Raw genomic sequence first — 288,358 nt, 5'->3', positions numbered from 1 at the left:
GGCCCCAGACACTAGAGATCCTACCCCAGAGCCAGAGCCTGCCACAGCCCCAGACACTAGAGATCCCGCCCCACAGACTGATACTGCCCAACAGTCCACCTCAGAAATGGACTACCCAAACTGGGTGGGGGTACTGGCAAAAGGGATGCAGGAGATGTGCCAAGAGATGGGTCAGGTGCGCCAGGGGATATGCCAGGAGATGGGTCAGGTGCGCCAGGAGATATGCCAGGAGATGGGCCAGGTGCGCAAGGAGATGTGCCAGGAGATGGGCCAGGTGCGCCAGGAGATATGCCAATTGCTAAGGGAATACACCTCCTCAGCTAGTGAAAAACCCTCTCCCTGCCCCAAAGAGGGTGAGTCCGATGGTGCAGCAGTGGAACCCACGGATGTTACAACCGTCCAGGCTTCAGCTGAACCACAAGGACAACCACAGCCAGCAGCAGTCGCCCCTGTGCAAAGGAGGAAGTATAAGACCAAATCAGTACGACCAGTTAATGATGATGGGCAACCAGGGCCCTCACAACCAGCAGGAGAGCCAGAGCCAGAAATCATTACTGAGTCCCTGTCGCACGACAGTCTCCGTGCTATGCGCAACGACATTGTGCGAAGGGGGCGTGAGCCTTATACCACCTGGCTGCTTCGGGTTTGGGACCTTATGGGCACAAGTGTGCAACTGGATAGTGGTGAGGCAAGGTATCTGGGATCGTTGACCCAGGACCCAGGTGTGGACCAGATATTTGTGAGAGAGCCAGGGCCTCTCTCTCTCTGGGAGCGGCTCTTAATGAGTGTGAGAGAAAGGTTCATTCACAAAGAAAGAATGCAGGAGTATCATCATAGAATGCAGTGGAAGACACTCGAGCAAGGGATCCAACAGCTAAGAGAGGTGGCAATATTAGAGGTACTCTTTGGGAAGGATGGACAGCATGATAATGACCCCGATAAGGTCAGGTGCACAGGACAGATGATGTGGAACCTGGCAAGGCTAGGGCCATCGCAATACACCACCTTCATTGCAACGATTGATGCTGACAATACCCGAGAAACAGTGGGCTCTGTTGCCAACAGGCTCAGGCATTATGACAGCATGATCAATGGCCCGCTGAAAGCTCATGTCTCTGCTGTGGTCCAGGACCTCAAAGAGGAGATGAAGGAGAAGATGGAGGAGATGAGGGAGGAGATGAGGAGGGTCAGTGTGGCACCAGTGCGAGTCACAGGCCCCCAAGTCAGAGCCCGTCGTCCCCCTGCTAGAGAGAGAGGGTACACCCCACGAGCTGAGCTGTGGTTTTTCCTGTGTGAGCATGGGGAAGACATGAGAAGGTGGGATGGGAAACCCACCTCTGCCCTGGCAGCGCGGGTGCGTGAACTCAAGGAGGGAGGCACTAACCAAGGGGGTTCCGCTAAGGTGAAGGTAGCCTCAGCCTCCCGTGATCGAGCTGCCAGGCATTACAGAAGGGAGGATGATATGTCGGATCCCCTTGAAGGTACCTCGAGCATGTACGCCCAGGGAAAGAATGATAACCAGGGCTAGAGGGGCCCTGCCTCTAGCCAGGAAGAGGCACGGGAGAACCGAGTTTTCTGGACGGTGTGGATCCGATGGCCTGGCACATCAGAGCCACAAAAATATGATGCATTGGTTGATACTGGGGCACAGTGTACTTTAATGCCATCGGGACATGTGGGGGCAGAACCTGTATCCATCGCTGGGGTGACCGGGGGATCACAGCAGTTGACCCTTTTGGAAGCTGAGGTGAGCCTGACTGGGAAGGAGTGGCAAAAGCATCCGATTGTGACCGGCCCAGAGGCCCCGTGTATTCTGGGCATAGACTTCCTCCGGAATGGCTACTACAAAGACCCAAAAGGACTCAGGTGGGCATTTGGGATTGCTGCTGTGGAGGCAGAGGGCATTAGGCAATTGAACACCCTGCCTGGACTATCAGAGAATCCTTCTGCAGTTGGGCTCCTGAAAGTGGAAGAGCAACGAGTGCCAATTGCCACCTCGACAGTGCACCGCCGGCAGTATCGGACAAATCGAGATGCTGTGATCCCCATCCACAAGATGATCCGCGAGCTGGAGAGTCAAGGGGTGGTCAGCAAGACCCACTCACCCTTCAACAGCCCCATCTGGCCTGTGCGCAAGTCTGACGGGGAATGGAGATTGACTGTGGACTATCGTGCCCTGAATGAAGTGACTCCACCGCTGAGCGCTGCCGTGCCAGACATGTTGGAGCTCCAGTACGAGCTGGAGTCCAAAGCAGCAAAGTGGTACGCCACTATTGACATTGCCAATGCATTCTTCTCCATTCCTCTGGCAGCAGAGTGCAGGCCTCAGTTTGCCTTCACCTGGAGGGGCGTGCAGTACACCTGGAACCGACTGCCCCAGGGGTGGAAGCACAGTCCCACCATCTGTCATGGACTGATCCAGACTGCACTAGAAAAGAGTGAGGCTCCAGAACATCTGCAGTACATTGATGACATCATTGTGTGGGGGAACACTGCAACCGAAGTGTTTGAGAAAGGAGAGAGAATAATTCAAATTCTCCTGCAAGCTGGTTTTGCCATCAAGAAGAGCAAGGTCAAGGGACCTGCCCGAGAGATCCAGTTCCTGGGAGTAAAGTGGCAAGATGGACGACGTCAGATTCCCACTGAGGTCATCAATAAGATCACAGCAATGTCTCCGCCGACCAACAAGAAGGAAACACAAGCTTTCCTAGGTGCTATAGGTTTCTGGAGGATGCACATTCCCGAGTACAGCCAGATCGTGAGTCCTCTCTACCTGGTTACCCGCAAGAAGAATGATTTCCACTGGGGCCCTGAACAGCAGCAAGCCTTCGCCCAGATCAAACAGGAAATTGCTCACGCCGTAGCCCTTGGCCCAGTCAGGACAGGACCAGAGGTGAAGAACGTGCTCTACTCTGCAGCCGGGAACAATGGTCTGTCCTGGAGCCTCTGGCAGAAGGTGCCTGGTGAGACTCGGGGCCGACCACTGGGATTCTGGAGCCGAAGCTACAGAGGATCTGAAGCCAACTACACTCCCACCGAGAAGGAAATCCTGGCAGCTTATGAAGGAGTCCAGGCTGCCTCAGAAGTAATCGGCACTGAGGCACAACTCCTCCTGGCACCCCGACTACCGGTGCTGGGGTGGATGTTCAAAGGAAAGGTTCCCTCCACGCATCACGCCACCGACGCTACTTGGAGCAAATGGATTGCCCTCATCACGCAGCGCGCCCGAATTGGAAACCCAAGTCGCCCTGGGATCTTGGAAATAATTACAAACTGGCCAGAAGGTGAGACTTTTGGGTTATCTTCTGAAGAAGAAGAGGAGCAGGTGACACGTGCCGAAGAAGCCCCACCATATAACGAGCTACCAGAGAGTGAAAGACAATACGCCCTCTTCACTGATGGTTCCTGCCGAATTGTAGGCGCTAGCCGGAAATGGAAAGCCGCTGTATGGAGCCCCACACGACAAGTTGCACAGGCCACTGAAGGAGAAGGTGGATCGAGCCAATTTGCTGAGCTCAAAGCTGTCCAATTAGCTCTGGACATAGCTGAAAGAGAGAAGTGGCCAAAGCTCTACCTCTACACCGATTCATGGATGGTAGCCAATGCTCTGTGGGGTTGGCTGGAAAGGTGGAAGGCGGCAAACTGGCAGCGCAGAGGAAAACCAATCTGGGCTGCTGAAGAGTGGAAAGACATTGCCACTCGGGTAGAGAAGCTATCCGTGAAGGTCCGTCATGTAGATGCTCACATCCCCAAAAGCCGGGCTAATGAAGAACATCGTAACAACAAACAGGTAGATCAGGCTGCGAAAATAGAGGTGTCCCAGATAGACTTGGATTGGCAACATAAAGGAGAACTGTTCCTAGCTCGATGGGCCCATGATGCCTCAGGTCATCAGGGCAGAGATGCCACCTATAAGTGGGCACGAGACCGAGGGGTGGATCTAACCATGGACAGTATCTCCCAGGTTATCCATGACTGTGAGACATGCGCTGCGATCAAGCAGGCCAAGCGGGTGAAGCCTCTGTGGTATGGCGGGCGATGGTCCAAATACAAGTATGGGGAGGCCTGGCAGATTGATTACATCACACTGCCTCAAACCTGCCAAGGCAAGCGCTATGTGCTCACAATGGTAGAAGCCACCACTGGGTGGCTGGAGACCTACCCTGTGCCTCATGCTACTGCCCGGAACACCATCCTGGGCCTGGAAAAGCAAGTCCTTTGGAGGCATGGCACCCCTGAGAGAATCGAGTCTGACAATGGGACTCATTTCAAGAACAGCCTTATAAACACCTGGGCTAGAGAACATGGCATAGAGTGGGTGTACCACATCCCTTACCATGCACCAGCAGCTGGGAAGGTTAAGCGGTGTAATGGACTGCTTAAAACCACCTTGAAGGCACTGGGTGGGGGGACTTTCAAAAACTGGGAGATGCATTTAGCAAGAGCCACCTGGTTAGTTAACACTCGAGGTTCCACCAGCCGAGCAGGCCCTGCCCAATCCGAACCCCTACAAACAACAGATGGAGATAAGGTTCCAGTGGTGCACATGAGAGGTATGCTTGGAAAAACTGTTTGGGTAAAGTCTGCCTTGAGCAAAGACAAACCCATCCGTGGGGTTGTTTTTGCTCAGGGACCAGGTTGCACCTGGTGGGTGATGCAAAAGGATGGAGAGACCCGATGCTTACCTCAAGAGGACCTTGTTTTAGGGTGAACTACCCATGGCTCTGCACTTGTATCAATATCAGCATGTATATTTGTATATAATTTGGGTAATGCATAGATTTATATGGTTAAAAAAAAAGTTAAGTTTCATGTAACATGTTAGTATGGGAAAAAATTCGGGGTGGATAATGTTGGGGTTTTAGTTTAGTCTTAGGTTTTCCTGTTAAAGGAATTTTCTCCCATATGCATGTTGCTAGGGGACAAATAGCTGTACTTAAGAAAGACAAAAAGGGGAGTGGGGCGGGCCTGGCTACTCCTTTGTCTACACCTGGGTGTGGGGACAGTTCGCTCTGAGCGTCCGGAGAGAGAAGCTGCAGAGAAAGGAGCTGCTGCTGCTTTCTTTTTGGCCGTTCTTTCTTCCTGCTGGAAGCAACGCCGGGACCCCAAAAGCCGCTTTTCCCTGCCCTGCTGGAGACCGAGCTGTGGCTGTCCTGCCTGCTGCTGCTTCGAGCTTTCGCTACGCTGTAGCCCTGCTCACCCTGCCTGCCTGGGCCTCCGTGGTTTTTTCCCATCTGGATACATCTCGTCTGCCACCCGGGATTTGCGTTCGTCCCTGCCATTCCAGCCTGCTGTTCCTGAGAGTCCGGGATCGGCTGCCCAGCGGTTTGTGAAGCCTTTGTCCCATCCCTTCCCGGGATCCCAGGGCACCAGAGCCGCGGGTTTCCCGAGCTCGCTCCGGAGCGCCCCCTGCAGCCGCGGGGGAACCATCGCACCTGCCCTGCTCACCGGGAGCCGCCAGCGCCCCTGCCGGCTGCGAGCGGAACTGCACCCGAGGGGAAAGGGCCTGACAGCCGAGAAGGCTGGGACTGGGTTTGTGATTGCTGTTACTGCCATAGTTGTTGTTGTTTTGTTTGACTGGTTATATACATATATATATAGAGTAAAGAACTGTTATTCCTATTTCCCACATCTTCGCCTAAAGGCTCTTGATTTCAAAATATAATAACTTGGAGGGAAAAGGGGTTATATCTGCCACTTCAAGGGGGGCCTCTGCCTTCCTTAGCAGACACCTGTCTTTCAAAACCGAGACACCCTGGGAGAGGGGCCCTGAGGGCACAGACACGGGGTTTCCTGCCCCTGCTCAGCCTCGTTCCCATTGGTTGGTTTGTGTTCCCTGCGCGGGCAGAAGGACCCTTGGTCCCGTGACTGGAACAGTTCCTCGGCAGAGCTCCGGCCATGCGGCTGGAGAAATAAACATCTCTGAAACATCTAGCAAGAATCTGTCTGTCCATATATTTTTCCTTTCCACGGGACTCCTGGTTTGATATATGCGTGTTGCAGTATCCCCACTGCAACAAATGAATAATATGAACCAAAGCCCAGAAGGTGGAAGAATTGGGAACTTACCTTTAAAAGCTCTACTCTCTTCTGATCCAGGCTAAAATAGTAATATAGATGCAGCCTCAAAGCACTGATGTCCGATTACAGTTCTGAATTTCTTGCTGTAGCAGTCTCCCCCTTTCTTCACTCCCCATAGAGCAAGTCTGTGCAGACTCAGCAGCTACTTCATTGCAGAAAAGTTGAGTGCTGAGAGTTATGCTGTGACTTCCGTGTGACACTACTGCAGTGTGGACCTTCCCACCTGGCAGGAATGACCTTTTCAAGAGTCTTCTAAAGCAGCCAATTTGTCAGTCATTCATCAGATGGCCAAACAGAATAAGCTCATGTAAATTAAAATGTTTCTAGTGCTGAAGATGAATCACTTCTTGGGTGTCTTTAGATACCATCAGTGTTTCTGTCTGTATGCAGGTAAGTCAGTTGTGTTCCCTTTATAAAGTAGACAAAGAAAGAGGTACTCCATCAGACCTAGTTTAAATGGCTGTTTAAGGATTAAATGGTTTGTTACCTAAAAGTTTCACTTTCTCGCCCCTGACTGTAAGGGTACTCTTAGCAACCAGTTAGACATACCCAAAGCTGCATGAGAAACCCACTTCTCCTTTCCATATTTGAGCCAGACTTCAAAGATATACTTGAGGGTTGGTTTGTGTTTGGTTCCTTTTTGTTGTTGTTGTTGTTGTTGGTTTTTGTTTTGTTGTTTTGGGTTTTTTGGTCAGATTGAATAACTTCTCATTTTCTGTGATTTTCATACCTCCTAACCTAGTGATGACTACTTTCACATTTTGTTCAGTTTCTGGTGATTTTTGCCTCACCCAAAATGTCTCCCAAACATAGCAACCATCACTAGTTCTCACCCCATGGTCAGATCTTCAATCCCATTTAATCTCAGGACTGCATACAGAAATACTGATCCTGGAACAAAGTTTAATTTATCTCTTGGTGGATGGTTGACAGCATTGACAGCCTGCAGTGTATTAACATACTGAATTATCAAGCCCCTTAAAGGAGTAATGAATGCTGCTTACACTGACTTTCTGCCAAAAACATCCCTTTGTAATGTAAATGAAAGAACACAGCAAAGCTGTCTGCTCAAACATACGGAGCTGAAAAGGGCTGTTCCTATTCTATCTTTTTAGCCCTAACATGATGTTTACATTACCACAGGTGCTTTATTTTTCACTCTGGCACACCTTCAGACCTGTCAAGTATTTCCCTGCTTAAGGATAGCTATGAGTGGTGTTAGAGGGTGACAAATTTCATAGAAATGTAATACAGAAATGAATCATTGTTTTCATCTGAAGCAGAACAGGGAGATGATCATTGCATTCTAGAAACAGCAAGCACCTGCGTGAAAGTGAATTGCTTATGTCAGAGTTTGAACCAGCTCCCAAAAAACCCATCCAGAACACTCAATATTGTTACTCATGCAAGGCTGGCAATCTTTATTTTTTATCTTGATTCCTTTGAAGAATTCATTTAAGGAACACAAATGTTCATCATGAATTTTTTTCTCCTTTGTTCCATACAATGTTAACGGTACCTCCTGTTCTTAACTTGTAGCCTCCTGCCACAAGGAAATACCACCACAAACATCACAAGCCAGGAAATGCCATTGCTTTAATGGTATTAAGAAAAAACAGTGGGGCTTTGTCCTTTTCAACATCGACATCAAGAAGAAAAGTTGCCTCTTTTCTTGTTAGCCATACATTTCTGTTGTAGCATGGCGATTTTTTTTTGGTTATGACAATAGTGACACAAGTATACATTGTTTAGCTGTTCTTAGCCTCTTGGTAAGGATCCTCCTGTCCCCTGAGCGAGTGGCATTTACGCCACAAGGAAACTGTTCCCTGCTTCCAGTCCCTAGCCTGGATCACTCCTTTTCTTTTTTTGTCTGTCCTCAGCTCTGCATGCTGAGACTGAATTTGGCTGTGTTCTTTTGCCCATGTCCTGGTTTGTGTTTTGCTTTGTAATGACCTCTAATATAACAAATGTAACGTTTGACAAAATAACAGCTTTATCCACTGTTCTGATTTCAGCTGTAATTATGGTGACAATGTGGGCTCTTTTAGTTTTGCTTTTAGTATTTTTTAACAATGCTATTGATCAACATGTAATTTGTACTCTCTTGTTCTTCCCCAAATCTTGGAATTCCCAGCTCACCTAGGTGGGTTTTTCTCTTTTGAATAATTGACTCCTCCCAAACACAGGGGCCTAATTATGATGTAAGAAAGCATAGAGTTCATACAGAGCAGTAAAAAAACTGCACAAAGCATTCACTGTATTTTAGCACATCACCACCAATATCTTGCTGACCCACTTTGCCACATGCAAAAGGATGTCGATGTGCCTATTTACTCATCTCTTCATTCAGGAGAGAAGTGAGCCCATTTGGATGATTCATTCAGGCTGGTCAAACAACAGTGTGAAAGTGTGGCAATGTCTTTCCTGAGCATGTCAAAGGCTGCTTGTATTCCAGCTGCCAGGCAGCTTCACACTGTAATAGGGCATGTTACAAAATGAAACGGGCTAATTCCTTATAGTGCATGTGCTCACTGTATTCAGATCATTTTTTTCACTGCATCAGATTCCTAAAGTGAACATTTATTATGTTATTTGTTAACACATAACTCAGATTTGTCATATCAGGAAAAGATCATCCCTATCCCTTCTTAGGTCTCTGTCACTCGAAGCAGAGTTTCATCTCTTTAAACTTACCATCTTGCATGCTCTGTTAGGATGGCACCACAGAGATAAATAGGGAGAGGCTTTTGCAAGCTCTACTAACATGCTTTCTTCAGAATAGAAGAGCACAATAGCATTAGGATGAGGCTGTCCTGTGGTGATCTAAGGAAGTCTGTGATAGGGAATATTACAGGGGCAAACAAGATAGGTAGGAAAAAAAAGTCACTCATTCCAGAATATGTGTGCACTAACTGCTGACAGAGTTTCATATGAGGATCACGTTGTGTGAAGTGTAACATGCTTCAGTCCCATCTCAGATCACAGACTGTGGGCCATGTCTTGCTCCTCATCACTCCAAAGCAGTTGAATTCCTCAACTCTGCTGTCATCTCCCTCCAGCCTGGCCACCTTGAAGTCACACAGCGATTGGGAAGCATAGGGAAGGGTTGCTTTGAGGTGCCATCAAAGACTAACAGGCAGGGCTGATGTGGACCTGTGTTTTAAGGCTGTGCAGAGTAATTTAACTAAGTGAACTAACCCAAATGATTTTAAAACCATTGTTGGTGGTTTCTGTTTCTGGTTGTGTGTGTTTCCTTGCTTTTGTATCTCAGTCTATGTGTCTTTGCCTTAATCACAAGCTAAAAGCCCTGTGGAGCATCAGTAACCTAATTAAAAATGGCTTCCCTGATGAACTTCTTCCCTAGTTTATGTATTTATATAGGTTTTCTACAGATGATGTAGAAAGCATGATATGAAAAAGGATGAAAAGCAGGTGGTGGCAGAGTCTGTGCCTGCAGTTGTCCCACTTGTGTAATTTGGTCTTGTGCCAGCCTGTGGCTAGAACTAATTGCTTAGGAGTTTGTCAAAGATCAGTGACTTTAGGCACTTTGAAATTATCCTTGATGAAGTGTATGAAATCCACAATCATCTGCCAAGAAGCAAACTATAGAACTGCACAAATGCATATCATTTAAACTGGACTTTTTTTCACTGGTAGGGATCCTATGACTCCTATGAATCACATCAATCTTGACGTCAATTAGATCTTTGAAATAGCTATGTTGCACCATCACGACTACATAAATTCACACAGTCATATCAAAACTCAGCTAAGAAAGAACAAGCAGAGTCTGTGGTCTTGAAATAATAGTTTATTAGCAGTATCTTTTCCAGGGACAGCATGAGCTCCTAATCTAGTCAAACTGAAGTGTTACTGCTTGTGCATGCTCCACTTTCAGCTGACAGAGGTAGGTCAAACTTGTGATGGCTCTAAGTTGGTACTGCTTGGCTGCACTCCCAGGGGATGCTCTGAGTTTATGTCACCTTAAAGTGAGACCCTTTAACCCAAGCAGAACAGAATGGGATTCATTATTTACTATTCATTACGGATGGAGAAGGGGCTCTGCACAACTTCTGCTGTGTTTAGGTGAGGAAGTAATGCACAGCAAATGACATACCAGGGTAGTATGATGCTGTGATCTCCTTATAGCCTTTCATACTTCTCTGTATAAAGGCTGGATATTCATTCAGAGACCGAGGAGGCAGTTTTCTTGTTCATCTCCTTATCATTTTGATCTTATGCATCAGAAATTCAACAGAATGTGACAGGAAGGTTAAAGCCCTGTCTCTTCCTAAAGAGATTTGTACTCTTGAGTTCTGCATACCTAGCAACAGACACTCTGAAACAAGAGTCCTCTCCATCTCTCACTGGAAGTGTATTACATGATATGACCTGATTACAGATATTCTTCATGCCAGGAAAAGGGATGCTCACCACCAGCTCAGTTGGATGCTCTCTCTGTTCCTATGGGAGCTGGGTACCCAAAAGTCAGTATTTTCAGAAAACCTCAAGAGTGTGGGACTGGGTCATGTCATGTAATTTTTACAGCTTGAAAGTTTGATGTCTAAACCGGAGTTTGACTAGATCTTGGCTTCCTTTGTAATCAGTAGATACAAACAATATTGTGATTTAGCTTACATATTTTAAACACCTGTTTTAGGATGATATGGATTATCCTCTGGAGGTTCCTATTTTTCTCTATTGGAGTACATAAGGAGTATTGTGTGATTAGTTCAGGCTTAGCATCTACAGGTTAGATGCCTCAGGACATAAATACCCCAAATGAGAAGCCTTGTCAGGCTTCAGAAGAATGTCAGTCTCTGTCTCTGTTTAATGCCCCAGAGAAGAAAATCCCACAGCTTTGGGGGGGTTGTACCTACTCTGAGTACACTAAATCATGTCCTACATTTGGCACAGATGCCTCGTTTAGCAGTTCTGGAAGTTCAAGACAGGAGATGTGTGCTCTCAGGTCAGAAATGTCCATTTACACATCTGTCATCAAAGGCAGTCTGTAGCACATTGTTACAGTGGGGATAGTGCAACACGTGTATCAGACAACAAGGCCCGTGGAAAGAAATATATAAGGACCGATTCTTGGCTGATGTTTCAGAGATGTTTATTTCCCCAGCTGCATGGCCGGGCTCTGCCGAGGAACTGCGGCAATCACGGGACCCGAGGGTCCTTGCCCATGCAGGGGAACACAAAACAATCAATGGGGAACGAGGCTGACCAGGGGCAGGGAAACCCCGTGCCTCCCCCCAGGGCCCCTCTCCCAGGAGCCCACGGCAGGGGAGGGAAGGCCCCAACAGCACACCTTCCCAACAGAAATATGGATGCTCAGGGACATTAGGGGCAGGATCAAGTTTGTAAAGAAATACCCAAATTTAGTTGCTTACACAGAGATATGTGCCAAAAGATAACAAGGGGTGTAACAGTCCATTAGATAAACGGAGCTCTGGTCAATACAGACCAGCAGCTTTCAAAGTGATCCAGCCAACCAACCAGTCACATACAGACGTAGCTGGCCTATGCTTGTATATGATAAGCATACCCATAGAAGGTGCATTATTTCCTTGGAGATGACCTAGAGTAGCCAAAATGTCTTCATGGGGCTGGCAGCTACACCATGGGACCTCCTGAACCTATGGAGCACCAGTGCCCTTCTGCAGCAGAAGGTGGACACACTAAGGGATCTCCAAAGGCACTTGGATGCCTCCATTTGGGTCTCTGCATCACACACTGTCTTTCAGGGAGAATTTCTTCCACTGCCAAAATTAATAGCTTGCATGGTGCAGTCCATGAGCCCTTCAGCAAAACTTAATGGCATCACCTCATCCTGTGTGTACTTCTGGCAAGTGAATGTCGTTTCTTATCTGTGATGCCAGGCAGCTGACCTGCTGAGGCACCCTAGACAAGCCCACTACAGAAGAGCTGGTAGTGCCAACCCGGGTAGCTGGTTCCAGTCCATCACAAGGGTGATGCAGGCCTCCAGCTATAAATCAAGTGTTTCTGCACGGCAACTCATTTAGACCATGTTGCATCCTAGAACTGGATCAGTTTCCTCTCAAGAAACTGGCTGCAGTCTTACACTCTGTTTAAAAGAAAACAAGCAGAATCTTAGCAGCTTAAGGACTACACTGAGACTGCTTCTCTGACCACCTAGACAGATCATCTTAAAGTAAAACACTCTTCTATTAATTTGTTCTGAGGTTACCTCAGCTGTGACCTTTTACAGACTTGTAGTGCAAGACACTCCAATAAACAGGGCTTTAGTTAAGGTCTTTAGGGTTCTAGTCATAACCCAGCAAAAGGTGAGAACTTCCACTGGCTTTAGTGAGCTTAATACACCGATCTGTCACATCTACCATGATTTATGTGAAGTCTTTTCTTCTCTGTAAATTAATTTCAGATTTCAATAGAAACAAATTTAGGCAAATATGCAACCTGACTTCTGAGTTTAGAGTTATTTAATCATTTCCAATGACACTCACTAGAGGGAAATTATGGAGAACTTTATAAATTAGATTCACCTTCTGTAGCTACTACACCAAGCTTGGCATTTAGCGATCTGGGGCATTACTGGACTAAAGAAGAGAACTAAAATTCACCGTAGTCAAAAAATAAGTACATGAGGTAACAAACCCCATTAAAATAACAGTCAGCTACAGCTATTGCATACAAAACATTGTCATACCTGTATGATTTTGAACACTTGCCCAAATATATGTTGGTGTCCAAATATATTTGGACCCTTGTCTGAATGTATGTAAATAATACTGTAGCTCCCAGACACTTCTGTCATATTGATGCCTTTCTGCATTTCCTAAATCTACCTTTGTATGTTTAAATATCCGCTATGAATCATTTTACATTTGCTCAACTAAATTTCATTTTACCAATGTTATTTATTTTGCCCTCCTCTGTCATTTATCAAAGCAGTTTTGTAGTCTACTATATCCTCTAAGGATGCATAATCCCTCCCAGCTTTATATCACCTTAATATTAGGTTGGTAAGTCTCTTCACAGCTGTTAATTGACCTCTCTGGTATCCTAGTCAAAGCATCCTCCCAAGATAATGATAAAGTATTACAATTACCTCATTTTTAATAGTTTTTTAACAGTTATCACACGATATACATGCAGCATGAACTTTGAGAAAGCGATGTGGTTTCCATTCCGAAGTCCTTATAAAACTATATCCTCATGAAGGAAAAAAGAGATGGCTTTGATTAATCCATGCTGTTTAAGATGTATATAAATGTATATAATCCAAAGTGAAGTGCTTATTTTTTTATAAGCGTTATGAAAGTCTATATTTGATGTACAGTGGTTTGCAAACCCCTAGGTCTTCTGTTGGTCTTCACCTGTGTTACGTGACAGTCAAACTACTCGACTGAAACAGGTCCTCCTGGCTTTAGGACAGTCATCTTCCATTGTACAGGAATGCTTTAGTGAACTCAAGGGCCATAAATTCACTACCTTTGCAAAAATGACTACCAGTTATGACTGTGAAGTAATGGAATTTATTTTTTTCTAATTAAGATATGTCTTGTGGGAATCTGTTCAAGCTCTCAAATACCACCCTACAAAGCTATTCTAGGTGCTAGAGCCTCTTCATGAATCCTGACTGCCTCTAGTTCACAACCAGAACCAGCAATAATCTGCAACTGTGAAAGAAAACATTGTTCATAGGAAAAATGCATACACCTGGCAAAGGGCAGATTGCCCCACCCTCCCCCCCCCCCCCCGAGCGAAAACCCCAAAATGCCAGGAAAAGAAAAAACCACAGTGGCCAGCTGTGGCGGTGCAGGTGGCTCCAGCCACTCTGTCTCCTGAGGAGAACTCAGACAACCACCTGTGGTGGTCAAGCTTAGCATGTAACTTCAGTCATGGTGAGAACCCATGATTCCCTTCTTCTGCCTTTTGCATCTTTTCTCCCAACTGGTTAATGTTTGGCTTGTTTTATGTATAAAGCTATGAATATTCATTTTTCTTCTTTAATATGTATCAGTTCTAGAAAGTTCTTTGTTCCTCGACGTCCCATTGGATCCTTCCCTAAGTCCCTCCTATGTAATGTTCCAATTGGTTTCCTTCCTGTCAACCCCACCTGCTTGTCTCTATCCCATTGGCTGAGATCCCTTTCCCCACCTATTCTGTACCCAGTATAAGATCCCTGGACCCTCCCGCCAATTGGTCTTTTCGTCCCTGTCTTTTCACGGGAATAAGCCTGCGTGGAACACTTACGGAGAGTCCCCTCTCTCTTTCTTCTTTCCTTTCGCCTGCGTGCCTGCTTAACAGCGACAGGAAGATCCAGCCCCTTTTGGGTGAGGAGCTCTGCCCCTTTTTCATTGTGTGATGGGCACTGAGTGCCGCCTTCCAGAGGGGTTTCAGCGTTGACCTCCGGGCTTCTTTGTGTCGGCACGCGAGGGGTAAAGCCCCCTTCTGCCAGCTCCCAGTGGCTGCAAAACCCCTCCAGCCAGCAACCTGGTGGGGAGAAAAAAATGGTGCCAGCTCCTGTCTCAAGGAAAAAAAAAACCAAAACAAAAGGTTCACACAGCAGCTCGGGCAAAACAGATGGGAACATGGTGAATCTCTGGTGTTGGTCCCCTCTTCACAGAAGATGAAGCTGGTGGATTTGGTGTCTTTTCTCTCACTGGTTCGGTTTTTTCGAGGTCTGGGGCTGAGATGGAGCAGCCCCAGGCCAATTCTTCTTCCATCAGTTGTTCTCTCTGATCTCAGACCAAAACCAAACCATTCCGTTCACTTCAAAAAAAACCCAAAAACAAACAAACAAAAAACCAAAAAAACAAAACCAAAAAAAAAACACCCACCAAACCTGCCAAAGGATTGCTATGGCAGCCTCTCCAAGGCCAGGGAAAGGAAAAAAAACTTTCTTGCCTAAGCTAACAAAAACCAAGCTAGCTAAGTGAGAAAAAAGGACGCAGTCCACATGGCACCATGGATGCCTGGGGAGTGAGGCTTTGAAAAAGCCTGTGGAAGAGCCCCAAGGCTCCCCCCAGACCCACCTTAAAGCTACAGCAACCATTTCTGGGCGTACAGCAGACGATAAGGGAATAGACTAATCATCATAAAATCACCACAAGACACCCATCTTGTAGGTGTTGTTGATTAACCTCCAGTCATCTGGGACCTCCCCAGTTAACGAGGACTGATGGTAAATGATGGGGAATGGCTTGGTGAGCTCTCCCACCAGTTCATTTGACTCCCAGTTCTTAGCAGTGCTCTGAGATCCAGATCTTTTAAAACTCTACCTAAAAATTCTGTGATGAGATTTGGCCGACAGCTTTGAGACTTGGCTGACAGCCTTGCTCTTCAGGTAAAACTGAGCTGTCTATAATAAGGTGCAGTTATTTGCACAAGAAATTCAGCTTTCTTGCAGGAAGATCTTTAGTTTGTGGGATTAACTGCCATACATACTGAATATCATCAAAACCTTCCCCTGATTTTTGATGCACGTGCAAGGCATGCTTTTGAGGCTCCACTGTTCATAATATAAACACAATCACTGTGACGGAACATTGACAAAAGCTGTAGCAGGGGAGAGGAAGCAGAGCTGGTCTATACTGGGCTAGTAGATAGTGGTCAATGGAAGTAGCTGGTCAGCAGGTAGTCAAGAAAAATGTGCTCCAGACATCAGAATTTCTTAAGTCAGTTCCTTCAAACTATGCCAACAGCATGGGAGGAGATACTGTGGAATCAGGAAAGAAATCTGCTTTTCCCCCAAATGAGGTCAAAGAAGAGGGAACTCTCAATGTGCATAAAAATACATAAGCATGAGTGTTACAAAAGACTGTTTCCCCAGCTGCAGCTCTAGCATCTAGTCTTACTGCTTGCCCTCTTAAAACCTCTCTTGTGCCTGCTTGATGGGGATGTTTTATTCTTTATTAAAATGATGTCCACTGACAAAAATGAGAGTGAACTTTCCTGTTCTACATGCATTCCTTAATATCACATATCAAAAAAGTTCCAGTAGATCTCAAAAACCTACGGGGTTGAGGGTGAGGAGGGTGTCTTGGCTTGAGCCACCAGCTTTGATCTTGGGACTGAGTGGGAGTTGCTGGATCCTGAGGGGGGAAGCAGCTGGCATGATGGTGACTAAGGGGTATTGGAAAGGCTAAATGGGCTTTATTAATCTCCATGAAGAGTACAGGAGGAAGAGAACTGTCTCGGCCAAGGCAGGTGATGGTGGGAGGCAGCAGGGGCATGGGCAGCAGAGGTAGACTGGGCTGTATGGCAGGCTCACAGCTCAGCCATGCAGCTGTGACTACATCTAGGTGAGCTGCTACTGCAAATATACTTGCCTGAAACAAGGCCTCACAAACCAGGGCATTCCCAGTAATTTCTTGTCCTTGGTGCCAGTGTGTACAGCTAACATGCTTCAAATGAACCTGAAGGAGGGTTATGTATGAGACTGACATGAGTGCATCTAAGCATGACACTGTGGCAACTTGAGTTAAAATGATCTTTCAGTTTATAGAGAGTAGACAGGGAAACAAGAATATATAGATGAAATCACCTCTATACTGATGATCCTGACATCCAGTTAAAATCTTGGTACCTGCTCTTGAAACGGATGCTAAAACATTCAAGATACAGCAGACAAAAAAGGTGCAACTTTGAGTGAGGGAATGTGAAAGGCAATTTATGGCGAGAGGCTGAAGAAGCTTAACCTGCTTGGTTTACCAAGAAGAGGACTGAGATGAATTGATGATAATACACATCTTTAGGAGTGGTCACCAGACACCACAGAATTGTCTTTAAGGAGAAGGCAGAAATCCCCGAGTGTGACCTGAAGCCTACCATCCCTGGCTAGAAATGAGGAACACATTTTTATGCATGAGGGTGAGAGTAGGCACTGGAACAATGTGCTGAGCCGTCAACTCATCAGGTCTTCTCTTCTGGCAGTGTTTCTGTCCAAAAGGCATGTGCTAGCCAAATACAAAATACACTGTCACTGCCCCTCCAAATCGGTACTTGAACATCATGTTTTATCCCCAAACTCGCAGGAGTTTTAGGAGCAGCTGAAACTGGCTGGTTACCACAGCACTGCCCTCTCCATTCCTGTCTTCTCTAGTACCTGTATACTCCTCGGGGTCTACCTCACCGCAAACCTTCCCATGTCTAGTGGACAGCGGGAGCTTGCACACTGCAGGTGTCACGACCACTTCTGTCACTGAACAAAGCATCTCCACCCCAGACCACTGCTCTGGGGCAGCCGCCATCCCCACTCATCTCGATGAACACCCGCACCTACTTGCTTTCCTTATAACCCTTCAGGGGACACCGCGGCCGCCTCCGGGAAGCGAAATCCCCGCGGGGCGCACCTCCTCGGAGGGGAGACTCCCACTCTCCCTTCGAGCGATGCTTCCCCGGCGCCCGGGCGGCGGCGGGCGGGCCCTGAGTCGCCCCGCCCGACCCCGCGGTGCCGACGGCCCGGTGCCGCCCGGTGCCCGCCGCCAGGGCTGGGCGCGCGTGTTTCTGGTGGAGATCCCGGAGCCTCCAGCTCCGCCCCGCGCGTGTCCGTGGGCTGGGGCCGGGCGGAGGAGCAGCCCCGGCCGCCGCCGCCCCGCCCCGCCATGCCGCAGCCGTAGGCAGCCCGCGGCCGCTCCCAGCCCTCGGCCTCCGCGGCCTCCGGGCCGATGGGCAGCCTGCTGAGCGGGGTCAGCTTCAAGGAGCCCACCACGGTGGAGGACTGCGACTCCACCTGGGAGACCGACTCGGAGCCCGAGGCGGTGGAGCCGCGGCGGCAGAAGGGGGTGTGCGCCGCCGCGGGAGGCGGGGAAGAGCCGGCCGAGCCGCCCGCCGCCGACTGCCGGCCCCGGGAGCCGCCGCCGGCCCCGCCAGCGCCGGAGGACGCGGAGCGGGCAGAGGCGGACGCCGCCAGCCCCGAGCAGGTACCGGCAGCGCCGGGCGCGGCCCCGCCTCGTCCTGCCCTGCCCGCGGGCCCCGCGGCCGAGCGGGGACGGGCCGAGCCGAGCCGAGCGCGGTGTGGGCAGCCCCGCTCCCGCTGCTCTGCGGCACTCGCGGGCCCGCGCTGCTGCCCAGCGCTCGGAGCGGCTGGGGACAGCCAGCACTGCATGTCCACTAAGGACGAGCCCGTTTTTAGCTCTCCCCACCCTTCCCCTGTCATTATTGAGAGAAAATCGAGGCCTTGGTGTCGTTGACATTCCCGCTTCTGCTATTTCCAGGGAAGGCTGTGTTTTAACTTAAATGGAGCGTTGAACGTGGCCTCTTAATTAAACAGGATGAAAATCTGAATATTGGATCCTATGTGGCAATGGAATTGTGACTCCTCGGTGGGTGTGAGGAATTTTCAGAGCGAGTTTCTCTTCTGTAGGAAGCTTTGTAAATGCTGATCTTAAAGAAATAAAGTGTTCTTTTGACAATAATTTTATTTGACTTAGAATGCCATGTAGGGTGGAGCAGCTGGGTCCTTTTTTAGCTTGCTATATATATCGTGTTTTGGTTTAGAGACCATACAAAATTAAGTAAACCTAAGAGTCTTTCCCTTTTCTGCTTGATACATGGTGATACTAGTGCCGAATAACTAAGTGTCAAGGGGTGTTTCTTGTTCAAGCAAGTGTGTTTTGCCTGCAGGTATGGTGAAAGCTGGTCTTGTGAAAGGGGAAATGAACATAGTTGCTTGTTGGTCATTAATGTACAGTTAATAAGCCATGGGATGGGCAATAAGAATGGCATATTCCCAGTGCAATCACAGGAAACTTCCCCTTTTAGGCATGACCTTAACCTATTACATGTGTATTGCAAGCAGTAGAATAAAATTTTTTTAGTAACTATTCATTTTCTTCCACAGGGTGCAGTAAGTCTATGTACACGACTCTTTTTTTTTTTTTTTCAAATAGTATGATTTTCTCCTCAAAATTAGTCGTGTCTCTGCATTTTCAAGTTCAGTCACTTATTTCATCTTGTGCTAGCACTTGCCAAAATTACTTCGAAGTCTTGCATTTGGAAATGACAATCAGCCTGTTGATTTAAGTCAAATTCGGCCTCATTGGAAGGATAATTCATGGTCTTGCTTTTGTATTTTATATTAAATTTTTTAACTTAACTTTAAAGTGTGTTGTGTTAAGTATTGGGTGGGGAAATTTTCAGTGTTTGGCCAAAGAGTAGACAAATACATGCACTTACATTTGTTTGCATTGCTGAAATCCATAATGAAAAGTAATTTTTTTAATATTATACAAATTTGCTGTTTAGGGGGTTTGTGTATGATGATTATCTGCTTTCTAACTGTTTCAGAGTGGTGATGGAACTGAGCTGACAGCCAAGCCAAAGAGAAGCTTCTACGCAGCAAGAGATTTATACAAGTACCGACACCAGTACCCAGTAAGAATATTTTATGGTTTAAAATTGCCTTTCCAGTAAAAAACATTCTTAAACCTTTGTGTTGTCCAATAAGTACAAGAAATGAGAATCAAAAAGCTGATACAGAGGCCCAACATATGTGAGTGGGAGAGACGCAATGTCTTCTCATCCTGGGTAAACATGCAAACACATGAGATGTGTAAGCCTGGGAACTGTGGTAGGAGCCCAGGAAAAGGCTTGTGCCTTGGATATCAAAGATGGTAGATTATAGAGTTTGCCTGACTTATTATTTGTCTCTCAAGTTCCCTGAGACTGAAGGGAGGGTGCTGCTATGCTGCTGCTGCCTCAGTAGGAGAAGGTACCAGCTCGAAAGAACTTCCAGATCCTTAAACTGAGACTTTAAGTGCATGAGTAGAACTCAGTGGTTCCTAAAAGGCTGAAATTTTTTTGTCCTTAAATTATTCAAAGAGCCCAGTGTCACTTTCTGGATAACCTTGGTAGGTTTTCGTAGGCTGATAATGTCCCATTTCCTTTCTTTTAGCAGAACTTTAAAGATCTCCGGTATCAAAATGACTTGTGCAATCTCCGGTTTTACAAAAATAAAATCCCGTTTAAACCTGATGGTGAGTAATCTGCGACAGTAACGGTGATAACAAAAGAATGCTCACTAATGATAGCAGCAAATTGAAACAGTGGTGATAATTGCAGCAAACTGAAGGTGTATCGTAATATATTGTACAACATGAACCTCCCATGTTGGAGTAGCACATTGTGATAACACGAGAGCAGGTTGTGCTTAAAAACAGAGTTAGCTTTCACTCTAGGGAGGTGGTGCTTTTCTTAGACATTATCAGCATGAAGTAGTACAGGGCGTTGTTAGTACCACTGGTTTGTGGCCGTGGCAGTACCTTTTATTAAACAAAGATAAAGTTCTTCCACTATATTGCACAAACTTGCTGCTTGAATAGGAGTGGCAGCAATCTAAGAGTGTTATCCCTAGAACTGTGTAAGAGGAAAAAAATGTGCTTTAATCTTGTGTGAGATTATTGCAATAACAATAACAAAGGCATTTTTCGGTGTCCCTAGTAGTTCTGGTAGTGGAGCAGGAACCTCATATGCAGCATTCTGCACAAACACAGGAGAAGCTGAAAGATGACAAGCCCTACTCTAGAGAGTTTGCAGTCGACGTATGAGAGAGAAGAGGGTAGCAGACAGATCAGGAAGCAGGAGGAGACAATAAAGCAATCTTGGTTAGGATGATAGACAGGAGTCTCAGCACATGAGAGCTTAACCATTAGCAAAAAAGACAAATTGCAGGCCAAAAATAAGCTTTTCAGAGTTTTGAAAGAATGATGACAAGGTTATTTTGAAGGTGTTTGCAGAAGGATCCTCTCAGAATGAGAGCAGCTCAGTAGGAAATAGCAAAGTGCACGTTGGAGTGCAGAAGGAGTGAGACGTGTAAGCTGCCTCTGAGGCAGGATCCTGTTGGAAACAGAATCAGTCTCATAGCAACAAATGGGTTCTGATAAGGTAGTAAGGGACAGGTCACAAAGGCTTTAGAAATAAAGGTGTATAGTTTTTGTTTGATGTTATAGAACAGGGTTTCAGGATGGAAGAATGCAAAGCAAAAAAAAAGGGTCAGTATAAAAAAGATACAGTCTAGAAAGATGGTCTTACCAGCATTCAGAGTAGCTGCATTCAGCAACACTCAGGGTAGATGTAAGCATGGCAAGAAAGCACTTTTCAAGGTCAGGAAGAAGGATGTTGAGATGCAAAATGTGAGAGTTTGGATAGGAAGCTGAATGGAAAGGAACGTTATACAGAAGGTTGTAAAGATACACATACAGGAAAGTTGAAGATGAGAGCTGTTCATAGACAAGATAGTGGTAATACCCTTAGCAAGTGAGAAAATAACTCAGGTTGTGAAAGAAAGATAAGACTTTTGCGCTAACCAACTCGAGCTTTATCTAGATACCCATAGGCAGATTCTTTTAGTCAGTTTTAGCTTGACTGCAAGAAGAGATAGGTCTGTGAATGGCCAGTAAAGAGGTAGCAGATTTGGGAGACATTACACAGAGAACAGATACAAAAAGGAGGCGAAGGGCACTGAGGTCTGTGTGAACCTGGGAACCATATGGATCCGAAACTAAAAGAAAAGGTTGTGGGAAGAACTCCTTTAAGGACCAAAATGAAGGAGCAGTTCAAGAGGATTAGCTACAAGTAGAGAGAGTCGTGAAAGCTAGAGGAGCTTTCCCTCCAAAAATTTGTAAAGAGTAGCATTTCTCATAGTATTCCAGGAGAAAGCCACAGTTAGTAATGTCAAAGGTAGCTGATAAGCCACAGAGGCTGACGTGTTGTTGGCTGTGAGCTCTGGTTGTGCAGAAGTTTGTATTGAGAATGGAAAAGAGTAACCCCTCCTTGACCCAAGTCTGTGTATGTGTGAGAGTGTTTGGAGGGAATCTTAGCTACCATGTTAAGGACTGAAATACTGGAGAATGTTGTTAAAAAAACCCCAAAACATTTCTAGTGCAATACTAGATCTGAAGTTTAGTTCCATGACCTACAGATTTAGCTTGTGGTTCTAGATCAGAGCTGGCCTGTTTGTCTCTCTGCCCTGGGACTGAGCAACAGGTTTTCCAATACTTGAAATACAGGTTGGATACAATGCAGTGATGGCGAAGGTCCTCTTCCCATGGTCCTGTTCAGCCTTGCCTACACTGGAAACCCCATGTTCTTAGTAGCCTTTTAGACTGGCTGCTTTCTTCACTTCTTAAATAAAAGTATTAAGTGTGTCCTCCTTTGCCATTGAGACCCAAATGAAAATTTTCACTGGGGGAAAGAGGCATCTTAAATGTATAGTAGGAGACTATCTACCTGAGGCTTTGGGTTTTTTAGGCTGCTCCTATGCTATTTGACTTTGGGAGAGGCTGTCCAGCAGTACTAAAACTGTTGTTGGTTTCAGAATAGAAAGAGACAAACACAGTGCTCATTCATGGAAAGATATTGTACAGGTTTGGGAACAAGGATCATCCTTTTATGTACTTTGTATATCTGTGTAGTACCTGGAAAAGTGCCCTGGCCCATGACTGAATTTCGTGAGCACAGTCTCAGTGTGATGCTTGGCCACCATTAGTTGAGAAAGATTTCCCAATCATAATGTTATTTGCAGCTGGAGAGATTCCTGGTATGGGAGATTTCATAAAGAATTGAGGCTTTGTTCTATGAGGATTAGATGGATGGATAAGATAGATAGACAGATAGATGCAGAGTTTTGTCATGTAAAAGCAATGACAGGTGATTCACAGTGCAGTATTTTATGGAAGCAGTTTGTTAATTACCGGTCAGTGTTATAAAGGGATCTATGACATGAGAACTCTTGGATATATTTTACAGAAGTTGCTGCCACATACCTTCACCTGTTAGTAACCCAGTATAAGTCAGTTGGTTTTGTTTATATTGTTATTGTTTATATTATTGTTTATTGTTTATATTATTTTGTATTAATAATATTTTATATTATTTGTATTACTTTATATTATTAAACAATATAATATTGTTTATATTATTTTGTTTATATTTATTTATATTGACATTTTATAAATTCCTTATTTTTAATTATGTTTTAGTAAATAAATTAGTTTTAAATTTAAATTAATTAATGTATGGCTGCAATAGACCTTATTTCACATAGTATTTGAAAGAGAATTAAAGTATGTGTTGTATCATTGTGTTAACATGGCATGTACTTTATGTAGCTGAGTGCTGGTTTTGATGGCTGCCTAACAGCTTTTCAAATTATTTTTACACAGGGGTTTATATTGAAGAAGTCCTAAATAAATGGAAAGGAGACTATGAAAAACTGGAACATAACCACACTTACATACAGTGGTTGGTCACTTATTACCTATTTCTGTTTCAAAGCATTAATTTGATTAAGTATTCTTATACTGAGCCATAATGCACTTCTTCTTTTACCAGGCTTTTTCCACTGAGGGAACAAGGTCTGAACTTCTATGCTAAAGAATTAACTACATATGAAATTGAGGTAATACAAATTGAGCTCAATACAAACCATCACAGTAATTTCGATACATAACTGCTTTTTGTTATGTAGAGTTGTCTTACTCAATGCAGAAGTACTCCGTTTAGTACCACTTAGAATCTTGGACATATTCTTTGTCTATTAGGAATTCAAGAAAACAAAAGAAGCAATTAGAAGATTCCTTTTGGCTTACAAAATGATGTTGGAGTTTTTTGGAATAAAGCTAATTGATAAAACTGGAAATGTAGCACGAGCTGCTAACTGGCAAGAAAGATTTCAGCATTTGAATGAGTAAGTAATGACATTCACTTGACTTGCTAGAATTGCTATAGAATCTCTATATCCTTTTGTTTTCTAGAGAAAGCAAAGATATTTTTTCCAAAGACTGCCAGAAAAAAAAAGTGAAAAATAAATAGTTGATGCCTGGTTTGTGCATCTCTCTGTACATTCCTCCTTCCCCTTTTTTGATTGTTCTTCTCACCCATTACCAGTTGGACTGGTGTCATTGAATTCCTTGAAAATACACTTTAGATGGTGCTGAAGAAGATCCCAGCTCCAAACTAATTTGTCATGTGACTGTATGTGTTTTCACCCAATCCCAAAGTGCTGCTTCTCACTTGGAAAAAAATAAGTGGCTTATCTTTGTATTTACACTTCTTTTTAAGAAAGATCCAATTCTCCGCACCTGTATGAAAGTTAAGTAACAAGATTTCCCTCCCTCCTCAAAACACGAAATACTATGTATTTAAATATTTTAAATTGAAATGCTGATCTGGAAACGTTTAGACATGCATTAAGTCAAACTTTGGCCCAATGTTGAGCAAATTATATCAGTTGCTTTTCATTGGTATTGTGTGGATCCTGAGTTTGCACTGAATTTTGTCTCATAGAGATTAATTGTACCAAAACCTCCTTTCAAATCTTGAGCTCACTTTCTTGTATCTCTGACCTTAGAGCTGCAGATTGTTTTCTTGCAGCATTTTGTTCTTCTGTCATGATGAAAGCTTGTAGGTACAATTGCTGATGGATTCCAGGTGAATAGTGGGAATAATTTGTGAATAATTTTACTTAAACATTATATGAGCCAATGGGTGTGGCCTCAGACTCAGGCCACAGATGAAACAGGCTTTCAGGAAGTCGAAATGTTAGTGCATGTTTTTACTCCTCTTCTTTCCAGTGAGTAGCTACAGTTTTAAGTCAGGATTTGGGACTCTCTCTACCTAATTTTATCAATCTAAAATTCAAACTTAAAAGTTTTACTGCATACTAAGGTGTACTTTACGAGGGAAAGAGCTTTTCACAAGCACTTCCAGAAGACAGTCCATTCATTTTATCTTAGGTATTTCCTACAACAGTGGGACTTACTCTGCAGAGATGCCTGTTTTTCCCGCAGCACTGACTGTGTCTGTAGTGCAGGTACTAGTCTAGACTGGAGACCCAGCTTTTAAATAACTTGAGTGAAGTGCAATAAACCCTGGTCAGTAGCTACACTATAAATACACTATAAACCCTGTAGTTTACAAAGTGACTGGGTTTTCTCCCCTGAAAGAGAACAGCATAGAATCTTTAAGGTTGGAAAATATCTCTGAGATCATTGAGTCCAATCTTTGACCAAACACCACCATATCAACTAAACCATAGTACTGAGTGCCACATCTAATCATCTTTTGAACACTTCCAGGGGTGGTGATTCTACCATTTCCCTGGGCAGCCTGTTCCAATGCCTAACCACTCTTTCAGGGAAGAAATTTTTCCTAATATCCAACCTGAACCTCCACTTGGTGCAACCTGAGGCTATTTCCCCTTGTCCTGTCACTTGTTGCCTTGAACAAGAAACTGGCCCCCCTTGCCACAGTCTCCTTTCAGGCAGTTGTAGAGAGCAGTAAGGTCTCCCCTGAGCCTTTGTTTCTCCAGAATAAATAACCCCATTATCTTTAGCTGCTCCTCATAGGACTTGGGGGTTCCATACCCTTCACCAGCTTTGTTGCCCTTCTCATACAGCACAAGGAACAAAAATCAGTGCATGTTTGATTTTATGTTCTCTCAGCCCTCTCCCCCAGTGCTTTTTACAAACACTAATTTTCACTCACAACATCCTAGCAAAGGAGGTGCTAGTAAGCTTCAGCAGCTTTGAGAAATTAAAATACAGGAAGTCTGAAGTACATACCTGAAGTGATAAAAATGACTGAGGAATTGCAGTTCCAGTTCTATGTTTGTAAAGTGTTTTTTTTTCTGATTCAATAGAATTTTTTTACCCATTTCTTTTGAAGGTCTCAACATAACTACTTGAGAATCACTCGAATTCTGAAAAGTCTTGGTGAACTTGGATATGAGAGTTTCAAATCTCCTCTGGTAAAATTTATTTTGCATGAAGCTCTTGTGGAAGATACCATTCCCAACATTAAGCAAAGTGCTCTAGAATATTTTGTGTATACTATTAGAGACCGAAGAGAAAGGAGGAAACTGCTGAGATTTGCCCAGCAACATTATACACCCTCAGAGCATTTTATCTGGGGACCCCCAAGAAAACAGAAGTCAGAGGGAAGCAAAGCAAATAAAAAGCCAGCATCTCCAGTTTCTATTCCCAATAGTCATATTTCTAAGCATAAGAAACCAAAAGAGCCCAAGAATACATCAGCAAGTGGAAGTTCAGCTGGTAAAACAACTGAAGAAAGAAAGGTAGAATTCACAAAAAATGGGGAAGAAAATGATCAGGATGAACAAGAAGTGAACTGTGATGCTGTTAGGCAGAACGACAGTGAAAAGAACAGTGACACTGATACCAGCCAGCTTTCAAAATCAGAAGAAAATGATACTTCAGACAGAAAGGAGGACGCTTCTCATTCCAAAAAAGATGATGAAAATCTGAACAATGACTGTGGAAATCACCCAGGAATTACAGAGAAAGATTTATGTAACGCTGAGAATTCTTCAAATGACACATCAGCAGATCTACAAGATAACCTTGATAAGGATACACTTTCAGGGGGGACCACCACAAAAACTAAGGATGAACTCAAACCATGAGTCTGAGATTTAAAAAAATCTTTGTTTCACATTGAATGAAGCAAATTATTCGTTGCTCCTTCATTTTGGTTGAAATTTCCATCTAGTGTAAGTTCACGAGACTATGCTTGTTGCAAATGCATCAGATTAGGCTTCTATTGTAGGTTAATGAATTTTGTTTTTTTCAACGTCAGTTTATCAGCAGTCAGCCAGGTGTGTCTCTTTAAAACAATTGTGCATACTGAAAGCTAAGTAATTCATTATCTTTTCCAGACAGATTGCACAGAAAAGCTTATCTACTTTTTAAAATTCATGCAGTAGTAAAAAATTAAAGTGTAACAACTAAAAAGGCTTGGAACATCAGAATTTTTAAGTTTCTTTTAAGTTTGCTTTAAGTTTTGTTTTCCATTTATGAAATTACTAGAAATTATTTCAAGAACACAGTTTTTACCCTAGTGGGTTTTTTTTTGGAATCTATGGTCATGATTAATAGCAGTATTTGCACAGCATCTTTTACCTTAGATTAGCATCTTTGTTGGAGGCGCTTAACAGTGGATAGCATATATCATGTCCTGTCCAGCTGGAAATCACTGTACACTGAATAAAAGTTTTAACTTAAAAAGAAACTGTATCCACAGCTTTTGGATACAAGGGAAGTTGCACTTTAGACTTCTTGTAGTGCCTGTTAAATTCTCCCTTCTCTTGACTCATTTGTTACAACTAATCTGGGGGGAGGCATCTCTTTGATGACTCAAATTTGGTCCCAGTTTGAAAGCTCTCTATTGATCAGCTGTAATAAGACAACATCCCCAGCTGGGTTCAGTACCTGGAAAGCCTCTGGACAGCTGAAAACAGTGTCTTCACCACAAAGCACTGCCTAATCAGCAAAGCCATCAGAGAAAAGGTCACCAGGCATGTCAAGTTGGGTCTTACTTGAGCTTCGATGTTTCTTGTTCAGTTTTGGTAGGATCTGCACAATGCAGAGTCACCCGTTGCTGGTCTCAAAGACAAAGGCAGTCCTGATGCTTCTTTCCAGCTGTCTGTTTCCTCTCTTTGCTCTCTATCATAAGTCTCTCACAGTTTTTTATGTTATTTTGATAATCAGCAGAAACTTAAGGCAGGCCAGTCTGTTGTGTATACTATTAGAGACTGAAGAGAAAGGAGGAAACTGCTGAGATTTGCCCAGCAACATTATACACCCTCAGAGCATTTTATCTGGGGACCCAACAAGTAGGAATTTCACTATTGAGATCTTTCCCAGCTTCTGCTGAAGAACTGTCTGCTTTCCCTGAGTAGCTGCTTCTGATTTTCTGCCCTTCAAGTCAAACAAGGTAGTACCCAGCATGTTAGTTGTGCAGAATATGCATTAAAACATAAGGCAGGTACAACTCACAATTCCTACAGTCCTAAAATACTCTAAAACTTCTGTATGTATTTTCTGTTTAAAAGTGTATGTATTATCCCCTGCTTTTAATGTATTTCTGATTAAATGTTATGAGGCAAGAGGCTGACTACAGTTTGAGTGTCAGAATACTACAGGACTTTTTTCAAGTCTTATAACTCAAAATGATGAAGTTTTCAGGGGTATCAGAGCATAGACAAAATGTCTTGTATTCTGTTTTTCTAGTGCCCATCATGGCAATGCATCATCCATTGTTTTCCCCAGGTAGCGCTGGTTCTTGGGATCAAATAGAGTGGCAGTTAGGGATCTTGATCCCTATGGACAAAGATTAGGCTCTTCTCATCCTAAAGAAGCAGGGAAGCAGGAAAATGTATTTCTCCTTCTGTGCTGACTTGTGAGGAAAGGAACTTACATACATGGATTTTTTTTAGGGTAACCCAGATCATTCAAGTAGGCATTAAGTCTGTCTGAGCAGAAATGCCCCAAAGAGTTCCAGCCACCACTTTTTTAAGGCCAGAAAGATCCTGAGAAGCCTTTCACTTTTCCCTGGACTTGAACTGGGATCCCCTTGTTCATGTTTGCCTTTGACCTTCAGAACAGAAGGGGAAGGAAATGCTGTGATAAAACTGGTCTGTGTAGTTAAGGACTCTGCCCTTCCACGTGTGCAAAGGGAGGACATTTCATTTTCTGCCTATGACTTTTTCAGTCTTGAGTGCCTAACCATGCAAATTTCATAGAGTTGTTTTTACATAGCTATTTCTTGAGTACCATAGGGAAAATTGATACCCTGTGTATAAGGAACAAAACTATAGCATAAGTAGCTATACAGAGCCTTCAATTTATGGACTTTAGTATTAATGTTCAACACTTTACAGAAAATGCAGAGTATTGAAGTGAAATAAGGGATGCTGGAGGTGTTATATTTATATTGTAATTTGATTGAATATCGATGACCTCAGGAGATCTTTCATCTACTGAAAAAGAAAATCTTGCTCTGATTTTAAACAAAGTTCTTGGGATGTGCGTCCAGAAGGTTTCTCTGCAGTATTCTGTTATGGTGACACAGCTCTCACATGCTTACTAGTTCAATGTTCGTAATTAAGTACTTAAAATACTTTTAATCTGACAGAGCTGTCTGCCTTAAGGAGCCAGGGTATCTGAAAATACTGTCAAGAACTTTGGCACTTACACCTGTATTAGCTCTGCAATTTTTTATCTTTTTTTTTAAAATCCACAACTCAATATATTTCTCTCAGTTTTCATAGAAGAGTAGTGGCATATCAGTGCCTACAAAGAACTGTGGGGACTATATAAGTGAGGGGTTTTGTGTCAGATGGGCTCCTGCACTCTCTAATCCTTGTTTTACAGCTTTATCAACAGAATTACTCCCATGGGACACTTCAGCTTTAACTAACAAATTCTGCTGTATGTAAAATGTGACAGTTCATCATTCTTTTCATAGAGGAATTTTTTCTTCTGATTTTGTAAGTACTGAAAAGAAGGATTTATTGCAGGGCAATCATACAGTTTAGCATCCCATTGAGATTTGTGAGGACCAAGTGGGTGCACTGTATGCATTTTTGTTACAGAATCATGGCCTTAGCAACCAGAAGCACCCTGTGCTTGAAGTTTCTAAGTATTGGTTTTCAGGTTTATATACAGTATATATATGTGTGTTGAAATTATTGTATTCTCAAAAATGCCAGTACATAGTTGTTTAACCATTACTTCAGGAACTGAGTGTATGCAAAGAAAGTCAAATCATTTGCTCACTGTTAAATTTCTTTTTGTCTTGCTATATGCTTAAGTATTCAGGGATTTCTGTGTACTTACTACAGTAGTGTATTTTGGCCCAGTGTTTGACTAGATCTGAGCTGTTCATATGTTAATTGAACAGAACCTCCCATAGGAAGGTCTTTTCCTAGTAAGTACATCTGAGTAGCCGCTGGTACTGTTAAGTGGGAGTAGTGTGTACATGCACATGCCCGTGAATTTGACTTTAAGGATCTTTTGGTGAGGGGATATGAATGTGCGACTTGAAACAATGTTACTGAGTACACAGATGCAAGTGAAGGCGATCATTCAAATCATGCAAAAATGCAGCACTTTAAGATTAGTTACAGCTCTGTGCCCTACTATGCCAGACACAACTGTGCCTCAGTACCTGATACTGTGTTGGTGCACAGACTGAAGGCTTGGGTACACGAGGTGTGCAGCACAGACCATTCAAAGCAGAAGAGTAGTGACATGTGCACATATCTAGGAGCAGGTCTGAGGTCTTCGTGTTCATGTTACTCAAATAAAATCCTGAAGGATGCTAAAAATTAGTGCAATAAGCCTTTGAGAGCTGTTCCCTGGCTTGGGTCAGCTCCTCAGTTTTCTGCTCTAAGATTGCAGCACGCTCATGTATTAGGTATTTGTATAATCATTGTTAATATTTCATGTAACCTAGTGTAAGCCTCCCTGAACTATTCCAGGATAATTCTAATAATCTGCAGTTGCATATATCTGTACTATAAACAGAAGGTTTACAGACCTTAGAAGTTTGTATAATGTTGATGGATGATCCAGTGAGGTAAGACAAGTGACATTTACTGGATTTAAAGGGAAAGCATTTCTTGTTTGTTTTTAAATAAAATTTATGTATATCTGTTTAATTGGGAGGGTTTTTTTACACCTTTCTTCTTCTGACAGTTGTGATGGTACTGATCCCAATTTATAGTAAGTTATACATGTTTAAGTGAAAATGTAATTTTTTTATACCACACTTTTTCAGGAAACATATAATATTGAATTTCCTTGACAAAAGCTGTATTTATGAATAAGATGCAAGTATGTGAAGCAAGTTTTGCCATTAATAAAAGTGTGACGATACCATGCTGATGATGTATGTTGTCCTCAGAATTGCCAGTGTGGATCAGAACCAAAGATGTTTCTAGCCTTGTGTCCTGCCTCCAGCAGTGGCCACCAACAGATGGTGTGAAAGAAAGAAACTATACAGTGATGCCATTTTTCTCCAGGAATTTTTTGGTTTTTAACTCATGGTTTCTTTCAGCCTCTACACTCTCTTGTGGCTTTGAGTTCCATGTTTTAATAATGTTTTGTGTGGAGAAGGTGATCGCTTATTTGTCTCCGATCTGTTTATTCAAGAATTGCTACTGCATTTGAACACTACTAAAAGTACTGCAAGATGAAGAGTAATCCACTTCCAGTCAGTTTTTAAACACCATGGGAGATTCTAATGACAAAATACTTGTTTTTAAGCTGAAGATGTCTGCTGAGGCAGAAACTTGTCCTAAGCTGATTTCAATGCTACCTTACTTGTCCCTTCTGACTACATTTTTACACATAAATCCTTTTGTAGACTAGTATTAAAAGTGTAGATTAAGTGTTAAAAGTCAGATTCCAACTGCAGAACCAGGGTTGATTTATTTTTTTCTTACTGGTGTGAAAGCAAAATCAGTCAAATGGAAAACCTATTCCTAGCCCACATGTGAGTGAGGTACCTCTGGATTTGGAGCAACCAGCATCAATGAATCTAACATTGTGATCATGTAGAAGATAGAAGTACTCTCTGGGGTTTGCTGAGAACCATACTCATCATTCCACATTTTGGTAATTTGTTTTGATACGTGTTCACAGTTCCAGTTTTAACTGGAGTAACTGCTCAAAAGGTATTTTTGATGGCTATCAGAGTCTGAAAATGAGGGATGGGTCAAAAAAGGCCTAAGCATGTACCCACCCCCCCCCCCCCCCCCTAATTCACATTATGGTCAACACCATAGATTCACTACCAACAGATATTTAGATGCAGTTCTCCAAGGGGAGTGTAAACTGTGTCTCTGTAATATCTTTGTGCTCGATATTGCCTATGAACTGTTTCTTTTCCTGAAAGCTGTTTTTCCTTTACAGCCCTTGTTTTTAAGTACACTTACTTAGGACCTTTGGTGAAAGCAAGAATTTACTTTAAAGAATAGGTTTATTACATGCTGTATGTAATGGACTCCTAAAATGCAGTTCAAAAGCTATAGAGATCAATTCAGTAGAGACCTTGTCTGGCTTTACACTGTAATCACTTCTATATTTATTTTCAAAAGCATTATGCTGTTTGCTGTAAGATAAAAATGTGAGAATTGGCAAATTGTTCTGAAAGAAGTCTCTTCTTAGAAATGTGGCTCTTTAATCCTACCACGCTTACAAGCTCAGTGGCATATTCATCAACTAAAGTTTATTGTGAAATATACTGAATGTACTTACTACTGTGGCTAACCACGTGAAAATTATTGTTTTGCAGTAAAAAAGGTTATGGCACTTATATTTTTGGGATCTGCTGCAGCATGTTTGCTAGTCATTAGTTGCTCTTTTTTCTCTGTGTTTTAACGTATTCCACGGTCATTTGCCCTTTATGGAGTTAGATTTTGGCAACAGATGATTAAGTGTAGTTTTGCACTGATAAAATTTGAAAATATCATAGATTTCATTGTTCAAATGTATTCTAAGAAAAAAGTGCAGTAAAAAGAAAAAAATCCCAAAGCCCAACAATTTTTACTTGCAAAATGGAACAGCTCTATGTCAGTTTTTATGAATGGTCCTGCTCTCTTCTCTGTATTCCTTTGCAGTGTTTAATTACAGAATGCCATGCATGTTTGGTAGTACCAATACCATATGTATGTGGTAAGAGTGGTAACCAGTTTCTGGATTTGTAATGCACTATAAAGAGATATTTTATAATTCTGTAACTGTATGGCAGTGTTATGCCAAAAAAAAAATTGTATAAACATAAAAAGCAATAGTTTATGTTGCTTACTGCTATATTTTAAATCATTTGTAAAATGAAATACTTGGATTTCCTTTCAGGTAAATATATTTTTAATAATAGCTGCCAAAAACTCTGAACTAATAAAGCGTCTTCACTTAGCAGCATTGTTTTAGCAACATGTACAAATATTGTGTAGCTCTACTAATGTGTAATTGCTGTTTGGCACTTGTTTGTATAGTCTTCTGTAAATATATTAACACTTAAAAGTAGGGAATTAAAGGCTCTGGTCCTCCTTTTTTTCGTCAGTGGCAAAATGACCATGGATAGTAGAGGAATGAGGGAAGGGCCAGAGTCAGCTTTTCTAAAAGTCCATGGTTTGTTTTTTAATTTAAGAAAAATGTATACTATGAAAACACTGTTAACATTAAAGAGTAAAATATCCACTATGATCATGCAGGCATAAATCCTCTGGAGCAGTGCCAAAACCAGGCTACTGCTGCTTAAATGTAGCAGGGAAACATTTAACCTGCTGGTTTTATTTATCCTACAGCTGAAGCTGTAGGATTGGATAGCTTCAGCTCTGATTTTGTAGTAAGCTGTTACTCACATGGTGTGACTGTAGATGTATGAAACTCTATAAAGGGCCCAGCAGATTTGGAAAGGGTTTCCTAATCTCCCATGTTTCTTCTTAAAGAGGAGAAACAGGTTCTCCTTACATAGAAGGAGGACTTCCCATGTGGTGTGTGTCTCAAATCAAGCTTGCTGTTAAGATGGCTCTATTAACCTACTTCCATGTTGTCAGGTCACCCAGGGATGGCACTGAACTCCTAGCCAATAACGTGATGTGTCAGCCTGTTGGTCTCCCCAGAAAACTCAGTTACGGCTCCCTGAGGCAGCTGCTGTGGCTCACCTGCCCCTTGGCAAAGTCTGGCTGTCAGGCTGTCACCCTCCCCTGCCCTGGGTGCATAAACTGCACCAAAAAGGGCTGGGGCCTCTGTGGAAACACTTGCTGATATTGCTGGCTGATGCACCTGCAGCTCCAGGCTTTGAGCATGTCTGCAGTAAAAATACTGCTCCTGTGTGAGCAGAGACCCTCATGGGTGCCAGAGCCACTTGTGAAAAGTTATTGGTGCTCATTCCAAGAATAAGAGCCTAAACTGATATCCCAAATTTAGCTGGCCCTAGTTAAATTAAGACTGACCAGCTTCTGGAGGAGGTGTAACAAGGGGCTGATGAACACAGCACCCTGTGCCTTGCCTACTGCCTCCCCTGGCCCAAGGGCAGGCACCCACGTGGAGCACAGTGACCCAGTCTGTCAGGGCCTTCAGCTCAGGAGGGGAGTCACCTGCTCTGTCCCCTCCCACGTGTATCTCTCAGGGTATCCATTCACCTACTTTGCTTTATTTTGGGGGGTAAAATCTAGGAAATTTCCAGCTGTGGGGGTGATGGGGGCGCACAGAACTCACTTCTGCACTGGAGGGGAGAGCACACAGGGAAGGAAGTGTGCAGCGATTGTGTTTGTGCGAGGCGAGCTGGGAAGCACTTTCATTATGCAGAGTGGTGGTGCAGACAGCCAAAATAAATGGCAACTACTTCTGTTGTTTAGGGAGCTAAACCACAAGGTTTTGTTTTGAAATTGTTTCACTGAAATATTTTTCCAACAGAGATGTGCCGTAAAACTGGGATGAGAATGTTTTATTTTGATACATGCAGATGATCTTGAGCAAGGTCTAAAACATTTATAAAGGCCATATTAATTGCAAAAATGCGATTTAGCTAACCAAACCTGGGAATACTCTTCTTAAAATTACATTTTAATTGATTTATTTTGCTTTGTTTGCCAGGGCTGGATAATGAACTGGAAGAAAAAATATTAAATATCTTCGTTCCCTGGGGTTAATCTGGCCAAGTATTATCCCTGCAAAGTTAAATCAGTAAGTATGACTGGAGAGTATCTACAGTTTAAAAATAATACTCTGAAGAAGCAGTAAAAGTATCTACCAAAGTATTTTGCAACTAAATAAAGACCATTGCTTTTTGGATGTTAGATTCACTTATCTTCACAGCTGCATCACGTTGAAGGCAAACCTTTAGTATGACTTTATTGACTCATTAGTATATATAATGGAACTGGTGCTTCAGCTCCATGAAAGCTGTTCTTTAAAACGTGTCTCTCTTCAGTGGGGGCAGGTAGATGGGATGTTTAGAAACACTAGTGTGCCCTGCTTTGTTTGCACCTTGGCAGGCTGGCACTCCTGGCTGGCACAGGCAGCCAGTCCAGTAGAATCTGGGGCCAGAGTCATAACATGGCCCTGCTCCTGCCTCTCCAAAGATGCTGTAATCCAGCACACTTCACTGCCCCACAAGGAGATGAGCTGAAGATTTGGCCTTCTCAGAGATGGCCTGGGATCTGGTCAGGATCCAGGGCTGAGGTGGGATCATCCTGCCTCACCCCTGGGGTCCGATTTGTGAAGGCTGTTATGTGCCCTGTGAGTTTATTGACCTGTCCAAGAGCAATAACTTGCAGAAATTAATGGCAGCTCAGATCTTTCCTTCTGTTTAATCTTGGACTGCACTTTATGGAGCGAGGTTAAAAAGAAAACTATTTTTCACTATGAAAAGCCAATTTAAGAAGGTTTAATTAGGCCCAAGTATTTACCTTGTCTGATAAACTTGCAGAATGCTTTAAAAATATTTTTATATTGTATATGCAATGCATTAAACATTTTGGCAGGAAATATTCTATAGACATTGTAATTTCTAGTCTTACTGAATGTGGGGAGAATGTTTAAAATTCAACTGGCTCTTTCTATTTTTATTTAATGTATAAATCAGGCATAATTCATGCATAGTTCTTTCCAGGTTTAGACATTTATTGAGCACTTTTTATGGTTATAAACGTTTTGTGACAGCTGTTTCAAATTTCAGAATAGAAAAGGAAAAAAAAAAAAGAAACCTCACATTTTCACATCTCCAATTTCCTCTGAAAGCTTACACAGGGAAGCTTCGCATTCTCAGCTTCCAAACTGGCAGCTGAAATTAGAGCCTTGAGTTACTTCTGAGAATTAGGACTAGGGATTTTTAGTCCTACATGGGACCCTCAGTCCATTGTAGACAGATCTATAGTAATTAGTTAACTGAAAATGCAGAAATTTAGTAGAATTGTTCAAAACTACAAGGCACCTAATGTTGATACTTAATTAGCAGGTGCTCTCAGGAAGTCTGTGAAGGGTTTCTCTGCATCTAGAGGAAGCTCAGGAGCAGTCTGGTTCTTCAGTCAGATTTGAAAATATTATTATGAAATATGAAATTATTATTAGTTTAACTCTTTTCCTAAAATAAGTTACTTTCTATTTTTCTCCTTTTCTCTTTTTACTTGTCCTCAGTCACCACCATCCCACGCCCAAAGCTGGCACTGCTCAATGATCCTGCCCAGACAGGAGCTGTGAGTGCCCCACACCATGGAGGTGACCTGTGTAACTGGCACTGGTGGCCATGGTCCTGCATGGCCTCAGGCACTGCTGTAGAGGTGATCACACCCAGCTCTTCAATGAGGAAAGCTCATCTACAGTAAACATCTGCTTTTTCCTCCTCCTCCCCAAATTTGATCCTTTTATAATGCTGAATTTTGAAGCAGTTCCCAGTGCTTCAGCTCCTCCCTGCAAGGCTACACACTGCCTGGTCCTGGAGGAGACACTACTTTCCAGGCTGCAGCAGGTACCTGTTGCTTACTGCTCTTCTCTTGCTCAGCTGCTGCTCCCTCTTCCAAAGCAGAAGCAGTCTTCTCCCAGCTTTCCACACTACCCTGTGTAAACAATAGATAATAGCCCATCTGTGCATTGCTACGTGTTTTGGGACCTCTTTACTCAACCGTTGTCCATATTTTCAAGGCCTTTGCTGTTATCCCACCCTTTAGATCATGCAGACACCTGGTGCCAAGCTCCATTCATCCAGAGAGATGGAGACAAACCCGTGACCCCTGTGCCAAGGCAGCGCAGCCTTGCCGACACTGAAGAGCAGCAAGAGAAGGCTTCAATCCCTTGGGAAACGGAGAGCCCAGCCCACGTGGGGATTAGCACTGCTTTTAAGGACACACAGGAGGTTGCAATGAGCCTTCCTGTGGCTTGATATGAAATTTCCCAGAAGGCCACGCTCAGGTATCAGGGTTTGTTTATGGTAATGGAGGCCCAGTGCCATAAAGCTAGCAGAAATAGGTCCCAATAGTGCTTTTTAGGAGCTTTTCACCACTTTGGATAAAATGCTGCTGACAACATTTCAATCTTGACATCTCCTGCAACCATCAGATAATTAGGAAATGTTGCTGAGTCACACCTGCTTTGCGTAAGTGCCTCCCTGGGGCACGACTGGGAATGCTGCTGCCTGTTTCAGATGTGTCCCCAAACAAAGCAGATGTGAATGATTGAGTAACATACCCAGTGGCACATTCTCTGCTGACTCATTTCCTGCACTGCTACTGAGATAACAGGACTCCTACCAGGTAAATTCAAGGCAGAGTTTGGACAGAACTTTGCAAAGATCTTTTAATATAGACTCAGAAGAATGATAAATTTATATAATAAAAGTCACCCTGTAGTTCAAGCATCTTTGCTGGAGAGAATCTGGCTCCTCTAGGACCTGTTTGTTGAAATTAGATGTAGGATGAAATATGTGTCAGAGACAACTCTCCCATCAGCACCTGAGTAAATCCTAGTGAGCACCAGACACTTTTTTCAGAAATAATTTTGGAAATTATACAAATCCCACTGTTTTTGTATAAGAAGACTAAGAGCAAAGGTAAAAATGGGATTTTGCTGACTGAAACCTTTGGTATAAACTAAAAATATAAAATTTTTAAAGTATCATATCAATTGTGAAATTTGTGACCAGATAACTCCAGTTTGGTGGCTGCCTAACCCTAAATTGTCTTATCTGTTACGTGAAATGTTTATGACATCCCCAATATCCCACTTGTGGGCAGTCTCTGATGGTAAAATTCCAGCATCGGGAGGCAGATGGGAATTAATGAAACATTACAAGGGCCTGCATAGAGGGATGCTGAGGGAGCAGACCCAGAAAGGAGTGTATTGGATTGGAGAGTTTCTGACCCAAGGATATTTTTAAGTAATGGCTTAAGAATAAGAGGAGCTTTCAATGCCATTGTGAGATGGTCTGTGTATAGAGGTGGGCACTCCCCTCCTGTCCTACTCTCTTTCTCATCCAGAACTGACTGGATGTCACTGACTTGGAGATAAGTAGAAATGATGAGTGTTTCAAAAGAGGTTTATGTTGCACTCAGTATCTGATGCATTTATGGATCTACAAATCTAATTTTACCTTCCTGTAACATGAACTAAAAGCTTCATTCAAAAGTCCTGAGCCTGCCTTGAGCAGGATTTCTGCAAGGGTGGAAACTTGTAAACCCTAGTGGAACAAGTATCCTTATGATTCTTCATTTTTTGGTCCTGAATGCACCAACAGTCTCTGCAATATTCCATGAGGGGTTTGGTTGTCTTCAAGTGTTCAAGAGCAGCTCTGACTCGTTGGCAGCACTATAACCTGGGATCACACTGCTGCAAAGAGAACTGTGGGAGAAAACCATGAGACTCCTCACTGGGGGCCCTCCACTGGAGCTGGGATAAAGCTCAGGCCTGGATTCCTAGGCTTTGCCTGTGTCCAACCATGCTCCTTGCTGAACCTAACTGGGTGGCTTGGCTCATGGCTTGTCTGGACCTGCCTCTTCATTATTGTTATTTTTTTGTTTGTTTGGAAACTAGACAAGGGAAAGAGGAGATTAAACAAAGAAATTGGATAGTCTTTGCTGCAAATGTAATGAGACAGACTGCTGGTAAAACACTCTGATGCCTCAGACACCAGCCTGGAGAGCCCCTGAGAACATCTTTTCCTCCTCAAACACCCTTGTCCCACCACCACAGCCCCAAACCATGGCACCAGCCAGAGCAGCAGCTGTGAGCATCTGCATCACTACTGGTGCCTGCTCGCTTCTGGCACCACAGCCTGAAACCCTGCTGACTTACAGCATGGCCCCATAGCTAGTGGATTTACTTGCACTTCTGGCCTCAAGCTTTCACTTTCCCTATTTTTACTGGGAAACTTTGGGTTTTCCTTGGTCTTGCTGCTTGACTTTGGGCTTGTCCCACCTCCCTTGCCTCCCACTCACTCTTGTCTGCATTCCTTGTCAACAAAAAGTGTCAGAAGACAGCCCAATATGAGGATGAACTAGTGGCAGTTGCATATGTTCACATCTGTTTTAGTGACAGTCCCATTAACCATAGCTGTGTTACAGCCTTTCTCCCCACCCTGGTAATCATTCAGATGGTAACTCCACTTGACTGAAGACTCTGGCCTGCAGATACCACCCCAGGCTCAAAGAGTTAAAACTCATGGAAGAATTCAGAGCAGTAAAACAAGGTAATTGTCACAATGTTTAGGATTTACACAGTGCTGTTCACACAGGTCATGTCAGCATTTCAGTTTCTGTGTTCTTTTGGCACTGTTTCCCTCCTGATTTTGCAATGATAACTATTGGCAAGATTAGAGAACCTTTGCTTCTCTTTTAGCTGTAAGTCTTCTGTGAAAGAGAATTAGTGAAAATCAGCTGAACCCTTGAAGTGGTCTATTTTCATGGATGAAAACTGGGAAGCTGTTGAGAGGTTAAGGTCATTATTTGAAAAATAATCCTCAATTTCTGAGGTAAGGGGTTCTTTGATTTTCTGTCTCCAATTTGCTTTCCCTCTCTCTCCTTTATATATATCTACAGTGAAAGTTGAAAATATCTCAGGATGGGAATGGTTTGTAAAGAAATGCAAAGAGACCATAGGAACTGATGAGATGCTTTCTCTGGAAGCCAAGCTACAGGACAAGAGAGGCAATTCACAAGTGGTAGAACAGCTGGCAACTCCAACCCACACCATCTGGATTTGTGTGATTTCATAATATTTATTGTCACTAACTCTGAGAGGAATATGAATAGAGCTGGCTGCAAGTGGAAATGAGCTAGCTTTTCAGTAGAGCAAATTGTGTATGGAGTCTTGGCAGGGACACATGGCAGGGGGAGCATCTGGTACCAGCTGGCCAGCCACGCATCACCACTTCATTGGTCAGGCTGGCTACGTGAAACAACAACAGAAACATCTTCAGTCAGGCAAGGGAAGCCCTGCTGGAAAAATGGCATTTCAAATCTATCATTTGGAGAGGGGAGATATAGAGTTGCCAGCTCTCCATCTTTAGTCTGAAGCTTGTGAGAGGTGCATCTTTTTTTCCTGAAAACTTTAACATCAGTAGATGTCAGATTACTCAAGAATCTTACAGTTGAAAAAATTCTTTTTTAGTCTTATGGTTAAGAAAATCTGTGAACCACCTCTACCTAACAGCTGCAGAAAATGCAAGAACCCCTGATTGCATTTTCTTAGGTCTTCTGATTTGAGACAGTTAGTGGTTTTGGGATTCTTATGTGTGATTGTGAAAACAGTGAGTTGTCAGCGTTGAGCATATTCGTGTAAGTAGCGTGACTGCTGCCCTAGGAAACTGTTCTCTGAGGTGCCTGTTTTGCTCCATGAACGCCAAAGGGAACGCTGCTGCTCCTAGCACAGCTGTCCCATTTGGAAGCTCAAATTGGGACAGGAAGAGTTTAGGCTGTTCTTCATCTCTGAAATGGGATAACATGATTTTTTTCCTTTCTTCAGCCAAATGATAAATTATTCTTCTGATACCACAATCTGGTAATTATATGAAAGTTCAACCAGTCTTATGTTTACTTTCAAATGTTTTTACTTCTAGAGGGGCATTAGAAAAGCTTAAAACTTTAAGCCAGCCTGCCTTCCTTCCTCCCTTCCTCCTTTCCTCCCTGCCTCCCTTCCTTCCATCCATCCATTTTTTAAAAAAATACTGGTTCTCTTTTCTGGGATTCACTAGTATTTGTAGTACATCAATTTACAAAACCTGTTAGGCTGAGGAAAAGTGTACTGAGACATGAATGCCAGAGAAGATGAAGTGCCTAGCTAAGCAGCAGGCAAAAATACATCTTATGTCCTGCTTGCCCTGAGTGCAATGCCTCAAAAGCAAAAGGGCAGAGAGTGCCACTGACTTTGCTGTCCTTAGTTAGCAGAAATGGGTAATAAAAGCAACAGCAGAGAGGAATGAAAAGATCTGGCACTGGCCAGATTATATTAACAAGATACCCCTCTAGAAAAGCCTGCAATGGGGACAGAAATATCTTCACCGTTGAGACTGCTCTGTAAATAGTATGTTAAGAGGACACTGAGAAGAAGACCAAGTTTGTGTATCTAACTCAGGCACTGTGGTGAAGTTAAAGCAAGAAACATAGAAGGAAACTCATCTGCTTCTGTCAGCTCTCTCAGCATGGTGTGAGCTGGCTGTGCATCCATTAAAAGGGGAGAGTTCAGCTAGAGGAACAGCAAGAGGTTCAGAAGGAACAGCCTATGTGAAATATCCACTTTTCTCGAAATAGGCCCAGAGCAAAACCAACCTGTGCCTGGGATGGTCCCACTCTGGAGTGCCCTGTTCCACTCTCCGGGATCAGGGTTTATCTCTGAAAAGCACCTGTGCAGCTGTGAAGGCAAATGGACAAGAGTGGGTTGTCCCACTGAATCCTGAGCAGGGTTCAGACAGGTTCAGCCACTCAAAGCAGCTGCCTGCACAATAGAAGATTTGAAAACCACTGTGAGAGAGAAATGCTCTGTTGAAATGAATGCTTCATGTAGGTATGCATTCTGCATCCCTTTCTCAAGGTGATAGAAGAGCCCTGACACAGCAGGAGTGCTGGGAAGGAAACCTCATAGAGACAAAGCATTTTAATATCTCTCTTCCCTTATCAAGTGATATTGCTCTTCTACTTCCAGAGGAAGGACTGGGAATTTTTCAGCCTGACAATGACTTCATCCATTTTACCTGTTTTTATGTCCCTCTCTGGTGAAATCTCATTGTAGCTGAAAAAATAGCAAACCTTGAGGACACATTAAAGAAGGGAATCCCAACTGTTGTTTCTGGGCATGGGACACCTCCCGCTCTGAATGCCTTGTGTGTGTGCACCAAGATCTGTCCCTCCCAGAGGCTTTTACTGAATGAGGCTGCATAATACTAAAGAAGTTCCTTTATGATGAGTTTCCCAAGGGCATTTTGAACAATGCTCCATCACAAAACTGTTTATTCACTTTGTCCTGCATTTTGTGGCAGGAGGGAAAAAAATGGTCCTGTTTCAGAAATGCTGGCATGTGCAGACAGAGGAAAAGGTAAAGTGGACAGCAGCATCTTCTCTTTTTCCTGATCAGACAAGCTCACCCAGAGCCCCAGCTGCCAGAAGCAGCTCAGACATTCCCAGGCACAAGTCCTGACTGGTGACAGGTTTCAGAGGATGAAGAGGGCAGGCTGCTGCTGGCATCTGGCTGTGCTGGGTTTCCCAAAGGTCTGCCACTCTTTGGCCTCAGTAGTCTGGGCTTGATGCTACAGGAGACTCAGTGTCTGAGTGAGTGGGTCTTTATGTATCCTCAGCAATTAAAGAGGGTCAATGTGGTCTTGAAACAAAATTATTCAATTGAAAATCATTGTTAGCAATCATTCACTCAGATCCACAACACTGAAATTCTTATAAACGCGGATATTTCACAGCCAGACACTACATCCACTATTCCTGAAAGAATAGAAGAGTTGTATTTTTTTTTTAAGTTCTGCTGTTGAGCAGACAAATGGAAATGTGGCCATTATATAGAACAAGATGTGTAGTTAAGAGAACAAATCCTTCAGCTCCTTGGTAACAAGATTGTGTTTAAACATATTCAGCACATTGTCCAGGCATGTCCAGAAAAAAAAACAGTCTTATGATCAACATGCCACAGGAATCTCATTTTTTAATTTATCTCTCTAAGGGATTCTGTTTTGATCCTTCTGATCAGACAAGAACAATTACTGTGCCTCTAAGCTCTTCCCTGCCTCTAGTCTCCAATTAGTCACATCTGATAACATTTTTTCAACAAAAAAATAAGGTCATCTCTTCAACTCTTTATGTCTAAATCAGGCAATACTATCATAACTAACTCACAGACCAACAGCCAGCCCAGGGCTTTCTGCATCCAGATTTTCAAAATTGTCATCTTTTAAAACCTTTTGTCTGGGCTGTAGGAAAGCCACTGATTGAATTTTTGTTTGCTTGAGATACCTCCTGCTGTTTTGAGAAATACAGAGGCTAAGCCAGGCACTTGGCTGGCTGTGTTTCATTTCACTAAACCAGCCTTCTGAGATCAGTGGGGTACCAACACATCCCAAATAGAGCCTGTACTTAAATGCAGTAAGTCCAGAATTATCACTTCCACACTTTTCCAGTTTGTTTACCTCTTTTCAAAGTTTTGAACTATGCATTTGTTCTTCATCTGTTCTTTCAATTCTGTCATGGAAAGAGGTTACAGTCTTCATGGTTTGTTGGTTTTCCTTTCTGATTTCAATCAGGCCTCAAAGGCAGGAGCTTCTCACCTACATTTGTACAAGATGAAAAGCATGTTGGGCATGATGGCACGTGAGGTTATCGTTGAAGCACTTCCCCTCCCCATCAGGGTATCCTTTTCCTTTAGGCAAGTACCAACAAAGATTGCAAACCATTCAAAACAAAATGGTACTGGGAAGAAAAATCATAACTTTTCATTCAAAAAAGGTCATGAAAAATGAAAGAAAAGGCTCACAAAAAAACCCCAATTCTTCTCCTTTCATATAGGGCCTGGCTCTTCCTCTGGTCTGGGGCAGAGATGGGGCTAGCCCAGCTGGGGAGCCAAGCCTGAGTCACATTGTGAGGACACAGGGCCTCCCAGCACAGTCCTTCCCACCCAGTGTGCTCTTACTGCCCCAAAGACCTCAGAGGTGTGAATGTCCTGCCTTCATCCTTGTTCAGGGCACTGCCAGGGAGCCAGAGCAGGAGATGCTCAATGGCACAGCTAACACAGGCAGCCAACAGCAGGTGCTGCCTTCAGCTTTGAGATCTGGGAAATTCTGGGATCTTTGGGAGACTCCTGGGAGCCCCCTGCAGATAAAGCTGCAAGTTAATTAGAGGAGGTTTGCTGGGGACTTTTGATCTAGGGTGTTGTGGAGAGGCTGCCAAGTCTTGTCAGCTTTTGGACTCTTACCCGCTGCTGCTCTTCCATAGGGGCAGCAGTGAGGTCAGGGGAGACATGGAGCATATCAAGCATGACTACATGGATCCGAGGGTGGTAGCCAAGGGCACAGAAGCCAAAGCAGTGTATTCGCAGTACCATCAGTGAGGGGAATGTCTTGAGGCAGAGTGGAAGGATCCTATATGTCCACAAGGGATTGCATAGCTGGTGTCAACAACAAAGATTTGTCTTCAAGACCTTTCTGATGATCAAGGACTTCTGGGAAGAGATTGGATCCCTCTCACCCAACAGGGAAAAATGTCTTTGCTGATTTGCTGGCCAACCTGGGGAGGAAAAGTTTTACACTAGAAGCGATAGTGGAGAGAGGTGATGATGACCTACAATCAAGTGAGGAAGTGATTGGTGAGGAAGGGATGTGGGGTGATACAGACAAGAGACCTTATATCCAAAATAAGGCAGAAAGGAGCAGAAATGGGGCCATCCTAATGGTATGCACAGGAATAAGGTCAGTCTGCATGACAGCAATGGTGGAGCAAGACCTCATACATTTTCTGGGAAATCAGAACAACTGGGAGTTGCCTTTATATGAGAGAGCAAGGAGGGTATAGCTGTCTCTGCCTTGGGGAGGGCGATGAGCCAGCTGAGAGCTTATGGGTCAGGGTTAGAAGGTAGATCATCATGGATGACATTGTGATGGGTGTCTGCTACAGACCACCCGAGCAGGAAGAAGTAGAAAAAGCGTTCTTCAGACAACTGGAAAAACCAAAATGTAAGAATGGTATGTATATATAGCCAAAACCAAAAAGGTTTTATATACATAATCCCGAGACAGTGGTGAGGCACCACGGGACATGGTCTCCTACCTGGGAGGAAGCCTGGCCCACAGCATACTGGAGATCCCAATCCAGGCAGAGTTGTGTGGGAGGATGCCACAGAACCAAGGATGCCAAGTCTCAAGCACCAGGCAGTGCCTGGTTGCTGCCCTGGGGCTCAGGTAGGGGACAGTGATGGTGTCCTTGTGGCAGGACATGCAGCGGGAGCTTTGGCAGGCAAAGGAGTTGCAGAGGAGGTGAGCAGCTGCACACTGTCAGGAAGAGTAAGCAAGAGATCAACAGGCTCTTTGCAGAGGCTAAGCAGCCCCAAGGTCCCTTCTAAATGGAATTATTCCATGAATCTATGATATGAGGACAAACAAAAATAAGCAGATCTACCTTCATAGAAGCATGAAGGAAACTGTGAGCACAGGTAATTTAGTGATAGGTGATACGAACAGATTTGTAGAGCTACAGTAACTGAACCTTAATAACACTGAATAATGCTGAAAGGATAACCTAGAGGTCTCAAGCCAAGGTTTTGTACTCAGCTTTGAGGATGATGTGGAGCGACAAAAGTGCTGAGATGGCTAAAAGTATGACTTGTAAAGAAATATTAAACAGACTCACACTGTTAACCAAAACAAGACAAATTGAATGAAGAAACATTGTAGGTGTCTGCAAATGCTCCAAACTATACGTGGACAGTTCCAAAGAGGAAAGAAATCACCGAGTCTATGTTTGTGCTAGATATTGCAAAAATGCAGCATTCTAAATCTTCACAGACTCCTAAAGCACTGGCCTATTATCTATAGCTGTGTGGGCCGCCTATCACGTGGAAAGCCCCTAGCAGCAAGGAAGGAGTTTTTGTTAAGTGTTTTCACCCACTGCACAAAATGCCATAACGTGCTACATTTACCTGAGTTCCAGCCCTGCATAATTGCCTTTTGCTTGTGGAAAGGAATTGTCCCCTTGGTTTGCCTGTTTCCACAGATACCTGGGAAGCTTTGTTTTGCCTTCAGATTCCACACTGCTTTGCCACAGTACTCCCTAGCTGAGGCAGATGGTGGCATCCCGAAGCATTGCCAGGCTACCTGTCTTCATCAACAGAACCGTAAGCACAGAAAGGGAATGAATATTCATAGAACCACTGCCTCCATAAACATAAACAAATATGGAGGGAAAGGGAGGCAAAGGATTAGGAGAGTTAGTAAAAAGAGTTGGAGTTGTTTGGGAATGTTTTTATCACCCTGGGGTAAATATCTCGCTGAGTGAAGATCCTGTATTTTCTCCACACCCCTATCTGATGGGTTGGCCTTGGCCGCTGCTAGATACCCAACCAGCCACTCTCTCATTCCCCATCCTCAATAAGATTCCCCATCCTCTCATGGGTTGAGATAAGGACAGGGAGATTGCTCACCAATTACCATCATGGGCAAAACATACCAAACACGGGGAAGATTAATTTAAGTTATTTCCATCCAAAATAGACTTGGATGATGATAAACAAAGACAAAACCTAAACCATCCAAAATCCCCACCTTCTTTTCAGCTTCACTCCTCCATTCCCAACTTGTTCAAAATTGCCATTAAAGAATGTTCACATTCCTATGCAGGAACTAGAAGAAGCTGATGTAGGTAGATGCAGTTGACTCTAATAGGTACAATATATAGAACTGAAAACTTGTAATAATGGAATGTATACATTCCTGTTTCCTTTCTTTTCACTAGAAAAGAAGTGTGTTCCTGTAAAGGTTAGGAAATAGGATCATTTTTGTAGCTTGCTTTCTCATTTGTCTTCTGAAATTTCCCTTTAACATACTGGACAGTATCATTCATCATCGTATGAAAGCATCCAGTGACCAACAAACAAAGAGCCAGCTAAGTAAAAAATTGGACAGGCACTTCTCCAATCCCCCCCAGATTGCTCAGAGGTGTCCCTTAGACATACACAGCTCAGCTCTTTGGTGGACACACTTGAAAGGTGAGGGGCCAGACATACAGCTCATTTTTTGGACAGATGGTCAGTGCTTCCTCAGTAAGCCCAACACGTGGAGGAGACCTCAGACTTACACAAATGCTTGTCACTTGAGCAGTAAATGTGAGGCACACTGGGTACACCCTGGCCATTGCAGACTCTGTAGGCATATTCATAAACTTCTGTCCAGGAACTCCAGGACAGAAATATGTCTGGTCTGTAATACAGGTATACACTATAAGTTGCATTTAAAAAAGTAACTAAATAGCAGCATAAGGTCCATAGTCAAGAATCATACATTCAAGAGTTTATTTAATCAAAATAGGATTTAGTGTATGTTTTCCCAAAGTGCTTACATCATTTGTGTTTTAAACTTCATAGTGTATGGCTGTGGGCTCCCTGAGGTTTGCTACTGGTTCGATAGAGAAATATTGCTTAATACCTTCTCAAAATATGTACAAGGTCATATCAAGCTATCCTTTTTTTAAGCAGGAGCCCTACAGAAAACAGCTGAACAATAATCATACTAATGGTCCTGAATGTGCTTGTATCAATGTTATTTCACTGCATAAAGAAATCAATGTTATTAAAAAAAATCATAGCAATTATAAAGACAGCCAATTTGGGAGTGCTATTTACTGAATAGCTTGTGACCAATTTTCCAGTCCTCCTGTTTAAATTAATGAATAATTAAAGAGGAGACTAATTCAATTTCCTTAGAACCTGCCCAGTTTCATTAACACAGCAGGGAAAATAAAAAATATGTATTTGAACGCTTTATTCTTCAGGAGAAGCTGTTCTACCTCAGATGTGTGGAAGATTAAAAGAAACCAGCGATTAAAATAATATTAACACAGTTTGTAGCACTTCTGTTATTTTTCAGTCTTAAACTCTGGCAAATGAAAGATGGTTAAAGTCCTATTTTTTAATGAGACTTTTCATGGAATAATATACATGCTTTGTGAGAAGGCTGAAAAAATGACTTCTTTTTTTTTTAATCACTAAGCAGCAGCAACCATTTGAAGGGGAGGGTGACTCCAACATGGCAAAACCTGGTGCAGGCTAGGATGTCTCCCAAGTACAGTGATACTGCATTAAAGCCATTTGGAATGCCAGCATGCTTCGCTGAGCATGGAGACTGTAAATGATACCAAAGCAATATCTTATCTGGGTAGAACAAAGACTGTCAAAAAAATGTTCCTTTATTTTTCTTTTTTTTTTTTTTTTCTGGATGAATTTTTTCTGAATTTCATTTACCTTTTCAACAGATTTTAAATCTTTTGTAAAATACTCCAAAGGCGCATAGCACAGTGTGAGACTTGTAATCAAGCCTGAAAAGAGTGACAGAAAGCTGGCTCATTTGGTGTCTCCCAATGCTTTTCTTTATTCTAACCTGTCTGTTTACAGATTAAATCAAAGGAAATTTGAGTTTTTAACTCCTACAGCAGGTAACAGAAAAAAGCACAAAGGAACCTGAGCAAAATATTAGAAGTAAAATCTACATTCAGGAGAAAATCAAGGGCATGACTCACCTACAAAAACCAATTATTGTACATGCATAACCTTCTTTTGTTGTTGACCCACCTGACAAGTGAATGCCTAGATTTAACATGAAAAAAGTACCATGCTTAGCTTTTCATAATGAAAGTAACTAACTGAGTGAAAACACTTTGGGGGCAGGAAGGGCATGTATTAGTTGTTGAATAGCATGAAAAAAAAGATCTTGGTGCAGAGCTCTAGCAAGAAGAGCTGAAGTGTCTACAGCTGATACCTATCAGCCTGTTTGTAAAAGCATGTGATACAGGTCAGAGGTGTACCTCAGCCAGCTTTGGGTCCCTAAGGAAGTGTTTGAAAGGAAAAGTGAGCACTTGTGGTTTGCCTATTTGCATTCTGCCTAAATAAATAGATGCATATATTTTAGATCTCATCATCAACCTCTTGGGATGAACACTGTCTTTCTGTTCTGTGTTGGCACAAAGCTGCTCTGTTGCATGCCTGGGCTTTCTATGAGAAACAAATTGTGTAGGGGAACAAAGTGAAGTCTGGATATAGCTGCCAAGATGAGAATATATCACCGTATCAGGTCCCTTTGTGTGAGACTGGGACAGCTGCATTTTGCCTTTAATTCCATCTGGAATTTCATGCACATGCTTCCCTAGGGCTATTTTCTTTGTCACTGTGTTGTGGTTTAACTCCAGCTGGCAACAAAGCCCCACATCCGCTCACTCACTTTTCCCCAGTGGGATGGGGGAGAGAATAAGAAGGCTAAAAGTGAGAAAACTCGTGGGTTGAAATAGAGACAGTTTAACAGGTAAAGCAAAAGCCTCACATGCAAGCAAAGCAAACCAAAGAATTCATTCATCAATTCCCATGGGCAGGCAGGTGTTCAGCCATTCCCAGGAGAGCAGGGCCCCATCATGTGTAACGGTGACTTGGGAAGACAAACACCATCACTCCAAAGGTCCCTTCCCTTCCTTCTTCTTCCCCCAGATTTATATGGTGAGCATGACCCTATATGGTATGGGATGTCCCTTTGGTGTCAACTGTCCTGGCTGTGTCCCCTCCCAAGTCCTTGTGCACCCCCAGCCTCCTCGCTGGTGGGGTGGCATGAGGAGCAGAAAAGGCTTTGACTCTGTTTATGCATTGCTCAGCAATAACTAAAATATCCCTGTCATCAACACTGTTTCCAGCACAAATCCAAAACACAGCCGCATACCAGCTACTCTGAAGAAAATTAACTCTACCTTAGCCAAAATCAGGACACACTATTTCTTTGTTGCCCCTTTAAAATAAAAACATAATTTAATTTTTAAGAAACACATGCTGAAGCCACTAAAATCAGTCTTTTTAATACCATGTTATCAATATTAAATACAACTCCTTTGCTCCACAGCTAGAGCACAGAACAGGAGGGATAGGATATTATCTGATAACATTTTTCAGCATGCCCATAGGTCCACCTATATAATCTGAAAGTTTCTGTACTTAATGTAAAGATTCAAAATAAAAGTTAATGCTCACACTGTATGTCTCTGTTATTTGTGAAACGGCTAAAACAGTAGTTTCAAACAACTAAGAACTTCAATTACATTAATAAATGGCTTAATGAAAAACGTGTCCTCTGTAAGTCTGAGCAGATTCTAATGGAAGTAAAATTAGAACCCAAATTTTCTAAGGAAGCAGGTGTCAAGCCATTCTACAGGTTATGTACTTGTTCTTTCATCCAGCTTTGCTCAGCAGGGTGAAATTTTGCTTCTCAGATCCTCCAGGCTACACCTACAGTGCCAGACACAGCCGGACACAAGGGAATTGAACACCCTCTGGAGGACTGTCTCTGTTGTTAATTATTAAGCATGCTTCATGGAACAGCTTCTGCTCATGTCAAACAGCACATTCCCAGACAGGGCTCCCAGTGGGCACTCTGAGTATATCTGGTTTGCATGGTAAGGTTTTGGTAGCAGGACTACTGCAGGGGTGACTGCTGTGAGAAGATGCTAGAAACTTTCCCCCTGTCCAACAGAGCCAGTGACAGCCAGCTCCAAGATGGACCCACTGCTGGCCAAGGCCAAGCCTATCAGTGACAGTGGTAGCACCTCCGGAATAAGATATTTGATAAGGGGTGAAAAAACTTCTGCAGAATTGCAGCCAGAGGTAGGAGTGTGAATATGTGAAGACAATAACCCTGCAGACCTCAAGGTCAGTGAAAGAGGGGGAGGAAGTTCCAAGTGCCAGAGCTGAGATTCCCCTGCAGCCCATGGTGCAGCCCATGGTGAGGCAGCTGTGCCCCTGCAGCCCATGGAGGATCAGGGGATGCAGAGATCCACCTGTAGCCCATGGAGGGGACCCACACTGGAGCAGGTGGATGTGCAAAGGAGGCTGTGATTCTTGGGAAGCCCTTGCAGGAACAGGCTCCTGGCAGGTTCTGTGGCCCCATGGAGAGAAGAGCATGTGCTGAAGCATGTTTGCTGTTAGGACTCGTGACCCTGTGGGGGACCCCCACTGAAGCAATTCATGAAGAACTGCAGCCTGTAGGAAGCACCTACATTGGAAGAGTTCATGGAGGACTGTCTCCCATGCCGGACCAGGGGAAGAAGCGTGAGGAGCCTTCTCCCTGAGGAGTGATAAACTGACCAGAGCCCCTATTCCCTGTCCCTGTGCACCACTGAGAAGGAGGAGGTAGAGAAATCAGGAACAAAGTTGAGCCTGGGAAGAAGACGGGGAAGGCACGGAGTGGAAGGTGTTTTTCAAGATTTTGTTTTGTTTTTCATTATCGTACTCTGTTTTGACTTATGATAAATTAAATTAATTTCCTCAAGCCAAGTCTGTGTTGCCCATGACAGTAACTGGTGCATGATCTCTCTCTGCCCTTATCTTGACCCACAAATCTTTTGTTATATTTTCTCTCTCCTGTCCACCTGGGGAGGGAAGTGATAGAGTACCTGGTGTCCATCCAGGGTCAACCCACCACGCTGGGCAAAGTCACCCTGCTTTGGGACAAAAGAGCATGTTTTAGAGAAGAGCCCCTTGCCCGTATTATTTATTAGCACTGACAGGGTCATGAAGACAAACATCTAAGTAGAGCAACTACTGTCATGCAGACAGGGATGCAGAATCACACGGTAGATTAAATGGTAGCCAGTAGGGTTGTTTCCACTTACAGCACTCAAAGATTTGGCAGTTAGTGGTAATTTTACCTACATACCACAACAAAAGCTGTGATAAATTCCTTTGTCCATTGTACTTTTCCCAGGGCACACAGAGCCACTTAGAATCTGTAAGAAATTCTATAATTTCTATAAAGAGACTGCTCTTTCTCAGCCAAATTCACTTTAAAACAAAATCAGCTAGTTTATTCCAAACCAGATTGATCTGCTGTGTAATGAAAAATGTAGAATTTGCACAAGAATGGGTGGAGACTGCACACATCCTTTCAGCCACCTCTGCCATGGCTCAGCTCATCTCATGCCAGTGGCTGCAGGGAGCAGAGGCTCGTGGTACTAGGGCCTGAAATAATACTGCATATTTCCAGAGTCAATTGTGCCTGTTGCATTAGACATTTTCATGAAGTGCTGTGTCTGTTGTACTCCTGAGTCCTCCATATTATTTAAAAGGAGCCACGGTTCTGCAAGCCACCTTATTTTTACAGAGCATATTTTTAAAAGCAGCAGCTTCTGGTATTTTCTGTTTAAACAGCTGGGATTATATGAAAGAAGCTGGAGTTATCTCAGCAGCTGTTTTGTCTGGGCAAGACCGTAACAACTGTGATCTTGCTGTATGAAACTTGGGATTAAGAAAAGCCATGCTACTATGGTCATCATTCCAACTGATCTGAGACTATTGTGTCCTCTTCTCAATCAAATCCTCTCCTATAGATTTTGGATAATGGTCCCTTCCAAAGTACTGAATGTGTGAAACACAAGCTTCAAACTCACTGGTGAGGTTGTTTCTTTCCTTCCTTCTGAACTTCTCAGAACTGAAGGAGTATGGGATATTACACCATTTGCAATGAATGATGAACAGATGAACTGTTTTATTTTTCAATCTTTCCAAAGCAGGGACATCACTGTGAATGTTACTGGCAGCACCCTGCATCCTAGTGTATATTGCATTTCTAGGCCCAGGTCAGCATGAAGAGTTGCAAAACATGTATGGCAATAAGAAGGACACCGTGGTAAGGGAGTCTTGATGGAGCTGCCTGAGAAACTGATCTTCTTTACACAGCATGAATTTTTGTAACAACTGAATTTTTAAAAAGCCACCCACATCCAGAAGCTGGGAATACATAGACTTATTTACAGAATATGTGAACATATGCTGTAAACGTGACTCTAAAAATGGATTTTATGCTTGTAGCAAAGGAGAAATTGACTATAAATTCCAAGTGGAAAAATCTACTGTTGATGGGTGTATTAGCAGTAGAATGAGCGGGTGGTGATGTCTTCTCTGCTTGATATGAGAATTTGTACAGTTCTGTGTTGCTACACATCTCAACTAGCACTCATGATTTAACAGAAAGGAATATAGTCTAAACTAGCTGTTCAGACATCCTGTGCATTCAATTAGACACCTTCATAGGGCATCCAGCCTTCCTAGATGCCTGAGAGAGATGGGATTAATTGTCTCCTAGCACTGTCTGTTTCACTTTCTTGACTGTATAGAGAGCCAGAACTATTACATTAGATAAGACACCTGTGTTTTAGATAACTAAATTTAGATTATTTGAATTCTATTTGCAATGTCCACATTTTCTAAAGGATGTTGGCAAGCTTGAGATCACAAAAAAATTATTTTGCAACTACTGGAAAAGTCTTTCATGATATTCATACAAGCTTTATGAATTTACTTTATCCAAAAGGCACTCAAGATGATTATAGTGTAATTATATAAGGGAATAGAATAGATATTGAAAGATCTTTTATGGGGGAGAAAGAGAAGGCAGAAGGAATAGGTAGCTGGAACCTAGAGCAAATCACACTCAGTTTGTAAGCAGTCAGAGTGAATAATTTGGGAAAAACTTTCAGGGAAAGGGTGTCTTCTCCATTTCTTGACATATTCAATTTGGAACTAAATGACTTGCTGAAGTACATGCTTGCTGGGTTTGGCTGGAGTAGAGTTAATTTTCTTCAGAGTAGCTGGTATGCGGCTGTGTTTTGGATTTGTGCTGGAAACAGTGTTAATAACAGGGATGTTTTAGTTATTGCTGAGCAGTGCTTAAACAGAGTCAAGGCCTTTGCTCCTCATGCCACGCTACCAGAGAGGAGGCTGGGGGTGCACAGGGAGTTGGGAGGAGACAGCCAGAAGAGCTGCCCACAACTGACCAGAAGGTTATCCCACACTGTCTGAGGGGGAGGCCTTGGGAGTGATGGCATCTGCCCACGTCACATTACATGTGATGGGGCCCTGCTTTCCTGAAGATGTCTGAACACCTGCCTGCCCATCAGAATTGGTGAATTAATTCCTTGATTTTTTTTGCTTGCATGCATGGCTTTAGTTTTACCTATTAAACTGTCTCCATCTCAACCCAAAGAGTTTCCTCACTTTCACCCTTCACATTTTCTCCCCATCCCACCGAGGGGGAGTGAGCGAGTGGCTATTGCTGGCTGAGATTAAACCACAACAACCTATTACAGTGAAATCCTAACTACTGTGCTGAAAATGAGGTTAAGTGGATAGGAGCCAGCCTGTTAGCTTGAGAACAAAGCCAGTAGCATAAAGGCATGAACAGGCTCATGGGGAATGGTCCATTTCACAGGACTGGATTACGGTATTCTCCTGGAATTTAAGAGGAGGATGAATCTAGTCAGTCTTTTTTCAGCACTTGCTTTTCTGTTCTACTGCCTGATTAAATGTTTACAAGGTGGGAGAATCTTACCACCATTTTGACACTAGAAGCAAAACACCTCGCATCACAGTATGAACAAATGATGCCTAGCAACAAGAAATTTGGTGCAGTGTGGGCTGCTTTGGTTTCAGATTTCACCAATTAGTTTTTATTTTAACATCTAAGATATAAAGAAATAGAATTCCAGATGGTACAATCTCTCTGTAATATGCTGTAGGATTTTGTTCTATAGAGCAATGTATTATTGCTATTCACTCACGCCTTAAAAGATGTAGACATTATTTCTGCTACTTCATAGAAATAATCAGTCTTCCACGTGGTATATGGAAGCACAGTATGTACACATGCTTTATACCTTAATCACATCAGTTCCATTTCTCCTGTCACCTAACTTCTCACTACATCATATCCCCAGTTTGCATATATCACAGAATCACAGAATCGTTTAGGTCAGAAAAGACCTCAAAGATCCTCGAGTCCAACCTATGACTGAAGAACATCACGTCAAATAGACCATGCCACTGAGTGTGACATCCAGTTGTTTCTTGAACACCTTCAGGGATGGTGACTCCACCACCTCCCTGGGTAGTCTATTGCAATGCTTAATAACCCTTTCCATGAAGAAATTCTTCCTGATTTCCAAACTAAACCTTCCCTGGTGCAGCTTGGGGCCATGTCCTCTTGTCCTGTCACTGGTTTCCTGGGAGAAAAAACTGACTCCCCACTTGGGTACAATCAGGCTGTTGTAGAGAGGGATAAGATCTCTCCTGAGCCTCCTTTTCTCCAGGCTAAACACCCCCAGCTCCCTCAGCTGTTCCTCACAGGACTTGTGCTCCAGACCCTTCCCCAGCTCCACTGCCCTTCTCTGGACTCACTCCAGCACGTCAAAGTCCTTCCTGCACTGAGGGGCCCAGAACTGGACACAGCACTCGAGGTGTGGCCTCACCAATGCCGAGTACAGAGGGACAAACATTAACCTGGTCCTGCTGGCCACACTATTGCTGATATGGCAGGTGGCCAGGATGCCATTGGCCCTCTTGGCCACCTGAGAACACGCTGGCTCATGTTCAGCTGCTGTTGACTAGTACATGGCCAGTTCATACACAGCTATTGCCCTCTTTGCTGCTTCCTGTGGCTGTCTGATTCATAAAGCTGCAGAAAAATACTCTGGCTTATCACACAGGCTGTTGTGCATCCTTTGATTGAAGCCATATCTGTAACCCTATGCTGTCACCCCTCATTGAAGGTCATATGTGTGATTCCTTCACAATGGTCTTGGGTCAAGAGGTATCAGTATAGAAAGGTCACAAATGCTGGTGATCTTAAAGACTTGAGGAGAGGATTGTCGTGCTGTGTGAGGGAAGTTATCGACAAATCATCCCAGAAAATACCATAATTAACTGGGAAGGGGTTAGATGGTCCTGCTTAATTCAGCATGTGTTCTGTCAGGCACCTAATCAATCATCTTCTCCCAGAACATCCTGAAACCATAGTTATAAGCCTGAGGTGAAATGGATCTGTAATTTGAAATTATGTGAGGAAAACTTTGTCCAAAAAATCTTGGAAGCAAAAAAAAAGAAACTTGGTTTGGGTTCATGAACTGAATGTGTCTCCTTGTTTCAGACAATAAGGATTCCTTTAGAGCAGCTGAATAGCAGGTTTCATAGCATCCCTCAGGATATTATGAGAAATTCAATAGCTGAGTTAGAAAATTATTGTGTGGATAAATGGAAAAACAATCTTGCATTAGCCATGCCAGGTTTTACTGCTCTTTGTTAGCATTCTCATCTAAATCGCTTTAATCAAGGTTTTTCAACTGCCATTTCCAATTACACTGGACTGAAATTTGTCCTACAGGATGGGAATGATTGATTGAAATTCTATTTAAGTTGCTTTAACCCCTTTCAATAAGAAGAGGAGCAGTGAACTGTTTAATATGTTTTCAGAGTTTTACTTGTTCCACTGTTGTGACCTCTTCAGAAAGTAATTTGGTACAGTGGCTTGACTGGTGAACTCCTGAAATTCATGGTCCCAATTCTGGCACTTTTTCTTCCTGGACGATGTCTTTGATTTTTCTTCCTATCGCCCTCTTCACACATGCAAAGTAGCTGGATGAGCCAATGCAGAAGTAAAGAGGTGTAGCCACCCCAAAGTGCTTCTCTCATGCTGTTACATTGTTGTGACCTATTTCTTCCATGCCCCACTTTATCCCTCATTTGTTGTCATCACTTTCTATGTTTGGTCTCATTAATATTTTAAGCTCTAAAGTCAAGGCCTGTCGCCTTTATTTGTCTGTGAAGTTGCATGAACATTTCTTGTACCTGTTCTGCAGGTAAAATTAGAATAATAAATAATATTAATACCAGTTAAGATTCTGAAACTGGGCACTCTATCTGCAAAATATATTCCTTTTTTTCTTTTTATTATTCTTATTACCACTACTCTGAAGTGGCAGCTTAGTACTTCAAGTGGACTAACAGCATCTTTCAAAATCACAGTTTAATCACAGCATAATATTTTTTTCTTCCTTTGAAATCATAAATTTGAATTTGACATAGACCATCAAAACTAAAAAAAAATTCAGTCTATCTAAATGTAATTTGGAATCGGGTTTATCAGTCCAAATTCAGGTTCTTGCAATGTAGGTATCTGCATGTAAACAAAGCATGTAAGATCCAATTTACCTGACACAAATCCTTCTAGAGAGTTCTGTTTAGTCCCTATACTATGCAGGACTTCTGGACAAATACCTCATCTCTATGGTGAAGATATTTCAAGTTAGGTGAGATAAGTACTACATTGGTGCTCTCTTCAGCATTTTTGTGCTCCAGCTCCAGTCTCAAGGTAACTTGTTGCTTACTTTAGAATAAAAATTAACACTTTTTAAAATCCAATTATAAATTGAATGAGTGTTGCACTGAGTGAACTTTTCTCCAGTGAGGCAGCTCCTTCCTGGTAAGCACTTGTTTGGATAGTGTGGCAAGGAGGATGACTGGGGTCCTGCAATTTGCAATGTTCTTGTCATGTGGATAACAGCTGCAGTCTATAAAGCTGTCAGTCTGGTGGATTTTTACCAACAGAGATGTCATTTTAAAGACTGGAAGAAAGGGCATCACAAGTAAATACTATCCATCTGTGTTAGGAGCCTATGCTTAGCTAGGGAGTGGTTTTGATCCCAAGGTACTTCAAACAGTGTATCTGGAATGTTAAGTGACTAAGATACTGCAAGGATCAAACTATTACTTTATGTCAGCAAGGACTGAAGGTTGCAAAACCTTCTAAGCTGACTCCTCTCACTGAAAATGTCAAGATCAGCCAAGCTTCAGACTAATTCAATTATTTTCCCTCTACAGTATGATGTCCAAAGGAAGACTTCACAGTGCTGCAATGTCTTCAGCTGCCCTGCTGTCTTGGGGTGACTTTATGATGTTGTATCCCCTGTTGCTGCTCTATGCCCAGAAATTAATTTTGTGCCTTTTCTGTGCCTTTAAACTGAGCCCAAGAGGGGGAAGAGGAAAAAACTGAGAGAACTTTTCAAAACAGTTGTTCAAGGACACAGATATACACACTCCTCTGCATTCTCCTGCTGTGGTAGCAAGAGCAGGGGAAGCACCCTTCTGCTTTTCAGCCAGCTTTTGGCTCCTTTTCTCCGGAGGGAGACGGAGAGCAGAACTTTGTTTTCCTGGGACTTCAGTTTGTTTTTCCCTTCTTCTGTTCTGGACTCTTTCAACATCAGAACACATCAGGAGAATTTTCCACCGAGGCCCTGGAGGTGGGCCCACATAGACCCAGCTCTGAGGAGGACGAGAGAGACCACACCCATAGAAGGACTCTGAAATCTTCCCAGGTTTCTCTCCACAGTGAGAGGTTTTATTATTTAACATTATTATCCTTTTCCTGTGTGTTTGTTAAAGAAACAGCTTTTTTATCTCTTTCACTTTCCCCCTGCCTTCTATCAGAGGATATTTTCCTCCAAATTTGTCCAAACTGTCACACCTGCACATTTTGGTCTGTCTCAGAGAATGATGCCTTCAGATCTGACCCCCTGTCTGCTCTGCTGAGTGCAGACAGCAGCAGAGCTGCCACAGGAACTGATGAGTGTCATGATTTCCCTTGGTCTTTCTATTGCTCTGCTTTTGAACGAACTTTCAATTTGTCACTGTCTAGGGTATATGTGTTGAGAACTCCAACTTGCAGGGATTAGTGAGAAACAAAATTCCCTATATTAAGATTATTAAATTAATCTGCTTCATTGAAGGGTGAAGCAGATTGAATAAAGAAGTGGCTATTGCACAGACCCTGGGGGCTTAGGGCATCAGTAGAGGAAATGGAATTATTTATTGCAGTGTATTTTAGTGTACTTTCAAAGTTTGAATCACCTTTGTAATTTGAAATCAGTTTGGATTTATTAGAGCATATCCAAAGGCTGGCAGAAATTAAAACCCAGCACTTTTTAAGCCTGAAAGTGTTTGACCAAGGTTAGCAGAGATGAGTGAACATCTCTGCATTTGACACATAGATGTTACAGAGAAACAGGGTGAAGATTAGGTTTTGGACCAAAATGTTGATGCTGTAACTGATCTTTTATTCTTGCAGCTTCCTTGAACATACTGATGCCTTAGGTTTTAACTTTTATATTTTGTAAATCCTGTACTGCCTAGTGTGTAACTCTGAAGTTTCTTGTGGCCTGTTAGCTACTGTTCTCTTATGCTAGTTAGACATAACAAGCCACTCTAGGTTTGCTCTCCAAGGACACCTAGATTGTCCCAAGCCCCAAAATGTGTAAACTAAGGCCTCTGAAGAGGAGGGCAAACTTCGGGTAGTTACATCATTAACTGGGGTCGTAACTGGAGAACTGATCCTGGTATGCAAATGGACCAAACTTGTAAAAGTGTGAAGAACTTGTGACCCAGGGTCTGTCTTGGAAGTAGCCTCTTGACTCCCCAGGGTGTACCTTGAAGGCCCTTCAAATAAATACCTACCTTTATTCCCTTATTCTTATCCGGTCTCTGTTTTTAGGTGGCCACCCCAGGCATCAATACCACTGAAGTTTTTGGCATTTTAGCCAAAACAGGTAATTGAAATACCAAAACAGTCTCTGGTATGGCAAGAAAGTACAACAGAAGCTAGAACGCTTTTCCCATTTTAATATCAAAGTCACCACTGCCTCAAGAGCATAGGTTTGAATTTGTTAATTAAACTCTTCACCTCTATGCTGCCAAGGCTTAAAACACATTTTAGCTACTTCGTCAACATAGGTACGTCCCCTGCTGCCATCCAGCATGTAATCCTTTTCTTTGCTCCTGTGTTCAGCAAGGGTCTGTCTTCATACCTGTGGTAAAAACAAGACTTCTTTTACAAGGTCAGTGCTTTGTTTCTGCCAAAGTAGATCCTATTCCAGATTTGGTAAAGCTTTTTGATTATACCTGGGGGTACCTTGCTGGGTCACTACCTGGAGGAAATCCCATGCCCTTGGCTGTCCAAAAGGCAGTTTTCAAGAGTAGCTTCTTTTGAAATTAACTCCCTAAAATGGGAGGGGCTTCCTCCTAGCACCCAGTGCCATAGCTCTCCTGTCCTTACTGCAGGTTTCCTGTGGGCTACCCCCTCTGCCCTGCCCCAGACCCAGAGTGAGATCCTTGTGAGATCTGTATGAGAATTATAGTTGGGACTCACCTGTAAAATCCACAGAGCTTCAGAGAAATGTCCAGCCCTTGGTTCTCGAAAAATCATGCCGTAATAGATTAATATGGTTCACCTACTTTATTTTTCAAGCCGTCAAGTACATACTACACTCCTCAAACAAACGTGTAAGGACAGAGATCATTCCAAGAGCTCAAATCCATATTTGGCACAATCCAGTGAGTAATGGTGATTATGAGATAAGAGTGAAGGAGACACGAGAGACAAGAGCTGTTGCTAAGACAGGTGTTTGGGAAAATTGAGAAAGGGATTTTCCAAAGAAATTTGGAAGACCTGGAAGCACTGACAAAACAGTTTTGGGCAGAAGGACAGATGGTCCTAGATGGATGGGAGGGGAGGACAACAGGAGACAGCAAGGCTTACTTATGATAGTAGAAAGATGAAAAGAGCAGAGGAAACACAGAGTTAAATTGTTTAGAAAACCAGGATTGGCATCCAGGTCTGGTCTGTGAATTGAGCCCTACAACCAGGACCAATTTAAAGCAGTAGCAGAAACCACATTTTTGCACAGCTGGAAGTAGAGCTTCAAACTGCTCCCCTGTGCTCCCATTTCTAGCGCTTGTATAGACTATTGTCTTCTCTGTTTCTCTTTTTACTAACCCCATTTCAAAAGTTTGAATAGGTAGTGAAACAAAACCACCAGAATTCATAAAACTTTACTTCTTTATTATAAATTACAATTCCTAGTCTAAAATGAAATACATAGAAAGAATGATGGGCAGCCTTCTGCTTTACTTTTAGTATTTACTGTCTGCTGTTTTTTCTCCTATTATGTGTAAGCCCCCCCCGCCCCCCCTTTCTGTCCTTATGATACGTATTAAAAATATAATATATCCAGGGACAGCTAAAAGGAGAGAGCCCAATACAAATTAAGGCATCACACAAAGGCAGGATCAGAAATATTCCCAGTCCCAAAGAAATAATAAAAAACGGATTGGGAGGCACATGGTAAACAATTTACCCATTGTCATGGTTGGGATGCAGGATGACATGCCTGTTCCCTCCACCCAACACAGATTTGGGCAGGGTGAATGCAGCAGCTCTGCAAATGGGCAGCCCCACATTGCCTTGGCCACTGCACAATTTAGCAACCTTGACAGCTTCCACAGGCTTGTTCTTTGCCCCTTTTCTTCCCATTATACATGAATCACACAAAGAGATCCAAACCCACACACCTCTTCATTACTTTCTGCTACTTTCTCTAAGGAGAGTATGTGGGGTAAGCAAAATATCTCAACCAAGCCAGACACCCTGTTTATGGATCTCAGAGTAATCCCACGCATTTTGCAGGGTTAATCTGCACAATTCAGCTGCAAAATCCAAAAACAAACAAACAAACAAGTAGCAGAACTAAATACTGGACAGGGTATTTTAGAATTGTCCACCAGGAGCAGAAAAGAGAAGGCATCATCTTTCTTCCAGGTTCAGCTGGGCTTTCACTGAGCCAACAGCAGCAGGATTAGTCAACATGCAGCTAAATTATCTATGTTGGAACAAGGGTATCTCTGGAGAGAAATTTTCCTATCTGAATTATATCTACACCTGCACAGGAGTAAAACATGGAGTTTCCTTCTGTACAACTCCTGGGAAACATGCAGGAGGCCTGTGAGCACCTCCTGCACTCCTCTCGAGGTTGGTTACTAGTCCTGCTGTGCAGCAAGGACAGGGAGCTCTTCAAGTAGTTTGGACTTGTGGGACAGGTTTTTAATCAGCTGAGCCTGTAATCCTTCCACAGCTGTGATGAAATAGCCTCTGACACGAGAAGCAAGGGGATTTCTTTGGGGAGATGTGTGTCCTATGTTGCTAGTTAGGCTGTGAGAATCTCAGTCTAGAGAAGGCAAGCACATTTGCTATTTTTGCAAAATAGAGAGAGGTTTTAGCTGGGGCCTCTTCCAGTATGTATCATATCACAACCAGGCATAAGTAGCATGATCTTACCTGTGTCAATGAAGTGTAGGAACTTCCATGGAATAAAGGGCATGTGAATAGCCCTCAGAAGAGGAGGATGTGAACTGCTAGGCAAGACTTGTGTGTGGAAACAAGTGCCTTTGCCCACATGGGTACAGAGGGAGGAGGTGGCCCAGGTGGAGCTCTTAGTCAGAGCCTGATTCACTCACTGGGCTCTGTGCTTCTCTTCATTCTCTGCATCCACAGGGATGCCACTACTGCATTCCAGCTGAGTCACCAGAGTTGCCATCATTTAAAAGTGAATTCTATCCCACACGTCTGTAAAAAAGGGGATACTGGCATGACTACTACTTTTTCTGATGATGCCAAAGAAAGCTACTTTTTAACCTAGGCACCAGCGATTCACTATCTTCTTTAAATTTTGCTTTTATTACAAATTTATGCAATACATTTATGGGATATAATACAATGTCAGCAGATATTGAGTAAGGGGGTTTTTAAAAGTAACATTATAAAATAGTTGCTTCTTTCCTCTCCTTATTATTGACCAATAAATTTTCATCCAGTATGCACAGTCTCGTAAAATGGTTATTGTCCTTAGGCTAATAATTTTGCCTATAATAACAATTGATAGGACACAATTGAACAAATTACATTTCAGAACAAAGCCCACCAAGACGATTTTTTTTTTTATAAAGAAGACTTACTCTGGACTACCTTCAACATATAATTTTAGTTGTCCTAAATAATTGCATTCTATTGATATTTGGTTAGTTAGGATGTGATTTTTGGGTGTATATTGTGCCATTAAAGTAAATGACCATAGGATTTTAAAATTACATTGGTTACCACTTTTATCTGCAAGAAAAGGTCAAACCTTAACAAGCTGCGCAACTACCATCAGCAATTATCACTGGGCTATAGTTAAAACAGAAAGCTCACAAGCATCTGCACTCTAGAGAGATTGGGGAGGTTTAGGAGTTCATTGTGTGGACAGGAAGAACAAATATAAGCTCATTTTCCTAACACCTCCAGAGTTTTCTTGCCTCACTAAACCCTCTCCAAAGCTGTTTGGTAGTCAAGTTCTTTCAGGGCTCCCTGAATCCTCTCACCCTTCACCACTCGAAAAAGAACTTACTTTCAAGCTTGTCCAGCTAATTTTTCTCAACTACATTGGAAACCACAAGTTTCCGTAATAAAAGAGACATTTCCCTATAAACTGTGCTTTGCTTAGTCACAGGCAGTGGCTGGAAATCCCTGTTTACTTTACCATTTATATGTAAACTCACTGGAAGAAAAAGCACAAGGATTAGTCTTAAGGATACTCTGCACTCAGCTCTGCACTGGGGCGGCCTCACCTTGAGTCCTGTGTGCAGTTTTGGGCATCACAATATGAAAAAGACATTAAGCTGTTAGAGAGCATCCAAAGGAGGGCCATGAGGATGGTGAAGGGCCTTGAGGCGAAGCCGTGTGAGGAGCGACTGAGGTTACCTTGTCTGTTCAGCCTGGAGAAGAGGAGACTGAGGGGAGACCTCACTGCAGTTACAACTTCCTCATGAGGGGAAGAGGAAGGGCAAACACTGATCTCCTCTCTGTGCTGACCAGTGACAGGATCCAAGGGAATGGCCTGAAGCTGTTTCAGGGAAGGTTTAGGTTGGATTTTAGTAAAAGGTTCTTCACCCAGAGGGTGTTTGGGCACTGGAACAGGCTCCCCAGGGCAGTGGTCACAGCACCAGCCTGACAGAGTTTGAGAAGCATTTGGACAATACCCTCAGGTATATGGTGTGATTCTTGGGGCTGTCCTCTGCAGGGCCAGGAGCTGGACTGGATGATCCTGATGGGTCTCTTCCAACTCAGCATATTTTATATTCTAATACGGCATAATATGTCTGGGAAAATGCTCACAACTGTTCATCCAGTGACAACAACAGCTCTGTAAAAAGGCAAAACTAAATTCTGATGTTGGTGCCATTTAAAGGGAGTCTCACTTGCCAGAAGTCCACCTGAAACCTTTTGTTTCCTTTCATAGTATCTTGAAAAGCAGGATTAAATACCCTTTTCAGGTGTAAATCTAATACTTCAACTTAAGGACAGACAAGCTCTCAGTTCAGGAGACCATATGTGAAGATGCATGTGACTTCTACCTCAGCTTCTAGCAGCAAGCAGAGCCTTCAGAACCTAAACCCATCAAACATCACTACCTCTCCTGAAAGAAAAGCAGACTTGTATCTCACAATCAGCAACACATTTGTTTATCTGCTGCCTTTTAAAACAGTCACTGGCATTTGACTGTTGTGCCAGCATGGGCTTTCCTGTATCACCACGTGTCTGCCCATCTGGTTATGGCAGCATGACTGTAGGCTACCCTTCCAACCTGCTACAGCCTAGGCCAAAACGACAGTTTTAGATCCCAATTGCACTATTTTTAGAGCAGTTTTAGTCCCTTAAATATCCAGCAGACAAAGCTGCAAGAGATGTTCTTTGCCTGAGGCTGTGCTCCCTCAGTGCCACAGAATATCCCACTGGCTCAGAACACATGCCCTCTCAGGGGACACCAAGCTCCACTCAGGGCTGCATGTTTCTCTATATGGAAATTTTCTAATCCTATGAACAGATCTACACAGAACCTAGTCAGAGCAGTTTTGTTTTTTAAAAACACATTAAAATGCTGTACCCTTAAGCACAAGATAGTTTCAGTATCATTTGGTCTCCTAAAGTTCAGCTTCCTAACATTATTTGAAGTATCTTGACACGTATGAAGAGATGATCACAACTGGAAAAATTCACTTGGAAATTCACTACTGAAATATGCTTAGCCTTATGACCACTGTACAGTCATGTGTCTGTCTCTTTGTTCTGGGTACTTTGACCACTGCTAAGAATACAGCTGTGGGATATCACTTATCCTGGAGTATTTTTACTAACTACTAATAAGAAAACTAGAAATTGGCTTTATTTCTGTTTATACAGAAACACATTTCAGACTTCAGTCCTGTTTGCTACTTACCATTTTTATTTTTCTTACTCTGGAACATAATCACTGTTACTGTTGTTTCTTAATATAACTTGAGATGTGATGGCATCCAAAGTCTTACTTCAACTGGGAACAAGGTCCCCTAGAATTGGAAAGACTACAGATACATGTGAAGACATTGTCTGGGTCCCAGAATTTTAAAATGGAATCCAAAACAAGTTGTAAGGATGAAGAACCAGATGGAAGATGAGCACAGTGATGAGCTGAATAATCACAATGCTGTGGTTACATAAAGCACATAAGCATATGTGTGCTTCTAAAGCCACTAAGTCTGAACCTGTAAGTATAATACAAGGAAACCCCAAGGTTATCAGCTTCAGTATGTATTGGCTATCAATGGATGACTAATTTCTTGGAGGCCACACATGCAGGTACAGAAGGCAGTGATGTCTTGAGGAGGATTTTAAGCAGGATCGTGGTCTCATCACGGGGTGAGCACAGCATGTACAAGGAGAGATGTGCAAAGATAGTCTTTTGTGAGTGAGACAGAGAAGGGAACCTTCAGCACTGGTAGCATGATAATGAAAGCCATAAGGGTGACATGTTCTAAGACAAAATTAAAGTAGGACAACGTAAAACTGTGCAAAGCTTCAGTGTAACATCTCAAGTTCAGCAGCAGGAGAGGGGAACTTGTGAAGACTTCCAGCAGGGTGGGCGAGCTGGGCTGCTGCCTCAGAAACACACTGGCTTTTGTCTTACCTTTTGAAAGTAATGTGGGCAAGGGAACCAAATGTGTTACTGTAGGTTTTGCTGTTATGGGAAGTGAGGAGAGACTGAATGGCAATGTGCAAAGCATCAATGGTGGTATGCTTCAGAAGGAGTTTCTGCTGCATTTGAATGTGGTCTGCCTGTTTGGGGAAAGGAGAAAAGTAAAGCCTACAGTGTCCAAAGCAATACAGGAACAGTGGCAGTGGCAGCAGTTGTAGATAATGAGAGATTGAGAATTTGACAGGGAGGAGGAGTTTTGGTTTTTCTCAGTTAAGCCCATGATTAGATATCTCCAAGGGGAGATGTTGAATATAGACCAAATTTCAGAGCCTGGTGAAAGTGGGTAAATGAAGAGGTAGTTTTGAATTGCAGTGAGCTGCAGAGGGAAAAGGCTAAAATGAATTTGACTGGAAAGTCACAGTTCTAGCTGATCATGGAAAGCTTAAAGGAGGACAATATTTTAGAAAGAAAATTTAATTAATTTGCACAGAAAGCATCTAATATAATAATGATCAAAGTGGAGGTCAAAGATAGGTATTTTTGTGGGCATACCATCTTTCAGGTTGACTGTTTTAATAGGTCTTACTAATGCTTAATTACATGTAGATCTTTGCTAAGAAACTCAAGGGGAGTGCTTTGTGATTCTTTACAATGGAACAATATAATTATTGTGAATCAACTCAGCATCTTCATCTTTCTCTCATGCTACAGTGGGATATGAAAGCCACATAGTTAAAAGGATAAGCTATTGTTCCAGAAAGCAAAGCTAGATAAAATGCAGAACAAGCTTAGTGTAAGGCTACAATTAAATGAATAAAAACCTTGTGATATAAAAAGCTCTGGTGATGAGAATGAAGAAACCAGAGGTTTGCAAGATTTTAACATGTAATTATTGCTAATAACCTAGTTTTAATGTGGCACTCTTCAATTTAAAAGCTCCCAAAATGCCTTAGATATTACATTGTAAACATATTCTTTTAAGGGTTTCATTTCAGCTCTTTACAGTTGGACAAGGTAGTAACAGTACTTGCAAAATCACCACAGTGAGCAGAAAGGAAATCAATGGCCATTCAAAAAACATGGTGTAATTTTGACTAGACTTGAGTTCAAGCCCTCCATCTCACATCTCCAAATTACTTCAGCTTCACTGTTTTTCTTACCCTTTTCCCACTCCTGAGTCCCCACTCACTTCCCTTTCCTTCTCTGTCATTCTTTCATTATTTCTCATGCCATTTTTCATGATCCCTTCCTGTCAAAAGCCAGGCCTAATATGGATCTAATATGACCCTTCCTCATAGAGTGACTTTTCTGTATTTATTCCTGCATTCAGTGTCACCTTTGCTCAGTGAAGGTGTAAATGCAGGAGGACTAGGCAGACTGCTGCTCCATGCCGAGCAAAACCCCAGGACTAGGCAGGCACATCACTGATCGATCCTGGATGCACCACAGCCTGGCTGCCAGAGCAGTAACAAATGGGAAATACTAATGGCAAACAGGAAATACATTCAATTAAGGGATGTCTTTATACAAGGGACCTGTTGTTGGAAAGTAATCTTTTTCTGGGGGAACACAATCCAGATCCACACCTACAATTTTTAAAGGTAGCTTGTTATTTTAGAACAGGAAGCGAAGAAGAGCAAATTCATTTCCTGAAGGTCCTACTAAATGTAGAGAAATTACCCAAGATGAAATCTGTCCTGGTTTTCTGGTTACTAACTTCCCCTCTGACTCCTTTGCCAAATACTGTAGACAGCTGGTCAGGACTCACATATGTCATCTGAAATACAACATTTACAAAAGCACAAAAGCATCCCCATCACAAGCACAGAGCACTGGTGAGTGGTAGGCTTATGGGGAAAGATCAGGAAAAATCTCTTTTTCTGGTTTTTCCTTGCAAGTACTTTGCTCTCCTGGTGACAAGCACCGCTCAGTGCTCATTTATTACTTATTTAATACACAAGAAGTGTTCAAGATACTGTTGCATTTCTTTTATTGAGGCTAATGGAAAAGTATTTTTACAACAGTTAATTTTTCCTTTCCTGCCGTGTTACAGACCAGACATATTTGGGTGGATTTTTTCAAAATAGCATTAATTTTCAGTGGTCTGATGGATCCAAGGCCCAACAACTAAACTTCTTTTCACCAAAATGGAAATTGATGTGCCAGGTAAAATCAGCTCAGAGTGACACAGCCATCTGAGAGGGGTTCTGGGAAGGAAAATGGTTTGGTCCTGGGTAATGCAATTTTTGGTCCTGATAAAGCACTATATATATATATTTTTTAATCTGGTTATTAATTCCAGCACTGTAACTTCAATTATCAGGTCTGTTAAATATCCTCTGCAGTTCTTATTTCTGCACCACTTTAATAAGATGTCATTCAAACAAAAAAGCAAGCGTGACACAAATGAAACAAAAGAGATTGTGTATTAAATAATACACAAACAAAACAAAACTATAGTAAAAATCTCCTCCCTATAGTCTTTTTACATACATCTATTTATGTCAGAAAGTATGAATTTTTGTATGTTTACATTTCTCTGTTATCTAGTAAACTGAAATGTGGCTTTAGTGCTGCATGAAATACAAATTCTGAGCTAAGTATCATTCACTGCTGCCCCAAGATTGACATTTTGGATAATAGTCTATGGCATGTAGTGTGGAAATATAGTACCCACTCTTGTTAGATGCTGAGAATCCCTGATTTCAATGGAAACTGAGGGCATTTGGACTCAATAAGAACCTTCACTTCTTCCTATCATGTTTATGTTTATACTAGCCCAGCAAACCTGTGTCACCTCAGACCAGAGTAAAACTCCCAGAGTCAAAATAAAACACAAAAAAGAAGATGACAAGAATGCATCAGGACACACTGGTGCTGAAGTTCATTTAAATTTCAAACCAAAACTTCTCACCAGCAGAGCTCTGTGCAATACTTGGGTGGGAAAGCAGGAATAGAAAATAGTGTATGGTAGACTGTGACTGTCATGCTTGACATTTTGAGGAGTCATGAGTTCCTGACTGAACCTGCTGTGGACATGCTGTGTGACCATGAGTAAGACTTTAAAATTTTCCTTCATGTAAAAATTGGCAAAATGTTGGGTGGATGGGAAGGTTGAGTAATGCTACCAGTGCATTCCCACATGCTTCACTAAGTGGGAGAAAGGGCAGAAATAGTATGTGGAAATATGGAGACAGTATTTGAGGAAGGTGTTTCACAAGTTCAGTTTTGAACTTAGGCGACCTATGAAGTCCTACTCTAGAATAAATGAACTGAACACATTAATACCCTGGTGGCAGAGATCCTACAGAGCTGAGAATGTTCCCTTTAACCAGTCAGAGATTGCCAGAGATCCAGATGGAGGAGAAAGAGCATGGTAGAAGTTAAAAAGTCTCTATTAGCTCTTTCTGGTTTGCTGTAAAATATTCTGTGTAATTTGATGCCTTGTATTTGCATAACTCCTCCCATTGATATGGGCACTGCTTCTGCCTCTTCTTTTAATGATGCAAACAAATGAAGACAGACCAGGACCTTGGGGATGGTGTGAACAGCTGTGTCTGGGCATGTGTGGAAGAATGAGTGTTTGCATAGCTGGAAGGCAATGTACTGCTTCACATCATTTATCAGAGAAGGCTGAGACTGAAGTCTTGGGGAGAAAGAATAAACATGAAGCTCTTGTGCTAGATATGATTTCAACAATATCACTTCAATTATAGAAGTCACGTAAACAGCAGGAGAATCACAAGGGCAGCACTAAGCAAAAATGTGTTCACATGAGTCCTGATTTAGCAGTTCTGGCATTTTTGTAGAGGATGCTTCATCTTTGTCATTGCTATGGGAATAAAGAGAAGAGGAAATAATAAGAGCCTCCTGAATTTCCTCTGATTAATCCCCTATATCTTTTCTTGTCTATTAGCAAGAGTTCAAAAATAACTGCTAGACATAACAGTCTGACAACACAAGGGAATGATCAGGAGAATTTTATATCCTCATTAGCCCATCACGGAAAACACAGTTTCCCTGATACTGCATCCAGATCACTCCTTTTTCAAACAGCTTAAATCGGTGGCAGTACTGTACCGAATTTGAGGCCAGAGTGAGCATTACATTGTTAGAGAGTGGCCTCCTGTATGACCAGGCTGAAGGCTGTGTCCCCTCTGCATTTTACAGTAAGCCAAATAGCTCATTTTTAATATCATGATTTTCCTAAATGCCTTTGAGACCTGATGTGAATACAAAGAGAAAGGGAAAACCACCACTGTGAATTTTTAGCGATGGCCAAGCACATTCATCATTAAGAATCTGTCTCGTTCCCCTTTTAAATTTGTCTGTCTTGGCTCCCGGCATGACTTTCCCAGAATGGCTGAAGATGTAGTCCTCAGTATTTTTTCCTAATAAAGGATGTACACTTTGCAGCTAATTTGCTTCTCAATCTCCCTTTTGATATACAACACAGAGAGACCTTTTGAAGAATTAGGTCAAGCAACAGGAACCGTGACACAAAGCTCAACGCAGTAACTAGACTCTAAAATACTGAAAACCCCTTTATTGGGAAGCATTTCTCCCCTTCTAAGTCATTACTGGGAATCTTTTATGCAACAACTTTCAACATTGTTCCAAAACATGTTGCTATATAAGTGGAACAGCTCCTTACCAGGCTCACTTGTTCCTGCTGTAAAAGTATCTCTTCTGCTCAGTGTCCTCTCTTACTACAGAGAAGATTGCTATTTTTCTTCACAGTAGCCTCCTTCCACCTTTCACTCTTTCTAATCCCTAAGGGTTTTCAGGAGTCCATGATTTGCCCAATAAATACCCATTTTCTTGGTATGGGCTAAAGTTTCTGTTCCTGTATATTAGAATGTATTAGGTGTATGAAAATATTTGCTTTATGAATGGGCCTACCTATTAAGTTATTCAGATTCATTCTCAAAAGACTGTTTAGCCTTCTTCAATATTTGCCACTTTAGCAGGATCATCCAAAGTTTCTGTCAGGAATGATCTCTGGATTATTTTCAGATCTGTGCAAAACTTTTGGTAGTATTCAGTCTACAGGCAAAGCTTGAAGAATATTTGCCAGTGATTCCCTTCTGAAAATTGTTTAAAATTGGATAGCTAGACAACTTTGAACCCATTCTAAGATGTATTTTGCTGATATTGCACTCCATATTTTTCACCGTATGGTGTCTTTTCTTGAGTCTGGATGGATTACAGGTAGGTGGTATCTTTAATGACTAAACTTGCAAACTTATCAAAGAGAAGATTATTTGTGTTTGACTGAGCCTATTTCCCATGCTTTGCCAGTGTTAATTATACTGTCAACATTTAATTCTTTAACTAATAAGTCCCAAACAGCTATCAGATTGATGTCAAGCACAGCCCACATATAATTACCTGGGTCATTCTTCTCACAGTATGAATATCAGTGTTCTTACAGTCTGGAGGAATTTCCATGGCATATCAAGGCAAACAGGTAACAGTGAGGTACAAGTCTCCATAGCTCAGCTCATCAGCAACCCCACGGCTGATTCCAAGTTTGCAGGAGTTTTAGGGATGTCATTGCACTCCCTGAGTCACTGAAAATAGCTATGACTAAACTGTTATGAAATCTTCTCTTTCCAGGCAAGGTGCACTGCATTTCTGTGTATTAAAGAGTACAATTATCCTATGTCTGAGCTGTCATTCTAAAACCAGATTACTTTCCTGCAGTGTAACATGGAGAACTACAAAGTCTTGCACTGCTATCTGCATTTTCCCCCCTCTGTGTAATGGCTAATTCCTGGAACCAATTTTGTGCTTTCATTAAATCCCTTAATACTTTCATCAAAGTTCCAGGTCAAGACTCATCAGATGAGCAATTGGTAGACATACTGGATAATGATTTACATTCAAAATGAAAAAAAAAGAAAACTCCACAGATAAAATATGTTTTAATTAGAGACTTTTTTATTTTTTTACACAATGATTTGTGGTGTCAGTATTAATTCACCTCTCTTCTCCCTGAGAGAATTTATTGGATATTAAAATAAGAAGGGAAGAAGAAATGGTAAAAATAAGGAGCTAATAATTGAGATTCTAGAGTTTAATGAAAAAATAAGTGAATGAGAAATTTGGGGTATTCTGGTGGAAATATTGCAAAAATAAAATGCCCACTGTTTTTGAGAATTTTAGAAAGTTGCTATCAAATTCTAAAAATGTAACCTTTTCATAAATAATGTGTAATATATATATTTCAGTAATTCACAACTCTTCTACTGATGTTCAAAAGCCATCAAAAATTATTTTGACCCTCTAGTCAGACTTGCTACAGTAGAAAGAGAACTTCCAAGAACATGTTTCTTGTTTCTCTCCATCTGGTATCAGTTGGTTAAAGATCCAACTTTTTAGAAAGACACACCTAGTGCTGCTCTAGCACCTCTGTGTGTTATACCAGATCTAATTATCTTGCCTGCTATATTTTCCAATTTATTTCTCTTGTGAATTTCTTTTACTTCAAATTTCAGCCCCATTTTCTTATACTAACTCTGAAGATCCTCCATTAGCAACATTTTCTTCCTTTTGTAGGTACTTCTGAACCAAAAACAGACTTTTCCTTAACCTTCCCTTTGATATCCAAAATATATTGACATTTTGAGTGGCTTGCTACAAGGCGTATCTTTCAATTCTTTAATCATTCTCGGGGCTCTCTTCTCTGAGTTATGTCCAATTTCTCAGTGTTTCTATTGAAGTAAAGATGCCTAGAAGAAATTGAATTACTGTCAGATATATTTTTTCAAGTTCTGCTTGGTATGCCTTCCTTTCTGCACCCAAAGTGTGTATTGGTACCACACCTAAGGACGTGGCCTGCACTCAATTTGCTAACAATCACGACCCATTTTTCAGAACCTGTGTCTTCCCCATATAAATCTCACACTCCTACATTCTTTTCATGCTGAAACACTACTTCTACTTGTCCATAGCAAATTACATAGAGGGTATTCTTGTTCTCCTTTGTAAGCAATTCAGATCTCTAACTACTGTCCTTTTCTGGCTTTTTTTGGTTATGTATCTAGATTTTATATTTCTATCATCTGAATAATTTTTAGCAATGAGGACATATTTATTTCTAGATCACTGATGAAACAGTTAAGCCAAACAGAGTGGGACCTGAGTCCTACTACATCCTTACTGAACAGAAATTTATTTCAAATTCGTTTAATAATAAACAAAGATCATTGTTCCTTTTACTCCTACTATGTTTAGAAAACGACTCTCCTGTGTCCTTACTTTAGCTGGCCACTGATTGATCCATGTTTGGTTTTCCTTTTCTTACTAGCTTTTGAGAATTCTTATTTTTCATTTATACCACTTTTGATCCAGTTGCCCTCTTGTCTGAATATGTTCACGTGTGTGTGCTCACAGTAATTTTTTGCAGCCATTTCTAGGCTAATTTTCTAATACTCTGCCCTCCTGGGTTTGAGTATGGCTTTTTCTGGAACTAGTGAGGAATCAGAAGGAACTCTCCATTCCCTTGTACATTCTGATTGCAGCCTTTCTGTTGGATAATGTGCCTCATAATTGCACTGTGTGGTCCAACTATGAAGCCAATTAATAAACACAGAAGGAAAGAAATACTACAGTGGAGGGAGAAGGGACAGGCTTGAAATGAAAAAGGAGCAGGTCTTCTAAAGTGAGGAACAAAACCTGCTGATTACACTAAAGTAACCAGCTCAGGGATTGTCACAAGGGAGATGACTTGGCAAGAAAATCTCCAGTTATACCTCGAAATAAATAATAACTTTAAAAAATCTAACTATGAACAAACTTGAAGCAGGGAAAAAGATAGTACCTGAAATGAGACATAATCAGATAAATGCATGTTCAGGACCCCTAAGACACAGTGGTATGCTTTTCAGACTCTGGTAACATAAGTGTACCATGGATATCCACTCACACTCCAGCAGAGGCTCAGTTAATTGGCAAAAGTGATCTGAAGCAGTTTTAGACTAACTTATATCAACCTGAAGGACCAGAGAAAATCATATGTGCAAAAATATCCAAGCTGGTTTTTTTATCAGTATGAAGTTATGCCCATGCCAGGAGCATTTTACTGGCATGTGTGGAAGTATACCTGGAGCAGAAAGGTGCTTTGAGCCCTGGGATTGTCGAAATGTCAGATGGTAGATGCCTTTTCCCTGACATATAGGTGTAGGTCAGATGCCTGGGGGATGGGTTTAGATACCCTGCTTGAGCGTGTGCTGGCTGTAAAACCTGAGATGGACGCTTTGCAATCAGAACACATACATTAATAAATGTCAGTAAATGCTTGAGACAAATTATGAAGAGGCGTAATAAGGATAATGATGGGTGTTGCAAATAGCCAGGAGATGTGACATGGCTGCACTTTATTATACTGAAAGAGCTTTGTAATAAGGATAAACTGGGCATCTTTTAATCGGCTCAATTTTTCTTACCAAGCAGATTATCCCATTGGGATAAACCTGCCTGCATTGTTTAATAAAGCATTATAGACAATAATTATATTCAATGATAATTCAACTTGTAAATTCAAATGAAAAATGAGGTTAAAGTTTGGAGAGAAGAGTTGGTAAAACTTCATCATTTACTTCAGCTACCATTAAAACCTTAGATTTACTGTCTTTAATTAAGCATCCTAGCTGTTTCCTAGTCTGACCAGCCATCTTTTGTCTATCTTAAGGTCATGACAACAAGATCAGCAGTTTACGAAGAGCAGTTTACATCATCAGTGCACAGGGGAAGATATTAAAATAATGTATTATTGCATCTCTTGATCCTCTGGTGTGGAGGGAGGTTCAGAAAAGATTATAATGGAGGATCAAATCTGGGGCAATCTCCCATAATTTTGTCTGAAAGAACAAGCAGGGAAAGATCATCCCTCTGAAAAGATAAAATAGGAGTAAGAGGAAATAATCTGGATGTATAAAATCACGATGGCAAAAAGAAAGTGAAGAAGGAGCAATTGCTTCTTCCAGTACAAGAAGTAGGAGCCTACAAATACAGCTAACAGGAACTTCGTGCAAAAAAACCCCAGGAAAAGTTCTGATGGTAGGCTTGGGACACTTCCTGCCAGTGGAAGCTGTAAGTGCAAAGGGGTTTTTTGTAGGGTTAGGGAGAGGCTGGACAAACACATGTGGAGGAGAGGTCCACTTTGGATCATGCAATACAGAAAACACATCAGGTTCAGAAAACTCTCTAAGCTGAAAATAGTTGTGTAACAACAACTATGAGGAGATTACTCAAGGTGTCAAATTCTCCTCTCCTGTCCCCACATTCTCTGGCATTCACTTGTAACTGAGACAGGATACTGGGCAAGTTGAGCTCTTGATCTCCACCAGGAACAGCCATTCTGTTTTTTGTTAAAGTGGATTCACTCACTGATTTCAAATTGGAAGAAGACTCCTGAAAAAAAAATCCAGCTATAAAGTGGTCATTCACTTTGGCCCATTAACTATATTATTAGGGACCCTGGTACTTCTTTTCCTTTTCCGAGACAGCCAGTCCTTCTTTGGTCATCTGTATCACAAGGAACTATTGCACCTGGAGTTAAAAAAAACTCTCTCCACTGGAAGAAAAAGATATTTTAAAAATCTTTTTGCAAAGCTTTAGCACAATTGAACCCTGATCTCTGACTGGGCAGTGCTTTTACACAGATCATCTTAATTAGTAGGAAGACAATAAAGACAGGAGGCCTCATTTTATAATCTACTGTAGCTTGTTGAATGTCAGAGAAAGGTAAAGGATCCCAGCACAAGTTGCCACCCAAACCAGCCTTACTACACAAATACCCCTCAATGCGCCAAACAAAGCAAGATATGGGAAAAGGTAGGAGTTCCCAAGGGGTTATTCAATAGCAGCCAGCGCTTCTTCACTCTGTCTTGTAATCTTCAGCAATACTGCACTTTTTTCCAATCTCCTCTCACTGCCCTAGAGGACTGTAATTTGGGATTTCAGAAGTACTCTTTGGCACTCTCTGCCAAGGACCAGCTGGGTGCTGCTGGAAGGTAACTGTCTCCTGGAGTTCCATCTGTGCCTAACAGAGTAACAGACAGGTGATTACTATTTTATTCCTACTTTGATTAGGAAAACACAGGTTCTGATTACTGCATCAACTTGGCATTAGGCGTCGATGTGTCTACTTTAAAAAAGCTTTGTACCTACAGCAGCAAGCAGGAGCAAGGTGCAGGGCAGGAACCTCTGGGAGCTCAGGACACTTGCCTTCAGCCTCCCTCTTAAACTGCTCTGTGAGCTGTCCCCAGCCCTGCAGGCACCAGGGGCAGTTGCAGGACAGCAGCAGACTCTCAAATGTACAGCTGGGGTACATGAAAGATGCTGTCTTTTCCGGAAACAAAACAGCCCCTAAAAGCTGACAGCTCAGCTGAAACCCACCTCAGGCAGTTCCTGACCATGGAAAACCTTTGGCTAAACCTCTTACAATGCATACACATGGCCTCAGTCAAAAAGTACACCATCCAGTAAAACTGGGACAGGACAGTGTGAAAGGAATTAATACCAAAAGTCTGCCTGGACTCCTTCATGGCACAAGGAAAGGACAGGGCTTCTGCCACATGTTCTCATGGACAGGGAAGGTGCCCTGGCATTGCTAGGAAGCTGAGGGGAGCAGGGAGGGAACACAGCCAAAGCTATACACACATACACACATACACACATACACACACATACACACATGCACCTATGTGCACATGGAACATGGCTCTGGCCACCTTCCCCTAGGAAGGGATTTACATTCTGTTGCTCAAAATGATTATAAATAAAATGCAGTAGCCTTGACAGAAACGGCAGTTCCACTTTGTTGTGGAGTATGTAGGGTTTTGCTTTAAGCAGGTGAGGAGAGGTGGCTCATCCTTGCAGGGTCTTGTTAAAATGAAGATGCCAGGAACTGGAAGAGCATTTCGTGAAGAGCAGGTGCAAGTTGCCATTTTAAGACCCCACTGTGTACTTGGGAGGACAAAGATGGAAATTGAGCCCCAGGTATTACCAAGGGCTTGGACAGGGGGAGGTCGTGAACAACCCTGCAGTATCCCAGATATAACTAGGAAAAGATAAATCTAAAAGAGGAAAAAACTCACAGCAAAAGAGTACCATCCACTTCCAGCATCTGCACAGGACAACATGGTGTCAGTAAACATGATGAGAGTAGGCAAATGCATAATGAGATGGAAGGACTGTTTCAAATCTTACAAAAAATGGGCAGAAAAAGAAGAGAAGCCTGGCCAATAATAAAGAATACATTTAAATCTCCCAGGATATCAGTCTCCCAATCAATATTAATCCATTGAATTGTCTATAGGAGCGAGATTAGTTGATAGAAGCCCTGTCACAATCTTCTCAGTTGCTAAGGAAAATCTTTAGTAAAACATGTAGTAAAACTGATTTAGTGGTATAAGGCAGGCTGTGATAAAGCTGCTATAACTTGGCTCTCCAGTATGTATTAGCCTGCTGTAATTATACTTGCTGCAGCAGTATTTCCTTAGGGCAAATCCTCCTGTGAAAGCCGTGGGGGGGTTCAGTGTCAATGGCAGAAATGATGTTATTTTTACTTCACTGTGGGATTTTATAAATGTTTCCACCTGTTAAACAGAAATTCATTCTCCTAGGGAGAAAAGTAAGGCTTGTATAGAGCAGGGGAACTTTTCTGAATATCTTTCCTGTAGCTGCTGAAGAAGAAAGGCACAGACACAAGTCTTAACCTATAAATTTTGGCAATTTAGTGATGAAAACTCTTCTATTTTCATGATAAACAAACACTTGAGACCTGGAGTTCACCACCACCACCTAATATTTACTGCAGAGTGGTAAATCACTGCACAATCACTATAAATTACATAAATGGTGCCACTTAGGCTCTAGTTTGAGAAGCAATCAGTGCATAGCTACATGTACAATGTGGGACAACACCTAGATGATTGTGCCTAAAATGTGGCATTTTTACCATATCTAATGAAATATTGCAGGCCATTTCTCTATGTGGCACACCTCTGGTTTGCAATTCTGCGCTAAGATAATTCACCCCTGAGTTGCTGAGTACGACTGAGCTGATGCATCCTCCAGCAGCATCACCTCACTTCCCAGCCAGTAACAATAAGGCATAGCTGGGCCAGATGAGCTGACAGCTCAGACCTACTGACCTGCAGGTGCTGTGTGAGCCTTTGACGACTGTTGACACGTGTCACAGGTTTGTACAGCTCCAAGGTCCCTGGTTTTGGTGTGAGGCATATCTATTCAAGAATGACAGAGAAGAGAATTAAATTCTGTGCCAGAGCTATGCTGTCCTCACAGGTGTTGCTGAGGAATCAGGTTGGGAGTTTGCAGTAGGCAAAAATGGTGGAGAAAGAGCAGGATGCAGGTTGTCTGCAGTCATCTGAGTCTCTGGCTTGATATTTGGAGCTAAAAATGTACATGGGATGTGTCAGAAAGAACATTATAACTGGACCTCAAAGACACTCGTTTTCCCTATCCTTGAGTTATTACTTCCCCTGTATGTATAGCAGCAGTAATACTTATTCCTTAATAAACATGGAACCTGTGAAAATGAATTTATTAAAAAGTGTGAGGTAGCCAGATACTGGTGTAATGGCCTGCTCTTGAGGTATCTGAGGTGGGTAAAAGAAGGTTGCAAGTATTTGGAAGTTGAAAACGTGCACAACCAATCTCTCACTCACACTGAAATATTTTGAGATGATGAAGTAAGATTTTCAAAAATATTATGTGAAAGCAAAATAAAGAAGTTTAGGATGTGTTAAATCACAAATGATGGTATCAGTATAATCAATATATTTTGTTCTATTTTGTCCCAGTGCAAGATGAAAACAAACTTTGAAAAATTCCATGTATTTCTCATGGAAGAGAGTGTGTTTGTTTTTAGTTTTATGTGGCAGATGTGCTGGAGGTCTTGGTTGGGAAGAATGGTGACTTCTTGGAGGTCTCTCCATGCTCAGCTGCAATAGTGAAAGTTATGTTCAAAGCTAAAGGCATTACATTCATGTACTACACCAAGTGCAGACTCCCTGGGGAATTGGTTAATACCTTATGATCTATGTGTAGGTGTATATAAAATCAGGTAATGAAAAGCTCCCAAAGAAAGACATCTGCAGTCAAGGCTGTCAAGTGCAAAGACCCTTCCTGGAAGTAATGTTTCTCTGCATCTATGACTCCAGGTTGCCAGCTTTCAAACATTTAGTGCAAAGCTAGAGGAAAAGGGGAGGTGTGTGCTTTGCATCAATATGCTGATCAGTTCTCAGCATGAAAAGAGAAACGCCGAGGAAAAGCCCTTGGCATTAAACCTTGAAAATGTCACGTCTACTACAGAGCCGATATGAAAGTTGTTGATTTGGCTGTATTGAGCTCCACATATGAGGAAGGTACACGTCATTTGAGTTTCCTCTCGAATGTTTTCCCTCTTCCTTTGGTGGATGTTATGGACAGTCTCACCGTGAGCACTGTGCCCCTCTCTCTGCTATGCCAGCACTCGTGTCCAAAGCACAGAGCAGCCTGGCTGGCACGCTGCAAGTGCAGATGCTTGTCAGCTCTCAATTGCAGGAGAAAGACCACAGCAGGATTTCACAACAGAAATAACCCTGCAAGAAGATGTTTATGTCTGAAAATGAAGTTCCTTAGCTGAAGTAGGACCTAATTAACCAAATTCTGATTTTACCAGAATGTTCCTTCTCCTGATCAAATAATAATAGGACTGGAGGGGAAAGGAGAACTCACATTAGATTTTTCAATCAATTTCCCTTTTCAACAGAGACAGTTTCCTGTAGAACACCTACTTCTCCATGCTACTGATATAATTGTCCCAAGAAACTCTATCAGCTCTTCCAGGAAAATCATCTTCATTTTTTTGCACTTTGAAAAAGTAAGCAATAGAAAAGTTTGGATTTTGTTCTCTTTTGTATTTTTTCTAGGGTTTTGGGGTTTTTTTACTTTCAAATTCATTAGAAGGCAGATGGAGGTGAAAGAAAGGCAATACTTAACAGAAGGAGCACATGCAACAAATGACACATTGGAGGCTGATATATTAATGCCTTTTCTCTTCTTTTTTTGGCTGTGGTTCTCACAAATGCAATTGTTTCCAGAAACTAATAAATATTAATTAAAAAAAAAAAAAAGAGAGAGAGAGATACAAAACTGAGCCAAGGAAAAAGCATTTTGAATAATAATTAGTCAAATTCAAGCTTTAATATCATGCTGAAATACTCTTCTGCCTAGCACACTAGGCTGAATATATAGAATCATAGAGTCATAAAATCATAGGCTGTAGTAAGACTTTATCCAAGAAGCCTTACTAAAAGGCTAAAAAGTTAAAATTCTCTCTCAGAATTTAAGGCCTGTACCCCTTGACAGGTAGCACAGGGCTGGACTTGCTGTGGGAGTCCCAGAGCTGTGGAAGAGGGGCAGCTCAAGAGGAAGGAAAGCCAGGGATGCCTCCCTCATCTGCAAGAGCTGTGGCACAGCACCAGAGGCTGCGGTGGGGAAGACCATGGACAGCCTTGGAGGGCCACTGCAGAGCCACAGACTGTGGGTCAGGGTGAATTTGAGCCAGAAGAAGCCAACAGTGATAATCTGAAGAGTATCTTTGAGAACACGTGGAGTGCAGAAGAAATTCCAGAGGACAGAAAACAACAGACATGGTTTCTGTCTTTAGAAAGGGAATAAAGGAAGCACTTGAAAATTTTGGAGAAGTCAGCATAATTTCAATATCTAAAAAGATCCTGGAACAAATTATTACATGATTACATTATTACATGTATTATATAGGCATCTAGAGAATAACAAGGTGATAAGAAACAGCATGGGTTTGTGAAAAATAAGTCATGTCAAACCTATCTGATTTCCTCTCTTTACAAGCCTGCAGGAGAAGAGAACAATCACTGTGATGACTTCAGTAGGGCTTTTGACACTGTTCTGTATAACGTTCTCCAGCAATTCACAGCACAGTGGGAGACGGCCTCGTTGAAATTACTGTACAACGGATATGTTGCTTGAAAAAACATAGAATTATTCACATTCTTATCAACAGTCTCTATCAAACCAGACAAGCATTTTATACAGGCTCCCATGGGGGGGCTATCTTGGGCCAGTTCTGTTCAATAATTCCATTAGCAGTTTAAAAGATGGAATAGCATGTATACTAATTTGCTGATGACACCAAACTGGGAGGGGTTGCAAACCCTGTGGAGGACAAGTTTAGAATTTGAAATGGTCTTGACAAATTGGAGAAATGGCCTGAAATCAATAAGATGAACTGAAATAAAGACAAGTAGAGTACTACACTAAGGGAGGAAAAAATCAAATGCACAAATACAAGCTTGAGGATATTTAGAGAGAGGATCTGGGATTACTCTGCAGAAAAGGATCTAGGATTACAATGAATCACCATCTTAACAAGAAACAAAACTAGTAATCTGTTGCTCAAAAAGAAAAACATCACGAGATGTATTGGCAGAAGGATCAGATAAGATGTAGGAGTTAATATTTAAAAGGAGTTGATAAAATTTGGCAAATTTTGGTGTTGCTGAAATACTGTGTCCAGGTTTAGTTCTCTCCTTTGAGAAAAGAGGATCCACAGAAAGAGAGCAATGCATTTTGTATACCCTGACTTCTAAGGAAAGACTCAAACATATGATCGCTTTCTTTAGAAGATGGAAGCCAGAGGGAATATAATAATGGTCCTGAAATACCAAAGAAAAATTGGATTGTGTTTAACTGTATTTCTTGTCTATTGAAAACAAGAGGATAGTTAGATTTGCAGTAATGAAAAATTATGTTCTATATCATGAAGCATTTTTCAGTTTTCAGGCTTATAAGGCACTGGAATTTTGAGGAGAGTTTCTGTATCGCCTTCACTGGACGTTTAAGAATAGGTTAGACATGTCTCATGGGTCGTATGTAAATACTTGGTTCTGCTCTAAAGCATGAGTTTGGCTCTGGAGCTGTTTTGAAGTTTCTTTCAGTGTTACAATTGTATGGTTTTTGGGAAGCTTCTCCTGATAGTCCGCCTCCATTTTTAAATGTGTACTTCATATTCTTTCCTCCTGAATAATTATTTTCCAAACAGATACATTGCCACCATATTTCTAACAAAAGATGCTTTGATTTAGGGCTCTGGATGAAGAGAGTGTTGGAAATCCTGCTGACTCTAATGGAGTTTTCAGGGGCCCAGTTCAAAATGTCTTTGCTTTACTAACAGTGAAAGGCTGAGATATAAGCTTTCTTCAGAAAAATATGATGTGATCTCTGCTACCTGGCTCTTGCTACAGAGCAGCTGTTGGTATTTGTATCAGACAAAGCTGGGTTGAGCTAACGCCTGTTAGAACTGCTAATGGTCCATTATATTATTTAAAGAGTGCTACAGAATGTTTATCTGGTGCTGTTAACCAGTCGTATTTCATCTGCTAATCACATCAAGTAAAAAAAAAAAGCCATATTTTTTCATTACACCAACTCCCTAGGTTCGTCACCTGCTCCAGACTAATCCTGTTAGAGCTGCATCTTGGCAGAGGCACTTCTGGCAAGGCACAGTCCAGAGACAGGACAAAACTCTATTTGTCCTGCCAAGCACAGTCTTGGCTGAGATTACAAGGTTATTAAAATCTGTACAAGCAGCCACCAAAGTGCAAATGTCCAGTGCACAGTTTTGCAGATAATTGGTTTGCTGGCATCCCTGGCACAAGGAGGGTCTGGATCACGCACAGTATCCAAAACAACAGCAGGAGACCCCACAGGGTTCCCACACTGTGACAGAGCATCAAACTTTGTCTGCAGTCAAATTCAAAATATAATGTGAGTGATTCTGGCAAGAAACTCAAGCAGACACAATAATTCAGTAATTAAAAACAAACCATCTTGCAACATATTAGCTATTAGCAAATTTTTTTCTGTGAGGCTGGTGAGGCACTGGCACAGGTTACCCGGAGAAGTTGTGGATGCACCATCTCTTGAAGTGTTCAAGGCCAGATTGGATGGTGTTTTGAACCACCTGGTGTAGTGGAAGGTGTCCCTGCCCAGCAGTAGGAGTGCTGGAATTAAATGATCTTTAAGGTCCCTTCCAGTCCAAGCCATTCTATGATCATATGATATCAAATAAAATTTGGTTGCAAAGAATGAAAATTCTTTGTCTGTATACTGTACATTCAGGAGAATCAACTTGTCCAGTCTCAAATGCACTTGGTGCCAGCAATCTGTGCTTTTCTCCACCAAAACTGACTTGCAGCAGCCACTTGTTGTGACACCTTGCTGCTTTGCAGAAATGAGTGCAGGCTTGTGCCTGCCCTTGTCACCAACACGGTGCCAAGCAGACAAGAGTAGCAGTGCCCACGTGTCGGTGATTGAGGCACGAACCCCGACCGGCAGGGAATCTGAATCGTTTTTTCAAAGAAATGAGCTGGTTTTATACACTTTTCTAAGGCACAGTATTTCCTTATATGGTAATTCTCACTAAGTGACCCATCCCGTGTTGCCCCATCAGCAACACACTTTCTCAATGTCCTTCTGTGGGATGGTCACTCGCTGTTCACCCGTGGGTCAGCTCCCTGCAGCCTCCTCTCCATAGGGGTCTGCTGTGTGACACCTCCTCCCCCCAGGGTACGGTGGAGACAAACCTCTGTGTGCTGCCATGTGCTCCTTTGTGCTGCCATGTGCTCCTTTGTGCTGCCATGTGCCTCTGCAGGCGTGTCCCACAGCCCACAGCCTAATTCTATCTTATTTCTCCCCACACTCAGGAATTTCCTGGGAGCTGTTAGGCTAGTGCCTGAAATTGCCGTGAGGGCCCTAATATATTAAGTCCTAAAAAATTTGCAACCTTTTTTTTATCAGTTCCCCTAGGCCATATTGCCCTGGGAGGGATCTGCACAAGCAGCTGCTACTTTGCTGTGTTTCAGATGTGCCTCCAGGGAACCTGAAATCCCATTCCAGTCCAAGGGGGTTTTGACTGTAGAACATCTTCTCTCCCGCTCTGCTTTGCCAGAAGAGAGATGAGCTAATCCTCTGGGCATACAGCTTATTCTGTCTTTTCCTGAGGCTGAAGCTGATAGCTGAAGGTTTGGGTTTAATTTATATCAACTCACTTTTTACATATACGTATACATATACATATACATATACACATACATATCCCTGTATACATGTGTGCATCTTGTTCAGAGGATCTCACCCCTTCCCCTGTTTATTTTAACTTATGGAATAAGTAACCCTGAAATTTTATATGTAAACACTGTGAACTGTAATCACACAACAGGGATTTGGAGAGTGAGGCTGCAGCTTTTTTGAAAGGAGATGGTGAAGCTGTGGTTCACCGGTGAGCCTTGTAGTTCTCAAGACTCTGAGCTCAAGGCTACTCTGGAAACATGCTCCCAGGACTGATACAAGCATATTAATGGTTAGGTGTGCTAAATCAGGATTTTGGAAAATCAGATCTACCTGTGTTTGTCAGTTCAGCAGAAATACAAGGTTGTACAGCCCATTTTATTTATTCATATGTCTGCATTCAGAAAATCCTGCAGAATCTTTGTGTCCCTGTGGGGTTTTGGACAGCCCCGCAAGGCTTGTTGGTGGCAGGGCTGCACAGGCAGCCTGAGACAAGAACCACCAGGAGGTGTGCTTGTGTGTCCTGAAACCTCTAAGGCCTTCTGTAAACTGCTCAGGGGGGTGGATGTATGGTATAAGAGCATCCTTCTCATGCACACAGATCTAACTAAATCCTTGCTCAGGGCCCTTTACTTCATTAGCCTTTGAGGATTTATCGACCTTAGCAGGTTCTTGTAAATGAATGACTTGCTTTACAGTTTTTAGCAGATAGCCAATACTACTTGTGAATAGGTTTATGGTGTGTGTTTGACATGCAGGATTACCTTATCTCTGGGGGCTGAAGCTGTTAGGAAAAACCTTTTTTTTACCCTTAATCTAATATTTGCTTCCCCTGATACACAGGTATTCTTACTAATCACTCTATATATAGAGTATACAAAACCTGCTTTATTAGCTTCCTTCTTGATGGCACATTGTAGGTATAGTCCAGTGTCCTGGGTTGCAGTGTATTCTATTACCATCCTCAGGAGCCGTTGAAACCAGGTGGGGCAGTGTTTCCTTGCCTCCTCCCCCCAGACTATCTTTCTGTTAATTGCCCATCATTGTCCTGCCGCCTGACTCAGAGATAACTCCCTCCGGACTATCTCCTGTTAATGAGCCTAATCAACACTTGGCCTCATGACTCATTACCCCATTGTGAGATGCTCCGCCCAGAGGGAGGAACCAAGCATCCCATCGTGGATATAATCTGAGGCTGAACACCAGAGACACGGGCTTCCCACTGGATTTCCAGAGGACAGGAGCTACACAGCCACCATTGGACTTCCTGAGGAAGAGCAGACTGTTTTACTACAGGATCACTGCTTCAGAGGACTGCAGCCACCATTCTACCAGACTGCTACCACCACCCTGCCTAACAGGGTGTCAGGTTGTACCTTGACTCTGTCAGTTTGACAGTGTTTTCTTTTACCTTTTTTTTTCCCCTTTTCTTTAATTTCCATTAAATTGTTATTCTGACTTAGTGCCTCCCACTGGTTTGTTTTCAAACTAGTACATAATTTGGCGCCCAACGTGAGGCTTGCTCTGAGAAAAAGTCAGAATTACAATTTTGTATCAACAGAAATCTATTCACCATGGTGCTCAGCTGGTCTGCATGGGTACTGTATCTTGCTCTCTATATTTTTCCTCACATGGGGAACTACCTGCCTGTTGTATTACTCCTGTTAAAACCAGGGAATGGTATGAGAATTGCTTTATTGGTTTACTATGTCTATAGCATAATAACCTGCGAGGCGATGAATACCATTCGGAATATATATTCAATTTTGTTTGGCTGTCCTAGTCTGGGCTCCTATGTCTGGGACCTCTTCAACAATCACAGCCAGCCCCTGGTGGGAGGAGTAGAGAATGGTTTCTTCCAGCCTTTCAGGCCAGGCACAGCAGTTTTTGAAAAAATTGAGTTCCCTCTGGATGTTAAGGATGGTATAAACTTCTTGTCAGTTCTCTTCTCTTTTTTCTCTATGGCCTGCATTGTGTACACCATGCTTAGAAACAAAACACTACTTAGTGTGGTGCAACGTCTGCTTGAGGAGGAGGTAAAAAGGAGCAAAGCAGCAAATACCATGTCTACACAGACTGTCACACAGAAAGGAGCCAAAAGCAAAGCAACCGCATCCATTTCTACGCAGACCGTCACAGAGGAGAAAGGAAACAAAAGCAAAGCAACCGCATCCATTTCTACGCAGACCGTCACAGAGGAGAAAGGAACCAAGAGCAAAGCAACCGCATCCATTTCCACGCAGACTGACACAGAGGAGAAAGGAACCAAACAAAAAGCAACAGTGTCCATCTCTACACAGACTGTCACAGAGGAGAAAGGAACCAAATGTAAAACAACAGCGTCCATGTCTACGCAGACTGACTCAGAGGAGAAAGGAACCAAAAGCACTGTCAGCGTCCCCATGCAAACCATCACTGAACCAGAACAGCCTAAACCGATTGCAGTTGCCCCCGTGCAGAAGAAGAAATCAAAAAGCAAATCAGTCCACATAGTGACTGACGAGGATGCAGCAGGACCTTCGCACCCAGCAGAAGAGGCAGAGCCAGAGATCATCACTCGGTCGCTATCCCTGGGTGAGCTGCGAGACCTGCGGAGGGAATTCACCCGCCAGACGAACGAGTCTATCCTGACCTGGCTGCTCCGCATCTGGGACGCTGCAGCCAATGACACCATTCTGGACGGAAGTGAGGCCAGGCAACTGGGATCTCTGTCCCGGGATGTGGTCATTGACCAGGGGATCGGGAGAACCCAAGAAACCCTCAGCCTCTGGCGGCGACTGCTTACAAGTGTAAGGGACAGGTACCTTTGTAAAGAAGACCTCCAGGTGCACCAAGGAAAATGGAGCACAATGGAACAAGGTATCCGGTGCCTGAGGGAATTGGCTGTGCTGGAGATCATTTTCTCAGAAGATGAGAGATTTCCTAAGAGCCCAGATGGTGTCCAGTGCACGTCACAGATGTGGTTGAGGTTTGCATGCCTTGGACCAGAGATATACTCCCGTTACCTGGCAACGCTGCAATGGAGGGAAGGCGAGGACAGGGTGGGCGTCTTGGTGAACAAACTGAGGATTTACGAGGACACCGTCACAGCCCCGTTTCGCACCCATGTCTCATCCGTGGAAACAAGTCTTTTGGCTGAGCAAGTCCGGAGCTTGATTGAAGAAGGCCATCAGAAATTGAAAAAGGAACTTAAGGAAGAGATTTACCAGATCTCACCAGAACCAACAAGAGTCTCTGCCATTAGGAGCCGGCGACCCCCAACCAGGGAGAGAGGATACACCCCACGAGGTAATCTCTGGTTTTTCCTTCAGGAACATGGAGAAGACATGAGTAAGTGGGATGGAAAACCCACCTCCTCCTTAGCAGCTCGGGCACGTGAACTAAAAAGAGGGACAACTACCACAAGAAGCGCATCTAGAGTCAACATTGCTCCGGTCTCCTGCACACAGAACTCCAGACGGTACCGGAATGATAATATGACCGATCCTCTTGAAGGGACCTCAGGAACATATTCACCGGAAGGGAGCAACATGCAACATGACCAGGAATAGAGGGGCCCTGCCTCTAGCCAGGTAGAGGAAAGGGAGAATCGGGTCTTTTGGACTGTGTGGGTCCGATGGCCTGGCACATCTGACCCACAAAGATACACGGCTTTGGTTGACACCGGTGCTCAATGTACTCTGATGCCATCAAGGTATGTGGGAGCAGAACCCATTTCTATTTCTGGGGTGACAGGAGGATCCCAGCAGCTGACTGTACTGGAAGCTGAAGTGAGTTTAACTGGGAACGAGTGGCAGAAACACCCCATCGTGACTGGCCCGGAGGCCCCGTGCATTCTCGGCATAGACTATCTCAGAAATGGATATTTCAAGGACCCAAAAGGACATCGTTGGGCTTTTGGGATAGCTGCTGTGGAGACAGAAGATATCAGACAACTGAGTACATTGCCTAGCCTCTCAGATGACCCCTCTGCCGTGGGACTGCTAAGAGTTGCAGAACAACAGGTGCCAATCGCCACAGCAACAGTGCACCGCCGGCAATACCGCACCGACAGAGACTCTGTGGTTCCCATCCATGAGATGATTTGCAAACTGGAGAGCCAAGGGGTGGTCAGCAAGGCCCATTCACCTTTCAACAGCCCTATATGGCCAGTGCGTAAGTCCAGTGGAGAATGGAGGCTGACGGTGGACTGCCGTGGCCTGAATGAGGTCACGCCACCATTGAGCGCCGCTGTGCCGGACATGTTGGAGCTCCAGTACGAGCTGGAGTCCAAAGCAGCGAAGTGGTACGCCACTATTGACATTGCCAATGCCTTCTTCTCCATTCCTTTGGCAGCAGAATGCAGGCCCCAGTTTGCTTTTACCTGGAAGGGTGTGCAATACACCTGGAACCGACTGCCCCAGGGGTGGAAGCACAGTCCCACCATTTGCCACGGACTGATCCAGACTGCATTGGAAAAGGGTGAGGCTCCAGAACATCTGCAATACATCGATGACATCATTGTGTGGGGAAACACAGCAAAGGAAGTGTTTGAGAAAGGAGAGAAAATCATCCAGATTCTCCTGGAAGCTGGCTTTGCCATCAAAAGGAGCAAAGTCAAGGGACCTGCCCAAGAGATCCAGTTCCTGGGAGTAAAGCGGCAAGATGGACGACGTCAGATTCCCACCGAGGTCATCAATAAGATCACTGCGATGTCTCCACCGACCAGCAAGAAGGAAACACAAGCTTTCCTAGGCGCCATAGGTTTCTGGAGGATGCACATTCCCGAGTACAGCCAGATCGTGAGCCCTCTCTACCTGGTTACCCGCAAGAAGAATGATTTCCACTGGGGCCCTGAACAGCAGCAAGCCTTCGCCCAGATCAAACAGGAAATTGCTCACGCCGTAGCCCTTGGCCCAGTCAGGACAGGACCAGAGGTGAAGAATGTGCTCTACTCTGCAGCCGGGAACAATGGTCTGTCCTGGAGCCTCTGGCAGAAGGTGCCTGGTGAGACTCGTGGCCGACCACTGGGATTCTGGAGCCGAAGCTACAGAGGGTCTGAAGCCAACTACACTCCCACAGAGAAGGAAATCTTGGCAGCCTATGAAGGAGTCCAGGCTGCCTCAGAGGTAATTGGCACTGAAGCACAGTTGCTTCTGGCACCCCGACTACCGGTGCTGGGGTGGATGTTCAAGGGAAAGGTTCCTTCCACGCATCATGCCACCGACACCACATGGAGCAAGTGGATCGCCCTCATCACACAGCGTGCCCGTATTGGAAACCCGAATCGCCCTGGGATTCTAGAAATTATAACAAACTGGCCTGAAGGTGAGACTTTTGGATTATCCTCTGAAGAAGAGGAAGAGCAAGTGACTCGTGCTGAGGAAGCCCCACCATATAATGAGCTACCGGAGACTGAAAGACGTTATGCCCTCTTCACTGATGGTTCCTGCCGAATTGTAGGCGCTAATCGAAAGTGGAAAGCTGCAGTATGGAGCCCCACACGACGAGTTGCACAAGCTACCGAGGGACAAGGTGGATCGAGTCAGGTTGCAGAGCTTAAAGCCGTCCAGCTGGCTTTGGATATCGCTGAACGAGAGAAGTGGCCGAGGCTCTATCTCTACACCGACTCATGGATGGTAGCTAATGCTCTGTGGGGATGGCTGGATCGCTGGAGAAAGGCCAACTGGCAGCGCAGAGGGAAACCCATCTGGGCCGCTGAGATTTGGCAGGACATCGCCGCCCGAGTAGAGAAGCTGACCGTGAAGGTTCGGCATGTGGATGCGCACGTACCCAAGAGTCGGGCTAATGAAGAGCATCGCAACAACGAGCAGGTGGACCGAGCTGCCAAGGTGAAAGTATCACAGGTGGATCTGGACTGGCAGCACAAGGGAGAATTATTCCTAGCTCGTTGGGCCCATGATGCCTCTGGTCATCAGGGGAGAGATGCAACATACCGATGGGCCCGTGACCGAGGGGTGGACCTTTCCATGGACAGCATCTCACAGGTCATCCACAGTTGTGAGACCTGTGCTGCGATCAAACAGGCCAAGCGGGTGAAGCCTCTGTGGTATGGTGGACGATGGTCAAAGTACAGGTATGGGGAAGCCTGGCAAGTTGACTACATCACCCTTCCCCAAACCCGCCAAGGCAAGCACTACGTGTTGACCATGGTTGAAGCAACCACTGGATGGCTGGAGACCTACCCTGTGCCTCATGCTACAGCCCGGAACACCATCCTGGGCCTGGAAAAGCAAGTCCTGTGGAGACATGGCACCCCTGATAGGATCGAATCAGACAACGGGACTCATTTTAAGAATAGCCTCATCAACACTTGGGCCAGAGAACACGGTATCGAATGGATATATCATATTCCTTATCATGCACCAGCTGCTGGAAAAGTTGAACGCTGCAATGGACTACTTAAAACTACCCTAAAGGCACTTGGTGGGGGGACCTTCAAAAATTGGGAAGTGAACTTAGCAAAGGCCACCTGGATAGTCAATACCCGAGGGTCCATCAATCGAGCTGGTCCTGCGAGTCTGAACCCTTGCACACAGTGGATGGAGATAGAGTCCCTGTGGTACACCTGAGAGGTATTTTAGGAAAGACTGTTTGGATTAATCCCACCTCAGGCAAAGACAAACCCATCCGTGGGATTGTCTTTGCTCAAGGACCTGGTTGCACTTGGTGGGTCATGCAGAAAGATGAGGAAACCCGTTGTGTACCACAAGGAGACCTAATCTTAGGTGAGAACGGTGTGTAGGTTTCACTGTGTATATATATATATATATGTATGTGTGTTTTAGAGTTTAAGAAGGTATTGATTTGGGATAATGTAGATGGTAATAGAATAAGGGGTGGATAATGTCCTGGGTTGCAGTGTATTCTATTACCATCCTCAGGAGCCGTTGAAATCAGGTGGGGCAGTGTTTCCTTGCCTCCTCCCCCCAGACTATCTTTCTGTTAATTGCCCATCATTGTCCTGCCGCCTGACTCAGAGATAACTCCCTCCGGACTATCTCCTGTTAATGAGCCTAATCAACACTTGGCCTCATGACTCATTACCCCATTGTGAGATGCTCCGCCCAGAGGGAGGAACCAAGCATCCCATCGTGGATATAATCTGAGGCTGAACACCAGAGACACGGGCTTCCCACTGGATTTCCAGAGGACAGGAGCTACACAGCCACCATTGGACTTCCTGAGGAAGAGCAGACTGTTTTACTACAGGATCACTGCTTCAGAGGACTGCAGCCACCATTCTACCAGACTGCTACCACCACCCTGCCTAACAGGGTGTCAGGTTGTACCTTGACTCTGTCAGTTTGACAGTGTTTTCTTTTACCTTTTTTTTTCCCCTTTTCTTTAATTTCCATTAAATTGTTATTCTGACTTAGTGCCTCCCACTGGTTTGTTTTCAAACTAGTACATCCAGGAAAGAAGCTGTGCCTGTTACTCTGTGCTCTGCAACTAAAAGAGAACTATTTTGATTACTTATGGGTGTAATTTTTATGTATTTTATATATTTCAATATTTATTTCAGAATAAATGTGACCTTAGTCCAACTCCATGTTTACTTTTATTCTTCCCTTAAAATACAATAAAAATATAAAGATAGCATTTATTCATACAAATTTTCTAAATATTCTCATCACTGATGGAATCAAAACCCAATGTGGCGAACCATTCTTTTCTGGTTTTCTAAGAACCTGAGAAGTTGTCAGCAAAGAAAGAGCCTATATAGGCAATATTCAATAAAAAGAAGGGGTGTAAGTGAAGAAACATCGCTGGATATGGGTTATAATACCCAGAAAAAGTCTGAAGTGAATGAAATGACATCATTTCAGGATGTCACAAGTTCTAACAAAAAACCAAAAGGCTGTAGAATTTCCAAATAATCTCACAACATTGTTAAAATGTCACATAATGAAAGATTAAATTGAATGTAGGACAGATAGTTGCTGTTAAATTAACTGATAGAAATGCAAGGCAGAAGGCAGCTCTCTCTACCTCAGCACTACAGTACTGTAAATCACATAAATCATAAGAAAGAACACGAACACCACCATGGATATTTCACTGAAAAAGTTTCAACAGGAAATAAGAAAGCAGATCAAATAAATGTTAGGCTGTAATAAGAAGGGGACAAAGAATAGTACCAAATCAAAAGAAGACCAAATGCTTCTGCAAGTCACTGGAGCCCTATTAACTAATTGTCTTGTAGAAGAAGGTCTCTAGGGTGTATAGTTTCAAATACTCCACCTAAAAACACTACAGCTGAAACCAGAGAAAAGGACAATATCAAAAATATGAATGGAATGCTTTCTGCTATATGAGAGAGCTTTCAAAAGTTAGGACAGGGAAATGAGCAAGCATATAATGCAGATAATAGGGTAGAAATTCAAGTCTGCTATTGATGCTTTCAAACTTAAGAAAAGAAACCACCCTTGTAGATATCCGAAACTGCTGAAAGGTAATTCTTGTCCATGTATTATACAACTGTCATGTGGAATTCACCACCACGAACCACTCTTCAAAGCTTAGCAATAATTAGATACTTCTGTGACAAATAGAGCAAGTGGGCTTTATCAGTCTCTGATGCACTGCCACATGATGGGGAAGGGCTCTGCTGTTACATCACAGTCCCTGACACACCACAGCTGCCAGCAGCCCTAATGAGATTAACTGTTGCCATGTTGGCCAAGATGAAAAATGCACAAGGCAAATATGCCTTCCTGTTCTCCATGGCTTGCACTGAAGAACAGTAGTTGCTTAGCCTTCCTTTTGGAGCTACAAAGCTTAAGACCAAATATGCTGTGCAAAAACAGTTTGCTGCTGGTCATGCCTGGAGGTAAAAAAGCCTGGATACAATTGGTCTGATTGGGTATAGTGCAACTCCTCAGGTTTCTGCCAAGCAGAGTTGTCATTTATTCTTCTGGGAGGGGATAGGAATATATAACCACTTAGTCATTGTGTATTCTCTTTGAAATTTTTTTTCTAATATTCAGATTGCTGGAGCCTGGTGTGAATTTTAAATTAAGGAACTAGAGGGGGAGAATGCATTTCTTTTTGTTAATCGTTTTTCCTTTCAAGCCACATTATTATTCAGTTGCCATGGTTTATCTGATTTTGTAAAGTACCCAGGGAGATGTGACAATGATTGCGTACTTAGAAATACACTGATAGATCGACATAGACTATCTGTGAAGGGTAGAATATTAACATTTTCTGTGTTGGTGACCACCTGCTGCCTTGGTCAGCTAAAATCAGAATGCTTTTCCCCTTACATGTTAAGCAAATTAGATAACTGATTGCTAACAAATGTTACTTTCTACAGTAAAACTATTTACTGTTATCATTCCTGCTTAAGCAGAAAAGAACAGACACCCAGCAGAATTATTCCTCCTTTGGAAGCAAATATGTATTTTTAAAGTAAAAAAAAATGTTGATGTCAAATGTAAACTTTCCAGTGCTTGCTCATTTGTGTTGTTCCCGCTTTAAAAGCTGAATTTGTTAACTCTCCTGCACTCATTAAGACAGCACATACATGGTAAATCTTTGTGCAGCTCATGTCCCACAGCTGTCTCCAGAGCCCACTGGTCCATGGCAATCTTGACATCTTATTTACAAGTTCTTTGTGTGGGATGAAAAAAACCCAAAACTCAAAAGAGGATGTTTGTGGTTTTGACCAGGATATGTATGTGGTACCCCAAACCCAACACGAGTCCAGCGTGCTCCACCCCAAACAGCTTTCCTCAATGCCAGCAAGACTCTCATCTCCAGAATACAGATCTTCCTAGGCCAAGCTGATGCTCTTGGCAGTCTTTTCTACCACCATCTCACATTGGTCTTATAGGCACAGAGATTTTCTAGACTATCATCATATATTATTAAATGCACAACAATAATCCAAGCTAGTGCAAATTAGGGCATGTGCCTGAAAGATGCTGTACCAGGCTCTGGCCAGCAGTGCCAGCTGAAAAGCAGCTCATTTAACAAGCTCAGTTCTTCATTTGGCCTTTTGTCTGTATATTTTGAAGAATTTTTACCTGCCAAAAATGCTCCCAAAATACATTTGTGTTTCATGCAGCCAACCTGCTCTTTTGTTGAGTGGACTCTTACTGTGATGAATAACAGGATCAATTGTCAAGCAAATATACGATCCAGCCCTTCACACACCTACTGCCGCATGTGGGAGTACCACTGCAGAGCAAGCGTGCTCCTACAAGGGGCAGGGCACCCCAGTTCTGCTCTCCCCACATCTTGCCCTAGCTTTAAGCACTTAAATTGTGCTTCAGGTTCAGAGGAATAATTTGCGTGGTTAAGCCATAAGCTTGTATTTTAGAGTGTTATTGCTCCCAGCAAATTGCTCAGCTTCTGGAGGATCAGTTTCACAGGGATGCAGGCTGTGCAAGTGAGCAGAAAGCAGCGTGGCAGTGAGGTTGCACTGCATCCTGGCATTTTGAATGAGAGCATCACTTCAGCCTGCACATAAAGTGGAAAGAGTTTTGTTTTGCAGATGATAAATATCCCATCATTCCAAAATATTTATATTATGTAGAAACACTATATGCTATAGTCTGACAGACTATCAAACATGGCTGATAGCTGCTGTGTTTTCATAGGAGGAGTGTATGCTAACAGGTGCATCCACGCTAGTTAATATAGGGGTTGTATACCTATTTTCATCCATCCATCCATCCATCCATCCATCCCCATTTAGTAAAAGAGCAAATCAACTGTGGGTGTGGCTTTCATGTGGCTTTTCATTCTGTAAAACTATTAGGATGATCCAGTATGTTTTACTACAAGGAAATTCCTAGAAATTGTAACTGCATTAATGCATTTTTATATCTTTCATTTTTAATCACTGAGATTAAACTAAAAGCAAAGACAAGAAAATGTAGGAATAGGATGCATTATAGTCAATAAAAAAGTAGTTTACGAAAATGTCCAATAATATTATATTTTCTGCTTCAAGTGTAGTTTATTACAATTCATTCACTCTTTTGTTTATGTTTCTTACTAGACACTAATTATTTGAATTTCTACTTAATTAAATCCTTTGTAGACAGATAGGAGCAGCCTATCTGTCAGCCATGCTAGTTCCTAATTCCTAGTGGGAAACTTCAACCACCGCGATATCTGTTGGAGGGACAACATAGCAGAGCATACACAATCCAGGAGGATCCTGGAATGCATTGGTGATAATTTCCTTCTCTGAATGACAGAGGAGCTAACAACAACAGGTGCTAAGCTGGACCTCAACAACAAGAAGAGGTTGGTGGGAATGTGAAAGACGGCAGCCTTGGCTGCAATGACCATGAAATGGTGGAGTTTTAAAAAGCCTTAGGGCAAGGAGAAGTGTGCAGCGCAAGCTTGTTACCCTGGGCTTCTGGAGAGCAGACTTTGCCCTCTTTAGGGATCTGCTTGGTAGAGTACCATAGGATAAAGCCCTAGAGGGAGAAGGTGCCCAGGAAAGCTTGTCAATATTCAAGGATCACCTCCTCCAAGGTCAGGAGTCATACATCCCAACAAAGAGGAAATGAGGCAATGCCCCCAGGAGGCCTGCATGGATGAACAAAGGTGCTCCTGGGCAAATTCAAACATTAAAAGGAAGTCTACAGAGGGTGGAAACAAGGACAGGTAGCCTTGGAGGAGTACAGAGAGATTGCCTGAGCAGACAGGGGTCAGATTGGGAAAGATAAAGCCCTGATAGAATTAAATCTGTCCAGGAAATTGTGGGCCGTCTCCAGAAGAAAGTGGGAGACTTGGTTACCTGGGATATGGAGAAGGCTGGGGTACTCAATTACTTTTTTCCCCTCAGTCTTCACTGACAAGTGCTCCAGCCACACTGCCCAGGTTGCAGAGGGCAAAGATGGGAACCAGGAGAATGAAAAACTGCCCATTGCAGAAAATCAAGTTTGAGATCATCTAAGGAACATGAAAGTGCAGAAGTCCATGGGACCTGATGAAATCATCACACATCCAGAGATCCTGAGGGAAGTGGTAGATAAAGCCACTGTCCAACATATTTGAGAAGTCATGTCGGTCTAGTAAGGTTTCATGACTTGAAAACATCAACTGAGTTGATGCTGACTCCCATTATTAAAAGAGAAAAAGAAAGACCTGGGGAACTACAGATCAGTCAGTATCACTTCTGTGCCCAGAAAGATCATGGAGCAACTCCTCCTGGAAAATATGCTATAAAGCACGTAATAAAATAAGGAGGTGATTGGTGACGACCAACATGGTTTCATTGTTGCAGTGGGGATACTGCAACATGCATATATCAAACCAGGAGTCCTGTGGAAAAGAAATATATATGGACAGACAGATTCTTGCTAGATGTTTCAGAAATGTTTATTTCTCCAGCCGCATGGCCGGAGCTCTGCCGAGGAACTGTTCCAGTCACGGGACCAAGGGTCCTTCTGCCCGCGCAGGGAACACAAACCAACCAATGGGAACGAGGCTGAGCAGGGGCAGGGAAGCCCCATGTCTGTGCCCTCAGGGCCCCTCTCCCAGGGCTACACAGCAGGCGAGGGACCCCAACACCTCACCCGTTTTATTTTAATAAAAGGAGAATGAAAACAACTGGATAAACATAACAAGAACAGTTTCAAAACAAAACAAGCCACCCTCCTGAGTCTTTAAATGTCCAATCAGATTCTGTGGAACATCTTAGGGCTGACAGAAGGGAGACAGAACTCTCTGAGCATGCTTTGTGGGGAAACTGAGGCAGGAGAGGGTTTAACTTCTTCCCTCCCCCTTTTCATCCCCCACTCGGCATTGGAAAGGGATTTTTGGGGAAACAATTGGCAAAAGCATGGTTTTGTGAGGGAAACCATGGATAAAAAAAACGGATTGGGAATACACTGGGGGTAATAGGACATAGGGTAAAAGGGAAAGGTGGGATTAGGAAAGGGAGACTGTAGGGGGGGTTTACAAGGGAGATATTGTCTAACATGACTACGATTTTTTGCATATATACTGCCTTTCACAGAAACACCATCAGGCCCAGTGACCTGCGATGCTTGTAACCCTTTTCTACCTCGTATAATTTTGAATTCCACTACCTCTCCATCTCCCAAGCTTGGGATGCATTTTTCAGGGTTATTCTTTTTAATAGCAGTTCTATGCACGAATATGTCTTGCTGGTTGTCACACCTTGTTATAAAACCATAATTTTGCTTAACATTATACTATTTTACTATCCCTAAGGTCTTAGTTACTATGATCTTTTCCTTTTTCTGAGTGGCTGCTGTTTTCTGTCTCGCTGCGTCTTTGCTCTCTCCTTCGGTCGCTCCCGTGTTGGAATTGTCGGAGCTGCTCGTGCCTGCGCGCTCTTCCCGGGGTCGCGTTCGGGGCTGTGCGGGCCGGGCCGGGCCGTGCCGCTCAGTTCTCCGTGCGTCGCCTCCTCTGGTCGCAGCTTCGCTGCCGATGCCGGGCGCTGCACCCACGTCTCGGCCGGGCCCCCGAGCGACGACTCCCCCGCGCCCCGCTCCAGCGCACGTCTCGGCTGGGCGCGGCTCCGTTCTACCGCCATCGCCGCCAGCCGCTGCCCGCGCGCCGCCCCTCTCGGCCGGGCATTCACGGGGCTCGCTCCACCACGCGCTGCGCGGGGCCGGGAGGGCACCGCCGGGTCTGCCGCTCCCGCCGCGCCTCGCTCCGCCGCCGACACTGCGGCTCGCGTGGCTCCGCCCGCGCGCGGGAACTGCCTCGCTGCTGCTCGCAGAGCGCTCGGCGCACGTGGCCTGGGCCGCACGGTCCCTGCGCCAGGCTTCCCTTCGCCAAGACACAGCTGACATTGCTCAACAGTCTCGGTAACTAAATAATATTCACGAAAATATTCTTCCATCGGCATATATTTTGACTCCAGTATTAACTGTGTCCAAACGGTTTTCCAAAAGCCCTTGGTAAGAATTAAATCCCAAGAAACATAGAAAAAGTTCTTAAACAACCATGCCAGGAAGTGTTTCAGTTCTTTTTGAGCTTGAATCAAGCTAAAATTCACAAATCGTTGTTCAAGAATCATTTTAAGTTTAAGATAAATGTCCATATGCGGCTCTGAGAGCCAAGAGTCTTCCCACGGTTCCTCCATAGTTTAGATATGGAATAGCAAAGCAAAACCAAGAAGAGGAATCCAAAGTTTCCAGGGTTTACTCACACAAATCAGTCGCTTAGGGATCGGGGATCGTTCTGCTCACAATTCTCTACCATTATGTTGCAGTGGGGATCCTGCAACATGCATATACCAAACCAGGAGTCCCGTGGAAAGGAAATATATATGGACAGACAGATTCTTGCTAGATGTTTCAGAGATGTTTATTCCTCCAGCCACATGGCCGGAGCTCTGCTGAGGAACGGTTCCAGTCACAGGACCAAGGGTCCTTCTGCCCACGCAGGGAACACAAACCAACCAATGGGAACGAGGCTGAGCAGGGGCAGGGAAGCCCCGTGTCTGTGCCCTCAGGGCCCCTCTTCCAGGGCTACACAGCGGGGGAGGGACCCCAACATTTCATTAAGGGCAAATCATGCCTGACACATTTGATGGCCTTTTATGATGGGGTTACAGCATTGGTGGGTAAAGGTAGAGCAAATGACACCATCTACCTGGACTTTTGCAAAGCATTTGGCACTGTCCTGCAAGATATCTTTGTTTCTAAACTGGAGAGACGTGGATTTGATTGATGGACCATTTGGTGCAGAAGGAATTGGCTGAATGGTCACACTGAAAGTGTTGCAAGCAATGGCTTAATGTCCAAGTGGAGAGCAGTGATGAGAGGTGTTCCTCAGGGGTCAGTATTGAGACAGGCACTATTTATCTTTGTAAGCAACATGGACAGTGGGATCGAGCGCACCCTCAGCAGGTTTGCTGATGACACCAAGCTGTGTGGTGCAATTGACACATTGGAGGGAAGTGATGTCATCCAGAGGGACCTTGACACGCTTGAGAGGTGGCCCACATGAACACAATGAAGTTCAACAAAGCCAAGTGCAAGATCCTGCACCTGGGTCAGGGCAATCCTAAGCAGAGATTCAGGCTGTGCAGAGAATGGATTGAGAGCAACCCTGAGGAGAAGGACTTGGAGATGTTGATTGACAAGAAGTTCAACATGATACAGCAACGTGAGCTCGTGGCCCAGAAAGCCAAACACATCCTGTGTCATCGCAAGAGATGTGACCAGCAGGTCAAGGGAGGTGATTCTCTCCCACTCTGCACTCATGAGATCCCACCTGGAGTACTGTGTCCAGCTCTTGAGCCCCCAACACAAGAAGGACATGAAGCTGTTGGAGCAAGTCCAGAGTAGGGCCATGAAGATGATCAGAGGGCTGGAGCACGTGTCCTATAAAGACAGGCTGAGAGAACTGGGATTGTCAGAGAGGAGAGGATTGGAGAGGAGAAGACATTGGGGAAACCTAAAAGCAGCCTTCCAGTACCTAAAAGGGGCTACTTTTTACAAGGAGAGGCACTTTTTACAAGGGCATGTGGTGACAGAGACCAAAACTGAAAGAGAGTAGGTTTGCATCAGATGTTAAGAAGAAATTCTTTAATGTCAGGCTGCTGAGGCACTAGAACAGGTTGTCCAGAGAGGTTGTGGCTGCCCCATCCCTGGAGGTGTTCAAGGCCAGGTTGGATGGGGCTTTGAGCAACCTGGTCTAGTGGGAGGTGTCCCTGCCTATGGGAAGGGGTTGGAAGCATGATCTTTAAGGTTATTCCAAACTCAAACCATTCTGTGGTTCTATGATTATACAGGCACAGAGTCCTTTGGCTTCAATGGCCTTGCAGAAGCCCATGTTCATCCTTGTAGGAGGAATTATAGAGCTTGTGGCTGCCTCACTTTCCATATTTTTTGGAATTTTTTTCAGAGAGCAGGCAGTGCTCTTGATCAGACTTGGAAGGTGATCTGAGCTTTGGCCAGTTAAGAAAAAATCTACCTTGCTTTTGCTCAGGCAAAACTTGAAAAAATAATGTTCTTGTAATCTGTGGTGCAGTTCAGTCTCACATCTTTTCTCTGCCAAGTCAATTGAAAATAGGGAGGCATTACTACATTGGAAAGAACTCAAAGAAAGACAACAAAGACTTATAATTACAAAGTAGACCCACAGACTCCAGGGCAAAATAGAATAAACTTAGTGCAGGACACAGAAAGCCAGCACAGAAAAGCAACTCCAAAGAGGCAGAGTAAGGTATGCAGAAGGTAATACCAAAAGAAAGTGCATGTACTGTTTTGGGTAGCCAGAATAAAGCCTTTGAAAAGAAGTGTTTTACTAAATCTGGATTGTTAGGGATGGAGTTATTTAAACAGAGAACTGAAGGGATGATTTTCCAAGGCACCCTGGTGAGGCACTGAAACCTGGTGCTCCAAGCCCAATCTGGTAAAACACAAAATGTGTTATAGTAATAGAGGGCTACAACAACCTGTAGTACTGGAAGGAAGTTGTTTACACAGCTGAAGTAACAGTGAATCAGAGAGCTCGTCTTAGAAATAGAGATTTTAAAGCTAAATAGCGAATACTATAGGAAAGCCAAAAAAGGGCTTCTTAGCTAAATACTGATTTCTAGGGACATAATCTACTGTAGTTTAATTAGGGATGTAAGATGGAGTCAGCTTCATCAACTTGAGTGCTTTGCTCAACTTGGTAGTATCCACCTACATTCGTTAAGTACTTGGTTCACATGCTCCCCCTAAAATCTTTTGTGTGACCCAAAAGAACTGGTGAAAGGTAAAGACTTGAAAATGAGGAGGGGCACATTTGGGCAATGTGCAGAAGCAGCAGCACTAGAAGCTGAAGAGGAGCCTCATGAGTGTTATCTCCACACATGCACAGCTCCTCCAGCAGCATCTAAGGAGCTTCTGGGCACCTTATCTAGGGCAGAAAATCTGAAAAGGCCCAAACGCCAAGCAGAGAAGCAGCTAAAAGGGAAGTAGCTGAAGAAAAGTGCATGTGTATATTTGGCTTTGTCACTCTGAGCCTCAACAGTAGTCTCCAACCTGGATTCACACCTGGGACTACAGTGCTGATTGCCTGAACCACCCTTTCCAAGAAAGAGCTGCTGAAAGGGAGAGGGAAAATAAATGTGTGAATAGTGGGAAAAGGCTGAGAGAATGGAAAAAAAAAGAAATAGGGGAGAGTGAGAGGAAATACAAATCGACATTAATCTGTAAAGTATGTAAGAGGAAAAGTGGTGGGAAACTTACCTGGAGACACCAGGTTTCTGTCCACACCCAGATGAATATCTAGCAGGGGCTGGCATTTCTGTGAGTGTCCTAGCCACTGTGTTACAGAGTTATTCCCACTCTTTGCCTCAAGGAGTACCTACTTTTACCACAAGCAGTTCTGTGAACACACAGGAACAGACAGCAGGACTCTCTGGGGACTTTGCAGAAGAACATTTACTGCTCTCTTCAGTTGGTTGAGCATAAACATTTAGCACCATGTGTGCGCCTTAAGCTTTCCCTCCCCTTCTCCTTGGGACCTCTTGTAAGTCCTGTGCTGCATCTGCTGGGTGTGCATGGATGTCCTGAGGACGTCCAAAGGGTCTCAGGCCACCACATTCTGCATCCCTAGTGACTGCTAGGAAGTGACACCAGCCCTTGTGTTCATGCAGGATCCTCAGTGTAAGTGTGCAGGTGTCCCTGGCAGTTGGGCACACCTCTCCCATGGTACAGAGCAAATCCAACAGGGTCACCTGACATAGGTTTGCCCTCATCAGGCTCAGTGAGTCTCAGCTCAGGAGAGCTGCCAAGGGCAAATTAACAGGCTGTCCAAACGAAGAGGGCTCTGGTTTTTTAAGCTTTCTCCAAGAAGTGGAAAGTAATACATCTTTTTGTTCTGATGTCAAAGTTATCCAGAAGAATCATGCCACTATCAAGACTGTCACATTTAATTGAACAGTGCTTGGGGTTTTTTTAATGATCTTGTCTCTCTTCTGCACCCTGGGGAATTCCTGTTACTGTTTGCTCTCCAGTGCTGAGATTGATCAGAGCAATCACTTAACCCTCCCACTGCCTGCATGTCAGCACTCCAACAAGTGCTGTATTTTATGAAAATAATGTTATAGCCTCTTAGTGACTTTCAAAAATTAGGTCATTGCCAGATCAATGCAGCTATGTTTACTTCATTTCAGGGATTGATTTTGGTGCTCTAAGAGGATAAGCAAATGGCTGAGAGTAGTTGACTCTTTTTGGCACTGCAGCATTGAGTTTGACTGTAGGCTGAACCAGTAAATCTCTGGATCTTTTAAATTTCATTTCTAATCAGTCCTAGAGCAAAATTTACACTCCCAACCTGCAAATGACATTTTGCTTCTGGTACTATTCTTTCATATGCTGAGAACTCCCACTGATATACAGAAAAGACAATATTAGAGTCAAGAGCCATGCTGCACATCTAAGAAATTATATTCCATTTATGATGCCCTTACACAGGGTGAAATGCCTCTGTAAGAAAGTGGCACACAGCATTAGGGTTTACCATCATTCAGCAGCTTCCATAAGAGATGTGCTCTGCTTACAAATAAAAAGTTACCAGCCCTGTGGGCTCACAATGGGCTCTGTGGTTCAAGCTGCCATCTTTCCTTCTCACATGCCACCTCTAGTCAAAAAGTGCCGTGAGTCACTTCAGTCCTCAGACTCACTTGTGTGCATCTGTTTTCCTGCAGCCCAGATGCAAAAATGTTAGGATTCAGTAAATGACTCAGTTGATGGTGTTTCACAATGAAAAGCACCCAGCTAATATCCCATCGTGATGCCGGCTGTTTTGGGGTAACAGGAATGAAATGGTAAAAAACAAAAGTAGTTTTAACACTCCAGGAAGCATTGATGACCCTTAAAAATGGGCTGTGTATATGGTTATTGTATAGAGTTGCTTTTCAAAGCAGGGTAAGGCTAATGACTGTCACATTGTTATATCATCCTCTTGGGCTATAGCACATGACTGCTGTGAATAGTTACCTTCATCCTGGGGAAATGAAGATGTATGGAAAGCAACCTGCTCTTGTGTGGAGTTCTGCTGCCCTGGGGAGCCAGGCAGGTACTGCAGCCTCTGGGCATGCAGGATATCTCTCGTAGCAGAGCATCCCCACATGCAGAGGCCATTTGCTGCCTTCCTGAACCACCACACATTGCTAAGAGTCCTCTCCTATGGATATTTTATCCAACAGAAATGAGGCTTTTCATCTGACCTGTTGTTGTTGTTGTTATTATTATTATTACTATTTTTATTATTAATTTTGCCACATGATACCTGGAGGTACAAAATATATTTAGTCGGAAAAAAACCAGGGGTTTATGGCATTCTGAATAGTTTCCCATAAAAAAAAAAATCATTTCCCAGAAGAAATAAAAGTCCTGAATCTCTCATAAATCATCCCAAGACACTTTTGTTACAAAGTAATTGAGAATCCAGACCCTCTTAACCTTCTCTTAGCCCTATTTTTCATCATATCTCCTACAGCCAAAGAAAACCCTACCTGTAGTAGGATACCATATTTAATACATTGCACTATATGCCCTTGCTGGACCTCAACACTCCCTTCCCAGTACTTTCCAAGGTAATATGATTTATGCTTTCTTTAAATCTCTTCCAGTGCTATTTTTTTTAATAAACCACAGTCAGCTTTAGGAAGTCCAACTTTAACAGAAGTGATTCAATATCTACTCAATTGCCTTGGGCTTCTTCAAACAGTGCTTGAAAGAAAGGATGTGGTGAGACTGATAATGGGATATGGTGTTCTTCACTTCCAAGCTGCCAGCTTGCCACCAACACTCTTGAGGTCACTCTGACTGGAAAAACTATGTGAAATGTGCTCACCTTCGTTTTCTTAAGGCCTGCTGTTTAGTGCAGAAATACCTGCCACTGCGATGGGCAGAGTTAGGCTACGGCCTGAGCAAAGGGGCAGCAGGTGAAGATGAGAAGAGCTATGCTTGCAGCCTGTTGTAGGGCTTGTGACAGTGCATATGAAAGTACCTCTGGTTTGGTTGGCTCTTTATTATAAAACAAAATATGGTCCCAAAAAGGATGAATAATAAAGATATTTTTAAACGTATAGCATTTTCAAAATTTTAGTCGTTTGCCAGGTAGTGTGACTACTTTAGGAGACTGCCATTGTTTCTGAACACTTCAGCATAATATGGGAGGAGAAAAGTATGGACACACTTTTCTTTAAAGGGTGGTGCTCGTAGATCAGGTGAATAAAGAGAAAGATATTGGCAAAGCAGTGTGGAAAACCTGTGCTGAACAGCTTGAGCCATAGGTGCTCTGTGAGAATAACATTCATGCTGCTCCCAAAACTCCAAACAACCAGATGGAGTATCTGATGCTTTGGGAGTCCTGGGATAAGCAGCACAACCTGCACTGCACCTGCCCATGAAAGGACAAACCAATTTTGTAGCACAAAGAGGATTCAGAGACTTCCTGGAGTGTCTGTAGGTCCAGATCTGCCTTTGGGACAAGGCAGAATTTATCTGCCATCCCTGCTAAAGTAAATTCAATAAGTCAATTCAGCATCCCAGACGTGACCCTTCCTAGAGCTGATGTAGAATTTAAGGGGTGTGAGGGGCAAATTACAATGAAGGTACCCACAGGTTAGAAATTTGTCTCAGTTAATGCTTTCAGTAGAAGTCTCTTATTTCAACCTCCTCCCCTGGTAATGTTCTTCCCATCCAGCAGCACCACAGATTATTTCCAGGATGGCAGGAGTACATGCCAGGAAAATTCAGCATGTTAGTCCCAAGGGTTTAGCATCAAGTGAACTGCCCTTAACAGCAATATTCTGCTGCCCCCCAGGGGAAGGAAGGAACATGTATGGATGGGCTCCGACTGACCTGTACCACTTCACCCCCAGCTTCAGAGCTGAACTTCTGCTCCTGGACATACTTTCTCCAGACTTTATGCCTCTGGGAAACATGTTTAAAACAGCAGTGTTTAAATGACTGAGCCAGAGGCTGCGAAGGCGGTGGGTGCTGCAAGACTCTTTATTGCCATTTCACACAATGAAATACTGAATGATGATTGCTTACCTCGGTCTGTGTAAGGTCTGCAGGCAAGGTAATGAATATGTATGAGAAATCTGTTTGCAGAAACAGCAATGCTAATGTCAATAGGCACAAGAATAACTTTCCATTGCCAAATAACATGCATTATTCAGCAATAATACATGTGCGTAAATAAGAAAGTGCAGCAGGTTTGTGCATTCTTTCCTTTGCTTCTGAAAAATATTTGTTAATGGTACAATAAAAATGTTGTTCATAAAATAGACAAGGGCAATCTACTATACAATTGTCTACACGTTCACATAAAAATATGATGTTCAGAATAGTAGATCTGCTCTACTTATGATCACTCTAAGTAAATGGCATCTGAAGGCCCCAGTAGATGTCATGCCAACTGGAGCTTCCATGGCTTTCCAAGAGAAAATTTTTTCTTAAAAATTCCTGCTATCTGATCACATGGCTTCTTCTCTGTATTTAAGAACATCACATGTTGTCCAGTCATTATGGACACATGTTGTCCATAAAGGATTCTGGAAAATTACTTCGGTCAGTTTGGTTTGCTCCTCAATAATCAGTTTCTTTACCATTAGTATATACCATGGCTTTTATATATCATTTGCATTTGTCTATCCTGGTTTATACTGGACCATGTTGTTACTCTGCTGGCAAAGGTCTGAGAGCTCTGTTATAGGAATGAAGAGTGAGAACGTGGTATTGAACTCTGTGAGCTCTTCAGTCCTTACAAGTTGAGCTGAAGCAATTGGTAATGCAAGTCAGAAAAAAAAGTACCACCTGACCTTTTGGAAGCAATAATAAAACAATAACTCATGTTTCATGTGATCATTCCTCCTCCACAGAGACATAGACTCATTAATCTGTGTTAGACAGACTGTTTTTCCTACCTGAAAAGTGAAAGCACCTAAGTAACAGCAAAACAAAACAAACCTGAGAAAATCAGTGCTCTCTGAAATTCCTACGGAAATGTAAGACAAGGAAGCTGCATTATCTTTGTTGCAGGTAAGAAATTACACTCGATAATAAGGTTTCAATGCCAGGTCCCCAAATTTAGGGAATATGTATGTGTCAGGGACTGAATTAGCGCTGCTGGATAATTCTGAGTATTTCTTTGCATTTCTGCCTTCCCTATCTCAGACATCCCCAAGGAGTGTACTGGTGGGTACCAGAGCTGCTGTAAGTGCCCCCCGTCCCTTGGCCAGCTCCGCACAGCTGCTGGCAGGCAGGGCATGACAGCATGGAAGGAGTACACCCTGCCTACTGCCAGCAGGCTCTCAGAGGTCTTTGCTGCTGGGGGCTGGTGTATCTTCCATGAGCACCCATGGGCAGAGCTTTCCATGGTATCTGACATTTGGTGCACATTCAAGGAATCTTTCACAGGGACAGAAAAGTGCATATCCCTGACATGAGTGTGATCAGATGCCCAAGTGTCTGCTAGAAAGCGTGAAAGACCTTGTCAAGAAACTACTTAGGATCATTTATTTACTTTCCTTAGCATTTGCATGAGCTTACTCTTGGAACAGTTGAAGTGTATATATATATTTTTTTTTAAGTTAAAAAGGTAGAATGCGGCTGCTGTCTGACATGAAAAATGTCATGGCTGATTTGCAAGTGAATAACAGCTGGTCCTTTGGCAATCAGAGATGGTTAGGTTTGCCCTTACTGCAGGGCATACCTTCACTCCTTGCCCATGTGTGTTGACATGCAACTGTTTCCTGTGCTTAGATCTCTTTCCAGGTCTCCAGTGAGGTGACCGCAGGCTGTGGACCTGCTGTACAAGAGGGTCCCTGCCTTGGCACAGCCCATAGAGGCTCTGGCTGGTAACAGAACCCCCCCTGTACATGGGTTCATTGAACCTATCAAGCCAATGTAGTCTTAAGTCTTTTGTAAACATGACATTCAAAAGAATCCCATCTGCATAGAAGCGTGGCTGTCCATCCTGACATGATTTGGGAAACGTCGTTCTGGTGCCTCAAAATCACTCTTGTCACTCCCGTTAAGACAAGCTGTGTCTAGCCTGTCTTCTCCAATGCGGTGTTCTTCAGACCAGAAGGATATTTATTATGTATGCATTGAATTAGAGGTTTAAGCCATGTCTAGGATGGTGATTATTCGTCCCTACCATCTATTTCCAGGAGATTTGCAGGACTGCATGGTCTCAACACACTTGGATATGGTCTATTAAAAGTTCTCCTTTATGCTAAGAAGATTTGAAAACTCTGCAGCCTAGGCAAGTAGGCTTCCTGACAAGATTATTTTATACTATGTACACTTGGTTTTATCCGAAGCTGATGGTAATTTGTTAAGATACAGTACACAAAGAAATTAAACTATAAACTTTAAAGCATCCATCAATTTCAATTTAATTTGTTTAAAAAAGCTAAATTATGGATTAACTTAGAAGGTAATAGAATTCAGAAAGAGAGTACTTGTGATACAAGGAGTCCCTTCATACATTAATTTTCATTTTTGGTGAGATGAAGTTTGAAATTAGATTCAGATTGCAAATTATAGCTTTGTATGGGCTCCCTATTGCTAGCTCATGAAATACTTAGATTCCTGAGGATGAAGCAATTTTGCTTCCCATAATAGATTGCAAAAGCCTTATTTCCCACTGGTAAAATAAGGTCTGCAGCTTAAAGTGGGAGCGAGCTGTGTCTTTGCTCCTTGACTTGGTCACCAACAGGGATACATTAAACTGAAACCTATAACTGAAGAAGAAATGGTGACATAAGGTGGGGTTTTCTTTGAATTCAAAGCTTATCCTTTTCATTTCCCCACTACAAATAAATTACAGCCTGAATGCTGAGAAGGAGGCTGCTCATCACTTCATGTCATACACGTACCTTATTTACCTTTCCCTGTACACTGCTGAATTCTTGCTTTGTACCAGTTTTTGGGCTCCACAGCACTCACAGTCATAGAGGGAGAAAGGCATTTGTCTCCCAGCATAAAGTGATGGACTCATTTAGCAGAAAAGATCTATTACATTAAGGGAAGGCAGAAGAAGTAATGCTTATGGCAACAGAGCAGATGTGCGATGATCTATAACTCTGGAGGTAACATATTAAGTCTATAAATTGTCTTCCTGCGGTCTCCTAAACATCCATGGTTGTATTGGTCTGTTATTATCCCCCTTCCAGGAGCAGCAGGGAGGAAGGCAGTGTGGAACCACAACTCAGCAGATGCTGGCAACTGCTGGTCAGGGCCAGGTCCTTCGTTAGGCAGAGGCTCATGAGCTGAAATCATGATCAGACAAAACTTAAATACCAAATGAAAATGTTCTGCTGTCTTCTGCAGATTAAAACAAAATGGGTTCTGTGTGTGTACAAAACCAAAATTAACTAAGAAAATTTCCCAGAAGAAGAATGAACAGATTAAAAAAAATTATGGTGAAATTCTCCAGAAATGTGGAAAACGACTGGAGAAGGTTTGATTTGGTGACTGATGCAGAAAAAGACTACAGAGGCTGAGACTAAAAGACTACAATTGTGACTTTTGCTCTGAAGCATTTTCTGGTTTTAATAGCTTGCAATTAACTCAGACTGATAATGAAATCGTGTTACTGCATAAAAAAAGAGGAATAGTGATGAAATGAAGTGTCAGATTTGCTTCCAGAGTACAAAACAGACTTTGTTTCAGATTTGTGATTATGTCTCACATCTTATAATTTTAGCAATTTATATTCCTGAGCAGAGACATCAGGATGGGGAACTGGAACAAAAGATTTAAAGCAAAATTCCAGCAAGATACAGGATTAATCCTCAACAGAAAAAGCTTAGATTTTTCTAAGTAAAATTGAAGTGCAGTCTGGTATGAGGCCTCCACAAAGTGCTACCTCTTTGACAGCCAAGAGTCAGACACATTAATAAAAAGGAAGCAAATCTTGAAGCTGGAACCTTCAGAAGTCAGTGTCAGAAACTAGATCTCCTTTAGCCAACACCACAAGATATGACAAGGTCTGACCTTTGGAAAGTAATGCAAGAATTATGGTAGAGTATATTTCTCAGTGAGAGTTTACAGAGAGCCTCTATAAGGGTGCACAGCCTATATGGAAAAAAATCCCCACCATCAATTTCACTGAAAACCTTTCTACAATGGACACAATGAAGGGAGATGGAGCCTGAAAGCAAATGGAGTTTTTACTCATTTTTAACTCAGCAGAGGTGAATAAACCAACATGGTGTTAAAAGCAGCAATACTAATGTTAAAAGAAATACAGAGAATAGAAGGCAAACGGCTAAAGTTCAGGATGGAAGTTGAGAAGTCAAGCATCTCTGAAGTGGGATGGAAGCTGCAGGTGAAAAAACAGTTAGAAAAAGGCTTACACACAAGGGAAATGTCTTCATTCCTCTGATGGAAACATGTCTGTCCCTGGGTCTCTTAAAAAGCATGCCCTCATTTGAGAAGCTGGGAACCAGAGACACAAAGAGATGTGGGGATGTTTTCCAGGGAAGAAGGGATCTGCTAGCAGAGCACAGGACAAACCTGGAAGGAACATCCGCCATGTGATTCCTATTTAAGAATGTTATTCTTTTGTAAGGCAAAAGTAAGAAAAGAGGATGGTTTCATTACTCTGGAGACCTCAGAGCTGAAGAATCAGAAATATAATGCTGAATATATGTAAAAAGACATAATTCTTCATTGATGCATGGTATCAGAAGGATTTAAATAAGTATGTGCACAAAAACTTTCCTCCAACTCTAACTCTTGAAAAGCTGAAAGAAATAGCAGGTATTTGTCTATGCTTCATGCATTAGGACAGTGGCATTTTCTCACTAGGCATTCTCACTGGACCGGCAGTCAAAGCCAATGAGTCTCCAGCATCCCTTGGTGCCTGTCTGTGGAAAAACTGAACAAGCCACTAGTAATAATCAATGTAGCCAGAAAGCCAGAGATAGTAGGCAACACACAAGTACTGAGTAATATCTTGAGATGCCTCAGGGCATCTGATCCATCTGCATAAGGCTGTTCAAAATAACACAAGCTTTCAGTGACGTCTCACTCCAGAGAAGCAGCTTTTGGATGCACTGTGTAGGCTATGTCAGGAGTTCCCAAATGGCATTCAACACTCATGAGCAGGCCACTCTATTGAGCCCTTCAATGTCCCTCTGGGTACTCAGACATTTACTGTGCCTGGGAACACATCATGCAAGTATCTGCACTTCGATGTCATAGCCTTGAGTTACGTTCTGCCCTTGGTGTCCTATATATATGTGGGGGAAAAGGAAACACAGTAAGATGTATGGGGAGCTCATGGGACACTTAAGACCATGTCTAGTAGAACGACTTCACAGGACAGAGAATATGTCATGGTTCCTCTGAGTGGTGAAACAAGTGTGGACACCCAGCCTAACTCAGCACTTGATGACTGCCAGTGTTGTTAACATCCAGTTAGTAAGAGATGCCTCTGCCTGAATAAGGTGCAAAAGAGACCATATAAGTCAATTACACGGATTTTTTTTAACAATAAATGTGAGGCAGAGAGATAGAAAGAAATAGAAGAGAGAGAAGAGAGGAGAGAGGAGAGAGGAGAGAGAGAGAGAGTGAGAGAGAGGGGGACGGAGAGAACAAGCAGAAGATAGTCACCACCATGGGTCCAGCAGCATCCCATCGATCCTTCTTCCTGGAGCTGTTCTTCTGGGAGTATCACCTTCATACAGTCCAAGTGCTGGGTATCCATGAAGTGGTCTCAGGTGCCATTCCCATAACCTGGGGTGATCTTTGATTGGTGATATGTGTATGAGCAGTTTCCTCCTTCCCCACAGTTTGCCACAGTCAGAAATTTTGTTCAGATGCGTTAACCAGGCTGTGCTGAACAGCTCTCACCTCTGCCAGGCCTGAAATTAGTGCTCTCCTGTCACAAACTCCTTCTTTCTGTGATTATCTCAAGTTTCCTCTTTGGTGGCTTATCTTATGACAAGTTCCTTCTGTGGCCTTGACAGTGTTTGAGACAGGGAATTGTGCTTTTTAAGTCCTACAAGTGTGCAAATGTGTGATTGCTTTGATATGCAGCTTCTCACGAAAAGTGAAAGAAGATGGTGGAAGTATTCAGAGTTGGAAAGCACCAAAAAGTTGTACATGGATATCTCCATGCAACATACTTGCACATCCTCTTGCAGTTGTGAGGTCAAAACTGAAGACTGGTGATTAATGCGCTGTAAGTTCTGCCAAAAATAGGCTGTTGGCATGTTCAAGGAGGAGGTCTTGGATATGTTCCGTAGATTTTCATGTCTTTTTTTATGTGAGCCATGTATTGCTGAAACGGATCATAAACAGTTAGTACCAGTACCAAAAAGAGAACACCACCAGCTCAAAATCTGAGGGAAAAGGAGTTCATGTTTTTCCAGGACTAACATACTGTTGGCTGCACATCACCCATCTCAGAGAATGAGAACTAGAAATGATACAAAAATGGGCAGGGAGGTACCAAGTGACTTCCACAGGAGGAGCAGTTAAACAACCAAGAACTCCTGGAATCATGAACATAGTAGAAGACTTGAGAAGAAAATGATCATTCATAGAATCACAATAGTTTAGGTTGGAAGGGATTTCTTAAATGTCGTCAAGTCCAAGCCCTTGGTCAAAGTAGGTCCAAACAGACTATCTTGCTCAGGGAGTTTCCCAGCTAAGTGTTGAAACCTCCAAGGATGGAGACTCCACAACTTTGCTGTGCAACGTGGTCCAGTGTTTGACCACTCTCATGATGAACGTTCCATGTTCTGGCTTGTAACCATTGCTTCCTGACTTATTACCATGAACTCCCCAGAAGACTCTGTCTTCTGTACGCTTCCATCAGGTTTGATGAGTTTCCCCTGAGCCTTCTCCAGGTTGTACAGCCCCAGTTCTCACATGTCTTCTATATGTCACGATGCTCCACTCCCTTAAACATCTTACTGACCCTTCATTCGACTCTTTCCAGTCTGCCCATGTCTCCCTTGTACTGTGGAGCCCAGAACTGGACACAGCCTTCCAGGTGTGGCACCACCAGTTCTGATCAGAGGTGAAGGATCAGCTCTGTTGACCTGCTGGCTGACTCTTGGTTAAAGAGTGCTGTATCTATTGCCACACTCGATAAGAGGGCACCATTGTAATGGTCATGCAGCTGCATTAATACAAGCAGAAGGAAGTTATTTTTCACAAGCCACACAACATAACTCTGTAACCAAACACTACAATCTATTTTAGAAGCCAAAAATATAAATTTGTTTTAAAAAGGACTGAATGGCGTGCTGGTTTAACACCAGCCAAATGAAGGTCCAAATGAGCCACTCCCCTTTCCTCCACCCCTTCTGGTAAGAGAGGAACAAAGGCAGAGAGCTTAGGTTAACAATTACTGAAAGCAAGCAGCAGTGGAATAAGAATGGACCGTAACAGCAGCAATATTTATAACAAAAGTATATAAAAAGAGAAGGTGCTTTACCCACAAAAAGGTGTTTACCTACTCAACATAGTTCCTCATGGCCACCAGAACAAAGACAAGATGGACACATTTGCCACCCAACAACGTTTGTTGTTTTTGGAGCTGCATTCTCCGAGAACCAGGAATGCACGGGTAGCGATGAGAGAGGGCAGCGTCTATAGGGGCTGACCCCTGCAACCTCTCAGAGGAAGAGAGGGAAACAAAATGACACACTTCCAGGGGTGTGCTTCACCCTGAAGCCATGCCCCCAGGCGTGATGTGGATGGTATAGAATAGCAACTCATAGCCACGCCCATACACTCCGCCCCCGCCGTGCAACCAAAACAGATGGATTTGTTAACATGGGCCTGTTGTTGCCTATTAAACATCATAATTCAGACACAAGCTCCAGCCCAGGGTGCCGCTAAGCTGCCAGCTGCCAGAAGTTGGCAGGACACGCCAAGGAGAAGGAACACACCTCCCTGCTACCTTTTCTCTTCACAATTGCTGTATTTCATCATCATCACTGAATTACCATGGAAGGATGAGCTAACGTCTAGCCTGAAAACAGTGAGATCTCATTGAATTGGAGAATAACAAGGCCCAGGTGTATCAGCTGGGGTCAGAGGTTCAGTAGGAAGTGACAGGAGGAGAGTGCTGAACGGAGCATGTCTGACAGCACCACCACCCCTTGGAGGTGTTCAGTGATGCTTTCCTAGAGGCATGAAAATGAAGGGCCACAAAAATAGCTCCAGGATTGACAGGTACAGGTTGTATCTTTTTGTTTCCCTGTATGGCTGACTGCATAGGGCCTTAAAAGGAGTATGAACACCGACAGGGTGAGGGGAAGAGGGCAGCCAGACTCCGGGGAAATTGCACTTCTCTGCATTCATCTGTGTTAAGATATTCTTCACATTACTGAAATATGTATAGTGAGAGGTCCTCCAACACACACTGTGAAAAAGTATGCAGGATCCCTGAACACTTTGGCAAAATGTGCTGCTGGAGGCAGGAGGGTAGACTGGCTGGTGGCTGCTCTGACTTCCTGGGGTAGGAAAATTCTTAAGCAAATAGAATACAAATTAGGGAAGACTTGGGAAAGACAGACACATTTGTAGAGTACTTGACAGAAATGCAGTGGAGCCAAGACTTAAGCCACACAATGTTCAAGCCAATCTGATTTCTTAAAAAAAATCCCCAAACCTGTCTGGTCCCTGCCAAAACATGGATCGCTGGTTGCCAGAGCTGTTGTAGGATGAGACTATAGAGGGTGCTTAAGGCTTTTAGCAGGTGTCTAGGGTGACATATTCTCAGACTTTTTATTAATGTAAAAAGAAGCCTTTAAAAGGAGACAGAATTTGGGTTGAAGGCAACAGAATGGCAAATATTAAGGTATTGTAAAATAATTTTTAAGGAAAACGTGGACATCATTATTTCCATCTTTTATATCAGTGTTAGATGGATAGCAATGTAGAAAGAGTTGCTTAAGTTTGTTGCATGTGCCAAAGACAAGAGATCAAGGCAAGTATTAAATCCTGGACTGGTAACACCAGAAAAAAATCATGTCCTTTGTGCAAAGTACATTTACTTGTGCTTTTGGAATAATACGACCCAGTTGTCCAAGAACTGCTTCCCTCTCTTTCTGCTAGGGCTGAGCTAGCTAGTACTAGCTGCTTGGGCCACAGGTTAAAGACCAAAAAAACCCCAGAATAACTACAATTTTTAGAAATAAAAAGATATCTCTGTTATGCCCCGATTCAAAGGAAAGTGAGAAACGAAACTGCCACTCATTCAGGCTGGGCACAGAGCCTTTCTCACAGAGTAGCCTCAGGGAGCAGAGGATGGTAAGAATCCAGTGCCGACTTATGGCTACACTTCTGAGCAGCAGCAGGGAAGTGCAAGTTGTCCTCTCTTATGTTTCAGTCAACAGAAAATTGAAAACAAGAATATGTGCCAGCTGGAAATCAATGCCAGAGCCGCAAGGAACCTGAAGAAATAAAATACAGAAGAAAAATGTGGGTATGACTTGGAATCCCAGAAAAGCCCATCTCTTCCTCAGAACGAAACTGTGCAAAACCACTGGGGGAACTAGGGATCACAGGGAACAGCAGTCTTCCCATCACCTGTGAGGCTGCTGACCATATTGTGGATAAATGGTTGTTACCTTTTTCCAGCCCCAAAGAATTAAGAGGTATGAAATTACACATTTTGTTGCAAATAACTCACAAAGCCTCCTCAGGCTAGTACAGACAGCAAACATAAAATTCAATCCAAGAAAATAGCAATACCAATTGCTGCCCTGATACCATGCAGAGGGAAAGGAGAATTTTTAAGCAGGACTTCAGAAAAGATGATAAGAATAATTTTTCAGTTCCTCCAAAAGCATGGGAGAAACCAAAATATCATGTGTTAAAAAATGGAAAAATGTGAACTCTGATGAAAGGTACTCTGCTTCACACGGCTTTTTAAATTTTTGTTGTTGTTTTGATTGCACATAAATTCCTTCTCTGTGTGTTAATCAGTTTGTCCTACTTCATTCATATATACTTGACCTCCTTTTGTTTTGACGTGCCAGTGCTCCTCAGCCTGAAAGGAGGAAGGCACAATTAACTGAGCTGAACCTAAACATGCAGCTATCTCTGTCTAAGTCTCAGGTCTTGTGCTGAGGCATTGTGTCTTTGCTTCCGAGCAGGATCACAATGCAGGTGACCTCTAAGGAGTGAAGGTGTCAGGGATGCAGAGTTTTCTTAAAGGATAAGCACCACAATGCTAATGCAAGTCCTGAAAGCATTCCCTCCTGCCTTGGCTTGATCTGCATTTCAGCTCCAGGCCAGGTCTGTTTGTTGCCCACAGCAGACCTCTACAGAGCTGACAACCAGATTAAACTGCAGCAGACAGCTTTCAGGAGGTGAGCTAGTTTTTTTAAGGCTTACTGAAGTATCTTTACATTGCAATGCAAACCGCACTGTGGATATAGTTTGACTTGCTTTATTTACACATATCCCTGATCTTGAGAAGAAAATGCCAGAAGGCATGCAAGGCAATTCTTCTTGCAGGAATCATGCAAAAACCAAAATCCCTATTTCCCAGGGGTCAACTTTGCTTTAGGGACTGATGCAAATCAGCACCTCTGGCAGAGAGCTATTTGAGAAACTTTGAGAAACTATTTTGCTGCTCATGCAATTCCTTCTCCCTCTAAGCTGATTTTGCATAAAACCATGGCATAACTTGAAACTCATGGTCTTAAGAACAATAACTTGAAGACTGCATTTAACAGAGCAAGCGTGTGATGCCTAGCATAATAATATATTTATTCATGAGCTATCTAATAACTGAGGATGCATATTTTATCATAATGCTCCGATACAGAAAAACAAACTCTCTTTGTAGTTCTGCACTGTTTTGCTTGCTTTGGTATATTGATAGAGCTAATGACCACAGTTTGTGCCTTCTTTGCTAGGCACAGAAATCCCTGCTTTGATAACATTGTGCTGTGACAGAATGATAAGAATTAGGGTGGTGCACCAGAGAGCCTGGTTCCTCAGCAGAGTGACTCTGAACCGTAGCACCAGAGCAGCAGAGAAGTGTGGGGTCCCTGCAGCCCCAAAGAGCAGGCAATGGGGCTCTGCGAGGGAGCAGCCAAAACCATGGAGAAAGCAGCAGCAGAGAAGTGTGGGGTCCCTGCAGCCCCAAAGAGCAGGCAATGGGGCTCTGCGAGGGAGCAGCCAAAACCATGGAGAAAGCAGCAGCAGAGGATCATAGCCAAAACCCAGGGGTGACATTAGGTTGGAATACATGCAATATATGCAAGCTGCTCAGGGCTAGGGGAAATCTGATTGTAGCAATTATGCTAAAAAAACCCCAAAACACTCGCTCTCTATTACCCTGTGATAATTCACCCGTTTTGGAATAAGACTGTTACATGTACTGACACCTGTCTGTGCGATTTGGATGAAGACAGTGGACCATTTCTGTTTGTGTAAAACATATGAAAGAATGGGCCAGGCATAACATGTCATTTCCCAATAAAATGATCCCTGGAGGAAAATTTACAGTTTACGATGGATTTAATTTCTACATTGTTAACTTCTTTGCCAGAAATGCTGGGCTTTATCTTAACTCCCCAAGGATCAAAGACATTTTGCCACTGCTCTGAATGGGAGTAAGTCAAAAACCTTTTAAAATGTGCTAACCTCCTGGAACAGTCATTCCCCTCAGATCAACATGCAGTGTGCACAGAAGCTTGCTTTCAGAGCTGTAGGAGGAAAAAATCTGCATGATGTGTTGATACAAGCTGCACTGTAGGAGCAGAGAGACAACAATGGATTAGACTGGTATATAAAAACACCTTCCCAAAGATTAAGGTAAGTTTTCCTCTGTGCTGGCAGTGAATGAGCAGAGTTCTCCATTTTCTTTCCCAGTAGACAGGAGCACCTGAGGTAAAGATTTATTACAAATACACCCCTTGGGAGACTGATGCTGTGTTTTCTGATGGCCCATCAGCTTTCCACTTTCCCTTGATTTATTTGAGCTGTGGTGTGTGTCTATCTACAGGGTGCATATTTAGAGAGAGTATCTATTCAATTACTACAGGTAGAGATTTGGCTGCTTGGAGGTACACTCTGTTTACTCCTAAGCATCAGTTTGGATGACAATCTCTCAAAGTCATGGTCCAAAAGAAGTCACAGATGATTCATTCGATTTGAATCTTATCCTCGGTTTCAAGTGCCTGTATGTCTTATTCCTTATCTAATTAGCCCTGCAGAATCCCAGTTCATAAACACTAATTGGAAGCATGCAAGAGTAAGTGTTCATGTAAATCCTTCTCTGCATTTTTGATGTATCAAGTACTACAGGCAAATAACTCTGACACTGGAAAAATGCCCAGGAAGTTTTGCCTATACAACTGGAAAATTTGAGCCTGTATATGAAAAGAAAAGGGTCTTGTGTTAAAGCCAGTTTAGAATAGGAGTCAGGAAGAGTTATTCACAGGCTGAAAATTGCAGGTAGTAAAGGGGAAAAAATGATAGTAAAACCACAATTTGTAGGCCCAATAATTAGTAGTAGTAGCATAATGCAGAGATAAATTAATAAAAATTTTTAGTGGAGTGTCTGGCTCAGGGGACTGATAATAAGACTGTATTTTGAGCTGTGTCTCATGCCAGAGAGTCCCTGATTCTGAGAGTGCCAGTAGCAAAGATTGCTACTGTCTGTTGCAGAATTAGATTACTGTCTCAGTCTAGAGTTTCACATAGGCTCTGTTGTTTGCTGACTCAAGGAAGTGACCAAAGCCTCAATGGATGGAAAATTAAAACTGCACCTACACAGAGAAACACTTAACCTGAACAGGAATGGAATAGATTACAAGGCAAATTTTCATACTTTCTGCCTATACTAAATGTGATCTTAAATACGCAGTTGACAGTGCTGTCAGTCCGAGCTTTTGGAGAATTACTAGCAAAAGTAGGGCTATAGCAACAAATAATCATTGGGAAGTATAAAACATAAAATTTAAACTCATTGTATTTTTAAGCATTTGGTTGTTAAATTCTAGCACAAAATACTAGAAAAATAAGCTCTTAATATTGAGGCATGGAGAAGATATATTCCAAAAGAAATGTTCCAAGATACTGGTTTTACGTTATCAGCTTTGTGCAGGGGTATCTAAGTAATACTAAACTGTATTATAAAGGACATCTACCTATTGACATAGGCAGCCTGTCTTTTAATTATGAAAAACACATGAGAGTGAGGATACTTCAGTAAGTAGAGAAATTGCTTCAATTACTACTGCATTATGCAGAAATTATAATGCAGAAAAATTACCGAAAAACAGCCTGTGGCAGTGATTTGCTAAAACTTGTAGAGGTGCGATAATTTCATGTTAAGTTTCTATTAAGAACCAACTGAAACTAAATTTAATGTGTTCCTCCTTCTTATCACTGCTTTGGTCAGTGTCTTCTGTGGCATATAAAACTCTAATATTCTTTCATCAAACATTAGATTATTCTTTGGTTAAATGACACTTCCACATCACCTGGTCTCTCCTTTCTGTAAGCTCTACTTTTAAGTCCACCATTTTCTTGGCTGTGTTATGCTTTGGCAATACCAAAGATACAGTACCCCTCCTGCAACAGATACAGCTCCAATTCATTGGTCTTAGATACATTTCCAGCAATCTTTATTGTAATAGATGTTTCATACTTATTTTCTTTCTTCTACAATTCCCTTTTCTTCCTCATTGTCCTTCGTAAGCTTTGCCTACAGTTCAGGTCTTTATGAGCCTAAGTCTGATAACACTTTGTGCCAGACAATTTTTCATTAGAAAATTGATTCCTGATTTACAGTGGGATAAATAAAACATGACCTCAGGCCTTTTGTCTCATGATTTCTATTTTTCTCATCACTAACACTTAAAAATGCTATTGGGTGACTTCTGCTGATACATTCAGCTCAGATGCAACACTTCATCCTCCCCCCGGGCCTCCCACATCAAAAAAAAAGAAAAATAAAAAAGATGCATTGCCTTATCTTCCTATGAAAATACAAGAAGCTGAAGGAGGGGTTTGAGATGCTTTGAGAGCATTAAAAAGGGTGTTTGTCATCTCAAGTGATAGAAAGAACTTAGTCACCATGAAATCTACTAACCATAAACCACACAAGCTTCACACACATTTTGTGTTATTAGGATTACAAAGCATTTATATAGTGCCATACATTTCCACTGCCATTTCTTCCAAGCAGATAAAGCACATTCCCTTCCTGACAGATCCTGCACTCTACATAAGTCAAGACAAATATTGTATGTGATAAAAATAGAGGACAAAAGTTCAGGAGGGATTGATGTGAGAGACAGCTGATAAGGAGAAGAGGGGAAAGGGAAATGATTAAAGATTACTGTTTGGGATCCTTTCAAAAGTAGGAAGTGGATGCTGAGAGCTGCTGGCTGCACACATCTGGGAAACCTGCTAATCCAGGGCAAAGCAGAAAGTTTCTCGAAGAGCGTGGCTTCAGTATCCATGTCCAGCACATAGGGGTGACTGTGGGGCTTCCCACACCCAGCTTAACCCTGGGGGTGGACGTGGCTATAGCATTTTTGGGACACCTGGTGTTTGTGGGGCACTTGGTGCCATGGCAGCCACCTGGAGATGCTCCAGGTGCTGGTGTTTGTGGGAAGCTTGTTCCCCATGGAAAGGCTTGAACCTGAACCCCCTTCTGCCTGCCCTGCCAGGCAGCCTGGCCCAGGACAGGAACCCACCAACTCATGTTAGGGTCCTCCCCTGGGAAGGGATGTTGCACTGCCTGTAGCAAACCACCGAGGGGCAGATGGTGTAGAGCCAGAGCACCAGCCCCAGTGTGCAGAGGATGCCTGTCAGGTCCCCCCACACCTGTACTGTCCAGCAGCCTTCAGCTTCATGGCCCATCCCTGATGTCTTCTGAAGCTGGTGCTGCCATACTTGGCTCACTGTTGCTGCGGAGAGTGCTCTCAGGAAATTCATGGCAGGGCTTCGCTGCACAAGCAAGGTCTCACTGAGGGCTGACACTCTGATTTCTAATTTTGCATTATTATTAATATTAAGATGCTTTCTGTGACTTGCTTGAGGTGGCATAAGCAAAAGCACAGCTATTTGGATATGCATCCTCACGGCATCTACCCAAAGTCATATAGGTTATTCAGAATTTCTGAATACCTACTTAAATGTCTCAGATGAAGCAAAACTGATGAACGTACCTTAAGTTTATAGGCAGGTGCCCATCTATAAATCTATGATAGTTGTGTCAGTGCATATTATAAAAAAGGTTTTCCGGGGTTCATAATTTACAATAGAGATTGGGAAGCAAAAACAACAAAAGCACAGGAGAAAGAGGAAACGTGCAGTCCAGTTGAATATTTGGAAATAAACAGGAAAGGAGGATGTAAGCAAAATCAACACATGCATAATTTAAGAACCATTGTCTGAAAGTGCACATTTCACTTTTAAAAACACTTTTAATTATGAAAGCCACAGGGAGGAGAGGAAGACAGAGAAGATGTCAAATAGTAGCTTTTGATTAGGCTTGCCTGAGAAAAGTAATATTTAATTTCAGATCCTCTAAGTGTGCAATTTTTTACATATTTTTATTATGCATATAGTAAGGATTATACACAAAATACATAACCAGAACTAGCCAAATACTTCAAAATATATCAGTATAAACATAGAGCTTTGGGACCTCCACCTTCTTGATGAGCCAGGACATTGTCTAATTGTGTGAAATGCTGATCTCTTCTTATAAAATGCTGATTATCTTCAGCACACCACAGGATAAAAGGAGCCAGTGGAAACTGCATTTTAAAAAAAACAAAATAGTCTCCCCTTAGATTGGAGAGAGTGTTTTCAAAACTGCAGGGAAATAGTATTCCTCAAAGCAGCAGGCATGACAAATAGGAAATAAGTGCCAAGTTTAATCCATTCACCTCCTTTTAAATAACAAGCCCACAAATAGAAGTTGAAAAAAGAATGAGTCCAGAATTTACTTGTTTCAAAACTGGAGGCAAAAATAAATCCCACATTTTTTGAGTTAGTCGTTCTTGTTGGGAGACAATATGGCATCTCAGTGTGGAAAAATAATAATAGCATTTGGTAGAGATGCAGTTCATCATTGTTTCCTACTTTAAAGAAAAACCTCCCCTCAGCTCAGATTGCGTCCTAGCAGTAGATATTAGGGGTATTTCCAATTTCTAAATCTTCTTGGAATTATTTTCAGCACCACAAATTTTTAATGTGGTCCTCCATTTCATACTGGCTTCTTTACATGTCTAATCATACCTTAGAGAAGATCCTGCACATGATGACTGAATCCACTGCAAACATGGACAAATCATTCTGGGGAAGATGTTTTGAGATGGTATTTACCCAATGCAAATGGGCGTTACCCACCAAGATGTTGAGCCACTTCCTGGGTTTCTAACCGAGGCTGGGGGGGCATTTCAGGGCAGGGATGGTCTCTTCTTTTGTGCTTCCAGAGGAAATATCTCAAGGGTGTTCTAGTCCTGAAGAGGGACTTTTGATACTACTACTTGCAAAATTACTGAAGAGCAGTCATACCTGAGCTAGTTGGAATTTGACCTTCTCCATTAGAAAAGGCTAGTCTCAGGATCACTGACCTTGCAGGAAGAAGAAGGAGGTGAGTGACTCATGAGCTCTTCCCTTTTCTTGCAGTCTGAGGTGCTGCCAAAGGAATGTTTATGATCTGCAGTGGAGGACTATGCCAGGCATAACCTCTCCACCAGCTCTGGTAAGCATGGCTCCCGCAAGAAGCTTGGCTTCTGGAAAGGCAGGCAGTCCCCTCTCTTACACACCTGACATCACAGCTGGAGCACCACGAAATAGTTACTTGTGGTGCCAGCACCTTGAGCAGCTCCAACAGGTCCCAGCCCCACCATGTTCATTTTGAAAACTTGTGGATTAGGGTGTTTTGCTCTTGCGTGCTCCCCATCAAAGCTGAACCAGGTTGTTAGTGGCATGGAGCCAAACAGGAATTTACAGCTGTGGATAAAGGGGAGGTGTCTTCATGGGAATTAGTCGCCCTAGGATCAGTTGGTATGATTAGAATGAAAGAGGAGAGAAAGGGCGATGTGGAACTCTCTTGATTTGTTTAGATGTGTGCTTTATTATTAGAACTGTGCTCCTAGAAGCATATTTGTGGGATGGGAAGAAGTGTCACCTTTCCCCACAGAGGTAAGGGAATGCTGGATGCTGCAAAGGGCAGTCAGAGAAGACCTTACCCCGTGGGAACAAGTACAAGACCAAGGACATCCACATGCATGAATGGCCATGATGTGGTGTTCCCATGGCTTCAGAGAGGCACTTTAGACAACAGTAAATTACACAAGAGTAACTCACCTACAACACCTTCCTGGTAAGGTGGGGGTTCAGTGTCCTTCTGTCGCAATAGTGGGCAGCTGGGACCCAAGGCTGGGCAGGATTGTTCCCATTTCCCCACTCCCTATTTGACAGGTTGCTGCAGTCTTAGTCCAACACACTGCTACAGAGGAGGCCCTGTGAGTACCTGAGCCTCCACAGCTGAGAGAAGTTCCTGGGAGGAAGGCAGAACAAAGGAAAGGACAGGAGCTGGGCAGCAGACAGGCTGCAAAGATGGCACCAGGTTTAGGAGAGTTTTGGAGTGCACTTATTTTCTAGGCGTAAGTTCTGACGTAGGTTCGACTGTGCACCTAATTTTAAGTATATGAGTAGTTTCAGGTAGCTGAACTTAGACAAAATGTGATTTGATAATTTATAAATAATATTTTCTTTATTTTTGCTTCTTATTTGATTATTCTGTGATGAAAATGAGAGATGGCTCAGCTCCAGTAAAGGTGGAAGCTGTGAAATGATATGATAACATTTTGTCACAGATGGATGTTTGCAGTTACTGTATTTCATAGGGTTCCCTAATGCACAAAAATAGACAAATAAAGAATTCATTAAATATAAGAAACAGAAAAAATTTGACACTGCACTTTGGTCCATCTTAATTTAGCACAGAAACGATTTAATAGATTTTGCAATCTTCCTATAAATGTTGTGTGTCTAAATGAGCATTTCCTTTTGTGCTGCAAAGACCTAAGGGAAGCAAATTAAAAACTGTTCACACGGAAACATTTCTTTTGCCTCTTGGAGCAGGATTTCCCTTCCCCCTCTGCAGCACCATGGGTACTTCTCCAGATGAGAGAACTCATTTCCACCCCACACCTTGGGGGCTGCCACGAATGTGGCAAAAACCCTACCAGGTATGTACACATCTCGAATCCCTATGAAATGCAAAAAATTCAAGAGCTATTTTCAGAGCACACCACTTTGCATCCCTTCTTCTTCGTAAGAAGCAGCACACAAGGTCAGGTCACAAATCAAGCAGTCTCTGTGTCCCAGAGGACATGGGTCATAAACTTTTCCAAAGACAGTGAAATGGGATCTACAGTGTTGCAAATGAAATTCAGGGAGGCATAGCAGCTAGGGAAATAACACACATGAGAAAGGATGTAAATATCTGTGTTTACTGGTATAGCAATGACTCCTGGGCTTTGGTCTCACCCGTCCTCAGCCAGAACCAACTTCCACCTAAAAAGTGCTTTGTTTCCTGCCTTGGTAGGAGACAAAGGCTTCACAAGAAGGTCACATCCACTTTAAGAAAGGGCTAGTGAGGAGTCCCATCATGGCCTGGAGCAGCACCCACTGCCCTTACTGCTTTCTCTTTGTGTTTCTGTAGGAGTTTTTTGGGATGTGTTAGAGTAAATGCCAACTTTAAGAACAAATATATTGATCAGATTAAAAATCTGGGTAAATAAACTACAGTAATACACTTAAGAAACACATAGCCATTGCAAAGCTGCCTTCTTATCTTTTAGGTTAAAATTTTATTTTGGTAATCAAGTTCTAGTCAGACCAGTAATGGTTTAAAAGCTGGCTGTGCTATGTACACCTTGTTTATACTGCACATGCTATCAAGAAAAAATTCATTAATGTGTAATGTACATTTCCCTTTCCTGCAAGCCTAACCAGATCAGACCAAAGACTTTGATGAAGTGAAGGAAAGCCATTAGGTTGTCTCTTTGGTTTGATATTCTGCAGATTGCTGCTGTAAGTTGGTAGACAATCTGTCTGGTAACAGACAGTAACAAATCAACTGTCCGGTCACAGAAGCTCGTACAATAGAGATGCACCCTTTCCTAGACAGATGGGTCCCTCCTTGCATCTGAACCCTAAACCCTAATGGCAGCTTTGGACAGATGCTGAGGTTTCATGGGTGGCCTAGAAGAGAAAAGATGTGGAGAGATAAATGTTAGTGCAGTACCATGCTCTCTGTGGCATACCTTTTCCAGGCCCAGTGTCCCTGGAGATGCAGGTTTTGTGGTTCTCTGAAACCTAGCCTTATCCCTAACCTTAGTTTGCAGGCTGAAGCTCCAAGTACCATGGGTGGTCCAGTTTAAATAGACATGGAGAGCAATGTTTGTGCAGTGTTGTGCTCTCCTTGATATGCCTTTTCCAGCCCCAGCCCCTGGAGCTGTAGCCTTTGTGGTTCTCTGAACACTAACCCTAGCACTAACTTGTGGCCAGTGTTACTATTTCCCCTTTCCTCTCTCAACTTTAGCATGCCCCAACCCAATTAGTCATACTCAGTTTGTCTATGCTTTGGAATATCAGGAAGAACTTATCAGGATCGTATGTTAAAAAGTTTCTTGTTGTTTAAAAAGCCCAAATAAAATTAGATTTTACAATTACACTTTGAAATCTCCATTTCTGGCTGCATAGTGTAAGTGATAAACTATTCACCTGTATTTTATGGAATTTTGTGTAATGTAACTACATGAAAATCTCAAATCATATTTATAAATGATAAAGTGATTAAGATTTTATATATCTCATTTACATGCTGGTGGTAATCTTTTCATGAATATAAGATGTTACAGATTTAAGAATTCTTTCTGAAAAAACAGTGTTCACAGAATTAGAAAAATAGCTATATAGCTACTCTTTCTTCCCTCATTATTTATCTCCATCCAGATGAACTGAAACAGTTTTGATTCCAGAGCAGGCTCTGTATTTTGGTAATAATGGAACATATATTAATAATGGAGCACAGGCTCTGGCTGAATCATAATTCCAGCTCTTCCCCTGTTCTGGCAGGCCCATGATTTCCATGCATGAAATTAATGACTGTAAGAGGCAGAAAGAAAATTCTTCGTGGTGCACACTGTTACACTACTGTGACATGCAGCTCTTGAACTATAGCTCATTTCTCAGGCACATTAAATTCAGGTCCCTACCTTGCAGTATAGCAGATGGCAGCCTGTTCATGTTAGCCCATTCTGCAGTGCTAGTGTTTCTGCAGCAGTAAGTGACCATCACTAGCACAGCCTTAGCCACTCAGCACTGCCTTTCCTGTGTTTCAGGATAAAGTCAGCTTTGCAGAAAAAACGGGACCAGTAGCACGTGGTGGACACCAAACGAACAGCAGCAAAGACAGCTGATGCTATCCTGGGCTGCATGAGGAGGTGAAGAGAGGTGATCCTTCCCCTGTGCTCAGTGTTGGTGAGGCCCCACTTGGAGTGCTGTGTCCAGTTCTGGGCTGCTGTGCTGGTTTGGCCAAATTTAGAAATACATCCTCTGAGAGAAGGCAGGTTACAAACCACCGCTCCCCAACCAGGTTCAGGAAAAAAATAAATTTTCCTCAAAGGAAAATGAAAGAGAGAAAAACTATTTCTTTAACAAATGCATGGGAAAAGGATAATAATGCTAAATAATGAAATCTCTCGCTGTGAGAAAAAACAGAAGAAAGTGTTCGAGTCCTCCCTTTGGTCTCCTTGGAGCTGGGGCTTGGCCCAGAGCCAGGCCCTCTGTGCTCGGTGGAAAGTCCTCCCAATGTGCTCTGATATTGAAGCAGTCCAGCAGAAAAGGGAGAAAATCCGAAATTCCAGGGAAGGGAAAAAGAGTTCAACTCTCAGTCTCTCTCCAGAGAAAAAGAAGCTGAAACTGGCCAAAAGCTGACCAGGCAGCAGCAAGCCGGGTTCTTCCTCGCTCCCCTGCCGCAGCTGGAAAAAAAGTCGCTATCTGTGTGTGACCTTGAACAAGCTGCAAACTGCTTTGAAAAAGTTTTGCTCAAGTTTTCCTCCCCCCTCTCAGGCTCAGTTTAAAGGCATAGAAAGGCACAAAATTAATTCCTGGGCATAGGGCAGCGATATGGGATACACATCATAAAGTCACCCCAAGACAGCTGCCCAGTACACAAGAGACATGCACATTCTGGAGAGGGTCCAACAAAGGGTCTCTAAGTGACTGAAGCATCTCTGTTATGAGAAAGGGCTGAAACAGCTGGAACTGATCAGCCTGGAGGAGAGAGTTCAGGGAGGATCTCATCAATGTGTATGACTATCTGAAGGGAGGGTGCAAAGAGCTCACAGGCAGGCTCTTTCCAGTGGTGTTCAGTGAGGCAAAAGGCCCAAACCAAAACACGGGAGATTCCATCTGAATGTCAGGGAACACTTTTTCTCTGTTAGAGTGGCCAAGCGCTGGCACAGGTTGCCTGAAGAGGCTGAGGAGTCTGCTAGGAGATACTCAAAAGCTGTCTGGGCACAGTCCTGGGAAACTGGATTTAGGTGGTCCTGCATGAGCAGAAGGTTGGACCACATTATTGTCCCTTCCAATTTCAACAGTTCTCTGTTTTTGTAAATCTAGCAGTGCTTTAAACCACCCATGAACTGCAATATTCTGCTAATGGTGAGAATCCAAGATGTCTGATTCTCATTACTTCTTCACTTGGCACTTTGTTTATGTTTTTGGTCTTTTGAGCTCTTACAAGTTTCTCAACCAACCTGTTTACCAGACTCCAGACTGCAGTTTAAAATCATCAAGGAGAAAATATTTTAATAGAGTCAGATGGCTTCAATGAAACTTGGTTTCCTCAACAAGACTTAGTTAAGTTCTGTTTCTGTGAGCTCTAAAGTAATGAAAGGAATGCCCTGGCAGTTAATGATCACCTTCTGCTGGTTTTTCTCTTGTTTTCCTGGTAATTTTGTGTCAGAGCTTCCCTTGTTGTACCAGTACTGCTGCCTTCTGAGTACCACTGCTCTTCCTACAGTTTCTTGCAAAGACATGAAGACCATCACAAAAGGTAACCAGTTAAAACACCTTCACTAGCATTTGCTCTGCATACACTTTTGATCTGCATGTCAGCGCAGACCTGTCTTTAAAGCAGAGATTGCTGTTGTTTTAGCTACCTTCTCCCCACTGACATGTCAGACTTCTCTGAAGTATGGCAGAGTGTCTCCATCGTCATCCAGAGATGCACAGGAGATCTAAACCACCTTGTAACAAAGCCTGGCAAACTGCACGTACTAGATCCGTTTGTGGTTTACAGTGTTGAGTTTTTCTGTTTCTGTGGAAATGTAATACTGAATTAAGCTTTTCCTCACTTCCTCACTGCTTTGCTTGAGTTATAGACTAGAAAAAAAAGCACAGATCTGTTCTGACAGATACCCCTTCTCACAGATTTTATAATTCAGAGCACTCTCATGCAAGCAATCAGTTTCCTAGTAGAAGACTTTATGATGAAATATGGAGACCATTCTGTTAGAAACGAGGGATGCATTTCTGCTCTAGAGCCAGTGATGTCAATCAGGAATCCACATGTCCTTTGAAGCTGATTGAATAAAAATGGCTAAAATAAGGGAAAGAGATTTTCAATGAGAGAGGCCCAGGAATTATCCCAGATTAATTTTAGGGTGAAAATTCCACCCTAATGCGCTGAATCTATATCCAATGTAGGAAAGCCTAGCACTTTGTTACCATTACCATCAGTCAGGTAAGAGATAAGAGACAATAGATAAACAATAGCTAAGAGTTTCTGAGGTATTAAGGTTGTGGTATCCTTTTGGATGAGATCCATGGAGCAGTTTTTATCCCTCCCAAACTCAGATAATGCCATACACCAACGGGCTGAGCTGCCCCACAGCGCCGTGGCTGGGCTGCACCCGGGTGTGGGATTGACTGGCTGCATGGTTCAGTCCCCACTGGTGGCTTGGTCCCAACATCACCAGCTCCCCAGCTCCCTGCAGTCACACCCACCTGACCACAAACACATCAGTGGGTGTTTTCAATGTTCTGACAGATTCTCCCATTTTTAGGATCCCCTCTATTAAATTTTGAACAACAAAAATAGCCAATTTTAAAACCAGTGCTTCTTTTATTTTTCAAGACTCTGAAAGATGCTACTTTTCATGCCAGGATGATAACAGCAGAGTCAATTACTTGTTTTGGGATTGGTGTTGCTATCAAATAAAATACTCACCCTCTTTTCTCTTCAAACATCCTCTCTTATTAGAAAATCACAACAGTTCTGCTGATGCATTTTGGAAAGACCATATCTTCTCAATAAATGTGGCAGTAGTTGAATGGTGCCTCCAAGATATCATGTTTCCAGTGAGCATAAGGTCAGTAAACCTCACAGCAGTACTGCCCAAGGCCCCCATGTACCAACTCTCCTTTCCACATAGCCCTTCCTCGTACTACCCCATCCTCACATTCCCATCACAAGTGGAGCTGAAGTCACCAATGAAAAATGAATTTGCCGTTTATCATGCAAGAAGTTTACAAGGATTATGTAAATCAGTGCTGAGCACAAAGATCTGGACAGTTGCTTGCAGGAGAGGAAAACCTACTATCATTTTTAATGGCATAAAGTTATTTATCTCATTATTTCAAATAAAATGCAAAATGAAGAGAGTTGATAACAGAACACGGTCTTTCACTTCATCAGTATTTCTGAAGAAGTATTTTCTAGTCCTTTCTTATGCAAGACATTTAGCATGCTTTCTGCTTGCAAATTATTCATCAGCAAACTTCAATCTTAAAATATGGTATTTTGTTGTTCCAAAACAGTTTTACAAACAGATTTCAGTCTCTTGAGTTGTTAATTTAGGATATTTGTTATTCACTTTTCATCCAGAGCCCACCATAATTTTGATTCCCTGACCAGACCAGAAATTCAGCCTGTCATCCAGCTTCCTATAAAATAAACATATGTGCTACTTACTTTTTTCATCTTCTTCTGCTTTCCTTTCATATTTTCTTATCTCATTTCCTTTTCAGCAGTTTTCCCCCTACCTCTCTTTTTAAGTGCCTCTTTTTCTTTTTTCCTTTCTCCTTGTCCCTATTTCATTCCATCCTCCCCCAGTCTCCCATCCAACATTTTCTTGAGTGTCACAGAAATGTGCTTTCTTCAAGTTTTGGAACAAGTTTTCCAAACTTGTATGAGACTTTTCCAAGAAGAGAGGGTTTCCTAAGTCAAGTGCCTTTTCTCTGGAGGCTGCCACAAGAGCAGAGTTGCTAAGAAAGTCCAGAAAGCAGCAGTTAATGATTTCAGACATGCCAATGTTGCATGCAAGTATGTGTTATTTTAAAGAATGTAATAAACCTTTATCAGCAGCTGAAATCCAGGGATATATATTTATTGGTTACCTATAGCCAACCAAATGTGTTTAGCACATGAAAAGTGTTATATTAAGAAGTGCTCCCTGGAACATATCATAAGGAAAGATATTTTGGCAGTTTTCTGAAAACTGCTGAGCCATTGATGGGAGTTTGTCATAGAAGAAAGGTCCTGCAGAGAACCTCAGAAAACCTCAGTATGATATTAATGGTTCTGGTAAGCAGTCTTTTCCATCCATCCAGCTGATGTATCTGAAGTCAATAATGAGTAACACTGCAAGAGTTGCAAGCAATAATTTATTAAAACCTGTATGTCATGGGAAAAACAAGCAGTGATCAGCTTTACTTTCTGATCAATTAACAGCCCTCAGACAAGAAGAACTCAAATTATTTTGAAACCCCAAATGAACCGAGCTAGTCATTAGGAAGTCTGTGGTGCTATTTCATGCAAGCAGCTGTTCATTTTATCATATTTACTTTTACAAATGACTGTTATCATCCTGCAACCTTAGCTTTATGGCTCTTTGGGAACTACACAATTTGATTGGTTTGATTTTAAAGGACTCTATATGCGGTTTAATCTGCTTCAAGAGAGAATATTGAAAATTTTGAATAAATTGGAATTGCAGGAGGAAATGTTTTAACAGCTATTTGCAAGTAATAAAAATACGATGTAAGCTCCCAGATACTCCTGTCACAGCAATGGACTTTCTAATCAAGGAATTCAGTCCAACATTGCAGGCAAACCTCTGTGATAAGGAACTGTCTGACAGCTGCTCCCATTTAAGCAGCCTGAGATCCACACCTGAAAATGGCCAGCAGAAACCAGTCCTCAAGGCCGAACAACCTTCTACTAAACATGTTCCCACTGCCTTCATGCTACCATCATTTGTTTAACCCACAGTGCCTCTGCTCCCTTCCTTGCTTCCCCAGGAGCCTGAGTAACCCTGTGGCTTCCCAGAGGAATGGAAGCAGAACCTTTGGGATGGGGTGTGTTAGAAGTGGGAGGGAGGTAATACATAAAACACAACCTCTGCTCTTACTACAGCAGTGCCTTAAAACCTAGAAAATGGGATAATTCTGTGCAGCTGGCCAGTGCTACCAGCATCCTGCTCCAGCAAGCATCCAGCTGGAGAAGCCCAGACCAGTGCTGAACATGTCAATGAGCTACAGGATGAGGCAAATGCACCCTCCTTCCAGAACTACCTTTCTTCCTCTTGTTCTCACTTTTATTGTTGATATGGTTGTTATTTTAAGAATGCAAATGTGAAGGGAAAAAGGAAAATTATAGGAAAGAACAGGTGGAAAGGGATATAAAGGGAAATTCAAGTAGAGAGAAAAGAAGATAACCAGGGCAGAGGAAAGAACTTGCTGAAACTCTACATGTTGCCTTCTCCTATGGTAAAATTTAGCTTTCAGGCACTCCCAGATCCTTTATTTCCTACATGCAGGTGGCTTTTTAAGATGGATTGCTTGGCATTCACGGGGTTTTGTTTCCCCAGTCTCTTCATTTGGCAGCACATGCTGCAGCTACTAATGTGTGTAGTCCAAGAAAAAAAGTTCAGCTGCAGAAAAGTAGCTGGTAAGTCTATTGTGCTGTAGAGAGACAAAAACTTTGGGAAAGAAATTGCACTGTTGGTGTATGCTCTGTTATCCCTTAGTGACAGTACATGGTGGGCATTGGCCTGTGCTCTTGGACACCAGCTCTGCCATGAGGGATGAAATATGAACCCCCAGAGAGCAGCAGCCTCTCCTCCCCTTCCCCATTACAGCTATCCTTTAGTGCCAGGAGCAGAGCCCTGGAGCTGGGCAATGGGAGCCGTGCAGGCACAGAGGCACTCAGAAATGCCTCTGTGCCCATCCTCACCCATCTCAAGTTCAGCCAGAGACAGCAGTGATGGCAGGAGGGGCTTCAGCTGGGTTGCCATGTAACCAACAGCAAGGCACAAGCCAGTGCACTTGTTTTTCTAGATACATTTTTATCCTGAAAAAAACACTTCATTTTTCTCTAGCTAGGCAGATAAAGCATGCTTGCTTGCACATACTCTACGACACATGAGGTTAATTCAATATTATCTTTATTTTGTGTGGGTGAAGCACTGGTTGCTGAAAAGGCAAAAAGCTCTATTCGTCTCGTGCTACTTTTTGCTGACATGCTGGATGGGGCTGCACTTTGTTAAACAAGACAGAAATTATCTACCCAAGGGAAGAAGTCCATCTGTCTGAGCCCAGGAGAGAAATTCAGTCTTTAATATGGGTCTTTCCTAAATTATTTATTCCTGTTAGGATAGTGTAAGGTTTCCATAGTCACTGGCTGTCTGTGATTTCTAAAGCATGGCTCACTGCAGGGATCCTTACTCACTATCTCATTTCCAGTTGTCTTGCTTTCCCTTTGTACAGGGGGATTTAATTGCAGAGAGCTGTTGGACAAAACTGTTGTAGTGTTACTGCCCTTTGGTCCTTATTTACTTGCTCAGCCATTTAGAGTTGTTGGGGGTTTGCAGACAGCTAGCGATTAGTTCTTAGGTTGTTAAATACCAGGAATATGCTTAGTGCCATGGAGGACACCTGACCCACAGCCTTCCAAGCTAAAATACTCCTCCAAGGAGCACTGCTCTCCAGACTCTGCACCAGGGCTGGTCTCACCCTGAGCACAAACCCATCCACCCAGGGGCTTCTCAATCCCCCTACGACAGCTATACGGCTGAAGTGGAAGTCATATTCATTATGAAGTTCCGTTGAAGTTCTATTTCCTTTGCAGAGAAGGACCTGCAGGTCCTGGTAGACAACAAGCTCTCCATGAGCCAGCAGTGCCCTTGTGACCAAAAAGGCCAATGGTGTCCTGGGGTGCCTTAGGAAGAGCACTGCCAGAAGGTTGAGGGAGGTGGTCCTGCCCCTCTACTCAGCCCTGGTGAGGCCACATCTGGAGTGCTGTGTCCAGTTCTGGGCTCCTCAGTACAATGGGACATCAAGCTCCTGGAGTGGGTCCAGTGGAGGGCAACAAAGATGATTAAGGGATTGGAGCACCTCTCTTATGAGGAAAGGCTGAGGGAGCTGGGCCTGTTTGGCTTTGAGAAGAGATGCCTGAGAGAGGACCTCACCACTGTCTGTAAGTATCTGAAGGGAGGGTGCCAAGAGGAGGTTTCCAGGCTATTCCCAGTGGTACCAAGCAACAGGACAAGAGGAAATGGGCAGAAACTGATGCACTGGAAGTTTCACCTGAATATGAGGAAGAATTTCTTTGTTGTGCAGGTGACTGAGCACTGGAACAGATTGCCCACGGAGGTTGTGGAGTCTCCCTGACTGGAGATATTCAAGAAATGCCTGGACACAATCCTGTGCCATGTACTCTAGGATGACCCTGCTTGAGCAGGGAAGTTGGACCACATGACCCACTGTGGTCTCTTCCAGCACGACCCATTTTGTGATCCTGTGAAAGGATGTAGGAGAGAAGCCAGTTGCTTGGGTAGCCAGCAGGAAAAGGAGGGCTGGAGGAGATCCCACACTCCTCTCTCCTGTACCCAGGCAAGGGATCCTGTGAATGCTCCAGCTTCCTGTCGCCCACACCGGTGCCAAAGCTCGGCAGAAACCTTGGTTTCACACAGAGCTAGGTAAAAGAAGCAACACTAGGGACAATCAAACAGCAACTCCAAAATGGTTTGTTTGTGTAGAATTCTGAGACTGCTTTGGCAGGCCTGTTTACAGGGTTAAGTCATGAAAGTTCCTGGATTAAAAACCTGATATATATTAATAACAAACACTGTGGCAGGACCCCAGCTTGGCCTTGATCCTGAGACCTACATCTTGTTCTTTTCAAACCAAAGCCACCAAAAGGCCATCATTCATTAGAACATAATTTAAAAGACTTTGCATTTGCAACAGAGAAAACTTAAAGGGTTTTATATCATTCTGGAAAGGAAAATGGTTTGGGATAGTACAGTGTGAGAAAAGAAGTTCTGTCTGGAAAAAACATCCTTGCAGATATGTTTTATATATTGGTCATGCAGTTAGAGCCACTCTCACACAGTCCACAACTTACTACCTCCTTCACCTCTAAATAGGCGAGGGGCCATTTGAAAGATTGCATCATCCTGCATTTTTAATAAAAGGGAATTATCCTCCCAGGATGCAGGCAAGCAACAATACATCTTCTTCAGAAACAAGGGCCATTACACCACAGTATTGCTGAAATCACATTTTCCAGCCACACAAAAAGATCCACGTGGGAGAGACTTGGCCCCCAAAGCTATAATCTAGAAAATCCATTGTCCTTCCAGGATTTGATAAAAGAGATGCAAGGACAGATTTGCCTGGACAAATGCTAAGCAATGAGCTGAGGAGGGAAAGTTCAGACATACACGTGCGTATGTTTTTTGAGAACCACCAAGACCATTCCCCATTTCCACTCTCATGCATAATTCACTCAGCACTCACTTTACTACATTCACATGATGCCCTACTGTAATATGCATTTGGAAAAGCTTTGAGCCTTGCCATCAGAAATTTTTTTTTTTTTAATGGGTTTTTTTCACTTACTTGGATTAGCTGATCATTTTTGCTCACAAATTCTGCTGGGTCTGGACCTCCTGAGCAATTATTTATAACCATGACTAGAAAGTGAACTGAAGAGGGAAAAAATCCTAGAAATTAGCTGCTTCCCTGATCAGTCTCTTCTTTGTATCAAAGGAAACATTTGTTGGTTCCAGTAGTTCATTAAGTCTCTATTGTTTCGCAGTGCACACAGCAAAATCTTTGTGAAGTGTTTTACCATTAAATCCCTTGCTGCTATTTGTGGTTCTGCTGCTATTCAACGAGGTTTTCAAGGCTCTGGATCACAGCCTTGTGTACAGCTTCTTATAATGGCCGGTACTATGGGAATCAAAGACTCCATTATATCAATAGATGGTACCTGTCACTTTGTAACATGCTTTTTATGGCAGGGTATTTATTTTTCAAAGATGCATTCCTCCAGCTGTAATCCTACATGTTCCTCCTTTACGTTTGCAATGTGCCAGGCTTTAAAGCAAAGGACAGAGCAGCTGAAAATAGGAGTCTTTCCATCCACCCAGCCCATTTCTTTTCAGATAGTGAGAAATTAAAACACAGGGATTTGTGGATGAATTGCTGTCAGAGTCATTTGATAACTAGGATCCCAGTAGAAGCTTTTATAACAACATTAATAAAGATGTGCTAGCACTAAGATCCCTGCGTGCCGCATACCAATAACACCAGTTAGAATTACTGCCTTCAGACAACAAATCACACCTTTTTTAGGAGACAAAAAAATTTATTAAATCTGTCTTCCCTCCCTCCTCCCAAAGATTCAATAATGACTGGGGTTTTTTTTCAAAAAAGGTGCTCGGAAGCAAAATGCTGCAACATCTCTGCCAGCCTGATGGCTGCACTCCCCGAGTCCTGTGGTGGAGCAATTCACTCAGAAGACGTTAAAAAAAACACCCTTCCATAATTTGAAGTCTGTTTCCTGCTTCACTTATGTCACTGAAACTGGGACAACTAAATAGTGGGGCAGGTTTTGTTAACTAGTGACAGTGGCATGGGCTGGGGCTGAAGGGAGAAGTGCCTCCCAGCACGGCTTGGGAAGGCAGAAAGGATGTCTGCAGCAGACTGCCACCTGTCTGTCTCTACACTCCCAAGATGCAGGAAGTCAAACATGAATTATGACTGTCTGAGGTGATACTGCCTTGCAGAGGAAAGGCCAGGCACATGCAGCGCGTGGGGGTTTATGATCTCTTCCTCCCTCCCCCTGCAGTTGAATACTGGGCCAGCCAAGCTCTAGTGTTGCCAAAGGAGCTGACTCTGGGTTGGGGAGATCCAGTGGGGAGGGAGAGGACATTCCAGATCTGAATCTTGCACCTAGCTCCAGAACAATTTTATTGGGCTGTTTCTGGGATGTTTGATATGCTGGGATGTTTTGCATAGCACATGCTCCACAGAAAGCCCACTTGCTATTTGCAGCATGGAGACACAGCAAGGACAAAGGTACCAGACTACTGCAGCACTGGGGTAGGGGTGCATGGCACTTGTCTCAGAGGGATAAACAGCAGCTGGGCTGTGGATAAATGAGATTAAACCAATTTTGCTTCTCCTCCAATCCCCACAGCAAGTCCAGGTCTAAGGGAGAAGACCAGAATGGCTGAGTTTTAAACAACAAGCCTGGACTTGATGTTACAGACCAGCAGCATTGACTCTTCTGGAATATGAGACTCTCCATCTATTCCTAGCTTTATACAGTGCCAGTCAGAGGAATACAAGCCTAGAAAGGAGCTCCTTCTAAAATGTGGTTGTAGTCTGGGGGTCAGTCTCTTTTTCCAGGCAGCAACTGACAGAATGAGAGTCTTAATCTGCGCCAAGGAAAATATAGGTTGGATAGTAGGAAGAAGTTTTTCACAGAAAGAGTGGTGAAGTACTGGAATTGTCTGCCCGGGTGGAATCACCATCCCTGGAAGTGTTTAAAAAGAGACTGGATGTGGCACTTGGTGCCATGGCTCAGTTGAGGTGTTAGGGCATGGGTTGGACTCGATGATCTTAGAGTTCTCCTCCAGGCTGGTGATTCTGTGATTCCTGAGCCTGAAATACCAGTCATTTGCTAAATACGTTGGTCAAAATATTTCATGAGCTGACAAAACTTTGTTCTAATGATGACCAGGTTTTACATCACTACTATCCTATTCCAGATCCTCAGTACACTGATAAGGAAAAATACTTTATTAAATCCCGCCTAAATGTATTTCCAATTGTTTCTATGTGAATTATATCCTTTGACTTATATAGCTTTTCTTTTCCAGTTTGTCCAGAATTTAGCATCATGGTGTTCTTTCAGGGAATAATTACATCTCTTTGCATCTTCAGAAAGACTAAACCAAGCCCCTTGCTTTTCCCTCCCACATCCATCCCATAGGCTGTCCTCTGCAGTTCTTCCATCCTTCATGAATGGGGATGCCACCAGCCTGAATGCTACTTCCACTCCACTGGAAACAAGTCATCAGGGATATCCTCAGCCTGGATTTGCCCTTCATGGTTGGATCACATTGATGACAATATTCATCCTGACTGGCTCAGTGACCCAGTGCTTTCTACTCATTTCCATTTCCAGCTGATAAAGTCCCATTTTTCTAGTGCAAATTCTCCACATTAGTCTTTAAATGGCATTGCCCTTCATTCCACTGATGTTTATCACATTTTTTGCCCTTTTAGGATAGGCATTGTTTTCTGCCCCATATCCTCATCTTCTCATATCGAGGATGCCTGCCACCTTCTTGTCACCCACAAACTTCAGAAAAACCCTCTTTCTATTAGTCTTAAGGATCATTCATGAACCTCTATCCCAAATTAATATTTATATAGTACATATGTTCTGCTATGTTAATTGATAATTTAATTAGATTCTTCCTATTTTTTTTAAGAGCATCAATATTTTATTCTGTTCCTTAAAGAGTAATGATTGCTTTATGTCTGAGGTTAGTTTATATTTAGGTCAATACAGAGTTGTTTATCCCCCCTGTTCTCCTTAGTATTAGCACTTTCCTTCTTTATACTGTCCAGCCTCTCATCTTCTGTACTTCCATTATAGATTGTCATATTGTTGTTTATTTGATTTTTCACTTTTTTTACATTAGATCCTCAGGCATGGAGATAAAAGAATTCCCTTCCATCCAGCTCCCTTCTTTTCCAAGTTGAAATTCTTATCATTTATGTCAGCTTTGAGCCAAGAGGATAGTGCCCCAACTGACAGACAGCTTTCTACTTTTTGCAGTGATACACAGAATCAGGCACTCAGCATATTTGTGTGAGTGAAAGATGTAAAAATGCACCCAAGTGGAGTGGGCCTTTTTGGTTGGTTGGTTTTGTTTTTTTTAATTCAGAGCACATACCCTAGGAAGACTCTGAAATCTGTACCATTTCCCTGTGTACCACTGTAAACATGACCACATTACAGTATTTCATTTACCTATGGATTCAAGCAACTCTCAGTCCTGGAGAGACTTTTATGCAGCAGCATAAAAGGGAATTTTTGGGGATGCAAGAAAGGAGGAGCAATATTTATAACGCTTATATAATCCAAAAAAATCCTTTGAATTTTTAGACAGATAAACAAGACCCCTGTGGAACTCTGGGGTTGCCCATGTGTCAGTGGTGAGGCTGGCCCAGGCTGCCAGCACCAGGTAAAATGGGTGTGAATGTGGATGGCAAAGAGCGGGGAGCCAGTCTTGGGTAACAGCATGGAGTCCTGCACACCTCAGGAATCACCTGCATGTGCCAGGGACCAAGAGGTGCTGGCCAAACCTGGTGAGTGGAAGCAAAGTAGCACCTTTGTCTCTGTTATTAGCCTTTAAGTAACTACCATGCTATCCCATCACTGTGACTATTGAGAGAAGAGAGAGAATATATGAAAGAACCATAAACCCCACATGCTGTGTAGCAGATACAACTGCCTTTTGTTTGTATATAGCCGCTGTTACTCTTCAGCTAACAAATTTGATTTGTGGCCCTTAATATCTTCAAAGTAATGCTCTTGCTAATGGTAGTCATGTTATTGATTTTCATAGGGGCATTTTACTCCATATGAATCCATTGCTTTTAAGCCAATTAATCATGCATCGCTAACTTAACTGCAATGGCAGTTTTAATGTGAATATTCAAATAATGCTTCACTTCGGGGTTTGTCAACAGCTACCATCTGAAGACAATTTCAAAGCCTTAAGAAACTGCTTAATATAGCTATTGGATGCTCACCAGTTCATAAGACCCTGCCCCAGCTGCCTCATATATTTCATGCAGAACAAAATCTTCTAATTAAGTAGATGAAAGAAAAGAATTAACATACCACCTAGGGGACTGAACATACATGATTATTAAGCACTATAAAAAAAATTTAAAAGGCTTGCCCAGCTCAAAAAAAAAAGGATTAAAAATGAGCTGACTGGGGGAGCAAACCATCATTACACTGCAACAGGGAAATGAAAGAGTTCAGGCAGACCTAATATCACAATGGATACTGCAGGGATGTGCTGAAAGTAAGGTATAAGATTTTTTGAAGCAGCTGTGTGTGCTTTTTAATTTCCTGAATCCACTTTCATTTCCCTTTTTAGGATACCATTATGGAGATTTTCTCAAAGGGCCCCACACAGCTTCCCATGGGTGCAGTGATCCTCCCCACCTGGTGGGATCCTGCATCCCACCCCCACGTCTGACTGCCTCAATCCCCATTAGAAACAAATGCCTCCATTTTCAGTCCAGGTCCAACAGCGAAATGGGGCAAAGATGTATTCCCTTGACCTTCCACAAAGAGTCTGAGCAGCTCCTGTCCTGCTCTGTGCCTAAAGACTTCTACTGCTCCAGCAGCAATATTTGCTACTTCATCAGTGGTAGTCATGTTGCCTGTAGCATCACACCAACCTCCATCCTCCCACGCCATGTGCATAGGCTGTATGTCTGGGAAGCAGAGGGATGATGAACAGAGCCAGAGCACTGGTTGCAACCAACTGTCCCAAACATAGGCACAGTTAGAAAAGAGCTGGCTGGCAACTACTTTGGGATGGGGACCATGGGAAAGAGGTATTTTCATTCCAGGTTTAATGTGACAAACTTAATGACAGAAATTAAAGACGTGGTTTGTCCATCCCAACTTCCATTACCTCCAGCTTTCATTGCCTGCCTGCAGAGACAGTTACCTTCATCAGGGCTTTTTCCAGCTTCTCCCAAAAAAAATATAAGTCTTTGACCACATCAAGAAAGTTGTTTGCTCTTTAATGGGCAACAGGCACATTAGGGATATGCTCTTGCATACAGTAACTCAAGTGGGAAGCAGCCATCATCTCAGTATCAGAAGGATAGTCAGAACCAGAGTTAGTCCATGTTAGACTGGGCTCATACAGTCACAAGTCTGAGAGTAGAGATCTTAAGCAAACTTAAACAAAAAAGGAGAGACCTTGGAATAATGATTGAAGAAAAACTAATTAAATCTGTGAAGATGGATGGAAGAGCAATGCAACATATGTGTCAGATGAGCCTAGCATCTTTCCTAGAAACTATAATTGATACTTTAAACTATTATTACTATGCAATACTACAGCCAAAATTTCATTTGTCTAAACATCTGTGAAACATCTGCTATATAGCCACACATGAGATAATTTTATTTTGAGCAGAACAAGTACAAGCCATGTAGTGTAAGGATGCTTGAAGGGAGAATGTCAATGTGATGGGCTGGAAGAAGATGATGAGCAAAATTTTTCAAGAACTGGATCTGATTTAGTTTTAGCAATATTAATAGTATGAAAAGTGGACAAGTGGCAACAAAACTTGCCAAGTACACTGTCCTCAGTATGGAGGAGACTGTCACACACGGAGAGGGAGTCATGAGGACAGGAGGAATCCAAATGGAGTACTGCAACACACAAGGACATGCACTTCAGCAAAAATATAAAAATGTGCACCGCAACCTGAGAGTTCCTCAGCTGGCAACAAACACATAAAACAATGTGGGGATGTGTGTGGATGCACATGTGTACTTACATTAACATGTTCATTTGTACATACACACAAGCATGTGTGTATTCACAGATGTCTCCATACCTTTCAGCCACAACAAAGGCAAGTGAAATGTTGTAAGTGACTCCAGCAAACACACACACAGTCCTTGGGGTCTCATACAGTTCCAGCCACCAACATACAAGAAAGCTGAATTTAAACTGGACTAGACACAGGAGAGAGCTTTTAGGATGGACAGAGATACTCACTGTGTTTAGTAGAGAGGACTAGGACAACTTGGTTTGCTTCACTGAGCAAGACCCTCAGGAAGGACAAGGCTCCTCTACCTCAGATGAGTAAATTCTAGAAAAGGAAAAGGTATTTCAGATAAAATACAACATTGGTACAACAGCAACAAAAGGCACAAACCAACCAGGAAAAATGAGATTGGAAATCAGGAGGTTGTTTCTGACCACTGGAGCCAGCAAAAGCCACAAAGTGAGGCCAAGGCAGTCTCGGGGGACCAGATGATGCAGAGAACCTTTCTGGATTGTACACATAGGAGTGTTGTGGGCTCAGCAGCCCATTGCAGATGATTTAGTGGTTATAGCTGATGATGTCTGGGTGAAGGGTGCTTCATTCTGTGATGATACCAAGGTAAATTTCAAATGACCCCAATTCCATTGCAAACATCTCATGCAGCTCTATTATCCATAAATCAGTTAGCGTACTAAAATACATTACAGGAAGAAATCTGTTGCCTAGGGCCTTTAATAAACCTTTTAAATGTGCTCTCTTTAGTTCTGTTGCTGCCTGTTTGAAATATATAAATAGATAATCAGTACATCAATTATTTCTATCTCTTTTATACTCAAAACATAAGATACCTCTGTCAAGTACCCTTTTTCATTGATATCTATGTGGCGTCTAAAAGAGAATTAGATAACTAATAAAAACTATACTTATTATTTAATAATTATATTGAAGAAAAGTCTTGAGGACTCCGCAGCAAACACTACAAAAAATTATGAAGAGATAAAGGAAGAATAAATAGCACTCTGCTGCAAGGGCCACTGGTGTTTTTTCAACATTAAGGAAATAATTAGAGCAACTTACCCAACACTTATCAATGTAGAAAATGGCACAATATCCTGGTTGTATTTGAGTCACATAAACTTAAAGTTATCCAGAAACTGCAAACTCTTCTTTCAGATCAACCTTCTTGGACAGAAAGAGGTGTACAAGGAAAACTAAGAACTGTTTATCACCACTGACTGTGTCTAGCCCTCTAAAACATTTTTCTTCTGTAGTGAGCATGAGTGACCTAATTCTTTAAGCAATTCTTATTTATTATAATTTAGAACTGTTTTAGGAGGCTTGGTGAAGAAGCTCCAGTTTTACATCCAAGAATGAGAACGTAATCAGAACCACTATTTACAACAGAAAATAATTAAACCTATTTCCTTCATGTAAGTTATCCATGAATGGATTTAAATGTCATTCTTTCACCTTTATTCAAAATTTTCCAGTGATTTCAGTAGATCTCTTTCAGATCAAGGAGTTCTAAGTGGTAATTCACCTCTTGCATGGGGGTGTCTAGACACAAAACCATGACAATATTCTTCTGTAGGCAGAGGAACAAATAGCTTCTAAATGCAGAAAGAGTGCCTACAAAGTCTTTATGCCAATAGAAACCCAAACACACTCTTGCACAACTATTTAACTATTTCTCCCTGAATGACATTATTATTATTACTATTATCATTATATTCACAGAAAGTAAAATATTTTTTAAAAGAGGAAATTATTTGCACTTAAATGAATAATCACACTTTGATTTCTATTTCTATTTCTATTTCTATTTCTATTTCTATTTCTATTTCTATTTCTATTCATATTTATATTTATATTTATTTTTTTTTATTATTATTATTATTTTTATTTTTATATGTTGATGTGTGTGTGTATTCAGTATTTTCTCACTGTAAGCAGAGATGTGTGATTTTTCCTGAGAGGTAACTTCTGGCTCTGTGGCAACTAGTAACAATACTGTGCTGTGGAGTGTTATTACAATTACAGCTCTGAAGACATCATGATAACAAAAGTTAAGATTTTTGTATTTGTATATATTTATGAAATTTATGTATATGTATATATTTATGAAATTCTACTTATCTCTATGGGTAGTAGCATATCCTCAGGTACAGAAGAAAATGTCTTCAGTGCATTAATATTGATAGAATTATTTGTGCCTTAGAATTATGAATGCAGGATGTTAAAAAAAATCTTTAGTACTAAGAAGTGGTATGTTGCTTCAAAGATAATCCTCCAGGGATAAATCCCAAATGTCAGCTTTATAAAGCTTCACATAGCGCATAAACCTAAGAGCGGGAGGGCTGCAGGGAGTGAGGTAAAAAAGCTGCATTGTAAATACAATTTTGCAAACATGATTCTTATCTAATTTTGTTGATTTATTTAGACTTTGAATTTTGCACCTTTCAAAGGGTGGAAGAAGTTGACACAAGACTTGGTTCCATCTGGTTCAGTCTATAAAACTGGAGATGTGAGTGCACATGAAATATTAGAAGGGACCCAAAAGAGTTTGTTTTCCATTCTTTGTCTGTTTTTTTCTTTCTAAAGAGCAATTCAGTGCTGTCTGAGCTGGAGAACAGTGAACCCCTATAGTCATAAGGATCTTCTCACATCTGAAAATATCACTACTGATACTTATTTTTCTCTACAGTTCCCTGTATTCCTGTTGATCAAGCTGTGCCGCAGAGCCACCAAAGAGAAGCATCACAGCTGGCTAAATTTGGACCACTTGCTGTTCTTCAGATGGAAAAAAAATGGACAAAAAAAGTGCTCCCAAATTACTGTTTCTTTTTCCATGTCCTGGTCAAATGCAAACAGCTGCAAACTGAGAGTCACAACATTATTGTGCACTATTATAGACCAACAGGAGATGCTGAGATCAGCTCCGGTGTAGCCCCAAGGAGGCTCATTCGGCAGCACACAGCGTGTGACTGTGCAAAGCACTCCGTCACCCCAGCACCACCAGGAGCACTCTCGGTTGCTTTTGGATAGTGACTGAGACCCAAGGGCTGAAATCTCTTAGAAAGAAGTAAAAAACACCACAAAATAAGTAATATCAAGCTGAAGAGGCACTGACACAGTTTGGAAAGCACCAGAGGAAGAAAGCATTTCAGAGGAACTGCATGAAAAAGGAATGATCCATATAAAAGCAGAACACCGTCTTGAAAATATGTTTAAGGAAGAAAGTTTAAAAAAATATAAAATGGAGAAAAGGTGCAGAAATGTTAGATTGAAAACAAATAAGCATATCTAGAAGTATAGTTTACTCCTATCTAAACAGGAAGAATATCAGTACCAGGGAGAGAGAGAAATGGTTGCAACAAACCCACAGTTTTCTAGGAAGCTGAATTCAGAGAGGATCTGAAGCTTATATAGCCTTCCAGGCCAGGGCCATATAACCAACCACCAGTAAGTTTGGGCCTTTTTAGCTGTATTGCAAACTCTTATAACAGAGCAAAACAAAGGGTTCATGTCTCTAAAGGTTTTGCCATGGGGAAGTCAGCTGGGAGGACCCTGAACTGGACCAGGAGCAGACAGAGAGAGCTGCTGCTCAGCACCCCCTGCCAGAAGTGAGGGCCCTTCCCCGCAGAGGCAGCACACCAGGGAAACAAGGAGTATCAGCTGAGGAACTTCTAGCACCCAGAAACAAGGGCAGTGCCAGCTGTGAGCTTGTCCAACTCTCACAGGGACAGGCAGCAATGGAAACCCAGGAGCACATCCCCAGCTGGGGTGCCCCACAGCACCCCCATCTAAGTAGCTTTTTGGGACACCCAAAACCACCTGAGAGTACCCAATACTGGTGGCACTAACCAGGAAGATGACTATCTTGATTAATCAATAACCAGGGAATGACACAGACCCTGTCCCCAGGGAGATGCCTTGGAGCAGGGGGAGGAGGAGTGACCTTGTTGGAGCACGGCCAGGCATCACCCCCCAGCATCCCCAGCAGCATGCAGCCCGTGTCGCAGAGCACGAGGTGGCACGGGGGGTACCCACTCCTCAGGGTGCACATGGGGCCATGAGGGGCAGCAGCCCTGGGCAGGGCGTGGCAGCGGCGCTGGTGTGGGCACGGCGGGTGCACCCTCTGCTCCACAGGAGGGGCTGCACATGGGCACCTGCACCCACACACAAAGCATGGGGGGTGAAATGCACTGCCTGGAAGGAGAGCTTAAAAGCTGGGGCTATAAAGGCATGCTTAGAAATCTGCAGGCATTTATTAACATTTTGCAAGTGTCTGGTACTGTGGTTTATCTGATATGTCACCAATAACAGGTTAAATATGCACTCCTAATAAATCAATAAATTGCTTTAATTGCATCTGGACTTAAACCATGTGAGCTGACGAGTTTTTCCATGCAGTAGGGCTGCATGTGTCATTGGTGCTATATGAAGCCAGGACTGTTTTCACCATAGTGGCAGCACTAATTGTGGCACTGGGAACACTAACTTCCACAAGCAATTTTAGCATCCAACCTACCTTCCAATGTTCTCCTGATGGTGATCACTAGAACAGAGCTTTGCACAGTGCTCTTCGTGTCAAGCTGCAGGGTAATTCTTTCATAGCCCAGGTTTCAAAGAGACATCTTGTCTCTTTCCAGTTTCCTGGAGTGGTTGCACAGTATTGGATTATTTCAGATAAAAGTTTCAGTAGTGAGTAAATGAACTTGTGATTCTTAATGACAGCTGTGAGAGCTCACATCTTTGCTACTGTCATTGTGTTGCTGGACCATGTCTGAAGAAACAACCACAATTTGATCTGTTGGAGAAATGCATTGAAATGAGGAGTAGCAGGGACTGTGTGCATACTGTCAAGGTACCTAAAATAGATGTGAGCCAACCCTCACTCTCTGCTGACTGCTGGACAGCTAAGTCTGATATAAAACAGGACATCTTCTAGATCGTGAAATTACAATTTTCATACCAAAAGCTATGAAAGAACACTGTCCTGCTCCTATTATGCAGCACTATAGGCTGCTGATGCTGACAGCCTCCTGGGTAAATGTCAGTGTAAGCTCTGCATTGTGGACATATTCCAATGATGTTCTTGAGTATATTACTCAGGGATTTTAGGACAAAGACTACAAAAGAAGAATTTCAGGTCTCAGAATGTTATGCTTCCGATCAGGTTTCATAAAAAGAATCCCAAATCCCAGTGATTGGTGATAAAAATCTCCATTACAGACCTAACAAAAATAAATAGGCAAATCTGTGTGGTCCAGATCAGCACACGTTTGCCTGAGTGAACCATCACAATTGATCTGTACATAGAAGATAAGCAATCAGAAGACTGTATCTCACGGAACACCTTATGAATATTTCTACTGCATTAAAAAAAAAAAAAAAAAGACAGAAGCTTTTTTTGCTAACTGAATTCCATCAGAGGAAAATGATGTATTTCTCAGGGCCGCTATGAATTGACTGGAAAACTGCCTATATCCACCAAACATATGGTTTTATGTGGAGTTGAACAGTATGCCACATCTTCCATTCTGCTTCCCAGTTCAACAGTGAATTTGCCCTGACTTGTTAACTACAAACACAAAATGTAGCACCATGTCTCCTGCGAACTGGGAGCTGCTCTATTTGAGTGGTGACCCCAGAACACCCCGTAGCTCCCAACATGGATCGACTCTGTCTTTTGGGCCAGAGGTGCTCCCAGTGGCGCTTCACAGTTCACTGCTTGCCAGCTGCAACAGCTGACTTCCTATTCTATGGAAAGAGCAGTTGGAAAATCAATAGTTCTTTGCTGATTAATAACTGATTTTTCCACTGACCAAAATGTAGCATTGGCCCCACTGTAGCAGGCGATGCAGGTCACACATGGCTGCAGCTCCAATCTTAATAGGACAGAACTGAAAATCCCTTCCCTTCCTTCCTTCCTTCCTTCCTTCCTTCCTTCCTTCCTTCCTTCCTTCCTTCCTTCCTTCCGAATTCCTTCCGAATTCCTTCCGAATTCCTTCCGAATTCCTTCCTTCCTTCCTTCCTTCCTTCCTTCCTTCCTTCCTTCCTTCCTTCCTTCCGAATTCCTTCCTTCCGAATTCCTTCCTTCCTTCTCACTTTACCATCTCTCCTCACCCCGCCGCTCCCATTCCCGCAACAAGGCTGCGGGAGCGCAGGGATTGCAGGGATTGCAGGGATTGCAGGAATTGCAGGAGTCGTTGCAGGAGTCGTTGCGGGAGTTGCAGGAATCGCGCAGCTCCCCGGCCCCGCCTGCCCCGCCGCGGCCGCCAGGTGGCGCTGCCGCCCGCCCTTTGCGCCTCGCCCCGGCCCGGGGCTGAGGGACCCCGGCCCGGCCGCTCCCCCGCAGGGCCCCTGCACGGTGTGCTTGCTGACAGGGTTGTATTTTGAGCCATTTTATTTATGTTCCCATCTGTTTCATCTCGCTGTAGGCCTGAGGAAGGGACTGTCAATAACTCCATGAAGCTGCAGGACACCTCCCGGTCAGGGTTCCCGGGGAGGTGGTCAAGGAAAGAGGATGGTGTGGCGGATAATGCTGAAGACCTCAGGTCAGGCGATGTGGGCTCTGGCGCTCCCTGCACTGTCTGAAATGTGAGGACTGGTGCTTCTCTTCCATCACAGCAGCGCCAAGGGCCTGGCAAGGATGCTGGCCAAGTGCTCTGGCGTCCTGCAGCTCTGGGCAACTCCAGCAGGGTTCTCCTGTGTTCAGAAGAGCTCTTTGGGCAGGTGACCCTATGGAGCTCCACACTTTCAAATCCCTATTGGCAGGATTTCATCAGCCCCACTTTAGGAAGAGCCTGCCCACGCTAATACTGCCGGGCCCACGGAGGCTGAAGGCTGCATGCACCACCGCTCCCCATCTGGCTCCAGGGCATCTGGCTGTGATGGACAGCCAGAGCAAATGGCTCACGGGGGTTAAAGGCAAGGCTGTTAGACCATCTAATAAAATATTTATTTAATACGAGCCCTTTAATTTACTGTTTCCTCTTCTGAACTCTAAATATGTCCCTTGCTAAGGTATGTTTTCTTCCAAGGTATCCAGCATGGATAACCAGAAACAGAGAGTTCACAACCCGCATCTGTCAACCCACTTCAACACAAGCTGATTCGGCTTTGCCATTTCAGGCGATTCATTTTCCATTTGGTTTTGTTACATTTTATCCACCTTCCTGTGGTTCCTATAATACCTTTCCCCAGTAGTTCAAAGAGCTCTTTAGCACCCAGATATTTCTTCTCATGAAGGTATTTATAAGACAGCTCTGGATCTTTCTCCTAACCCCATCAGCAGGAAGGCTTGACCTGTGCTACAGGGCAATCCCTTCGAGCCTTATTTCAGCTTCATGAGGCCGCCTGCACTGCTTACAATTTTTCAGCAATGAATGTGAGTGCCCTCACTTCTTACAAAGAGTGTTAGCGTGTAACATGTCAAATGGAAACATGCACTGGGATGTAAAATCAAAGGTCTTGATTCTCATTCACATTGGAGACCTTTAACTAACTCTGGCAAATTACTTTTCATTTGAATCCAATGTACAGCTCCCCTAAAATGTTGGTATTGGAAAGAGGCCAGACTGTAAATAAGAGTTGACTCTCAATTATTTTTATTGACTGAATACCAAACCACTGACCGTACCTCTAGGGTTCCTGCACTTTTGCTCCTTTGCATTATTAGACTGGCACTCACATACCAAGAGTGGCCTGTGCACACATCCTAGTATTCTACAGTGAAACACAAATATTTATTTCCATCTTGCCTTATTTAGTGAGAGCAAAGGTGCAGTTCCTGAGGGGGCTGCTGCTCTGTGTTAGATTGGATATGGAAAACCTGACTGACTTCTCTCCAACCCTACCTTGGCATAACTTCTTTTACTCCTTCAGTGGCTACATATGCTTGATTTCTGTCAGCATTAATAAAATAAGAATCAGATCTGCTGCTTGTGCCCTAAATTTCCATTAGCCTGGACCACCTGCTAAGACATCCTTGCTTCTGCACTCAGAAATTTCCTTTGTTCCCTCTCAATATGCCATTAGTAACAGCTAAATAGGGGGGCTGAAAGACGATAAATACATCTGCATTTCTAAGCGTGGCTGATGCTTTCTTTCCTTAAAATTACTTACATGTGGCATCCATTTGCCTGAGTCATTAATTCCCCTTTTACGGAGACTGCCTCTGTTATTTTTATGCTTTGTCCTTGATGTTTGCTTACACTGTCCCTGTTTTCCATGTCAGAGAGCACAAGGTGCTGTACCCCATTAAGGATGACTAATACACGGACAGAGAGGAAAAAAGAGAAAGATTAAACCAGAAAGAAATGCATACTAAAACCATCGCAGAGTACTTAACTGAAAAACCCTGCTGCTCACATGAAAGCAGTCTGGGAAAGGAGACTATTAGAAAATGAATGCACATGACTGAGGTGGAAATACAATTAAACCACGAGAGTAAAATAACAGAAAACGTAGTAGTAAGGTTAATAATAAACTCCCGTCATGAAAGCACAAAGTGTAGAAGGGAAATTACACTGCCAGTCATCATCTCTTTATTAGGAAACTCATTAAAACCAGAGCAGTACCACTCCTTTCAATGGAAAATTTGGATGGGCATGAGCAACACCTCACTGGTAAGAGGCAGCCATGTCCAGGAGAGCTCTATGTGGATGTAGAGAAAGGATGATCCTGCTGCAGGTGCTAATGCAATATTTTCATTAATTTGTTCATGCATTTATGGTGCATGTGCATCACAAGCACAGCTTATTTCTCACTACTACTCCCTTGGCTTCCTTTTATCTCATTCTGCCTCACCTACCTTGCAATTTAAAGCCCTATATTTCAGTTTCATGACAGGACAATCTGTAGCAAAATCTTTGCTCCTCTCTGCTTCAATCATCCCGGCTCATCTGATTCCTGCTTCACCAGTACTCACGCCACTTCATATTGCCTGTCCCAGTTTCATGCTTTGCACTCCCAAATCCTCTCCTTAAATTTATTTTTCCTGCCTCTGCCTTTATTTAGAAGCTAACCCAATGCACTTAGCTCCTTGTGCAGCTGGATCACTGTGTATCAGGAGTTGGGAATGTTAATAGACTGGAGAAATCAGGAACTTTGTGGTGGGCAAGAAGGGACCTAGGGGTGGGGATGGATGTGCATAAATGTGGCTGCCTGCACAGTATTTTGCCCAGTATAAAAGTCAATAACAGTGAAATAAAAATTTTGACAAAAACAACACATTTACAAAAGCATTTCAGGTTCGTTTTTTATTGAAAGTGAAAGCTCTGTCAATACAATTTGCTGAGTCTCAGAGACCTTTAAATAATTAGACTAACTCTTCTGCATCTAATTTGAAAAGTGCAAGGGTTGCCAAAATAGATGTTGTTTCCCTGTATTCCTCTGTGGGTATATATTACAAGCACACACTCAAACATGCATTCATATTGGGAGCTTCTAATCCTTAGCTGTAATTCTCTAACTAGAAAAACTCAATATAAGGATACCAGTTCAAAATTTCACAATTTTTTTTCAATTTTTACAATTACAAAAAAGTTTTAAACCATATAGCTACAGTGCCAAATGACAAGTCATCTTCAAATTGCTTTAAACACAAATGTTAAGCACCCAGGGAGGATTAAAAATACAGTTGGGGCCGAGTGCACCATTCCCAATGACCTTCATAGCCCTTCTAAAACCTTGCTCAATGCTGTGAAAATTGTATCTGCTTTGAGTAGGAGATTCTCACATTCTATGCACTTTCTAGATGTAGAAAACTACTGCCTCTATGTTTATCTACTGTATCATTCTGTATTTTCAGATGGTGAATAATGTCATGGGCTTATCCATGGCTGCCTGCTTTGAGGTGTTCAAGCATGACCTCACTGGTCACAACCAATGACACTCTGAGGTGTACCTTCTCCAGAGTGGTCTCATCCCTAGGCCACATCCCTTCAGAGGGACAACTACTGCAGCACAGATACTTCGGGTGTCCTGCTCCCACACTGACTCATCCCCTGGTCAGAGCCTCTTCAACTCAGGCTCTCACCAGAATTTCAGCCTGTCCAGTACAGCAGCACAGAAACAGCAGCGATGTCCTGGCCATCAGCCAGCCCAGGCTGTTATCAAAATGTTCCCAAGCACAGCAGAGTAAGATGATAAGCAGCACAGGAGCACAGCAAGCAGTGAAAGCAGAAAGCAGCCACTAACGAGCACTCGGCTCTGATACACAGTCAGGCAAGCGAGCCTCATGGCAAGCACAGAAGCCTGCCCATTAATAGCTAAACAGCAAGAACAGCTACAAATTCAATCTAGCACATTCTAATCAAATCTGTCGCTATCATGGACACTTTGAGCCCCATGTTGGGCACCAAAAAGAAATCTTGCGGTTTAAGCCCATCCAGCAAACAAGTTCCACACAGCTGCTTGGTCTGTCCCCTCATCTCAGTGGAATGGGGAGACAACTGGAAAAGTGAGAAAACTCAGGGGTTGAGATAAAAATAGTTTAACAGGTAAAGCAAAAGCCACACATGCAAGCAAAGCAAAACCAGGAATTCATTCACCAGTTCCCATGGGCAGGCAGGTGTTCAGCCATCCCCAGCAAATCAGGGCTCCATCATGGGTAACAGTGACTTGGGAAGACAAATGCCATCACTCTAAAAGTCCTCCTCCTCCTCCTTCTTCCCACTGCTTTATATACTGAGCATGGCACCATGTGTAGGGTATGGAATATCCCTTTGGGTATCCCTTTGGGATCACCTGTCCTGGCTGTGTCCCTTCTAACACTTTGTGCACCCCCAGCCTCCTCGCTGGTGGGGTGGGGTAGGGAGCAGAAAAGGCCTTGACACTGTGCAAGCACTGCCTGGCAATAATGAAAACATCCCTGTGCTATCAACTCTGTTTCCAGCACAAATCCAAAACAGAGCCCCATACTGGCTACTGAGAGGAAAATTAACTCTCCCCCAGCCAAAAACAGCACAACATTTTGAAGAGGAGTCCTATTTATATAAATATATATGTGTAAATACTATGTGTGTATATATATATATATATATATATATATATATATGAATGGAACACTGCATTCAACATGAAAATGGATAAGTTAACACATGGACAGTGGGGTTGAATGCATCCTGAGCAAGTTTGAAGAGGATGCCATGTTGAGTGGTGCAGTTGACTCACTGGAGGGAAGGGATGGCACCCAGAGGGACCTTGACAGGCTTGAGGGGTGGACCATGCAAACCTCATGAAGTTCAACAAGACCAAGGATGTTTCATCATTCGAATTGCTCAAGGCCAGGCTGGATGGGGCTTTGAGCAATGTGGTCTAGTGGAAGGTGTCCCTTCCCATAGCAGGAAGGCTGGATCCTTGAAGATCCCTTCCAACACAAACCCTTCTATGAACACCAGATGTGTAATACTCTCTCTCCAGTTACCTTTCCTATCCTGAAGAGAGAAAGAAAATCTGAATATAAGGATGCAGAAAGCCAGCTGGAGCTGTGACTTCCCCAGTGCTTTCACCTCCATCCCTGTCCAGGCTGCTGAGGAAGCATGGACTTGCACACCCCGCTGGTGTCCCAGCTCCAGCACAGCAGGCCTGAAGAGCAGGCTGCCAAGGGTTAAAAAACAGGCATAGCCAAAAGAAAAGTGAGGGAGAAATTTATTTGAGCAGAACTGTCTAATGTTTCATAGTATCTTGTTTTTTGTATGGGGGATACTTACAAAGAAGGGGTGAGGGTAAGCAGCAGCTTCATTTCCAAGAGCTGCCTTTTGCTCCAGCTGTTTTTTGGACTTGCCACTGGCAGGATTTGGTCTTGCATACTGTTTTCTCTTTTGATTTTAGCTCACTGTGCCCTGGGGGAGCCTTGGAGAGCTGCATCACTTCCCCCTGCCTGCCTTTATTGCTGGTGTTCTCTGTTTTCCTGCAAATTGTTTGCTCTGCTGCTGCAATGGGTTTTCACACTTTGAATTTCTTTCTAAGGTTTTCAAGGCTGTGATGGCCCCCAGTAAGAGATCCCTGGAAGCAAATGAGTTTGTATCAAACAAATGAGTTTTTATCAATCAAACCTGGACAAAACAAAGTGTAATTAACACTTAAAGTCATCAACAGCTCATAGCAGCGTGGTGGTAAAGCCAGGCTTTTAGTCTTCAGATCATCATAGGGCTTTGCTGTAGGGCTGACCTAACTGAGCCCCCTCACGGAGTACATGGATGCCATCAAGTTGTGTTGACCATGGGAGTCCTCATACCAGCAGTGGGCCCTGCAGCCAGTGCTGTGCTCCTGGCCAGCCCTGCCCCTCGAAAGGCTGGTCACAGAGAAAGGGGCAGGGATGTAAAGGGACAGGGTGCAAGGGAATGATGCCTCCTTTTAGACACACTGTGGACATGTGGGCTGCCTCCCAAGAGAAACACTGGAAATACTTGTTCATAACCTAAGGGAAAGAACTAAAATGGCCGGAGGAAACAGACACCATATTTTATTTAATACCCTGGTGATTAGTGAAACCTCAGGTTTAGAAAGAGAGAAATGCAGGGTCAGCACCTCCGCAGCCTCGCAGAGCTCTGAACAACACTTGCCGCCATACCAGGTAGGAGCACCAGGTGATGTGACATCCCTTTCTCCTCCCACTCTGGCCCTGTGATTCCTGCCCTCACTGCCATCCACCCACTGGCATCACTTCAGTCAGTGTATAGAAATCACGATTTTTTTCCTCCTTTCATTTGTTGCATGACTAGCATATATCCTCATGGAGAGGACATGCTTCTGGAAGGCAACAAAGGTAGGCTTAAGGCATCTCAGATGGGTTTGGACTGAAGGTAGTTGCTGAGTTACTCAGTCAAAGAGATGCAAGAGCGAAACAAGATAATTGAATCCTGGAACTGGCACACGGGGATGCATCCCCACTTTAGGCATCAGCAAGATGGTGCTGAAGTTGAAAAGAAAGGTTTGTGGGTGGCACTGGGTAACAAAATTGAGGTTAGGAGAATCAAACCTTTCACAAATACAAGTCCTAATAGTGGAAAAAAGGGAAGAATGCCTGGTGTGCATTTCAACTGACTATATGGTAGCATAGCCTCTACATTTATTTCTCCTTCAGTTAAGCTTAAGCTTTAGGAGAAACACTTGAAAACATGTAAATAAGAAGTGACAGAATGCAGACCTTGAACACCTACTCTGATAGCCTAAAAGAAGCTTTTAATAGAGGCAAAAGTAATCCTCTGACACAAAGTAAACCTTAGGGAGAAAAAATATGCAAAAGCTGAAATTCAAGAGAGACAGAAAAGGGTATTTCTTTGGGATGGAAAAAAGATCCAGAAATCATACTTGCAATAAAAAAAACCCAAAAGCTCTCAAACCTCCTCCCAAAATTGTGCTATTATTTGCAGTCCCTGAACACCTCCAGCTTCCCTCTCCTGCCATGGGTGAAGTTCTCACTATATGGCCTTCTCTGCAACAAAATTTAAATTACTTAACTATAAATTGCTTTCCAAACAGTAGCACTGTGTATTTTAGTCAAAGTCACTGATGATATTTCTAGGTTTCCTAGAAATGCATTCAGAAAGACTTCTATTGATTTAGACCTTCACACGGATCTATTATTCTCAGCAAAATTCTCCAGGGGGTGAAATTTGTTTTTCAGACCATGCTCATGCCAAACAATCCTGCACCAGTCAGATAGGGCATTTGACAAAAGCAGCTTGGGGAAGATAGAGACATGGAGAAAATAATGTAAGAAAATTGTGTTATTCTGGATGTTTAATTTGATTTTCTTCCTCCTGGTTTCACCCCTAGACCTTTTTCTGGTGCGAGGCTGGAATGAGTAGCTGAGCCTGACTATGGCACAGTAGAGCTGGGAATTATTTTGGCCCCAGCCTTGCAGTGAATCTTGTGCAGGTGTAGAAGTCTGTCTGTATTGATAGACTGATGAATCCATGTAAGGTCAAACCCTCTGCAAGTTGGTGCAGGGAGCCCCTCAGTTACCTGGGAGAGTCCTCAGCTGTTGGAGGAAAGAGTAGAGCTCCAAGGAGCTGCAGGGGACAGAATTACCTACAGAGGAGGGAGCTCTTTGCCAGACTCTGCTGAAGCTGGAGGAGAAGAAAATGGGCTTGCTCAGGACCCACTTGTCTGTTTTTTTGTAAGACTAGTAGGACTGCTCCTGCTTAGGTGCAGATGCATTTTATATTTGGGGTTAATAAAATCCTATTGTCCTTTTATGCTCTGCGTTAAACAAGAGTGCTGAGCGCAGCTCTGTTTTGGGCAGGTTTGATAATGAGACCTCCAGAAATCAAGAATAGGGAATTGCAAAGGATGAAGCTTCTCCTTGGGAAGGTGTCCCTTAGGCAGGGCTCTGTGTCTGTCTAAGTGTTCTGCACTCAGGTATCACCTCTTGGGTCACCAACAGTGACAAAGGGGAGCACAGCTGGGACCAGCACTGCAGCCATGCCTGAAGAACACCCATTTGGCCAGGGTTCACTGAAGGAGGCAAGAGGCAAGAAGCAGGCAAAGCTCTGCAAAGTTTTGGGGTTTGTCTTTGAATATTTTTTTTCCTGTGACTGGGGAAGAGTTGCTCATCAAAGGGAGGCAGATAAAGTAATTTGGTCTCCTGGGTTTCTGGGCTGTACTCTGAACCAGCGCTGTTTAATTTTTTTCAGGGGGTACCACGTAGGTAATTTAATCTCATGCAATCTTCTGCGAAGAAGTGTCCTGTCAGAAAAGTGACATCACTGTCCCTAAACTTACTTTACTTAATCTTTATTTTTTGAAATCTGAGAGACTGGACAACCTTTATTTCTGAGGTTCTTTTTCTGCTTATTAAATATTTCACATGTTCCTTATAACACTTTAGTGTCTGCTTCTTTTTTGTTTGTTTTCTCCTAATTTTGATGTTAAGAAATCGGACAATTTTTATTTCCAGAAAGCTAGAAACACTTGTAAGGTTTAAATAATGAAAATGCATTTCTGTCTAGAGCAGCAATTCCTAGAAGATATAAAAGGCGCGTACCTCCCTATTGAGGAGAAAAGGTCTGTTCAACACACACAAAAAAAAGCCCATTTAGCATTGAGGGAAGTATTTTACTTTTCTGTAAGAGCTTAAAAACTTCTCAAACTTCCTTTAGTTTTCTACCTCCATGCTAAAGTCACTTATTGTTTCTGAAATTAGATTATGCTGTTACTGGAGCTTCTTTATGTGCAACCAGTGCTGTGAGACCTTCATCCTGCTGCATTCTGTGACTAGTTGTTCCCTGAAAAGAAATAGTGAGCAAGTGAGGACAAATGCCTTTATTTGCTCTGTAGTTGTATGAATTACACAATAGGAATGTTACATGGAAAGATTTACACAAAGAGCGGCTGACAGTTTGACGCTGTTAAAGTCAGTGGCAATGCCCCCACCAAGCTACCAAACAGCAAAAATTTCATTTAGAAATTTAAATTACTCTTGACATCTGACCTAACATTGTGAATATGCACCTGTATGGAGAGCCTGTGTGTGAGCAAAAGGAGCATGCCCAGGTGATGTTTTGCATCTATAAGAGAAAAACACTCTGGCATAAGAAGGAGGAGCTTTGTTTTAAACAAAACAGCTGCATAAAAAATATAGAAGAGTAAAGTTGACATCAGTCACAAAAAGCCTTGCAAGAACATGAGGAGTCTGAAAAAATAGCGATGATCATTTCTATGCGATGTATCCAAGCAGAGATATTAACTGGTTTTCAAAAGTATTTTAATTTTGCTTTCTGCCTGGGCAAACTTCATTCACTCACACTATATATACAGGCAGAATTGAAGGCAGAGAATTATGAGGAGAGAAACTACTAGCAAACCCAGCTCTTAAAATAATATATATGATTTAATGCTTAATCTTTTAAAGAAGAGAAATAGAAATAGAGAAAGAGAAATAATTCAAACTTTAAATAGTGATCCAAAAAGGACTAGTCTTCTCGTGGAATGAATTTGGTGACTGTGACTCCATCTCTACATTGTAATCTAGTTATAATAGTGAAACAAGCATATTTATCAGACAGAGTTCAGGGTGGAATTTGAAATCACTAAGTTGTGTTTGTCCATGGGGGTCTGCATGGTAGATGAGGTTTTCTGAAAATCTACTCAAATATGCACAGTATTTTAAAAGCAATATGAATGATGGACACTCCATGGAGTTCCTTTTTTCCCCTTATTAACCACAAAATAAAGTTAATTTTGACCAGGTACATTCATGAAATTAATTTCAACAAGAGCACAGGACAGATGATCTAGACAGGCCATCTGTATTCATGTGAGATGGTTCTGAGGAAATTTCTCCAAACGTATTTCAGGATTTATCCTGAGCAACCTCTGAACTGTTAATGACCATTTCTGAAAATTGCAGGTGGACAGGGAGTTTTTTACTGTGAAAAGTAAAACAAAATCTATATTTAGAGCAAGGCTAGAAATAAATCTACAGGACATACAGTGATGGATGAGTTTAACTTCAGTACCTGGAAATGCTCTCACTGAGCAGTCACTTAATAACCACCAAAACAGAAAATATACAGGTTTTTTAAGAGGAAATCACATGATACCATCCTAAAAAATATCTAAAACATGGATAGAAACCTAGAAAAACCTTTAGGAACCACAGACAGAATTTATATTGACTGTACCACAGCTTTTGACAATCCCACACAATGTTATCAGAAGCAAGCTGAAGAAAAATGATTCAGATAAAATTATGAGGTGTATGTACAACTGATTGCAAATTACTGTTTGAGTTTGTCATTCAGTGTGTTCCTTAAATGTGATGAGTCAAGAGGTAGGGCCCTGTAGAAGTTTGTCCTGATGTGTTCGTTCTTTTCTGCTACAGAAAAGGATCCAGAAGGTGACAATAGATTGCAATTGGAAGTGCTAAATATAGTGCTGCTGCAAGACATTCAAATGCCCTTCTGGGATGCAATAACAGGTATAAAATATAGGAACTTGTTCTTTTCCTCAGCTTGGCATTAGTGACCTCAGCTGGAAAACTGTGTCCATTTTTGGGCTAGGTATTTTTAGAAGAATGTATCTCCATGAATCACAGAGCTCGGAGGTGAGCAACATGAATCCTGAGGCATGTGACTTCTTGGGAATGGCTGAAAGAATTGAACCTGTTGGCCAGAAGGAAGACAAGGATGATATGAATCTTCACATGCATGGAATATATACTTTTTCTCCAAAATCAGCAGGAAAACAAGTAATCTCATTTGCTGAGGAAAGGTAATTCAGATTAGACGTTGTCCTTTTAATTGAAAGAGCAGTTGAGCATCGATTACCACAGAGGTGACTGGCATCCTCTACACCAAATGTTTTTAAGAGCAGCTGAGGATGCTTCTGTTCAATTTTGCCTCAAGGGTGGGGATAGACTAAATCAGGGATGCTTGTTCTGATGACTGTACCTAGATTGCTCAGATAATTTGCCCAGTGTGTTGCCAGCCAGAAGCCAGAGAGACCTGGCTGACCCTGTGGGGATGGCAGCCTCTGACCAGCTCACAGTTGCATAGAAAGGTTTCTGATACAGTGGGTGAATGTCATCTTTCCTCACCAAGGAAGAACCAGAGCCATTTAAGAAGGGTGATGGTTGGGAGCGGGCTGTGGCCAGTGCTGTTTGTCTGCTCAGAGCTCATTCTCTCCTCAAGTCCAAGGATCACCTTGAAAACGAAGGAGCCAAGAACAAGTTGTATGAATTACAAAGGTGGCAGCAGGATACACCCAAATCTGCCAAAAGGAGGTGACGGATCAGATGTTCCTGGTCTCAAGATACCTATATTGAGATCTTGGGATACCTGGTGGCCCATGAACCTGGAGCTCAGTTGTCCATAACTGGCTACAGAATTGAGATGAAGTTATGCCCCACTAGCTAAAAACATGTGGGAATCACTAGACGAAATGATTCTTGAGGTCATTTTCAACCTTACACTGCCGAGATTTCTATGAAGTAGTGGAATAATTTCACTCCTCTTTGGAATAACAGCAGGACTAAATATGGAAGAACAAAAAATAGATTAAAAAATGGTGCAGTTCTAGTATCCACTATTGATAGAGCAAGTTCATGAGACTTTTCTTTTTATACTATACATAACAGAATACCAGTGCAGATTTGGAAGAGCTGGTGTGTTAAACTATGCCATTTGAGAATAATACCCTATCTCATCTTTAGCGAAAATTCAGGCAAATAGATGAACCATGTTAGCTGGGTTACTTGAGAATTACAAACAGTAATTTGAGAGGACAGTTGTGACAGATACAACTTTGCCTTGTTTTCACACAAAGGATGAAATGCTTTTTTCTTCTCAAATGCCAAAACTTGTTAAGGATTTCTGAAAGAATAGTATTCCTTATAACATAAAGTTCCACCTGCCAGGGATAAAAAAAAGAAAGTTTCTGCATATGGTATCTGTTACGATCTGGTTTAAGCCCAGAAAAGCAAAGAAAGCTAAGTCTCTGTGCATAAACTGGAAAGAACTTAGAAGGTTCAAAGTACTCCCAGAAGCGAGACTAAAACCAAATGAGGTTAGATGTTGATGCCAAAAAATTGATGTATTTTACTTAATAGTGGGCAAATAGAAGGAAAGAGAAAGAAAGAAAGAAAGAAAGAAAGAAAGAAAGAAAGAAAGAAAGAAAGAAAGAAAGAAAAAGAAAGAAAGAAAGAAAGAAAGAAAGAAAGAAAGAAAGAAAGAAAGAAAGAAAGAAAGAAAGAAAGAAAGAAAGAAAGAAAGAAAGAAAGAAAAAGAAAAAAGAAAGAAAGAAATAGAAAAAGAAGTGTGCGTGGGGGGACAGGAACAGGTGATAGGGGTTAGATGGAAGCACATCATCCATCCAAGGGTCCCAATGATGTCTCGTTGTTCCCCTCCATCTGGTCTGCTGGTGGTGAGGATCCCCTGTCACTGCCGTGGCCAATCACACCACACACCAAAGAATACAGAATCCCACAGATTAATACACGCTTCGGGCCAGGTGGGAACGCCCACGTGCCTCTCTTACAGGGGCCAGCTTGACACACTGTCCCTTGCAACACTGAGGGTCTGTTGCATCATCTCTGGGGCTCTGGTGCAGGGTCTGGGGACCCCTTTGAGGGAGGCCCCTTTGATGGGCAGTGTCACGCCCTTCTGCTGTGGATAAGCTTCCCCCCCCTGCCCCGTGTGAGGACCCCTCAGCTGGGCTCCTCTGCACAGTGGAGGATGGGCAGTCACTGACCCTCTGACCAGAGGCTTTTCCAAGACACCCAAAGGCTCTCCTCCCCCCAGTTTTTTTTGGTGTAGGGGATCTGTGCAAGCCTGGCAGCTGATAGCCCTGGGGCTGCGGTCTCCACCTTGGAGGTGTTAAGCCTGTGCTCCTTGAATATCCCCAGCCCTGAGTTGTTACTTTATCTTATCTTCATCATCGAGCGGTGTAAGGCCTCAGTCAGGGTGGTGTGGTAGGCTTCTCTGCAGTTTTTATAATACAGTTTTAAAAGTCCTTCATGAAAATGTTTAAGTCATAAACTATAATATTTCAGTCTCTGACAGTATCTCAGTGATATGTACTGAATTTCAAGCTGCAGGGCAAGAAATCTGTGTGGAAATACCTAATTTTCATGCTTTGGGACTTCATATCTCTGAAAGCTTTGGTATCATTACACTGGCACATGGGGTTGGATGAGGGTATATTTTTATTTGGGTCCTGCTTCTTGTGCTTATCAGAGAAGTCCCCTAGCATACCAATATGTGGCACAGACCTGGGCCCTGAAGGAGGGACTGATCTGTCTGACAATATGCCCCGAGTGCCATCTAAAGTTACAGCCCTACTTGCAAACCCTGCAGAGCACAGCAGGGGTGGCCCATCCCTAACACAGGATTGTGTTTTCATCCAGCCCCAATAAATTGCAGTAAGTGCTACCACATTTCTGTATACAGTCGTCACACTTAAAAAGATAAGAAATCAAAGTGTTTGAACATGGTGCACGGGAGTGTAAGCTGTTTACATAATCACTGTTTACATTCTGTGAGAGGTGACAAAATCATCATGAAAAAATTTGTCAGTTTTGATAAAGACCATATCAGTAAACAGCAGATTAAGCAGGACACAGAGAGCCTTACAGACCAATTACACATAATTTGCCATGGACATGGTTTGAGAAGGAAGTGCACATGATGACTTAGAGAAAATTGCTTAGCTTGGCTGCATCCTTATTAACAAAACAAAAGTGCCTGAGGGAAAATTGTCCTTGGAAAAATAACTCCTGGGAATAATAGCATGTCCTCATCCTTTTCCTTGTGATGAAGAAGAGCCTTTTCCTCCCATTCCCCGCCCTCTGAAGCTATCCTGAGCCTTTTCATGTTTACCTGACCTATGATTGCCCACAGCTTCCAGAACATGTCCTCTCACCCTTGGAAAGCCAGAATCTACATCACTAAACTGTCACAGGACTTCAGCAGCTCTTTTGGGGGGAACTGTGCAGGAATTTCCTCCTACATTACATCCCAGGTACCACAGATCTGGGAGATTGTGACTGCTCTCCCATCTCTGATCTGCTCTTTCATCCAATGAGCATTTCTTCATCCTGACCAAAGTATTAGTCCCGCTTTTCCTGCACTCATGCATCAACTGCAAGCACAAAGGCAAATTAAATCACCAGGGAAGTGAGTGTATGAGCCTACCAGCAGCCTACAGAAAGTGTCTCTGCTGCTGTATTTTATCCCAGCTTTTCATGAAAGATGTTCCACCACACCTTCTGTGATGATCCCATGGGGAATTTGTTGATCATATTTCAGAGTGACAGTCATCTTACAACAAGTTTTCAAAATCAGAACATAGTGAGGAGGAGAAAGGTGGTGACTTGTTTTCCATAGTTTTCAGGTACTGAAAAGAGAAATTTGGAAAACTTTTATAATTCCATTAAATTAACACAAATATTAAGGATAGATTGTCAAAAATCATGCCTAAGGAAGACTGAATTAATCTTTCCTAAAGATATTAACTATGATCTATTGGCCTATCGGTTTACAATCTTTAAAATTAGTAACAAAAGAATAGGCTAGGAATAGGAAAAGAATCTTTTAAGGAATACTTAGATGAACTGAAATTCCTCAAACTGCTTTTCCTATGGCAAAATCCCAGAAATCACTGAACATTTTGTGACTTTATGAGGAAAGAGCAAAAGTCTAAGGAAAAAGTGCATGAGCAAGAACAATCCTGAGAAACACAACCATATGATCACCTTAGAAAGGAATAGGATTATGTACAGAACACCTGGCTATGAAAGAGTACCATAGAAATGGGCCTATAACAGATAACAAAAAGAATCTAACTCTTCCGAGTATCATATGGAAGGCATGGATGCCAAACAATGTCCTTCACATGGCACTGATAAGATCTTGATCAGAGCAATACTTCTTGTATTGGAGTCCATGTTTTAAGAAATACACAGAGGCAGTGAAAAGACCTTCATTTACTATGAATTAAAAAAAATAATTTCTAACAAAAAAAAAAAGGTTTTTGTAGAAAAGCAGATATGAAGGGGAGATATTTGTGCTAGTTATCTAAAATGTTGCTATAAACATGAAAGTGGTCAGCTATTTTCCATTTGCAAGGAGACAGTAACCTATGAACATACAGTAGCAGTAAGGCTTATGTTAAATATCAAGAGAACTTTCTTACCATGCAGTTAAGTACTGCATCAGGAGATGGATGGATTTTCATCATGGGAAGTTAAGAAGATTGCTCCTGGCTTGAGACCAGTGGTTGGTCTACATTTCCTTTTGTGTCTGGCATCTTTACAGTTTGTTTCTTCCTAGCACATACCTTGATTTTTAAAGCAATTCAGTTTGTGCCACATTCAAATTCCAGCTGCAAGCTCTTTGTTTTGTTGGCCATATGCTTTCAAGTGCAGAGCAGTGTGCTGTGCTTGACAAGCAGGAAGGCTCCAGGGACATCCTGCTGGGACAGAGAAGAAATACTGGGAAGGTGAATGAACAGGGAAGGAGCAATATATTATCTCTGTGGCTTGGTGGCAGTGCTACAGATACCACCAACACAGAGCCCATTCCTCAGTGCCGCTACGCCCAGCTGATCTCGAGCTGAGTGTGCGAGCTCAGTGCAAGGGTACTGCATAACTTTTGTATTTATGGTATTGTGGCCACTGCTAGGGTTCAATGAGAATTTCGGTGTGGGAGAAGATGCCATGAACAGATGGAAAGGCAGCAGTAATCCACAGACATATTGACAAGGCATGCAGGCCAACTGGGTGCTGACCAAGACCAGCTGTCCCTTCTTTTTCATCTAGAGTATTTGAGAGGAAAAAAGAGGCAGAGTTTCAAGTAACACTCCCAGCCCATAAGTTTCTGCTTGGTGTTGATATAGTGTGACTCTTTTTTCACAGCCTGTCTTATCCATGACAAGGATGGCATCTTCACTACCTTAGAAGCATCACCATTCACAGTCTGCACCAGGAGGCAGCAAACTCCTCTTTCTTTTAGGTATTGGATCTGTACAGGCAAGCCTGTCTAGAGGAGAAAAATGTGAGCTTGATGGAGATGATTTGAAAGGTGCCTGCTTTTCCCTAGCCCTAGTAAATCCTCAGCTGTTTTGGGACTGTAGGGTTATTGGACAGAGATCACACCTTCGTATGTGCCTTTTGCATGTTGCTGCCTAATGTCTCCCAGGATCTGATACAATTACTTATAAAACACATATAAGAGTATATGGTAAAGAGATATCTGAGTTTTGCCATCTAGCTCCCCAAACTTCATGGAGGTGTGGGGAGGCGGGTGTACACTCTAGGTCTTTGAAAAGATGTGACAGTTTCCAACTGCTCAAACACTACAGTGCCATAAATCACTCAGAGTTGCCATAAACCACTTATCACCTCAAAGGTACATCCTCAATATTCATTTTCAAAATACATCTCTATAAAAAACAGAGCAGTGTCAGCCAGTTTTTTCTGTATGGTAAGGGCCAACCCAGAATTAAATATTATGTTATCAAATCTCGCCAAGACAAGAAACTTTCCTATCTGCGGGTTCACAATATGAGGTGTCACCTGGCTGCCTTGAAAGAGAGCTTGAGAGCCTTGTCATATAATACCCACTTACCATGGTGATTGCAAGCTGTCTCAGTGCTACTGCTGTCAGCCCAGATCCGGTTTTGAACAGTGAGATAGAAGATAACAGACTCATGCAGCGCTGATTTAGTGTTCAGGTAGGCAGGATCATGCTTGCTGAGAAGTTTGCTTGCATCTAGCAGTGCTGATTTAAGTCCATGCTTGGTTCTGCCAAAACTATTCATTCTGTCAATAAAGCCTCAAGTAGGTCTGAAACATAAAGATGCGTGAGGTTCCTTTATGATTTCAAGAGAATCTGGAGCAGAATCTTTGACTTCTCAAGAACAAAAACCAAGCTAAACCAAGCCAAACCAAACCAAGATACAAATCATCAACTTGAGGTCCTCAGAAAAAAATCACATAATGGTGAAAGAAAACATGTTCTTCATGAAGAGCTCCATAGAGTATCCTGAAACTGTTCCTCTTTTGAGGGCATTTCAGTAAGTTGCTCTTTGAGACCCAAAGAAAAATTTGTATGCCTCAACACTCGTCTGCTTGGGTTCTTTTTTACTGTATCATGTAGTCTACTAAAAGATACATCTCCTTACAAGCTCACTTGACTTTTGCTAGGACACTGGTGCTACAACAACATTACCTCATTAATATAACATTACATGACAAACAAAAGATGGAATAAAACATTCAACTCTCTTCATATGAAGACCAAGGGTCAAGTAGCCTTTTTCAACCATACAGCTTTTAACTTTCATCTCTTTATACCCAGGGCCTACTCAAAATATAAGCAAACTGAGTAGGTACCCGCGCACAAGGAGAGATCAGGGGCTTCTGATACAAGTTATGTGAACACAGGGGAGGGCTGGCAAACAGCATGAGAATGGTCCTCTTTAATATTATCCAAAACGGCAAATTTAAAAGAAGATTAAGAGTTTGCATTTCTGCTAATATTCTTGTAAGCTGGTGGGGAGAACAGGGAGGGACATTGAGGGGATGGGTTCTGCATGAATTTGTCTAGGTTGAAAAGCAAATAAACACTTTAATTTTTGTGTAACTATATTGCCCCTGAGGGTTGTCTCTGGACATCATGTTTTGCTCAGCCCCATGAACCTTTGCCACTCGAACAAATGCTGTAGTTGTGAGATGTTGTGGAGATGATGTTGTGAGATGTTGAGAGGCACAAGAGCCCTCTGCAGTCCCTTGGAGGAGAGAGGCCTGAGGGCAAAAAGACTTTCCCCAGAGATAAGCAACCTTCCTCTGGGTCATGGTGACAAAATGAACCACCCCCAGCATGCCTTGTTTCTTTATGGTGACAGCCTGTACCCAGTTGGCTAGTTGGTTTCTACCCCACCCCTTGCTTTTCTCATAAAAAGCCCCTGTTTCTGCCCCTGAGCAGGGAGATTTTGTCCCTGGCCTTCCCTTCATGGGGGCTGCTGGACCATAAAAGCTACCTCTGTGGAATTGCCATACGAGGCTCCTGTCTCTCTGTCCCCAAGTTCACCTTGGGTGATTTCACAAAGAGCTGAATCACAGGAGCTGGAATCACTTGTAGCAGAGAAGTTGCTACACTTGCTGAAATCCCCTGCTGCCCAGGGAGGCCTGCCACCGCCCCTGGAAGAGTTGTTCTTTGCAGGACGCTCTCTCTAGGAAGGTCGCGGCACCCCGGTGCTGACCAGCATCGGACCCCCTGTGCTAAGATGTCACCTGGAATGTGGCTCAGTGCCAACAAGAAGGTCACTGGCACAGGTTTCAGATGTGTTTGCTGTCAGCAGATGTTTGGTGAGAGCATTGATTTCTATCCATACCTGTGCCTGCAGGACCTCCTCTGAGCAGGTTGCTTGTACATCCATTTCCTGCCTCTTCCAGTCCTCATCACCAAAGCCCATGTCACAGAAGGATAATTAAATCTTTTCCATTCTGGACTCAGCTCTGCACTTCAAACTTACTTCGCCTTGTGTATAACAGGTTTATTTTCATCTAAAACAAAAATATTTAGTTTTGTGATGGCTTCCATCAAGCTGTGCTTAGCCCTGTTCACTCTGCACATCCACCTCACACTGTGTCACACCATGTCATGCCTGCCTCACCCTGCTCTTTCCCTACATGGCATTTCAGGGCTCTGGGAGGCAGGTGTGACACCTTGCTCATACCAACCACCCATGACCACAGAAGTCCAAATGGGCATTTGCAGCTCTTTTTTCCAGGAATCTGTCACTGGTTACTATAGTGATAAACAAGTTGGCTTATTAGGAAAAGGAACAAAGAACAGAGAAAATTATTTCAAAATGGCCTACTTGCATAGATAAACATTCAATCTCACTCCTCATTTTCATCTTGGCCAGCTGGTTTCCTGTTTCTGGAGCAGCAGGGACACTGTATATGTTATATGAGCAAGTCCAGCCCAGTCTCCACTGCCTGTGTTTTCTGACACACAGTGTCCTGTGTGAGGGCTTGGGGCTTCATCTTCTGAGTTGGATGATCAAACTTCTCAGGGGCTTCCATATCTGGATAGTATAGGAAAATGTGCTTTCTTAGAAAAACTGTTAGGAGGTCTAATGAGGCTGAAATAAGTCTAAAGGAGCAGAAATGGACAGAAGAAATTATGCTTTTGACATATCCTGTGCTGGGGATTCATTTTTTTACCCCTTGCTGATGGCAAGATACCTCTGTGCAGACACTTAGGGTGGTGATCTGTGCCTGTCAGATGGCAGAACATCACTTTCTCTGTAGGATACCTGGCTTACACATTGGTCTTTTGAGCCTTAACTAACGTATAATAAATCTGTTCTCATTTGAATCCCTGGAAACACAGTGAGTCCACTGAGATCAGGCTTGTGCCCCTGAGTGTGCAGTACACAGTGGATGTTCTCTGACACTCCCATGGGATGCAGCCTCAATGCCTTTTTTTTGGCTAATTACACATTTTGATTGACTGAGCGATGCCAAAAGGTGTAACTGCAAACACTAGAAACTACACTGCCTATATTTCATTCAGACAGGCAGGCTATGCTTTTGCCTGCTGTGATTTGAGTCACCTGGCATCTGGATTTACCCATCACAGAAACCAAGTTGATGAGCCCCCTTTGCATGCCAGAGATAATTACCCACCTCCAGTCACCACCAGTCACTGCTTTTGAAAGAAAAACATGAAACAGCCCAAAGAAATTAACCATCCTTGGGTTTAATCTATTCAATTACAGCAATGTGAAATAGAAACTATTTCTCTGCAGTGTTTTATCCACTAGTTGAAAATAATTGCACATTTTTATGTTTATCCAACTGATTTTGCCTCTGCTTCCCACGGGACTGTAATAGTTCTATCAGCTGCAGAATCTATGAAACAATAAATTTTAATAGCTTTATTTCAAATGCTATCTTATAACTCATACCAACTTTCCAATAATTGGAAAAAAAACCCCAAAACAACACAGTTTTTAATGTACCTAGCTTTAGTGAATCCTGATGTTCAGAAACTGGGGAAATTTAAATGGAGCAAGCAAAAGGCTTGGCCAGCTTGTCCCCTCCTAGGCATGTCCAGCTGAGAGGCTGGATGGGAGTGCTGGGTTGCAGCAGAAGTGTCCAGAGAGAGCTGCCTGATGGGTGGGTGACCCCGAGTCAGCAGGGGGAGAAAAGCAAGAAGAGCTGAATTGTTTTAAGACTGGGGAACAGTACATCTATTGCACAGCTAAGGCGACTCTGCTGCCACATCTATCCTTTTCTACACATACTGGAAAGACTGAAAGCAATGAAGAAGAAAGGAGCCAGGGCACACAGTTGCTGGCTAGCATTACACAACCCTTTGTGACTGCATCCAGACAGCATCTGCTGTGTGCTCCTGTTTGAAACAAGCCTCTGTGGGCCTGTAGAGAATGTTCTTAGGGATGGGATTTCTTTGTATGTGTGTGCATATCCACACTTGCACACACAGGCTGCTTTCTAGGACTGTGTCAAGCATTCTCCTGCCAGAGTCAGGCATCCTCCGCTGGTAAGAAGCACAAGAAACTGAAGTAGAGGTAGCTTTTTTTGAAAACAAATGAAAAATTGGATGCCAAGTCCTGACACATCTCTGAAAAAAATCTTTGGAGAATGGGGGCAGCAATCACAACACCATAATAGATGAGCCAAGCCATAAACTACTGCAAACGAACAATTCTGGACCAGATCCTAAAGAGGAACGCCTGCCCACACACTCTGATACTACCCAGAATATGCACTGTGCTGCATACTATGTGTGAAACCATAGGAACAGCCTGAGTCACACAGTGATTGGTACCATCCATCACAAGTTAGAAACTCGTCCTTTGTTTCAGAGTTGCACCTGAGGCCTCAAATCAAATGTGACAATTTTTATAATAACCAGTGCTAAGATGTTCAGCTGAAAAGACTATCTCTGTAGACAGTTTGTCCCCACAAATGGAGTGGTTATTTGACTGGGTTCTTCCAATTTCCAGAGGAAGAACATTCTGCTTTGCTTATCAAGAAGCAACAATTTAATAAATAGCAGTTGGTTTGTATGTAGTGCCTTCATTATCTTTTACCATTCCATCTAAAATAATCTACACATGAAGCTAACAGAAAATGCTGCTGCATTATTTGATATCACACCCAATGTATCTGGCTCATGACCTCCGAGCCTGTTCTGTGGCACCTGAAAACATTACCATGGTTCTGAGGGGAAAATGTAGTTGTTGCAATTTGTTATCAAATCACCATGTGTCTCATATAGTTGCTACATCAACCGTGATAGGAGTAAAGGCAGTAAATATTTGTTACCAAGCGTAGAGAAACACAGTTACCAGCTTTCAGGAACACAATTAAAGAGGTGGAAGATCCCCACAGAGTTCATCGGGATACCTCCCTGGTGCTTACTGTTTGTGCTCCTTCCTAAACTGCTGCAATTATGTTCAGCTATTCTTATTGCTGCCTTTACTAAGGTCTTATAGCCATCAACTATCAAGTATCCTCTACAGGCTCTGAATACAACATACAAGTTAACTAAAGGTAGTATTTTTGGATGAAAGGTAATATAGAGGGAAAAACAGTACTTTTAAAATATTTTAATATATTTGGATATAAAGAATGCCATTTAAACACATCCATTTGTAACCCTCAGTTTCTAGGTTCTGCCCCAATAAGTTTTTGAGAATCCTGACATGGTATCATAGCATATCTAGGAGTGGCAAGCTTAGAATTAACTTTTCCAAATGATTGCTGACTTTCAAATGAGAACAAGCAATGTCTTCTTGGTATGTTGCTTTGGTACACGTTTGCATTATTTGAACGAATTATCTCTGTAAATAGAATTGTACTGGAAATGAGAAAACAATGGTGTGCTCAGTCACTGGAGAGACACAGTTTAGGTGATTGTCCTCTAGATAAACTGCATCAGCATAAAACTAGCAACTGTAATTTTGTGTCTGAGATGTTCTTGATTTGAATATATCGAACTGTTTATGCTCACTCCATTCCTCCATATTATTTCATTAATCACATAACAACCCTTCCACTCCTCCACTAAACATGCTAGCTCTAATTAGCTCTCTGCTACACAGATGTTTCTTCATTTAGACGTTCAGTGCCTGGCCAGGTGTCACCCTCACTTTCTCATGAATTTCAGCTTACATTACATCCCTTCGATGTCCTATCTGTGTGTGTCCTTTCGAATAACAAATTGATTGGGGATAGATATGAATGATAGATAGACATAGTGTCCACATTATCTACATTTGTTATACTCATGCAAATGTGAAGGATGATTATAAAACAGGAACGAAAGCAGTAGTGTAAACCCAGGAGGCTGGTGTGCATGCATCCCTGATTTCTGCAAGCCATGCTATTCCTACCAAAAAGTCAAAGTATCAGTGACGAATCATTCTATTTCTTATCTCAAATAGCTCGGAAGCCAGTAAGAACGTCATTCGATCTCTACATTTTAATCAGAGAGCCGTGGAGAATTCAGCAATTTGCAAACACTGCTGCTGCGCTTCTGTGTTCTTGTGCAGCATGAAGTTTTAAAAGCATAATTCGAGCTGTGTGGAAGTGTTTAGTTATGACAGCAGGGAGTGTTGAAAAATGCATCAGAAACTTCCCTGGGAGGAAACGGTTTGTAAGAGGTTTTAGATGTGCATTTCGTGTGTGTTGCAGCATCTGATGAATGCCTTTTTACCAAAATAAAGACAGGCGGATTATTACGAAATTGTGATAGACGTATGCTTTGTAAGAAGGAGCTCTCAAGTCCATACGATCTCCGGGGAAGATGCACGCCCAAACAACGGGGAGACGCGGTCCAGGGAGTGCGGGCTCGTAGGGCGGCGCGGGAGGTGCGGGGCGGGGGCCGACGCCGACTGACGGGCACCGAGGAGAGCCGCGGAGAACCGCCGCCTTCTCTACAACCTCTCACTTCGGCCGGGGTCGAAAATATTCCCTCCTTTAAAAAAAAAAATCAAACCGAAGCAGAAACGAGGCGACCGGCTCTCCGCTGCTCCGAGGGGTAAGTACTGGGGCACGGACCCCTCCGCCTACCCCAGCCCTGCCCGGCCCGTCGGACGGCCGGCGTTGTCCCGGGGAAGGCGTCCCGGCCGCCGGACGAAGTTGTCGCCGGCCACGGAGAGAAGGAGAACCCCGTCCCCATCCGAGTCCCCCTCCCTGCCGGCCGGACCCCGGCGCCGCGCCCGAGGGCGCCGAGTGCGGGGCTCCCGGAGCCGCCGCCGCCCTCTCCCCGCGGCGCCCGGGGCCGGCAGCCGGAGCGGGGCGGGGCGGGAGCCCCCGCCCGCGGGGACCCTCCCTCCCGCCTTCGCGCCCGCCCTCCCCTCCCCGCCCCCGCGCACCGCCAGAGCCGCCCGGGGAAGCGGAGGAGAAGGAGCGTCTCCCCAGAGCCCCCCGCCGAGCCCCGGTCCGGCGATGCCGAGGGTGAAGTGGGAGGACGAAGAGGAGGAGGAAGGGCGGCCGCTCGCGGAATAGAGGCGCTGCGAGAGCTGCCCCGCCGGGCTACCGCAGGCACCGCGGGGCTCCCCGACCCAACCCGCCGGCGGCCCCCGCGCCCGCGGGAGGGAGGGAGCGCCCGGCGCCCGCCCCGGCCGCCGCCGCCGCCCGGGCGCCCCGCGGAGCAGCGCGGTGGGGCAGCCCCGCCGCTCCCGTCTATGGGGCGGCGCTGAGCGGCGGCGCGGCGGGAGGGCGCCGGGGGCAGCATGAAGTCCCTGCTCTTCAGCCGCTTCCTTCTGCTGCTGCCCTGGGTGCTCATCGTCATCATCGTGCTGGACATCGACAGCAGCCGGGCGCCGCTGCCCGCGCTGTCCCCCCGCGGCGGGGCCGAGGGCGGTAGCGGCGGGGCGCGGCCGCCCGCCCCGCGGCGGCGGCCCGAGGCGGGGCTGCCCACCATCTATGCCATCACGCCCACCTACAGCCGCCCGGTGCAGAAGGCCGAGCTCACCCGCCTGGCCAACACCTTCCGGCAGGTGTCGCGGCTCCACTGGATCCTGGTGGAGGACGCGGCGGCGCGCAGCGAGCTGGTGACCCGCTTCGTGGCGGGCGCCGGGCTGCCCTGCACGCACCTCCACGTCCCCACGCCGCGCCGCTACAAGCGCCCGGGGCTGCCCCGCGCCACCGAGCAGCGCAACGCCGGCCTGGCCTGGCTGCGGCAGCGGCACCAGCACCTGCCGCCCCCGCAGCCCGGGGTGCTCTTCTTCGCCGACGACGACAACACCTACAGCCTGGAGCTGTTCCAGGAGGTGCGTGCGGGATGGGGGGGTGCGCGGCCGCCACGCTACACCGCTCCCCGCCGCGTCCCCATCCCCGCTCCCCGCCGCTTCTCGCCGCTCCCCTCAGGCTCTGCCTTTTCCCCTGCTCAGGCTCCTGCGCGGGGCTGTGTCCCATCCCCACTTTGCGGCGCGCTCGGTGCCCCTTACCTAAAAAGTCCGGGCACGGGTAAGTCAAGCCCGCTCCCCGCCCGGAGACCTTGCAGCGCCCGTCCCCGGGCTCCCCGGGGCTGCCTCTGTGTGCCCACCGCTCTCCTGATTTTAAGTTTCTTGTCCCTCCTCGCCATACTCGCGCAACTTTTTACTGCTGTTTTCTCACCTTCCTGCGGAGCGAGGCAAGTTTAAGGTTTATATAAGGGATCCTGTGTTTTTGTTAAAACTGGGTTGAAAAGTGCTCTTTGACAGTTGGTTTTTTTGTTTTTGTTTTTTTTTTTTTTTATGCTGCATCCCTCTCCCTGTAGGGCAAACTCGCGTCAGGAGTCGCCATCCTTCACAGTTTTCTCCTTGGCACTAATGAGTTAATCCAGAGCCGTCTTCTTCACGTGGAGTTGCCTTTTTTGAAGCCTTTCGCTCTTAAAAGCAGCAAATCGCTTGTGTAACGGCTTGAACACCCTTTCAAGTCTCTTTTGTGAAGGGACCTGTTTTCGTCTTTATTGCCTCCCTTTGGTGAAGGGCTTTGTTTCATTTTGGTGGGAATTGGCAAGTGCTCGGGGCAGAGGGTATCCAGCTTTCTTTCTGGGTTCCCCTGGCAGGAAGGAGGGTGTTTAATAAGTGGACATAAAACAGTAGAAGAAAGATCATGTACGTCTTCTGTGACAGCCAGGAGAGTAACCTTGGCAGGGAAATGAGGGAGGGAAACAGAAAAGTAAGTTGGCAGCACAGGACTTCAGACATGCTGCGGTCTGTGTGTTCTGCTGCTGGACAGAACTGTAGTTCGAGGTGTGCACCCATCTGGCTGCCGAGCAGAGCTCTTCCTCGCGTGCTTTACAGTCAGTGAGTTAAAGTGAACGTGGTACACAGAAATGTGAGCACATGCAATTTCCTAGAGAAAGCTGGTTTAGAAATGCTTGGGTTCGTTTGTGTTTAGGTTCATAATGCATCCCTTTTCATTTCCAGTGTGTGGGCAGGTGGAGGGTCCCCATTCAGCAGGGATGCCCTACTTCTTTTGCCCACTTGGCATTCAGCATCGAAGCTGCTAATTTAAGGACCTTTGCCTAGAGGCTAAACCTTTGTTGCAATTGATTTTTAAAAATTCTGATAGCTGTGCTCAGTGCATTATGATGTGGAGCAATTCCACGTACCCCTCTTTGATGTTATGGGAATGCTCATATGTGTATTTGTAGAAATAAGGCTAATTTGACTGAATCTTAGGGATTCTGTTAATTGAAACAGAAAATAGACTTTGGCACAATGAGTAATATGGGGCAAAAGATATTTGGAGATAAATACCTACTGTTCATTTGTTTGTGTTTCTTTTGCCTTTTTGTTGTTGAGTACCAACATTAGGGACAAGCTAAAGGAATAGAATTGGCAGGTGTTTCTCTTGAGGGCTCCACAGCTACTGAAAAGGAGTCCAGTCACATTTATTCTTTTAATTTCTATCGTTATTCTACTAAGTGCTGTGAATTATGAAACAGAAAGGTACAAATTACCTCTCTAATTAACTAGGAAATCAGGAAAGCAGAGGGATAAAGCTGTCCAAAGGGTTAACCTTGAAAACTGCAAGCACAAGAGGCAACCTGTGTTTTCTCTTGCTAACAAGAATTGCAACCTCTAGCATGAGTCTCTGCAGCCCTAAGAGTTCCCTTTCCCCTGTGTTCAGCTGCTGGGAAAGAGCTGTTTGTTTGGAGCCTGGTGTTTGCAGGCAGACACATACGTGAATGAGTTTTCCCTGAGAAATGGGGTGCTTGGAAAGCTCAGTTACAGAAGCAGAGAAGGAGTTTTTGCTTCAGTTGCCGCTGCAAGTTCCTGTGACTGTTTTTTGGGGTCACTAATGAGCTTTTGGCAGGGTCTCTGGGATGCCACTGGTGCTATCATGGGGAATGCCTTGCCAACCTGGCAAAGTTAATGAAGTCCATTGGCAGGCTTTGCCAACGGGATGTGCCTTTACATGTGGGAAGTTACATTTAGAGGGAGCCAGGAGCCTGACTTTTCAGTCGAGGCACTGCTAGAGGGCTGGTTGCTTTTTGACTCGATAAAGGAAAATCTATGTATTCATGGATTCTGGCTTGACAGCTCTGTGATAAATCCTGATCTCTCCTTCAGGAATTGATTGATTTATGAGTGTAAATTATACTTGTCTTCTCCAAGCATGAAGAGAACAGCTTCAGAATGTGTTGTTTGCAGATGAATTTGGTAGTAATCCCTGTTATGAAAATGGTGGTAACTATACCTGAGAGGGAGGGTTTTCAGTTTGTTGTCCGCCAGGAACAGTTCTTCAGACCTGCAGTTGCTTAATCCCGAAGGAAGTCTGATAAACTGCAGCTGCTCATTAGGAGGGAGTAGCTTAAATGTTGGAGGATGAGACAGGAGCTCGGAATTCTCATCCTACCACCATCCCGTGCTGGTTGTGTGACTTCCAGCATGTCACTGACATGGGCACGGGGGATGGTAGGCCCCACAGTGCCAGCAGCACTGTGTGCAAGCAGGTGTGTACATTTGCTGGTTAGTGAAATAGCAGGTCTGTCCCCTTTGTAATGGCTTGCTTCTGAGCCAAAGCTGGTTTCAGTAGCAGCAGTGAGGGCTTGGGGAGATGGGAAGCAAGCGTAGTTAGGACTGCAGAGCCAGCATGAAAGAAACATTTGTGTTAGGGAAGTGTTTTGCTCAGAGGTCAAGCAAGCAGGACTGCGGAGCAGAAGGCAAGCAAGGGAACTGCACGTCGGTGAAGGATTGTGTTTGAGGCAGCACTTTTGCTGTGGGTCTCCCTAGTGTTCTTACAGAAGATGGAGCCTTTTAACAAAGCAAGATCAGCAAAGGCTTTACTGTGAGTTGTAGTGTATAAACCATGAGGCCATGATCAAAAAGGAGCATGCTTTGACATGGAATGCCATGGGATACTTCTGAGAGCTTTTGATGAAGAAATTCTAATCTCTGTCCGAAGTACTTCTGCCTGGTGCTTGTAGGAATGAGTGCTTTATATTTGATGTGGAGTGAGCTGGGCCCAGTAGACCTAGGAAGAGTGTGTTTCATGGAAATCAGGAAAAAAACCCCCAGCTTACAGTAGTCTGGAAAATGTCACCTTCTGTAGTAAATCTGGAACCCTTGGGTGTTCTTTATAATTATCTTTTTTCCTAAGATCTACAATGGCATGTGGGTGGATAGGTCAGTTTTTAACTGGTGAAACTATGTTCTCAGATTCAAACTGGGCAGGGTCTAAGCCGGTTTAGTTGTCCTTTCTAGAATACGGTGGAGAGCCTGCTTTGTGTTTCTGCTGCTACAGTCTTGGCTCAGTTTAGCATTTTGTTAGGAAATGGTCACCTTCCATGGAAAGGCTGCAGGGAAAGAACCAATATGTTCAGGGATTGTTAAATTCTTTAGAGTACTAAACTGGGCTGCAGCAATGATGAACAGATATTTCCAGGAGTAGAGGTGTGGCTTTTAAATTATTCCCAACTCTTTCTGCTTGAGAGTGTAGTGGTGGTCAGGTGAAAAATCATGCTTTTACTTTAATGCCTGTGGTTCTGGAATATTGTATTTTGTCATTCATTATTTTGGGATCCAGACCTCAGAAATAATTTATGTATTTTCTGCCCAGGTGTGATCTGTTCATCTGGAGGTGTCCTTCAAAAAGAAGTCTGCTTTCTGAAAATATCTGTTATAAGTCAGCCTGCATTCATAAAAAAGCCACTGAGAGGCCTGAAATCCAAACTATTATATTTAAGATGCTTTACAAATGTTTCTACATGACTCACCATAGCTTCTATTTTTACCACAGGCTGTTCATTTTGGAGTGATTCTCTCACAGTTTCTGGTGCATTTGTGCTTCATCTTACTCCTGAATGCAAGTTATTGTAATATTGTGACTGATGCCTAGCAACTGCCAATTTCACATTTTTAAACTTCCAGAGAAGAAAACCTTAGATAAATCTGGCATTCCACTTTCAAGTAGAGATTTTAAAAACAGGATTAACCTAAGCACTGGAAACTGAAGATAGACAGCTAAGTTCCGCTTCCCTTAACTCTTCATATAATTCAGGCATTTCTATGTCTCAAGCATTTTCTCTGCTCTTTCCATATTTTGAATAGTTGGCCAAAGGCCATCCCTTCCTCGGTCCACATTTGGATATGTGTGCAAACTGGAGGAACAACGCTCTGTTGTTGATTGTGCAGACTGCCCTGAAACCTGTGAAGGTGAGGGGTGAACAGCTTAAGGAGTACAAGAAGAGGAGTAAAGGTCTTCAGTATCTGTCTGAAAGTGAGCTTGGTGCATTCAAAAATGTTTTTGAGTTTTTGAGATTCCTGTCTAGGTTATTTCTGCCACCTTTGCTTGTATTTTGTTCAGACACCAAAACTTAGATATGTTTGAAATTAAAATGCTTGAACCTAAAACCATGTTCTCCCTCCCTGGCACCCCTAGGCTTCTGGTCATTGGTGCCCAGAATTTCATGGCAATGTTTGCTGGGTGCCTAGAGCATGCAAGTGTGGCAAATTCCACTGTCTTGTCTGAGTGCAAGGAGAGGATTTGCAGACTGGGTGTCCTTAGAGAAATCCACACTCTAAGGTGTGATCTGAATGCAGCCTTGCAGCATGGAATTCAGAGTAGATCACGGCCCTAATTCTCATTTCTAAGGGGTAAAAAAACCCAACCCAAACTTCAGTAGCTTAGCAGTTAGTCCTATTGCCCACTGAGTTGTGGACCAGAATTCAATTTGCTGTAGCTTTTGCCTGCACAAGAGTGCCCTGAATATGATGGTGGAGTTGAAGCTGGAAAGGAGGTATGAGGACACAGAGCTCATCCTGCTCTCTTTAAGTTGAGGTAGTCTTTACAGGTAGCTCAAGATTCAAAGAGCCACAGATTCAGACTGAAGGAATTTCCTTGTGTCCCTGCCCTTTCCTATCAAAAGGTGTCTATGAAGGTGGCAGATATTCTAATGGCTTTTAACAGCCATTTCAGTAGCCTAAAAAAAAGAATTCCTTGCTATTAAAAATAGAACAGAAATACTTGCGGCATTGCATGTCACACAGGCTTCAGTTTTCCTGTGATCATCTTTGTGAAATATTTTGAGGGGAACTCAGAAATTATAGAAGAGGTGAATATTTACTATTTATTCCAGCTTTGAATAGGGAAGGGTTAGTGTCATTTCAATAACATTTACATAACTGTCCTAATCTTTATACACTGTATTAAGCTAACTTCTGTGTATTTTTAAATGGATATATTTATGCAAAAGATTTAAAAGTAGTATAAGTGAATCTCTTTAATCTTTGAAAACATGAAAATCTTTTGTTGTATCTCTTGGAGCTGGTTGGAAAAATCAGATTTTTTGCAATGGTCTGAAAAATAACGTTCAGTAGTCTAGACAGAATTAAGTATTAGCTGGCAGTCATTAGTTATTTTCTTCAGAATAAAAAGTGATCCAAATACGAGTTAGCAGTGCATTAAATACCTTTCTAGTATATAAATGATTTAGGAGTACATGACAGATCTTAAATGCACACTGACATTTTTCTTCCACATCGACATATAATACCTATGCTAAAGAGGCTGGATTAGAAAAGACTGGCAGAGAACGAAATAGCTTAAAAATGAGAGGAAACAGAGACAAAAAAAGGGGGGGGGGGGGGGGTCTATTAGAAACAGGTTTAGTGGAGAGACGCTTGGTTACAAAGTACCAAGTACGCCCTGTTTCTGCACTGACAGCAGTGATTTTACCTGTGAAACAGATACTGTTACTGTGAATTAATTACACGGGGTCAGCAGCTCTTCAGAGGCACAGTGACCACAACCCGGTAGAATGATAGGGAGTAGAATGAGAAAACCAGTAAACAGAAGGGCCCAGAAGTAAAATGAGTAGCAAATGTTTTGGAAGTTGTCCCAATCCCCAGAAAGTAGCTTGTAGCTGCTTTAGTTAAATTTGGTACAGTTTTCTTCTGTAGGGAAGCAATATTGACATTTGTGCCCAAGGATGCTGATATAATTTAGAAACAGTAATCATTGTACCTTATACATCAAATGCTGCTGGAGAAAAGGGGGAATTAATCTATCCTCCCTCTGCAATGTAGATTGTGTACAAATCAGCAGAGGAGGTTTAAAGCAGATGCTTGGAAAGAAAGATTTCCAGTAGGGAGGATGGTGAAGTAGATCACCTGGGAGGGCTGCAGAAGAGGCTAGATCAATGAATTACAATTTTTTTGATTTGTAGACCCCTTCTACAAGTGTTCCCATAGAGAATACCCTTTACACTCAAGTCTGCCAACAACAAATTTGCCTTTTGAAGTTCCTAACCCCTGAGCCTCACAGTTGCTGAACCACAAAAGCCACAGGCACAGGTTTTCCATGCCTCAGTACCTTCTTTGAAGTGATGGTAAGCAGGGACAGGAGCTCTGTCCAAAGCCTCAGTAAACAGGCACAACATCACTGCTGAGCTGTCTGGCTGAGTTGTAGTGCTCATGTAAGTTTTGTTGAAGCAGAATTTGGCTTTAAATGGCCTGCGAATAATGCAGAGAACTGATAGGGACCCTGGCTGTGCTTATGCATTAACCCATAAAATTTTGTCCTGAGGAAGTGTTGTAGTGAAGGAGCTCTAGATCCTGTCTTTGGTAATAATAAATCGTAATTTTGCATAGAAATCTGCTGGAGCATCACTGGGATGGGCAGGGGTGTGGGGTAGGACGGTGAGCCTGGATGTGAACCTGTAGCCTGACCAAGACAGACCACAAATCACGCAGGGGTTGAAATGATGGGGAGAAAAAAGCTTACCAGGTGTGGTGCAGGTTTGCCCTTGCAGAGGGCTTTGGATCCCGAATAGAAACACATCGACATCATGCTGCAAAAACACTAGGATGGCTGTTCCAGTCTGGAAGCCTTTTCCCTGTAGGAAGTACAGCCATGTTTCCTTTTCTCTGTCATTTGCCTTCATTCCCCTTGGGCTTTTATATTTTGTTACTGTCTTGGTATCTTCCCTATCCATCAGTCCAGCACATCCCATTAAGCAGCTTTTCTTGATTGACTAATGAGATGCTAAATTTAGCAATGCTTTTATCACGGTCTTTAATTGCTCAGCTCCATTTCCTGCATTTTCACTTGCTATTCTTCAGCAATTACTCTGTTGTTACTGTATTTATTGTTATATGTCCATCACCTCATGGCATTTTTTCGGTCAGTTGTTACTCGTCTCTCCTGTCATTTACTTGCCCACTCCTTCCCAATTCTCCTCCCCCTCCTACTTCATTCACGTTTGTTCTACCATCCTCCCCCACCCAGTACAGCACTCTCCTCCTATGCCAAGACCCTGTTTCATAAATAGAGGACAAAAGCATTTCTACCTCAAGAGAGCAGTCCAAGCCAGGCAGGATGAGTCCTGCCAGTGGGGTCCTATCTCTGCTCATTAACTACAGAATTCTAACTAGGACAGACCAGATGCTTAACTTGCAGAGAGTGAAGTGTAAGTAAGTTGAATCCCATCCATGTAAGCTACCAGGACTTAAAATGCTGAGTGTTGGCACAGCGTGTGCTACCTCTGTCATTACAATGACAGATAGAAGAGTCATTTAGGAAGCTGTTTGTAAGTCCTAGGATTTTTGGCAGTTGTTTAACCCACGGCACTATAGCTATTCAGAATTAACACATTTTTGAATCACTTTTTTGTGTCCCAATGATTAGCAGCATAAAATTCCAGGTGCAAGCTGGCCTTTTAATCCAAATAATAGCTTTTTCCCCATCATACATAAATACAGCCTTCACATATCAGTATGTTAACTGCAGTAATGCTATTCTCAGAAGATTAAAAGAAATACTCCTACTTTCATCTGCCTAGCATATCCTGAGGCTGTGAGGTATTTCAGAATTAGCATAAATACTGGTCTAGATGTGCTCTTTCAGCTTTTACTTAAAGGAATTGCTGTATTCTTATTTCGTTCTTCAAAAATGTAACCTGTGAGAATAAAGTAACCCAAGAACAAAAGTAAGAGCTCTGTAAAGGGTTACTTGCTTCTGATGTGTGGTGGCTTTACTGATGTACCTCACAGACACTGAGATTGACCCAAGATTATGAATTTAAAACTTTTTGGGTCATTTCATGCTGGTTTTATGAGGTCAGTGAGATACTTTTCGTTGACAAGATTTTCCAACACACTGCGTATCACAGAGTATTAATGTAAATCCGTCTGGTTCTGCCAGCATAGGTGCTGAGACCTCTATCGACCCAGTTCAGAAGCCTTGTGTAACCTGGCTCATTTTGCGACACAGCTGCCCAAACTTTTACTGTGCACACAGGCAGGGTATGGGTGCACTGTGCTCTGGCCACTTTTTGCAGTCAGAGTGTGCCTGCCCTTGTCTTGTGGCATTTTGAGTTTAGGTACAGGCAGTTGGCACAGGGTGGCCTAAGTGTTGCAATTCTGAACACTGATAATTTGTTCAGGTATCCACACCCTCCAGGAGGTATTAATGGCACCATGTCTGTTTATCCTGTGGTATTTACTGGTGTAGCACAGTTGGGTGTATGTGGCTTAATGACGCTCTTGAAAACTTACCTGTGTAGACATGCCCAGCAGGATGATTCCCTGTGTCCATGTCTGGTATGTTTGGATGTTAATATAAATATGCTGTTAGCAAAATAAGCAAAAGAGATGTGTCATTAAAACCAGAGCTAAAAGGTCTTCATGAGGAGATTTGGCCGTTGTCCATATCCAAATAGCGAATTGCTAACTCTGCATTTCCTATGGAGGAGTGGCAGAGATTGGAAAGTTAAGCAGGGAGAACAGTTGCAGGTAAATATGTTTATCAATAACCTTAGAAGGATTCATGGCAGTCTTTCACTGGCAATTAACCAGGCAATGGCTTGGACAGAATCCTTATCACAAGAATTCCCTATATTGCCAACTGAATACATACCCTGCTTTTAAGCACTACAGGCTGCTGCTACTGAGATGTTCTGCTTGCTACAACAGTTATTAAGGTGGAAGAGAGGAATTTTTGATAAATTTGAAGATACACAAATAATTGGAGGGAAAGAAGGTGCATGTCTCTCTTCTGTGTGTGCCTACATTTTTGTGGATTTTTAAATATGTATTTTATACCTTCCTTATGTGAAAGCTCTAAGAATCTGCTAATGTTTCTAGCTTAGAAACGTGAACCACGCTAATGTGATGTCTTTGTTTTTTTTGGTGCAGCTCCTGCAAGTCTTCATGATATGCATGATAAATCTTTCACCTTGGCAGAGAGAGAGGGAAGTGTTTAATATTTAACCAAGGTTGTCTTTTACTTCGGCATCCATCGATAGGGGACTGCAGTTACAAATATGTAAAACTGTGTTTATTTTTGCTGAGAGGAGTGCTTGGAAGGAAAAAGGGATAACTTTTCCCTAAGGAATAAGTTTCAATTACAACAAAAGACTAGACTGTTTTTAGAATAGATCAAATTAAGCCCACGTTACATTGAAATAGTTTAGTACTTGTTTAAATAGAACCATATTTAAAGCACAATAGTTAGAACAGTGGCTTTTGAACCGATGTGGTTAAACTGTGCAAGTTGTTGTGTCTGTGCACTTGCCTGCTCAAGTTCTCATACCAGACCATCTGATTTTCCCACGGGGAGCAGTGTGTCAAGGTTTGTGTCATCCTGTTTACTGAAGAAAATGGACCACTGAACCAGTTATCTGAAGTCACTGAATCAGACTCATAATCTTTAGGGCTGGAAAAGACCTCCAAGATCCAGTCCAGCCTTTGCCTGAACACCACATCAATTAAACCATAGCACTAAGCGCCACATCCAGTTTACTGAACACTTCCAGGGATGGTTACTCCATCACTTCTCTGGGCAACCCGTTCCAATGCCTTCCCTTTCAGTGAAGAATTTTTTCCTGATGCCAACCTGAACCTTTTCTGGCACAGCCTGAGGCTGTTTCCTAATGTTACCTGGGAGAAGAAGCCAACCCCCACCTGGCTCCAACCTCCTATCAGGCAGTTGTAGAGTGGAAAGATCCCCCCCAAAGCCTCCTTTCCTCCAGGCTAAACACTCCAAACTCCCTCAGCTGCTCAGCTTACAGGATTCACTTTCCAGACCCTACCCCAGCTTCGTTGCCCTTCTTTGGACATGCTCCAGCACCTCAGTGCCTTTCTTGAAGTGACTCCCAGTCATGCACACTTCTTGCTACAGTCATTTCTTCATACCTATAGCTTCCTCTACATTAGATAAGGATCACACTTCCAGTTTTACATTTAGTTAATTTACACCACTGGGAAAAACTGCAGCTGGTGATAGTAAGCATCCTGCCTGGCCTGCTTTTTGTCGTTCTCAGAAATTTAGCAGAGCTTTTAAAGGGAAAATATAGAAGTTAAAACTTAGCCCTAGCAATCTTTTTTCATGAATCCTTAATAGATCAGAGCTGCATCTCAGGTCTGCTGCAGGTAGGAAAGAGTTGTGTATCATGATATCCTCTATTCAATGCATTTTTAACAAGTCCCAAACTAATTTTACTTGTCCTTAAGTGAAGTGTGTATTAATCATTATTATAATATTTTCTCTCACTGGGTTTCTACAGTATCTCAGCAATCTATAGAAATAAGCCCACTGCCAGACTCCTGTAGTCTTGCAGATAAAAAAGATATATTACGCCTTCAAAAATCCAAACAAACAAGAGAAAACCTGTTTTCACAGCTTTAAAAAAATTTTGGCATAGAAGATATTATGAATGGGGTATTTAAAGTAGAATTGAGATGCCTATGGACTAAGGAGCTGGAGATTTCACAGAAAATGAGTGGGCACATGCAGCTTTCAAATACTCACTGCTGTTGGGCTGCAATCTGTAAGCTAGAATTGCTTTTGAATTCCTAGTGATGATGAACGTGGGCTTCTACCAGCACTCCCAGGAAGCCTGCAGGGAGCACGTGCGCGCCGCCAGTGACGCTGTGCCTGCCTCTTGCAGATGCGGACGACGCGCAAGGTGTCCGTGTGGCCCGTGGGGCTGGTGGGAGGCCGGCGCTACGAGCGCCCGGTCGTGGAGAACGGCAAAGTCGTCGGCTGGTACACGGGCTGGAGAGCTGACAGGCCCTTTGCTATCGACATGGCAGGTGAGGGTCATTTACAATACATGAATGTTTCCATTTGTCCATTTAAGCAGCTTCTTACACTTCTGAAGTGCCGGCAGAGTGCACAGCCCTTTGACAGTAACTATCCTGAAAGTTTAGGCTTGTACATCTTGTCTAATTAATTTGCTGCTTGGTGGTATCTGCACTTACTTTAATTTGTTTTTGTTTTTATGTGGCAACTTGGCTTTTATGTTGTATGAATTGTTTGCCTGAAACAAGTTAATTGTAAATTAATACATCCAAGCAATTTCTTGCAAGGAGTCCCTGCCTGGCATTTTGTCATCAATCTCGACCAGGCAGTATAAATGCAGACCTCCTTAGACTTCATGTTGTAAAATGCTACTTTATCATGAAATGATTCATTTTGCATTGGTTATTTGGAATGACAGTGATAACTGTAGATGGATACAGTTTGAAACACTGGGCTTAGGGGAAAAATCACTGACAGCTGTTGCCTGGTAGATGAAGGCAGAGAAGCTTCAAAATGGATCTAATCAATCTTCTGCAGTGAAGTTTGCACACCACACAGCTCTGTCTTGCTGACAGTCCATGCTTAAACAATCTTTTGTATATATTCACAACTGCCACATGAATCACCACTGTGCACAAGTCCAATTTCTGACAGCAAATGGTCTCCCAGAAAATGATACGGTATTTGCAGTTAGACATCTTCTGTAGTCAAGAGGGAAGGGGAAAAGTAGGAATACAAGGACAAGAATGGGATAGAAATAGCCACCTTTTTTATGTTCTGATACCCTTATGTTTTGGGAGAGGGAAAAGGACAGTGTACAGTTCTTTCTCATCTTAACAGAATACTGTTACATTAATTGAAACGTTTGATAAAAATATGTACAGTATTTACAGTCCAATTGGTTAAAAAGAGTAAATAAAGGAGGACTAATAGTTGTTAACACCTCAAAGACAGAAAAGTTAACAGGTGAATTTTTCTGTACTGTAGAGGCATTTCAAGTCAATAGTACCACCTGGCATAAAAATAAGTGTTTGGGTGCTCAGATAAAGGCGCTCAGGGGTGAAGTAGGTATTCAATGTCCAACACCATGCAGCATGTTGAGGACTGCAGCTGTGCAGTTTAACAGCCCCTGCCTGTGGATTTACAGATACATATTGATACTGTGCTCTAGAAGGGATTACTGATGGCATTATAAAGGTGAGAGCGTGGCTCATAATTCATTAGCAGCAGGCAGAAAGCCATTACACAACATCAGCCAAGGGACATTAACTCAGACATGAAGAGATACATGGAAAGTTCTTAAGTTGTTTACCTTGCAGATGCTGGCTGAATCACTGGCATGAGGGAAAAGCAGCTCCATTAGGAGCATTACCTGTTTGTGCTTTGACCAAAGTCATGTAAGGGAGGGTCACAGAGACAAAAAACCCCCAAAACATTTAGAGTACAGGAAGTTATTGCAGATCCACAAGGAGTTACTACTTTGTGAGAGAACTTTTATTAGTCTTTAAAAAACACTGAAAAAATTAAATTTAATTTTTAATTTCAGCAAGGAGAGAAATGGATGCCATGTAGACTGAAAAAAATGATGTGAAATTTGCATCTTCATTCCCCTCAGGAATACAGTGGAAGGGCACAAACAGAACACAACTGCAAATCCAGAACTCCTTAGGTGTCTGAGCAGGTGCAGGCTACAGGATGTGTGTTGACACGCAGATTCCTACCCTTGCCCTTCTCTCTCAGCTTCCCAACACGCCTCCAGGGACTCAGATGACTTGCTACCAAACCTGTCCATGCTGTAGCCCATCGCTGGCATTTTTCCATCTGCTGTACCAAATATACAAGTGACTTAGGTTATACTGGATGCTGCACATAAGGAAAACCAAGGATCTCTTAAAAATATTGCCATGAAAAAGTATAGGTGCATGTAGTAATACTGATATGGAGACTATCAGCTGTCTACAGTTAATGCTCATGTCCCAGCACCCTGGTAAGGAGGCTCCCTTTGGTTTATTGAATGATCTTTCATGGTGATTTTCACAAGAATTTGATCATGAGACTGGGTACGAACTGACGTCTTAAAAGGTTTGGGATCACTGGTTTAACTTGTGGCTGTCAGAGGAAGCACAACCTTGACTCTAAGCACATAAACTTCTTATTCTACACTGCAAAATACAAGGCCAAATTCAAATTACTGCAAGTGGAGACAGGTCCTGCTGATTTCACCAGGCTCAGCTCCAACACCTTAGCTGGCCAACCTCCCCAGATTCTTTGAAACACACTTGCACATGGCAATCACATTAGGTCAGTTCATTAAACATTGGTGATTTATTCTGGGGAATTAGTGGCTGACACTGCTATTCTCCAATGCTAAACTGGACTCAGAAAGCAAAGTAGTGGTTTCCTGTGTTGCTTCTTGCCTGGCAACCAACACACCATATGAATTAGTTCAGGCATTTCCTAAGTTCTGCTTCAGTTTTAACTGGAGGTGGGTTTTAGAGTTTGACAGAGACTTGCTTACTCTAGGGAAAGAGAAGTGGGAGAGAAAGTGGAATGGAAAAGGGTGACACTGATTCTGAGGTAAGCACTGTGTTATTTAGTAGGGATCTGATTTCAAGTCTTCTATATTAGGTGTTGTTGTTTTACTCCTGGGTTGCTCCCAGTGCCAGAATTTTGGATCACTCAAGAAAAGAAGTTAGATTGCGATTCTCCTAATGTGAAGGTTGTTCAAGAAGGCAGATGCTTGCTTTGCATTAGCATTCCAGGAGCTACTTCAGTCATAGAGATTAGTATGTGACTGTAAATCACTGGGCCAGCAGATTTTAGACTTGGGATCCAGAGCTCATCAACTGTGCCCTAAGCACCTCTGCTACAGCCTGAGCAACCACATTTTTTTATTACCATTTTTCAAAATTTTGCCATAATCATGAGATCTTCAGTACATCTCATCTTTCTTAGGGCTCCCTGAGCAAAAAAGCCAGTCTATTCATGGCACTGCAAAACATAGCATATTTTGACTGAATCTAAAAGAGCCACTTCTGGAAGTCACAAACAAAAAATTTTTGAGTGGCTATAGCAGCCAGCACGTTCAAAACCCCTCCTAAACCAAAACGAAACACCAACTGCCCCTCCCATCCAAGGGTAAATACTATTTTAAACATTGAGTTTATTATCAAGTGCCTCTTTTATGCTGAATCATATGTCAGCAGATGCCTTTGTTCTGAACTCCTGGTTAGGCTTATTGCAACCCAGAAAGTGCACCACAGAGAGAACTTGAAAGCTGCAGAGCCCAAGCCAAAGGTGGGACCTTGATCTTTGTGAAAACCAGCACATCTGTTTCAACATCAGTACTGAACATTAGCATTTATACACTCCAGAAATGATAAACACTCAAGTTTCCAGCTTGCCTTCAGCTACTATCCTATCTAGAACATCCAGGAAGCAATGGCATTTACCACAGCAACAAAATCTTTAAACTCTGGCTCAAGTTTAACCGGAACTTCTGCCTTTTAACAGAAGCCATTGATCTAACACAAGGTGTGAATTAACAGAAACAGCTTATGTTGAAAGAAGAACAGATGTAATATCTGCTATGTCTCCCAGGTATCTTGTCCTCCAACAAATTAATTCCTATCTAGGTGGCTCTTCAGCCAATTAGATTTAATTTACAACATTGCATTAAACAGCAAAAAACCCCCAAAACACCTGTTCACACTTCAGCTATGAAATAGTCTTGTGGCATTTCACATGAAGTTAAGCCCAACATGACCTTGTAAGAATAATGATTAAGTAACTGTATGCATATAAGCACTGTTCAGTTATGCTACACTGGAGACAGTAATCCCAGATTGATCCCTGTTTAGTGATAGAATTCAAAACAACAGTGTCTTTCCATCAATTAGCACAGGATCATTATCTACTGAGAGAAATAATTAGTGCCAGTCTGGTCAAAACCTGAGCCGTCTCCTCTTTCTGACACTGAAATGACACACCTGATAATGTCAACTGAAAGTTGTCATTAGAAAGTGGTTTTCTCTCAAGTCCATCTAACAAAATGTCATACATGTGAAATTAAAGCAGTTATAAAGCAGAACTGAAGAACTAGAGAGCCAGGAGGTAAGTCTCCTTGAATTCTTTTATCTCTTTAAGTTGCTGCTTTATTGGATTCTTTTAACAAACAAAGACTGCATGGACCCTGACCAAGGAAACAAATCTCAGGCCAGTCCGTGCACAGTAATCCATGTCCTTATCACCTGCAACACTCAGTTTAACGTCTACTTGATGCCTGAGTTTTGACAGCACCCTCAAATGACAATTTGCAATAGCATGGTAGCAAGGGCACGTGTCACGTGCAGGGGCCACGGCCCACTTGAACATCTGTGTGTAAGAAAAACCCATCCTCAGAACCCAATGCAATTTTCTCAACAGGAGAGCAAGTCTTGCAACAAGAGAATTTATGAGGAATTAATGTATGGCTAAGTATAGGCTATGGGTCCAGGGAGCCACACTGACACTGCAAAGATAAGCAGCAGAAAATTTGTGTCTCTTCTGCTTAGAAAGGGATTCTTTCTGTGCACTCAAATCTAGGACACTAATTTTGATGTTTACTTCATTTTCTTCTTTATGCACGTGCAGCTTGAATCTTAAATATATTTAAAAAGAAAGAGCAGCTCACACAGCTGATCAGGGTTCCAAAAATGCCTTCCTATGCAAAAGAATTTTTTTTCATGCCCAAAATTATAAAAGCCCAGTTGCATCCAAAATTTACAGTTTGTTTTATCTGAGGAAAAACCCCCAATAAAACCTAACCAAAACCACTAAACTGAAGCAGACCATTTTGTTCATCAGTACTAAGTCTCTGGTCCCCTTCCAAGGTGCAGCAACTGGGTGTACATACTGTCTCTAGCTGAGGGAGTTTAAACTCTCACCCTCAGATCTGCCCAAATGACTACATCTGACTACCAAGATCACTAAGATAGAGCCCACCTTGTGCTCCATCGTGGCCCGGCTACAAGCAGTAAGAAGGAAGAGTGCTCTGCAGGGTGAGTAAGCCCTGTCTATCCAGACACCTACTCTCCACCTCAGGCAGGATAGGATGTATAAAGCTACATAAAAGATATAATGTATAAATGTTTTCTGTGTCCATCAGTGAATTGGGACCTCAGTTTACATCCAACCCATAGTCTTCATCAGGGTCCAAATCCTTACTGAAAACAAAACAAACTTTCTGGTGTCTTCCTTTGCTTTCCTACAAGCAAGAACATGATAAAGTGGTTTCAGTGTGCCTTTCTTTACATGTGATGTAGTAATTACTTCCTTATATTTTCCTCTTCAAAAGGCTCCTGTAAAAGTCAGATACTTTCAAGGAAAATATAGTAGCAAGACATTTCTACTAAAAAAAGGGGTCAGAATTACATTGTTAGAGAAAGTTATGCTTAGTTTAAAACTGATAAAATTTTAATACTGGCTTTAGAATTAACTGGTTTTGGAGTTTTCCAGAACTGATGTCAAAACTGTTGCTACTTGTGTCATAAAAGGGCAGCTAGAACTACTCTGAACTGATTAAGAAAGGATTTCTTTGGTGGGCTTGGCAATCAGACAATGTTAGTTACAAATGTAATTTTTCTTTACAAGTCTATCAGTGGAGTTTTTGAGTCATAGTTAAAAAAGCATACATATGACTGAGCATTGCTGAAGGAAAATGGGAGAGTTCTATAAATAATGGCAAATTGGAGATTCATGGGAGCTTCTTCAGAGAGGGTGAGTTTGTTCAAACCAGTGATTTCTCAGTTTGCAGTCTCCCTTCGAGGGACCTGATGCATGTTGGTAGAGAAAAGAATTGCAGAGAGGTGTCTTTGCACTGAACAAGTCCTTTGAGCTGTGCTGTGGCAAGCTCAGACCAGCTAAGACTGCCTGGCAGACCACCAGTGCCAGAAGTCATTCCCAAGGCAGAGCATTAGTGTGACTTATTTTTCCTCAATGAGGATGTTAAAACTCTACAGGCTAAAATTATCTAAATATCACAGTTTTAACATATTTTAACCTTTTTTTCCAACTCTCACCTTGAAGTGTAGAATGGTTTGTACAGTATAAATTCTATACATTTTGCTTATAATTCAGTTTTATTTCTTAATTAAAAGCAGAAAGCAAGAATAGTCCAAGATCTTAGCAATACCTGACTTTTCAGGCAAGAAAGCATATATTACCCACATGACAGGAAATAGATTAAACATGTTGAAGATATGGTGCAATTAAAAAAATCTGATTGTATCTTCATGGCAAAACAAGACAATACAATGTAGAATGTACAAACCTACCAAATACTGTCTATCCGCATAACAAAATTTCCACATTTTTAAAAAGAACATGGGAGATTTCTAGGTATAGTACAACTACACAAAAATGTAAGGCCTAAAGGTTTTTCTCAATCTTTTTCCCTGTCTCACTTTCTCCAAGGATTTGCTGTGAGTCTTCAAGTGATCCTGTCACATCCCAAAGCTGTATTCAAGCGTCGTGGTTCTCAACCAGGAATGCAAGAATCTGATTTTCTGAAACAGATAACAACAGTGGAGGAACTGGAACCAAAAGCAAACAACTGCACAAAGGTAGCGATTGCCACGCTTTCTGAAAAGCATTTGTGTCATCTCTGTAGATGCCTTTCCTGACACAAATGTTATCTTCTAGGTTCTTGTATGGCACACCCGAACAGAGAAAGTGAATCTAGCTAACGAGCCAAAGTACCACCTGGACACAGTCAATATTGAGGTATGACGTGGGGAAACAGTCCCACGGCAAGAGTAGAACAAGAGGCGCCAGCATGTGTTCCAGTTCAGACAGCTAAAATCATCTGCTTCTGCCTGAGACCTGACAGACTTCTGTGGAAACAAAAGGAAGCTTTCAGAGACTCTAATAAGAAAATCAAGTGGGTGTGCTTTGTTCTAACTTGTCTGCATGCACTTCTGAACTCTCAGCTTAATAAACTGACACTTACCTTTGTTTTAACGCTGTTTCCACATAGAGAAACATGGCTGCGATGGAGTATTTTCAAAATCATTATTTATGTATATACTTTTTGTATTTATCCAGCTTAATGGTGTAATTATAAACAGATTTTAACTCACGAACTGTTGGTCTAAATGTCTGTATAAATGGATCTTCCAAACTGAACATGTTTTACTTCATTAAAAGTAGCGGTCAAATAGGTCGTAAAATAATGAAATAAAAACCCACAATCATTTATGGATTTATCCTTTTAATATAGGGAAATAACATTTTATCATTACGAGGCACCATAAAATGTAAACACAATCACTGTCATAAACCTGGATCTCTCTGCAAGACAAAATAGATCTGTTCACACTGAGTTACCTTGAATGCATATTGTGCTGTCAGTTATCAGCTTTAACACTGTGCGCCTGCCTCCTGAGCCAGGTCGGAGACTTTACCACAGGAAACTCAAATGCATCAAATACTCATCTTTAAAAGAATAAACTATTGATCTGTAGAACTACAGTAACATCCAGGTTTATCTTTCTTTCAATAACCACATTCCCTGTTATGCACACCATAATAACATCACAGTGAAATGTATGATGAAACAAAATTTGTTTGATACACTAGAAAACATTGCTCAGTAATACATTTACATTCTATTTATATATGATTAAACATTTGTTCATACAGTACCTTCTACAGGATTACTGGGTAATTTTGGGGGTTGGGGTTCATATTTTTGAGTATTACTAACATGATAGCTACATCCCTTATATGCAAACATTTGATCTAGAATTTTGAGGGAAAAAAAAAAATCAGTATGTGGTTAAGCAGCTTCTTAATATGGTCTATGAAATCATATGCATTGTATGAAAATGCTTCCAATGATGTATAAATATATTCTTGATCTGCTTTTCACTACATCAAATTTAAATCAATATAGACCACAACATGGTCAGTCAGTTATATTCTTAATCTGAACAGCTGGGGAAAAAGAAAAAGAATATATATGTACATGGAAGGAACAGCGAAAGTAAATGTATTTGAACAAGGAATGTTAGGTGGCTGTTCTGGGAAAGATTTCTATTGCAACTTTCATTTCCACAGTTGTGTGCTGAGAGTCTGGCCAGAGGAGCTTCCAGTCCATCCTGCGGCTGTGTTGGGGGGCTGGCCAAAGCCCATCACGTTGCTGGAACTGCTGAGGTTCATTCCAGCCATTTGCTGATTCATCTGCAAAGCACACACACACACACCAGCCTGGTTAGCCCTGGCACTGAAACACAGCACGCTGCTAGCCAAAAGCAGTCCTGCCTCCAACCAGCCACCCAGTTACGTTTCCCTAAAAATATTTCTCATTAAATAAAAATATTGACTCCATCTAAGTTTCTAAGCTTTTTCTCACACTACCAGCTTTTCTGGAGCCCATCAATCACCAACATACATCAGCTGATGGTCTGCAGCACTTGGTGTATGTGTCACATGAGAACTGATGGCATGTGAAGGAGGTGGCCAATGTGGCTGGTTGGTAAAAGTTTGCTTTCACAGTTTCAAAGCTAACAAACAAAATTGTGGCAACTGTGATAAAGAAACACCAAAGCCAGTAATATAGTCTTGTCTGTACTTGCAGCTCCAAATTTTTTTCCAGCAGCACTTCTTTGGAGACCATAATCTTGACTACACCAGTTTTTATAGAAATTGTCCATTTAGGTGACAATCAACAAAGAACGAGATGGAGTTATAAACTTGAGTATTATCTAAATCTAACCATCTTTGCTAAAGAATCTACTCAAGATACTGGAATTCCTTAAAAAATGAGTAGAACAATCCACTGAAATTAAACTTACATGAATTTAATATCTAGTTAAAGATGGGAAAGAATTCAAAATTCAGCACATTCACTTCAGGGATGGTGCAAAACTATTCGTACTCTTTATGAATACCTAGTCACTGTAATTTTCAGTGCTCAATGTCCAAATGGGTTTGAGACCAAAAGAGCATTTGGAGCAATTAATAATCAGAGCCAATGAAGAGGGATGTTATATAAGTAACATTAGATTCAACTTAAAGGCAGCACTAGGTAAAAGTCAGAGTTAATTTAAACATGAGCGAACAATACCAGGTTGCAAAATGAAACTGAAACACTGGTGAAAAGTTAAAGCAAATTGCAAATTAGTATTTCAGGGTAAAATTAAGTTCTGTGTGCTTTCACACAGAACTGTGTATCTGCAAAAAACAACTCACCACTAAACATGGAAATCTAAACTAAACTGATGAAAACGTGCTTTACCCAGTGGTTCATCTCTTCTGGAGTAGAATTCTTACACAGCAGACTATACAAAACATGTTAGTCTGCTAAGTAAAGCAAGCTCTCCCCCTTTCAACTGGAGTCAGAGTTTAGATCAGAGATCTCCTACAGACTGTGGAATGTCATCATACTGCCAACATCTGATGTGCAAGGGGTACAGGAACACGTGAAGAGCTTGTTCTAGAAGCCAACTTTTAACATGTATTTGATAAGAGGAAAGATTTTAATTTCAAATCTGATATGGGTCTTTTTAAAGCTAGCTACCTAGGAAAAGACTGTCACCAATATATCCACAGATTTTTTTGATCTGATATTTCGAAATTCTCACCCTTAAGAATTACTTTTCAAAGCAGAATGACAGCCTGTATTTTCAAACAGGGGCTGTTTTATCCATGTAGGAAATGCTGTTTACCTTCATAAATGTTCACACCATAAGACTGAGCAGAACAGTAAAAATTTGTATCACTCAATTTAAGTCAGTCACTAAGATTCTCTTCCTGCATTACTAAGTAAGCAGCATGGAATTATTATATTGTTATCATAACTCAAACAATAGTATGAAAAAAATAGTTGCTATCATCCATGCTGAATTCCAAGGGAATAATTTAGGTCTGTTCCCTCCGCCTCGCCCTGCCCCAAGAAACTCTCAAATACCTGATTTCAAGATGTTTCCTTGGAAAATGTACAAATACAGTACTACATGTACATTAACACTTCTAGAGAACCTTTTAAACATGTTTAAAAAATATGATGGAAATGCTATAGATAAATAACAGATACACCTAAGCAAATTATCTACAGGAAAATGTTAAGAGCACGAAGCACTTCACGTTCCACCAAATTTATCCTGAAGTCTGTAAATGAACATATTCATTGTTAATGGCTATCCTCAAGCAGTTAAATTCTGCTTTTAATTATAAGGCTGTGTTTACATTTCAGAACTTTGTACCTCTAGCGAAGCTAAGCTTTTTACCTGGCTGGCTCTGACAACATGAGAAGAGCTATGGAAGCAGAGAACTGAGTTTGGTTTACCTTGGCAAAATTATTCTCTGCTTTTGTAGTAGTTACCTTTCATTGAACTATCCACTGATTTGTTAATATATGCCTCTGAGCAGTTCATAATCCAGTAGCCTGTAACTTGGCTACCCTGCACCTTCCTCCTACAGCCACACACTTTGTATCTGAAAAGCATCATCCTTCCTAAAGCACTCTTGTCTGGGAAAGGCCAGTCTTTACCTGAGAGAGGTTCCATTGAGCTTGTTGGTTTTGTTGCAATCCATACTTATTTTGTGGTGGTGTGACCATCTGTCCCACCATTCCACCTTGAGGTCCGACGACAGTTTGAGGAAGTCCCATCACACCAGTTGGTGCAGTACCAGTAAATCCATTGGGCATTCCCACTGGTACCATCATGCCTGTGCTTTGTCCCATGACTGGCACTGATTGTCCCATCATGTTTCCCATCATCCCAGTTGCTGCTGGCACAGGAACTCCCATGGCTGGAAAGCCTTGAAAGTGAGTTGATGGTTGTGTGGTAAATGGCATAGAAGACGACCCCATGAACATGCCTGTACCAGAGAAGGGAAGATTTCAGCAGAAGTGTCTTGAGATTTTCCTCCCCCATCCCATAAGTCAGAAGTGCATCAAAATAATTTTAAGGATAACTTTGTCCAGTTGTATGTTAGTGCTGCCAATTTAGCTTCTGGTAAAAGCAAAAAATTGCTTTAAAACTCTCAAAGGAAAGAGACTCACCACGAGATTAACTGCCAAGAAGAGTTTGGCATCCCTGTGGTGAACCAGAATCTTTCAATTGCTGTATTGGAGGTCTTTGTTTTCACACAAACACAGCTAAACCAAAGCTCTGACAGTTCTGCAGGGATCCTGGCAGCCTGCTGGCTACACAGTGGAGACTCAGACCCTCAGTGATGAATTACATGGCAGAAGCAGACTTCACAAATCTTTCAGTAAATTGTACACTTGGTAACTTGAACAGCTATAAATAAATTAAAATCACATATGTGTTTTTCTTTAGCTTCCATATTACATTTCGGTAATTTTTCTCAGTTTTATAAAAGCTGAAAATAAAAATCTTCATTTGAATATAGTAAGCAGGTATCCTACCTTAGCTTTATACTTCTCAGAGATAACTTTTCTAGGTAAAGATTAAAATAGGACTGCACAGAAACCTTCACAATGTTATTTACCCGGAGCATTTTGCTGCTGCATTGTTCCTGTGCCATACAGTGATAAAATGGAGTCTTTGGAGAGTTGTTTCTTCGCTGACTCTTCGGATTTTGTTGTTTGCTCAGTAAACAGATCAAGATCCCCGGCTGCTCCAGACAAGGTGGCAGCTGCTGGTTTAGTGGAAGTGCTCTGGGAAATAAAAGACAAGACAGACTACTGAAAGAAACCAGCAAAAGACGTTATGTTAAATATTTACTGTACAGCCTTGCTCCTCAACCAAATAAAACCTCATTCATTTACAGAAACTAGATTTAAGTGAATGAGAATTTAAAAATATGTGATATGATTAAAGACAGAAAAAAGCAGTACATGCAATATGGAAAGACCATCAGACCAGATGGAGGTTACAAAACAAAGAAAACTAAATCCTCAACCAGCTTCAGGGCGTACACATACAGATTATTCATTCCTGTTGCTTCTACATTTTTCATCAGTGAGAAGCATAAATCAAGAGCTGGAGTTAGATTATGAAAAATAATTAGGAAATCAATAAGGAGATTAAAATTCACATCTCATTAATCCTCTCATAGGCAGAATAGATTAGAGAAGAGCTAAAACAAAAGACTAAGTGCTTTGAAATGTATCTGGAGAAAACACAAAAGTAAAATTTTGGTTATCTACTTCAAGTAATAAAATTTCTAAAATACATTGTTTATAATTGGCTTAGAGTTCTTTAAGCATGTTTCACTAATTGAGAAAGCATAATTATGTAAAACTTACTGCAGTCTACAACTGAAAAACTAAAATACAGGCAGGCTGTCAGGCTTTGTACTGCTCTTGCAATAGAATGTTTTGTAAACAAATTACATCCAGGTGTCTCTCAATGCTGTTATGTTACTGCTCTCACCCATACAGTTCCATATGGGGGCTTTCTTAGGGAACCAGGCAATACATGGGTTCTTGTTATATTCCTTAGGATACACAACTCATCCTGTTACCAGTGGGATCTTTTAATGCAAATCAACCTTATGCACATTGAAAAAGAGCCAGGACTGCAAATCATCCTTAAACTATGGCTTTATTTTAGTCCAGCTAAATGATCCCCAACTGCTTAGCATATACCTACTGCACCCCACAGCTTGTGTGAGTTTCAACTCTTTCCCACACTGAAGGAAAATCTTCTGTCCATACCACTGTCAATGAATGCAACATGTACCCAGGTCTGTCTGTTAATTATTGAGATCCCATACCCAGGTTTATCAGACAGACAAGAGGAAACCACAAAATACACAGACATGGAACACCCTTTTAATCTTCCTTAAAGCAACTATCTCCAATCTGCTGCTTTTGCTGGTGCGCTGCTGACTAAGCCCTAAAAATTCTACTATGGTCACACCAGATTTGTACAAACACCACAATACAAATGTTCAATATGCAGCTTCAGAAAAGTGTGTGACTTCTGAAGTGCTAAAACCTCTAGCATAAGGCAGTGCCAGAGACTAGGGAAAAAAAACCCCACAGAACAGTTCTGTCACCAGCTGTATTTGCCAGAAACCAGCAAGAGAAAGGAGTGCAGATTCACAGTTGATGGTGAAAAATCTCCAAAAATGCTGCAGAAAGGGAAGAGAAAAAACCAAAAAATGTGAACTTTCTGGCAACTGAAAAACTTGCATTTATACCACAGCCAATTTGGGCCAAAGTCAGTAGGACTTAGTGGGCAACCAAGAGTGGGCTGACAGCACTACAGACGGAAAGCAAACAGAAAAAGACTTGTGAAACCTCTCTGGCCAGTGTACAGTTAAATTATCAATTTCTTTCTGTACATACTAAAAAAGCTTCTTCCTCTTCCTTCTCACAATAATTTCTGATTGCAAAGCAAATCAATTTTTATTTAAGTGGGCAGTAGGAAGCCCCCTCTATTTGAGACAATTCTTTATCAGTGTGACATAACCAGTCTTTAAAAATACCAGAGTCAGATTTAACAAGACATTCAGGTCAAAGCCCATCCTGAACAGCAGTGCTTGTTTTCCTGTGCATACACCCAGGAAGGCCTATTACTGAACTGTTCCCTGCTGACATGGATCTCCCGTGGCGCCTGCCTAGGACAGCCCCTGTGCGACAGCCGTGCTCAGCAGGCTGCAGGAAGGAGGACACGGGAGCACTGCAAGTGAGTGAACAGAGGGGCTTCCCCTCTGCTGTCTGCATGGCAGCAAGGAAGGGGCTTGCATTTCTCTAGAAGGGAGAGCTGGAAACATGGAAGACTGATCACATTATGTTTACAACCTAAGATTAAATGTTCATTTAATGTATCTTCATTCGGTTTGGTTTTGGAAGATCCTTAAAGGAACCAAAGCACTGGACAAACGCTCCCTGAAGTGTTCATCAGCTGAATAAATGGAAGGTAATGCAAAATACATGACAAGAAAACAGCAGGTGGCATCCAAGTTAAAAAATGACCAACACTGACATGATTTTTGAGTATCTAACATTGTCATGCTGCCCAAGATCTCTGTAAAAACACACCTGGCATTCATATAATCATTTTCCTACACACAGTTCTCTCAGACAGTAATTATGCCAAAACTAAATGCACATCAGGTGCTTAAAGATCATACTGCTAAGCAGTTTCATTATATTAGTGTAACAGAAATTTTCCTACAAATTGAAAGAGAGGTGGCAACAGAGGGAATGAAAAAGGGAAGTGGGCAGTGGGACGCATGGAGTTGAGAGAAGGACTGCAGGAGAGAAAAAGGCACATGTGCACTTTTTCTACTACCTGCATGTTTGTGGCTCTGGCTGGTATCTAGGAAAGCAGGAATGGCCCGTAGAAAAGCCATCCTTACAAATGTTTTCCGTTTGTATGGTGATAAATTATGGCCCCACGTAACATTTTTAATTTCTCCCTGCGGACTGGAGGGGCTACCTGCATAGAGAAAATACAGCCTAACACATAATTATTCTTATGTAAGCAAAGTACTAAGTACATTATTAAGGTCTTAAAATCTGTATACAATTCTTACCCTTTTTATCTTTGCACTGTCAATGGACTCGATGCTTATTTCAACTCTTCCTGGGTTTGATTTTGCATATTTTGTTTTTAGACATCTACCCAGTTCCATTAAAAATAATCAACTGTTATTTCCTGGTAATAACTGATGAGGAAATGAGCACTCAACCATATTCAGTTCACAAAGAAAAACACTAAGAAATCTCATGTTTTCTTGCTTTTAGGAATTATCAGCAATATTTGAAAAAGTCAGATTAAGATTTCTCTCACTTTCTCAGATCATATCCAAGAACATAATTAACCTTACAATAAGATTAAAAATTCAACTTTATTTTTTGCTGCATGTCTAGTACTCACAAGCAATACAGTGTTTCCTTTGCCATTATCCTTGTCTAGGCTTGAAAACATTTATCTTCCCTGCAGTACCATTTCTAACTCCTTCTTCAGATTTCCCTTCTCTAGAACTCAAAATACATTTCTGTCCCTCTAGACTCTGTTCAGCAGACTCCTTCTGATTCTGGAGTATGATGCCTGCTCTTCCACTGTGCTCCACATAAGGCATTTAAAGCATTAAAGAAAGTATAATCATAGATTCATGAATGGTTTGGGTTGGAAGAGACCTTAAAAATCATCAAGTTCCAACTCCCTGATATGGGCAGGTCACCTTTCACCAGATCAGGTTGCTCAGAGTCGTGTCCAATCTGGTCTTGAACACTGCCAAGGATGGGGGCATCCACAACTTCTCTGGGCAACCTGTTATCAGAGTCTCACCACCCTAACAGTAAAGAACATTTTCCCTTGGTCTGTCACTAGACTCCCTGAAAAAGAGTCCCTCCCTATCTTTCCTGTAGTCCACCTTCAAATACTGAAAGGTCACTTTAAGGTGTCTCCAGAGCCTTCTCCCTTCTCCAAGCTGAACAACTCCAGCTGTCTTGGCCTCTTCGCAGGATCAGTGCTCCATCCCTCTGATCATCTTTGTGGCCTCCCTCTGGACCTGCTCCACCAGGTCCATGTCCTTCCTATGTTGGGAGCCCCAGAGCTGGATGCAGCACTGCAGGTGGGGGTCTCATGAGAGTGGAGCAGAGGGGGGAATCATCTCCCTTGACCTGCTGGTCACACTTCTGATGCAGCCCAGGATACTGTTGGGTTACCAGGCTGAAAGTGCACACTGCCAGGTCATATTCAGATTTTCATCCACCAGCACCCTCAAGTCTTTCTCTGCAGGGCTGCTCTCAACCCACTTACTGCCCACCCTGTAGTTGTGTTTGGAATTGCTCTAACGCCATTTGAAGGAATGAAACTTTTGCTTTCAGATACCTGAAAACACAGACGGGGTAAAATAAACATAAGCAGAAACTACAAACATTTCAACTGATCATACTGGAATAGGACTCCAGTAAGTAACTCTCCAGTAAGACCCTGCTTAAATATAACTCATGATAAAGCAAACTTCTGAAACAAACCATTTTTACATAAAATCTGAGGACTTTGACACATTAACATCACCAAAATTCATTAATAAGTTGAAGCTTGTCTGCCAATCTATGGCAACCATGCTAGGTACACACACCTGACCTCAAGGAAAAATGAGTATTTATGAATATCTATTTATCTAAAATATGCCACAAGTTTGTCAGATATGAATCATGAAAAACATACATCATCTCTATGAAAATACACTTCTGTAGACACTGAACTGATTCGCAGATCCCAGTATAGTACAATTCTAATCAGAACCACACAGACACACACACACACAAAATCCAAAAAAATTTAAATTAACTGGATTTTAGTATCCTGCTTGGAGAAAGACTTATATTAAATATTTCACTTAGTTAATACTTCCAAACTTAATACCTCACAGTTCTCTCCTTCTCTTCCTCCCTACAAATTTCAGTGAAGAATGAAGAACACACTTTTGCTGGAAGACATACCATACAAAATTTGAAATTAAAATCTGGCTAAAACAATTTAGGCAATTGTTTTAAGTATAAGTGAAAATGCTAGACCTTGGCTCAGTTCCTATACAATGTTAAGCAACAAAACCTATTCTAATACCTATAATTTAGCTATGCCCACTTTACACGAAAAAACATCATCAAATATATGAAATGTTCTTTCCTTTCTGTGTTCATGAATAATGCATAATTTATAGACTATGCCTTTTATCTAGTTCTACTGTAGGACCTGCTTAAGGTAAGTCTTCTTAAACTCCCCTGAGTTTGCTAATGGACAAAATTCTATAAAAAAAATTCTCTTGTCACACATTGTTCTTTATCAGTCCTTTACAAATTCAACGGTTTGCATTAGCTTCCAGCTATACAGAACATTTGGGAAGAAACATTTTAAACGTCTTTGAAAACTGTGATAAAGACACATATCTGAAAGCAGAGTCCAAGTGCACATGATCATCAATGCTCAAGTCACATTTGAAAAAGGAGAAACAAATGCTTTTGTTTTCACTTGAAAAGCATGTCTTGGCTATGACAATGGACATAAATCCTAAGTTTTGCAGACATAGTGTTGTTTCAGTCTCATAATAAAACATTCAAACAGACATTTCTGTGCTACACAGAGCCATAAAACAGAGTGCATTTAGCATTAAATGCTGCCTTTCAGGTTAAACTGGAGAAGAAGAGCAATCCTGTGATAACTCAAGGGTCATACAGATCAGTTGGAAGAGCATCATTAAATTCCCTTCTTTTTCAGAAGAAAAGCTCTCAAATCCCACTGTGGCACCTCAGACACACCTACAATAGTACATAATGGTAAATATCTCAGTGAGAAACCAAGCCACGCCATTCCACACTTGATCTCCTTCTTCTATTTCATTTTTTAAAATTTCAATGCATTCTGTTAATAGATATTTAAACAAATTCAAGTTAAGATCTGGCCATGGGTTTCTGCTTTAAATTTTCCAATTTCAAGCACAGGAACTGAATGTTAGGGTTATTCAACTGCTGATCTGAGTTCATGCCCACTTAACCAATTGCAGCCTCATACAAAGTAATTTCACATTATAATCACACCTCCTACTTAAACAGACCAAGTCCTTCAACCCTCTCATAATGAGGCACCCTTTCCAGCCTCCTGTATTCTCCTAACTCTTCTCTGAATCACATACAACTTTTATCCATGTTGCAAGGTGAAAGATCTTACAAAATGCTCATAGCACTGGCAAATGAGAGGCATCCTCAGCTCCTGCCCAGCCTCAGTTCCCAGACTAGACACCAGCATTCTGAAACAGAATGCGTACAAGGTCTTGATAATGCCGAAGCAAAACAGAATGATACTCTCTTTGCCCCACTTTACCAAGCAACCCATGTAAGCACCATAAGAAACCTGTCTTCTGCTACCTACACATGTTCCTGTCTCTTATTTGTAGAGATTATCTGATTAAATTTTCTTTGGGATTACTGATTAAAAATGGAAGATAACCAAGAATTAATCTTGCAATACACCACAAGGATCATGTGCTTGATAAAAAAATGCTTGCTGAGAGTTCTTTGTTCCTCCTGATTATGGCACTCAGAAGAAAGAAAACTGTCGCTAAAAATCTGGAAGCAAGTGAATATACTCATGCTTTCTAGTATATAAACAAGGTGATACTTACCAGATGTTGAGAATAGCATCATCCTTTCTACCACTTTTTAATCAATGTAGTAAGTACCATACTTAGTCTAGAAACCAGCATAAAGATTAACAACATGTCAAAACATTCCTCTCACAGAAGGTCCAGTGACCAAATCTTTATCATAGAAATGCATTTAAAATATTATATACACACATACAATTCAGTATGCTTTAGCAGTCACTCCATTATTTAACCCATTACTAGTCATCATCATCTAGGGCATCAGCCTTCACTTTGCTTTTTTTCACTCTTAAATATTTAGCCTTCTTTTGGATTTCCTGCATTCTACAGCTAAATCATTCCTTAACCAGCAGGTCACATCACATGTTCATGGAATAGAAACAAAAGAAGGCTTTTCTCTTCTTTCTCAGGCTGCTCTTTTCTCCTGGGCACACAGTAACTACATACAGAAGTCATCATTTCCAGCATCAGAAAGGCTAGAAAGGGGAAAAACCAGAATTCAGTGCTACCCATTCTGTGCAATACTACCACTGGCACGTTTATTTTGGGGCAAAGTCAAAACCACTATTCTAGATTTAAATTTACTCAATCTACACCCAAATGGAATAAATAAAAAACTCAGGGAAGCTAGAAATGGGTTACTGCTTTTCACATCTAGCTCTACAGGGATCAATTTTGACATAAGGGATTAGAATAGCAGACAACAAGCACTCAAATACTGCTGTTCCTGGTACTTTGACCAGACTTCCCCAAGAGACAAGAAAATCTACACCAACACTTTCCTTTGCAATTTTAGCTAACACATCCACATCTAAGTGTAAATATACATCTTATTTCTCGCACTGTTTATGAGTAGCTTAAGGCGTGGTGGGAAGTTTGCTCTATCTGTAGCATTATGTTTAAAATGAAACATGGTTTCAGTCTCTGAAACCCTATCTAGCACTTTGCACAAAGTCAGCCCTCAGCAGCAAGCAGGGGAAAGGAGAGTAAAGGGAGAGAAAAATCTGCTGAGTAAGACTATATACTGTGAGGCACTCAGAACTTCCTTTCATCATTATCCCTTCTATTGTACACACTATGAAAACTAATGGATGACGAGAAGCAAGTACATATCACATGTCCCAAATAATAAATTCAAGAATACACACAACTATTTCTGGTTCAGCAGAGTTGGACAGAAAGCCCTACACAAAAAAAAGCTTCTAAATGACCATTACAAGACGCCCCAGATGAAGAAGTCAGCCCACCACCCTTCCAAAACCTCCCTCTCAGAAGCCAGTCTGGGTTAAGGAAGCCTGCACATGTCCATCACAAACACCCTGCTCTTTGAGTCTGACAGCTACTTTAGGACAGCTGCAGCTTCAAGCAGTTTCTTTGCGTGTCCCAAAGCTGCCTTACCAGCCTACAACAGGCATGGTGATGGGTTTGCTTCCAAACTATCATGGCTATCAAGAAGGAGCAGGCCAGGTGCAGGGTTTATGCTACTGTCTCCTGAGGAAAGCAAGACATACAACTTCCAAGATGAGACAAAAGACAGATCAGCCCAGGTAGCAATATTAATTTTTCTTGCTATCCATTTTTGATTTTGAGTATGAAACCTCAGACCCCAGGTTTTTAGCAGGTCTAAGAGAGAAGCATCTGCTGCAGCCTTTCCTAAATATCAGCATCACAAAGCAATAAGAGGTCTTAAAAATGATGACTTGATGCTCAATAGCCTGAGAACATAAAGTTATATTCAGCAATACCTATTAAAAAAAGAACAAGACAAAAGAATATAAATGAAAGGAAAATATTACTACCATCACCAGGGTAAGACAGAATCCAATTTAGCTGGATAACCAGAAGGAAAGACCACACCATCTACACTTCTATGTCCAAGCAGTGCAGAAGCTTGAAGAGGTGAGAAAAATACCGGTGTTACAGCTTAAGCATCTCCAGCCATGAGATGCTTAAGATGTGTTGAGAAGTGTGCATTCCTTCCGTGTGGATGAACAATTCCCTGAAGGAAAACACACATGTGCATGCACATATTTACACATACATATAGCTAAATACACTTATTAAATTTTACCTGAGCAGGAGGTACTGCAGCTGCTGGTAAAGGATTAGAGATCATTGGGCCAAAGATATCCAGGTCATCATTCAGTGCTGTGACAGCAGCAGTGCCTCCATTTGTAACAGATGCTTCAGCTGGACCATCTAAAAAAGCAACAGAATCACTTTTAAAGTGAAAATTATTAATACCTTAACATCATGAGAATAATTAAAGCTGTCTGCTCCCTCCCACCCTGCCCTGATCAAAGATGTACTCAATTTCTCAGATATTTTTCAGAGTGCGATATTTTTCAGATTTTTTAAAGACCTCTTTCCCAAAGAAGATGGCACATTAATGTCCTTCAGGAAAAAAACAAACAAAAACCAAACAACAACAAACCAAAATACTTCAAACTTCCCTAAGGACAAGCACACCAACTTAGCAGTACACACTACTCATTTTTCAGGAGTCTTTGCACACCAACATTTTTAGTAGGAATTAAATAGGTATCTTACTGAGAAGGTCCAAATTTGGTAGCCATGTATCAGACAAAATACACTCATCTGTGCTCTTGAATTAAAATTTGCAATTTAGAATCCATGAAGTTATTCTTGATATGATAATTTACTCAAGAGTACATAAATAAATTTTGCATTAGGGAAAAAGTCCATTCTTCCCCCTTTTTCAAAAGTACTTTGCACAGACTTCATTCTATAGCTCCATACGAACACACCTGCCAGGCACACTGAGCTAATTATCCGTAAGAACCTACAGCTCTTGCTCTGAGCAGAATTAACTTCCACAGCCTTGGTGTCTGTAAGCCACTTTAACACATGAACACATTTACTGATGTAGGTGAAAGTGGATGCATGCAGGACAAAAGAAGGACTGGAGAATTACGGTTTAAAGAGAAATTGCAAGAAAGTACTTCAAAAGATACAGGGACAAAAATATCACAAAAGTGTTTTTAAGGAACAGAGCAACCATTTCTCTTTTGATTTTAAGCTGCTCAAGAACAAGTGGTAAGAATTGGCTAATAAATTTATACCTAAGCACATCACAAATGGGTTGCCATTACACAGAGCTTGACAAATACAAAGGTGACTCTAGATTCTGCTGAACTTTATAATGACTATATAGTCCCAACAGCAAGCTTAAAAATGCTTTTATAGGCAACAGGAGAAGTTACATCTAAAATTATCTGATCTCAGAAGTCAGACTTCTCTGGTAGAACAAACTAGCTGAATTAAGTCAAAACCTTCTCTGCAAAAGAAACACTGCCATAACTAGCACAGCTGTTTATACATCACAGGAGGCTCAGTATTCCAAAAACCCTAGATTACAGTACACTGGAAAAACTGCTACTAACATCATAAGACTGCATTCTGAAACAATCCATTCAGAAGAACATTACCCAGAGATGCTGTGCTGGCTTTGGCTGGGGTAGAGTTAATGTTCCTCGACTCAGTAGCCAGTATGGGGCTCTGTTTTGGATTTGTGCTGGAAACAGAGTTGATAGCACAGGGATGTTTTCATTATTGCCAGGCAGTGCTTGCACAGTGTCAAGGCCTTTTCTGCTCCCTACCCCACCCCACCAGCGAGGAGGCTGGGGGTGCACAAAGTGTTAGAAGGGACACAGCCAGGACAGGTGATCCCAAAGGGATACCCAAAGGGATATTCCATACCCTACACATGGTGCCATGCTCAGTATATAAAGCAGTGGGAAGAAGGAGGAGGAGGAGGACTTTTAGAGTGATGGCATTTGTCTTCCCAAGTCACTGTTACCCATGATGGAGCCCTGATTTGCTGGGGATGGCTGAACACCTGCCTGCCCATGGGAACTGGTGAATGAATTCCTGGTTTTGCTTTGCTTGCATGTGTGGCTTTTGCTTTACCTGTTAAACTATTTTTGTCTCAACCCATGAGTTTTCTCACTTCTACCCTCCTGATTCTCTTCCCCATTCCATGGGGGGAACGAGCAAGTGGCTGTATGGGGCTTAGTTGCCAGCTGGGGTCAAACCATGACAGATGCCTTTTCATTTCTGTCTGCCTTCCATGAAGGCGAAGAGGCCATGGGAATGAGTTGACGCTACTAGATCTTCTATCCTGAGTAAAAAGTGAGTGGCCTGAGGAATGTAAAGTAGCCACCTCAGTCAGTTGTACTACTCTTTTGTGATTTGACTTTGCTGGGGGACTGCTGTTGCAATGATTCTGAAAAGCAAAGTTACAAACTCAGCCATGATTATGACAAAGTTACTTACACCTTAATGCAAAGGTCTCCTCCTTCCCTTATTTCTGATGAATGGAAGCCAGTGGACAGCAAAATGACCATACATATGATCTGCTGCTCCATTCCATCCACATTAGTGCTTTGAGATGTGTGTAAATAAATATACTGGCCATTTAAGCACAAGCTTTTTTTTGAGGTCATTCTGCAGACTGGCAGTTCCAAAAACATCTCCCCAAAGGCTCACTGCTTCAGATAAATTTAGGAGTGAACTGTGCATAATTTTCAAGCAAAAGTACCATCAGGAATTAATAATTTAATGTTCTCATTTTCTCAGTCAGGCACATGTATTAAAAAAATATCTCTCTCGTCATATTCCAAAGTAGTTTAGTTTCCCTGAATATAAAGGTGTTTAACACAAAAGACTGAAAATTTAAATGCAATCATTTAAAACAAGCATTTCACATATTTAGAACATTCATGACAGAACACATTTGCAAAAATATAGTGTTTTTCAAGTATTTAATATGCTGCTTATAAACTAATATTACAAAACCCCAGATTTTTGCTAGATTGGTTCTGTAAGAATGTTATTTGGTAATGCATATGCCTTTCATCTCTAACTGAATAAATACCTCCCTGTCTCCACTGGTGCAGAAACCAGACATTCTGAATTACTGTTTACAACACTGTTTTAAGCCTGTATGAATAGTATTAATAGATGATCCTGTTTTACTGATTCCTCAAAATGTAATAGTTGGAATATTTACATCTATTAGAAAGAGACTCCAAAAACCTTCCCCCCTCCCTACTGAAAGAACTAAGTTTCAGAATATAGAAAAAACCTAACAGTGTTTTCACTCCAGTTTATTACTTGTAGCAATATTAGTGTCCCCATTTAAATATATTTGCATGCAGGCATGCATAGACCTGTTTTTCAACATAGTAATTCACAGTTTTTACATAGAGATTATGGACATTTTCAACTTCAACACACAAGGTCATGGATTAGGATCTATGTCCTCCTTTCCCTCCTTATTTTAAAATAATTCTGTAATATAAGAAAGATACTCCAGCAGAGTTCTAATTCATTCTAAGTATACCACTATTCATTCAACTTGTGCCACCTACTATTAAAACCTGTTTAGAAGAGGTGGTGCGTATATGACAGAAGGCAACACAGCTGTAGCCTTTCCAGGGAACAGGTAAAAATCAGAATAAGTTACTTGGGCCTGTCTGAATATTTTGAGACATTTATAGCTTCAACCATGACAGGATTACTTTGAAGCAACTAGCTTTTGATAAACAGTACTTCCATCACTTTTCTGGAGAATCCATCCATAGCTAGGAATGAAATGTTGGATGTAGCAGAAGCCACCACAATGAGAGCAGATGCAAGGCAGGGCTTCCATGCTCAGTCAGAGAAGGGAACGTGAAGAGTCAACAGACGCTGTTCTTCACCCTTCCTCCTAGGTGTGGTTCCAAAACATCTTTTCTTGCAATTTATGACAATATTACAGATAATATCTGACTGCTGTCTGCCCCCTCTAACAGCAGATGATGCTTCTGATTTCAGATTAGGAAGTCATGTTTCAGTTTGATAGAAAACCAAAAACTATTTACCAGGATGTATTGAATAATATAGTGAAGGGTTTAATAATATAGTGAAGTTTACCTTTACAGTTCTTTTTCTGTATATATTTTATTAACCCCTGACATGCCAATTTCCAATTCAGTGCTGTCTTCTGTTATTCACAGAAATCATAGCTTTCATATACATCATCACTCCTTGGTATATTTATCTGCACCGACAGTGACAATGACCAGCAGAAGGGCTTTGAACAGACAGCAGGAGAGGAAACAGCAGATCTGATCTTAAACTTTGCCTTTCTGAAACTCATTGTTATGGACCAAACTATTCACAAGAACTTTGTTACTAAGCAGCCATGTATTTTTATAAAAAGAATCACTTATGACAGCCATACCAAGACTTGCAATAGAGAGAATTGCATATGCATATAAATAATGCATTTGATTATTTTTTACACCAAATTACTAGAAAGGCAGAACTGAGAGAAATAGGTCAATAGTTGCAACAAAAATCTGGGGTAAAGATGCAAACAGGGTCTGTCTAGCCAAAATTATTGCAGAATTATTTAATGTATTAGTAAAATTTTATTTACTGCTAAAAGCTTTGCAGAAGTGAAAAAGCATTCATAGGGAGGCAATTTCTATATAATACTTCTGAAAATAAAATGTGGAAAGCCAGAAAGCTAGTAATGCTGTATGCCTCAAGTGGTTGTAAATGTTTTCATTTTGGGTAGATATATTGCTTACCTAAGCATAATCTGAACATTGCAGCAATAATATAAATGTTAATGTATTTACAAGCTCAAGAACTGGGGCCATGCAAGCCTCACGAGGTTCAACAAGGCCAAGTGAAAGGTCCTGCACTGGGTCAGAGCAATCCCTGCTATCAATACAGGCTGGAGGACAAATGGATTGAGAACAACCCCGCAGAGAAGGACCTATGGATCCTGGAGGATGAATATCTGGACATGAGTGAGCAATGCACACTTGCAGCCCAGAAACTGAACTTTATTCTGGGCTGCATCCAAAGCAGCGTGGCAAGCAGCTCGATGGAAGGGATTCTACTCCTCTACTCCACTCTGGTGAGACCCCACCCGGAGTACTGCATTCAGCTCAGGAGTCCCCAGCACGGGAAAGACATGGACATGTTGGAGCAGATCCAGAGAATGGCCAGGAAGCTGATCAGAGGGATTTCTCCTATAAGGAAGGGCTGAGATAGTTGGGGTTGTTCAGCCTGGAGAAGGGAAGGCTCCAGGGAGACCTTATTGTGGGCTTCCCAGTACCTAAAGACCTATAGGAAAGATCGGGACAGACTGTTTTATTAGGACCTGTAGTGATACAACAAGGGGTAATGGTTCTAAACTAAAACAGAATAGATTCAGACTAAATATAAGAAAGAAATTTTTCACAATGAGAGTTGTGAAAGGTTGCCTGGAGAGGTGATAGCTGCCCCTTGCAAACATTCAAGGCCAGGTTGGATGGGGCTTTCAGCAAACCGATCTAGTTGAAGATGTCCCTACTTAGGGCAAGGGGGTTGGACTAGATGACCTTTAAAGACCCCTTCCAACCCAAACTATTCCATGATTCTAGGAGTCTATGATCTGTATTTGCATATGTGATATTTCTGTACTTCTGAATGTATCTTTACTATTTCTTAAATGCAACTTTCCAACTTAGGACCAATCATGCTGCTTTGGTACTTACCCAACAGTACCGACAAAAGTACACTTCTCAGTTATGCAACATTCAGCTACACTTCATATCACAATTAACCTCTCAAAACTTCACTGAATTCTTTCAGAGAATATTGCCCATGCAGAAGCAGATAAACAGCTTTTAGCATATCATACTTTACCTCCAACCATGCCAGATGAATGCCCCACACATCAAATTCTGTAAGTAACAACATAATAGATCTCTTTTCTTTAGTCATTCATTGTAACTACAGTGGTTAATCCAGAATACGCAATTGTTTATTTTATGAAGGGCACCTCTAAACATGGCAAATTATGCAGAATATGTAAAATGCACTTTTCCTCTTTCTGGTAGCTCTGTAAGGTAATATCATTTAGAAATACTATTTTTTCCTCCTTTATTTCTCTATATGTTGAAGTAATTTCTAAGTGGCCTACCTTGGCTAACACAATGATCCCAAACTGCCTGTGTAACATTCCAATATTCCATATTGGTACATAGCTTTTACACCATTTTTTACAAAATATTAAGAAATCATTTACATCAACCTGGCGTAAGTGGAGACATCTACCTTGTAAGAAAAAAAAAACCAAAAAGGAGGACAGAGCACAAGGTTAATACCAGAGAGATGAAAATACATCACTGCCAATCACTTAAGTGCTGAAGAACTGTGGTTTACACACTGTGACTTTCAAACTAAAGAATGTTTCCTATAACTACCCTATTAAAAATTCATTTTATAAAATCCTGTATTATTGATTTTAGTGTCAATTTTAGGTCTCCAGATTTTCAACAGGACATTCTTCCAGCATGGGTAAGATCCAAATAACTGTAGAGATGACTAAAAAAGCAGCTTCAGGCTTGGCCTACAGAAAAAGGCTATTATTTCCCACTGCCTGGGAGTAGAGGGAAGGAATTTGGGGCTCCACAGCAAGAACACTAGCACTACTGCTTGTAGAGATCATAACAATATTTTGCTTGTACCTGTCCATTTCCCCACCTTTCTGTGCATGGAGTTCTGAACCAAAATCTATTCTGAATCAAAAAGCCAAAACCCATGAATGTTGTTGCATCATCAAAAAGTGAGTGTCTAAACAGCATCTCAGTAACAACCCCTTGGTCAGGAAATCAAGGGAACCACATGCATCTGTTTAGAAGGGCTCAGAACAAACACAAATGTGATAGTATGGTCACAGAGGATATTATGCCTCTTCTCCTATTACCAGATTTAAAGGTACAATTTGCCAAGGCACATCATCTTGAAAATTTTGCAATTTGTAAAGAAAAGTGAAAGAGAGTTTATCTTTAGAAAATTGCCTAGCTCCAATTTACATTGGGTAAGTCCTATCTAAGGAAGTTTACCTTCTGATGAGGTCGCTACTACAAAACCGACTGAGACAAAAAGAACAGTGACCCAGAGATTAATACCATACCCAAACCTAGCACTGGGGGTTACTCAAGAAAATACTTTGCAAAGAAACTGGGCTGTTCTGAAAGCCAAAATTATTCTAGCATGAATTCTGATCCATTAAAATTACTTAACCTGCTATCACAAGTGATTTTGAGCTGCCCTAATAAAGCTAGTACTATTCTTCATTTGAAGATATGAAGTCCTAAGAGAATGAATCCTCATTAGAAACATGTCCACACAGTAAGAAGAACAAGCTAAGCAATCATATCCATTTTAATATTATTTGATATGACATATCAATAATTTTCATCAGCAGTGCATTGCTGCAGCAAAAAAGGTGAGTGGGATTCTGGGCTGTATCCACAGTGGTGTTACTTGCTGAGGCAAAGATGTGATCATCCCATCAACTCGGTGCTTCCCAGGCTTCACCTGGAGTCTGTGTCCATTTCTGGTCCCCCAGTTCAAGACAGACACAGAATGGAGAGGGTCCAAAGGGCTGGAAGACCTGCTCTATGAGGAAAGATTTAAGGAGGTTGGTCTTTACTCCCTGGAGAAGGGAAGGCTCAGGAACACTTTCATCCCAGTATGCCAGTACTTAAAGGGCAGCTACAAAGAGGACAGAGCCTCTCTCTTCACAACACATGGAGCCACACAGGGCAGACAGGGGGCAACAGGTACAAGTTTGTCAATGTAAGAAAGACATTTTTTACTGTGAGATCAGTTACTTGAACAGCTCCACAGATGTGATGGAGTCCCCATCACTGGAGGTTTGCAGGCTGTGCCCAGACAGGATGCTAGATAATCTCTACGCTCCCCTTCCCATGGAATCCTCGGGCCAGACGGTCATTTGAGGCACTTTCCAACCTGGACTATTCTATGGTTCTGTGATATATTGGGTTGGTGTGATCTCTCTTTTAATACTATCTGAAGTATTCTAGTGCTGGTGTTAATTAAAAGACAACTCTCCAAATGAAATATGCAGGTCTGCTCTCATTAACACATATCTCATTTGCAGCTCAGTGGAGTCCAAGTGCTACTGGCTTATTACATCGCTTTTCAATTTGTTACTTAAAAGATCTTAAAGTGTTCCCGCCTCTAAAATTATGGGGTTTTAACATACATATTATAAACTTTGCCCTTTTTATGTCTCACTGAAGAAGCAGAGCTGTTGAACACCAATTATAATACTATTTTCATTGCACACCACATCTCAAGTTAGCCAATGTAATCCAAGTTCGTTATTGTATCATAAAACAGTGTTACCAAGATACTTTTCAAATCATGACCAAAAGAATACGGAAGCCCAGCAATCTCAAAACCACATATTGATTAAATTTTAGTTTTTAATTACGTTGGTCTGCTTAAGGAAAATCAGCTTTCCATCAAGTCTGAATTACTTTTTTTTTAAATAGGCTCATTCAACATTCTTTCTACAGTGTTAATTAAGATTTGCATGCTTATAGTAGCAGATTACTTGGAATGAGATATGGACAAGATACACATAACCCATGCAAAAATGGTACTTTACAGTTAACTCTACATCAGAGGGAAAATAACACATATTTTGGATGAGAGCATAAATTTTAAAACAGAGAAGACATTTACTGTTTTGTCACATTAATCATGCCTAGAAACAAAAAATGTTAAAAAACCCAAAACATTTTTCTACAAAGTGAAGTTTTTAGAATTACATTTAAAAGACTTATTAGCCTCCTCCAATATGTAGAAATTATGTAGAAAATTAAGAATAACCATTACATTGATACAAAGTGAATACTCTTAATATCCACTCACAACTTGTGGAAAATTTTCCTAACACTGAATATCAAAAGGAAAGAAAAATAGTTACAGTAATATTTTATTCTTCCATTTCCATTTTAAGATTCTATCAAATGGAAAAAACACATTTAGAGCAACACTAGATAAATGAAAGACATATTTTATGAATATGGCCTATACACAACAGTATAGGCAGACAGTGTAAACTAAATTACTTTACTAGAAACTAGTTTGTTTACAGGACAGTCCATAGTTACCTGCCAGTCAGAAAACAAAAAGGTATATTAGATAAAAATGAGTGATGGTTGCAGTCAGTACAGAACACTGAAATGCCCAATATATTAAGTTTTACAAGGTATTAGTCAGCTACAGTCTGGCAGTTTACCATTCTTTTAACTAATATAGGAATTGTATGATATAATGTATTTTACAGATACATAATTCAGATCACCTCAGCATTTTCATTAAAAAGTAGACTTGTACCATAAACGATGAAATACTACAATCCATGAGGCCTTTGAAGATCACTTTGATAACTTCCCCTTCCCACAGGAGCTCATTACTCTCCCTAGCAAAACATAGGTACAGATATACCCACATGTCCATGGCATTTTCCTTTATAGGTTCAAATTCATGCATACAATCTTATCTATCTATCATATTCAAATTCATCTATCAGTAAGCACAGAGAAAATAAAAATATATCTATTAAAATATAAAATTATGTATCTATGTTTGATTTAAAACCAAGTAATTATGTACTGCTTACCAAGTCCTAAAAGGTCAATAGTGGGTTCTGATGACTTTTTTGGACTTGCTTTAGCTTCTGATTGCTGATCCTCTTTCTTCTGTGGCTTGTAAGGGATAAAAAATAAACACAAATAACATGTCTGAAAAGATTTAGTGCTTAAAAAATTCTCATTGAAGACAGTGCTTCAGTATCAGAAGTAAAAGCCCTTTTCCATATTCGTTTATCATAATGAATTTGATTTGTAATGAAGTACGTGGCAGTTGTGGTCAAAAGGGACATGGCACATGACTGTAAAAAATTATCGTTGTACTTCCACTGGTATGTAGTAAATTTTTCAATAAATCTAAGTTCAAGGATAGCTTAAAAATAAGCTGAAGTCTTAAACGGAACGCTGTGTATTGAGCAGAAAGCAAAAAGCTGTCTATAATTTATCAACTCATTTTGGCAACCAAACGACACAGTTCTGCAATATTAAAGAGAAAAAAATGATGTTTTTAAAAGCTTAACTTTAAAAATTAGAAGTGTACTAATGACATTAATTCGCCTTTCTGCAAAGAACATGCAGAATTTACAGATGTTGAGCACTGATGCACACAACCTGAGTTCATGATCTTTTTCTTTATAAACCTGAAGGCTAACAACAGCATTCTTCTCCTTCTGCAAAGAGAACTCCATGTCTTTTCTCGCCTAGAGACGTCAAAATATATGATGGTATTGATGTGAGATTTGATTATGAAAATTACTTCATAAATCTGTTTATAGCTCTTCTCATGCCAATATCAGGCTGATCTCCTGAATCCATCAAAACATCGATTTCTAAAATGAACACCAACTGGTTTATAGTAGTGACATGACAAATGCATTTCTTCATATGCACTTAATGTGCCTTTGCTCCGTATTTATCATAAAACCCCGAAGCGGACTGGTTGATCAATGAGTACAGCCTTCAACTAGAAGAGGTTACCCAATAACAGTGGCAGGATACTGTCAGGTTGGACAATGGGCTGACACCAACAGAACCTGCTTCACTCACATCTTTATCACATACATAACGTGGCTTTGACAGGGTCATTGAGGCTCCTGAGGTTGCTGAAGTCATTAAATCTTAGTATTTAGCATTAGGAGAACTTTAAAGTTTAACACAATTGTATAAAGATCTCCTGTTCAAGGTAATCCTACACTTTCTTCCTCTCCTGCAAAAGGGGGATAAAGAGCAATGAGCTTGGTGTTTGGAAAGAGCAGTGAAGAAACTCAAGAGTATTAAAAGCAGCCCAAGCGAACAGAAGCCTGTTACACTACAGACACTCCTCTTGCACGAGCAAGTCCCGACTGTAAACCTTCAGCAAAGAGCTCCAATGAACCAAACTCCATTTCTGCAGCTACCACAAACAGATATCCTCACAGGTAATCTGACCCTTGCTAGTCTCTCAGAGAAATACTTGCTCCCTCTTTCCAAAAGTCCTTAGGTTGATGTTACATATCTTGCTCAAGATCCAGCTGTTTGGGAAATAGCCTGATGAAAAAACAGTCCATGAATTCCTTGTTTCTCTACTGTATTATAACTTTCATCATTGCATTTATGATCTGGAGCACAGCACACTCATTCCAAACACTCAGAAGAAGTACTGCTTTTGAAAGTAAACCATGACAGCATATCAAGATTTTTTAAAAAGTGACAATTCAAAATGAAGTTTTCTATAACTGACCATATCTCAGTAAATATGCCATAAACCAACAAAATTATTACTATAAGCACTAATCAGAATTAACAGTGAGTACTTCAGAACAGAATGTGCCATAAAACCTTGCACATTTGAGTCTTCTCCACTTCTGTAAGAAACACTATGGGTCACAGAAGCTGTTAAAAGAAGCATTTCTGACATGCTCCTTTATTTCATGAAACTGGCTTTCCCCCCTTTTGCTTAAACAGCTTAAAAATTCTGAATATAGAAAGATTTCTTTCAACTGAAAAGAAAAACTCTTAGAATTATATTAAATGTGCAGATTTTCATTACACTGTACTAGATTTCTGATAACTACCTAAAACCACAAGTTTGAAATAATTTAAAGCTTGACAGGCTAGTTTTGAATGCAAACTTTTCACAGAAACCAAACACTTCTTCATGCATTAATAAGAACTAAAGAGAAACAATTCAAATAGCACTTTTTAAAATTTGGCACTTATTACTGTGGCAAATTAATCTTATTAACTAAACTAAAAATTTTAAAATGTGGGAGGAATAATCTACATAGGTCCCCTGCTTTGTGAAATGAACATTTTCAATATATATTAAATGCATATTCTTGTTTCATCACTCTCTAAATAAGAAAGGCAAAGAAGACACAAGGTATAAAAATACAAATTTCTATAAAAATTTGATCCCTTAAGATATCCTTTTCCAACATCGTTACTGTTATTTCTGAATCAGCAGTTTCTGTCCCACTTTGCTCCCCTTCTCAGTATGTAAGCTACTAGATTTTAAGGCTACTTCATAGTTAATTACTTTAAGATAAGCTGAAAAATTATTTTCAAGCTTGTTAGTACAGCAAATATTTCCAGCCATTAATACTGCATTTGTTTCCTTGGTGGAGATTTTCTCCTTAAAGCACTATTCAACATCTTTACAGCTACACAGTTTTCACCAACATTCTAACCTTCAGTCTGAAAAATGAGAAAATGCATTAGTCACCTAACATTTACCAATAATTCATCTGTACAACAGCAGACATACAAAGCAATATCAGCTATTTAGAACAAAAAAATCTTCCTCTTTAATTTTACCTGCAATATTATTTTGTTCCCCCCATTCTCTCACCATAACTAGCACCACTTCCTGGAATTTCCTATCCTCCTGTCTGAGATTTCAATCAATTCTAGAATTTGGTATGCCTTTATTTCTGTTTAAAACGTTTCATGGCACATAGGAGGGCTTTTGTGCAAATTCAGAAGACATTTGTTTGGTGCTTAAGGTCTGCCATGACACACTTCTCTAAAGTCACCCACACTTAGGCATAAACTAGGTAAGGTTGGCACCAGTGGGATGAGTTAGAACAAGAAACTTGCACACACACAATTATTTTTAAGAACACCTAAATGACCCTCACTGCCATGCTGCTTCTTGAGACATTCTTGTTCTCTGTTCAGTCCCATGGATTCTGCACTGTGGTCCACCTGAAGTAGGTATAATAAAAAGCAAGGCCTTACTTCAGTGTTCTGTAGCAGAGATCATGCCATATTTCTGGGTCTGGAAGAGACCTCAAGAGGTCTCTTCCAGCCCATATAATTCTGGCATAAACAAGGTATTGAAACTTTTGGGCAAGAACAAAAAGGAAGTCACACTGGAGTCGCTAGAAAATTTTATTTCAAATCATAGAGAAATGTGATGTTTAATTTCTTTTTAGCAGTTTTGCCCCAGTAGGACTTGTACATGACTAAGCTTTATGTAGAGAGCGGCCTTTCAAGATGTTAAGTACTGCACTCAGTGAGCACAGAAGTGTGCAACAGGAAAAAAACCTGCATAACAAGGCAGTGACATTTCTTGAACTTACTGTTTAATTTAGTGTTGTGTTTTATCTAAAAAATACCACACTTCGTAGAGATGCAAGGTTGCATAACAAATGCTTGGGAGTCTTGCTGCACTAAGATTCATCTCAGTTTCTATTACCAGTCTCCTTGACTCCCACAGCAATTATTTTTAGGTGTTGACACCAGTACTAGATAATCTATTCCTTGTTATGCCCTTTGGAGTAACACTGCATTAAAAATTGGAGACTAAGCAGCATTAAGTAAACTAAAAATAGCATTAAGAATCTGATATGAAAAAGGCAAGTAGAAGGGAACAGGTACACAATTTTGTGCACTTACTTTAAAGCAGAACCTTCAAGGTTATTTGGGCTACTATTTTTTTAATGACATTCAAGATTGTGTTAGTAATATATGTGGGTTTAGTGAACAAAGTACATGGTTATAACAATCCCTAGATATATTTACTTCAGGTCGTGTATTAACAGCTTCTCATTCAAAATCATTTTTATGCTGCTAGTACATTCTTCTGAAATAGTGTCCTTGCAAACAGCAGAGCATCAAGACATCTTTGATATGCAGGCCTTACATGGCCATTTTTCACAGTTGTCACTAATGGCCACTACATTACCCTTCAGGGCTGCTCTCATGTTGGAGACCTACTGAAAGCAAGCAATGTCCACTGCCTTAAATTATTTTGAGATTATTGAAAACAATTTGTTTGCAAATATCACTGAAAGAAACTGAAGCCAGAACAAGCTTCCAGGGAGTTGATTCTTTTGCATCCTCCACACGATCAGCTTATTTTCTAGCATGACTTGGAATTTTTTACTTAAAAAAACCTTGAGTCCTTGTTTTGAAAAGAGCCACAATAAGTAATTTAAATAACCCCGTGTTCAGCAGGTATTAGATACTTTTGCCAAATTAAGGAGGCAAATAAAGAATTAACCTCGCAACCTCTCACGAATATTTTCACCTATAAAGCACATCTTTTCAGTAAAGAAGCAGGGATACACTCATTACTCAGATCCAGTATGGGCACTATAAATTTTTGCAATCCTGTAGATGACAGGTAACTGGGATACAATAATCTTTTATTGTTTTATTTTCCAGTGCTGTCCTTTTAACCTTCCTCTCAAGTATACTCTTCTGTCACTCCTATCTTCAGGAGCAAGAAGCAAGACCCAGGGAACAATTGGTTGCTCGGTTTCACCTCAATACCTAGGAAGGCGATGGAACAATTAACCTGGAAACCACTTCCAGGCACATGAAGGATAAGAATGTTAGTGGGAGGAATCAGCATGGCTTCATCAAGAGGAAGCCATGCTTGACCAAACCAACAACTTTTAACAGTGTCATGACTGGCTTGGCAGACAAGGGTGGAGCATCACTGAGTGTCTTCCTTTACTTCAATACGGTTTTTTGATGGGGTCGATAACTGGATAAAGGTGCCATCATGGAAACAATTCCCTCTTCATGCTCCTGCTCTTGTCTAATTCTTAGTATCCAGTGATGACTGACTCCTAATTTTATACCCAAATAAAGCTATGTCTTAATCCTGTCTGCTGTACATCTACAAAACAATAATTTGACAGTATGGTACTAATACCACATCTGTAAGTAGTCCTTACATAAAAAGATTAATCATCTTTCAGTATATAAAGAGCAAATATTAAAAAATATTTATGAACTCATAACTTTACCTCTACCAAAATGAACAACTGGGAAATTGTATCTGCACATAAGAAGTAGGATCTCTTTCTTATTTAATTAAAATGGAAATGCAGAAATGAGTATTTGGACTTTCACTTAATTACCCACACACTGTCACTGTAAATCAACTAGCTTGAAATTACTGGATAGAAATTTATATGCTGGTAATCTCCACATACCTCCACACTGCACTTTGGTCAACTGTAGTATTTTGTACTACGAAACCATCACAAACAAAATCCAAAAGCAGGTAACAGTGGAGAAGACCAGGCCACCTCTAACTTACTTGATTTTAAAGCAACCAAGTGCACAAGCCCACTTTAATCTCACACTGAGATGATGCTTTCATTAGTGGAAGCTGCACCAGCCAGTCTTCTTGCGGTTCATAGAGATGCTGTCTACGATTTAATTCATCTTGCTCATTTCCATTCTAGAAAATGGTAGGGTTAATCACTTATCAAACTTCTTCATTTATCCACAATATCAGCTCTAAGATTTTAAGGTAATTTTCAGTCTATCAGGTTTTGATGGAAAAGCTACGAAAATTTGTACTGAAGTTTTGAGGTTTATTCTGCTACAATTCTGACTACATCCTTAAAGATGAAAAGAACACCATTGTCAAAAACTTCCCAATGTACACTGAACGAGAAAGTTTTCCATTCCATCATGAAAGAGTATCTTTTAACTCAGCAACCTGCATTTAATGCTGCATTACTGTACCACCCTCCTCTATTCTTTCTTTACTAATTTTGTGCAACAATGTAAGTTATCTGAGGTTTTCTTTTTAAAAATGGGTAAGAACACCAGGTTAGGCCAGCAAAACAAAAAAAAAGCTTTCGACTACGTCTCAAATTAAAAAAGAAAGCTCCATTTTATAGAAATCAATATTAGCCTTTATTGAGCTCTCACAATGTATTGCCCTCAATATACCACTAGTTACACCATTCTAGTTCAATATAATTTATGTGAAATACTTTTCTTGAGTTAAATGAAATCAAATAAATCAGCAAGTAACAGTGTTAACTACTCTATTCACACCTTAAGTTCTAGAGTTGATTTTACAGACTTGTTTCTCTCTCTTATATGTTACTCTAAAGCAAATTGTTAGTGAATAAAGATGTTTCTTTGATGAGGACAGGGGAACTGATAGGTACTTTATACTGTATATTTTGCAAACGAATTGCCTGTATGGATCTGGCTGGGATGGAGCTCACATTCTTCACAGCAGTCGATACAAGGCTGTACTTTGGATTTGTGGCTACAACACTGTCATAACACACCTGTGTTTCAGCTACTGCTGAAAATCACTACTGCTGAGTAGTGTCATTTTAGTTTTGCTAGCTTTGCACAATCATATTTCTTGTTTTGCTAATTTCAGCAAGCCAACCTCCAAGCACCTCATTAAGCACATTCAAGGACTACACACACACACACACAGACATACATATACACTTAAGAGTCAGCAATACTTCCTTGTTGGTACTTCACAATCTCCTTCTCTACCCTTTCTCTGGCATTCTACAGACTTTGTCAAACAGATGCAAGGAGCACATGAGTCAAGTGAATCAACCTATGCACAAACCTCATCCTGCAAACTACAGTGAATTCCCAAATTCAGTTTTCCCATTGGAGCTCAGCATACACAAGCCTTGAAGATCTTAATTTGAGTATCATAGTTTTGCAGTTGATTCATCCAAAGGTAAACTCCAAGTCCCTGGAAAGGGCAGCAATGCTTTCTCACAGAAGCCTGGACTGCAAGTCTGCAGGAGACAGGACTGTGAAGAACATTTAGCAACACCTGAAGCATAAGTCATATACTGTAGGAAGTCCAGTGTGTCAGCAGGGTGTTTCATCAAATTTTCTTCAGCCAGCTATTTTTGGAGATAACCATTAAATGAGTGATTCATACTGCCTCAGGAAAAAAGAAAAAAGAAATGAAAGCATTGCCTAGTCAATCCTCCTCCTTCCTCTGTACAAAGGTTATAGTACAGCACACAGGATGCTGCCTATAGGGGATATGGTTATATATGGGCAAGACAAAAAGGAGGGTCAGTACCACCATGACTGACTGTCACACACCTATTAAATTCACATACTTAACAGGATGCTATGAGGTCTATAGCTGCTGTCTCTGATGCTCCCTTTCTGCAAAACAAGCTTGTCCTTTCCCAGCTTTCAGCACTGTGCCCAAACACATCTGGCTTTGAGGTGCACAAGATGGGCAGGGAAAGACGAGGGAAGTGGAAAGCTTTACACCAGCTTGCTTGGTTGACAGAACAGACAACATACATGAAGTCTTCTGGTAAGTGTTACACTTTGAATGATAAAACAGTAAGATTATTAAGATCTAGCATCAAATACATTGCTCTGCGGTCAAACCCATTGCCTTTTTTTGATTACTACTGTAGTAAAATAGGAAAATAATCCAAGTTTGTTAAATGAGTAAGGACACTGGTATCCTTTCAGAACATTGTTTAATACAGTCATACATTCCAGGGCCTATGGTCAATCTAAATTTATTCCTTCTGCACATCGCTGTTCTCCAGAATACTCTCCTCTGACAGGCAGCTGAGGGTGTTTTGTACTGGAACTGAGTCGTGAAACAAACTTTTTTGGTAAGGCCTGGTTCAAAAGTGCCAGCACACAGTCAAAATACTGTGGTTATTTTTCTTAAAAATGGGAGATTCAGGTTTCCATTTTCTGCTTCTGTAACCTTATGTGAGTTATTGTCATATGCACAGATTTTAAGGGTTTAACAGTTCTAAAAGATGTGACACCCAGTAGAAATGTAAACCACACCAAATACTTTAAAAACAAACAGAATTTTGACAAATTCACTATTACAAGATGATAATGTAAATAATTTAGCAGATCTCAGCACCAGCATTTAGGATTATCATTGACCTTATTCTCATTTACACTGTGTGAGAGCATTTAAAGGGGTAGCATACACAGTGCAGGACATAAGCCACATGATTAACAGCTCTGAAGTAGAAAAACACTACAGTCAGAGCAGTCATAAGTTACTAATTTAAAAATCTCTCCTACTCTCAAGCAAGATATCAGTCACTGTCAAAAATCTGATTCATCAGCTGTCCAGTCCACTTATCTGCTCCCATTTTCCTTCATATTTTTTTCCTCAATTTTCCACTTTAATGAAAAATTCATATGAATCTAGAACTCAGTCTGTTTAAAACACATCTGATTACCAATGCATTTCTAACTCATATTCCCTACCTTGACTACAAGGAGCCTTATGAAAGCTGAAGATACATCTTTGAGATAATTTTGAGAATAGCACTTCTAACTTAAAAGCAATTTTCAGTTCACTCACTAGAGCTCATATACAGCTCTACGGTTACTGAACAAAAGCCTTCCTTTGCTCTTAATACATAGGAATTGTATGCCTTGTGGATAAAGCAATTGCATTCTTTCCCTCTTCATTACCTGCTTGCAATAAAACTTGCAAGAGAGCATAAACATTTGAGGATTGCCATACGAGAAAATAATGTTAGTCATTTACTATAAATTTGCAATAGGTTCGCAGATATGATTTTTCCTGACACTTACACTATACAAAGTTTAGTCCATATCCATTTACAGCATTCCTTACATAGGCACATCCTAGAATTTTTAAAGAATATTTTTATGGCTTTCATACCTGACCTGCAAATAAGTAAAAACTAATCTTTTCATAATATTTAATTTAAATGGCGTTAAAGATGAAATGTGTTACTCTATTTACCCTCCCATAAAACAGCAGCATTTTTTCTTCAGACTTGCAACTAAAGATGAAGAAACTTAGAAATCAGACTAACTCTTCAGAACTGAGGATACTTTTATCAAATGATTAACCCCTATTTTGCCTAACTAGCATAAAAAGCCAGAAAACCAATGTACTATACTGAAACACAAGTTAAAATATGGTGGTATCATTATTAAGTTGTATAGACTACAGCGACTCTGCAATCAAACTCTGATGCATTTCTAATCAAGAGAAAAAGCATGTCGACAACAACAAAAAAGCCACCATTCTTATTTATCAAACTAGAATTACCTTAAACCAAACAAAGAGCCAAGTCAAGGGGAAAACATAAATTTATTATTTAAGAGTCTATTGTGATTATTTCAGTGAATCACTCACAGACACTCAACTACTTACACCCACCTAGGTAAGCCTATTTAAGGCATTCACACTAAGCAAACCAACAAAACCAAATTGCCTTTTGTTGTTGTTGCTAAATATGATTCTGTACACATGAAGGTCCTTCAGTCAAAACACATACTCAAAGGAAAACTTTTTAAAGTGGTCCTTGATCTACATCTTCACTTTAAAAATCTGGGTATATGAATTGCATTAGATTTTCACAGTTAGAGCAAGATACTTAAGCAAGATTATGTAAAATGCATTATATCTTTAGTCATTTGAATTAAAAACTTCATGGCAGAACTAACAGACCCTGCACCATAATCTTATTCCATTAATATGATTTTATCTGGGTCTAGGCTAATACACTAATCATTTCTGTGAAAATGGATTAAGACTTTTCCTTTGTTCTTACTTATTGACCAAGCAGTACTAACATTGTATTTTAACTGAATTTAAAATGTTAGCTCAGATCTCATTTACTTTAGTCAGTGTATTCCAAGAAGGCTTAAAACCTTTCATGTCTTGTACTTTGCTGAATTGGTTTCGCTCCTTTCTAATGCATCAGACAATCTCAGAGGCCCTTTTACCTTGCTCAAAATGACGTATGAACCACGTAAGGATAATTTCCTAAAATGAAGTTGGCTTTCTTTTTATACTTACTGCTGAGACTACAGCAAAGTATCAGAGATAAATCCTTATTCTTATATTCATGCATTAAATCTACATAATAACAACCACATTTGAAATACTAGTTCTATGCATTCAGATTCAAATATATTAGGTTCTTAAAGTGGGAAAGTTCAGAATAGGGTCTGAAAAAAAGAGGAAAAGCTCTTTTTCCTAAGTTTGATACTTGAAAAAAGCATAAAGAGATTGCAAGATGATTGCTAGCTAATGGTCACAAAAAGACGTAGCAACTTGAAGCTGAGGGATAGCAAGACTGCGGAACAGGGAAGGCTCATAGTCTGAGTGCAGAAGTATTCAAGTTTTCCAGAGATTCTGGGGGCAAAGACTTGAGCAGAGTTTGCTGCAGCTGTAAATCTTTGAAATTACTGCATTTGAGCCCAGAAGCAAGGACCTGTTTACAAGGACACAAAAGGCAGAGAAAAAGCTGTTTATCAATCCTTTTCCTATTTTGTATTACCTTGTCATAGAACTTGATTTAGATAAAATGGAAGAATTCTGCTTTTAATCCAATAAAACCTGTGGTCTGCATCTTATAGAAGAAAGCACTATGAAGCAGAAAATCTAGACAGATCCATCTTACAGTTAACCCAGTGTCCCATTATGAGATCTATAAATCGGGTTAGGGTCAAAGTGTTTTAATGCATCTCAGTTTGCAAGCTGTGAAATGCAATAAACATGGTTTGTATTTTTGTAAGCTATTTTAAATACACCTTCAGTTTTTGAATCATGTATTATGGTTATATGAACTCAGCTTACATATTTCTACTCTATTTCTATTGTGCTCATTAGCCTCGGCAAGATTACAATAATGCAGCTATATTAGTTCCAGTTCCACATTAAACTATTTTCTTTTATAACTTTCCTTTCAAAAACCTTTCAAGCAATACATAATACAACATCAGTGTACCCAATCAGAACTAAAGGGCATTTATTTGTAATTCCTTCTTCATATATTTCCAGACAAGAATGAGCTCTTTCAGGCATGGCAACTGACTGAGCTCACAGTAAAAAACCAAAGAAATGCTTTTCATCCCTATTCATGAAGGTATGCTTCTCAGTCTTTTCCTTAACTATAACAAAAGTGCTTTTTTTTTGCTTTTTATGTGAAACTTCATTCAATATCAAGACCCTACACCCTTAGCCAGCAATCAGCTCATACCTTACATCTTTCCAGGTGCTTGTATCTTACTCACTGGTTAGTCCAGCATGAAATGTGCTACCTGAGTGTGATCACAGTATGTTATTCTCCGGCAGCTGGTGTTAGACATGCTGCCTTTGCAAATAGTCGGCTTCTAGATGTTGGTCTCTGCAGGTGCTGACCCTCAGATTCCTTGCAGCATTTTTCCAGTGGCCAGCACCAGCCTCTTACCCCACTTGTCTTGAAGTTTGCAAGAGTTCACACACAGGCACAGAAGAGACAATATACTCAGTCAATAGTCGCAAATAGCATTTGGCAAGAATACAGAATAGCCTGCAAAGACCAAGTGAAGGCTGAGACAATCCTACTGCCAAGCAACCTGCCCAACAACCAGCATGTATGTGACTGCCCCTTTTTATCCACTTCCCCTCTGCTTCCTCATGTTTGTTACACCCCAATCCACCTTGACTTCTCTATTCCCCTGATTTGGTCTCTGTCACCTAAACATCCCATAATAAGCTGCATATAATATTCTCTGTTCTATCCCCAGATTCTTTTCTCTCTGCATCCCCCAACAAGTCCTATACCCTATTATGCAATCACCCCATACTTGTCTTTTATTCCTGGGAGAGAATCTTTTTCCTTGACCCACCTCACGACTTTCCTTTGATGTACTAGAAGCAGATCACTGGCTCTCTTTTTACTGATCAGATTACACCACTTCGCCTCCCTGTTGTTGTTCATTTGATTCTTACAGTCTATGTTTTAGTCAGTCTTACAGCATCACACTGAATAGCGTTTCATATAAACAACCTCTGAATTAGGACATTTTACTCAAGAGTGTTGGACTCATACTCTGTGCTGGCATAGTTTGTATCATTATCATAAGCAGTATACTACAAACACTTTATGAAGTCTAAGTATACTATTTCTCTAGAGATGAATTTGAAAAAGCTTCTCAATTAGCTCCACAGAAATTCAATCCTCTCAGTGACAGCTAATCAGACTGAAATAGCCCCATAGGTTAATTTTTCTTACTTCTGTATCAGCTTGTTGCTTTCTTTAACTACTAGAGAAGTTAGGAGAGAGCTGATGAGTACTTTATCATCCTCACGTACATATACATAATTCTGTTTCACAAATGCAGAACGTAGTGAGAGGGAGAAATGTTTAATAAATACTTATGCATCATTAGCTACATTAGTTTCTTCTGCCAGTCAGGGTATTTTTTCCTCAATTTTGTTCTCATTTCAAAGTTAATCACTTTGAAACAATTACTTAAAAAGCTAATTTTAACCTATCATATACAATACCAAAATGGATTTCTCTTTACCTGGGCAAGCTCCATTTTCTTTGTCTTCATCCTCCATATCATCATAATCTTTAACATCAACTATCAATAAGCACTGCAGCCTCCATCTCAACTGGAAATGAGTCAAGCCTCTTTCTGCTTCTAATCCTCCAGTTACAATAATGTGAACCTATATGAAATTTCTGTGTATTCTGAAATTGAATATTTAAATCATCCTTACAAAATGTAAGGATTGCTAAAGCCTTTTATCTTCACAGCTTCCAAGACGCCAAAGTTTTAAAACTGGCCCTTCAGAGTGATATTACAAGGCCTCTGATTTTTTTGTTCAGTCATCCATTTCAACATTTATGCTAAGATGCAGCCCAACCTGTTTCATTTACACCACTAAAATAATCCACGTTTAAACCAAGGAAAAAGATACAGTGTAAACTGAGGGTTTAACAGGTAAGACAAAAATCTGTATGTTCTCTTGAGCAGAAGCTACCCTTGTTACTACACCGTGCAAAATACACTTTCTGCCTAGCAGACAAGCCTGCAGGACCTTACTCTGACATGAAGTACAATATTCTCAAATTGAGAGACACCACTTACTGAGCAGAGAGGCAGGACAGATTTATTTTGCAACAGTACAGTGGTATGGCTGGGGACCAACCTCAGAACTGCCCCACTTTCTTCTAACTCCAGGTACCAATTTTATAAAAGAAAAAGAAACACAAGCTCATCCAGTTGCAATTATTTTTTTTCAACAGAGCCAAGAGGCAATTCATTGCAGGTGGGTTAACACTTCTGTCTGATATATGTAAGGAATTTAGCAGTAAAGAGTTGCCAGTTATTTGAACAACTAGGCAACTGGTAACTTAATTTTGCATTGTAATTATCATCTGACAAAATTATCTAGAGTGAGAAACTTGTCCATTTCCTTCAAATTGTGTTGGAAGATCCTGCTTCTGTCTTCTCTTGCTTCTACCTCTACCACACCTACAGTGCTATTTTCCAACTACCTTTGAGTTAATTTTGTGAAGACATAATTATGCAACAGTATGAATGCCAGAGCCATAAAGTGTTCCATGCAACTGTTCTAGTGCCAATAGCAACTATTGAAATGCAATAAATTCAACAGTCCAAAGAAATACTCCTTTTAGCAAAAAGGCACACAGTCAATACCTACATCGACTATGAATTTAAACTGGAAGACACTCAAAGTTGTTGCATGACACCGGAAGACTGCTGAAACATTTTATAGCACATTATATTATTATTATAAACCATTTAAAGCTTTAATGTTGGAGATTTAATATTGCCAGTGATAGCTAAAATAATTTTTTATGAAACAAGTCAGTATCTTTACTCTTCAGTGAGATTTGCATATCTGACAGAATTTCCCACTACCCCATTGCCCTATCTTGATGGTCACACACTGGGGTGAGATTAAGCACGTTCTACCTTAAGCATGGTAAAATGAAACAGAACACACAAAGACACTTGATTGCTTTGCCCATGCTCCAGTACTTGCATTATTTTAGGAACAAAGTAAGCCTATTACTCAAAACAAGATAAGATTATTATTTTGCATGACATTATTTAAATTAAAGTCTTTTTCCTCTTATCAGCTTCATCTTATCCAATCCTTATCCTTCTTTACATTCAGTTCCATGTATCAGTACCACTTAGGTAAAAGCATAGTGCATTTTGTTCCTGCATATTTGATTGGTCATACACAATCTCCTAACTAGTACTATAATTTTTATAAAACTTTTTAGATGAGATCGTATATTTGCAGTTTTTATCATGCATGGTCCTGTGGTTTCAAATGTCTCAGAATGTCTTTTTTCTAAAGACAGCAATCACCCATGAGTAAGGTTGATTTAGTTCATGCTTGTTTAAATGTGTTGACTTTATTTTGTTCAATATACAAATAAGCATATGTAATGTCTTAATTGTCTCAAAGTCACCAGAAAAAAAGATGAAGCTTATCATAAGCTGAAAATGCCATCTGTTAATAAGTATTATCAACTGAAACCCAAGGCAGTATTATGTTTTGAACCTGTATGGAGCAAAAGTGTAATGGAGGATCAATTAAAACTAAGGAAACTTAAAACAGCTTCCTGCTAAAAAAGTTCGGCAAGTTAAACAAAGACAAATTTAACCAAAGCAGGCCCTACTCAAGCTTGTTCTCATTGTTTTAGATACTACTTGTATAAAATTTTTTTAAATTGCATTAAAATGCTGTTCTGCTGCAGACCAGAGCTGACAGGATCAAGCTGATACAGTGAACACACACTGGGCTGAAGAAAAAAAGTGATACCCTTCCTGAACGCTGACTCCTTTTCCAACATTAAAAAGATAAAAGCTTTTCTTTTTTTTCTGACAAAAAAGGGGTTTCTTTCATTGCTTCTACCTGCAATATCTATTTCTTAATTTCTTTGTCTACAACTTCAAATACGTAATAAGAGCCATGACAGATTAATTTCATTAAGTAAGACTATTTTTCATGGCAATCCTCAAACAGAAGAAGTCCTTTGTTACCTGCAAAAGGAATGAATAGCGCAGTTTCAGGAAGCATCTAATTTGATTTGCTTTCCTCCAGATTAGCATTAAAAACAAGCAAAGAACCCAAAATAATCTGATCTCTTCCGTAAGACTGAGAAGGTATGATTAGAAATGTAAAACCAGGCTGGGAGAGGTCCATAGTCCACAGAATGCAGACTGAGAGAACAAGAAGCCTTAAAACCCTTCACCCTTTGTGGGGGTAGGAGGCAGGGAAACAGGTTGCCTTATGTCTTACCACGAACTCCTAAAGCTGGAGCTTTAATTCTTATCTGCTTAGTCTGAACTTGTGAAAACAAGAACTAAGACTATAAATAAGACTATATATTCAACCAGAGTGCAAAACAGGTTTCTATTTTTCTGTTCCCATGATATACATGATTGCTTTTTAATCACAATTTAAAGTAATATGGCATTTTATCTAAAAATCAAAAGGAAAAATATTTTAAAAATAAATCACTCAGAAAGGCAAATAATGCCTAGACCTCTAGAGAAATGTTATTAACAACTGTTCAAGTGATTTAGCAAATTTATCAACAATACAGTATCAAAACAAAGAAAACATTTAGAATATTTATAACAGGATTCTGCATTTAAATCATCATTCAGGTCAATATTTGTAAATCCACTTATTCCTACAAGTTAAAAGTAAACACTTAATAATATCACTCACCAAACTGGTGTTTAGGTGGACACCAACTACTCTGCAGGCTTTCATTCATGCATTATTATATTGCCACTCAGTTTTAAAGAAGTGTAGAACACTAGAGCACTATCTGCTCCAACTCATTTCTCCTTGTACAAAATTATTAGGATGATAACTTGTAATAGTTCGAGTAAGTAAATTCCATCCCCGAGAAATAAGGAGGACAGATAGTTCCTCTTGCCTCAATTGTCCAGGCAGGTTGATTTTTGTGAGAGTTTTAGCTGTCTTTGGGGGAAAACAAACACACCATCCTAACAAGCTACGTTAAGTTCTTTCTATTTGGTTAAATGAATATTTGACACACTGTTTTTTCTATATGAAGGGGAAAAGCTGCTAGTATGACTTGTCCCCACTTTTATTTGAGGGGTTCTCCAGTGCATTTTAAATGCAAATAAACTGATGTCTGTACCTCTGTAATATAGGCCATCTGGTGCTGGCTGGTACCAGCTGACTGAGAGGCAGCAGCTCACTGTTACTGCCAAGTTTAATCTGCCAATTTAGTCTTCATTTTGGGGAAGAAAAACAGCATTTGATATACCACTATTGAAAAATAACCTCCAACTGACCCATTCCTGCCACTTGAAATAACTTTATACAAAAACAAGAACCAGTTTCAAATTCAAAAGGCAATATAATAAAACTAACTAACTCACAGTGTCATATTGAACTTCAGTTAATCAAGTGTAGCTGCTGCACTCCTTCAGAACCATTCATCATCCTGATATGTTCAGCAGAATGAAAAAATCGTTAACTTTGAATGTCAATATTAGTTTGCAAATGCACAAGTACTTAGTGAAAAAAAGAATAGTTCATTCTTTACATCCTAACCATTTAACTTTACTGTCCCAGTAGAACACAATCTTGTCTTAAAAGGGTTTACTTCAGTAACTTAGATGTGGTTTCACAGTAACTATGCTCCTCAACACGCAGTATTTTACAGTGAAAACATCACAGTATTTTCATTGCAGTACTCAACTCATGTGAAACCTCTAAACTAAACAGTGGAGAAAGCTACACAGCGCTGAACCCAAACTCTTCCAAAGCATTCAGTGTCATGGACTTAGCTGAACTTTCTAATTTTGGATATTAGAAATATTTACCAAGTTTTCCATGGACAGTTTTCCAAACAACTTCTGGCTTAATTCTGGCTTGTTAGCACCATTGCATACCACATTTTCTTAATTTAAAAATTAGACTACATAAGAAGTTGAACCCTACAAAAATCTGAACATTTAGCCATATGAATTTTCTTCTTCTTTGCTCTGGGACCACTCCAGGGCCTCACAGCATCATACCTAGCGATGCCTTTTTTGTTTGAATTTGTACTGCAGAAGTACATAAACAGGTATGTCTTGAAAAAAGCTAAACAGTCCTAGTTGCTCTGAAATTCAAGAAGTTATTCATACAGCTCAGTCCACTTCTCTGTTCTAAATAGTGCAAAGCAAATGCCTTTACTAAATGAAGTATTATTCCCTATACTCTTTGATTGCTTGTGAACAGTATTCCTCAGTTCACTGTGCAGCTCTTGTTTATCTTTGGGGCACACAGTCTCCCCAGTTCACACACTGGCCATGTCCCAGCCATGCCCCTGATCCCTCAGCCAGAATGACCTAAATGTACCTTATCTCCTACTTTTCTGTGCTTCCTTTCAGTGGAAAACAGGTAGAGGTGGATGGAGTGCACACAGAGCCTCCTCCAACCTGCTGCATGAAGAAGTAGCATGGAGCTTACCTAAAGTGCTCCTCTGTGCTCTAAGAAGAAACTTTACTTAAACTATCTACATTTTATTTCAGAAAACTACTCTGAGGCTTTGAGAGCTCTCTCATGCACAAGTAGAATACTTATGCTACATATTGTTTTTAAAATCACCAAATAATTCTAAATTGAACACATTCAATTACTCAAGGATGAACAAAAATTCTACTCAGTAAACATGCCAGAAATAAAAAAGCAGTTCAGTGGTTTACTCTGTTCCTGAACAGAGAACTTGTTCAGTCAGCTTAAGCAGAAAAGAAAGAAGAAAAAAAAAAGAAAAAAAAAAGAAAAAAAAAAAGAAAAAAAAAAAGAAAAAAAAGAAAAAAAAGGAAAAAAAAAAAGAAAATCATAGCTGATTTGGGAAATTTCACTACCTTCAGCTGTTCAAAAGAGTAATTAATAAGAAGGGAAAGCTCCTCAGCAGCTGATGAAAGGGCAGGCAGGATGATGAAGTTTAAAAATGGCTAGCAAAAGCCTAGCTGTTTTTTCCTGCCTACAAATTGAACACTTTCCTGTGTAACTACCAATGAAACATGTAAGATTGGTGGTCAAACTAGACTTTCTTCCCCTCCCCACTAATAGAATGCGCTCTTACAACATGAGATTTACTTTTTTAGTTAATTTAAAAATCTCTTAATCTTAATTTTCTGTACAGAACATGTAAAATTTGCTTTCATTACATGACAGTCTGCCTTATGCTATTATCCTGCTCTTGGCCCATAGAAAACATTAAGAAGCACACAATTAGCTCACTTCGATTATTTATTCCTGCAATTCAACACATTTTTTATATTGCTAAAATTTGCACTTCTGTTGCTTGCAAACAAGCTGGGCTTTGAGTGAACATGCCAGCTTCACATAACCTGGCCCCAGTTTGCATACCACGAAAAACTACATAATAATTGTTACAGCAGTTTTCTTGCAGTATTTTCCCTGTTTCTCCAAAGTACTGTAAGGATAAGGTTGTTTTAGGTAGAAGCACTAAGGAAACTTGAGATCTGCAATTGTGGAAATAGCATAGGGAGAGAGGGAGGAAAGACCCTGGGTAACTTATGCAAGTTTCTTAACTTTCTTCTATTAGACTGAAAAAGACATTACAGGTGCAAGTAGCTTGGCAATGTCACTTATTTTATTAAGAGTTCTGCAGATCTGATGTGAAACATCTCATTGTTGGCTGCTTCCAATAAAATGCTAATCACTGGACTAGACTCAATCAGTCTATCTGCTCACACTGTAAGATCTTGTTATATTACAAATTACCCAGTAATTTCATAAGAGAAAGTGAACAGCCCAGAAAATTAGAGTAAAACAAGTATCCTTGCTACTCACTATTCTGCAGTAGATCTCTCTGATCTTTAGGAAATTCTACAGGACATCTGAACTCTCCAGTGTGAACGCTCACAAAAAAATATTTCCCCTGAAACCCACTTCAAGCACATGATGATTCCTTACTGAAAAGCAATTTCAGTAAGAAAACTCACTACTATTCAATAAGTTAAAATATGATGTTCTTTGTTTATCAAAGCATGATAATCAACAAAGTATCTTTTATGCCATAATTACCTGATACATTAATGAAATATTGGGATAATAAGTTTACTAAATCAATGCTACAAGCTTTCAGTAATATTTGAAAAAGCAACAGAAATCATGCTAGACATTTAGCTTGCTAAAGACTAAGAATCAGTTAGTGACAACATCTAGTTAGTACAAGAGAAAGGCTCTCAAATGGATGTAGGAGCAAATTAGTCAGCTCTATGAAGCAGAGATAATATAAGAATTGAATGTGAACATTTTAAACTTTTAGGATGCTTACTCTTGTTTTAAGAGCTAAGAAAGTTAATCTCAACAAAAGATAAAATTGAAGTCACTAGGAACTGAAGACTTGTAGGAGTACATGACACTTGAGAATAGATCTGAAGTTTTCTCTAGATTCATCTTTTTACAAGTTTAAGACCTCTATTCTTTTCCATCTTTATTGATTCTTCCATAGGATGGCTAAAACACTGCTTGAATTACCTTAACCTAAAAGAAGTCTCAAAATTGTGGCAGAACTGCCAACTCCTTGTTCACATATTTTTAATTCATTAACTTTCCAAGCCTGGAATAACTAGACTGGAGATAACCCACGTCTGTAGTAAAGGCAACCAGTGACTTTACATATGAAGTGTGCAGACTTCTCATATTGCTTCCTCCTCCAGAAACTGGGAAAAATAACGATCTACTGCTTGGTGTGGTTGCTGAAAACAGGATAGATACTACAGACAAGATGCCTGCACTCCCCTGTTGATTCAGGATGCAATATTTAAAAGATCCTATAGACAGTCTCCACCTGAATGTGAAGGGTATCATTATTAATGAAACACTAAAGTTTATCAGCTCCCTAAAGCAGAACCACATCACAAAAGCAGCAATGTATTATTCCATGTATGAAAATAAAACCATTTGGTTTTCTATGTCACCAACACTTTCCCACAGAAACAAATATTTGATACAGGCTTCGTTCGTTTGGATTGAAGAACACAGCTACAATTTTAAAATATGTAAAGTTTACAGTCTAAAACCAGCTTATTTTGAATGAATGATCCTTTAAAAGCCCAAGCTTGAAGAATGTCTTAAATTAAAAAGATGACACACAGATGAGTTCCATTTGAGCAGTCAATGCTGACATATTAATAACGAAATAAAATATGCTGCAGTACTTCAAACACTTTGCAGCTGTTTCAATAGCACTATTATCTAATACAGATATATTTACCAAATTCCACATTTTGTAGTACAAGCATTTAAAATCGAAATACTTCTTTTTATTTGCCTAATCATTAACTGGTAATCTAATGACTTTTCAAATGTAAATCTAATCAGTGGCATTAGAACTGTTTTTTATTTCAAATAGTAGGATTATCCCCCAGCTGTAACTATGCTCTGGTGGCACTTCCCCTCACTTAACCAAGTATTCCCAGCCACATAACGAGGCTCATGCATCCTTACAAAGGGAAATCCTCTCTCTCCCAGACCAAAAGTAGATCTTTGGGCTCTAGAAAGTTAAGGTTTCCAAACCACAGCAATGTTTTTAACCTTTATAACTAAAGTATGTTATTATAAGTACCAAAATAAAACATTTAACTTGGCTGGACACCCCTGTAAAGCTTCAGTAATCAACAATTCAAATGTTTTTATTGTCATCCATAAATTTACTTTAACCTCGTACAGTATCAGTAACAATAGCTCAGTCAAGCTTCACAAATTGTCATAATAAAATTTGCTTCTGCACTAACTCATTCCGAACTTGCTTTCTAATTTAAGAAAAATTATATTTGCATCGAGGAGGGGCTTCTTTCCCCCTCCAAATGTGCATATATATATATATATATTTGTATCTTGTTTTATTATGTAAAATGAAAAAACATCTATTTGAAAACTGAATTAGAAATAAATCTGCAATCACAGTCTGTGAACACACAACATTTTTCGTAATTGTAACACAGCACTATTGGGGAATAAACTGACAGATGGAGACTCCAATGCATTCTGCAGACTACACTGCAGACCTGAACATACTAATGGATTCACAAGATCTGAGAGATGACATCTGTATTAAAAGAAATTATTATACTTAATACTAGAATTACCCATTTCATTTTTGTTTAATATTAACTCTCTACAGAAGTGCACATGAAATTTTAATTGTACCCACATTGCTAAGGCTGCTCATTATGCTTTAACATAACTGTATAAAAAAGCACCTTACGTGGTTTGCTTGTCATGTTTTGTGACATGATCTTAGTTGCAAATTTTCAAGTTACTTAGAGTTACTAATTAAACTCTATAGATTATACATTTATGTTTAAAATGGATTCATTTATGAAAGACAGTATTAGATGATAATACAAGATTCAATAACACTGACAATTTTCTGGGCAAGAATAGCAATGGTCCATGACCCTGAGGTTAGCTCAGCTGGTCAGAGCATGGTTCAATCCCCGTACAGGCCATTCACTTAGAGCTAGGCTTGATGATCCTTGCGGGTCCCTTTGGATCCTTGCGGGTCCCAACTCAAGACATTTCTGCAAACTTAAAATCCTTAATTAGGTTTTTGGTCTGAGCCTAAACTTTAACTAAGCTTAACCCACTTCCCTCTTCCCCTAAACACATTCCTTCCTCATTGTATGGCCGACCAACTTTTGTATGCAAGCAACAGCACAAGTAGGATTCACGTGGATTAACCAGATTACAACTCATATACACATATACATTCATACTTCTGTGTGTGTATATAGATACACACACACACATTAATTTTTTCCCCAATCTCTGAACGTATCTAATACTATGTGCCACTTTTAAATAACTGGAAAAAAAGAAACTCTTCTTACCTTTTCAGCTGTTAACTGTTTTGACGGTTTTTCTGATTCTCTCTCTCTCTTTTTCTCGTCTTTCTTTTTTTCTTTTTCCTTCTGCAAAAACAAAAAGCATTTTGCTAGTACCCAATTTACAAACATATTGAATGTCTACAGTCATATAGAATATAAACAGAGATTTTGAGCTACTCCCTTTTAAATCAGTTGATGCTTCTATCTGCTCTGCTTCCAGAAGTGACTCATTTTGCTCAAATACTAATACTAAAAATATTGTGACTTTTAGATTCAATTCAAGAAATTCACTTTTTCACCTGCTCATCTGCTTAATAAGCAGAAGGAAAATAAATCAGCATTGCTTCTCTTAAGCTAAGCAGAGCAGAAGAGAAAAAAAACATCTTCAAGTATCTCTGTTAACTCTGATAGCTTCTGTCTTGGAGAGCAGATGTCAGCTGCTTTGAACAAAGAACTACACTAAGGTAAACTGCATGCAGCTTTCTGCAGAAAGGTACTGATTTTTAAAAGCTAATCTAGTAGTCTAAAAAAATACTCCTGAATGTAAAAAAGTTGCCTTTGGCCATATGACAGGCCAGCTGAGCAATGAGACATTATGTTGTTCCAGAAAGTGAAAATATAAAGATCCCTTTACTTTGAATGCATCATAATGACACTACAGAAATTTCCTCACTTCAGTTTTTAATGAATGAATGTGCCAAAATTACTGATCTGTCTGACTCAAGCAAAGCATAAAATATTCCTTAAGGAATAATGTGAAGAAGATACAGACTTTCTAGGCTAGCAATTGCTTTGACAAAGGGTTAGTCTGCCTGCATTTACCTTGTACAACTACAGTGTAGTACTAGTGAGTGTACTTGAACACTAAATGGATGAAATAAGGGTTTACCATCTGTAATAAAGAGAATGAGACAGTAGCTCCTAAATGTTCTTTCAGCCATTAGACTTGTACCCCTTTGTTCAAAGCTTCAAAATGGCCTTGTTTCAGAAAACACTACTGTTTACAAGTTTCCCAATATTACGAGAAGGGTTCAGAGGTTAGATAACTGTCCGTGAAGCTCCAGTATTAAAAATAAAATAGTTTCTAGGTTACAGCTTGTGTCAGTAAGGAATGTTTGTGGTTTTTTCTTTTCTTTTTTCAACATCCAGTATATATAATTTTAACATTTTTATAACATGGCATTTACTTAATATAGTTCTAACACTCAGGTGAAGGGGTTTTTTTGCTGGTGGGTATTTTTTTTGTTTGTTTGGGGGTTTTTTGGAGGTGACTGGGCACAGGGAGATCGAAGTAACACATTTTTCAAAACTTCCAATAATCCATTTTCAAGCCCTTCACCATATTTACCAGATGTATTGGGGCTGCTCAAGTCCTGACTAAACCATGTGAATTATTTCATCAGGCATTAACCTGAACACTCAGTTCCTGGAAAATCGAGACTATCACACCAAGCACCTGCTTACAAGCAACAGAAAGCAATGACCACAGTCATGAAACCCCAATAGGGGAATTTGGAACATCTGTTTTGACAAAAAGAAACAGAGACCAATTTATATTTTACTGAACATTAGGAACACAGAAGTGAACACAGTAGTCTAAACTAGAGGCCCTGCCAATACTGTATCTCACCTGTGGTAGCGCAAGGTGTTCAAGAAATGTTTGTATGACTGGGACAAGTATAGAGCAGTATTTTATTTTGAGGTCACATTATAACGTGAGACTTGCAGCCTTACTGAACTAGGACTACCAATGCATAGCCATGCCTTTCTTCCATTACTGTTTCACTGACCCTAGTACCAACCTGCATTCTAACATACACACAAATTATACTGTCAGAGCAAAAACTTTTCCTTCATTCTCTGTTCCCACGTCCCACTCCAACTGTCTCAAGCTGAATAATTTAAATAAACATAATCTCTTCTCCCATGGAAACTTAGACAACTGCATCAAAAGAAGCGTTACCAGCAGGTCAAGGGAAATTATTCTCTACTCAGCTCTCACAGACCCTTCCCTCTGCGGTTGGGGCCCCCAGCATCAAAAGGACATGGACCGGCTGCAGCCAGAGAAGGGCCACAAAAATGACAGGGGGCTGGAGCACCTCTCTCTGAAGACAGGATGAGAGACTTGGGGTTGTCTGAGTCTAGAGAAGAACGAAGACTCCGGGGCCACTTTATAGAAGTCTTCCAGTACCTAAAGGGGGCATCACGCACAACAGGTAAGGACTCTGTCGGGATAGCGACAGGAGAAGGGGGAATGGCTTTAAACTGAAAGCGGGCAGGCTTAGATTAGATAGTAGGAAGAAATTCTTAACTGTGAGGGTGGTGAGGCACTGCAACAGGTTGCCGAGGGAAGCTGTGGATTCCCCATCCCTGGAAGTGTTCAAGGCCAAGTTGGATGGGCCTTTGAGCAACCTGATCTAGTTGTTATAAACATATATTATAGTATTGGCTTCTCGCAAAGTATTAAGGTAGATATTATATAATGTTAGAAATGCTTTTTGCTGTGTGGATGTAGTTTTCTCTCGTTTTAGCAAGAATGTTAGCAAGTGTGAGCAAGTAAGAGAACCTCCAAGCGAGCAGAGGATGAGGCCCGAGAAGCTGCTAATCAACACTTTGTCCAGAGAACAAAAGGGCCCAAAGGCTGCTCCGCCCGGAGAACGGGCGGCCAGGAGAGTCCGGAGCCGCTATCACCGCTCTGCCCGGGGGGCAAAGAGGCCCAAAGCTGCAATCAGCCCTGACTGTCTGGAGAATTAAGAGATCCACCCTACCATCGACTCTTACCTAGCGGGCCCAACCCCAAGAATCAAAAGAAATAAAACCGCAAGGCAGAAGACTACGCATGCTCTAAAAAGGTGGACCCAAGGAGTGGCCATGCAGAACAGTTCCTGGAAAAGTTTGAATATGAATAGAGAACAGACAGTAAAAATGGTATAAAAAGGACTCACCTCGAGCATCAGGTGTGCTCTTGGCAGAGCGCCAAGGCACCCGGCTGTTATCCCTTTGCTTTATTTTATGTGTCTCTTATTGTCTTTGTATTAAACTCTTTAAATTCTAACAGGAGAGTGAACCTCGTTTTTCACATAGTGAAAGGTGTCCATGTCCATAGTAGGGGGTTAGAACTACATGATCGTTAAGGTCCTTTCCAACTCAAACCATTCTATGACTCTACAATTCTATGATTTGATTCCTCTCCTCCTGGGAAAGGTTGTTGGAAGCGTCATGTAAGTACTCTTACTTTTCAATCACAGTATCTTAAATTTCCTTGAATATGTTTAAGTGAAAGCAGAGGTAGTTTTTGCATTTTTTCAGTATGTCCTGATTTCCAGTTTGACTTCAACATTTTTTAAACAATATGTTTAACTCACTTCTGGAGTAAAAAGTATCTGAAACATTTATTTCTCAAGACTTCAAGAACAAGGAGGGTTTGCAGAAAGTTTCATATGGCAAAGACTCTGTAAAGGTGACCAAATATAAATGCTTCTTGTTGCCCTCAACAAATCTCTAAAAGCTTAATAGTGAATATATGAAGACCTAAAATAAACTGTTCTCCAGTGTTCCTGCCTCCACACCTCATAGAATCTACAAAACAGTCTTGATTCCCAGCAACTTTATTTTCATTCATTTAAATTTCATTGTGGACTTGAAAAGCCCTTTACCTTCACACTTCCTAATTTCAATATTCAAGCTTTCTGCCTCACCTCCATTAGATAAAAATGAATTCAGACTAAATAAAAACATTTCTCAAATGTTGCATTCACGCCAGAACTTCAGCTCAAGTGTTTCATTACTTGCAAAAGCAGTCAAAAACCACTACGAAGATAATAAAATTTAATTGACTTTATATTAGTCTTAAATTCTAAGGAAAGATTATTAATTTTTTTCCAAGTTTCATTTCTTACATGGCATACTAGTTACAGAGAAAAACTTTCAAATGTGAATACACCAATAGAGGTGGATAAGAAAGTAAAGGCAAGTTTCATTGTTAGTGGCTGCTGCTACTCCTGGTACAACTTAAAACATGTCAAATTCAACAAGGCTTGTGGTCTTCGCCTACGACACTGTCATTTAAATTTTAATTAATGTTTAAATATAGCTGAACTAAAATAATTTATAACTTCTGTCCAAATTTTCTGCATTTAGAAGGGAAAAGCTTGATTTATGTTCAGACCATAAATTATTTCATATACTGCATAGTCTCAATTCAGAGCGAAGTATCCAAAAGAGCCTAACACTGGGCATTCACATTCTAAAAAATGCATTATTGTTGCAAATGGTGACATTTACTGAAAGTTGATATAAATTATGCCTCATCTACTACTTGCTTGTGTGTTACGTTTTTCAAAGACCCGTCTAAACAGTAAATGTAATGTTAGCGCACACACATATCCCAGCTAGAAGAAATATTAAAACCAGTATGAGTCAAATTAATTCTATATTTATCTCCAAGGAGGATGAACTAAATGCCTGGAACAATACTGATAGTTTAGAATCCGGAACAAGCAAGTAATTCAAAAAAAGATATCAAAAATTATTCCTGTTGAGACAGAACAGTATCACTCATGCCCATTAGCTAGGGATTAAGTGGGTTTTCCACAGTTTTGTTGACACTAAACCCTAGGAGAACCAGAATTTTGACATATAAACATCAAGAGGTAACAACCACACACGTACATTGCCCTGCTGTATTGGCTTTTTTCATTTAGCTAGTCCAAGAAAAAAGGAGAGACGTATTTCAAGTGTGTGAAGTATTAACAGCAATTCAAACTCTCAAGTTACCTCAGTGAAATTACTCTATAGAGATGGAAACATTTGTGCAAAGCAGTAACCTGATAAGAGTTACACCCCAAACCAATATACCTCTGCTTTGCTCTTCTCAGCAGCAGCTTGCAGAGAAGGAGAAGATGCCAAAGGCTGAGCAGCATCAGATGATATCTGTACAAAACAGAGGAAAGAAATGAGAAAGAAAATAAGCAAGAACAGCTGGGAAGGGAGGCAGCAGAGGCCACTAAGAGACATGATTTTCATTCCTTTCTTTTTCAATAATCTTGGTGGTAGTGGTTACACAACATAGAAGAAACATAAAGAGGAGAAAAAGTTTGGGGATTTTTTCTGAGTACAATATTTAAAGGAAATGTTTCAGGTAGGAGAGTGTGACTTATAATGAGATTCACTAGAACAGAATATAAGAAAATGAACCTGGAAAGATCATATCAAAGGCCTAAGAAAAATAATTAGGTTTCAACCATTGTTCAATTTTTATCCAGTGTAACTACTGAAATATTAATGTCCTGAAGCATGAAGGCAGACTGTCCCAGAGGAGGGGGAGAGAAGAGAGTGCCTTTGTTCTTGTTCAGTGTAACAGAATATTTTTATTAACAGGAATGCAAAATAACTCTGAAAGTTATACATTAATTAAAGTTCTCATTAACTCTTCTCTAAGAGCACTCCAAGTACATAAAGAGCTTAGGGTTAATATAAAGCCACATCTCAGCAGCAGGTTGAAGGATCTCCCAGACAAGTGACACTTCTTTTCTACAAACTGATATGTAAAATTGCTATTAACACCACTAGACTTCCAGAATTATCCAAAAGGTGTGCATTATATATGCAACAGATACAGTTTGCTCAAAAAACCAGGATTTCTCCAAAGGCATTTTCATACATCTTCCTATCCAATTTTTTTATGCATAGCTGATCACTTTAATGGAAACATTATCTTTCTATTCCCCTTATTATAAAAATGCAACTGAAACACATTTTCAAAATATGTAGAAGATCTTCAGAGCTATGAAGCCGACACTTCTACACTGTTTTGTATCACTTCTATTATCTAGAAGGAAAATTCAGAAATAAATGAAGCTATAACAGAGTAGGTCATTATGTTGGACCAAAATAAGCAATTTAAATGACATGTTTTACTTAATTTAAAAAAAAGTAGCTTGCCCTAAATGGAAACTGAAAGCTAATAAAAAACCCAATCATATCTTGTGTCTAAATACCCTATATTTCTCACAGAAAATCCTACCAGTCTCTTAACTTATACAGCTGGAATATTCATAGAATTCATATATTTAGTATTTTTACAAAGTCAGAAACTACACTTTTGCTGGAAGGTGGTGGAGAGCTGTAGGAAAAATTTAAAAACTAAATTTTACCTCCAGAAATATGAAACAGAATTCTCATTTCTAAATTTACAGTTTTAAAATCCTTAGGTTATTATCAGAGTTATGGATACACCTGCTGCAATGATGCAGTTTCTCAAACAGTAGCATTCCGTTGCTATAGGAACATTGGGACCCTGTTTACTCCAACTGCACCACACTGTAACCAAATAATGTCGGAAAAATGATTAGGTAACTACACAATATATTGAACTATGAACTATAACATCATGCTCCTTACTGCATTTTCAATTAGATAAAAAAGTGTAAAATTCTCATAATGAATCATTTTAGGTATACTTTTAATTTGCCAAAGATACAGTGGGATTTTTGGTTTGGGCTTGGAGTTTTTTTCATTCTTTTGTATACTTCAGATTTTGGGAGAATTTAGGCTTGATAGTTCTCACAGGCGAACAGCAGGTAACAGCTACTTACCACACAGAACTAGGTAAGCAGAATTTCATTTGGGGGGCTAGGGAGAAAATCAGCATTAACAGGTGTTTGTCAATTTCCATCCTCCCATAATAGTTCTCAATCTTCAAATCCTCTTCATAAATTAAAATTATTATCTAACCTAGGAGAAGGCAATCCTATCCTGTGAAGGCCTGAAAGCAACTATTATAGTTTTGCCAATCAAGTAATGGAATCACAGAACCAATGAAGAGGTGTTATGCAAGCTATAAGCAGGAGACAGAGTGAAAAGCAGTTGCTGTCTAGCCTGGGATATGGAACAGGATGTACAAGCTGAGAAATGCCCAAGCATAAGGTTTAAAGACAACCAGCAGCACTACAACCACTTCAGGCAAAAAAGAGCACTTGAAAGCAACACTTCACATATGCAAATATTCAACTAAGCAAGAGAACAAAAGATGTATGACTGAAGCTAATCTTTAAGAGAAAACACATTACAATGTATAAAGAACAGATTAAGTTTATGTAATGAAAGCAACAGTACAAGGTTGAGCTGCTGAACAGCTTTATCACCACTGCGTCATGTTGAATTTGTTATCTACCAGGCCGCACCAGATATGGAAAGCTGAATGAAAAAATTGAATCAAACTGAGTGGCTAGACAAAGCCAAACATGTAAATGTTGTCTAGCTAAAATTCTGTGAAGACTTTGATGTCATTTTCCAGAGCATTCTCCTGGAGAAACTTGCTGCTCTTGGCTTAGCCAGGTGCACTGTTTGATGGCTACAGACTGGCTGGGTTGCCAGGCCCAGAGGGCACTGGTGAATGGAGTCACACAACCAAAGAGTGGCCAGTCACTAGTGGGGTTCCGCAGGGCTCAGTGTTGGGTCCAGTCCTGTTTAATGTCTTTCTTTATCCAGGAACTGGATGAGGGGATGGAGTGCACCCTCATTCAGTTTACAGATGTAACCAAGCTGGGCAGCAGTGTTGATCTGCTGAAGGACAGGAAGGCTCCACAGAGGTATGTGGACAGGCTGCATAAATGGCCCGATGCCAACGGTACAAGGTTCAACATGGTGAAGTTCCAGGTCTTGCACTTGGGTCTCTTGACTGGAAAATTGCTCGGGGAAAAGGATCTGGCAATGCTGGTTGACAGCCACCTAAATTTCTCCATCAAAATTCAAAAAGCAATTTCCAACCCTATTCCAGAATCCAAGTGAAAAAGCACACGCTGATCTACTCTGATAACACATTTGCACTATGCTCTGGAATGCTGCTAACTAAAGACATCTTTGATAATTGGCACCTTAAAGTACCAACACAACCTCTGTAACCAATCATACATACTGCTAGAAAACGAATGAAGTTGCGTGATTGTATGCATTACGAATGTATTGCAGAATGATAACTAACATATGAATACATAATTTTAATTTTTAACTTAGGAGTAGTTACATCTTCTAAATAAGAAATTAATTCAGAATTGCCTAAAACAAAGAATGGCGGCAAGGACCTGTTTCTTAAGTTTTCACATTTCTCATTTTTCCACAAAATTTTGATCGTGTTTCAGACTAGAAGACTTGCTGTCATTTAATTTTTTGCAATTCTTGAATCTCTTTCCATTGTTTGTATTTTGTGACTCCTTTTTAGAAAGACGATACAGCAAAAAGAATCATTTTGCATAATGAAATTCAATACTGTCTTTAAAGCATCTGGTACCTTTAGTGCTGAGCAAGAAATTACATACACATGCAACAGTATTGTAAGACTTCAGTTTCACCTGTGCTCTGTGAGAAACCCTTTGGTGCACAAAAAAATGTAAGATCAGAAAAGAAAGAATCTGCAGATTTACAGTATTAGTCCAGTTCTCTGCCCCTTTTACATGTAAATGTGCTACCTGTCCCCATTTTCCTCCCTAAAACACTTCCGTATGATTTATTAAGTTATTACTTAGTAGTGGCACTACCCCAATACATGCCAAGTTAACAGTTTGTGTAAAAGCAACAATACAAACAGTAGTTGGCCCAATGTCTTGATGTAGTCTGTTGACCACACTACTATTCCAAGTAAAAAAAGTAAGCTTTAAACAAGAACTAAATGAAGTTATCAAAAAACATAACATACAAAATCTCAGAATGATTTTACTTTAGTTTAGTTTGTACTAACATGTTTCTGATGGTACATAACAGTCAACAAACACTATCGGTCATTAAGGTGTAGGTACTAAATAAAGTTTTCACCTGCTTTTATTTGCAGTTTTTCCAAAATCCTGAGTTGATGCATGTCATTATTCAGCCTTTTATTAAAAAGGATTCAAGTTGAAGCTTTATAAACCTACACTAAGCTTCCATTTAAATATGAAATGCAGGGTGCATCATGCAGAAGATTCAAGACATTAAAAAATGAGCGCATTATCAAACCACTCAGGAAGTTCTCAGCTGAACCAAATACAAAAGTGCCCTCGAGTGGCCAGTTTACACACATACAATATGCAGGGAAATAACCTAAATGAAGAGGACTATTCTGCTTTCATTTGATAGGTTTTAAGTTCAGCTGCTACATATGTTTTTCTTATTCAGCAGACTTTTGATTTTATTACTATATATTTCGAATGTTGACAACACTAAAATCAGTAATTTATCCTAAAGCAGTAGCAATTACAGACTGCTCATAGATGGATATAAACACACTATCAATTGCTTGACATTTTTTAAAGAGGACTATTCTTGAAATACTGAAAAGAGTATAAGAATACTAATGTACTATTAATAACACCTATGAATATTTGGGAGTTCTTTAGGCTAACTCACAAGGCATTTTTTAAATTACTAAAATGTCTCCCTGTGATGGTGGTTTTGGTTGGGGTAGAATTAATTTTCTTCACAGTGCTGTGTTTTGGATTTGCTGAATGCAGGGTTGATTAATTATAGAGATGCTTTTATTATTGCAGAGCAGGGCTTTTCTGCTCTTCGTACAGCCACGCTGGCAAGGAAGTTGGGGCTACACGGGAGGTTGGGAGAAGACACAGCCTGGACAGGTAACCCCAACTGACCAAAGGGATATTCCAGACCATGTGACATCATTCTCCATGTATAAAGTGGGGGGAGGAAGGGGGACATTTGGAGTGATGCCATTTGTCTTCCCAAATCACCATTACACATGATGGGGCCTTGGAGATGGCTGAACACCTGCCTGCCTGTGGGAAGCAGTGAATTAATTCCTTACTTTTCTTTGCTTGTGTGCATGGCTTTTGTTTTCCCTATTAAACTGTCTTTATCTCAACCCATAAATTTTCTGGCTTTTACCCTGCTCAATTCTCTTCCCAATCCTGCTGGTGGCAGAGCAAGCAAGCAGCTGTGTAGCCCTTGGCTGCTGACTAGGGTGAAACCACAACGCTCCCCTACTCAATGCTGTAACACTGGACACCGTAAGAAAGGTTCAGAGTCCCATGTTTCACAAAACAGAGCAGTAGGTGGCTATGAAAGCAGACAGTAGTGCTCTTCTATCAATATTGCGAACACACTCAGCACTCCTCCATCTCTTCAGAGTTACCATCCTAATTACAGAAACAGGCGAAGCTTATGCACAAGCCAGATAAATGTTGCTGGGTCATAGCAACAAGATGTAGTTCTGAACGTGTGCAGAGCTATAGACATTTGTAACATTTACATCAGAGATGCAATTATACACTGTTCTGAGAAATAGATACATTTCATAGACTTGAGAACAAAATCTTTTTTTTCAACTCTAACCACCTATTGTTGCCCGCTATTTTTAGATTATTTATTGTCTCCTTTTAATAACCACCTATGTGAGATATTATAGAGTCACCATGGCTTAGTTAAATGTTGACACTGGATAAACGAAACAGATGCTTTTAATCTTACTGAATTGCCCTCCATTTCTCCTGTCCAGCCTAATATTTTCTGCATTTGCTCCAGGGAAAATTGTCTTTAGAGAGAATTTCCCAGCACTTCAGAACACTACCTTCTTTTTCCCTAAGTGGCTTGTTCTGCTGCATGCAAGATCATTTACATTTTCATGATCCACTTTAAACTGGCAAGGTAGTCACTAGAGATTTCATCTTTGGCAAAGTTTTGTTTACTTGGACATAGCAACTTGTAGTTATATGGTCCAGCTGTGTGAAGTACTCCTCAAAGTACTTATGGAAGTGGGGAAAATAAGACCCTGCATGTGGGAGCTGCTGGGAATGCAGCTGGCTTACTGAAAATCCAGTCCAGCCTCTCCAACTCCTTCATTATTCCATGACTCGGCAAACTGTTGCTGAAGGACAGTCACTAGTGGTACACCCAGGTACTGACACTGGGGCAAACACTATTTAACTTCTTCAGTAATGACCCATGCAGTGGGACAGAGTACAGGTTTGCAAAGGGTACAAACCAAGGAGGAGCGGCTCATGCATGGTACTGCCATTCAGAGCACCACTGACAGGATGGGCCATCAGGAACCACCTGACGTTCAAAGGAAAGGGCCAAGTGTTGCACCCGGGGAGGAATAACTCCGTGCACCAATATGGGCTCGGTATCAAGTGGATGGAAAGCAGATTTGCAGAAAAGGACCTGGAGGTTCTGGTGGACAAGCTGGACATGAGCTTGCATCATGGTCAAATCTGGGGTCACAAGTACAAGAGAGACAAGGGCACACTGAAACAAGTCCAGCAAAGACACACTAAGATGATTAAAGGACTGGAACACCTTTCAGACAAGGAAAGGCTTAGTGAGTTCAGACTGCTTAGTCTGGAGGAATGAAAACCAGGGGTAGGGAATGAGCCGGAACAAAGACTAAGGCAGATAGACTGTTGCCTGTGACATTCAGAAACAGGACCAAGAGGTACTGAACACAAATTGAAACACAGGAAACTCCACCAAAACATGAGAATAAATTTATTTCTTTTTTTAATGTGGAGGTAGTTGAATACTGGAACAGGTTGCTCAGAGAGGTCATGGAGTCTCCAGCCATGGAGATACTCAAAACTCAATTGTACATGAGACTCAACAACCTGTTCTAGATGGCCCTACTTGGAGCAGGGAGAACTGGATGATGTCCAAGGGTCGCTTCCAACCCTAGCTATTCTGCAAATCTATAATTCAACTCATTCTAACAAAACTATCTTGAAAATAATTCCTATTGCTGCCTGCCTTGACTAGCTTCCATTGTGCTTCCTATTGATGCCTATCTTGACTAGCATATTTTAAAAACACTTCCTATCACTTGATTCCAAAGTTTTTCACAGACCGCAAAAGACCCCAGTAGGCTTATTGCACTTTTGGGAGGGGTAACTGGTAACCTCTCTCCACAACAATGGTGGAATGCTTCTGAATGCTGGCTACTATAAACTGAAATGTTCATGTGCCCTGTCATACCTCAATTTGTACATCTTAAGATGCCTACCTAACATACTTTAGTGCGGTAAATATATTATAGATTTAATCTCCTTTAAGGTAACTTTCTGAAAATTGTGCCATCACAATCTCTAAAGGCACATCACATTTTAGCTAGCTGCCTAAGTTCATACTTCTTAAATTATACACAATGTCTTAGGAAAACATGAAAAACGTAGACCCATTATTCTTTTTCTTCAGTGAGCTTAAGAGTCACTTGAAACGTCTGCTACATACATAATTCACACCCTTTCTTAAATACAGAAACTTTGTCTCCTATTCTCTAAACATTGTCAGGATGTGATAATATATTCCCACTTCATGTAGTAGAATAAATTGTACCATTTCATAGTTTTTGAGACTGAAAAGCATTTGAAATTTACTTCAGCTGAATCACCATCCACCCTGAACAAGGCAATTCTCCTATATACTTATTTTTATTAAAAGCTGTAGAGATTGTTTATGATGATACCTACATAGCTAACCTTTATCCTCACTAAACACAGTAACCTCATCGCTTTTCCTCATTACTTGTATGGCATAAAGGTCATTGTATTAGATAAAAAAATAAACAATAGTTGAAGAAATATTGTCTTTTTACAGGTTTTATTTTACATGAAAGAGGAGGTGCTAAGTTTTTAAAAAAAAAGATTTGGAAAGTATGACTGCTTCAAACTTGATTTCCTGTGCAACTTTAGTACACTTAACTTAGCACCATGTAGATATGGTCAAATACAACTATTAGGGTTGTGAACCAGAAACAACTTCTTTAGTGCAGTCCTGTGTCTCAAGGAGTCACCCCAGCAGTTCTGACTTCAAATTCTAGAACAGCATATTCTAGACAGATTTTCTGGAACCTTGGTTCTAAAAGTACACATTTCCTCTTTATTTATTGATAAACTGCAATCATCTACTTCAAAGCTGAAGTCCTCTAGGCCAGTAATTTTGGAAGATTCTTACTAACTCCACAAAACCTAAAACAAGCAGGATTTGCCATTTCTCTTGGCCATGCATCTAAGATCATGAGTCTCATTAACAACTGTTCCTCCACATAACCAGTTGCATAGCTCTGGTAAGTATTTGGGACTCAATACAGAGATTGTCAGTCAAAATGATACTCTGTTCAGACATTCCTTTCATGAAAGCCCACACTCCAGAGCATTTCTCCATGGCTCATATTTGCCTCACTTAGATTTTCTTCAACCATTCTGAAAACGTCCATCAAGTTATTTATTTAAGCATACAAGTTCAGATTCTTGGGAAAAGGTGTTTGTATAATTATAAGCTGTGCTTTTTTAAGAGCGTTCCAGGAAACAATAAACTAAAGGAGCATAAAGAGTTTAATGAGAGTTCACAGCAAACAAAAGGTTTAACAGTCTTCAGAACTAAGATGGTTATAGAAGAAACTGTTCTGCATGCTTTACCCTTTAGTTCTAGCATTGTTGTGTACAAAAAAACTCTATGATGAATATAAAAGAATTTGCCTAGGAGTCAAAGTGATGATCAAGTACAATTTTGAAGTGGAATGATATTCCCAGTTTCATGTCTGTACTACCCGAAGGACAGTTTTAACATCCAAAACCACGTCTTGCTGCTTGACCTACAGCAACTGTCTGTAGTTAACCATAGAAGCAATGCAAGCTCCCACTTGCACTTTACAAGCTTTCAAGGATAAATGATGTCAAACAGCACAACATATTGCACAGGAAACTGTTCTTGTTGCTATTTCTTAGATGCACTATTTATAAAGATGACCTAATTGTTTCACTGCTATGTGAAGTTTGATTTATTAGATTCTATGCTATACTTTACATCATTCATAGTTTACGTATGCCTAAAAATCAAGAAAGGGGTTTGGCAGAAAATTAATTGCAGGACAACAGTACTATGCTGAAGATACTTAAAATACATTTATTTGCTAACAGCTGCTGCTGCTCCTAAGTTGATTATTCAAAGAGCAAAACCAGTTCTTTCTAATAAACAATACCACTTCACATGTGTTATTCACAGGACAAACACATATACATTCTTCCAGGGTATCAGCCTCTCAGGTCTTTCTGTAAATAAGCCACAAGCCTGCACTGGGTCTAATCAAGAAAATGAGAGTAACTATTTACTGATAACCCACTTAAAACAGCTGAGTAAATTGTACCACACATTTAGTCCTGAACAGTGGCACAGAACTTGCATCTCACATTTTTCCGAAAGTGACAAATCAGAAAACTCTGAGATAATATGCTTCTTAATAGATTTTAAATACTTTTAAAAATCAAGTTGCTTTCTGTCAGCATTAGATTATACTAATGTATATTTGACTTTTACTTAAATACATTATTCTATTTAAAATGTAACTAGCCAATAAAACCACAAATGCTTTTTTTGCCCACAGCTTTATCCTGCATCACTTTTCAGTGAACCATGAAAAAAAAAAAATTTCCTATTTGCATATTTTTAGTCAGCATGTTTGATGGCACTACCAGCCTCTGCACTAGCTAATTTTGTTATTATAGTGTGCAACTCTAAAAACGAAACTTAGTAATACAACAGTCTTGTCAGAAAACAAAAGATCTTCTATAATTAAGAATAATAAAATAAAAAATTTGTAACAAAAGACATTTGTAACTCATTGTAACGAATCCTGACAGTCAAAAACTGAACCTTGACATATACTCCTGGCTTCAACACACAGAATACATTCAGAGATGTCTTGCTAGACAAACTTGAAAAGCTTATGAACCTGCCAAAATTACACTAAGAGAAATATTGTACGGCATGTTTTAAAACTTTTATGCTACAGGAAGCTTTTACTACAAGCGACTTGCAACAGTGGATGAAATCTGGAAAAGCCCCTTGAAGTTTTACATGCCACCTCAGTGAAATTACCACATTAAGGAAATTGACCCTTAGGCATTGCAACCCTGTTTCTGCACTTCTGTATCACCTGCTTATACCTAGAAGGGATTCATTTCACCAAAAGACAATATATGTGTGGTTCTCTAACTTAAATTAGCCTTAATCCAAGCAGAAGGCATTTCCATTTCAAAGGTGATAAGAAAAGATGTGCTAAAAAGCTCATTTGTTCCCCCAACAATGTTAATTTTGACTAAAAATAGGATACAAGGTGCTCTTGTAAAAGCAAGTATGGTTAAGAAATTTTCCAGAAGAGCTTCCCATGGTATAGCACTGACACCCCATGGGAACAGTTCACAAGAACTGATTTCATTCACTATTATTCATCGAAGTATTGTACTAGCGAGTGCCTTGACTGCTACCAAAACATTTGGTGGGGGCTGAAGGCTACAAGCAGGAAAGTTCCCCTTTCTCCACAGCTGCCCCTCAGTTCCCAGGGAATTTTGTCCACTTTCTAGCAGGTTAGAGAGAGGGTGTCTCAGATGTCATTAGGAATGCAAAACAAAACCTTTAAAAACCGTCACCACCCCCTGCACAAGGGCATGGAAACACACACCCCTTTCTCACTCCGTTCTCCTCAAACTTCTCACAGACCCCCATGTGCCAGAAGCATAGGGTAACCTCCCCTCTTCCCTGACAACAGTACCCAGAAGCATAAAAGCAGAGTACCAGACAAGCAGAGTGGAAGCTCAGCTTCACCTTTTCTTCTTTTTCCTTGTCAGGCCCAGGCCCAGTAGAAAGACAATCAGTGAACACCAGTCACAGCACTACAGGTGCATGTGACCGGGGCCAGGGCCGGAGCCCGGGAGGATAACCCAGCACAAGCACCAATGACTGTAGGTGCTACACACGTCCAGCTCATTTACTATCATGTACTTCTAGGATCTGCTATAACTGTGGCTACCTCAAATCTGATGCCTTGTGGTCTTGAAGAAACACGGGTGACTGCAAATGTGTATGATTCATCTATTGCTAAAATAATGTATGATAGAATTTTGTTCCCAGAAAGATTATGCTACACACACTAGTCAATGAAAGAAAAGCCCAAGTAGGAAGAAAGTACTCAGCAGTGATGTGCATCTCTTCAGCTGATCTGGACTCTAACCTTGCTGCTATGGCAGGTAAGTGATCCGTATTACTCTGCAATATGCTAAAACAGAATCCGATTACTCCTTCAAACATATTACAGCATGAGTGAACTGCTACATTAGACACCAAGGTTCTCTGTTTAGATAGATCTTGAGTGTCTTTAGAACTTTTTAAAGAAACGTAATTTTAAACTCGTCTTGCTACTTTCTATTTTGGAATAAAAGTAAGGAAGGGTAACCAATTCGTAATTCAAACCACAATCGTATTTTACATCTTAAGCGAAGCAATTTCCCCCCATTTCAACAGTACTTAATGAAACACCCTTCTGTACTTTCCAGGTTTGCTTTATTTTACCCTTCTAAAATGAAACCATCATTCAAAGATCCATTTTCTCAAATGGGAAACACAGCAAAAACTCTCATGCTTCACACCAGCCTGTCAAAGTTCATGGCCTATTAAGGCAGAGTAGTAAGCTACGGTTGGGCCATACTTAAATAAGGTAGGTACAGAGCTGTGTATGTTTAAGCATAAATACAACTATATAAAGAAAAATGTATAAACTAGATGATATGTTCCAGAAACAGGTGTATCAGAAAACAAACAAACAAAACCTAACAAGACTCTGAACTTCAGTAAAGGTTTGAATTCTCAAAACTCCTTTGCCAAGAGAAGCACTCGCCAACTTACTGCAGTGCCCACACAGCTACAGGATTTAACAGCAGGCTCATTGTACTGCCTGTGTTTGCTACTACAGTGCACCTCACTGCAAAGAACAGTCTGGAATTCAGCAGAAGAAGGCCTCGAAACACCCTAGGATTTCTCATCAAGGCTTACAGAGAATGAGAGAAGACCATGTCACCAGAAACAGCAATCCTATCTTATCCCTGTAACATGTAAAAAGATAAATAAAAAAGACTCAAACTATACTGTTAAAGAACTATCCATGAGTGAAAAACACAATACGAAGAGTCATAAACAAGCTACCTGTTGGATCATAATGCTTTGCTAATATAAACGTAATAGACAACGTAGGTAGAACTTATAGAACCTAGGAATAGTCTTCAAGACATAGGGAAGGAAGTGCTTAGCTCTGAGTCAAAAAGTTTTCAACTGTAAAAGACATTTTAACATACATAATGTTTGCTACATTTCTCTTACATATTACATTTTCAAAAAAAAAAAAAAAAGTGACAGAATTCTTGGTTTAAGCGTTTACTTACATTGAAGGCATTAACTGCATTTTTATCATAATACTTCTTCTTTTCATACTTATCCCTGATGAAAAATTCCACAGCTCTGGAAGTAGCTAGTTTAAGGAAAATATGCATTCAGATAAATAGTAACATCAACCTAAAAAAGCTCATTGGTTATTCAAATTAAAAAACTGCACCTGATTCATCTCTTTTTGTATTTTTAAAACAGCAGAACAAACCACTCTACACAGAACAACTGCTGCTGCAGTGCCCAAAATGAGGTTCTTTGTACTACACGAAATTAATCGGTTTAATCTCTTACGAAAACAATATGAGAAAGATAGAGTGTAAGTAACTCAGTGTTCCACAGTTAGGACGTTTTCACCTGGCATTTATAAGCTACATGGCTGTGGTACTGAAAATACCTGAACAATGGTACTCATATATGGTAAATAATTATAGCTTACTGTCTTAACTTGGGGAAAAAAAAATACTTTCTGTTCAGAAAAAAGGTGAAATGTATGTATCTGTTCTCTGATTTGCACACATTCCACCATTTATCAAATGCTGATCATAAACACTTCTCCAAGATCACTAAGTCCTTCATGAGTCTCCTGTTAAAACAAACATCCTTGTGGAAGGGGAAAAAAGCTAAAACAACTAGTGACAAAAAGATACTGAAGCAAAGATGGAAATAGCAGTAAGCATAATGATGTAGAAAACCAGAACTGACAACTCAGTAGCCCAAATGCAAAAAGGAAAGCTAGCAGTTTTCCTCAATTATTCTCTCAGCTTCATAAAGCAGCTCATCCAAAGCAGTGTGAATACTTTAATTTTAGTAAAGCTCACTCTCTAGGATGTGGAAGAAAAGATTTTAGCTACTTTGTCCGGCAATGTGATTATCCATTCAAAAACTGATACTGCAACTGTGGAAGCTCAGATTCATTGCCTCAAACTTCCAAAGTAATTTTTCCTCAACTGATGGAAAGATACCTTAGCTCCACATACTATGTCCTAAGATTAACACTGAACTCAGAGCACTCAGTCCCTTCATTCTGTGCGTCAAATTATATTATCAAAAATCAGAGTTTCAAATTGTATGCATCACCTGAAGACAGTTTCATAAAAATTACAAAAATCAAAACACTGCTTTCTACTTCTTTCCAAATATATATAAATTGTAAAGGGCATCCTGAGCACTTTGAAGGTACAACTACCTTAATACTAATACTGCAAAAAAATTATTCACTCTGTTGTTGGAAAAAACATTTTTCAACAGGAAACTAGACCTGCCATACAAAAAAAAAAAATCACAGTAGTCCTTAAAGTCAGCTTCTACACTACAGCATCTCTGCCAAGAGATTGAATAAAGCTCTTAGAAAGGTCACTCTTATGATTAAGGAGCAGAAACGACAAGGGATCTTTAGCAGGAGATTTTGGGCAGATCCCACCTACACATTTCTCCTGTGTCTCCACTTTACTACCTTAAAACTACAAGTATAATTAATAATATATTAATAGTGCTACAGGAAGTTAAACACTAATACAGATGAACATATACAAAATTGATCACATGAAAAGTATTTTCATAGTTCATCCAAAAGAATATTCAGAATGTAAGAATACTCACAACCAGAACACTGATAACATACTAAGCTGATTTTATAGTGACACAATGGGCAAAGAAAAAAGGCAAAAAACATCCATAACACAACAGCTTGTCATGAATGCCAAGTAGGTAAGTAGCTGCCAAAGTTATGGGAAAATTGAGAAATAAATCAGAAAATGTTGGTATCACCTCTCATGGTAGTGCAGCTTTAATAAAGAAAACACAGGCAATTAAATATATTCAGTTGACTAAGTCCACCAGTTAGAAGCTAACAACTATTCAAATGGGTATGTAATTAACTCAAGGCATACAGTGTGAACAAAAGAATTATTTTGAAAGTCTAAAAATTAGACAAGAAAAGCTTAAAGCATTATTGCTTCTCCTGCAGTAGCACCAGTGAATTTAAGTTAGCTGCAGTAAAAACAAAATACACATCTTCAAGAGCTATTTTAAGTTTTAGTCAGAATATTTCGGTCATATGGCTAAAATAAAGTTCTAGAATATTACAGCTGGAATACTACAGTGCTATCTGGTTCCAGTTACTTTTTTCTTATGAGGATGTATGTTTAATTCAAAAGCTACTAGAATATGAAAAAAACGTATCAGTTCTGCTCAAGTGCATTTTATAATGAGGAGTCTAACCCTTCCAGAAACAAAATCTTCTGGCATTACATATCGAGTGTAGTATCTAATAAACAGAAGAACCAAAATCACCTTTGTAAATAGCAAATTCAGATCAAGTTACGTCTAAGTCTGTTTATCAGCTCCTGCAGCTGGGGAAAGACACAGCTTACTTAAGAGTAGGTGTTTAGGATCTCATTATAATTAAAGAGTCCCAATAAGATCAGGTGAAGCAAATCCTACTTACGGAGTAAGTTCACTAAATCAAGAAAAAAACCCAACTCTAAATTAATGCTGGTATATATTATCCTAGTGATTCAGTAAAGGTATTTCTTGAGAAAAGTTATTTATTGCTAGTAGACAGTTTTCCTTCCAACCCTTCCTGTCCAGGTACATAGTGATAATCACACACAAACACAACTGGTGGCCATCAGAGAGGCTGGGTTTATTTATGTATTTCCATGCTAGTCACCTAGAGAAAGAAATCCATGCTTCACTGCAGTAAGATGCAATGGCTTATTTTACTTTACCATTCAGCTCATTATTTCCTGATCAAATACTTATAACTTCAGCTGGCAGTTACTCAAGATAAAGACAGAATATTCAAGAGCTCTCCAGTATCACTCTAACTTCCTACATACAGGGAATTTATGAAGTCACCTCCTCTGAAAGCAAAAATAAATGGTGCTTGCCAAATCTCATTAAGAAGTAGATTTGCTGTGACTGAAGTAATTTAAACCTTTTCTGAACTGTTCTCAACTTCCACTGTCATTTCTTATACAACAATATCAATGAAATAAATAATATGAGCTGACAAATGTAGCAGTGCCTTGAAACAGTCATAACATCTCAATTGCATTAAAAGTCATTTCAATGTGAAAGCCAAAACAAAAAGGATACTGATCTGTTTGAGGTCTTCGGAAGTTCTCTGGCAGATTAGCTTCATAGAGTAGTCTTGCTTTAGTATTTCCCATTTCCTGCATGCACTAAGGAAAAGTGGTAGAAAACCATTAGTTCATGTCTGTCGATACTGTAAACTCAGAAACAGTCAGAATGCAAATGGAGTGCTTAAGTGACATTACAAGTTTTAACTTGGAGACCTCCCTGTTGCCATACGTCTTGGGACATATGACCATGGCACAGGGGGGCTGCCTGCCCAGACTTGATCGACAAAAGTGACCAACACTGGTGCTGTTTGCAGTGTAAACTAACCCATCCAGGGAAAGACAAGCTTTGATCTCTCAGGATGGCTCTTCAGACCATGAAGACAAAGAGTAAGAAAATTTGTCTAAAGGCAGGAAGAGGCTTCAGACTGGAGCATACCTGGCAGAGTCAGTGCTTGATAACACCGAAAGAACACAACCAGGCATCACACAGATGCAAGTGCTACTGTCCTGTCCCTTACTAAAAAGGCTTACACTTTTTCTACAAATACAACCAAGAAGTAGCTTTCAGAGTCCCTGGGGCAAGATAGAATACCTCTAAAATGATAGAGAAATGAGAGCTAAACCAATTTCTGATGTGAATTTTATGAATTTAGGCTCACTACAGTAGACGTATGATACATGCAAAAGCTAACAGGATTGTAAAACATTTAAACTGGGCATCATGATAAATGCAAATCCTTTCAGAAGTACTCCTGACATCCCTTCCAAACTGGAAACATATTTGAAGATATTTTACCTGTATTTGCTCTGGTGTCCATTGATCCAAGTTGACAGACTTGACCCTTGATATATGAACCCCAAGATTTCGATGTATTCCAGCACATCTGATGCAGATAAAAACACCAGTGTTCCAAGAAGCCCATCTTGGTCCTAAAAGGAATGGGGAAATAAACCAATTATTTTCAAAATTCCATATACTGTGAAGATTTTCTCTGGCATAATTTTATACCGACAACATGAATGAACAGGCTTGAATAAAGGCTCACCTCTGCTTCTCTAGAATATCTGTCACTTTTAACAATCTCCACTGTTAACAATTTTACTCACAGACTTCTAAATAATGTCACAAAACATTAACTAGCCAGATTTATCTAGAAAGTCGTATGTTGGGTCCACCTCCCCACCTCCAAAACAACACAACAAACAAATCTTAGAAAGCTGGCTTACTAGCAACAAGAATTTTGCTTGCATCTTGAAAAATCCTTATGGCTATGCCTCAGATGAATCATCAACAGAAATAAGTAGAAGTTGCTCCTTTTTCTCCTTTTAAAAGCTTCTTAAGACATGCATTTGTACTTAACTTGAAATTAATTGCAGGGCAATTTTATATTAATGCAACAAATCTTTTAATACCTCATACAGCACAGACTTTACAACAGTAGCATGCAAGCTCTTAGGAAATGACTATACAGAGATTTGCAAAACCAACTGATAAAAATATCCATCTAAGATGGTGGAGAACTCATTATGTTCAGTATCCTTGATTTCTAAACTACAGTATGAGTTGCCATTCACAGCCAAATGGATTTTCTAACAGAATCGGGCTGATTTTTTAACTTTACCATTGTTTCTCAACTGTGCTGGCATGTTAAGACAGTTAAAGTATGCTGGCCTGAATTATCACGGTGACAATTAGGCATTTTCACTTGAAGCTACTATTCATTCTCTAATTAAACACGTATCATTTTATTCCAGCCCTGTACATCACCACTGTTAAAGGCACTACTTTGAAGTCCACCTAGTTCTGAACTCTAAGGAGTTCAAAGATTAAATAACTACCATGAAAAGCAAGAAGGCATATTGAAGAGTTGGAAAACATTTCGAGCAGTTATTTTCTGCTTTTGTATGACAGACGTGCACCTAGACCACTCCTGCAACCGTAATTGTTTGCATTTCAATATCAATATATTGTATGAACACCTTCCTGGGATCAACAAAAGATGCCTCCTTCTCCTGATCTTTAGCTTAGGACTGTGTTGGTTTGACCCCAGGCAAAAACCCACAGAGCTGCTCACTCACTCTCCTCTCCTACCGGACAGGGAGAAAAGAGTAGGAAGGGGAGAAGACTTGCAGACTGAGATAACAGTTTTATTAAGTGAAGCAAAAGTTGGATACAAAGGGGGGAAAAAAAGAAAAGAAAGGATTTCTTCATTACTTCCTATGGCCAGGCAGCTGTCCAGCCACTTCCTAGAAAGCTGCTCTTCAGCACCCACACCACTTGTTTTGGACACCGCCATAACCAAGACTGCTCTTTCATCCTCTTCCTTTCCTTAAGCATTTCTTGCTCGAGCACTTTACCACATGGCACGGAATGGACAATTAGAATCAGCAGATGTCTCAGCTGTGCTCCTCCCAGTTTCTCACCTGCCACCACTCACCCGCTCAACTCTTGGGAACAGAGGAGAAAAAAGAAAAGCTCTGATTGTGTTCAAGCACTGTTCAAGCAATAGCCACAAGAAGGAAGCAGGAGAAATCCTTTCAGTTAGACTCCATTCTTTAGAACTGGTATTTGAAAATCCCAAGACACATTCACGGATCCCACATTTGTTGCAAAGAAGCATTATTCTTACGAGTGGAAATGCTGGGAATATTTTGGGGTTTAGTTTATCTTTATTTAACCTTGCTTTTAATTTATCTTACTCAATATCTCAAAAAGTCAGAGCACTTGATGTCCACTGCTTGACCTTTAAGACCACAATCATTAAAATGACTGGCAGTTTTCAAAACAACTGCTACTATCATAAAGTTAGATTTCAAGGGTCAAGAGATCTAGGAGTTACTCACAAAAACTAACACACCTTTTCCCACACGGCAATTCTACGTTACAACTACTACTTGTCAGATAAGAACGGTCAGACTGTTTGTAATGTGCCTTAAATACTTCAACAACTAGCTACCTATTGATCTGCCTTTTTATTTCCCCCTATAAAACACTACAGACACAAAATACTCACTCTTACACTTGGTACATTTGTATTACAGGAAGGCCTCACTTAAAATTTATACTACTTTTAGTTTAAGTGCTCCAGGATAGAGTTTTGCAGGTCATTTGCCTCAACCTATTAATCAAGTTTCAGCTAAAATAGTACACCAGAAGAAACTTAATAAAAAACCTTCTTAGCCACTCCATTGTAGATCAAGTACCTCAGTTTATGCAGTAGATTAATCTAGTCATGACAGTTTAGAAACATGTAAGATAAAGTCTTGTGTACCCAACAGCTTCTCCAGTTTTTCCCCCAAAGTATAACCCATGTGCTTTCTAAAACCTGGAGCCTGTTTTCATCGGGTTACTACAGGGAAGGAAGGTGTTTAACTATACTATCTATATGCTGTCCAAGTTTTGAATCCCTATAGGGTGTTTACACAACTGCTATGAATTTTTACCACAAATGAGTTTGTAAAACTACACATCACATGGGGTTCCTGTACTTCAGGTACTGCCTCAGCTATGAGATCCCAGACAGGCAAATTCTACATTAATGAGACAAGTCTGGAAGGAGGACTTGACACGATTGAAGTCTAAATAAATTAAGAGAGAGATTATTAACTTTGTAGTTAAAATATTACACTTGAAACTTTGTTAACAAAAAGAAAGACAACTTGTTGTAGCTGGTTTTCTCCTGGAAAAGAGCATTTGTATTTTCCCAAAAGCTCAAATTTCATTAATTTGTACTTATTTATGAAATAAATTAGGGAAATCAAATATATTTAAGCAATAAAGTAACAAATTAAACAGTGGAATAACAGGCAAACGTGAGGCCAGACAAAAATGTTCATGTGTAACCTCTGAATTTAATTCCGAGTAATGACAATATGCAATATTAAACACTTCAAATGAAAAATGTTTTCATTAATACAAATCAATCATAACCACAGTTAAGCACTAGGCAAGAGAAGTCAGAAAATATTTTCTGTGTGGGCATCAAACCAACTATGCTTGACTTAACCAAACAGTCAACTAAAGCCTAGGCTGCAAACCTTGCGTGAAAACTGTTAAACAGTAATTTGGAGAGATTCAATAAACAATGTACAGTTTTGTCAATTCTATATGAAGTCGGGATCCTTATTTCTGCACACAGGAAAAATTTTGCACTAATAGAAATATTCACAGGTTTCTTTTTGTTGGGTCCTTAAAGACACATTTGACTTTCTTTAGAAAAATTTACAAGAGTAACCTGGTTTAACTGCTGTATGTATTTTGCTAGCCAATTAAGAATATGGATATTTGGCTTCAGAAATGAAGACTGGACATCAAGAATCTTGATGGCTGTTATTTTACACTATTTAAAACACCTTTACATGTCAGTAGTAATGCTATCTTACCTACCAAGAACTGCACTATACACTGCAACTTCAGTCAGTCAATAAGAACACAAAATACTTGACACATTTGACATAAGTTTTAATAGAACTGTAATTTTGTTCTCCTGGAAGCCATTTGAATTTTTACTAGAAGCGCCAATGTGCAGTTCAGCAGCTTGCTGCAACACTCCAATATAAAAATACACGTGAAGTTACTTCTTCAGTCATTTAAGATATAGATAACTGCTTAAAAGTATTTTCAGTCTCTTCCATCCTTTACTAAAGTTAATTTTAGGAAAAAAGCCATAGGACTGAAAATGACCAATATTCATACTAGACTATATACTAGAATACCGTGAAGTCCCTGGAACAGTGCCTGGCTGAACAAAGGAAAAAACTTCAGCAACAGTAAGACAGATTGCTGCTTCCAAGATGAGAATCGAACTTTTTTTTTCTTCACTCTAAACTTTTTTTTCCATATTTCTATACACAGTCTACTGATTAGACTTAAATTCCCATTTCAGTTCTTAGCAGGTGGCTGTGAAGGTGTGTGCTATCTGCCAGAGAAATCATGACAAGATTTTGAATGCATTAGGTCATACACAATTTAAGGAATCCTTAAAATAACTAGGTTATTTTTTTAGGCCCACAAGGTTTGTTGTGTGTATTTAGTCTTACTGATAACTGTAATTCAGTTGCCTTCATAAAAAGAAGTGATTAATTTTGACTTGAAATTTCAACACAGCACAAGTGCAAGTTTCTTGTAAGAGCTAAACAGAAAGGTAGTTCTTTGGGCCATCATATAGCTTCATATAATTAATTTTCAGCCTTGGCTATTACATGTTAAATGGACAACACCAAGCAATATTTCCCAGTATACTGGGCCTGGCTGGGATGGAATTAACTTGCTGCATTGCAGCCCCTATGGAGATGCGCTTTAGATTTGTGACCAAAACAGTGCTGGTAACAGAAATACTTTGGCTACAGCTGGACAGGGCTTGCACAGAGTCAAGGATTTCTCTTCTATCCCCACCCAGCAGGCAGGGAGTAGGCAACAAGCCAGGAGGGAACACTCAGGGACATCCCAAATATATATTAGAATCCAATCAGGTGCATAGAAACAGCACTAACTGTGACATATTTATGGTATTTAAGGAGTCCTTTATTAGAGACCATCTGGGCTCCAAAAAAGGAAAGAAATATGTAGCCACCAAGGAACAACATAGCCTGTTGTATCTTTAAGCTTTCAGAGTTTTTAGATAACTCACGAATTAAAGAAAAAAATTAGAGAGTTTATTTCCAGTTACAGTAGACTTCCATGCCACTACAGTTACTATATAGAACCACCATTCTCCCTATTCACAGAAATATCTACAGCTACTAAAAAACTGTGAACATTTCAAAACTCAACTTCAGCTGTTTAAAACCTAAGCAATAAAGAGCTTGAAAGCAATTTACATAATTTTAGATAAAAGTCTTCAGATAAGTTGATTTCAAGCCAATTTTTAAATTGCTGAAAAAGTTGTTCAATTTCACATGCCATTCTTTCATTCTAAAATGCACATCAAAGTGTGAATTTTGCGTAAAAGGCATCATTTTTACATATTCTCTGGTGAGGTGAAAGCTTTTCTCTCAACATATTTCAAAATCTTTCCCACTTTTCCCTCACACTTTTCTTTTTTCAGGATACAATTTTTGATTACAGATTTCTCCTTCATATGATTTAAACTGAACTCATACCTTGCACATGCTTAATGTTTGTGCACATACTCCCAAATAACACTTTCTTCTCTGTCCCCATTAACTCATTCAGTAAGGACCATGTGTTCTACTCCACTGTTTTAGAAAGAAGCTGACTGAAGAAGCCATAATAAAAATTCACACATTGCTGATAAACCCTTCTAATGTACTTCTATATGATACAACCATCTTTTTGTGTGTAAAGCTGACATACATCTTTGGGCAAGAATAATGATGGGAATTGTAATGCTGAAGCTGGTATCATGCATTTTCAAAGGAAACAAAACACAAAGTACATTAGTGTTTGTATGTCCAAGATTTAAGTTTTACTCCAACTGCTCAAGTTTTATTTTGCATCAGCACACACACAGCACTGCATGAGATACAAAACAAGGTTTAAACAATATGGTTCATTTAAAATGCTGACGGAAAAAGTACTTTTATCAGCATTACAAAAAATGTGAAACCCTCATATACTAGCTGTATATGAACCCAAGCAGTCAATACAGTGTGAAACATTGCTTTAGCTCTCCATTTGATTAGTTAAAAAAATATTTCAGCTGTTTTAAACATCTCAGTCAATGCTCCATCCTCTACTCAGCTTCCACCTGCAGTAAGGAATTAGCAAGAAATAACAGACAAGACTGGGCAGGAGTAGGAGAACCTGTCACACAAACACGTTACCAAAAAAAAAAAAAAAAAAAAGGCAGTGGAGTGGAGACCAGAACAAACTAAAAAGAGGCAAAAGAAAATGAAAGTCTTCGAATATGACATAACTGGGTGACATCCACAAAAGAGCAAGTATAAGATCACTGCAAATTTGACTATGAAGTTGAATGATGATTGTTGGTTCCCTTATTACAACAATTGAGTTTCCTTCCCTCCATCAGTCCACCACCATCTGTTCAGCTTACTGTAACTGCAGTTAACAACGAAACACTCCTTTTGCTCACTACAGGTGCTGACCCCTCTCACGAAACATCTTAATGTATAGAGAGCAAACAGAGGTCTGAATTGGGGTAAAAGGAGCAAGCATGCAGCCTTTCAATTTTACATGTGCTGTCAAAGAGAAGGACAACCGTTTTACATCTCAGTGAACAATTCTGAATCCTTTACAATACATGCATAAACCCAGTTTGCCAAGAAACTAATAAGTTTTGAGACAAAGTTTTAAATGAAAAAAGCCTGTCAAGACTAGCTTTAAATAAGGTTTGTATGATAGAGGCACATAAACACAAAGTTAGTTTTCACTTTACATTCTTGCAGTTACCAGTTAGAAATTCTACAAGGAAGGAAGCCAAGTATTACACATAACCTTACACATAACTTTGCACCTCTAATATAGTCTGTAGCAAACTTATCTTGGGCCAACATCTTTAAAGACTTCTGACAGACTACAATGCTTTTTTTCTCTCAACAGCATCCTGCCTGTCCTTTACCTATAAAGCGCAGTGAAGTTACTTTAATTCTCATTTGTTTCCCCAAATTCTCCTGCTGTTTGACAGACTTGATTTGCCAAAGAACTGGCTCCATCTTGTGGAACAGAGAATTAACTGCAAGAAAATCTACACACCTGACCCATCCTGAGTGGTTGATAGCCAGTTCACAAAAGCTATCACTTTTGGTCAAAGAAAGCCTCATTGCATCAATCCAAGCATACCCATGTAGTGCTCTCTCCCTTTCCATTACTATCCACACCAAATTCATACTGCTCAAGTGTTCTGCTGTGCAAGACTTCAACCAAGTTAGGAAAGAATATCTTTCAAAAACATCTGTAACTTCTCCAAGCTGAGATAAAAATAAAGATTGTGAACAGGAGACAAGCACCCTTACATAGCAGATAGAGAGAAACGAAAGAAAACAAGTAAGCAGCAGCTGTATTTTATGTAATTCAATTTAATACAAGAAGATCTGAGTTAACACAAAACAGTGCCTTCTCCAGGGGCTACTCAGGGAAGAACAAAAGAACAAGGCAGAACTTACAGAGATTCCTCCAAGTTTCTCTCCTCAAAATGTAACACACTAGAGACAGCAATTAAGTCAAAATAATACCGAAATACTCCAAAAAAAAATTTACTATCATGCATTTTCAGTCTAATCCTGCTGGTTCAAAGACTCTCACTTACTAGTTTCATTGGAGGCTGCTTAGTTTTTCCCACAAAAGGTAGATCTACCATCCTCATTTTTGCTTCACAGACTCCTGGGGTGGATGGGGTGGCGGGAGTGAAACAAATCCTACAAGGAAACACCACTCACCCACCCCCAACACAAAAAAGCTCAATTGCAATGTTAATGTCCACTGAAACAGACTTCGTGAATCAAGCAAATCTTTGAAAGAATGAAAGATTTCGCATAAAGATCTTGAAGCAAAGGAAATCATGCAAGAACCACAGTACAAGAATCTTTTTTCTATTAAATGTTCTTCAAGGCCCTTGAACCTTAAGTCTTTTGAGACTACTGATAAAGGATTATTTACTTGTCACTCAATCCACTGAATTAGTTTCTGATTAAACAGAACAAATAGCCTGAAGCATGTTCTCATGTCACATCTAGTCCCCACCACAAGCATAATTTCTCTTCCTTTACAGTAGAAAAGGCTTCCTTGCTTTACCTCCGTACCCATCACTGGGAAAACCATGCAAGCTCAGTCTTTATGTGCTTTTAAGACGTCAAAGTATGCAGCAAAATACTATTTTATCCAAACAAAGGCAACAAAGGCTTACATGGTAGTTGTCAGCAATCTCTTACAGCTGGCTTAGCAAGCTTGTGTTCAGAGAGTCAAGACCAGAACTTGAGAACTTAAAATTTACCACATTCAGGAAAGTGGGACAGGAGTTCAAACAAGAACTGCTTGTAACAGGCTGTTTTCATATTTTTAAATAAATCAAACTCAACAGCATTAAGTTGCACTGAAGGCAGACAAGTACACTGTTCCAGAGCCCAGCTTAATAGTACCTGAGAGTCATATGGTTCAAGGCCTACTGCAGGAACAGTGGGAAGACAAGCCTTAGAAGCATTGCTTAGCTATTTTTAGCCATTATCTGGTAGGTGGTAGAGAGTTTCATGGACAGGATTCCTCCAAGTTTGTCTTTTGGTTTGGATAACCGTTTTTCATGAAAGCCATCAAAAAATCCATTAAGTGCAGACCTATTCCTAACTCCAAATAGGCTCTGTAGAAGTATCATGAATGAAATTTCCCCTGCACAACCCTGTCCCACCTCTGTAAGTCAGAAAGAGAAACATGTATCAAATTGTTTCAATTATTCCTTCAGCTCACTTACTCAATTGCTTCTGTAGCATCAAAAATTGCTAAAAGCATTTCAAAGAAATTCCAAGGATTGTATGAAGCCTCAACTAGAAAAGAAGTACAGTGACATGAATGTTCCTTCATTTCTGTGTTTAAGCCACAAAATCAAGTGGCTGGCTTCATAACTACTTTAATTCTGGAATGCATCCAAGTAATTTCAAACAGCGAAAGCTCTATACAGAAAATTAAGTGTGGAATATGAAAGTTCAGTTTGTAAATCGGAGGACAGGCTGGTTACATTAGCTATTGGAGATACACAGGTAATGTCAGTTTATTCTTGAGATGAACAGGTCTTTTTCTTGTCTAACAGCCATTTGGCACAAGCAGTCTTGCAAGGTGACAAAGTGAAAGAATTAATTTTTTTTGCCTTATTAACAAATAGTCAGCTACTAAAAATCTTTTTGACTGAATAAGATTGTGAGAAGATAAGCTTGCTTTACCAAAATAAAGTCATTTTATCAAATATTAGGTGATTATAGAACGTAAAAGCTAAGTTGTGAAATAAAATACAATATTTAGAGTTCACCATAAAGTTATATACATATATACATAGTTGAGCACTCCTCATGTAAATTAAGAGAAAAAGGAGATTAGGATGGTTTTTTGGGATTTTTTCCCCAAAACATCACAAAGACCTCCTATTTATCTTAGAAATGAGATGACAGGATTTTAAAAGAACACCCACCTCATTAAAACACTTATTTTAAATGAAAATATCGGTTTAACTCAGTGTTTTGCATTGAAGCCTCCTTTAAAACCATCTCCCAAAGTTTGCATTCCTAACTTGAAAGTACTTCACACCTCAGATTTCACCCATCCTCACACCACCCAGGTAAGCAGGATCATAAGCAACTTCTGAACTGTCAAGAGAGCAGCTCCCAACCCCTGGCTGGCAACCACGCCTGCACAGCCTGAGCACGTGTCTGTGACTGTATGTGGATGCACACATGCAGAGTACAAAGGACACAGCCACAGCACTCCTACCAGCCCTGTGGGATACTACCCTGCTACAGCACCCTTTGGAAAGTAAAGTCAGTGCCCCAAGTATCACAGATGACAAAGGTGCCAACCCTGGCACATTCAATAACCTAATGGCTTCAGAAATAAAATTTCAATTTGGCTAAGGGGTAGTGCTCCAATTTTACCCTGCCTGTTCACTCATGAAGAGAAAGACTGCTTGTGTCAGAGTTCAGGCTGCAAGAATAAGGTGTGGAAGCTGTAATTTCCTGTTAGCAGCATTTGGTACTTTCTAAAAAAGACAAAGTTATGTAGCATATTACAGTATTACTAGGAAGCTTCTGGAGCAGGTCTTGACAGCAATTTTTCCCTTGCCAGCAAGGAAATGCTAAAACACTTACTGTATTAAGTTTACAATTTATACTCCTTTTATATGCAGAAATAAAAGGAAAATGGGAAACAGCAAGCTCTTACAAAATGTTTTCATAAGCTGATAGCTAAGCAGTAAGTAAAACCATCACTGACAAGAAAAAGAAAGGTATAAATCTATGCTACTCTGTCAGGATGCAGCAACCCTTCTGCATACCCAGTCAAGGGATAAAGATTATATAAGCACCTGCTGCAAAAAACTCCTTCAGTCAGTTATTGAAGTTCTTCCTTTAACTATGACAAAAACCTCAGAGATAACATTTGTATGCAAGACAGGCTTATAACGTAGCCTGTTTGCCATAAACAAGAATGAACCCTTTCCTACCAGAGACATTATCTAGCAATTGCATTAATCAGCTTCCCTTTACAATTTTTCCTCAAACATAACTGAAGAGATCCTTAAATAAACACTCCACAAACTGTACAACCTCTGTGCAGTCCTCAGTGACTGCAGAGATGTGCTTTCTCATACATTACAAAGAAGGTAAATGCACCCCCATAACCTCTCCAAGATGCAGAGAAACCAGAGATCCAAGCTTCTTTATCCAAGTCATAGAATCAGAGTCATTAAGGTTGGAAAAGACATCTTAAATCTGAAAGTTCCACCATTAACCAAACATGGCCAAGTACCACACCTACCTGTTGCTTAATACTTCCAGAGATGACGATTCACCACTTCAGGTACTGGAACTGGGCAGCCTGTTCCAATGCCTGACCAGCTTTTCAGTGAAGAAATTTTCCCCAATAACTAATGTGTACCTTCCCTGGCACAATTTGAGGCCATTTCCTCCTGTCCTGTCACTGGCTGCCTGGGAGAAAAGGCCAACCTGCACCTGGCTCCCTCCTTCCAGGGAGTTGCAGAGAGTGATTAGGGCTCCCCTGAGCCTCCTCCTCTCCAAGCTAAACACCCCCAGTTTCCTCAGCTCCTCCTCACAGGACTTGTGCTCCAGACCCTTTCCCAGCTCCATTGCCCTTCTCTGGACTCAGTCCAACTCCTTCTTGCAGTGAGGGGCCCAGAATTGGACACAGAACTCAAGGTGCAGCCCCACCAGTGCCAAGCACAGACAGACAATCACTGCCCTGGTCCTGCTGGCCACACTACTGCTGATACAGGCCAGGTGCCATTGGCCTTCTTGGCCACCTGGGCACATGCTGGCTCACGTTCAGCTGCTGTCAACCAGCACCCCCAAGTCCTTTTCCATCGGGTAGCTTTCCAGGCACTCTTTCCCCAGCCTGCAGCAGTGCAGGACCTGGCACTCTGCCTTGTTCAACCTCATACAACTGACTTCAGCCCATCGACAGAACCTGTGGGGAGCCTTCCTGCCCCCTTCCAGCAAATCAACAGTCCCAGCCAACTTTGTATCATCTGTAAACTGACTGAGGGTGCACTCAATCCCCTCATCCAGATCATTGATAAAGATATTAAACAGGACGGGACCAAATACTGAGCCCTTGGGAAACCCACTAGTGACCAGCTGGATGTGACTCCATTCACCACTCTCCAGGCCTGGCCAGCCAGCCAGTTTATACGGAGCAAAAAGTGCACCTTTTCAAGCCATGAGTGGGCAACGTAAAATGCCAAATTTCAGGCTCTAGACAGTAGAAATACACTGAAATCATCTATAATGACCAGCCAGATTGGTTTTTTGTACCAATCCTCTCTGCTATATTGGTTTGTGTGGGGATGGAGTTTATTTTTTTCATAGAAGGCCCTATGGTGGTGTGTTCTGAATCTGTGACCAAAACAGTGTGAATGAATAACACACAAATGTTTTTATTGCTGAGCAGTGCTTGTGCAACATTAAGGCCTTTTCTGCTCTTCAGACTACCCTGCCAGTGAGGAGGCTGAGGGTGGGCAAGAGGCCAGAAAGGAACACAGCTGAGACATCTGACCCCATCTGACCAAAGGGACATCCCATACAACACTGTGCTCAGCAATAAAAGTTGGAGTAAGAAGGAGAAAGGAGAGACATTTGGAGTGAGTAACTACATAACTGTTACATGCGATGGAACCCTGCTTTCCCGGAGAAGGCTGAACACCCACCTGCTGATGCTAAGAAGTGAATTAATTCCTTATTTTGCTTTGCTTGTGGGCACAGCTTTTGCTTTACTTGTCTTCATCTCAATCCATGAGTTTTCTCACTCTTACTCTTCTGATTCTCTCTGCCATCCCACCGGCAGCACATCCACATTCACTGCGGAGATATTCACCTACATTCCTCCTCTACACACTGTCTCATTTCCTCTTCAGGTTATGCAGATCAGATCAAGTAAATTTTTAGGCTGCACCATTCATCTCTCTTACCTACAGAGAGCGTATTGGCCCACCCTCAAACACTAATACACCACAGTTCTCAGGCACAGGAACAGCCTACCTCACAAATGCAACTCTGGTCTTGGATGACCCTTGAGTTTTACTGTAACGATATTATCAATCTTCAGAGCAGAACTTTCAGTCGAGCTCAGGGTACTAAATTAACAGAAGACCAGGGGAAAAGGAGAGGCTGAAGAGGACAGACAGAATCAGGCCTTTTCTCAACTTGAAGCTCCAGTGCCACAGACACAAATCCTTCCCACAAATACCAGGGACCTGCATGCCAGGGTAGCTACACCCCAATACTGCATTCTGCCAGAGTCTCAGCAAATGGATCACACCTTGGAGTGCTTCGACACCCATCCCTGAAGCTGAGTTTGAGCCAATACACACAACAGAAAGTATCTATGCTCTGTAAGACGGATCTTTTAAAGAGCAGGTGTTAAAGAACTTCTGCATTTCCTCAGAACCTATAAAATAATACAGGCATAAATGGACTTCCTGACATCACTTAAACTAACTTGCTGTTTCAATCAGATCTAATTAGACCATGCTGCTTAGGGCTTTGTTCAGTTGTTTTGAACAGCTCTAAGGTATATTTCACCATCTCTTTGAAGAAAAATTCAGTCCAGTATTTGAAAATTTTGTCTTTTTTAAACCACAAAGTAACTTATTTATTTTCAATTCAACTGCATCTTGCCACACATTCAAGGCTTAAATGTGCTTTGCATTTTTCTAAAGGCTTCTTGCTTCCTAAAACTATGTTGGTCTCCTGCAAGATGATACTAGATTAAATAAAATTCAAACTACAGTTGAACATTCCAGCATGACAGGCATCAATACTCAGACATCATTATATCAGCTAAATGTGACTGAGAAAGAAAAGAACAAATTTACTTTCAAGTAGTGTTCTTCACAGTTGATTTAACTAGATTTGTGTTTCAAACAAATTGAGAGAAAGTTGGGAGGTTTCTCTGGGCAAGTTATTTTTCCAAAGTGATGTACTGTACTCTGTGTAGAAAGTAAGTTGTGGCTGTACAATATTTTTCCTCGAAATATCATTTCCTTCAGATGCCAGAAGAGAAATGGAATACAATACCAAAGCACTCAGCTGCATTTAGTCTAGAATACAGAATTGTGAGTATGAGTTCTAAGTAGGATTAAGATTGCTTGAGAAGTTATCAATTCTCAAAATATGCTCTCAAAGCTTTGCAGGACTCTCAAGCATGAGGTCTTGGATCTGTTGTATTTTTTAAAGTCTCGTTTAAGACCACCTGACAGAATCCTTTCGTTCCATAAATATATTTTTGGAGTAAACTTTTTTAAGCAGGGACTCCATGAACACCCAAGCTCCACGGAAATCACAGTGAACAAGACAAGTGTCAAGGGGTATTCAGCATCACTTCTTTCACAAGTTGCTTGCTATATGCTGCAGAAGGCCCAGAAAATTGAACCAAGGCTTCACAATCTTTATTAATGAGAATGACAGTTACTTTGTACTTAGAACACACATGAAACCCTCAGCAGCTGTGGTGGATAAACCTTGTCTGGTCATCATGCACCCACCAAAGAGGGGAAAATAAGATAAAAAATTCATGGGTCAAGATAAAGGCAGTTTAATAAAGAAAAACAAAGGCCATGTGCAGAAGTAAGAAGAAAAATATTTATTCTACTATCAGCAGGTGATACTCACTTCCTGGGAAGCAAGGTCTCAGTACACAGAGGTTGCTCTGGAAGACAAACACCTTAACAACAAAACCTCCCCCTTCCCCTGCATTCTCTTAGCTTTTACTGTGCCACTTGTCATAGGCTATCCCTTAGGTCTGTTTGGGTCAGCTGTCCTGGCTACATCCCCTCCCAAACTTTCGCCCACCTCCAGTCCAGTGGCCTTTGGCAGGAGGTTGGAGAGACAGCCTTGAGGCTGCACTTGCACTGCTCAGCATCAGCTGAAACACTGGTGTATTATCAACAACCTTCCAGAGCTGCAAAGCACAGCAGCATGAGAGCTGCCATGGAAAGCTAGGGCCCTCTCAGACAAACCTGGTACAGCAGTTCAATGCATTTAGTGCTGAGGATAATCCAGGTATCACTTGGCAATGAGAACAAAGACCAAAAGGCCTGCACTCTGTCCTCCTGACATGTCTCTTTGGTTGAACCCCTGCTTAAGTGGTCAAGCACACTTCCTCTGAAGATCTAAAGGGTGCACATAGTGTGGCATTTGTCATGTTTAAAGGGTTATTTTTGTCATTCTACAGATAACAGGCAACTGAAAAAACACCCCATATGCATACCTTAATGGGATAATCAGTCTCTTTATTATAAAGGCATCATTACTTATCAATACACTAGTTGCTTCTATAAATTGTTATGAATGACAAATTTAAATCCAAATGACTTCAGCACACATTGCCAGGAGCTTATTTAAAATGATCATTCTTTCCTGATTGTCACTCTCTGCTGTGATTTGAATCCACCCGCAAGTTCAGCTGCATTCAAAAATACCAGGTTACATGATGAATCACTTCCATCTTGTTTTGCAGAATTTCTTATATGACTACTACTGCCTTTAACCCTACCAATAAAGTCCTGTACTATCAAGCTTTATTCATTTTCATTCAAAGACTTCAGTAAAAATGCATTAGATTCTTGTATAGCAATCAATAGCTGGATGTGGAATATTGCATTCCTTTTCTCATCCATGCAAGAGAGAAAGTTACTCATCTTTGGGGTTTTTTTGTTTTGTTTTGTTTTTTTCTTCTTTTTTAAACACAAAATCATAGCCAGGCACAGCTTTGAGAGAAAGAACTGTTCCTTTACCAAACCACACCTGCAAAGTCAGTTGCTTGGCAACATCGCCTCCAACTATCACACATGGCTGTCCACAGCTCCACTCTGACAGGTGCTGAGCTACAGTCTCTACCTCTTCTTCCTCCACTGTCTACCAGAAACAAACACCTTTCCTGGAGAGAGGAAAGGGGCAACTCGCAGTTTAGGGCTACTGAGATAGCTAGAATACAAAAACCACATAGATCAACTTCCCCCCCAAAAACTTGCCACAAACTCCATAAGCTACAACATCAGCACTCTCTATATCCACATCTACCACAGACTTGCAGCACAAGGATGTTCTCTGTTCCTCCAAGTTCTTCCTCCTCCTCAGATCATCACCTCAGAACAGAAAAGCGTCTGGCTCCTCTGGTCAGAGGGAGACAAATCTCATCAGTATTTTGGATAAGCCTCCAAGGCAGAAACAAGACAGGAACTTGGGTTCTCTTGACTGGGTTGTTTCATAGCACTGGGCAGGAGCTCCTTGACAGTACATACTCAGACATACAAGTTTACCACCTAATGGAAAGCGACACGTGATCAAGACAAGACAGTGGAAGATAAGCAGGAGTTAGCAATATATCACATAATCAGAGTCTACTGTAAACAAATATTAATATAAATAGGTATCCATTCCAATTTTAAATCTGCCAAGTTATCACAGAGAAAATAAAGCAGTTTTGTTTGAATGGATTTTTATAAAGACATTTAAGAGAAAAATGTTAAGAGAACTAATATTGCTCAAGCTCTCAGCAAACATTAATCAGATAAGAGGCCAGAATGTAAGACAAACAGGAATCTGTAGTAGTTTCTTTTTTCCCAGTCTTCCAGAGGAAATAGTTGTTAGTCATAATATGGAGCTCAAACCAGTAGCTGTAAGATCCAGGGAAATTTCTGACACAAGGGACACTAGCTCTAAGCAACTGTCTACCAGCTCTACAGAGCAGTTAAAGTTGTGAAGGTATTCTCCCAGCTAGACTTAAACAACATTTCAGTCAAACATAAGATATGAGTAACCCTTCTACCACAGCCTCTCAACTCCCAGTTGCTTCAAATGGCTAGATTTGCTCCTTTTTGTCTCTGGATGCACAAACCACAGCAAAATTTCTATGTTTCTTGAAAATTCAAAGCTCTACTACAGTCTGTATTTACTACTGTTTAATTGCTTTCTCATAAAGGACTTCAACTTTAAACAAAGAATCTACTTTGAATCTACATAGGCTGACACTTGCACACTGGGGAGAAAAAAATTGCATGGTATCTGCAGTGGGACACCATATCAGCTTGTAAGTGATAAAATAACTGAAGTGGATCTGAAGTAGGAGAGACTGGAAGGGACCCTGAAGATCAGCTCGTCCAAACCCTGGTGCTCAGAGCACAGAAAACACATCAGGTTGCCTAGGGCTGGCTGTTCCCAGTCAGATTTTTGGTGCTTCCACAATGCATGCTCCACAGCCTCTCCAGGTAACCTGATCCTAAATAGCCTTTCCTGGAGTTAAAAAAAAAAAAAAAAATCTTATCTTTCAGTGGAATTTCCCGTGTTTTAATATGCGTTCATTGCCTTTTGGTCCTATCACTGGATATCACAGACAAGTCTGCCTCCATCATATTTACTCTCTGTCACGAGGTAAGAACTCCCCAGCAGCCTTCTCTCCTCCAGGTTAAACAATCTCAGTGCTCTCAGCCTCTACTCAATCGTAAGGCACACTAACCTTCCCCTTCCTGCCACTTTACTAGACTTGCTGCAGTCTGTCCCTGTTTCTTTGTACTGTGGAGCTCAGAACGTACACAGGACTACAGATGCAGTCTCACCAGTACTGAGGAAAGGATCTCCTCCCTCCAGACACTGACCACTCTCCTCTGGACATTCAGTCCAAGATGTTGTTTGCCTTCTTTGTGGCAAGGGATGCATTACTGATTCATGACCAATTTTTGATCCACAGCACCTCTTCTGCACTGCCAACACCCCCTCCCTAGGGACAGAGCTTTGCATTTCCCTTTGTTGAACTTTGTTCCTGGTGGCTCCTTTCTTCCACTTGTTCACTTGCCTGCTCCCGAGTAGCAGCACATCCATCTGGTTTATCAACCACTCCTCCCAGTTTTGCATCCCATCAAGCTTGCCAAGGGAGGGGTGCATCCTGTCACACAGGTCATTAGAAGATGTTAAACAGTGCTGGCCTCAATAACAACCCCTCAGCTACACCAAAATGAACTGGGCTCCCGCTCAACTTTAACATGTTGATCACCACCATGAGCCTGGCATTTTAGCCTCTAAGCTATTTTCAATCCACCTCAGTGTCTTTATCCAGAATGCATTTCATCAGCTTATCAAAGTTACAAGACAGTTTCAAAAGCCTCATGAAAGGTCAAGGCAAGAAAACACTCATTGTTCTCATCCACCAAGCCAGTCGCCTTGCTCAGTTCAGCATGGAAGGTTATCGGGTTGGTCACACATTACAGCCCCTTAGTTAATGCATACCAACTACTGCCCATCGTTTTTATTCATGTGTTTTCAGGATTATTTGCTCTGTCACTTTTCCAGGGACAGAGGCAAAGCTGACTGGCTTGTGGTTCCCTAGATGTTCCTTCTTGCTCTTTTCAGAGATAGTAAAGACATTTGCTTGAGTTCAGCCCCCAAGACCCACCTTCCCACTGACCATTACCTTGGTCAATGAGAGTCACCACAAAATCACCTTGGCCAGCCCTGTCTCCCTACTGGCTGCATCCTATTAGAGCCCACAGACTTGTGTACATCCAGTTTCTATAAGCAATCTCAAACCTGATCCTCCTCTACTAACTGAGAGTATGCTTTTCTTGCCTAGAATCGCTGAAAGCAAGTCTTACTAGCAAAGAACAAAGTGAAGAAGGCATTGAATGTCTCAGTTGTTTCCACATCCCTTATGAGTTCCCCTCCCCATTCAGCAGCAGGTCCACATTTTCTCTATTCTTTTTTTCTGCCAATTATCTGTAAATGCCTCCCCTGCTGCTATTTACATATACTTGACAGATAAGACTCCATATGGACGTTGGCTTTCTGACCTAGACACATGTTTGCACGCTTGAACAATGTCTCCAGACTCTCCCTAGGCCACATGTTTCTGCTTCCACCTCTTATATGCTTCCTTTTTATGTCTGAGCTTTTTAGAACATTCATTCAATGTGCCTTTGTACCATCTCCTATTCACTGCATATGCCACACTAGAGCTTAAAGAAGTAGTCAACCAGCTTTCCTGGCTCTCTCTGCTCAGAACCATCTTTCAAATGATTCTTCCAAAAAGGATCCTTGAAGAGAACAAAATCTTCCCTCCTGAAGATCATGGTTATAATTCTACTCTTTGCTTTGCTGTCTCCAATTCAGATCCTGAACTCTTCTACCTCATGACCACTGCAGCCAAGACTAACCTTTACATCCTCAACCCATCATTCCTTGTTTGTAAGAAACAGGTCCTCAACCATATGGGCATCAATGCATGACAGAAGCTTCCTTGATTACTTATTCCCTGCAGTGCTGTCCCCCCAGAATATAAGGGTGGTCCAAGTCCCCTATAAGCATCAAATCCTGCGAACATTAGGCTTGAGTTGTCTGAGGAAAGCCTCATTACTACTCCTGACCCATAAGCTCCCAACTGGCTCACTCATCTCCAGGTAAAGCCGCAGGCAGCCCCACTAGTCTCACAAAAAATAGCAACTCCCCTTTACCACAATCCCAGCCTGCCCTTCCTAAGCACCTTTTCTTATCCATTGCAGTCCTCCAGCTGTGAGCTATCCCACTCAACAATGCCAATAAAAATCATAGCTCAGTACTAACTCATTTTACTCTGCCATAATATCTGAAAACAACTTGCTGACAGTACTCTGAAGACAGATTTAACTAGTCATGGGTTCATCAGCCTAACTCTTCAGAACCTCAACATGAAAATAAAGATACCAAACAACTTTAACCATTCACAAGGCAGTCATTATGTCTTGGAGAATTTAGTTGTGGCCACAAGAGAACACTGTGAAGCAGCAGAGTTCCTAAAGTAAAGCTGAATCATGCTCAAATGAACCTTGCTGAGCCAGTCTAAGACAATGTGACACCTGAGCTAAATCAACTGCTGACTACTCCCTGAGTAATGTCTTATAATTGACTCTCTTAAATCCTCTAGCATGCACGCACTAAAGAGGGAGTCACCTTTCCAGGAAAGGATACTTGCCTAAAAGTCTGCTTATCACTGATATATCTAATTGTTTCCTCTGTATCATGTACAAGGATCTCTTAACTGCAGCACAGTTGCTCTTTCTTTATAGCATTCAGACCAAAGAGGAAAGACAACATCATTCTGGTCCACAAAAGGAAATTCAGGAACAAAGCAAAGACCACTTGGTATAAACAGCATCCTGCAGCAGCAGCTTTTTCATGTCACTAAGGAGTGGCAGAACCACAGCTTCAGGACCACTCGAAGACACACACCTGTACCCCTGACCAAAAGAACTGGGGTGTTTTGCACTTTAAAAAGGCAAGCAATAGCAATACTCACTTTTCAGGAACTGTCCCACCCTTATGGTCCACACAACAGAAACAGCTTAGACTGCCAATAAATTCTGAACATAGGGCAGCAAACTGAGCACATAAGCATTTCTGAATCGGTATAGTACACCTCAGAGAATCTAAGATTTGCAACATAATAAAAAAATTAAAAAAAAATACAAGTCCCACAAATATTTTTATCAGTAGTCACAGAAATAATTAGGTTGAAAGAAACGTCTGGAGGTCACCTAGTCCAGCCTCTTGTCAAAGCAATGCTAAATTCAAAGTTACATCCTGCCACTTTGGGTCTCATCCAGTCAAGTTCAGTCAAGTCCTGAAGAATGGAGATTGCACCCACTTGGGTAAAAAGCCTTCAACTTTGCAAATAACCCTGTTCTATTACAAGCTAAACATTTTTCCTGTGACTTATTTGAAAATATTTTTCTGCACTGTAAGAGTCAGGAGATGGAAACAACCCCCTTCCTTACAGGGGCCACTATTGTCACAAAACACTGCAACACCCCATTCACAAGTCCTAAGATAAGGCTGCCATACTTTTCTCCCAGCAAGTGAGGTGTCTTAAGGGCTCTTTTCTTGCGGGAGACAATTATTGTTGTCAGGGCTAGTTGCAACAGCAACTAATTCCTAAGTTTCAGTCTCACCCAACCAATGTCAGCAACGAGCACAGAGAACAAAAACAGAGCACTGAGGTAATTTTATTTAGTAGCAGGGAAACAGGAAAAAAAATCCTGATTGTACAAGCCCCAAGAGAGACTGAAGTGAGTTTCTCGTCCCTAAGGGTCTTTGAGGCACTATCTTTGACAGAAAGGCCAGAAAACTACCAGCTAAGTACCAGATTATCACTAGGACTTCTAGTGATACAGTTCCTTACCATTATTAGAGTTCAAGATATATCATTCCATTTGCTAAGCTTAAGTAAGAACAACCCTGAATCAAAGTGCTTTGCCTTCACTATTCCTTAAGGATACTGCAAAGCCTCACTGGACAGCCAGAGGCCTCCAGTTGTATCTGCCAATTCATATTCCAGTCTGTTACATTCACATGATCTTTACCAAACTGATCTCACAGAAGCAATATGAACCCTGCAACAGAAACACATAAATAAGTACTAGCAATTTCTTGATCCAAGAGACCTGTAGTAACATCTGATATTTGCAACAACTGGTACAGAACATCCATACAGCACAACCAGCTACTACTAAGCTAGTACTTCGTGTTTGAACTTCAATACAGGGCTAGAAGTTGCACTGGAGATGACACATGAAACTGACCTCCAGCATAATCCAACTGTGTTCTATTCCCCCTGCTGTCCTCTCAGGGGTTTCTCCACCTTAGGAGGAAGACAGGAAAGATATTCACCTGAGGAGGTACAGCAGCCAGTGCTTTGCCCTAGTGTGAGCTGTCGAGCTGTCACAAAGCTTTCTTACACTGACAATGAGGAAAAACCTGATGCCTTGCGCAGGCTGCGGGCAGTGAGCTCTGAGAGTTACCCATCTGCTTGAGGAAGAAGCACACTATCTATTAAAGTATAAATGCAAGATTAAGACAGTTAAAAGATCAGACATCAAGAAGCAAAAGCAACTTCACAAAAGTGATGGTCACACACAAATATCTAAGTTGGTCTCCTAGCCATAGAAGAGATCATATGCAAGACTTACTGTCTACACAGAAGAGTCTGAACAGCCATAAACATACCTGGAATATTCCAGATTTCTTTTGCTAGCTAGTTTGCCTACCTACTTGAACTAGATTTTTTTCTCCCCCACTGCTAAGAGGCACTGTGGTTGGGATTGGTTCGTTGTTAGGGAAATTAAAGTTAAGTTCTAGCTACAAAAATATTGGCACCACAATCTTTCCTGTCCAGTCTCTCTCCACACTCCCAAGAGCCTGAACCTGCCACTCTTCAGACAGAAGGCCAAGTCGTCAGTCACGTACAGATATTCAATGACTGTACAGTAAAACTATAAATACTGAAAAGTATTTTCATTAATATTATAACCACAGTAAACCAATTTTAATCTGGCTGAACAAGCAACAGCGTCAATGTGCTTCTTTGTACTAGGATTTTGGTAACAGATCATTTAAAAAGGGTTCAAGCACTATCAGGGATGAAGTAAGTAAACATTAAAAAAAAACCAACAAAAAAATCATAACACTTCCTCTGATACAGAAATGTATTCACCTTTTCTGAAGGCCTGAAACATCTACAATTGTCTATACTAAGGTCTGCAAGTTTCCAATTATGTTATTTTAACTTGATTACAGTTTAAAAAAATTCTAAAGCAGTTGACAGCTCAGGTAATTGCCTTCTTGATAGGGAGATGAATTTACAGACTTCAGTAGTCAATCCTTTCATACTAAAGACAGCATCCAAATACAAGCATAACAGACAGAAAAGGTATGTCAGAGAACATTCACATTTCTTCTTAGAAGAGGACAAGATATTCAGCAGAATCAAAGGACTGTCCATCTAAGCAAGCAAGCCTGTAAACTGAAGGCAATCAGTCATGGTCCAGTGTGGCTGTCTCTGTAAATGGGGAGCATAAGACTCTGATTACTGTTCCTAATGGTGTTTGAAACCAATCTCCTTTTGTGCTTCATCAAACACTTCAACTTCTAAGTACTTGATTCAGTATTTAATATCAGCACCCTAACAACACCAGCCTTGCTGCAAAGCAGTAAGAACATAAGTCTAGGAGACTTCTAGCATGTTATAAGTAGGTATTAACTAAACAGAAATAGCAAATTATAGCCCCTATAGTCAAAGGGTCCCTGACCGATGTTCACAGTTTGGGGTTTTTTATTTTGGCTTCATTTGACATATTTCTAAGAGGTGTTATTGCTTAAGGGATTCAAATATCAGTATTGAAACAACAACTTAAAAAATGCATTACCCTCCCTCTACAGTGAAAAGAAAGAAAAATTCAAATGCTTTACAATAGCTTTCAGCATCGTCTACATACCTGATACAGCTTCTCCTATATCCTTCCAATTCCTGCCAGCTTTACTTAGTTATACAAACAAAAAGATCACAAAGCAATTTCAGTTGCCTCTCTCTCAAAACTTCAGGGTGATTTCAGCTACTGTCAACATACCCTACTATTTCCTACAAATATCTTAAACAGTAGTGTAACTTCTTCCCAGCAATATAACACTGGGAAGACATCTACTGCCTTATGCAGACAGCTGTTCAGATAGGGATGTAAAGAACAGACAGTGCAGAGACAAGAACTGCCTTGTCAAATGTCATCCCAACCTCCTCACTCTTCCAAAAGTTTCAGTGATTTCAAAGACAGTTCCAGAACTTTTGATTTTCACACTTCTTCCCCACAGAAGCATCATCTAGTCTTTCTGATAGCTGCAAGATTTACAATTTGGAGGTGACATATGGCAACTACTGTATGGCCCTACAACAGGTAGTTTCCAACACATTTTAGCAGCAACAGTCAGATTCATAGCAGCTATTTTAACAGGCAAAAGGCAAATACAGAATAAAAACCACTTCCAGAAACTGTTGCCAGGGTCAGCAATCCTAATTTTTACTTAATGCTACTCCGGCAGATGTGTCCTCAGATATATTCTTCACCTTACAAAGGCATCCAATGTATCTGCATACCTCACACTTGAAGAAGCAGACCACGAATCAAAGAATGGATTTGTTCTTGATACAAGACCAGTGCTAATGATAGAAAGATTATTTTGAGGATGACCAAGAAATATCTTTTTTAATTCTTACACAGAGCAAGCATGCAATAAGTACTGGAAAGGAGCATGCTTCAAACTTCTTTGCAGGCAATGCATATGGTGGCCCTGTACCTGGGCAAGGAAAGCTAACTCAGTAACTTAGGAGTGATAGGATGGTAGTGAGATCCTGTATCACCTTTTTGATGCAAGAAGTAAAAGCCAGCAGAAAAGCCTTATTGATATGAAGGAAGAGTTCAACAGTAGCATTACAGTAGGTGCAAAGAAAGTAATGAGTGGTAAATATGCTAATAGGACCACATTACATTTTTTAGGGTCAAAAGGATATTTGTAAGATTTTAAATTATATCTAGCTACTTAAGAATTTCCAGAGCCTTACAGAATAGCAGTTAAAACAGATATACAAGTATAATCTGCAAGATTTCCACAACTTGTGGATATGACTATCTGAAAAGAAGCCTAGGGTAAATATAGTACTCCAAGTTTAAAAGATACTACAATATCTAGCACGAGAAAAAGGAATTAGTGATGACAGCCTCTTAGTTTCAGTTAAATGCCCATGCTGAACTGACAGCTATCTGACAGACCACACTGAAAACAATATTTTTAAGTACTGCCAGAATAAGATCCAAGACAACTGCAACTCAGTTAAAACAACCAGAGTTAATCATGAAGATGTTACCCCACAACTAGACGAATGGAAAAAGAAACAAAAACCAGAACTTGGAGGGTCCCACTGAGCAACAGAAAGGAGGACAGACAAAGGAGCAAAACTCGCACATGACAGGAAAGTAAGAGAAATGAAAGGGGGCAACATTTCAAAGAAAAATGAATAAATTGCATTAAGAAAACTAAAAACACACTGAACTAAGACTGACACAATTCCTGCAGAATCCAGGATGAAGAGGCTCTCCAGTGGAACTGACCATAGGGAAATCCAGACTAGTAACAAACATGACCAGATATCAAATGGATGCTGTTACTGGTTGCAAGAGGTGAAGGAGACTGTCACAGGCTGGGGAAAGCCAGACAGCTGGCAGGCTCTGTTAGCTAACAGAGCCACGTTAAGCTGCTGCCTCAGACAGCTCTGCATTCCAGGACTAGCAAAACTACAGCTTTGCCATACTGCAGCAAGTCATGAGCACTCAAACACCATGGATTAAGCATGAAACATATTAGGAAAAAACAGCTGGCTGCAGCCTTCTCACCTCTTTTGGTAAATAAGTTTCAACAAAGACTAATATAATAAGCAAGAGTTCAACAGTGACATTGCATGCTCATGACAAGCTTCATTTTCAACTAAACAACTGATAATGTTTCCTTTTTCCTGAGCTGTCTTCTGGAAGTATACAGAAATCCAGACTTCAGGGTATAGTGGAGGCATCTCAACATTGTTCACACAACTCTCCTTCCTAGAAGGAAACTTTCTAAACTTCAAGTAAGAAATTGGCACAAACTGTGTCTATATGGCCACGTCTCAATCAAGCGCCTTTAGAAGAGCTGCAACTAGAGAAAGTTTATCATTCCACACTCTTCCTTCAAACTATTAAAAAAACCCAAACACACACAGTACAGGCAAAGTCAGATAGCACTACAAAGCTAGCATGATACATGATTTAAAATAAAAATTGCCAGAACAGGATGAAGCAAATGCAAATTAAACTTGAAGGGAGAAATAGAATAAATAAAAAAGAAACTGCCAAACCACAAGTGCCTCACATTGCATCACCCAATATTTTCATGCCAGCTTTCCTGGGACAGGGCGAAACAAGCCATGCTTCTGGCATACAGAGAGACAGCAAAGGAGAAATTGAGCAAAAGCGAAAAGCAAGAAGCTTTCAGAAGTGCCATCAGATTTGAGCAGGCACCTAAGTAAAAGAGTCTACTAGAAATTTGAAAACTGAATTAATATGTACTAGCAGAAGGCAGCCTGGTCAAGAGATTGGTAGGTCCTCCAGAACCTGAACAGAAAAAAATCCAAATTCAAGACACACCAAAGCTTGATCTTATGAAAGAAAGCACCAAAGAAAAGAACAGTGAATAAAAATACTCATTAATACAAATAAAAGAAAAGGAAGCTGAAAGTGTCACCACTACTGAACTGAAAGGGCAAAAGATAGTGAGCACTGAGGGCTACAGAAACTTACACACATTCTAAGTGAGAGTTAGAAAGAGAAAACTCAGAAGACAGGACAAGCAGTAATCGGGGAATTCTGGACTCTAATCTTGAGTAACACAGCCCTAAGGCTGATGCTACAGAACAACATACATATGGAATTCCATCAGCAAGCAACTCCAAGCAGCATTCAGCACAGAAATACAAAGTGCCAATAATAAAGAATACAAACATGCTTTTTCCAGAAAGTCACTGGTTACGAAGAGCCTTTTACATGGTAACCAGCCATCAGGGGGCAAGAGGAGCTGTGTTAGAAAACGGTTAGGCAGAGTTACTTACAAAACATAAAGGCCCATTATATTTGGTGTAATCCATATTATATACTTCTACAAGTTTGTATTAGGAAAATACAGTCTTTTTTTCTGATTGTGCACTGCATGACTTGCGTACACAGTGAAAAAAAAGCACACACAGATGGGAAGAGAATTTACAAAGACAGCACCATTTCTGGTTGCTCAAATGAAGCTCACTCATACTTCACCTCCACTTGATGTGGAGAAGGACTGAGCAAGGCAGCTTTGGCATTAATCATACAGTGTCAACTCCCAATTGTTATTCAGGAAGCATTACACTTAATAACTTACTGTGCAGTCACCTTATTTAGAGTAAGATCTTAATAAATTTACTTTAGATGAAAGAGGGATGTGCTACATTTCTCCATTTGAAAGCCACAGAATCCAAGGTAAATACAAATGCAAATATATATATACTTTTGTGCAGGAAGAAAAATTAGACTAAAGCACTGTAAGATTCGACAGTGATATAATCTTTAAAATTCCATTCACCGCCAAAGCCACATCTGTGACATATTCAACCAGACTCAGACATCCAGATTCACAGAGCTTGGAATCCTGACTGAGTCAGCACGGCAGGGTTAATTGTTTTGAACACTCGACATTCAACTCATCTGGCACCTACCCCGGCATCGGCCAGTCCCTTCCCAAAGGCCACAGCTCGCTCTGGATCGATACCTGGCAGCGCAGGAAGCGGACGCGGCCGTGAAACTTCAGGAAAGGGCTGGGCCAGTCATTGCATAAAGCCCCGGCTGGGGGTTCCTCGCTGGAGGACGAGGCGGCTGCAGCCCGCCCATGGACGAGCGAGCGGAAAGCGGCTCACATGGAAGGGTCAGGCTGTCTGCCTGCCCGCCCCGCCGCTGCCCCCGCGCCCGACCCCGACCCCGCTGCCGCCCCTGGGCCCGGTGTCGGGCGGAGCCGCCCGCCGGTCCCGCCGCCCCTGCGGACGTGGCGCGGCCCCCGCAGCCGCCCCGAGCCGGGACCCGCTGGGGCAGCGCCCCGCCCGGGCCGGGCCCCGCGCCCCCCGCCCCGCGTACCCTTGGCCTCGCAGTCCGCGCAGTACTTGTTGTCCTCCTCCCGCAGCAGCTTGGCCAGGATGGCCTGGTGCTGCTCGTTCTGCTTCTGCGCCTTCTCCCGGCAGGAGCGGGTGGCCATGGCGGGGCTGGAGCGCGGCTGGAGCGGGGCCGGGAGCGCTCCTGCCCTGGCGCGGCCACGGGAACCGGCGGCCGCGAGCGCCGACTTCCTCAACCGGATCTACTTGCGGACGCGGACACATCCGCCTCCCTCCCTCTCCGCCCCCTACCGGGATGGCGCGCGCGCACACGCCCACCCCCGGCCACGGCAGCCCCTTATTCTGGGGTGACAAATAGTCCGCCGGGTCCCTAATGCCGGCCGCGATGCCGCCCCTTGGAGGCGCTTTCCAAAGAGCAAAAAACGCCGTCCTGGCTTTAGGAGGGCGCAGAGCGGCGTCCGGGGACAAGGGGTCACCTGGCGAGCAGGTGGTGTATCCATCCGCCGGCGCGTGACCCCGCCCAGCAGGTGGTGCCCGGGGGAAGGGCGGGGCCCGGCGCGAGCCGCCGCACCTGTGCGCGCGCCGCCCCGCCCCGCCCCGCCCCGCCCCGCCCCGCCCCGCCCCGGGGGTGTCCTGGAGCCCGCGCCCCTCCGGCCGGCGGCAAATACCCCAAAACACACGGCCGAGGGTCTCCGGCGGCCGTGGGATTGGACACCCGTGTCCCTGTGTTTAGCAACCCACCCAAAACACACAGCCAAGGGATCTGCTAGCGTCCGTGGGATTGGACACCCGTGTCCTTGGGGCAGCTGTCTCTTCCTCCAGACCAGTGCTGGGGAAGAAAAAAAAAAGCTCTTACAGCCTTTTGATTGAATGGACACTGCCATAGCTGAAATTTGCCCCTGAACTTTCTCCGAGAGTATGTGTTTCTGTCTGAAATAAAGCTGTATGGGCAGCAGAGATCTTACAGTGAGGAAACCGGTGCTTTTTTGATTTTTTACTCTTGCGTAGGTGGTGAGATGCTCTGGGGAAGTCAGAGTTGGATCCAAAGTACCTGCAGAACAGCATAGCCCAGGCTGATTTTCTGGGACCAAGACTGCACCTCTACACTTTGCCCCTCCAAAATACCATGTCTCTATTGTCCCCTTCCTCCATTTTGTATCAGGTCCCTTTGCCGCTGCTGACTGCTCTGTTACACAGTCTGTTCACCAGTAACATCCTTTTTGTCAGATCAGTTCTAGCTTGCTGTATTTTTTTTTGCCTCTAATCCAACCCTTCTGGAAAGAGCTGAAGCCTATATATAGCCTATAAAATACTTATGTGAGGCAGATGGAAATTCAGGTCTTTTCCCTCTCAGCCACTAAATTACTGAATCATTCTCTGTATCTTTCTTTTTCTCAGAGACAATGATGAATTAAATATCCCCTAAGTGTGGAAGAGTTCCAAGAGAAAAAAAAAAAAAAAAAGAAAATACTACACATCAAGTTAATTAGTAGTTAAACTAGCACCTAACATTGGAAAATATGTTTAGATCTCCCTTCGAGAAATACAGAGTTAAGGTCTGCCAGTACACTGGGAGAGTTTCCTGGCCAATGAGTTACTGGGTATGAGGTTGCAAAATGAGGATATGGCATAAATACATAATTCTACTAGAGGGCTTAGCATCCTACTTGGAGCAGGCATTAAAGGTTAAAACCAGAAATACAGAATGGCACAGCAAAACTGAGCTCCAGCTGCCTTACAATGCCAAAAGACAAAGACTTGCTGCAGCAGAAGGTTTGTAACACGAATGTTACTGTATCCTGGTATTTGCCATTAGCCCTTGCCTAGAGACTCCGTTATGGAAGCACAATAGTCCTGGCTGCTTAAACATGACATTAAACAGGACTGACTTCTTCTAGCTGAATACTTCATCTACAAGCACATAACTGTTTTCTAGCCCAAAATGGTTTTAATTACTGTTTGATTTGTTTCTGGTATTTTTTTTTTAGAGAAAACCAGCTTCAGCTAGAAAGGGAGCTTCTACTCCTTGCTGTTATCCCAGGATTCTGAGAAACAGGATGCTTTTCAGAAAGGCAAGAGCCCTGGGTAGAGAGAGAAAAGGACATGAACTTGCCTCTCACATGCTAGGTAAGCAGCAGCATTGCCATTTTGAAAGAAAAAGAGTAGCTGCTTTTCTATGTGACAGATTTGACCTGTAGGTTACATGTAGTCTGAAACTCTCTGCCATATTGCCACAAGGTATTGAATAGCTTTAAGCAATTGGTTTAATTTAATGCGCATCAGTTTCTCTGATTCTAAAACAAATACAGTGATGCTTCCCATGAAAAGTGGCTATTGATCCAGTTCCTGTGCTTGAAAAAGCCTACACAAGTGCAGACTGTCTTGTTTAGTATGTGCTTTTGCCCTTAGTGCCCTAAAACTAGATGTTATATCTTAATTGATGTGGGATATCATCTTCTAACTGTTGAGCATGAAGATGTGCTTCTTGTGTTCAGCTCTGAAAATTATCCTTCTAAGTACTTCTGCTTCTGTAATGTAGTAGAAACATGAAATCACCTGCTTCACCATAGGATGAGAGAATAGGTTATGAATATTTTAATAGGTAGTGCTTTGAAAACAGCATGCTGTAAATACATCATTAGGTGTTTCCCTCAGAGCTCAAATGAATTGAAGGAGGACAAAACTGTATCCCTTCTGTGCCTTTGCTGCTTTTTCGAGATCCTAAAGAGTAGCAGAATGCTGTAGATGTCAAGTTATTGCCGGAAGCATTTTTCAGAGGGGGGAAAAAAGGAAGAAAAGATGTCTTTCAGGATACAGTATGATTTATAGAACGAGTTCAGGTCTGCCCACACCATGCCGTGACATGTAGTGAGGAGAGGCCAGAGATGTTGCTCCTTCAAAAGAAGATACACAGTTGTCATGCTGAGCCTGTCAGCTCAGTGCCCTTTGCTTCACCTTTCATTAAGCCTGGTAGAGCACAGTCTATGCAATCCAGTTTTGGAATTGTTTAAGTACATGCCTTGTGTTTCAAGACCTGTCTCTTCAGAACTGAGTGAATTTCACGAGGCTAACTGAATTTTCCATAAAGTAACTTTAACACTGGGTTCTGTGGTTTTCAATACTAAAAATTGTGTTGTGTTCTATAAAAGTACAGATTTACCCAGCATGAGAAAAATCTCTCCCTAATTGTCACTACTGGTCATTCTGCAGGCTATTCCACTGCTTTGCAGGGATACCTATAGAGAGTTTGTGAAGTTCATAATCTGATAGCTGAAATTCACTGAATCTAGACACCTACCTTATTCAGAAATCATCCCATAAACCAGCTTTAAATAGTATTTGATAATCAGGACAGTATTAACATAAATTTGACTTAATGGGGAAGAATGTATCAGGTGCAGTTATTAACTGGATTGAAAGCAGGTGTTAAAATAGCTGTGTTTCTCTAATGCCTCATCTTCAAATATCAAAGTCCAGAAATAAGAGAGGTTCCATCTAGCGTTGTTGAGAATTTCTGATTCATAAGAAAACATGGTGCTTCAGATATTTTCATGCTCTTAAAAAAAAGTAATATATATCCATATACATGCAAATATATATATATATAAAACTTCCTGGGAAATGAACATTTCAATAATGTTTCTGAAACTGGGCTCTTCCAAGTTGGCTTGTCAGGCTGCAGAGTCTGGGCAGCCCACAGCGTCAGATAATGTGGTACCTGTGATCCTTGGCTAGCAGAGAACAGAGAATGGCGGAACCTGAAAAGTTGACTGTAACCACTGTGTTTCAGCAAACACTTCAGATGCAACTTCTATCCAAAATTAATAAAATCTTGAGCTATGAGCCTGTCACCCTGTCTACCCTTGATAGCCAGTGGAGAGAAACAGACATTCCTGAAGGTGGTTTGCCATGTTCTCAGACAGGTGTCTGACTGGGGTGAGCTGAATTACCATCTGGAAGGGCCTGTGTTAGAAGGAAGGGAACGCCTTTCTTGATCATTTGTGCCTCCTAATTGAGAACAAAGGGTAGAGAGGGGAAAAGATAGACATCTGAGAAATGGATTCTCAGCATTGTTTTTAATTAATTAGAATTTTTCAGCAATGTACTTTGTGTAGGACAATTCCTGCTCAGCTCTAGCTCTGGCATTTTCTAAAAAAAAAAAAAAAAAATAATAACATCAGATTACATGAAATAATATCTGTATCAGAGAGTCTATAACTATACCAAGAGTTTCCACATATTTTTATTCTTTATTTAAGAAGAAAAATACAGCCCTGAAAACAAATTCAACAGTGCTAAAAGATTCAGTATTTTTTTACAAAAAAATCCTAACAAAACATAACAAACCCCAGCTGTGGAAATTCAGAAAATTTCGTTTTCAAAGCCCAATTTTAAATCTGCTGTGATAAACCTTTTTAATGTTAATATACAAACTACATGTATATTTGAACATAATACATTAATTTATGCTTTACAAAACCTAAGCTATAAGGACAGAATATACTGATGCAATGAAAAGAATCCTTATACAATGCAAAAGTTGTTGGGGACATGACTTTCGAAACTATCATTGAATATACTGTGTACACAGGAGTAACAAGATCATATCTCATCAGCCCCAAAATGAGTATTATGTGTTTGACAGCCTTGTAGGGGCACTGCAATGGGAACTCTGGTTGATAAGCGTTGTGGGCTTGCCCCAGGAGTGGCATGAGTCATGTGTTCTTACAGTCTGAGCACTTACTACCTGGCCAATGAACCAGTGATAGTGTCACTCCTAAGATGGTTAAAAAGTATTAAAGGACCAAGATTTATAGGTGAGGCTGCATTTTCAATAAATTCTGGTTTCTGTACAGCAACTTGACTAGAGAGATGAGATATTAGAGACAGTAAATCTTCCCTCCAGTTTCTTGGTTCTTCCTTTTATTCAGAGACGAGCACCTGGTTATTAGATGAATTACTGACATTATAACATTTCACATAAGGCAGTCTGATTTCTATAGCTGGTGAGCATTTGAAATACACTGAAATAGAAAGACTGTGATGTGACTGCAATTCTGAAAATTGAGACAGAAATTCTGATACTTCACCAACAGTCTTGTTTTCTTGAGAGTTATTAGTAAATCTGCATTTTAATTGTAAATACAAATTAGTGCCTGAGGGGGAAACTGCAAATTAAATAGAAGGATGACTAAATACATTTCAATGACCTTTGCTGTCAGTCATAATTGTGTAAGCTCAGGAAAAATACCATACTGTAGAGCTAATATCCTCTATTATGTTTTGAACTCATGCATGTATTAGACCACTATAATCTCATGTGAATTATAATGTAGGATAGTGTAGGTGTAGAATATAAGGAAATGTAAGCTCCATATGGTTCCAGTGGAAGCACAGAAGAGATCTTAAAAATTAAATGCTTTGCACTTTCCAAGCTCATGGTGTATTTTCAGTTATTTAAGGCTGTTTGTATGTCTCGGTCTGAGTCTTCTCATTTCAATTAATCTCCTTTTAAGACTGGGTTTTCTGAACACAGAGACTGTTAGATGGAACTTTGTGAGTCACGCATTTGGCTCAGCTGGGCTTTGAGGATACGAATACCAGCCTTAGGTATCAGCAGTCATTGATATCTAGCCAAGAAGAAGAGCAATAATCAGATGTAAAATCAGTTGAAAAATCATAAATTTGAAATACTAGCGAAAAATATGGAAAGAAAATACAAAGAGGGGGAGCTGAGCTCCATTGTTATTACTGTTTCATGTCCTACTGTGCAAAAGATTGTCTTTGAAGCTTAAAAATGTTTTGTTGATGGGTAAATGGCTAGAGAGACACTAAAGCTAGGACAGTTTTTGATCTTCACAAATCTTAATTTTAGTTCTTCAACAATAGGAACTGTGATTCATGTAGTCCTTTTTCCCTCCAATGAAGTCATGAACTTGCAGCGAGTGTGGGTTAGGGACTAACTGATGAATTGCAAGCTTCAGACTGTTCCAGACAAAATAGAATCTAGATATACATAGCATTTGAGATGTATTTTTTCCTCTAGAACATTTAGTTTTTCCTTCTCTTTTTTTGCAGTACTCTTTAAATACTGGTGTGAATAAATCAGTGTTTCTCTTGTCAATGTCCTTTATGATAAGGAGTAATTAATAATTGTGTACTGTATCTTACTTGTTTGGAAGTCTGCAGTGGTCCTGCAAATTCTACCTATTTTTGTCTTACAGTCATCCTCAGAAAAGTGGAAAAGTTGAGGACAAACGTTTTAAATACTTCTGTTTTACTTTTTCTCCTTTGAGATAATCTCACACTGAGGGAGACTGAGGGGGTAGGGTTATAGCAAATCATACTGCCTTCCCAGTGTCTCTACAGTCCAGAGATGCTGAAGGAGAATAATTTCTACTTCAAAAGCTGGATATTTTTAGTGAGCAGTGAGTCTTTTATCAAGAAAAGAATGTCCATAGCACTCACAAGCTGAGCTTATATCTGCAGGAAAACATTTTTCCTCAGCTACTGGATACTCAAGAAATGAGAAAAGTGATTTGCTGTACAAAAGAAAAAAGAAAGCTCTTCTTTCAGTACCTCTGTTTTCTTTTGCTTGAGGAGAAACATATTTGTATGCGTTCCCAGGGCAGTGGCTACATCTGGCATAAAAAAACATCCTGTGTTTCTGCCTCTTGAAGCACGTAGTCAGTGATGGCTGATGTGATGTTTTCCTTGGTTTTTGTACAAAACTTGCAGTTATACTGCACAGGAAGTGTGATGTCAGGAGAATATGAGCTCTGACTCCAAGAATTTGCAGCTCTCAAAGAGTTGCATGGCCCTGCACAGGACGTGCAGGAGAACAGGAAATTTCTGGACTGGCATCTGACTGGGACTCCCCCCAGCTGATTAGTTTGCTTCAACTTTTTACTCCTGGCTTTAGGCTGACTCTGGAATTCTTTCCAGATCAGATCAAGTTTTCACAGAATAGGAGATATTTGTGGCAAGCCCCTCATAATTGCATTGCTTTTCAAGAGGAGTTTTTCTCTCCACACAGAATCTATGCTGGTCTTTTGCCCCTGAGCCTAGCCTAGCCTAGCCTTGCCTTGCCTTCCCTTTCCTTTTCCCTTCTTTTCCTTTTTCCCTTTTCCTTTTCCTGCCATGTGGCACCGGTTACCTCTTACCTGCCACATTTGTCTTTACTGACACAGGCCCACACTTACACTGGTCATGTAAAAAAGAAAAATTACCATTGCAATGCCTGTGCTTTTATTACTACAGCATCTTTGATACCGAAGTGCTGCTCAAAATACTTGTACAGGAAAGCAACAGGGATTTTCTAAATGCAGTATTATTTTGATAGTTTAAAAATAGGCTTCTATCTTTAGAAAGAATATTGAATTTTGTCTTTTATAGCTTCGTGATTTGTTGTTATGACAGACTTAATCAATCTGATGAGTCCATGTTCAGTGTTCTGGCAAATATAATCAGTCCTGGAGTGTTTTCTTACTCCCCAAAGGCACATTGTTTCTGTGTTTATTTCATTCTGATGTTTTATCTGGAAAACATTTCTTTTTCTTGAAGTGTACTGTTCTGAGACATACATTGAAAGCCATGCGTTTAATATACTGAATATGAAATGATCTTTTTATTTAGGAAGTCAAAGGAAAAGGTTATTGAACAAAAA

General features: G+C 41.4%; 3 protein-coding genes and 1 long non-coding RNA gene across 10 annotated transcripts; 2 read left to right on the top strand and 2 right to left on the bottom strand.

The window, feature by feature from the left end:
* The first annotated feature begins 17,561 nt into the window (after window positions 1–17,561).
* OGFRL1 (opioid growth factor receptor like 1) lies at window positions 17,562–32,911 on the top strand. Of its 3 annotated transcripts, XM_048299846.1 has the most exons (8): window positions 17,909–17,996; window positions 18,291–18,398; window positions 19,363–19,449; window positions 19,970–20,051; window positions 23,238–23,316; window positions 23,407–23,473; window positions 23,616–23,761; window positions 25,741–32,911. In XM_048299846.1, the coding sequence occupies exons 2-8, from the start codon at window positions 18,372–18,374 to the stop codon at window positions 26,495–26,497; spliced, it is 1,245 nt and encodes a 414-aa protein (XP_048155803.1). In that variant the 5' UTR covers window positions 17,909–17,996; window positions 18,291–18,371; the 3' UTR covers window positions 26,498–32,911. The 3 variants fall into 3 exon arrangements, with proteins under 3 accessions (XP_048155802.1, XP_048155801.1, XP_048155803.1); XM_048299845.1 differs by lacking the exon at window positions 18,291–18,398 and having other exon boundaries at window positions 17,562–17,996; window positions 19,973–20,051; XM_048299844.1 differs by lacking the exon at window positions 18,291–18,398 and having other exon boundaries at window positions 17,563–17,996.
* A 117,442-nt stretch (window positions 32,912–150,353) lies between these two features.
* LOC125324216 lies at window positions 150,354–177,197 on the bottom strand. Of its 2 annotated transcripts, XR_007202867.1 has the most exons (5): window positions 176,990–177,197; window positions 164,122–164,293; window positions 162,354–162,571; window positions 160,921–161,196; window positions 150,354–156,392 (listed from the first exon to the last, which is right to left on the bottom strand). It is a non-coding gene; the product is annotated as an uncharacterized LOC125324216 (long non-coding RNA). The 2 variants fall into 2 exon arrangements; XR_007202868.1 differs by lacking the exons at window positions 150,354–156,392; window positions 164,122–164,293 and adding an exon at window positions 158,680–160,122.
* B3GAT2 (beta-1,3-glucuronyltransferase 2) lies at window positions 168,602–188,524 on the top strand. 2 transcript variants are annotated; one of them, XM_048299880.1, is made up of 4 exons: window positions 168,602–168,806; window positions 181,155–181,299; window positions 187,742–187,890; window positions 187,970–188,524. In XM_048299880.1, exons 2-4 carry the CDS (start codon window positions 181,155–181,157, stop codon window positions 188,054–188,056), a joined length of 381 nt encoding a protein of 126 aa, XP_048155837.1. In that variant the 5' UTR covers window positions 168,602–168,806; the 3' UTR covers window positions 188,057–188,524. The 2 variants fall into 2 exon arrangements, with proteins under 2 accessions (XP_048155837.1, XP_048155836.1); XM_048299879.1 differs by lacking the exon at window positions 168,602–168,806 and adding an exon at window positions 169,419–170,043.
* Window position 188,525: 1 nt separating this feature from the next.
* On the bottom strand, window positions 188,526–280,946 carry SMAP1 (small ArfGAP 1). 3 transcript variants are annotated; one of them, XM_048299876.1, is made up of 11 exons: window positions 280,718–280,946; window positions 253,840–253,973; window positions 253,057–253,142; window positions 249,954–250,029; window positions 237,619–237,693; window positions 232,765–232,845; window positions 210,876–210,954; window positions 201,441–201,568; window positions 192,788–192,956; window positions 191,820–192,151; window positions 188,526–189,508 (listed from the first exon to the last, which is right to left on the bottom strand). In XM_048299876.1, exons 1-11 carry the CDS (start codon window positions 280,833–280,835, stop codon window positions 189,374–189,376), a joined length of 1,413 nt encoding a protein of 470 aa, XP_048155833.1. In that variant the 5' UTR covers window positions 280,836–280,946; the 3' UTR covers window positions 188,526–189,373. The 3 variants fall into 3 exon arrangements, with proteins under 3 accessions (XP_048155833.1, XP_048155832.1, XP_048155834.1); XM_048299875.1 differs by having other exon boundaries at window positions 210,876–210,960; window positions 280,718–280,945; XM_048299877.1 differs by lacking the exon at window positions 237,619–237,693 and having other exon boundaries at window positions 210,876–210,960; window positions 280,718–280,945.
* Between the last annotated feature and the right edge of the window lie 7,412 nt (window positions 280,947–288,358).

Source organism: Corvus hawaiiensis, chromosome 3 (assembly GCF_020740725.1).
Source record: "Corvus hawaiiensis isolate bCorHaw1 chromosome 3, bCorHaw1.pri.cur, whole genome shotgun sequence".
Taxonomy (NCBI): Eukaryota; Metazoa; Chordata; class Aves; order Passeriformes; family Corvidae; genus Corvus; species Corvus hawaiiensis.
The sequence above is the reverse complement of the archived record's forward strand: the minus strand, read 5'-3'. Positions and strand labels throughout refer to the sequence as shown.

Bases quoted from the DNA above. Each gene is read 5' to 3' on its own strand.
- OGFRL1 (XM_048299844.1), top strand. From the start codon at position 17,742: ATGGGCAGCCTGCTGAGCGGGGTCAGCTTCAAGGAGCCCACCACGGTG. The intron at 20,052-23,237 runs GTGAGTAATCTG...ATTTTTACACAG, and splicing joins AATCCCGTTTAAACCTGATG to GGGTTTATATTGAAGAAGTC. The intron at 23,762-25,740 runs GTAAGTAATGAC...TTTCTTTTGAAG, and splicing joins AGATTTCAGCATTTGAATGA to GTCTCAACATAACTACTTGA.
- B3GAT2 (XM_048299879.1), top strand. From the start codon at position 169,504: ATGAAGTCCCTGCTCTTCAGCCGCTTCCTTCTGCTGCTGCCCTGGGTG. The intron at 181,300-187,741 runs GTGAGGGTCATT...ACTTTCTCCAAG, and splicing joins CTTTGCTATCGACATGGCAG to GATTTGCTGTGAGTCTTCAA. The intron at 187,891-187,969 runs GTAGCGATTGCC...GTTATCTTCTAG, and splicing joins AAGCAAACAACTGCACAAAG to GTTCTTGTATGGCACACCCG.
- SMAP1 (XM_048299875.1), bottom strand. From the start codon at position 280,835: ATGGCCACCCGCTCCTGCCGGGAGAAGGCGCAGAAGCAGAACGAGCAG. The intron at 253,974-280,717 runs GTACGCGGGGCG...CATTCCTTTTAG, and splicing joins CGCGGACTGCGAGGCCAAGG to GACCAAGATGGGCTTCTTGG. The intron at 210,961-232,764 runs GTAAGAAGAGTT...ATCCCTTACAAG, and splicing joins AACAGTTAACAGCTGAAAAG to CCACAGAAGAAAGAGGATCA.